At 42.0% G+C, this 288,358-nt stretch overlaps 1 protein-coding gene across 1 annotated transcript; it reads left to right on the top strand.

Annotated features, from left to right (window-relative positions):
- Nucleotides 1–112,453: 112,453 nt before the first annotated feature.
- PRKX (protein kinase cAMP-dependent X-linked catalytic subunit) lies at nt 112,454–224,819 on the top strand. The gene is made up of 9 exons (XM_075915508.1): nt 112,454–113,281; nt 172,444–172,612; nt 176,661–176,924; nt 182,669–182,788; nt 196,331–196,426; nt 200,825–200,882; nt 212,943–213,020; nt 219,188–219,337; nt 220,562–224,819. The coding sequence occupies exons 1-8, from the start codon at nt 112,651–112,653 to the stop codon at nt 219,311–219,313; spliced, it is 1,542 nt and encodes a 513-aa protein (XP_075771623.1). The 5' UTR covers nt 112,454–112,650; the 3' UTR covers nt 219,314–219,337; nt 220,562–224,819.
- Nucleotides 224,820–288,358: the final 63,539 nt, after the last annotated feature.

The following is a 288,358-nucleotide window of genomic DNA, read 5'->3' on the forward strand; positions in this document are numbered from 1 at the left end:
GTGTTCAAGGTTCCCTTACTATCCTGTCATGATGTATGTCTTCTGCCAAGTTGTGTGAAAGCTGCAGAGAATTTAAATGTGGATCTATCAATGCTGCAAGCATATAACCTGTTAATTTTATCATCCCCAGTAGCACTGAATCATCCAATTAGTCTTTTCTTTCCTGAACTAGACTTCTGGCCCACCATTATACCACTTATCTTCACATGCATTTCACCGATCAAAACGTTATTTTGTAAGGACTATTTCATGTTGTAGAAAGATACTTTTTTATTTAAAGACTCTTACGTAGCATAAGTCTCTGTTGTGCTGTTTGAAATGGGGAAGGGGTGATACACAATTGCTATATCCAATCTACCTGGTACGGATGTAGAAACAGTGTGATTAAACTTGTAGTCCATTTATCTATCTATGTATTTGGAATACTGTGTGCAGTTCTGGTCTCCCATGTTTAAGAAGGATAAATTCAAACTGGGCAGGTACAAAGAAGGGCCACTAAGATGATCCGAGGAATGGAAAACCTGTCTTATGAAAGGAGACTTGGTTTGTTTACATTAACCAAAAGAAGGCTGAGGGGAGACATGCTTGCTCTCTTTACATATATTAGAGGGATAAATACCAGGGAGGGGGAGGAATTATTTAAGCTTAATACCAATGTGGACACAAGAACAAATTGATATAAACTGGCTATTAGGAAGTTTAGACTCGAAATTAGACAAAGGTTTCTAACCATTAGAGGAGTGAAGTTCTGGAACAGCCTTCCAAGGGAAGTAGTGGGGGCAAAAGACCTATCTGACTTCAAGATTAAGCTAGATGGGTTTATGAAGGGGATGTTTTGATAGAATAACATGATCTTGGCAACTAATTGACCTTTCACTGTCAGTGGTAAATAGGCCAATGGTGGGAAGATAGGAGTTACTATAGGGAACTTTTTCCTGGGTCTCTGGCTGGTGAGTCTTGCCCACATGCTCAGGCTTCAGCTGATTACCATATTTGAGGTCGGGAAGGAATTTTCCTCCAGGGTAGATTGGCAGAGGCCCTAGAGGTTTTTCGCCTTCCTCTGTAGCATGGGGCATGGATCACTTGCTGGAGGATTCTCTGCATCTTGGGGTCCTTAAACCATTTGAGGACTTCAATATCTGAGAGATAGGTGAGAGGATTATTCTAGGAGGGGGTGGGTGAGATTGTGGCCTGCATTGGGCAGGGAGTCAGACTAGATTATCATAATGGTCCCTTCTGACCTTAAAGCCTATGAGTCTATTTATAGGAACAGAGGAACTGCCAGATTGGATGAGATCCAACATCCATCTAGTCTAGTATCCTGTCTGACAGAGCCAGAACCAGATGCTGGAGATGGGAAGCAAAATCTGCCCCCATCTTAGGTTTCATCCTGGTCTTTAATAGCTAGAGATTTCTTTCAACCTGAAGTTAGAGGTTTAATTTCCCTTCCAAAAGTTAATGTGTGTAATCACTGTGGCCTGAAGCCTCAGATCAGTCATGGGCAACATACAGCCCACAGGCAGCCCACTGGGGCTCCACCTGCAGTCCCCCTTTCCCACACACCCTCATGTACTAGAGCACCAGAGTTTCACTATTCCTAAACTTCTGCCTCCCTCCCAGTACTTTCAGTGTGCCACAAATCACCCGATTCACATTGCATCCCTACTCCTCCCCCTCCCTTCCAGAGCTTGAGTGCTGCAAGTCAGCAGTTCACACCTGAGCAAGTTGAGGGAGGAGGATGAGCAGGGATGGAGCACAAATCCTCCGATTCATGGAACTTGGAAAAGCTGGGAGGAGTAGGAAGTGCAGGGCTCCACTGCTTCAGAGGTGTGGGGGAAGGTGCAGAGAAGGGATGCCTGGGCCACATGTAGAACTCCAGTAGGCCACAGATTGCCCACCAGATGGAGGGCCACTCATAGGGCCCACTCACTAGTTTTGGTTTCCCATTGCTGTCTTAGATAAAAGGGATCGCCCCATTGCCATCTGTTGGTTAAATGGGAGAAGAGCAGCCCAGAGCTGGTTAAGAACTATAGACAGGCAGGTACTCCACTGTTGAGGGCAAAGGGAATAAACTGATGGTCAGGCCTCATTTGCACTTTTAGTTATCTAAGCCAAGGGGACATTTTGGTAGGAAAAAAAAGTTGAATTTTGAGACTGGAGTAATAAAGTTCTGTTGGCTTTGTTGGGAAACAAGGACAAGACACCAGCATCAAATGTGTCCTTCAAGAAGAATGTTGATAAATTAGAGAGAGTTCAGAGAGGAGCCAAGAGAATGACTAAGCATTCGAAAACCTGCCTGATAAATTCAAAGTCTCTTCTAGGGACAGTGCCTCTTAATATGGCCCTGCTCCTGAAACAAGAAGCAGGACTCTCACCTCTTTTTGGCCTTGTGCGTTCCTTGCTCCTTCTGGGCTACCCTGGGCCATACCTCATGGGTCTAAGCAATCCCTCCATACATGCCCCTGCTGTCCACAGGCCCCACATGTTCTCTCCTCCCTGACTCTCCACGCACACTGAGGGTTCTCTTAGGGCCTTGCCCCTTTTCCCAAGTTTGGGTGTGGCTTTCTGTCCCCATACCAATAGCCACAAGCCCTCCGTAGGCATCCATGGCCACCACAGGTACAGCAAGTCCTCATTTTAGTCTTCAACCTCCTGACCCTGGGCTTCTCCCTCTGTCCTTGGTGGCTACTCCTGGACTCCCTCCAGAGAGTCTTACCAGGGCCTGCTGTTCCATTACCTACTGCCCCAACTGATCCCGAAGGGCCAACTGCTCCTCCTGCTGCCTCTGCAGATTTGCCCCAAATTCCTGCAGCAGGCTTTCCAGCCTTTCCTGCTATCAGTCAGTCCCCTTTTGCTGGGGTACTGACACAGGAGTCCAACCAGGGACTGCACATGAGCCCACTGCAGAGACAACATCTGGGTTCCATTTTCCCCATTGTCCACAATGGAGTCTATCTTTTGGCACAATTCACCTACTCTGCACTAGTCTCCTTGTATCAGAGGTGGACTACAACTGTCCCCATTCTCCACCATGTTTAACAGGGTGCAACTCATCACCATGGCACCTCCTGCTGATCACTCTTGGAATTAGCTCTGTTCAGCACTGAAACACCCTTTTCTGGTGGGTGTCTCACCCCCCATTCCCTGTTCTCTGCCTTTATTCCGATTATTTTTCAGGAAGAACAGCATTGCGCAAGAGGGTTTTTGTTGTGCAAGAAGGGGCAGTGTAGACAGTTCCTTCTGGTGCAAGAGATTCTTCTGCAAAAATGGTGGCTCATTAGATATGCAAATGAGTCTTGGCAATGTTCCATACTTAGCCGTATTTGCATATTTCTGGCACAAGCAGCCACAAGTGTAAGCATAGCCTCTGGGTCCTCCCCTCTCAAGGAACCCACAATCCCCTATACCTAACTTTCCTCAGTGACCCTACTGCCAGTCATCATCTAGCCCCTTATCTCAGGAGCAAACTGCAGTCTGACATGGCCACTCATCATTGGCAAGGGGGTATAGACCTGCTGCCTTTGCCTGCTCTGGCTACACCCCTGCAGCCCTAATGCCCCTCTGGTCTCTGTTGCTGGACCTCAGCCTGGGACTGCTCAAGCTGGAGCCCCCTGGCTCACCCTGCCTTTCCCCAGCAGTGCTCTGTCTGTAGTACCCTCAGCTAACAGGCAGCTAGGGCCAGAGCAAGAGTGCATTCAGTATGGCTAGCCATCTTTTTTATACAGACCTCCTGGGCTCTGAGTGGCTCCCATAAGGCTTCTCTTGATTGGCCCCTAGCTACAACCCTCTCAAAGGGCTATTTTAACTCTTTTTATGCCTGGCACCCCACCCCACGACAGTCCCAATTACCACTGATCTCTCTCTAAAGAACTAAACTGAAACCACTGCAGAGTAGCAGGTAATAAAGTTGAGGGATGGCTTCAAAGAAATGGCAACAGCAGCTTTGAGAAGTTGGGTGACACAGAGCTGAGGCAGGCTGAAGCCCCAGAGAAGAGCTTACCTAACGGATCCTGGTGTGGATCTCTTTACCCAGAAATTACAGCTAAAATCATCCCAGTTGGATCAGATGGTGGAACCCCCCAGACCCTGCCAGGCAGCCCTGCCAGTGCCCTTAGGCTTCTACAACCCATGACAGTTAATGCTAACTGTAATTTGGGAGTGGAAGAGGATGGAAGTAGCTAGAATGCACCAGCAACTCACAATTACCAAAAACTGGGTTTAAGGCATCCTGAGCTTGGGAATCGTACCTCATAGAATTTGATTAATTGATTTAATTGCTGGTTTTCCCAAGTTTATCCTGTTTCTCTCACTCCTTCCCCCATTAATAAAGCTCTCTTTATTTCAATCTGTAGGCTCTACTTGTGAGGAGGAAGTGCAGCCTGTCAGGGACACCCATGATACTATTTATGGTTGCCCTAGTTTCTTGGAAGGCACTTGAGTCAGGAAGGAAAATCCTAAAAACTTCTAGAAAATGGCACCCAGCCCTTTTTTGCTGCAATCAACACCTGGGAGAAGGTTAGCAATTAAATACTTACCACCTGATTATCTGAGTAATTATTTGTGTTTGTGGCTGCATGCTGCAAAATAGAAATCCACTGAATAGCAACATTTTGAATCTGGGGTTTTTTGGGCAGCTTTTCTTGCTTGTTAACTAAACTGAAAATGTACAACCATGAAAGAATGGTTACAATGATTCACTTTTTCCTGACAGTAGAAATCAATATGTTTTATTCCATTCTTCATTTAAGTCACTGTACCAAACATGCCACACAAAATAATGATGGCAGAAGCAAAAATAATGGATGTTACTCAACCATTAACCAATGTCATAGCCCCAGATGTTGTGTAAATCCCCAAATCCCCAGATAGTTCCTACCTTGCCCTTCATTTTTGCTGTTACAGCCACTAGCTTTGCTGCTACTCCTAGACTACTAAAACCCCTGACTAACTGACTAACCTTTTTGGTCCTTTGTTGTTGAAGTGGTAGGAATCCATGAATTACTATTAACATAAGCTCTTACTTGGTGAGGATGAGACCAACAGTTACATGCATACCCCGAAAATGTGCCCCATGCAGCTGCAGCACAGACAGTTAGGTTGTGTCTACATTGGCAAGATTTTGCGCAAAAGCGACTGCTTTTGAGCAAAAACTTGCTGCCTGTCTACACTGGCCGTGAGTTCTTGAGCAAGAACACTGACGTTCTAATGTAAGAAATCAGTGCTTCTTGTGCAAGGACTATGACGCTCCCGCTCAGGAATAAGCCCTCTTGTGCAAGTGTTCTTGCACAAGAGGCCAGTGTAGACAGGCAACATGAATTTCTTGCACAAGAAAGCCCGATGGCTAAAATGGCCCTCGAAGCTTTCTTGCACAAGAGAGCGTCTACACTGGCACGGATGCTTTTGCGCAAAAGCACATGCCAGTGTAGACGCTCTCTTGCACAAATACTATAACACAAAAACTCTTGCGTTAAAAGTATTTGCGCAAAATCTTGCCAATGTAGACGTAGCCTTAGGATCTTTATGAAAGGATCAAATGAACACCTGGCTAGCAGCAAATATCATCTGGCAACACATAAAAACAGGTGACAAATCACATTGCTGCTTTTAAGACAGAGTCAACCAATCTTTAAAAAGGAGTTATGTGTATCCTTATAAAGGGAACTAATGTATGAGTAGAAGGACAGTCTAGCCAGTGCTAATGTATATATGATTGCTGCAGGGAAAGTTGAATGCTATTATGGCGACTTGTCCTCCTAACAGGCATGAATGGAAAAACAAATGGCAGGTAAAGGTCTCCACTGGAAAAGGTATGATGCATCTATGCAAAAGAAGTGTTTCCACACAGTGACCATGCACAGCTTGCTGACATTTTTTTTTCTGCTCAAGGAAGTGCTTTAACATTCACAGCAGTCTAGTCCAGTCTTCTACTGTTTGTTTTATTATTGTGGAGGTTCTGCAGAATACTATGTGAAATTTCTCAGTTCTATTGCTGGCTAAATAAATAGTAAAAAGTAAAATGAACAGAGAGGCAGGGAAGCCTAGTTAATAGAACACTGGACTGCATTTATCTCCAGTTCTTCACCTTTGTGTGCCTCAATTTTGCTGTAACATGGGGATTATGAAACCTCCTTTGTAAAGTTACTTGACTTCTACTGATGAAAAGCACTACCTATGAGCCGGTCATTACTTCTTATTAATGTATAATTTAGCAAATATTCAGCCATAGATGGCACCTTCCAGAAGACAACAGAAGTTGGCAAAGGCATTTTGTCATCATGGGTAGTTGGCCATGGTGGTCCAGGGAAAAGGTTTGCATTGTGCAGTGTGGGCTGTGAGTCAAAAAAATTGAGAACCACTGTTTTAGTGAATTAGAACATCTGCTTGTGTGCCCACCAGTAGCTCTGATTGGGCAGGGCAGAATAATAATCTGTGAAGCTGTGCTGCCATACAGTTTAGAGGGAACACTGGTGCCCACCTCAGAAGCCCATCTCCAAGGCTGCTGCTTCCTCCTCCTGTGAGACAAACTTCTTTTTCTCTGAGTCTACCATGGAAATTCAGAGTCTGTGTCCAAAACTTCTTTTCCTGTGGATATTGATACACTTATTATAAAGGTCCACAGGCCCTAACTACTCAACACCCCTGCTCATATTGTAGCCACCTCTTCCCCCAAAAATAAAAGGGATATTATTCCCACTCCCTAAGTCCCTGGAGGAGCTAATTACAATGGCACTCCTATAAGAAAAAGTGAATTCAAAAAACATTTTCTCTACCCTGTACAAAAATTCTAAATAACCATAATGCCAGAAGAGGGTGCTATTGCTCCTAAAGATATAGTGGACACACAAAAAAGTGCAGCCCATAGATTGCTAGTAGGCACTGATGATGGCGTGAATCAGGCTGATGTACAGCAAAAAATCAGACTGCTAAAGGGTTTAGCAATACAACAATGTGCAATTTGAGCAATAGGGCTGCCTCAAGATAGGAGAATCAGAGAACAAAGTTGAAGCCAAATTAGCAGAGAGCCATAAAAGGGGTTGGGGGGGGGGAGGGGAGGCAGTGGGTGGAAATCAGTGACAGGGAAAAGTGAATTTGGAAAGAGAGAATGAAAGTGGGCTGGTGAGGTTCTTGTCCTGCAATGTGCAGATCAGACTAGATGATTGTAATGGTCACTTCTGACCTTAAAGTCTGAGTCTATTTAGCTTGGCCAGCTATAGTTACTATTTTTGTATAAACTCTTAAAAATGGACACAAGCATCACTGACTGAATACACAGTAGAGCTATGAATGTTAGAATTAAAACAGCTCAAAATGGGTTTGAATGGGATTGAAGTGGTGCACCGGGCAGTCTCTATACATGCATGTGTTCTATCCAAAATAGTCTAAATGAGGTCACTGTGAATAGTAGGCCTAGATCTAATAATAATAGAAGGATAAGGGGGTGCTATGTACCATTTTACTTCCCTGCACGGGCTACCTTCATGATGTGTCATAGTGGGAGCAAAGAGATAAGAGTACTTGGTGGGGCAGCTACTCCCACTGCCATGTAGGGGAATAAGCAGAGTTTTTCTGCTGCCCTTGGGTCCTGTCACACGCTATGGTGCTCACCCCCTTGGCATCTCCAGGTGGTCACTCTGGGAATGAGCTCTGCAGCCCTGGAGCATCCTTTCAGCTGGTGTCACAGCTGCTCTTACCTATTATTCTTTACCACTTTGCCACAGTCTGGGAGGTCCTAATGCATTCTCCCACCTGGGTACTGCCCTACCACAATGTCCCCACACTCTTGGGTCCTCTGCCTCTGAGAACCCCCAACTCCCTTGCTTTCATGATCCACTGCCAGTCCCCCCCTGCCTCAGGGGCAAAATGCAGTCTGAAATGGCCACTCATTATTGGCAAAGGGTTGTGGACCTGCTGCCTTTGCCTACCCTGGCTATCTTCCTGCAGTCCTAGAAGCCTCAGGCCTTGCAGCCTAGAAGCTTGCCTGGCCAGAGATTCCCCAGCTCTGCCTGCCTTTCCCCAGCCCTGCTCTAAATCAGGAAGCTTCTAGATTCCCTGGCAGCTAGGTCCCTCCTGCTTCATGGCTGGAGCAAGAGAGAGTCAGTGTCTCTGCTCCCCAGCTGGGCCTTAATTGGTGAATCAGCTGCTGGCTCCACAGCTCCAGCCCTCTCCCAGGTCTAGCTTTTAAATCTTAAAGGGCCATTGAAGGGCAGCCCCCCCCTTTAAGGCTCTCTCCCTGAGGGGGTCCTATTCTGCACCAGTTGCAGGTGCCCCTCATTTCTTCTCCTCTTCTTTCACCTGCCCACGCAGATGTACATTCTCCTCAACTATGGCCTCATACTCCCTGGCCACGTCTATCCCATTCACTTCTGCCTGGCAGTGGGCCTTTACTGCTACCTCCAGCTGCACATGCAGGCCAGACTCCTCTGAATCCTCAGGGTGTGGGTCCACACCATAACTCACTCCACCACTGCAGTGTTAGTCTCACTGTCGTGGTAAGACCTCTGTCACAGTCCCCCTTTTGGCCACCTCCACTTGATGGCTCTCAGCCAGGTGTACTGCCATCACCGCAGCATTGACCCTCCCAGTTTGTGACCTCCGGGGGTCATTAGGCACCCCTGCACCATGTCTCTTCTGTGGCCAGTGCCTCTTAATATGGCCCTGCTCCTAGCACAAGAATCAGGCCCCTTTCCTCTTCCAAGCCTTGGGTCTCCCTTACTCCATCTTGGTCCCTGCCCTCTCTTGACTACTCTGGGCTGTATCTTGTGGGTCTGAGCAATCCCTCCATAGGTGCCCCTGCTGTCCATATGCCCAATATGTCCACCCTTCTCTGGCTTTCTGCCCACAAGGGATTCTCATAGGGCCTTGTCCCTTTCTCAAGTTTGGGTGTGGCTTTCTGCCCTCATCCCAAATAGTGACAAGCCCTCTACAAAGTGTCCACAGCCACCACAAGCATAGCATGTTCCCTATTTGCCAGCCTCCTTGACCTGGGATTCTCCCACTGCCCTGTGTGGCTGTTCCTGTACTGCTTCCTCAGCTGTCTTAGCAGGGCCAACTGTTTCTGAAGGGCCCACTGCCCCACAGACTGCCTCTGCTGGTTCTCCCCCACTCCCGGCATCAGGCTCGCCAATCTTTCCAGTCCACTTTCACTGGGGCACTGACAGAGAAGTCCAGCCAGGGACTGCACGAGACCTCTGTGTACCTGGGGTCCACTGTCTCCACTGGCCACAATTCACGCAGTCCACACAAGTCCCCTTGTATGAGGGGTGCACCGCAACTGTCCACATTCTCCATCAGCTGTCATGGGGCATGACTCAACACTGTGGCAGTAGACTGGGAATTAGCTCTGGTCAGCCCACAGGGCACTTCCCTCTGGCTGGTATCTCCCCTGTCACTCTAGTCCCATTCCAGACCCATGTCAATCCCAGACCACAGCATCCTCTTTGGGACACTGGCCTCCAGAAGTGCCCACTACAGTTGTCTCCCATCCCACCTCCCCCCATCCAATCTTGTGTCTCTGCACTCTGGGGTCCTCTCCTCCCAGGGAACCCCCAATTCCCCTATACCCACCTGGCCTCAGTGACCCACTGCCAGTCTTCATCTAGCCCCTTACCTCAGAGGCAACCTGCAGTCTGAAATGGCCACTTATCATTAGCAAGGAAGTGAGGACCTGCTGCCCTTTTCTGTCCTAACTGTTTCCCTACTGCCCCAGTACATTCAAGCCTTGACTCAGCCTGGGAGTGGAGTGGAGTGGAGTGGAGTGAAGTGAAGTGAGGTCAGGTCAGGTCAGGTCAGAGCTCCCCAGCGCTGCTCTGCCTCTGGAAGCCTCTAGCTTCCTTGACAGCCCCAGCTAGAGCAAGAATAGGTCTGTTGTCCTTCCCTCCAGGTGCTCTTATTTATACAGCCCCAGCTGGGCTATAATTGGCAGTATGTACTTCAGCAGGCTTTGCTCTCTCAGCCCTCTCCCAGGTCTACACTCAACACACCAACCAGCAAAACTGGAGTAGTAGGCAAACCAGAAAGCAAACTATAACACAGCTTTCTCCTTGGTTTAGTCCTGAGCTACCCAACTGAGCACTGCCAAAGAAAAGCTCTTGTTTAGTTCCACGGCATATCTCTCTCACCAACAGAAGTTGGCCCAATAAAGGATATTATCTCAACCACATTGTCTTTCTAATTCAGGGTGCCTATTGTAATGGTGCACACTGACCCTAATTCTTTTTCTACTTAGAATAAATAGCTTTCAACAAAGGGGCCAGAAAAAGGGATCTGTTGGGAGAGAAATGTCACAGCTACTTTATCTTTTTAATCATGACACCACATATTACACTGAATTGATTTTTTTTCTGATTCAGAGCTTTACACTGGTAACCATGTGGGTTTAGGAGAATAATTTCCCCCAAGTCATAATGTGGTACAGCTGGTCAGATGCACAATGGGTGGGGAGCTTCTGCCTTCTTGTGAAATATCTAGCGTTCAGTACTGTCAGCAATGTCAGTGACAGTAAAAACAGAGCAGATGATGGGCTATTGTTTTTTTTTTCACTGTGGCAGTTCCTATGTGACTGGGTTATCATATTTGAGGCTGGAACTCAATTTAACAAATCAAAAGTATGACCTGTCATGGACACACCATATAATCCCCAATGTGAAAGCTGTAAAAGCTTGGGGCTTCTCTTCTATATTTATGTGCTGGAATCAAAACAGAAGCAGTAGCAAAGAAAAAACAATGATGAGAAAAGAGCCTTGTCTTTCTGGCACACTGCAGTGAATTTTTAATATCTCCCTGCCAGTATATTAAGGGACACATTTTTTTCCAGGTAGTTCAGTATAAAGTTCTCCCAAAAGAAGCCCTTTGTACTGGTGTTCCTTTCCACATGAAACAGCAATATCTTCTCTCTTGTTCTGGCCAAGAAGAGCTGAGGCAGTGTGGCATACTCCTTTGTCATTTTGAATGAAAGGATTTACTTTGGAACTGCTTTGAATTGTGTCTGATAAAAATTAAAACCATAAGCTAACATCAGCTGGTATTTGTCAGCATGAATTGTGCAGCACTAGTGTTCTGAAGTCTAATATACTGTAGTTGATTCAGATAATTAATTCTCATGAGGAACCTGTTTACATCTGGGAACACTGACACTTGTTCTCCAAAAGGAAGAAGGTGTAGTTTTCCTTTATGAATCCCCTGGCGATGCAGGTCAATTTTGCAATAACAAAATAACACATTTTTAAATTACAGGGAAATCTCTGCATCATATTTTGAATCCAAGTCTAAAATAGTATAAATAAAGTTCCTGCAAGATTTTAAAATAGGCCCTTTTAAAACACATTGTAATGATTTATTTTTCTTAACTTGATATAACATAGCAATTGCATGATTCAGTATGAAAAATATCACAGTTGCTGAATGTATGGGAAATCAAGAAGATTATTATGTAGAGCTTTTTGTTATGAAATCCTGTGCAATTCACTTGGTGTAGGGTTTCCTTATAAAATCAAATGAAGGTTGTGAAACTTGGGCATAGTGTTGAATAAAATGTGTAACCAGATAAACCTGGGGATTTCAGATCTTCCAGGGATGTGAAACAGTGCAAACTGAAACAGGCACAAAGGTTCAAACCTTGCTCTTTCCATACTTGCCTTGATAAAAAAAACCTCAAAATGATAACCCACTGTAGCAAAAATAAATATATAAATAAACCACTGATCCCTAATTAGCAGCCCAGTGTTCCTGTATGTTCCTCCACAAAAACAAAGATAGCTTGAATCAGACCCCATATCAGTTTTCAGAGCCTCACACTAGCCATCTGACCATCCCAGCTGCTGTGTCTTGTTAGACATCTCAAGTCTTATTCACTGAAAACTACATATTTTGAGAGAAGTGGGATCATATCAGTACAGAAAAGGCAGGAACTGATGGCTGGCTGCAGAGAGGTAGCTGGTAAAGAGCAAAGCTTCCGGAAACTTCTCTGCAGGAGCAGTGGACCAACACCCAACACATGTGGAATATGGATACAGTTGTATTTTTCTAGGGGGCAAACTGGCACCATACTAAGTGAAGCATAGAGTTCCCCATAGATGATTAAAAGAGTATGGACTTGATGCACTCTAACAACCCATGTGCCAGGAAGAAGATGAGAAGACTCGAGTGTGTTTGGTCCTTCAGGATTTAGAAGGGAGAGAGCTAGTTCTCTTGATCCTGCAGAAGAAAGCCTGCTGCCGAAGATAAAAATCCTCCTATTATACCACCATTCTCTTCCTCTTTGTCACCCTCATTTCCATGTTCTTCCACCTGGAGGGACACTTTTTCTTACTCTACATTTCTGTGCTCCTATGTTGTGGACCTGTGGATTTCTCAATATCAGCAATTGGTCCTTTTCCCTGAAGAAGGAATCAGGAGAAAGCATGTGAAGCTATCGTCGCTCCTTTTCCTTCTCATGCAGAGGAAACGGAGGCTGAAGTCAACGCACAGCTCAGCAGTTTATTGGAGGCTGTAGCTGCTGGGATGTTGAGCAATGGGTGAGTGGTGCAGTACAGACAAAATCCCACAGCTCTCTGTATTAGAAATGGTCCTGTACATCCCAAAGAGCTCTTGTTGTCTTCTGCACCCAAAGCCTTCTGAAGAAATGACAAGTCAACAGTGTACACTTCCCCATCACCAGCCTCAAATGCTGCCACAGGTCAGAGCTGTAACTCCAGGTGCATTATCTTTCCTACTTCTCCTGCAACTACCTCGCCTCCCTATATCCTGCAGCTCCCTTTGCATGCTGCACTTCCTCACAAGAATCTTCTCCCACACCTCAGTGACCTTACGTTTTGTCACCCAATAGCCAGAGGAGAAAAAAATCCTTTTTTTAAAAAAAGGAAACACTGTCCATTTTGATACATCTCTTACAGGACAGAGATAGAAAGGACAATCGAAAAAGCAAGTATCTTAGGAAATGAGCAAAAAACCTAGCATCAGGATTCTCATTAATACCAGAGTACAGATGTTGAAATAATATTAATCAAATAATTTACTAGCTGAACTTTAACATAAATTTTAAACACTTTTATTCTTCTAAATGCGTTTATTCGCCCACCAGAAGGTAATGATGGCAATTTAATAAATATACTTGCAAATAATTTGAGCAAATGTTGCTGTAATTCAAAAGTTATTCCACCATTTTATTATTTGCCCATCCCTACATTTGAATATGCTCATGAATTGATTTTCTGTTATTGTAACTCCAGCTTTTAAGAAAAGTTGAGTTTATTTTTTGCTTCATTAAATCTGCAGTCTGAACTTTGCTCAGTTTGTTTTCTGTTAATCTTGCTTGTCACTGAATTTCTACAAAGTAATTTTCACATCTGACGCCTTTGAAGACTGACACTTTACTATTCACTCGAAAAAAATGCATTTTAAAAAGAACACTGTTGGCTGTGAAGGGAAGAAATTGCTATTAGAAAAAGAGATGTATCTGGTTACAAATGTTCACTCTTATTATGTGTTTTACTGCTGGGAACAGGAACCACCCACTAACTGCCAGAAAAGAAGCAGATATGCATCTGATATACTGAAGAGAGCTAACTAGTAAAGGCTGCTTTATAACCAATTCTGAGCAGTTGTGGAAAGTTAGTTTCTTTTTAAAGGACTGGGGGAAAATGTCTTCTTTAAGTTATCCTACAATTTTTAGCTACCTCCAAAAGCAAACAGGCTTCTGAGGCCTGATCCAACTCTTACTGAAGACTCAGATCCTCCAAGATATTTTGGCTCCTAACTTCCACTGGAATCAATGAAATTAGCAGGCTACATATTTGGAGGAGGCCCTAAGAGTCTTTCTACTGACTTAACAGAAAGTTGAATGGAAACTAGGGTTGCCAACTTTCTAATTACTCAAACATACTTGCTCTGGCTTCTGTACCTCCTCCTTCTCCAAGGCCCTGACCTTGCCCTGCCTCTTTTCTCCTCTTCCTCTGTCACTCCCTCTCCATCACCCTCACTCGCTCACTCATTGTCACTGAGGAAGGGAAGGGGAGGAGGTACGGTCTCTAGGGTGGAGGCCAGGGATGAAGGTTTAGGGATGCAGGCTGGGGGGTGGAGAAAAGGACCTTAGTATGTGGGAGGGGGCTCTGAACTGGGGTTGCAGGCTCTGGGGGTTAGGCTAGGGGTGAAAAGTTGAAGTGCAGAAGCAGATTCCAGGCTGCGACCAAGGAACGCAGGCTGCATCTATTTTGGCAAGATTTTGCACAAATACTCTTTAACGCAAGAGTTTTTGCATTAGACTATTTGAGTAAGACAGCGTCTACACTGGCATGTGCCTTTGCACAAAAGATATGCTTTTGCGCAAGAGCATCCGTGCCAGTGTAGACTCTCTCTTGCTCAAGAAAGCTCCGATGGCCATTTTAATCATAGGGCTTTCTTGCACAAGAAATTGATGTGGCCTGTCTACACTGGCCTCTTGAGCAAGAACAGTTATCCTTGAGTGGGAGCGTCAGAGAATCTGCACAAGAAGCACTGATTTTTATACATTAGAACGTCAGTGTTCTTGCGCAAGTACTCATGGCCAGTGTAGACAGGTGGCAAGATTTTGCGCCAAATCTTGCCAATGTAGACATAGCCTCAGGGTGTAGGAAGGGGTTTCAAGCTAGTGCCGTAATTTGGGGTGCAGAAGGAGGTTCAGGCTCTGGGAGTGAGTTTGAGTGTGAGATGGGGCTCAGGGTTGAGAGGTTGGGATCCAAGGTGGGGTGAGGGCTGTGAGCTCTGGGCAGCACTCATCTCAGGTGGCTCCCTGGAAGCAGTGGCAAGTCCCTCTGCTCCTAGGAGGAAGTGTGGCCAGGCATCTTTACACGTTGCTTCGCCTGCAGGGACCACCTTCACCACTTTCCATTGACAATGGTTCCCAGCCAATCGGAACTGCAGAGCTAGCACTCAGGGAAAAGTGGTGCAGGTGCAGTGCCCAGAGCCTCTGTGGCCATTTAGGAGCCAAAGGACATGCTGCTGCTTCCTGGGAGTCATGTGGAGCTGGGTATGGAACCTACCACCCCAAGCCAACTGGATTTTTTAAGGCCTGATCAGTTGTACTGACCAAAGTCATCAGGGTCCCTTTTCAGACAGACATTCCAGTTAAAAAACAGACACTTGGCAACCCTAATGGAAACCCTGGCAAGTGGGGGAATTGAAAAGGCAAATAAAAAAGGAAATACTAAACAGGGAGAGCAACAACAACAAAAACGAGAAAACTAAAAACAGGATCAGGGAGAGAGAGTAAGAACATAAGAACGGCCATACTGGATCAGACCAAAGGTCCATCTAGCCCAGTAGCCTGTCTACTGACAGTGGCCAGCATCAGGTGCCCCAGAGGGGGTGAACCGAAGACAATGATCAAGCGATTTGTCTCCTGCTATCCTTCTCCAGCCTCTGACAAACAGAGGCCAGGGACACCATTTCTATCCCCTGGATAATTGCCTTTTATGGACCTAACCTCCATGAAATTATCTAGCTTCTCTTTAAACTCTGTTATAGTCCTAGCCTCAACAGCATCCTCTGGCAAGGAGTTCCACAGGTTGACTACACGCTGTGTGAAGAAGAACTTTATTTTATTAGTTTTAAACTTGCTACCCATAAACTTCATTTGGTGTCCTCTAGTTCTTCTATTATGGGAACTAATGAATAACTTTTCTTTATTCACCCTCTCCACACTACTCATGATTTTATAGACCTCTCTCATACCCCCCCTTAGTCTCCTTTTTTCTAAACTGAAAAGTCCCAGTCGCTTTAACCTCTCTTCATATGGGACCTGTTCCAAACCCCTAATAATTTTAGTTGCCCTTTTTTGAACCCTTTCTAAGGGCAAAATATCTTTTTTGAGGTGAGGATACCACATCTATACACATATGTGGTTGTACCATAGCAAAGAGAGAAAGGAGGAGAAATCACAGAACTACTCCAGGACAGTGTATGAGAGGACCTTGGATGGGAAAAGGCCCATTTGTCAATTATCACAAGGAGGGAGGAATGCCAACAAAAGCATGTGGAGGCCATTATATTGAGAGTCAAATTCTGCTTGGCTTTCTCACCTTGGTAGTCATGGTGAAATCTGTGTGGGACTGCTCACACGAATAGGGCAAGCAGGATTTACCTCTGTGTCCCACAGCCAATCTCTAGGTCTAGACCCGTGGTCCCCAACACGGTGCCCATGGACACCATGGCGCCCGCGGGGGCACTTGCATGTGCCCGCCAGGTGCTCGGGGCTGGCCTGGCCCCAGGCACATGGCGCGGCGCTTGCGGGGAGCGTCGGCCCTGGGCGCGCGGCACTTGCAGGGGGGAGGGGGAAGCACCGGCCCCGGGCGCGCGGCGCTTGCGGGGTGCTTGCGGGGGGGGGGGCACCGGCCCCGAGCACGTGGCTATGGGGGGGCCCCGGCCCTGGGCAAGCAGCTAAGGGGGGGGCGCCCCCGGGCAAGCGGCTATGGGGGGAGCCGCCCCCAGGCATGCGGCTATGGGGGGGGCGCCCCCGGGCGTGCAAGTGTCCCCGCCCCCTGGCGCCCGGTGGGCGAACGGCCACGCCCCCTGGCGCCCGACAACCTGAAAAGGTTGGGGACCACTGGTCTAGACGATGGGGCTTTATTGGGAAAAGGTATGCTGCACAATTTGCGTAGCTTTTTCCGACAGCTTTTCTAGAAGAGGCTTTTCCACCATTTGGTCCAGTCTAGATGGGGCCAAATGGCAGAAAAGTCTCCTCTTCCGGCAGCGCCCTTATGCCTCATGAAACAAGGTATACGGGGCTTTCTGAAAGAGCGTGTTTGCTCTTTCATGAAAAAAAGCTGAAGAGCAAACCCATTCCTTGGACGCAGCAGGGTTTTTGCGGTATCCCGTAAAAAAAAACATAGTCTAGATGTAGCTTCAAGCCACACTCTCTCAGAGCATCCTTTTGAAAAGCCTTCTTCATGTGACTTAGAAAGGTCAAAGTGTTCTGCCCATGCCCATGGGGTTTCTCCTCATTTTTCTCTCCTCAGTCCAACTGAGACACAGCCATTCCCACAAGAGCAACAGAGCCCGGTCCTGCCTAGTAATTCTAGTGTGCATGGCCTCTTCTTCTCCAGATATGAAAACAGGACAAATGGTTGAAGAAAGTACCTAAAAAGAGGCAGGGAGGAAGCAGGCTGTGAAAGCCCTGGAGATGGCACATTTAGGACTAGAGCTAATTTAAATTAATTGACTATTTGATGAAGGAAAGAAAATTAATATTCACTCAGTATTACTTCAATTTAATAATATGAAATTAAAAAAAATAAGGACAAATTTCACAGCCCTGTACATTTATTGCAGTAAGGAAATCACAATGTGAATGTCATTCGCTGTGATGGAACTATTTGGTTGGACATACACAGAGCAAAAAAAGAACTGAAACACAATTGGGGGAGGGCAGATCAGAGGGGATTTGTAAAGTCATGTAAGTTAGAACCCCTCTGACATTCATTTAAGTTCACTTATACTTAGTCGGATTCCCCTAGACCTGCTTATAGCCACTGGGCCCTATGTTGCCACCTGCTGCTCTGCCTCTGATCTAAGGACAAATCCTCCAAGTATGTGGCTTTGATGTCAGGTATCAGGCCTGATCCTTTTTCCTGAATTAGACAGAGACTGCAGCAAGGAAGGAAGTGCTACAGACAGGTTAGCAGGCATGTTTCCCATTGTCTAGCTTGCCTGCATTTTTTCTGGCAAACCACATGCACCTCAATACGTGACACCCACTGCACATTAAAAACAAAAGTAAAAGTTTAATGCACTTCTCCTAGGGTGACCATATTTCCCTGTGCTGAATACAGAACACCTGGTAAAATTACTCATATTCAAGCAAATTTAATGACAACCAATCAGACTATGTAGAACAAAAGTTCAAATGAACATCAGGTCAACTAAGTGCCCACTAAAAAGAAATCCTGTATAGTTGGAATCTTTGTATTTACCTTATGCTGGCTGGAAATAGGATGGGGGCAGGGCCCTATTGGCTGAGAGCCAGCATGCAGCATGGGCTGCACAGATGGAGCAGCAGGGAGAATGGCTAACCCCACGCACTGCATGTTCACCCCACCACCAACCTTGCACATCCACCTCCATCATCAGCCACTGGACTGCCCATTCGCTGCTGCTGGGAGGGCAGGAATATAGAAAACACCAGCCAATTTGCCCATTTTGAAGAAAAAGTAAGCGTACCTGCAGGCGGGCTTAAATACAGGACTGTATCTTTAAAGACAAGACATCTGGTCACCCTAATTTCACCCAAGTTTATCTTTTGGATAGATTTCCTTGTGTTTTCCCCCTTTCCTTCTGTCTTAGCAACATAGTTTTAAAGTCTAAAAACATAACTCAAATTAGAGGGAGTAACTGGGAAACATAGCTAAAATAACTGAGCTTTGCTTCTGCATGCTTAACTAGACAGGGCAGAAAGGGGAAACACACAATCTATATTCCACTGTTCAGATTGTGACTCCAGCCACAGGAGGGATCTGAGGAAACAGAAGTTGTTCAACTGTTACTCCCTCCTGCAAGCAAGTGGGAAAGGAGATGTCAGAGTGGAGTGTGATGTGGGAATAGCCCTGGATCTATCTCCCCTATTGGCAAGCCAGAAGAGGTTGCTGAGCACATAGGTTGGAGTAAGCTGCTCCACAAAAAGAGAAAGTAACTTGTTCATCCTTCCCTCAGAGCAAGTGTAAAGTCAACAGGAGGAACAGAACCTGGAGCCTGTGTAGCTTAATGCATGAGCTTTTACAGCCTGAGGGTAAATCTACACTATCCCCCTAGTTCGAACTAGGGAGGCTAATGTAGGCACTGCTACACACAGCAGTCAAACATTAACTCGAACTAAGTCCTTAGTTCGAGTTAACTTACACACCTCGCGAGCAGTTAGTTTGGACTAGGGGGATTTAAAAATGGCGCCTGGACGAGAAGATGCAAATAAAGCCCGGGATATTTAAATCCCGGGCTTCATTTGCAACTTCGAATGCCTAGTTCGAACTAGGGGGCTAGTGTAGACATACCCTGAGTGTAACGTGAGAGCCCGTCCTGCTCCCCGTCGTCTCTGCTTCCCCCCCTTCTACGTAGTCCCCCTCACCACTTGTGCTACCCCACTTCCCTCCTTCCTGTGCTGCGTGCTTCTCCTTCTGTGTTCTGTGCCTCCTTCCTCCGCTGTTCTCCCCTCCTCCTCTGTTCTTTCCTCCTCCTCCGCTTTTTCCTCCTTCTCCGCTCCTTCCTCCCTCTCCGCTCCTTCCTCCTCCGTTCGCTCTCTGTCTCCCTCCTTCCTCCTCCTTGCTCCTCCGTCCTCCTTCCCTGTCTTTCCCCGTTCCCCTTTTTTAAATCCCCCGCCGGCGTCCGGTCCTGGTGACGTAAGACGCCACGTCACCAGGCCCCTCCCCCGCCGTGCGTCCGGGTCCGGTGACGCCAGACGCCACGTCACCAGGCTCCGCCCCAGCCTCGTGTGGATGTCCTGACGTCGCCCCGCCCCCACCGCGCCGCCCGTTATCCGGGCCGCGGCAGAGGAGCAGGCTCTGCAGTGTTGCCGCACTTCCTGGGTGGCGCCCAGGAGAGCCAGCGCGATCGTGGGCTGAGTGCGGGGCGGGCCGCCGGGTGGGGTGTGGGGGCGGCGTGACCCGTCACACTGAGATAAAAGCCAGATGCTTCTCAGGTGAGGCCATAGAGCAAACTCATTCATTCTCTCTCTAAATGGTCTAAGTGCCACTACATGGGATAGTGCACCACACCCAGCAGGTGTGTGGTTACGTAAGCAGGAAGCGAGAGAGGAATTGTGACCTGAAGTCATAATTAGTTCTCTATTCCTGAGATGCTGGAGAAGCACATTACTCCATACTCAGGGCAGATTATAAGTTTATGATCTAGCCCTATGACTGACGTATTGAGGGCAAGGCAAGTTCTTTTTAAAAATAATCAACTGGAAATCTAGGGTTATTTTTTTTCAATTAGGTTTAAAGTAATTTCAGGTGTTATTCCGTCCTGTAGGTTCTGTGCTTTTGTAATCCCATATTATTATAATTATTTATTTATTTATTTAAAAAAATCTCCTGGGTATTGTTTTTTGAAAGACCTAGACAAACAATACGGGGAAAAAACAATTGACCCTGAAGAGGAAAACAGTGAAACTGACTGTACACAAAGTGCTGTCACATGTACAGAAGCAACAAACTGAAAAAAACAAAGATTTGTTTCCATCTAGTCTTTCAGAAATAGTCTTTTTAAATTATGTTAAAATTAACACTAGTAGGTTAAAACAATAGGCAAAATTTGAATTTTTAAATTGACACTTTATTGAAATGTTTCATTTGCTTTCTCTTGAAGATTTGTCATTCTTGAATTTGATTCTTATGCAGGTGATTGGCTGCTATGTGCAGTCTAGGAGTTTGAACTGACTCCCAACTTCTATTGGAACACATAGCACCTAATGTATGTATGTCTATCAGAGCACGTCTAAACTACATTGCAAACCCAAGTCTGTTGGACATAGGCTTGTGCATTTACGGACACCTCTGGACCCAGTCAGTCCCACCCTTTTACATCTGTGCAAGGTGTCCTGCCTTCAGAAAGGCAATAAAAGAGGAAAAGCTCAACTCAGTAGTGGCTAATGAGAAGACCTATACAGTAAGGGTACGTCTAAACTACATGGCTCCGTCGATGGAGCCATGTAGATTTGTTGTTTTGGCAAAGGTAAATGAAGCCGCAATTTAAATGATCGTGGCTTCATTTACATTTACATGGCTGCCGCGCTGAGCCGACAAACAGCTGATCAGCTGTTTGGCCGCTCAGCGCGCTAGTCTGGATGCTCCCCTGCTGACATCAAAGCCCTTTGTCGGCAGCCCCGGTAAACCTCGTCCCACATGGAATAACGGGGCTGCCGACAAAGGGCTTTGATGTCGGCAAGGGAGCGTCCAGACTAGCGCGCTGAGCGGACAAACAGCTAATTAGCTGTTTGTTGGCTCAGCGCAGCAGCCATGTAAATGTAAATAAAGCCGCGATCATTTAAATTGCGGTTTCATTTACCTTTGCCTATGTGTCTAATCTACATGCCTCTACACTGGCGCATTCTCACGCAAAAACTCTTTTGCGGAAGAGTTCTTCTGCAAAAACTCTTCCAGAAGAGAGCGTCTACACTGGCATGTGCTTTTGCGCAAGAGATGTGCTTTTGCGCAAGAGCATCCATGCCAGGGTAGATGCTCTCTTGCACAAGAAAGCACTGAATGCCATTTTAACCATAGGGCTTTCTTGCACAAGAAATGCATGTTGCCTGTCTACACTGGCCTCTTGCGCAAGAACAGTTGCGCAAAAGGGCTTATTCCTGAGCGGGAGCATCAGAGTTCTGATGCAAGAAGCCCTGATTTCACACATTGGAACGTCAGTTTACTTGTGCAAGATTACACGGCCAGCGTAGACAGGCTGCAAGTTTTTGCGCAAGAGCGTCCGCTTTTGTGTAAGATCGCGCCAGTGTAGACACAGCCATCGGTATGTCTAGACTATATACTTCTGTCACCAGAGACATGTAAATTAGACTACCTGACATAGTCAATGAAGCCAGGATTTAAATATTCCCGGCTTCATTAAAATAAAAATGGCCGCCGTGTTGTACCGGCTCAGCTGATCATCGGCACAGCGCGCAAATCAAGAGGCGGATCAGTCGACAAGGGAAGGCTTTGTTTACCACTCCCTTATGCGTCGTGAAAATAAGGCTTCCCTTGTTGACCGATCCATGTCTTGACTCACGCTCTGTGCCAGCTCAGCTGATCATCGGCACAGCGCGGTAGCCATTTTTATTTTAATGAAGCTGGGGATATTTAAATCCCGCCTTCATTGACTATGTCAGTAGTCTAATTTACATGCCTCTGGCGACAGAGGCATGTAGTCTAGATATACCCTAAGCCATTGAAGAAAGGCCTTGTTGGAACCAGACAGAGGCAGCTAAAAAGTGCAGTCTTCTTGGAGCAGGGAGACCTGATGTGGCCTCTGTTTCTTGTGTTCTCCATAACTAGTTAGGTTCCTCTTTTTGGGGATCTGCAGAAAAGTTGGCTGGGTAAAGACAATGAGAAGGGTCAAGCTGAGGGTAATGGCAGGAAGGAATCCCGACCCTTCTAAACAAATGGACCTTATGTGCTGTGTACAGGTTGCCTGGGATGAAACCTAGAGAACAGGGTGGTCTGCCTTTCTTGGGTCATGGTTCAAAGGCCCTAAAGCCAAAACCTAGAAGACAAAGAAACCCTGAAGTTGGGAGTAGCTCCTATGTGACGCTGCCTGGCCATTGGTATGTTGGACTTGTTTTACCTTGGAAAGGGTAGGGCTGAAAGTGATGTAACTGATTCACAGGATCAGGCAGGCTACTGCAGTCACAGTGAATATTGGCAGGGTAATCTTAATCAAGGTCTTTCCTGACTTTTGGGTGCTCTCTTTTGCAATCCTTTTAAAGTAGCTTATGTGTACACTTTCCTAGCTTTAAAAAACCCACATAATACTGACACCAGTACAGGTCATTTACAGGGTTGGAACCATTATATTTAACACACAGATTCCTTGCCTAGTGAGTCCTAGTCTGACAGATTTGGAACTGCTTATAATAATTTATGAATACAGTATCTTGCCTGAGTTATTGTAATGTTTGCTCTAGGCAAAGAATGAGGTAATTCAATAGCAAGATTGTCAGAAAATGCACCTGGGAAGGATGGGCATAGATCCAGATACATCCTTTGCAGTAATGCAATAGTCATTGGCTTCAAAGCCCTGGCTCAGTCCCCCTGCTGGGCCTGCTACACAGGTTTTCTCAGGAGTAACTTGTGAAGGCGGATGAAAATCAAAAAAAGACACACATCCCATCCAGGGGTTAATGAGAAGAGATTCAGAGCCAGAGGGTAGGGATTTGGGGTAGGGCTGGTCTGCCTAGGACTCTAGGGGAGATAGACATGTCTACAGGTTTTTTGTTATTTTAAAATCCTTTGTTCTTTTATACTGTGGCTTGTTACTATGGTTAAACACACAATACTTTTGTTTTAAGCACACTGCATTGAGTCACTGTAATCTTCTGGTCATAAACTCTTCAAGGAAAATAATGCAGGTAGTGGCCAGAGTAAGCATGGCTGAAGCACAAAGTCCTGAACTTCAGAGCCTGGTCTAAGAGTGGGAGAGTTGCAGGGTTCCCTCTGAGAAAGAGACATGAAGGGTTGCATTCAACAACCCGAGAAGGGGTCAGAGGTGCTGCTTGCCCGCTACTCTCACCCTTCTCACACCCATCCCGGTCTCCTCACCCAGCCAGTCCCAGTTTCCCCCTCTCATCTCAAGTGTCTGTCCCCCACCCTGGCCTGCAGTTGCCTCCCGAGACCACCTAGCCCATCTTCACAGGCTCCCCATCTTCCTGCCTGAGCTTCCTGCCCAATTTCAATGTCACCCACTTGAGCAACTTGTCCCAGTCTCTTTGCCCAGCAAGTTCCCTGCTCTGTCAGACGTCACAGTCTCCCATTCCACTGGCTCTCAACCCCAGTTTCCTTATCCTGTTTCTCTGTCTCCCACCCCTACTCCTTATCTGATTGTCCCCACTTACTGGTCCCAGTTTCACACATCCTGCTTTCCTCTGTGGCTACCAGTGCCAATCTCCTTTTCCAACCCTCTGCAGTCCCCTCAGGTCCCAGACCCAGTTTTTCCCCATTTCAATTTCCAAGTCCAGCTTTCACCTTGTTTAATTTGCTTCCATTTCCACATTCCCACCCTACTCTCCTTGGCCCAACTAACTCCCTCACCCCATTCTGCCTTTGAATCAGGCATATTCCTCCTTCATGCAGCCTGAGGTTCTCTGCTTTTAGTTCAGCAACACACCTCTGCAATTGCAGGAAAAGGAGCATGCTCAGAGCTGATGGAATCTTTCAAGCTTTTAGCTACAGTTCTACCGAGTGTTTACTGAACCGCCACAAACTGATTTTTCACAGTCTTATTACTTGGGTAGATTTTCACAGCAATGACAAAAGACAGTAAAGTCACTCCCGTGCCAAATTTTGAGTCTTTAATCCAAAGCAAGGGGGTACTAAAATGTCAAAGATAAATAATTGCTGGAAGATTAACCAGGCATGTCATTTCAGAAAAATCAAAGGAGAATAAAATTGTATCAGAAAATATAATGCATATAACATCCTATCCTGCACCTTTGGTAAAAAATTTCCAAAAATGCAGCTTCAGGCATAACAAATTTCAGTCCAAACAGTTTAACATTTGGCAAAATTATAAGCCACTGAAACCAGGGTTATATAAGGGAAATGTAATGTAATATGAATAGCAGGCTATTCAGAAGCCCTATCTATAATAAAATCTTAAATAATCCCATTAATCTTAAATAAATAGTCCCAAAATGAGGCTGTTTGTGGACAGTAACTGCTTATCTGAATGAGTTTATAGGACTGAGGCCTTACCTGAATGTCAGGAGATAGTTAGAACGTCTAAGAAAATATGTCCTTTGTTTTTGTTGACTTATGTGAGGATTCATTCTATAGTTCTATACTCAAACTAATAATTCTCATTAACTGAGCTGTGCTAAATATTCAGCAAAGCATACACTCTAACAACTGCTCCATTTTTCTAGGGCTTTATAAATTCCTTGTGGGATATCTGCTGGGAGTAGGTTGGAGTGAACATCTATAAACAAAGACATAAATATCTGTTCTTGAGTGCACAAAATAATGTGCTTGTCAGCAATCAATTGATTAAGATCTTCTGAAAAAGTGTTGCCAGACTGCAAAAATCTCAGTATCATCAGATAATTAATTCATCATACAGTCTGAATTAGAGAGTGTCTATGAGAGAGTTCATTGTCAAAATTAGTTTCTGTACTCCACTTTCCTTTTTTTACCGGATTTATTTTTTCATAGTATGTCTACACTGCATTCCTCTTTCGAGAGAGGGATGCAAATGCAGCTGAGTGAAATTGCAAATGAAGCACAGATTTGAATTTCCCATGCTTCATTTGCATAATCGCGTCTGGTTTAAGGGTAATTTAGAAAGAAGGGTTTTCTTTCAAAATAACTGCATCTAGACAGCATTACTTTTTTTGAAATAGGGTATTTCGAAAAAGCGGCCGGACGCGATTATGCAAATGAAGCACGGGAAATTCAAATCCGCACTTCATTTGCAATTTCGCTCAGCTGCATTTACATTCCTCTCTCAAAAGAGGAATGCAGTGTAGACATGAGAGAGATCAGGCTAAACGGCAAAGATATAGATCTGTTCTAATGCTAAATTTAGTGTACTTCTGTGAAACTTGTAAGTATTCTACTGCCACTGAAATATTCTTCATTTTCTAATAGATTTAGCTATTTTATCGGATAAACAACTAACACAAAAAGGAATTAACAGGAAGTTCACAGAGCAGACATTACCTCTGCCTCCCACTAGCCTTAAAGGAGAGTTTTCCATTTCATCTCATCACACATTCTGCCTCCAGGATCTGTTGTCCTTTCATTGTGGCTTTGATCTAACTTTGAGGAAAAGGCCTTGGGTCCAGATTTTCATTCTGGCTGAGAAGCACTCAGCTCTGGAATGAGGAGTTTAGGAGAGGTAAGCTTTACCACCTCCAGCATGGCTGGGGCTTACGGCTGCTCTAACTTATGATTCTGCTTTCCCTAAAGCTCTAGGAGCCATAGGAGGAGAATATTCAGCATTCAGTGGCAATTTGGCCTTGTTCTCTTCCCTTGCCTTTCCCTTGGAACACCTTCAGGAAGTCCCTTAGGCTACAGGTTGTGAAGGAGGCTGATGTGGAAGCCACTTTAACCAATCTGGGAGCCCTTACACCAGAGATATTCTCAGAGGTATTTAATTGCTGTGTAGACGTGTCTTCAAAGTGTGGTGCATGCCTATGGGATGCTTGATGCCTTCATCTTCTATCAAAGTCAGTGGGAACTTAATTGCTCATCACCATATAGAGACTACTCTGGGCTTGTGTAGCTGCCTTGTGCCACCAAAGTATAAAAAGGACCTTAGGATCATGAATAATTTTCCCTGTCATGTTTATATTTTCCTACAAGGCACCACACACTTCTATGATACTGTACTATGATACAGTCCTGTAGGCATCATGCCATGATGTAATTCCACATGCTTTTTAGTGTGTGAACAAATGTTCAGCTTTAGGAAGATGTGCGGTGGTGGCAGTTTTTGGGTTATTCAAGTTTCTAATAGAAGCAGATTCTTTGGAAAGGGTTTGCTCGCTTCCTGATTTGTCAGTTTTTAGGGCAGAAATGCTTCCTGGGAACCAAACATTGGCATTCTGCTGATGTTCCTGAAAGAGGGGATTGCCCTGCCTGCTGACCATCCCTATTTAAAGAAACAAAGGAAGATAAATTACATTTATAATACACATCACTCTCTTTTTTTCATTGGAGAAATTGACGGACACAGCCATGGACATCTGCTATTGCTTGACAGACTGAAAATATTCTGTCAAAAGAGTCAACCTGAACGCTATAATCTGATCAGTTCTTTGGATATTCAGGCACAAGCATGAATCAGGACAGTTTAATGATATCTGAGTCAGGTCCACAGCTCATGGAAATCTGCAGAGCTCCACTGACTTATGGAGCCACATTGTTTTACACCAGCTGGGAGACTGCCTCTTTGACTAAAATTTTCAGGGCTGGCCAGTTTTAGAAAGAAATTTGGTGGCTACCTGAACTGAAAAAAAAGAACACAAAAATAATGTGTCTTTTGGAGCTTTTTGTTTTGATTGTACTATATTTTATACCCAGGAGAAGCTATTTCTCTTAACAGCATCTCTGCTGAAGATTGTTGTTCCATGCATGTGATCAAGGAGTTGCAGGAAAATCAACTACCAGTTTTGTACTTCTGTTAAAATCATTTGTTTGATGCAAATACATCAAAACTATTTTACTTTAAAAGGAAATTGTCAGTACTAAGAGTCCCCTATGTTTAAAACAGGAACAGCATTAAATTAGGTATAAACCAGATTTGTTGGGGAAAAAATGTGGTTTGTTTTGCTTTGCTTTTGTATGCTAACTGTATGGTTCCTCCCTGACAATATATTCATGTCCTGTGAGTATAGGTTTCTCAAGGGCTTGTCATAACTACTCTCCATCTAGTGATGAGTCATAAGCAGACGCTGGAGAAAACACTCACACGTCTGCACCTGAGTGTTTTAGTTTCTTCACCTTTCTCTGACATTAAGAAACTCCCTCTTCTGTAAGTACTGAGGCACTAAGGGCTTGATCTTTAAGGGTATGTTCACACAGCAATTAAACATTTGCAGATCACCTAAATTAGCTGGCTTTGGCTCAGGGGGTCTCAGGATTCAGGACTCTATAATTGCAGTGTCGATATTCAGACTTGAGTTGAAATTCAACTTCTTAATCTCATGAACAGGGAAAGTCCGAGAGCCTGGACTCCCACCTGAGCCCAAATGTCTATAGTGCATTTTTACTGCTCCATGGCTATGAATTGCTGTGTCGATGTCAGTGTGGTCAACACCTGTAGGATGCTTAGTGCTTTCCTTCATCTGCTGTCAAAGTCAGCAGGAACTGAAATTACTTTTTTCCGTGCAGAAGCACTGAGAAGCTTTCAGGATTGAGTGATACACTGACACTCAGAGAGTACATCTACACAGCAAAAGAAAGGCTTGCAGCAGCAAGTCTCTGAGCCCAATTCAGCTGACTCAGGCTTGCAGGGCTAAAAATAGAAGTGTAGACATTCAGGCTGGGACCTGTGCTCCCAGACTCCCACCACACTGAGTTTCAGCCAAAGCTCAGATATCTACACTGCCTTTTCTAACCTCATCACATCAGTCTGTTGACCCTGGCTCTCAGGCACTGCTACGTTTTATTTGCTTCAGATGTTTTTCCTGCAAAGATGCACCCAGAATCAGCCTTGTTATTAAGGATCTGATCCTGAAAGGCGTTTAGTGAATCTGGGAATGAGGCCAAATAAGATTCTAATTCTTTTGGTCATTATTCACAACCCCTTTTATTTACTAAGGCTAAGATTCAGTAAAGTACTTAAGAGTGTGCTCAACTTTAAGAAAGTACTTAGTCTCATTTGACATTTGCTGCTCCAACTACTGCTCATTTTTTCAGAGATTTATTTCTTTTATTGTCATTAGTTAAGCTCCCCTTCTGACCTATACAATCATTTCAAAAAAGCTATGGGTGTATTGCGTGGCTGAGAACTCTCAGGCATTTTTATTTGTGCTAGAAGCTTTTGGCTTTTCATGAATATTCTTGCAAGTAAAATCTTGTTTACCTAAGTGTTTGCAGAACAGTGGGTCTGAAATACAAAGGGAAATAAACTGCCAGGTTGGAGTCATTTTTTTCTATATGCATCCAGTTCGATCTTCTCTTTCCCCATGAATAGTATGTTAGAATATTCTTTTTTTTCCCAGAAGGTGACATTGGTTTTGTTTATGTGCAGTGCTTGATTTCAATGTATAATGCTGTCTTGTCTGATGTTATTGAGCCTTCTTATAGCTTTAATTTTAAAATAAATCACTCATATTGTGCTATTGTCAATCAATAGCCAATTGAATATTCTACGCATTCATATATTTGAATTACTAGCCAAAAAAAAAAAAATTAACTTAAAGAAAACTGAGATCTAACCCTACGGTTCGTCTTGTTTCTGCATCTAGTCAATTAGGCTGTAAGTTTAAAAAGTTCACTTCAAGCCCTTGGGGTGCCAAGGTGCTCTGCTCCTGCTCTGAGCAGAACTTAGCTTTCCAAAATAAGCTTGCTAACGTCAGAACCTCTGGTTGCTAAGAGAAGGGAGTAAGCATAGCCCGATAAAAAGCATGCTCTTTCAACAAATCCACTGGAATTGGCAGTCAACCTGGCTCAGACAATAGAAGCAGTTTCAAAGCAATACACAGCAAATTGTTACATCAGCCTGCGCTACTTGAACTAGCAACAAGTGCAAGGTTATTGAGGAAAATACCAGAAAATACAATAGTTCTCTAGTTACGACTGCAGACACTGCAAAATTTGAATTTATTCTATAAATCACAGAACCAGTAGAGCAGAGAATGACGTATACTGGTACGTGAAAGTTCTATGGAATTTCTAAAAAGGTTCTGTTTACCAACCTAACCAAATACTCTGTGGCATGCTCCATTACTTTTAAAAAAACGACATTAGATTAGAGTTACATATTTCAAATCCTTGATAGGAGTCAGGCTATAGTGTATCTTTGCAACACCCAGATTTCAAAGCAATTGGTATCTCACAAACTGCACAACTATAACTAACCAGCAACCTCCCTCCCCCAGGAGTACTGTCTTGCTTTATCCTATCGCTATAAATTGTGGTACTGTATCTAGAAAAGCAGGCATCTTTTTGAGGTCTTGCACCAAGTACATTTCAAAGCCAAAGCCAAAAACATCTCTGAGCAGATGTCTTTGAAAGGCCAAGAATGGAGCAGAACTCAGGCAGCTGTCAGAGGCCATAAAATGATTCAAGATGTTGAATGTATGAGTGGGAATTAAGAACCCAACACTTTTTCTGGCAGGTACACAAAGTCCATATAGAAAATGTGAGTTATAATACACATAACAAATGGCAGTGTATTACCATTCTTTAGTCCCTGCTGATTCATGAAAGAAGGGGAAAACCATGGCTTCAAAGAGTGAAAGCCTCAAGTGAGTTACAGTATGTAGGCTCTTCCCCTCACAAATGAACCACAGAGAATACATGAGCTATTAATCTGCCACCTGTTATGTATATCCCTTATAGAGCAGTGATTTTTTTTCTAACTGTGGCTGCCTGTTTAAAATATTATTCAAAGTTATTGGAAGGGAGAGATTGTGGAGGGGGTTAGAGCTGGTTTTGATGGTTTAACTCCTTCCTTTATGAACAGATTCTTTCAGTTATTATGTTTTAACTAGCCAATTAGCTCGTCATAAGATGGGATTTTCAGGTCTCTCCTCCACGGTCAGTCTTCTCTCCTGAGCCTCCAGTCTCTCGCTCCATCTCTCTCTCCTCCTCCTACTGTCTCCCCCTCTCTCTCTCAGGGTGTGTCTAGACTACCGAGTTTTGTCAACAAAAGTGGACTTTTGTCGACAAAACTATACCAGCGTCTACACTACCGCTGAGTTCTGTCGACATAACGTCGACAGAACTCAGCAGTTTTGTCGACTCTGGTATACCTCATTTTACGAGGCATAACACCTTCTGTCGACAGAGTTCTGTCGACAGAAGGTGTTATTGCCTGTAGGGTTGCGTCCAGACTATGAGGTTCTGTCGACAAAGCAGATTGCTTTGTCGACAGAACTCAATGTGTCTGGACGCTCTTTGTCGACGTAAGTTTTGTCGACAGTATCTGTCGACAAAACTTCCGTCGACAAAACGCGGTAGTCTAGATGTACCCTCAGCTCTCCTCTGTCTTCTGCCTCTCTCTCCATCTCTCTCTGTCTCTTCTCCCTCTCCTGCCTCTCACTCTCCCTTTCTCTTCTCCTCCTCCTCCTGCCTCTCACTCTCTCTCCACTCTGTCTCTCTCTTTCTCTTCTCCCCCTCCTGCCTCTCACTCCCTCTCTGCTCTCCTCTGTCTCCGTCAGGGATGCACACTTATCCAGGCTCCACCCCCGGGCATGTACGTCACTACCTTGACCCCCTTCGCCTCCCGTAGAGGCGCTCGGCTGACTTCTGTGCCGCTCAGCAGGGCCGCCGCATGGGAGCAAACAGTGCAAAAGGCCTCTCTCTCTCTTCTCCTACTGCCTCGCCCTCTCTTCTCTCAGCTCTCATCCGCCTCCTGCCTCTCTCTCCCCCTCCCGCTTCTCACTCTGAGTTTCTCTTCTCCTCCTCCTGCTTCGTCTCTCTCACTCTCTCTTTCACTGTTCTCCGCTTCCTCTGTTCTCCTCTCTGTCTCCTCCGCGTCTTCTGTGTCTGCTCCACTTTCCTCCTTTTGAATCCAGCACCCTTTCCTGACTCCAGAGACACTGTGTATGTCACCGCCCACCCCCCTTCGCGTCCCCCTTCACCTTCCGCCGTGGCTTTCGGCTGACTTATGCGCCACTCAGCTGGGCCGCCAAAGGGGAGCCAAAACAGTGAAGGGGGTGTGGCAGTGACATGTTGCATGACGGCAGCTCCAGGCCCCGCCCCCATCCATGAATGTCACCACCCCACCCCCCTTCGCCTTCCATCTTGGCACTCAGATGACTTCTGTGCCACTCAGCTGGGCCGCCGTGTGGGAGCAAGTGGCGCAAGCAACTGTTTGGGCTCCGCGGTCCCCTGAGTGAGAGGCAGGAGGGGGAGGAGAAGAGAAAGGGAGAGACAGAGAGAGAGTCAGGAGGTGGAGGAGAGCTGAAAGAGAGAGAGGGGGAGGCAGTAGGAGGAGGAGGAGAAAGAGAGAGAGACGTGGAGCGAGAGACCGGAGGCTCAGGAGAGAAGACCAACATGGAGGAGAGACCTGAAAATCCCATCTTATGACGGGCTAATTGGCTAGTTATTTGAGAATAACTGATGTTATTCTGAAATAACAAAGATCATTTCTGCACTGCAAGCCATTATTTCGAAATAATGGCGAGTTGGAGGATTTCTTACTCTAACTCGTGGTAACCCTCATTTCATGAGGAGTAAAGGAAGTCAAAGGGAGAGTGTTCTTCCTTTGACTTCCTGCTATGTAGACAGCACCAAAAGCCGAATTAAACTATTTCGACTTCAGCTACACAATTGACATAGCTCAAGTTGTGTAACTTAATTCAACTTTTGCCCTGATGTGTAGACGTACCCTGATTGTCAGAGTGGTTGTATATCGAGTATCAGAATTGTTCTGTTTGAAACATGTAAGATGAAAGGAAACCACACTGGACATAGAGAAGGAGGATCTTACTGGTTTTAGCAAGTAAGGACCTTATCCAAAGCCCATTGCAATACATTTGATTCTTGCCATTTATATTAATCAATACACTTTATTGGCCTGATCCTGAGACATAGTGAACATGTACAACTGCCACTGATTTCAGGAAGAGTTGTGTGTGCTCAGTATCTCTCCAGATCATACCTTTTGTGCTTGTGAGTTATAATTTTAATGGACAGTAAATTGTATTATTTTATATACTGTGAGGAAGGATTTCTTTTAAAAAAACAATATAAATAAAATGACTAATGGTATAGAGTTTAAGGGCACCAACAGATCATGTAGTCTTGTGTCCTGTAGATCAAGTCAACCACAACATCCAGTGCCCTCACACTAAACCAACAACCCCAATTAGATTAGAGCATTACAGCCCATAGAAAATGACTATTTTGTGTCATAGGGGTGAATATGAAGGATTACGGTGCACCAGAATCAGAGGGCCCTGCAATGGCAGGGAAATGATTAAGTGAGAATCCTGGCAAGTGACCCACTGCCAATCTGACTTGGGGGAAAGTTCCTTCCTGACTCCATATATGGTATTAGATCCTGAGTATGTGGGCAAGAACCAGCCAGCTAAGTACCCAAGAAAATGCAATGGTAATTCATGCTGAACATACTGGAAGAAACAGTATCCACATAATTACATTATTTCCAACTACTGTATTAGAGTAGGAAGAGAGGAAGGACGGTCTTGTGCTTGAAGGAACCTAATTTCTATTCCTAGCTCTGGCACAGACTTTGTGTGACCTATGGCAAGCCGTTAGTCAACGGTAGCCTTTCCGTTGTCTTCAGTGGGAGTTAGATTAGGCCCTTAATTTCTCCAGATTAAATTTTGCTCCCATTTACAGTGGTTGTAACTAAGAACGGTATTTGGTAACTATGGCTTAATTTTCTTATTTGCAAATTGGGTGTAATAATCCATGGACCTACTGATCTGGAATGTTGCTAGGCTAATTTTATTTATATTTGCAAAGTGCTTTGAGGTCCTATGGTAGGAATTTCCATTCAGATACAAAATGCTATTAATTTATTATTATGAGAGCTAGACAAATAAAGACACAAGAGTGTTTAGATGAATTTGCTTCATCCATGTTTAAGCATCATTTGCATTCAATTTCAGCAAACATCTGAGCTGGCCTATACGTTACAAATATTCAGAGAGCAAATTTCATATACTCACATAGGAGTATTTGTTTAAATTAACTTTAAAATATGTAGGTATTGATGCTAGAAATGCTTGCACTCAGGGAACACACCCTATGGATTTACATGCGAGAAGAAGGATTGTCTGGTAGTTAGGAAGCAAGACTTGGACTCAAAATGCAGATTTAATTTCCTGCTTTGCCACATGCTTCTTGCGTGATCTTGGGCAAGTCATTTACACCTCAACCAACAAAAGAGGCTCAATCTTTGATGTCCACACAAACAAAATGCCTAACTTTTAGGTATCCAGAAAATCTCAGGAATGTGCCACACCTCTCTTGTAACATTTAGCCACTTGGTTAGGATACTTAACCAGAATTTAGGAGAACCCTTGTTCAAGGTCTCCCTTTGTCTGTTGAATAGAAGAGATTAGAACCGGAGTGCTGCCACCTGTACCATCCCGAAGCACTAGGTTGTTGTAACTCTTTCTGGCCCAATTAATATTTCATTAAAATGGAATCACTTCAATAGGGGAAATTGAAGGCAATCTGCATATCCCATAGCCTGGTGGTTAGAACACTTGCCTGTTCACATCCCTTCTCTCCTTTAGGCAGAGAAGGGCTTGAGCCAAACATCTCTCACATTGTGCTGGGTGAGTATCCTAGCTACTAGGTAGAAAGGTAACAAAGGAAGTCATCCTCCACCTCTGTTCCATGTAGAATTAGAGGGCCTCTGAATGTACCTAGCAGTCTGGTCACGCATGTGACTTAGACAGCCAATACCTGTCTTCCCTTGTTCGTGAAGCACTCTGGGCTTAGTTGAGAAATAGGTGCCCATCCTGTGGTCACCAACCAGTAGATCTTGGAGCCTCTGACAGGTAATCCTAACTGGTTTGTCCAAGAGGCTATCAAGTGCTGGCACTTCAGTTGTCCCTCTCCCTACTGCTGTGCATCTCCTGCCCTTTGCCTTGAAGCTGCCCCTTGGGAGCTTTCTGCTTGCTGTGCAGGATGTGGGAGGGAGAAGAGGGGAGGCACTGATGTCAGGGTGTCCCTCCTCTCCCCAGTTCTGTACCCTATCTCAACACAAAGAGAAGGGGAGGGAGTGAGCTTGGCAATGAAAATCTCTGTCATTCTCACACTGATAGGCTACATCTAGACTGGCCCCAAATTCTGGAAAAGGAATGCAAAGCAGGTAAGTCAGCATAGGGAAATCCGCGGGGGAAAAGCCGGAAAAAAGCGTCTAGACTGGCGCGATCCTCCGGAATAAAGCCCTTTTCCGGAAGATCTCTTATTCCTACTTTCAGGAATACTCCCCGTGGATTTCCCCGCGGATTTCCCTATGCTGACTTACCTGCTTTGCATTCCTTTTCTGGAATTTGGGGCCAGTCTAGACGTAGCCTATGTGTATGTCAGTCATTCTCACAAACACTCAGTGTCCCTCCCTCTCATTTCCTGACCCAACATGTACATGGGGAGTTGTTACTACTTTTAATGATAGCAAAGTGTGTTGTTTTAGGTTCTAGACTGGTCTGTGTATTTCATAATTTTCATTTCTCTCTTATGCTTAAATTTAATTCTTTGAGCAGTGAGTTCTAAAATGCTGAATGCATGCAGAGAGGCAGAGTGTGCATGCTTAGAGGTGCCAAGGGATCATGTACTGAAAATACTTAGATACCAAACAACTTTAGGCATCTAAAGAGTTAAGCACTGGTGTCAATTATTACTATGCAAGTTAAATGTAAACATGCTACATAAGCAGTATATACATCAGTTGTATGAATACGCTAAACATACTTTTCTCATCTAAGCAATGTGATATAATTTTGCTCAAAATAGATCTATATGTAAGTTTGTCAGAATTCAATGTTTTATTATAATTTCAACTGATATCTGTTTATTTTAAAACATTTCATTATCAATGTAAATTTTCACACTTCTGTGAAGCTATAGGGGGGGATCAGATTAATTATTTTTAATGACAATAGTTGTTGAGATTCAAAAAGTTAAAGCTTTGTAAATATAAAATACCACAAATTGTAAACATTGATGTCAAAATATACTAAGTAGATGGCCTTAAATTAAACTGTTAGAAGTTCTCAGGCAGCATTTTTCTTATTTTGCTTATCTGTAAATTTCATTTATTATATATGCAAATATTTTTGTCAGCTTCTAAGTAGAGCAAAATAGGCATTTACTGACACGTACCAATAAAATGTAATCCTTCTGTGCCTAGCTATGTGTAACTAGTACTGCTGTCACTGAATGTTATCTCTTCTAGATGAAGCAATGATTTGTGTACCAACATTTCATGCACATAGGGTCTAGTCATCCTTAAATGGACATGATGCATAAGTGACATGATTGTTAACATTGTTACTGATAAACACAGAAGGAGGAACAGTCTCTAATGTCTCTAATTCAGACTTGCTTATACAGGCTGAACCTCTCTAGTCCAGCACCCTCAGAACCTGATCGGTGTCAAACTAGAGAATTTTCCAGACTAACGGAAGTCAATACCGTCTAGCAGCACTACCAACACATCCACTGTTTACTGAGATGTTAGAGGACATTTAGGGATAAATTAGAGCTAAATAACAGCACAGAACACTGAGAGCCAGGACTGGTGGCTGTAAACAAACTATATGGGACTGCAGGAAATTTATTCACATCCCTGGTAAGTGGACATCTGGCTAACTAAAATCATGCCAGACCAAGGATTTTGCCAGACCAGAGAGTGCTGGATTAGAGAGGTTCAACCTGTATATTGAAACAACATCTGACATTTTTCCAAAAAAATACACAATATTGTAGTAATCTTTGGTTTCTCTACTGGCTGTGCTGCAGGAAGGTGTGGTCTAAGGGAGGTTGGGGGAAATGGAAAGTGAAACAACGTGGGTTTTTTTTTGGAGGGAGGATATCACCTGTCACTAGCTTGAAAGTAGGTAAAAGCTCAGCTAGAAAAGGATTCTGAATTCCAGAATATGAGTTTTAAGGTGTTGTGATCTCTCCTTATTTATTCAGAACCCCATATGCTATAGCAGTTAAACAAATAAAAAAACTGCCCTGAAAATGCAACTGAAGGTGTGCACTGTGCTGATATGAAGTCAATACTGCAAGTCTTCAAAAGCTGGCATATAGGTGTTTTGGTTGAAGAGTGTTTATTTATGGCAGATGGACAACAATGCTTCATCAAGCTATTAATAATGCTCTGGGGAACACTGACATAACAAATAATCACACCAAAACTATTAAAGACGGATCAGACGTTTTGGTAACAACAGGAGATAAAGGTACTAGGATTATGCCACTCTTTCAACTAAAGAGGTTTACATGTAAATAGGTTTCCATGAGTCTGAAACCTAACGATAAGATGCTCACTCCCAAAACGGAAGTTACTGAATGTTTGCATAATGTGGACCACTACTTGGTAGTAATCTTGTGGAGCTAACTTCCCTACCCACCTCTCAGTCATGCCTGGATCTTTGATTACAGGTCATCCCTGGAGACATTTTCGGAACTTCTTTCATGGAGAATCTTCATGTGCACAGATCACTTTATCCCTCAGTCTATGGTCCCCCATCTTTCTCCATCCTATCTAGGAGTAGGAGAGGGAATTTTTGGAATCTTGGCTCTGAGATCCCCTTCCTCCCCAAAAGACACTAGTTTACTTAGATGTTTCAGTGTTCTGAGTGACATGTACTGCATTGGATATAGGTTCAGTGCAATTTATTTTTGCCCTGTAACAGAGGGAGGAGTGGGAGGCAAATTGTGATGTTCTCAGTCACAATCTGCACCCCAAGCAGCCCATCAGGTAGCATAGCTAGTGACTGTGTAACCTGTTATCCATTGCTCCTGCTTCCCACACAACCAATACCAATCACTCCAAATAAATTAAATGTATTTTCCAGGTAGACAATTAATCTGGCATTACAGGATGCCCCTGATATGTGACACAATCAGTTCCTGGGGAAGCATTGCAAGTTGGGGACGTTGTAACTCGAACCCACATTGGCAATAGGTGCCATGCACCATCTTAAATGTGGGCCAAGGACATAAGTCCGGGGTTTTCGGCCCCTTCTGCACTTATAAAAATGGTCATAAGTGTGTGGAGGTCACAACTCGGGCTGTTGTAAGGTGGGGGTTTCCTGTATTACTGCCTCAAAGGGGCTATATAGAGGCCAATGCTATGCCTAGTCAGTTCTGAACTGGTTTCACTGTATCTAGCTAAATGTATGGGATTATGAATGGATGAAACTCAAATACCAAGGAGACCCAACAGAGGACTGAAGCAACTAGCAAGATGTAAGAAGATAAGTTCAACCTTATACAATAACTTATACCCACAGCTGGCTCCTCAGCATGTAAGTCATGTTATATTAGCATCAGGCATGTAGGTGTCTAAAGAAGTCTAAGTTTGTGTGAAGTAGATGAGCAGGCAGAGGCACCTAGTCTAATGGCTCCAAGAGCATTACCTTACACACTGAATTTGACCCTGTGTCTTATATCACTAGTCCCCTAGTGGTCTTTGCCCACTCACTGTTCCATTTGATTTTGATTTGTCAAACTACTTGACATTTGATCTGATTAAAGTTAGTGGCAGTCATGGGAATGTAAAGCTAGACTGGCAGGGTGGATGTCTAGAATGCCAACTTAGAGTCATAAGAACATATAGCCAAAGCTTGCTACTACTCCCCCTTCCCAGTGCATGTTTGGGACTAGACACAGTCCTAGCAATTAGATAATATTATGCAGCTACATAGCCAAACAGCACTCCTTGCTTTCTTTTAAATGCTGGAAGGGACTCTGCCCTCCCTATAACCTGTTTTTACCATCACCCCTCTTGCACAACAAAAAGGGCAGAGTTTAACCTACACAAATGATAGATTATCTGAGGCCCACCATGCAGCAGCTGGCACTCAAACAATTTATGCTTAAAGAGCCTACTACATAACTTTAGAAAAGTAACTCCTATGTCTTTGTCAACATTCCCTCTGCCACAGTAGGTTCCAAAGTCTGATGATCTTTGTTACTGGACATGGGTGTGTTAGTGGGAAGGGCCCAGGGCTTTTCTCAGTTTCTTGTTCTCTACTCTGGAAAGTGTTCATAAAATTTCCCATCAAGACTGCTGATTTATAAGACATTCAGTCCAATCAGTCCCAAGCCTTGGGACGTACTTGCAAAGATATAAGTGACTGTACCAGGTGTGAGATGGAGAATCAGCCCCCTCTTTTTTATTTTGACTACAGAACATAGAATTTGCACTGTCCCTTGGTTCCCAATCACCTCTGTATACACCATCTGTGCTCCTTATTTATGTTCACCTGCTACCTAATTAACAGCTTGTTAGGTGGCACACCTGTAGGAGCTTTAACCTCTCACCACTACACATTAAGCCATTAACTCTGTACATATCTTGCACAGACATCACTTTATTGCTGCAGCATGACACCGCTTTCCATTCAAGGGAATACACTAATAATAATCAGGACCTGTTCTAGACATTGTAATTCATAGTGAAGTATATTAACTCTTCTTGCTCTGACTCCTCACAGATGGGATAAATTTCTGGCTCCACAGATATCAATGGCTAAAGTTCAATTGAAATAGGGCCAGGATTTCACTCATTATCTTTATGATATTTAGACAACTACAACTCAACAGAAAATGTTGCCAGGCTATACATCTTTCATAAAACATAAGACTAAAAACATAAGGATGGAAAGCTGTGGTATGGTGAGGCAGTAATTCCATGCTCTGGTCCACAAGCTAGCATGCAGCCATGTATCCATGATAGGTTGTTCCAAACTCTGATAGCCTCTGGAGAGGTAGCATTCATATAGGAATTGCTAAAAGGCAGAGGTTGATCCCTACACCTCTGTTAGCATGTACAAAAGTTCAGTAAAAGGATGAGTCAGCCAATGGGAGGATAACATAAATCCATGATATCTAGAAGAAATTCTCTCTCCCTCCTTCTAGTTTCAGCGCCTCACTCCCAGATCACACCACCTCCTTCCCATTGGGCAGTGACTGATTTCTACAAGCATTGCAGGCTTATGGAAGCCTGACTCTCAGGTTGCTCCTGTGCCCTATCCCCCAGACAACACTAGCTCTGTTGGGCTGGTTGGACAGAGCAACACATGTTCTTTCTTGCAGCCCATGCGATCCCTTCTCTATTGCATCAACAGAGGAGAGCTGCAGGAGAATGAGGGAGAAGGATTTTAGCTGTCTAACCAGAAAAGCAGTTGTGATTTGGCAGCCCCAGCAGACAACCGCTCCAGTCTACTCATCTTTTAGCCTTATGTACTGAGCGCTTCCCAGATCCTTTACAGAAGTGATATTTGGGCCAAATAATCTACCAAAACTCTTGACACATGTGAACAGTCTTGCTCATACCAGCAAATCATTACAGCTAATCAGTGTTGCATGTAAATTAGCTGGAGTGTAAAGCTGATTGCTTTAGTTAGCTCTGATGTCACAGAATCCCACTGCAGAATTTCCTTAGCTTTTGGCTTGACTTTGCTGTAACCTCCTTAGCCTGCTTAATTATAATAATTAGATACAGCCTAATTTAATCAAAATAGTTTATGCACAAGGTTTCAATGAATTGTACCCACATGGGCAGTTTGGAAAAAAATGTATTATTCGGTTGTTAAGATCATTTGGAAAAAAGAAAAAAACTGATATAGGTGCTATATTTCCTAAAGCACCCAAGTTTTGATTTATTTTAATTCCTAATCTATTAACAGGTTTATTTATAAATTCTTTCAAAGTTCATTCTAAACTCAAAGAATGACTGTTTTTAAGTTTGGGGAGGATATGCTGTATTTTTATACACTATAAAAAGTTTGAATCCCTGCTCTGAAAATCCAGAAGTCAATCTTAACTATGAAGTCATAATCAATACATTACTGAAAAGAGACTACATTGCCCCTAGTATGATAAACAAAATAGGTTTCTGTATTGAAAGCACTGATACACTCTTAACTCTGGAGATGCCACAAACACAATCCACAAACTATGATGCTATATCTGTAATCAACAATATTAAAATACAAAGAGAGAGTCTATAATATGTCTTTTTCAGCAACACTTCAGTGATTTTAATACTGAAGTACTCCTGCCCTTTCTTAAGAGAATTACAATTAAGTAGAGTTTAAGGGTAGTTCAAACAGCATGAAGATTGCTTGTAAATTAAGGGAAAATATTGAAAATGTAAAACATGAATGATAATTACTTCCGGGAGGAGATACCCAGGTGGCTGGAATTTACTGGGTGAAAAGGCATTTCTCAAAAGACATTCCTGGGTGGGAAAAACCCCATCGTATTTCCTGTACTTAGCTTTGTTACAACTTGCACAGCATATCTTGTTCCAGTGATTGTACTATGCAGCGGACACATTCTTCTTCAAGTAACCCAGACAATTATTGAGATTGTATCTTTATTTAAATTATAAGATAAAAATATGAGCACATGAATGTATTTGGGATAGTGCTAATGTGTGTATACACACACCCAGTAGAATTCAGGTTTAGATTCTGATCTCTGTTGCAATCGTTCTATAGTGTAAAGTGAACTGTTATCAGGCACCTTTCCAAACTTGCTGTGGAAACAAAGTCCACACACAACATAAAATCCTTTCAGTGTTTGGCTTTAAGAAAATAAACAATAAGGTATCATGAAGGTCAATCAGTTCATAATCCTGTAGTTTGGCTGCTCAAAGAATTCCTCCTTCAAAGCTTCTCAACTCACATACTAGATCATCTGTTTTAGGCTACATCTAGACTGCAAGTCTCTTTCGAAAGAGGTTTTTTCGAAAGATACTTTTGAAAAAGCCTCTTTCGAAAAAGATCATCTAGACTACAACCAGTACTTTCGAAAAAGCAAGATGCTTTTTCGAAAGAGAGCACCCAAGCAGTCTGGATGCTCTCTTTCAAAAAAGCACATTTTGCAATACATAGCACCTTTTTTCAAAAGAGCACTTTTGAAAAAAGGTATTCTTCCTCATAAAATGAGGTTTTCTGCAGTCAAAAAAACTGCTACGTTCTTTCTATTTACTTTCAAAAGAATGTGACAGCAGTCTAGACGTAGGGGAAGTTTTTTCGAAAAAAAGCCCACTTTAAAAAAAAACAAAAAAACCTCTGTAGTCTAGACGCACCCTGGTTACATCTAGACTGCAGGCTTCTTTCAGAAGTAGCTTTTCCAGAAGAGATCTTCTGAAAAAACTTCTTACAAAAGAGAGCGTCCAAACTGCCAAAAACAATCTGCTTTTTTGAAAGATAGCGTCCATACTGAATGGACGCTATCTTGCATTTAAGTGTGATTAATATAGACAGAGTCGCCACCAGGGCACCTGTGCTTTTTCCTCTTCCCTGACCATGCACACCTTTTTCTGAAAGAGCTCTTTCAGAAAAAGGCTTCTTCTTTGTAGAAAGAGGTTTACCAATAATGGAAAAAACCCTCTGTGACGGGCCGGCCCCGGACCAGGGGCGAGGGGAGCGGAGCCCCCGCCGGCCGTCACTCTCCCGGGGGCGGGGCGAGCGGAGTCCTCACCGGCGGGGCTCTGCCGGCCGGCCGCAGACCCCCCAGCAACCCCACAACTCCAGCCGCCGGGGGCGGCAGGCAGGGGCGCTTCCCCCGCGCTTGCGCCGGCAGCCGATGGGCGGCCCCCCCCCCCCGCCGGCCCACGCAGGGAAGGCGGGGCCGGGGCGCACGGCAACTGGCGAGGGCCGCCAGCGGGGGCGTGCCCGGAAGGGGCGGGGCCCCGGGCGGCGGCCGGCGCGGCGGGCCAGTTTAAAAGTGCCCGCCGCCGGAGAAGCGGGGCGCAGGCTCCTCGCGGCGGCGGAGGAGCAGCCCCCACCGCAGGACGGAGCGTGAGCGCCACACAGCCCGGCTGCCGGCCCGGCGCTGGTCCCGGGGCCTCCGGGACAGCCACTGCCCCTGGCGAGCACTCAGCCCCTCGCCAGACGGCAGGAGGACCCCACCGCGCTGAGCCAGGAGAGACCGGGATGGCCAGGAGCGTGCCAGGGCCGGAGAGCTCACCCCCGTGACGCCATCGGAACGCGAGACACCACAGACCGCCGAGTCAAGGTAGGCGCCAGGGCGACGGGGATCGGACGGCAGACCCAACGGGAGGGAGGAAGGAGCCCGGGGCAGGGCGCTTCTGGCGGCCGTGGGTGGACGGGCCACAGGGGGGAGAATCCTCACCCCCCCTCGTCCACCGTGCCGGGGCGCTAGCGGCCCCGGCGCTCAGGGCCCCGGGCTGGGACCCGGAGAGAGGGCGGGACCGGGTCCCCCTCCCTCCACACGGGGAGCGTCCAGCACCCGACAGCCACACTAACCGACTGGGACCAAACTAGAACCCCGGACTGGGGGAGGAGGACCTAAGGCTAGGGGCTCCGGCCCCCCCATCCCGCTCGGCGGGTACTCACGGCCTGGGGTTCGCTGACCCCCCCTTCTGGCTGGGAGGGGGTGATCGCACCCCAGGGGCCCGGACTCCACACCGGCGGCCCAGGGACGACACAGGACAAAAGGAGGACCAAAAGGGGTCCGCAGACCCCCCCTCTCGGACTGGGAGGGGGTGATCGCACCCCGAAACCCTCACACCCTCTGTTCTTTAAAAAAAATTTTTCAAAAGAACGCAATTGCAGTGTGGCTGTAATTGAAGTTTTTTTGGAAAAACAGCTGTTTTTCAAAAAAAAAAAAAATCTGTAGTGTAGATTTAGCCTCTTTGAGCTATTCCAGTGCCCATACGTCCCAATGAGGTAATGTGTTCCCGAGTCCACTTGTGAGTCAGCATAACCTATTGGACATATCAGGCCTATACAGGCAGTCCCCGACTTACGAGGATCGGACTTATGTCGGATCCGCACTTACGAACGGGGCTTTCTTGCCCCGGAGGTCGAAGTGGTGGATTGCTACCTGCGAGCTCCGGGGCGAGAAAGCCCCGTTCGTAAGCTGCTCCGGTGCCCCTGGTCTGCTGGAGACCGTTTCCAGCAGACCAGGGGCACCGGGCGGGTTCCCGCGCTTCTGAGGCTTTGCCAGAGCAAAGCCTCAGAAGCGTGGGAACCCGCCCGCTGCTGCCGCTTGAGTCCCGGTGCCTGTGGTCTGCTGGGGACGGTCCCCAGCAGACCACAGGCACCGGGACTGAAGCCGCAGCCGCGGGGGGAGGGGTCCCGCGCCTCTGAGACTTTGCCAGAGCAAAGCCTCAGAGGCGCGGCACCCCGCTGCCGCTGCTGCTCTGCTCCCCGTGTCCCTGGTCTGCTGGGGGGGGCGCGGATAGTGTGCCCCCCCAGCAGACCAGGCTTTTGTTTTGGACCCTGGAGCAGAGCAGCTGGGGCGCTGCGGATTGGTCCTGCATCACCCGCTCTGGGCACTACTGGACCAACCCGGCAGCACCCCAGCTGCTCTGCCCCAGGTCCTGATTCAGCCGCTGCTGGTCAGTTTCAGCAGTGGCTGAATCAGGACGCCTGGGGCAGAGCAGCTGGGGTGCTGCTGGGTTGGTCCAGTAGCGCCGAGGGGTGCTACTGGAGCAACCCAGCAGCACCCCAGCTGCTCTGCCCCAGGCATCCCCAAGTCAGCCGCTGCTGAAACTGACCAGCGGCTGACTACAGGAAGCCCGAGGCAGAGTTGCTCTGCCCCAGGCTTCCTGGAATCAGCGCTCATCAGTTTCAGCAGCAGCTGACTTGGGGAAGCTTGGGGTTCTTAAGTTGAATCTGTATGTAAGTCAGAACTGGCGGTCAGTTTCAGCAGCGGCTGAATCTGGACGCCAGTTCTGACTTACATACAGATTCAACTTAAGAACAAACCTACAGTCCCTATCTTGTACGTAACCCGGGGACTGCCTGTAATTATGAAATATATCATACAAAAATAGTAAATAAATGTTAAACTTTCTAAGAGCTGAACAATCCAAATCACACAAAGTTACAACCTTTGTCACCATTTTTATTCAATATATTTTCCAGCTTATTACAGATGATACAGTTAGGCTATGTCTAGACTGCAGGCTATTTTCGAAAGAGGCTCTTTCGAAAGCATCTTTCGAAAGAGCCTCTTTTGAAAGATCGCGTCTAGACTGCAGGCGGATCTTTCGAAAGAGAAATCCGCTTTTTCGAAAGAGAGCACCCAGCGAGTCTGGATGCTCTCTTTCGAAGACAGCCTCTTTACATTGAAGAACGCCTTCTTTCGAAAGAGGAACTTTCGAAAGAAGGCGTTCTTCCTCGTGAAATGAGGTTTACCACCATCGAAAGAAAAGCCGCGTTCTTTCGAAATAATTTCGAAAGAACGCGGCTTGAGTCTGGACGCAGGGGAAGTTTTTTCGGGAAAAGGCTACTTTTCCCGAAAAAACCCCTGAGTCTGGACACGGCCTTACTGTTGTACATTCTTCCAGGCAGGAACATTGTCCTCTATATCAGTAAACCACCATACTCATAAATGACACTATATGAGTTACCAGTAATGAAGAAAAACCCTTAAAACTGTTTTGCTTTATTTAATATTAAAGACCTGGAAAGAGGTACGGGACAGTTTTTGAAAGATATGGAGCTATAACCTATCTTCTGATCATTCAGCTATTAATAGAATTATTATCAATCATAATTATATTAAGTTTTAAGGAAACATTATTATTCATGATATTTGACACCCAGTGTTGGCCTTTCCCATTGCTCTTTATTTCTTGCATGAAATCAGAAATACAGCTACGCAATGGAAGGATGATTTCCTTCTATAGATCAAATTAATGAACACTGTGATAGTTACAGCACATAACAAATGATACCCTTGCTCACAAATTATGAAATGAATGTGCTTATTTTACTGTAGCAATGCAATTGTTATATCATCATTATATACAACTTTTGAAATGATGCCATTTATTATCATCTACCTAGGTGAAGGGGGCACCATACACACTAAACTCTGTGGGGAAAATAGTGTCTGCCCCTATAACTGCTACAAAACTTAGACGAGGCAGAGTGCAGAGCACGGGATTAGATATACACCCATAGAATGTAGTGGTTTCAGTTATACTTAACCTAAATAAAATCAACCTCATGGCACTGACGTAGCCAGAAGGGCCCATTTGGGTGGGCCCCAACTTTGGGTGGGTGAGCAATAGTGGGAGTAGAGATTAAGCCCTGGCGCTGCTCCCTGGCTGCTTCACCTGGGGAGCAGGGTAAGCCCCAACATCCCAATCCTGCTCCCTGGGCTGGACCAGTGGAACAAAGTCAGCCCCGGAGCCCTGAGCCCACACCCCAGACCCCAGCTGCAGTAAAACCTGGAGCACAAAGAGACATGGAAGGCTTCGATGCAAAGTGGGTGAGCCACGGCTCACTCGGGCCCATCCGTGGCTACGCCACTGCCTCATGGTAATTGGCAAGGACCATTAATGTAAAGCTTAACAGACAGAACCATGAAGTTGGTAAATAACAGTATTGAAAAAATAATTTTCAATTCATAATTTTATCTAATGAACCCTAGTTCTTTTTATACATATGTAATATTCATGAAGTAATGTTTCCCTCCTATGTACCTGTTTTTGACAGTTATTGCAGGATTGCTTTTGCCAATGTTTATAACTCTTTGGTTTGATTGTTAAATATTTTCTGTGATTTTTTTTTTTATATTTGGTCTGTTTTAGTTAGTTCTGATTGGCTATGTAAGTTTCAAGGTGCTATGTATGTAACCAGACAGGATGAGTTCATAGTCACTTCCTGCCTGAAAGTGTATAACTAACATTTTAAAATTCAGATTCCTCATACATCTGTGCAAGTGATTTTGACATTTGCTTTCTGAAAACTTTCATGTCAGCCAAACATTATCACACACATATTTTCAGAAAGCAAATAGAAAGGGGTGAGAGCCAGAAAAATTCTAGCAATATTCACAGAACAGCTTTTGCAGTAGACATCCAGATCTTGTCAGTGCTAACCAATTAAATTTGTGTCAAGAAAGGAAGACCACAGCCGGATATATATTGATCATAAAACTATCATGGCATAAAGCTAAGTCAGAACAACCTGTGAAAGGATCAGTGTGCTACATCTCCAATAACATCCTATTTTTAATTGATCACCTGGTCTGTGATTGTGTTTCTTTATATAGCAGAATGCTCTGGCTTGCATTGAAATATAGATTAAGAAGAGTTCTTGTTGACGGCTTCTCTCTGTATTTCAGAAATTCTTTCATATTCTCCCAGTTGTCTGTCAGTATCTCTTCTGTCTGAACTTCTCTCAGAGGAAAAAGAGTTGCTGGTTGTGGTTAACTATGTAACTTCTGTGTTTGAGTTCCCACTACAACAAGCATTGTGTCCTAGTGCCCCCTATAGTCTTAGATGGATAGGGTACAAATGAATGCCTACTACAACTCCTGAGAGTGGAGGTGCTCCTTTCAGCTACTCATTAGTTGGAGGATCAACAAACCACTATCAGCAATACTAATTGGCCAACATCTTGCCAATCTTAGCTACGCTGAGTACAGTGAGTTTGACTCTCACTGCCTATACTAGTTTTTCATCACTGTAACTTGATTGAAATCGGTGGAGTTTAATTGACTAAAAGCTGAAGTTATGCAATCGAGAAAAAGTGTGTGTGTGAGAGAAAGAGAGAGAGAAGTATTTGTAAATAGTCAGGAGGGCTTTTGTACACTGGTGTTTCTTATCTTCCTGATCAAGCCAAATGTACTATCCAAAAATGAAAGATTCTCTTATGTAGTAAGACAGCAGGATATTCAGGTGGCAATTAAGGTAAGCTGCTAACAACTGTCCCTTAAACTGTTTGGCCTGAATTAGAAAAAATGCCATTCAAAATCTTTCATAGATGCTTCTAATACACTGGAGAATTGTAGCCAGCTGCACTTGTTGGCTGATCAGCTAGGATTAATTTCATCTCACCCTTCCTACATTCAAGCTGTTACTAACAGCCTGACAAATTATGGTACTTTGGTTCTTCTGTATTTCGGGAGACACTGGGTACACAGCTTTTGAATATATACCATGGAAATACCACTTTGAACCACAGTAACAGTTTGCTACTTTAGACTATAATTTTCCAGAGCTCTCTGTTGACATATCAATGTTGCCATTCCCAGTTTTTAAACTTGAAATCTTTGAAAGCAGAGTAACACTGGGGCTTAATTTTCCACATGAACCAATCTCTTGAGGAGATGGAAATAACAGAATTAAGTAAGAGGAAATGCAAATTTTTCTCATCTTTCAAATCAAAGAAAGCACGTGGCTGAATGAACAAAAATACATTTACATACGAGATAACCATGGATATATTTCTTACTAGTGAGACAATTATTTGTAAAAAGCTCAGTTGGCTAAGAAAATATTTCAACGGGACACAAGACAACTGCATTAATGTCCCAATGACCTATTAAGGATACTTAAGACATCTCTTTTATCTCACAAAGAGGTTTTGGGGAGCTTCCCTGAGCCCAGTTCCAGAATCACACATAGGTCATTGTCACAGAGCAGGTACACCCTGCTGCCCCTTGAGGAGTGGGAGGGAGTTGTACTATGGCCCTCCAGCCAAGTCAATAGGGCTTCCCTTCTTAGCAGGGCAGTGGAGTCTAGCAGCTAAAGCTGAGAGGGCTGCTCTCCCAATACAGCTTGGGAGTCAAAGCTGATGAGACTAAATAGGACCACCCTTTTGTGCGGGGGAGCAGGGTGGGCTGCCACCCAAGGATGGATGAGCAATAAAGATAAAGAGATCCAACACCACCCTGTTCCATAGGGTCCCAAACCAGGCATCTATCTGTGGCAAGTGCATCTGCCATTAGGTCAATGGCAATCCATCCAAATCATGTTGATTTTGCTCTCAGTTCCACAATCAACTCAATATCTGGTTCCCCTGGGCTTCTTCCTAACCTGTATTCCTGCTATGAAGTCTGCAGGTCCTCTGATTCCAGGAATAGTTGTCAAGCATAATTCTCAATGACTCCTTCCCCTCCTAGGATTCTGTGAGTGGCTGAGTATTCACCAGGATCATGGTGTGTTTGGCCTTTGTAGTCTGGGGCTCTGTCAGCTCCTGGGCAGAAGCCTATAATACATGTCCCCTCTCCTCCCCAGTTAGGGAACAGTGAGCTGAGCTGCTCCCTTTTATATGGAGGTTCCAACTGCATCATATCCAGCAGGATCATGGGGGTGTGGCTTCCTCAGCCCATAGTATAGGGTTAACCTTTCTGTCCAGTGTGGAATTGGTATACCCTGTCACAGCCACATTAATGATTTGAAAAACATCTTCTGTGATAAAGTAAGTAAACTTGCACATTGTCTACTAAGTGCCAACACCAAGATGGTTAAGGAGAAGCAGAAGAAGGAGTATAGGAATTGGTGTTGAAGGATGCGGGTAGCTCCTGCTAATTTCCCAGTCATTAATGAAACAGAAGAAACATTGGCAAGGGGAAAATATAAACAGTATGAAGTCCCACAAAGTGAATACACAATTAATGGTAAATACATTATTCAACTAGTCAAAAGTTATTTGCAGAGCCAATGTGTCTAGAAAATCAAGACTCATGAAACAAGGCAGCTATATAGACTATAGCCACTGAAGCAGTGCAAGGGAAATGAATTGTTGGGGAAAAGCACTACGAAAGTATTGCAACAGTACCCCTTTTGTAGTCATAAAGATCCTATAGTGTCAGTGATGCCACCAATTGAAGAAAAATGACTGGAGATCTATGGGAATATGAAATGTTAAATACTTTGTCATTTCTACAGGGTATGTCTACACTGCATACCTAGGGGTGTGTCTAAACTACAGGGTTTTGTCAACAAAAGTGGACAAAGTGGACTTTTGTAGACAAAACTATATTTGCATCTACACTACTGCCAAGTTCTGTCGATATAACGTTGACAGAACTCTGCAGTTTTGTCAATTGCGGTAAACCTCATTCTACGAGGAATAACGCCTTTTGTTGACAGAGTTCTGTGGACAGAAGGCGTTATTGCATCTACACCGTCCTTTGCGTCTACACTCTCATATCCACAAACCGGCTTGCTTTGTCGACAGAACTGGATGCAGTCTAGATGCTCTTTGTTGACAGAAACTTTGTCGACAGTATCTGTCGACAAAGTCTCTGTCGACAAAAGCCTGTAGTCTAGACTTACCCTTATTTCAAAATAAGCTATTCCAGAAGAAATACTCCGAAATAGCTTATTTGAAATATTGTGTCTACATTATGGGGAAGCATCAAAATTAGTCTGAAGCAGGCTTCCCTAATATGGGCGTGCTATCTCAATTTAGAGCCCCCAGATGTACTGGGGAGTAATTATTTTGAATGGCCCTGGGGAGGAGCTATTTCTAAATAGCAGCAGTGGCTCATCCACGCTACTACTGTTCCAAAACAGCTATTTCAGAATAGGTGTTATTCCTCATGGAACGAGGTTTACAGATTTTGGAATAAGCCATCCATTATTTCGAATTTATTTAAATTTCAAAATAAATTCGAAATAACGGAATGCTGTGTAGACACTCTCATTGTTATTTCAGAGTAATGGCTATTATTCTGCAATAATGCTGCTGTATACACGCACCCTTATATAACCTAGCATCAAGTTTATGATCAGTAAAGGCCTGATGCAACATCTATTAAAATTAACAGGAGTTTACGTTTAGTTCAAGGGGAGCAAGTTATTTGGCCTGGTATTCTCCCACCCCACAACCATGTGGGGTATATTAGGGATTAAAAATGTTTCTTCCTGATATCTGTTAGGGTTTCCTGGATCACAGCACTCATAGCGAACAGGGGTTTCACATGAGGATCTCCTTTAGCAGCAAGTGTGTGGGGAATAAGCAGGGAACAGACACATGGTTCCATCTCCCATGCAAGCATACAGAATGCCACACCCCATCAAGTGGTGTTGCAAATGACTCCTTTTACCACAACCAGGAAGCTATATTATGCAATGTGCTTCTTTGAAAAACAAAACCTCCCAAGGTTTTTCTTAGACAATTCACATATGCTCTGTGCCATACTCAGGGCTGTACTTAAAGGCATATTTAGTTTTCGGTGAATAGCTTATAAAGTAGAAATATAGACATAGTAAATAATTGTACAATACTTTGTCTATATTCTTTTGAAAGTTTTTAACTGTCAGTTTTTTTCTTGCTTTCTTCTAGAATCCCTTATAAAAACCATCATTGACTTTTAATATATATTAAGCCAATAAGTTTCTAGAGATGCTAAATTGAGCTTTATTCTTTATGTGTAAGTTTTAACATAATAATATCCCAGCTTTCGAATTTTATAGCATGGTTTAAACGTTCTGTGTTATATTCCATAGGGGCTTTCCAATAAGGGCCAGAAAGATTTCTGAATAAAATACAAAACTTGTTCAGACAGCTGATAAAAATACAACACATCTGAGCTGTTTAGAGTTTAAAAGAAGCTACAGCATTTATGCATGTGAAGTAACTATTTTGTATTAGGATTTTTGGCATGTTTATAATTACTGTAACTGCATGAGAGAGTTTATTTTCAAAATGTCTGAAACATAATTGATATGAAGATTTTTAAAATAATCTATCATTCATATAATCCACAGATTAAGAGACCCTATGAGTGCTCAAAACGGTTAACAACTCAGATGAAGTTCCTATGGTCTGTTTTATCAATGAGCTGCATATTAAAAACACTCTGAAACCATAAAAGGGGAGAATTCAGAATATTAATAGTCTCTGACATGTATGCTATATGACATCCACTTCTGATTACCATTTGGATTTTCCCTACTTACAGATTTAATGAAATGAACATCAGGCAGTGAAAAGCACAAAAATACATGCTGCTCTGATCCAGGCCAATATCTTTTTTACAGGGCCTAAAGCAACAAACTCACTAGTAGGAATGTGGGAAAATAATATTCACTATCTGCAAAACTTAAAATAATTCTCTGTCATTTTACAATGGCAAACATTTTGCACTTTTGTTACATTTTTTGGCATGCTTCCAAGGTGAAAAATGTGAAAAAGTTGTTTCATTTGGAGCAAATCTGATGAGGGAAATATTGCTTTTCTGTATCGTGACACTTTTTTATATTTACTGTTAAAATCTGAATTTGCTGGAACCAATATTTTCATACTGGATCAAAATTAACAATGCTCTACAGAATCATGCAATTCAAACTCATCAAATTGAGAACAACACTGCCAGGATGAGGACAAATACTCAGACCGTTAGTTTCACTTCCATTGCATGTGACTGGGTATTTTTGTTGTCATCCCTTCTGTTCTTGTGTGGTTCTAAGGGAAGTCTTATGAAAAAAATCAGCAATATTAAGTTCAAGTAACAATAGTTGGATGCAAATACATATTTCAAAGTCTGTGAAATTGTAGATTGTTTGGTTCTGGGTTTAGATCCATGGACAACTGTAGAATTTGGACCCTTACAGAAAGGCTAAGAAACAGCATGGACAATCACAGTGCTATGTTATCAATTTAACACTACAAATTCTAGTTGGAATCTTCTCTATGATCCATGGAATCATAAGATCCTTGGCATCAGAGCACATCTACACTGTACACTCCTTATAATGACATGTGGAGTACATAGATTCCAGGTCCTCCTAGCAGTGTAGAGGGTGAGGCACTTTGTAGGTGAGTAAAGTCACACCTGAATTCTGTGGGAATGAAACCTTTCTGGATGAAGACTTTCCCTGCTGCAGAGAGTTGCTTGAGCTCTTCACCACAGGCATGTCTATACTGTAGTGCAAAAATTGAATTAAGATATGTAATGTCAGCTACATCAATTGCGTAGCTGAAGTTGAAATAGCTTAATTTGACTTTTGGCGCTGTCTACACAGGAGAAAGTCGAAGGAAGAACAATCTTTCCTCGACTTCCCTTACTTCTCATGGAATGAGGGTTACAGGAGTTGGAGTAAGAAGTTCTCCATCTTGAAATTATTTCAAAGTAATAGCTTGCTGTGTAGATGTGCACATTGTTATTTCAAAATAACGTTCTTGTGTAGACATACTCCTCCACAGAGAAAGATCTGGCAGAAAAAGCATAGGCCAGAGATTTTCCCTGCTGCTTTCCCCCATGCCAGAGTCTTTCATTGTTACATGTAGCTACACACAGCTTGTTTCTCACTACAGTTTGTGCATCTACACCTAGGCTACGCACCACCACCAGAGCAATAATATCAAAGTATGGTGTTTTTTAGGACTTGTTCATCCGTCCCTAGAAATTGTTTTCACACCCAACTTATTTACTAGCTAACTTACATCTTTAAAATGATTCCAACCCTGGGTACCTCTACTCTACCTCTATGGAGATTCAAATGGTGAATCGGTGTAAATCCCTCAGCTTTACCTTTCAGCTAATTAGACACTCTGAAGAGGATTGATTTTAAAGATCTTCCCCTTTTCTTTTTTGTTTTGAAAGACAATTTATTCTACTCTGGTGGCTCCTTTCAATGTTTTTTATCTGCCAAAACTAACATGTATAATTTTTTTTTAATCAGTAGCTAAAATTTTAAATTTATAATTAAATTTTTTTCAAGTATATGCACATCTAGGTCAATACAACCAATAAACTATAATTATATTCTTTTTCTCAGATGGTATGAATAATATTTCTAGATTGGCTTTACTTTGAATATGGTTATCACCCAAAAGGAAACAGAAAAACTATCTAATACCTAACAACATTTTTATTATAAATAAAAGTAAATGAATATGCATGTTATTTACATGTGCTTCAGCATTTCAGTTTTACATTGGTTAGAACTGGGGTCAGGTTTTCAAAAGTGATGAGCACCTAATAGCTAAATCTAAACAAGCACTCGATACAAAGCATACTAAGTCAATGGAAAGACCTTCCCCGATGACATCAATAAGCTTTAGATCAGGTGTAAAGCAAGAAGTCAGATTTACAAAAGCATTGAGTCTGGATTTTAAAGGAATATAGGTGCATAGGCATGTTTGTAAATCCTAGTCGGTGTCCATCTGCATCCTTAGATACCTCAATGCATTTAAAAAATCAAACCCTCAACTCCAAATTAGCCACTGAGCTAAAGCCTCTGAACTTTAAACACACTCAGCACCCAGAAGCCCCATTTGAAATCTGTTTATGTGGCAGTTGAGCCCTTCTGAAAGTTGAGCTTCAGTTATGGGTGCTGAGTACTGTTGAAAATCTGGCTTTTACTCCCAGCATGTATTTGTGTACTCTTGTCTTGTATTGTGTGGGATATGCTCCACTTGTAGAGTTTTTTACATTACAGTATTTACAAGGCTATATTAATAAAACAATTCATTGTTTAAAATTAAAGTTTTTATTTGCCATAAAACATAATGTAGAAGAAATATAATTTGTCCTGTGAAAAAATAATATATGAGGTTACGTCTACACTGTGGAGCTATTTCAGTATACTGGAAGTATCCTGATATAACTACTCTGCATCTATTGAAGCAGCCCATTATTTTGAAATAGATTTTGAAATAATGGGTGGCTTATTCCAACATCCCAGTAAGTGTTAAGGGGAACTTTGGAATAGTGAGTTATTACTAAGCTATTTTGAAATAGCATCGAAATAAACTATGCAATTTGCATAGCGCAAATTGCGTAGCTTATTTCGAGCAAAGGGCACTGTTTAGATGCACCCTGGTTGTGTAATTATAGACTATATCACAATACAAATACAAAAGGGAGCAAAGTAAAGTTATACAGGCAACCTACAATCTAGACTTCATTAGGCATCCTTAATAATATTCTTCTAATAAGATGACTTTGTTTTTTAACATTAACCCAATATTCAATATTTGAAACCAGTTTATCCTTATATGTGGAATAAATCTCAAGCCATTTCGTTAAGTTAGTATAATAATCTATTTAAGATAAAAAAAATATGTGGAGTGATACTTCATGTTATTGAGCAAAAATTATGTCCTTCCACAAAGTCCCTTTTTCTGTTGTGATATGAGGCAAGCATTGGCTTTATGTCCTCTCTTCACTTCAATTCCATTTACTAAAGAAATAATTCTCTGTTTAATATTATATTCACCAACAAAAGAAATATGGATCAAAAGAAAATCAGACTTCTTTTGAAATAAGACTTATTTAATGTGATTAAGTATGGCAGAGTCTGTTTATATTAGACAAGACTGATGAGCTCCCCCTAATATTGAAATGTGAGTGAAAGCTTCTAATACGCTGTTTTTTATTAACTCTGGCTTATGTGGAATTTCCTGGAAGTATTTGGGCTCCAGTCCTGTAAAGAACTCTGTGCAGGAGGACTTTGTTGTCAGTGGGATTCTGGGGCATGCTCACACAGAGTTCATAAAAGTTTCAGAGCCTGGATTTTTGACAATATTTCAGCTGTATAAGCAGGTCTTTAGGAATCACTGTAATACTCTGGCTCTTAAACGTAAATCTTCGGATTCACATTCGCGACTAAAATAGAAACTATTTTTGATCTACCTGTCCATCTGCCTGCATCTGTACGGGGATTGACATAAAACAGAGATAATGTTAAAAAACCAAAGCAATTTGTTTTTGCCTTATCTGAGAGGTAATTTATTTAGAAAAACCATGTTCTTTGTGATGAACTGTCCTTAGTCACAGGACACATGAGATCATGTGTCTCTGATTTTCTTTTTGGCTCTCTTTCTCCTTCACAATGAGTAGGTGGTGGTAGATAATGATGATAAAAATATTTTTAAAATAGCATGTTGTCAAAACAGCCATCTGAAGTTTTATCACTGATTGTTTTATTGCAAACCCTTATGACATACACAAACAAACACCAAAATACCCAGTACAGTGACTAACTAGTATAGATTTTTATTATCGGCTTAATCCTGCTGAGTTATAAAAGTTTTAACCCATACAATTCTAGACAGCCCCTTAGTCACAAAACTAAGTCTATTTATACTTGACTTAGAATTACTTAGAAACATATTGTACTGAACACAGTACTTCTGAAACACAGAAGATGTTTATATATATTTTTTAAATATGATAAGGGACAAAGGCCATACTATTCTATCTATCACAGTACCCATTAGTTCTCTGTAAACATCAGATCAGTGTGCAGCGGCAGTTAAAAAAACTAACAGAATGTTAGGAATCATTAAAAAAAGATAGATAATAAAATAGAAAATCTCACAATGCCACTATATAAATTCCTGGTGTGTCCACATGGATACAATTCTAGTAGCCCCATTTTAAAAAAAGATGTATTAGAACAAGGAAGGGCATCAAAAATTATTAGGGAATGGATCAGCTTCTACATGAAGAGAGCTGGCTTAAGGGGAAATGGTAGAGGTCTAAAAAACTTAACTGGTGTGGAGAAAATGAATAGGGAAGTGTTTTCATCCCTTCACATAACACAGGAACTAAAGGTCACCCTGAATTACTAGGCAACATGTTTGAAACAAACATAAGGAAGCACTTCTTCACACACTGCACAGTTAACCTATGGAATTCATTGCCAGGGGATACAGTGAAGGCTAGAACTATAACACGGTTCAAAAAAGAATTAGATAAGTTCCTGGAGGATAGGTCCATCGATGGCTATTAGCCAGGATGGTTAGGGATACAACCCCATGCTCTGGGAGCCCCTAAATTCCTGGGATTGGATGATAGGAATGGTTCATTTGGTAATTGCCCTGGTCTGTTTATTCCCTCTGTAGCATCCGTTGCTTCTGTCACTGAACACTGTTGGAAGACAGGATACTGAGCTAGATGGACTATCTGGGCTAGATGGACTAGCCCAGTAGGGACATTTTTATGTTTTAAGGTAGAATCATAGAATCCTAAGGCTAGAAGAGACCAAAGTGTTTAATCCAATTATTATCCTATATCCCATCAATTGGTTATGTTCTGTGATTTTATGGTGCTGATATCAGTTCTGAAATACTTCAGAATACTGTAATATTATAATAAAAAAAGTTTTCTCTTTTACAAATGTTAAGGGTCTTAATTACGTATACATAAAATGATCATGGGGTAGTGTGTATATACACCGACTCACCGGTTTTTGCTACTATTTTTGCTTTAGGTAGTGTAAGATAAGATTATGTATGTGCATGTCTTGAGCGGAGCTTGAGTGTCCTGTCACTGCATTCTTTTCCTGAACAAGGAATTCATAAGCATTCCTCTCTCAAGCAGCTGCACAATTACAGGACAAGGGAAGGAAAACTGAGACTATTATGTTGAGAAATTGGCATGTTCATGCATGAGGTTCAAACAGAATATGTTGGCAACACAGAATAATGTTCAGCAGTGTAATTCCAAATGCATCCTTCTGGTCATTTTTAGGAGGGCAGTGATTGCAGCAGAGTGAAGGCTCTTTTAATAGATAAACAAGGAAGAGAACAAGTAGCAGAAAATGCCCTTTTTCACATGTGGCTCTCTTGAAATGAAGAGTTGATACTAAGGAAATGGTAGCATACTGTGTGCTTGTTTTTCTCCTCCATTTGTCCCCATGGCCTCTTTTATATGTATTCAGTGTATTTGTGTAAGTGTTCAGCCCTGCTGTTCAGTGGGGTTGGATGGCAGATTAGGGCTTTAAAATATAACCATCCAGATTCTGTCCCTAGCTACAGCTCCTTTTCAGCCACTATAGAGATGCAAAGGGGACAAAATGAAGAGGCCTTTATTGGCTGTCTGAGTAACAGAAATGCCCAGATGTCATACTAGAGCTAATATAGCTACCTCTGCACCCTTCTCCTTATAATTCCAGATCTACACATGTGGCTGAAGTAATGTTGTGTTTCAGATCATTTTCAACTGTGGAACATCTCCTTAGCATCCTCCGTAGCCAGACAATACAGAGCAGTCCTGACACTACTCGATCTCATGCCGGGGACCGAACTGAGGCCAGAGAGCCTCATGAATCAGGGGAACACATAAGTGATATATTGATAACCTTGTCTTTCCAACGAAGACCGTGTATTGAGTGCTGATTAACTGAATTTAGGATCTGGCCCTAAGTATGTTTTTGATATGAGTTATTCATGAAACCACAGTTCATATGTAATAATGGGGGATATAAAATCATGCTGGGATAAAGAATGTTAATAAAGAAGTGTCCTTCACTCCACATAACACAAGCAGTAGAGATCATGCAATGAAATGATAGGAAACTGGATTAAAAGAAACCAAAGGAAGTATTTCTTCACATAATGCACAGTCAACTTGTGGAACTCCTTCCCAGAAGACATTATGAAGGCCGAAACTATAAGAAGGTTAAAAAAAACCTAGATAAATTCATGGAGGATTAGTCTATCAATGGTTGTTGGCCAGGATAGGCAGGGATTGTGTTACTAGCCTCTCTGTGCCCAGAAGCTAGGAATGGGCACTAAGGATGGATGAATTGATGATTGCCTGTTCTGTTCATTCCCTCTGAAGCACCTGGCATTGTCCACTGTCAGAAGACCGGATACTGGGCTAAATGGATCTTTGAAATGTCTCAGTATGGCCATTCTTATGTTTTTATATGCTTATTTTTAAGAGATACTAATAGATGCAATGTAAGAAGACTGATTCCTCCCCTGTTTTGTGAACACATGGAACATATTTGGATAAATGTTTGCAATATTAAAGGGTATGTCTACACTAGCTCGTTAGTTCAAACTAGGTAGGCAAATGAGGGCAACCGGAGTTGCAAATGAAGCCCAGGATTTAAATATCCCAGGCTTCATTTGCATGTTCCCGGGCACCGCCATTTTTAAATAACTCTTACTCTGAACTAACTGCTCGCGGCTAGACGCGGCAGTTAAACATTAATTCGACCTATCTCCTTAGTTCAAATTAACTGTTACTCCTCGTGAAATGAGGAGTAACAGTTAATTCGAACTAAGGAGTTAGTTCAAATTAATGTTTAACTGCCACGTCTAGCCGCGGACAGTTAGTTCGGACTAAGGGGGATTTAAAAATGGCAGCGCCCGGGAACATGCAAATGAAGCCTGGGATGTTTAAATCCCGGGCTTCATTTGCAACTCCGGTTGCCCTCATTTGCCTACCTAGCTCGAACTAACGAGCTAGTGTAGACATACCCAAATATATTTGATAACTTGGATTTACAAGTTTTGACTGGTGGAATGAAGTTTAAAAATTGGAAAAGATGTTGTAACTGCCCCCAATGACAATCCGTGAATAAAAACCAAAATGTATACACACAGCAGTACTCAAATGAGGAGAATATAAATGTGAAATGTGTTCTAATAATTCTCTTCTGAATAGCCATGAAAAGGTATTAGACATTGAAATGGGAAAACACAACTGTGGATTCTTTGGTAATTCTGCAGCCAAGACTGTTCTAGAGCTAATCCCTTTAAAATGCACTTTGGTCTGAGTTTACATGTGCCAGTTTTCTGCATCACTCATGCTAGTCTGCCTTGCCCAGATGGAGGCCAGGCAGTGACTAATACGATTACATGACCACAATCCTTTTAACAGGAAATGGCTTAGAAACCTGCAATTGGATTTGAACTCATAATCTTCTGAAAGCAAAGGTGGCTTTTCGAATCCTGAAGCCCAACTAATGTGACTAACATTTCATATCATTGGAAAAATGAACATATTTCCAATGCAAAAGCCATTTTTATTTTTTCTTAGAAGGTTTTAATACACTTAAGTACATGTCAGTTTGGAATTAAAAGCAGTTTCTCCCTCAGGCTTTTCTCTGGGAAAAAAAATCCGTTCACGTGCAGTGTGCATCTTTTGATTGGTATGGTAACTGCTATAAATGGGTGGTGTTCCTGAGACTCTGTCTGAGGATGTATTAGAAAATATCCACAAGTAAAGGATGTTGACAAACATAATTTGTTTCCCCCAGAAAGTACCTTTATGACATAGCAATGTTCACATTATAGGGATGTGGAAATTGCTTATTAACTATAGATGAAGATTTTAACTATTAGATCCTATTTACCAGAACTAATTCCACAGAAATAGTTCAGATACATTACACACAGCAGGACAATTTGATATAATGTCATTATCCCTGAAATTTTAATTATCTGCATTTAATTCAGGATTTGTTTATGCTTTATTTTAAGAGAAAATTCACAGCACTGGGGTTGCCTGCTCTGAATGATTTTACTGAATATTGTATGTTCAGACCCAAAAAGAGAAGAAGAAATAAACAACTGAAGAATTTTTATTAATCATTAAAAATTCCATGGCACTTTACTTAGTACTAGGGTTGTTTCTTTGAACTGGAATTTAGCCAAGACATGGGATTATTTTTACATTTTGTCTAGCCAAATCCCCTCCGCATTCTCAATAGCCATGGTTTTCTTCAGTTCTTAGCCAAATTTGTGTGTATTGTGGCTATTTATTGTATTAAAGCTATCATGTTCTCTGCCAGAGATGGCCAAATTTCAATTGTGTAGGAAATTATTCTTGTAGTTTATATGGAGTTTATATGGAGTTTGTAGGGGGGGAGGGCTGATGCACTGTGCCGATCAGTTGTTTGCCGGTTCAGTGCGCTAGTCTGGATGCTTTGCGGTCGACATCAAAGGCATTTGTCGACCACCCCAGTAAACCTCATCCCACGAGGCATAACAGGGCGGTCAACAAATGCCTTTGATGTCGACTGCGGAGCGTCCAGACTAGCACGCTGAGCCGATAAACAGCTGATCGGCTCAGCGCGGCAGCCATTTTAATTTAAATGAAGCGGTGATTATTTAAATTGCCGCTTCATTTGGGTATGTCTAGTAAACTAATCTACATGGCTCTGGTGACAGAGCGATGTAGTCTAGACATACCTTTAGACATACCCACAGCATCCTAAACTCAAAATAAGATACGCACTTTCCGCTATGCAAATTGTGTATCTTATTTATTTTGAATCTATTTCTACACAACACCAAATTTCAAAATAAAGTGCTATTTCAAGACATCCCTAAACCCTCAGGCTGTGTCTACATTGGCACCCTTTTCTGGAAAAGGGATGCTAATGAGACAAGTCGGAATTGCAAATGCCGCGGGGGATTTAAATATCCCCCGTGGCATTTGCATGAACATGACTGCCGCTTTTTTCCGGCTCGGGGCTTTGCCGGAGAAAAGCGCCAGTCTAGACGGGATCTTTTGGAAAATAAAGCTTTTTCCGGAAGATCCCTTATTCCTCTTAAAATCGGGAATAAGGGATATTCCGGAAAAGGCTTTATTTTCTGAAAATCCCGTCTAGACTGGCGCTTTTCTCCGGCAAAGCCCCGAGCCAGAAAAAAGTGGCAGCCGTGTTCATGCAAATGCCGCGGGAGATATTTAAATCCCCCGTGGCATTTGCAATTCCGACTTGTCTCATTAGCATCCCTTTTCCGGAAAAGGGTGCCAATGTAGACACAGCCTCATGGAATGGCAAAATAGTGTGCCCGTTAGTATGAAAAATATTTTGAAATAACCGGCAGCTTGTGTAGATGTGGGGTAGCTATTTCAGGATGCCTCCAGTATCCCGAAATAGCCATGCAGCATAGACGTACCCTTACTCTTCACAACTCACCGGAGCAGGTTGCAGGTGAAAGGATACAAGGAATGACTGGAGCTTTGACTCTTCCTCAGTGGATTGTCTTATGCCAGCAGCAAATTATAGCTTTCCTGAGTGTGACGGGGCTAGCCTGCCCCGCACTGAACAGGGGGGAGGAGAGCCCATCTATTGGGGTAGAATACGCCCCTCCCCCACAGCCCTGCTGTGCATGCTCGCAGTGCAGCCTCAGTATAAAAGGCTGCCAGGCTGCTCAGTTGAGGCAGACCTCTGGGGAGGAAGGAGCTCCAGCCCAAACCGCAGAGCCACAGTCGGACCTGCTGCTGGAACCAGAGCCATTGGGACCCCCACTGCTGCCGCCATTGCTGCTACCGTCCCCGGGTCGAGCACGCCCACAACGCCAACTCTGGGGGGGGGGGAGGCCGCCCCACCGCAGTGGACAACATCTTCGCTGCTGCCACAGACATGAGACCTGCTGACATTGCTGCCACAGCCAGCCCAGCATCGCCAGATGGGGTCTCTGTTGGCCACAGGGCTGGGGTAGGAAGCAACCCAGGGCAAGGGGCAGGGAACCCCCCAGTGGGCTCGGTGCATTTCGGGGAGAACTCCCCACCGAGCCAGTGGTGGGAACCACCCACCACTACTAGGGCCCTGGGTTGGGGTCCGGTGGACAGGGAGGGCCCAGACCCCCCTACCCCATTCCCTCAGGGCACAGACTAGGCCTCAGGGCCTGCAAATTGTGCTGGACTAGGCCTCGGCCTGCTTTAACCTAGTGGAGGAGAGGGCGGGGCTGGAGACAGTGCCACACTGAGTAAGGTGGAAGCTGACTGGACTTGTGCATCACAAGAATCCCTCTGAGGCACAGTGCCTTTCAGACATGTTTCTGGGATGGAATAGTCCACCCACAACCCTTTTTATAGGACTGTGACTAAACACACAACATATCCTAAAATACTGGCAAAAGGAAAGTTGCTCAACAGTAAGACAAATGGGTAAAGTCTGTACCTTACTTGGCCAGCAGTGTTATGGATTTCAACAGGACTGCTCTTAGTACAAGTAACTAGTAGTCACCATGAGTAAGGGTGATGGAATCAGGCCCCAAAAGTATAGATCATGAAGTACTCTCTGCTTCTATTTCCCTTCGCCCCTCCTCCCCCATACCTTAAAAGGGAGCTCTGGCATCATGCAGCAGTGAAGGAGAGAGAAAGAACTGAGACTGTGAATAAGACTTGCCCAGAGTTTGGCACCCTATCTGACATGGGGAAACAATATGACTCAGAGAGAGCTGGGAAACCCATCCCCATCACTAATTTAAAGCCTGAATTACTGAGCTTGTATAAGGAGAAGACTGGGCCCATATTCTTTGCTGGAGTAGAGGGAAAACAGGAAAGGTAGGAAGCAATCCAGAAGAGGCAACCAGAAGGGACTGGATCATCTCTTGTCTTTTTCCCATGGGGCCCTGGAGCAGGAGCTGGTGGAGAGAGAGATCCTGAGTCTTCCCAATCTCCCCCACCCTCACCCCACGCTGCCTAAAAGATCCTGGATTGAAGTGGGGGAATGAACTGTGAATTGGTCACCAGGCCCTGGATTGCCCAGAAGAGCTGTTCCAACACTCAGATAGGCTACTTGGCCACAACCTGACCAGTAGGCATGTTGGCTCCGCACAAAGACTACTGCACCCAGGCTGGAATTCACTCCAGGGAAAGGCAAGAAGTGTTTTCTCCTTCAGGGGGTTCTGTACGTTATGGGAAGTAGCTGTAATCTCCACTGAAGGATCCAGAGGATCCCTACTGGCCAAGGCTGCTTAGGGAGTGCAGTTAATCAACCTGGGATGGGCCCACACTGTAATGTCTACGACAGCAGCTAAATGCCAGGACTATTCATCGGGGGGGGGGGGCAGTTTTGGTTGCAGAGGAGAAACTAAAGTCAACATGACTGTAACTTCCTTCCATGTAGACATTCCACCACCGGGGATCCATTGCCAGGGTTTGTCCTCACTATATCCAAAAAAGATATAATAGCGACTTTGGCTTTGTGTTTGACAACGGTATCATTTTTGCATGTTTTCCCAAGTTCCTCTTTTAGTTTCCATTTCTTGTTTTTCCTCTTAAATATTGTTAAACATTACAGGGTGGTGTTGTTTTTGGGGGGGTTGAGTTTTTTTTTTTTTTTTTTAACTTTCAAAAGTGATTTTAATGTTGGTAGAAGATGCTGGATTGCTGTCACCAAAAGGTGAAGTCCTTACTTTCTTTCTCTTAAATAATGAATTAGTCCATGCCTTTAAAAAACTTTTGAAGTGAAAAACACTATACAAAACATACACATGAAAATATAAAGTGCTAAATACACTACCTAACTTGTTTGAACCATTTTTTTCTGCGTACCGTTGCGTTTCTATAGAGCAAAATAGGAAGTCAGTTAGAAAAGTATTTTGTTGCCTTGTGACTGAAGTTTAATGATTCTTCCAAATCTCAGATCATATTCAAGAAAATCTGGCAGACTTGGACTATTTTCAAACAGCTGGGAAGCTAGCAAACCTCCAACAGATTTCCCTTGCTAACTGCTTGAACAACTTCCCCTTCCTCTCAGAAAGTCACTGGAGTTGTCCTGTTGGCAGATGCTGAGACATGGGGGTCTTGACACATGTGGCGAGTGAGGCCAGTGAAGGATGGATTGGGGTGGGAAGTAATCATGAAGGCTACGTCTAGACTGTAAGCTTATTTCAAAAGAGAGTGTCCAGATGGCAAAAGCTCAATGGAAAAGTGATGTGCTTTTTCAAAAGATAGCATCCACACTGATTGGACTCTACCTTGCCTTTAAGGCCACCCGGAACCAGTTCAGGCAGGGCATTAGGTCAGCAGTTGCTTCTGGGTGCTGTTGCCTAAGGCTTGCTGAGACACGTGCTTAAAAGGACCCCCCTGGACAGCCGTTTCTCTGCTTCTGCTGTGTGCTTGCCTACCTCTCCGAGGTACAGCAAAGCTTTTGCAGTGCATGCTCTGGTTGCCTAGCTTTTGGACACCACAGCATACTCCTTGACATGGAGCCAGAGCTTTCCCTAAGCATACGATGGACCCACACTGCCATGCAGCAGTTTCTACAGAAGTTTGTGCAGGCTGCCTTCATGGCCCTGCACGAGCTCGACACCAAGCTCATCATTGAGACCCTTTGCCTGTGTGCGGAGAGACAGATCTGGAGGCTGGACAGCAGTTCCGATTAGTGGGACCAGCTGGTCATGGAGCAGTGGGACGAACAGCAGTGGCTCCAAAACTTCTGAATGTGGAAGGCCACCTTTAAGGAGCTGTGTGCCTGGCTTGCCCCTGCCCTCCAATGATGGGACAACCAGATGCAACCCACCATATTTCTGGAGAAATGGGTGGCCATCGCCGTCTGGAAGCTCGCCACTCTCAACAGTAGCCGGTCCGTGTGCAACTAGTTTGGCATGGGAAAGTCCACTATCAGGGTCCTCCTCATGGAGTTAAAGCACTCTCGGGCTGCAGTCCCGGGGGGGAGTCCTAGAAAGGGGTACCCTAGGAAAAAGGGGGTGGGAGTGGGAGTTGGCTTGGCGTGGAGGGAAAACCCCATCCCTGGAGAGTTGTGCCGTCCCACCTTCACACAGTGCTGCAGGGGTGCAGCCTCATGGGGGGGGTTCCTGGGATGTTTGAGGGGGTTGCGGGAGGGGGCATAGTCATGGTAGGGGGGCAGGAGCAGGGGAGGCAGGGGAGCAGGACCGGGGGAGGGGCAGAAGAGGGCAGGATTAAGGACAGGAGCTGGGTGTGCCATCATTTTGCAGATGATGGCGCACATATTTTCGCCCTGCTGCACGAGCTGAGCCCACATTTGGTTCTGCCACTGGGCATCATCCCGGACCTTCTGTGCCAGGGTTTGCTGTTTCATTGGGTCCTCCGGGACCCTCCTGCATTTGTGGCTCCCCCAGGGGTTGGGAGGCTGCCTCGGCTGGCAGTGATCACCCTCCAGGGATGGCTGGTCTGGCTGAGGAGACTAAATAGGGAGAGGTAGTCAGTCATCCATGCAGACACTGTCCCTAAGGCTGTGCCCTCCTCTGTAAGTTGCAAACAACAGTCCTTAGGCTAGAGGATGAGGATGTCCAGGGAGCAAGGCCATGTGTGGCCTGCACAGTGGGCCCTGCCTCAGAGGGGCCCCAAGGTGCCCAGGGGACCATGCTTCCCTCTCTGCCTCGCTCCCCCGCCACATCCCATGGACAAGCAAGCAAGGGAAGTGTCTGGCCACACTGTGATCCCATGGGCAGGAGAGGGCCTGGAGCAGCCTGACCTTCCATGGAGCCTGCACACACACCTGTGCCTGTCCATGGGAGTGGGTGGTGCCTTGCGCATGCAGACATGCTCATATGCCATGTGCAGCACTCCTCAGTCTGGGTGCGACCGTGCGTGTGCCCTTGTGCTCAGCCTGTTTCCAGTGGTGTCTGGTGGTGGGAGGTCATCCTTCCTGGGGTCAGACATGTGTGAGGCCTCCCCAGAGCGTGTGAGCAGGAGCTCAGGGTGCTCCAGGGCTGCCTCCTGAAGCCATGTGGTGCAAACTGGTGCTGCATGTGCTTCCACATGCACGGAGTGCAGCCCAATGTCCAGGCCGAGCAATGATCACACCCCATTCCCTCTGCACCCACCTCCCCCACCCTGTGTGTGTGAAAAACTGAGAGCACTCACCTGATGATACCTTCCCACCCTCACAGGATGCCTGAGAGTTATTCAGGGCCTGGGGTACCGGCTCCAGGGAGAGAGTGACCGTGCTGTTCGTCTCTTCCTCTTTCTCACCAGGGAGCCCTGGGTGGGTGATGACAGGCGTCTCTAGCCCTGAGCCCACCACCAGGAGTGGGGAAGGGGCTGGACCACCACCCAGGATTCGGTGGAGCTCGTTGTAGCAGGGGCAGGAGTGGGGTCCTGCCCCGGAGTGAGAGCTGCGCTCCCTTACCCTGGCGTAGCCTTGTTGGTGCTCCTTCACTTTGCTCCTGACTTGTTCTAGTGCCTGGGGGCCATTTGGCCATATATGTCAGCATTGTGGTGCCAGGAGCGGAGATCCTGCAGGGTCTCCTCCACACCCTACACATCATCCCCGGACCATGACGGTGCACATCTCTTCTGGCCCCTGGCTGAGTCCTGGAAGCCCTGGTCATGCTCCCTATGAGGGCCAGGGGAGTCTCAGGGGCTTGTGGCGGGGCCATGGTTCAAAAGCCTGTGGCAGTCAGAGCCATGCGGAGAGGTGTAGCTCTCTGGGCCAGCTTCCTACCACAAGGTTTAGGAGAGAGGGATAGCTCAGTGGTTTGAACATTGGCCTGTTAAACTCTGAGTTCAATCCTTGAGGAGGCCATTTAGGAGTCTGGGACAAAATCTGTTAGGAGTGGTATGTGGTCCTACCGTGAAGATGGGACTGAATTTGATGACCTTTCAAGGTCCCTTCCAGTTTTAGGAGATAGGCCACTCTATTCATTTAAGGTGCCTGCAGCTTTAAGAGCCAGCAGGAGACAGGAACTATGCAGTTCTGATTAGTTTGGACAAAGCGGTCACCAGGGCACCTGTGTTATTTCCTAGAGGCCTCTTTTTTACAAAAAATGCCATCTTCCACATCCACACATGCCTTTTTCCAAAAAAGCTTTTTTGGAAAAAGGCTTTTTCTTCATAGAAAGAGGTTTACTACCGGTTGAAAAACCCCTCTGTATTTTTGACGTTTTGTCGAAAGAACGCAATAGCAGTGTGCATGCAAGTATTATTTTTCCAGAAAAACGGCCATTTTTCCAGAAAAACACTGCAGTGTGGACATATCCGAACAGCCAAAGTAATTTGAAAGGATAATCTTACATTCACAGGAATGACTTTGTCCACTCAGCTGGATTCAAACAGTGGACTTAGCAGCAAAGGCACCATGTTATCCTCTGCCACTCTTGTTCCTTCTTTAAAATTGGAAGAAAAACTAGTGATAAACAGCTCCTACTTCCTCTCCTAGGGTATGTCTACACTACCCTCCTAATTCGAATTAGGAGGGTAATGTAGGCATACCGCACTTGCAAATGAAGCCCGGGATTTGAATTTCCCGGGCTTCATTTGCATAAGTGGGGCGCCGCGCTTATGCAAATGAAGCCCGGGAAATTCAAATCCCAGGCTTCATTTGCAAGTGCGGTATGCCTACATTACCCCGCTAGTTCGAACTAGCGGGGTAGTGTAGACATACCCCTAGAGCTTTTAAAAACCCTTTCATAGAAGATGCTACCATCCAAGATGATGGTGTGACAGCTGGAAGAGAGAGTTCCAATGCACTTTGGGCAAGAGAGGAAAGGAATACTTACTTTCCTGCTTCCGGACAGTGCATTTTGCTTGGATCTTTTACACTACTATATATCAGCAGAGTAGCAAGGCTGTCTATTTCCTGTTTTGCTGCTAATTATTCTTTTTATTTTTAACATATTGTAAGACCATTAATATAACAGCTGACTTTCTCTTCTTTTGTAATTGGGTTAAATGATTGCAAAATCTTCTAAGTGCACTGGAGTTCCCCTTTCAAAGGCTTTCTTAACTGCCTTCTTCTATTTATATTTCTCCAACCACAAAGCCAATGTGACCCAGAGGTACTTCTGTTCTTGCTTATAAGAAATATGAACTCTGCTGTTTATGGAGAGGGGCGGTGAAACAATTGTGCTGACTAATTACTTTCATTTCTTTAATGTTCTGTTTGGTCACACTTCCTTTTCTATGCTTTAATCCCCATGCCAGGTTTACAATGACACCATGCACCATGCCCAGTCCTACTCTGTTTGAACTGTGTCTTGAGACCCCTCAAGATCACTGGTTCACACCCACCCATCCTCCACACCTGCCACTTACTTATCTCAGTCTGCCTGCTAATTGGCTCCTTTCCATCCCTGGCCCCACCTGCTGGCTTCTCTCTGCTGCCTGGCCAGACCACAGTGCACCTCCACCTGTGGGCAGTCTCTATTTCCCACCACCTATCCCCCTGGAGCTGGGCCATCTGGAACTGGTACAGAAGCCTGATCTGTCTTAGCCAGGTGAGCCTGGGACAGTGGAGGGGGAAGGGGACATGGCTGGGCCCCTCCAGGCAAGAGGTCCTGATGGAGCCTGGCCAAGGCAGACTTTGGCCTGGCTGATCCCACCACTCCAGAAGGGCTGGGCTGATCCCCTGCCCTGTGACCAGCCCTGGGTGTACTGGTGGCTCAGCCTAGCAAACACAGTCACCTCACAGAGGGCCAGTGGTGTGTCCAGGAGCACTGGGCTGTTCTTGCTGGGCTGTGGACATGGAGCTCAGAGCAGAGGTGGTGGTGTACATGGTGCTGTGCATTTGTGGCAGGGTCTGAGGGGATGCTGGGCACAGTGGGAGACTGGAGATCTCTGGCCATAGACAAGTGGGTGGAGGCATTCCACTGTTGGGCAGGGCAGATGTATGGCACAGCACGAGCATCCTAGCAGCACAGGAGTGGGCAGATCATTGTGTATCTCTCAACTGCCAATTTGTAAATAGTGCCCTTGCACTGAACTTGGCAGAATGGGGCTGCCTCTGCCATGCTCTGGCACTGGCTGGCTCCTTGCTCAGGGATTGACTCCACCATGGCATGCCCCATTGCCTTCATCGGGGCCCACAAATATGTTTGGTGACAGCTTACAAAAGGTTAATCCAGCCCTGATTAACCCCTTAATGCCTGGGCCCTCAAAAACCCCCCCACCTCTCTAGTGTAATCGCTTCTTTGCAATAGGCAGAGATTAGTGTTTATTTAATTGTCACAGCTGCAAGAAACTTCCCTATCCTCTTGATATGGCCATCTGCAAATATAAGCAGTGACTGGTCACATGCTTTCCTCTTTAGTTCCCAGTTTGAGCAACATTTCTTCTCCAGCCCCCTCCACCAAAGACCTATTATTAGAGTTTCTATTTTTAAAGGGGAAGGTCTTCCTCCTACTCAAGTCAATAGGTGATCCAGTTCAAATGCTAAGCAGACAGTGTCAGTTAATAGAATACCCAAGTATCTACTATATCTTTCTTTTAAACTCTCACCAGGAACACAGTTCTGATATCCTAATCCTTCTGGATTTGAAACAAAGCCTTAGCACTGGAGGTGTAGCACAGAGTACACCTTCTGCCTTCCCAGCACCCTGTTCATGGGTTACCTGTAGGCTATGCAGTCCTGAGCATAAGAATTGTTTCAGGCTAACACTGATTCTGCAAAAGCACAAAGAAGGAAAGGAATAAAAGCACAAGCATGGCCATGCTCTTCTTTGCTTTGCCAGAAGAGCAGGGCTGGGAAAGACTTGGAGGCAATGCACTCTGTTCTTTCCAAGGGTGCAGCAGTGGTGACTGTGACCTGTGCTATCCAGTTAGGCACAATGCCTCCTATTCATTCCTTGTATTCTTACTGTTTGTGTTGTATTTGTACCATGCCCCCAAACAGAGTAAAGCACAGTTCCTGGTTTCACAGAACTTACAGTCCTGAACAGTCACCCAGCTAGCACATCTCTGTCCCTTTTCACTTGCAGTTGGTGGTTCCAGAGGCAGGATTTAGCCCTCTCTTGACATTTAAAGCCCCATCTATTAAATATTACCTCAGGGTGTTCCATTTCCGGGGGAGGCTGGTACAAAAAGACATTCCACTGATGGTTTATATTAATAGCGTGTCATCCTAGAAACCCAGCAACCTCAGCAAGTGGACAGCAACAGATGGATACAGAACCCACATCAGGGCAATGGTGCCTGAAAATCATTGACATCCAACAAGTCTTTAGGGGCCTACATAAATTGAACTCAACCCAGTTCAACAGAGCTCCTTGTCAATACATGTCCATGTCCCATAAAAACCTCCTGAGCTGGCAATCTTTTGCACTTCTGTTAGGGTGTGTCTAGACTACATGCCTCCTTCGACGGAGGCATGTAGATTAGCCAGATCGGAAGAGGGAAATGAAGCCGCGATTAAAATAATCGCGGCTTCATTTAAATTTAAATGGCTGCCCCGATCTGCCGATCAGCTGTTTGTCGGCAGATCGGGGGAGTCTGGACGCGACGCGCCGACAAAGAAGCCTTTCTTCATCGGCACAGGTAAGCCTCGTGAAACCAGGTTTACCTGTGCCGATGAAGAAAGGCTTCTTTGTCGGCGCATCGCGTCCAGACTCCCCCGATCTGCCGACAAACAGCTGATCGGCAGATCGGGGCAGCCATTTAAATTTAAATGAAGCCGCGATTATTTTAATCGCGGCTTCATTTCCCTCTTCCGATCTGGCTAATCTACATGCCTCCGTCGAAGGAGGCATGTAGTCTAGACACACCCTTAGTGTGAACAGAGAAGACAGAGGTAGAAAGGCCTCATGACTAAATTACCCTCCTCTAGGGCAAGGGTGGGAAACCTCCAGCATCAGGAGTAGCCACTGGCTGGCTGTGAGATGGTTTGTTCCCCATAGCTCCCATGGGCTGTGGTTCACAATTCCAAGCAATGGGAACTGTGGGATGTGGTGTGGGCTTGGCCATTGCTTATTGAGGTATCTCGGATGCAGGAGGGAACTCAGGGCTGGGACAATGGGATAGCATCTGGAGGGGTGCAGGGTGCAGGCTCTGGGAAGGAGTTTGGGTACAGGAGAGGAATATAGGCTGGGGTAAGAGTTTTAGGGGGGGATCTTGGTAGAACTTACCATGGCTCCCAGAAAGTGACCACCAGGTCTCTGAAACCTCTAGGTGGGTGTCAGGGAGGTTCCAAGTGCTGCCCTTGCACCTACAGGCAATGCTTCCACAGCTCCCATTGGTTGTATTTCCCAGCCAATGGGAGTTGCAGGGGTCATGCCTGTAAGTACAAGAATACTGTGTGGAACCTCCTTGACTGCCCATAAGTCTAGGGGCTGCAGAGATCTGGCAGCTGCTTCTGGGAGCCACATGGAGCCAGAGTACATAGGGAGCCTGCCTTAGCCCCAGGCCTCCATTGTGATACTGACTAGACTTTTAACAATCCTTGTATCATGCTGACCAGATCCACCAGGGTCCCTTTTGACCAGGTGTTCCAGCCAAAAACAGGGCACCTTCCAACTCTACTCCTCAGCCAGACCTGTGGATCTGGCCCAGCACCTCTTGCACAGCTGGGCAAAACTCCAAGCATCTACACCTAACATTAGGTACATAAATACACATTTAGATACCTCCATATAAGTGACGTGATTTTCAGCTGACAAGTACTCAGAGTTCCATGGCACCCCGTGCTCTGGGTTTTGACAGTGGGGTTATTGTAGCGTCTTTCAGAACACTATGAAGTGTCTCAGAAAAGTACAGAAGTGCTAGGAGTATGCTAGCAATTATCCGTAAATGTCCTAATGTCATTATGACCTAGCAGACCCTTGCCAAGGACAGTAAATGCCAAAAATATTCTCTGCACATTCCTAAACCCTGTTGCCAGGGCCTGTGCATAATGTGATTATGCAGCTGAGTACATTTCTGAACAACTTAGACTATGTTTAAATAACTACAGAGTTGTTTTCCCAAATCAAAGCTTGTACTGAAGTCTCTAGCCCTTACTATATGCTCCAAGAGGCCATGTCTATATTACAGATAAAATTGAAGCAGCCACAGTCAATCTTCCAGGGTTCAAATTAGTGGGTCTAGTGAAGACACGCTAATTAAAACTGTGAGGACACTCCCATTGATGCCAGTAGTCCCGCTTTTATGAGAAATAAGGGAAGTCAAAGGGACAGTGTAGATGTTGCCAAGATTCAAGTTAAGATACTTCAACTTCAGCTACACAATTAATGTAATTAGAAATTGTGTATCTCATTTTGAACTTATTCCCTAGTGTAGACCAGGCTAAACTGAATGTAAACCAATACAGTGGTGTCTGCCTGAGCTGGCAAACAATGTAGGCCAATAGCTTGGAATTCTGCAAATTACCCCATCTCTCTTAGTGGGATGTTATTGCTGGAGTCTGATCATTTAAATGTCAACATTAACTATTTCATTATTGACCATTTTAGCGGACACTTCCCTAATTTCTGGATGCAGTTGCATCTGTGAGGATGGTTGGCAGCAGGCCAACCAGTTGTTGTCAAGGGTTGCTGAGACAGAGTTGAATTTCTTAATTCCTTACCCACAGATTGAAAGTCACCCCTTTCCCAATACCAAACACCTCCAACTGTCCACTGGGTAACAAAAAAACAACTCTCCTTTCTTGTCTTTCCAGCTGTCAAAGCCTCCAATATTCTTTTGACAACATCTTCCAAGACCATACATTGTCAATACTGCTCCCAACTGAGAATCTAACATTGGCCGGTACTGTAAAATACTTTGAATTGAATATCAGAATAAAGAAATAATAGAAATACTGTACTCATTGGGCTTGGTTGGGAAGGGTGGACAAGGTGGAGAAAGAATTTGGGGAGTCCACGCCACTTCATTCTGGTGTCCTTTCCACCTTATTTAAATCAGATGTGGTGATAGGACACAGAACCTGGCTTATTTTTTCAGTGTGCAGAAATGCTGGCACTTAATGGAATGGGAAAACCACTATTCCACAGTGGCAAGTCCATGCAGGGCTTTCTCTTGGCCCTTCCCCACACCCTCAAAAATCCCTGCAAGTGCTGGCTTCAATGTGCTATGCAGTGAAGGGATGGCTCATGAGTTTAATGTCATGATAGTTACCACATTATGATAAGTTTACTTTTCTCTTAAATACTTGTGCAAATGTGCACTTTTTCCAGGCATCTTCTCAGTGCTCATGATGAAATTAAATAATTGTATCAATAAATTCATGCCTACTTTCCCAGGCATTTCCATATGATTTCTGGTGTATCATTGGAGCCAGGAACTCTCACACTATTTTATGTTGTTTAAAAGTTCTACAGCTTTTTCTAGGCCTGGTAGCAACAAATACTGGTTTGGTTTCGGTGTACAGCATGATTCTCTCAGAATCTTAGATTGTCTTCATTCAGATTGTCATTAAACAATCAGATTTAGATTGTCATTCATTTCAGAATAACTTCTCCATTGTTCTTTAATCTGATTCTCGTTGATTCATATATTTCCACTTCAATCTTTAATTATATTTATCTCACCAATGTCTCAAATCACGGGTCTTTGCCAATTTATATTTTTTCCTCACCCTTTTTACTTCAAGACAACCATATAAGCTTTCCATTATATTAGCCTTAGCAGCTGTCACCTCTTTCTTTGCTATCTTTTATATATTCCTGAAAATGTTGCTATTGGAATCTCAAAAAAAAATTATTTTTCTTTTCATTCACATCCTCACAAACTTTCTCATTCCACTGCCAGATTCTTGCTTTTGTTCAACTATACTGACTATTTGTACATTCTATAATTGTCCTTGCAATATGATTCAATCACTGATTTCTATTTTCTCTTAGCCCTTATAAAGGTATCTTTAGACTTGCAAATATTGCAAGCACACTGCTAAGATGGCAACTGCACTGCTTCCATTTTTACCCCCCACTTCCTTCATTTTTTCATTAGACAATACATTTTTACTAAGGGCCTTAAATTCCTATTTTGGCCAAATACTCTCTCCCATAAATATCTGGGATCCAGAAGATATAAAGGCTGGGAAGCACAGGTAAATCAAAACTTGCTTAGACTTCATTAAATGTTTATGTGGAGAAAACTTTCCATTGTTTTGTCTGGATTGCAGTAAGGATATTGAAGATTCATATTCTGAAAGGTGACTAATACAAATGTTTCCAGCAAATGGAACAACAGCAAAGAAAGCTATATAAGATCAATACATTTCAAGCAATGGAACAAGATGACTCTGCCAGATAAGCATTTATGGCTTTTTTGGAACAGATTTATTGTAGATTGTTCTGGAATGAGGAAGAAGGCAGGCAAAGGAGAGCTATCACTATTTAGCATTTAGAGAAAAGAAGTTCTCAATTCAGAATAAGCAAGCAAGCACCCATGCACTACAAAGAAAATAGAAAAGATGAGTGATCAGAAAATATATCATACAGAAGAAAACTAGCTAGTGCTACTATACTACAAACCAACAGATGCATGTAGATATAAAAAGATGAAAGATACATGTATTCAGTTGCTAGGAGAACTAGGATGTATGAACCAAGTTCTGGTAAAAACTGGATTAGAGAATGAATTTTGAAAAGTTAATTTTGATATTCAAGATATATAAAACCAAGACAGCTGATGAGACACATGTCCGGTACCATTCAGACTTCTGTATTGCACACAGAAAACTATATATTACAAAAATATTCAGATTACAAAACCAAGGACTCAAAAGTTAGAAATCCTTAATTCTGGTGTTTCCTAGGCTTGAGTGGGTGACTTTGCAACCACACTCTTCTGTAATAGTGTGTGTATGTGTGTGTGGAAGAGAAAGAGAGAGATTTTTCTTAGGTTTCTCTAAAAGGCAAACTGAAAAAAAAATCCTCGGACATTTTAAAACCTGACACCCACATAGGTCATCAGCAGGACTGGAAACTTTAATTCCACATCCAAATCTCTTCCCTCTTATTTTAAGAGAGATAAGGGATCTTTCGGAAGTCTTTATTTTCCAAAAGATCTGTGTCTGAACTGGTGTTTTTTTCCGGCAAAGCTCCATGCCAAAAAAAAGAGGCAGCCATTTTTATGCTAATGAAGCAGGGGAGATTTAAATCCCTGCTTCATTAGCAATTGCAATACGTCTAATTTGCATCCCTTTTCCGAAAAAGGGATGCAAACTAGACGTAGCCTTGCAGAAAAAAAAATCAAAAGAACAGAGGGGTTTTTCCAACATTGGTAAACGTCTTTCTGCGAGGAAGAAGTCTTTTTTCCGAAAAAGGCCTGTGTGGACGTGAAAGAGGGAGTTCTTTGGAAAGAAGACGAAAGAGGAAAAAGCACAGGTGCCATGGTGGCCACTCAGTCCATAGTAATCACAGCTTAAATGCGAGATAGTGTCCAATGAGTGTAGATGCTATTATTCGAAAAAGCAGAATGCTTTTTCAATGCACTTTGGCAGTGTAGACGCTCTCTTTTGGAAGAAGATTTTTCGGAAGATCTCTTCCAGAAAATCTTCTTCCAAAAGAAGCTTGCAATCTAGACGTAGCCTTAGTGAGTAGAGAAAGATAGTAACAGAAAATACAACAATGGCCAAAGTATTAAATGCCTTTTTGTTTGTTTATATCAAAAAGGTTATTGGTGATCAGACAAATCATATAGGGTGCTTCATCACAGCACCCTAAAGTTGAAATAAGATATGCAATTTGCACTACACAAATTACGTATATTGTTTTGATTCTGTTTTGAAATAGCTTATTTCTACACAGTACCAACTTTTGAAATAACACCATATTTCAAGACGGCCCATAACCCTTGTTCCATGAGGGATACAGGGATGCCAAAATAGCATGCCTGTTATTTCAATTTTTTGTTTTTAATAACAGGTGTCTTGTTAAGACACAGTATTGTTATTTCAGGATACCTCAGGTATCCCGAAATAGCCATGTAGTGCAGATATACCCAGCGGCTGTGTCTACACTGGGCCACTTATTCCAGAAAAGCAGCCGCTTTTCCGGAATAACTTGCCAGCTGTCTACACTGGCCGCTTGTTTTTCCGGAAAAGCAATGACGATTTACTGTAAAATTGTCAGTGTTTTTCCGGAAAAACTATGCTGCTCCCGTTCAGGCAAAAGTCCTTTTCTGGAAAAACTGTTCTGGAAAAGGGCCAATGTAGACAGCATAGTAGTCTTTTCCGAAAAAAAGCCCCGATCGCGAAAATGACGCTCGGGGCTTTTTTCCGGAAAAGCGCGTCTACATTGGCCATGGACGCTTTTCCGGAAAAAGTGCTTTTCCGGAAAAGCATCCTGCCAATGTAGACGCGCTTTTTCCGGAAATACTTATAACGGAAAACTGTTCTGTTTTAAGCATTTCCGGAAAAGGGTGCCAGTGTAGACGTAGCCTAAGTGAACATCAGTGTAAATGGGGTAGGACCTGAAGTTAAAATAGGAAAAGCACAAGTTAAGAATTACTCAAATGAGTTATCTCATGAAATGTCTTCAATTTGGCAGGCCCTGTTGAAATATGTCCTAGAATACTTAGGGGACTGGCTCAGAGATTTATTCAGCTATTAGTGATAATCTTTCACTATTTATGTGGGAAATGAGAGATCCCAAACAAATGGAAAAGGGCAAATATATACCAATTTATAAAAAAGGTGAATAAGGACAGCCCAGGGAATTATAATTTCAGTACCCAGAAAGATAATGGAGCATAAAATCAAGCAATCAATTTGTAAGTACCTACAAGGTAAAGTAATGAGTAACTGTCAACATGCATTTGTCAAGAACAAATCATGACTGACCACCCTAATATCCTTCTTTGACTGGGTAACAAGATTTTGGATGAGGTGAGAAGAAACTGTAGATGTGATGTATCTCAACATTAGTAATATTTTTATATTGTCTCTTGTGACCTTCTTATTATTTGAAAACTTGGGAAATAATGCATAGACATAGGTGGGTGCAAAATGGTTAGAAAACAGTCCTGAGAGTAATTATCAGTGGTTTACAGTCAAGCTGTTATCAGGTGGGATTCCCAGGGGATGTATCTTTGGTTCTATTAATTTTTTCATAAATGATTTGGATAATGGCACAGAAAATACATTCATCATGATTTCAGAGCTGGAAAGCTTGCAAATGTGGAGGGCAAGATTAAAAGTCAAAATGATCGGGGAAGAAGGTCCCGTCCTGCAGCCGCTGGCACACGGAGGAGTTGCGGTACACCCATGCGTCGTGTGCTTTGCCGGACCAGCCCACATTTATGTCCGTGAACTGTCCCTGGTGGTCACACACGGCCTGCAGGATGACGGAGAAGTACCCCTTGCGGTTCACGTACCGGGACGCCTGGTGTTCCGGGGCACGGATGGGGATGTGCGTCCCGTCGATGGCCCCCCCGCAGTTGGGGAAGCCGAGGGCGCCGAATCCCCGGATGACAGCGTCCGAGTCGGCGAGGCGGACCACCCTGCGGAGCAGCACCCGGTTGATGGCCTTGACCACCTGCGGAGAGAGACACAGCAAAACGCCAATCAGTGGGGCGCCCGGGTGGCTGGGAGCGTGCGTGTCCTGGCAGTGCCCCGCGCCCCACTCCCGGAAGCAACTCCCCTGGCGGCGTGTAGTACGGCCGGGACAGCCCGACCCCTCTGGTGCGGGGCGCTTTCGCCTCCTCCCGCCCCCCCCGTTTGTCCCTGGGGCGGCCCATCCCCTCCTCGTAGCCCCCCTCCCCCCCGGCTCGGTGGCCGACGAGCGCCGTACCTGCATGAGCACCGCTCCGACGGTGGATCTCCCCACGCCGAACTGGTTCCTCACGGATCGGTAGCTGTCCGGCGTGGAGAGCTTCCATAGGGCGATGGCCACCCGCTTCTGGAGGGGGATGGCGGGTCTCATGCGAGTGTCCCTTCTTTGCAGGGCAGGGGCGAGCCACTCGCAGAGCTCCAGGAAGGTGTCCCTCCTCATCCTAAAGTTCTGGGTCCACTGTCGGTCCTCCCAGCACTCCAGGACGATGCGGTCCCACCAGTCGCTGCTGGTGTCCAGACGCCAGATGCGGCGGGGCACGCCAGTGCCGGGGCGCCGCCGCGGCTCCTCCATGGCCCCCAGGGCGGCCAGGCGGAGAGGCAGGGGACTGACGTTCCCCAGGTGGTGCCAGGCAGCCTCGAGCCATTGGTGGCAGGCTTGCAGCAGCAAGTCCAGAACGTGCACCAGAAGGTGCAGGGCGAGCCGTGGCTCCATGTTGCCACCTGCGGCGGCCCCCCCGAAGGGAAGCACCGACACAGACGGGCACAGAGACCGACGCTTTGCTGTCCCTCGGCGAGGTTGGCAAGCAAGCAGGAAAAGCTGAGAACCGGCTGTCCAGGGGGGTCCCTTTAAGCACGAGCCTCAGATAGCCTCAGACAGCAGCCACACAAAGCAACTGCTGACCTGATGCCCTGCCGGAACTGGTTTCAGCCGCCCTTAAATGCCCCCCTGCGTCCAATCAGTGTGGACGCGCTAGTTCGAACTAGCAAAACGCTAGTTCGAACTAGTTTTTAGTTCTAGATGCGTTAATTCGAACTAGCTTAGTTCGAATTAACTAATTCGAACTAAGTTAGTTCGAACTAGCGCTGTAGTGTAGACATACCCTGGGACTTTTCAGCTTAGAAAAGAGGAGACTGAGGGAGGATATGATAGAGGTCTCTAAAAGCATGAGTGGTGTGGAGAGGGTTCATAAAGAAAAGTTCTTCATTAGTTCCCATAAAGAAGGACTAGAGGACACCAAATGAAATGAATGGGTAGCAGGCTTCAAACTAATAACAGAAAGTTGTTCTTCACAAAGCAAATAGTCAACCTGTGGAACTCCTTGCTGAAGGAGGCTGTGAAGGCTAGAACTAGAACAGAGTTTAAAGAGAAGTTAGATAAATTCCCGGAGGTTGGGTCCATGGAGTTCTATTAGCCAGGGGATAGAAATGGTGTCCCTGGCCTCTGTTTGTGGAAGGCTGGAGATAGATGACATGAGACAAATGGCTTGGTCATTGTCTTCGGTCCATCCCCTCCAGGGTCCCTAGTGTTGGCCGCTGTCGGCAGACAGGCTATTGGGCTAGATGGACCTTTGTTCTGACCCAGTACGGCCATTCTAAGATCAGGTCTCAGGGCCGGGGGTCTCACTGGACCACCCTGATTTTCATGCAAACCTGCTCCTGGGTGGCCAGGCTGGCAGCTATACTGCCCTAGACAGCCACTTTCCTGTGCCTAGTGCGGAGGTCGTGGATGAGGTCCACGATCTCCGCACTAGACCAGGTGGGCGCCCGCCTCTTACGGACCTGGGCAGGCTCCCGGGAGCTACCAGCCTGGTCCCGGGAAGAGGCGGAGGGCTGGGTAGCAGCGGGTGGCTGGCTTGTGCCGTGCCAGGTGCAGGGTCTGCTGGCTGGGTGCTGGCAGGCTTGCACCTGGCACGGGCACCGTGGCCAGACCGTGCCCCTTTAAGGGCTCCGGGGCCGGGAGGGAGGCAGACAAGTTTCCCTGGTGGTGCCCAAAGTGGCCACCAGGGCAAGCTGGGGAGGGCTAGCCTCCCACTAGTTCGAATTAAGTGGCTACACAGCCCTTAATTCAAACTACTTAATTCGAACTAGGCATTAGTCCTCGTGGAATGAGGTTTACCTAGTTCGAATTAAGCATTCCGCTAGTTCGAATTAAGTTCGAACTAGTGGTTTGCCTGTGGAGCGCCTATCAAAGTTAATCCGAACTAACGGCTGTTAGTTCGAATTAACTTTGTGTGTAGACATACCCTAGATGAACTAAGGGCATGGAAGTGTTTCTCTGTGAGCTGAATACAAATGCAGAGGGCTATGTAATGTTTGATGGAGCTATACGTATGCATGACAGAAGAAGCAGAAATACTGCAGAAGCCCCCAGAGCAGACAGAAAGGAAGCTGTAGAGAAGCACCTATAGGGTATGTCTACACAATGTGCTTATTTTGAAATAAGCTATTTCAAAATAATAACTCTCGAAGTAGCTATTTCGAAATAGAACGTCTACACTACAATTCTCTATTGAAATAGCAAAGAATTATGTTGAAATAGCGCATACACAGTGATTGGAGACTGACGCTCACCACGGAGTCCAGAGTAAGACAGGCTTCCCCAGCACCCTGGTGGGAAGGAGTGAAAACTTCCTGTGAGGGATCCTCATGCAGCTGTCTTCTCTGGACTGGCACTCCACGTGCACCCACATGTACAGGCTGCTTGGCGATTCCCTAGGCTGGGAAGTCAAAGCAAGGAGTGCGCTACCCCTATTGCCTTCGTCCCCCACCCGTCACATGTATCTAGGGAAAGTAATGGAACTCACCTCATGTGCTTTCCCCGGCTTCCTCCAAACTCTGGGCGACATCCTGGGAGGGGGGCACCGGCTCCAAGGAGATGATGACCTCCTGACTAGCAGGCATTATGTCCCAGCTGGCCTTCTGTTTCTCCTCCACCTTCTCCTCCTCATCATCCTGGTCCTGATCCACAGCCTTGCCCTCCATAAAGCTCACAATGGGTGTCTCCAGGCTGGAGTCAATGATGGGGAGGAGAAGGGACTGACTCCCCCTCCCAGGATGTGGTGCAGCTTGTTGAAGTAGCAGCATGACCCCTTATCAGGAATTCCCATTCCCTGACCTTTGTCTAAGCCTGAGCTCTTTGATATTCATGCACGCCAGCTCCTGAGTTTGCATGTGGCCCTTCTGCTGGCAGCCATCCAGCTGTACACATTGACATTCCTGCACCTGGTGTGGAGATCCTAGAGATTAGCCTCCTCTTCCCAGACCTCAATGACATCCAGGATCTCTGCACCAGACCAGGAAGGGGCCCTCTTTTTCTGCCCCGGGGCAGGAGCTTGGAAGCTGAATGCTGGCTTGCTAGCAGCACTGCGGGTTTCAGTGGGAGTGCTGGGATCAGCCATTGCTACACAAATGGGTCCTGCAGTTTGGCACAGGGCTGGCAGAGCCTGCATTGTGCCACAAGCAGATTCCTCTTTGGCTGCAGCTTTAAAGGCTGCAGGGGAAGGTAAATTATAGAGCTCTGAGGGGTGTGGACAGAGTAGCCACCAGGGCAGCTGTAAGAAGCCCTGGACACCAATTATTTCAAAATCAGCACAGCTGCACCATCCACACACATCCAATTTTGAAATAGCTATTTAGAAATAGGTGTTATTCCTCGTGAAATTAGGGTTTATTTTTCCAGAATAAGACTGTTGTTTAAAAATAATGCCAAACGAGGTTTGCAGGATTGGTTGGCAAAGGCTTCCCCAGCCGACAGTTCTGCATCTAGACTGCCGCGCTGTGCCAGATCAGCTGATCATCAGCACAGCGCAGCGATCATGTTTATTTTAATGAAGCGGGGATTATTTAAATCCCTGCTTCTTTGCCTATCCTGGGTAAACTAGTTTACATGGCTCCGTCGATGGAGCCATGTAGTCTTGACATACCCTAAGTGTGATTTTAAGGAATGCTAAAAAAAAGCATGCATTTAATTAGCATGTTGGCTGGAACAATGCTTGAAACTGTCTGCTTTTGGTTCATACTATGAACAATTTATAGCTCTATATAGTAAATACACATGGTAGTAACACAGAAAACAGCTGACACCATCCAGGAGAGAAAGTAACTTAAAAGTCTTACCAGCTCCAGGACCCCAGAAGGGGCAGGGCTGGGAACCAGCCTCTCTCAGCCCTTCAGTGCCTCCTGGCCCACATTACCTGAGACTCTGGTAGCAATTTAAAGGGTCCAAGGCTTTGGTCGCTGCCATAGTAGCAGCAGCCAGGAGCTCTGGACTCTTTAAAATAACCTGGCCCAGAGGAAGATGCCCCTTCCTCCCCTCCTGTCATCAGCCCTGCCAGTATCGTCCTATCTCCTAGAACTGGAAGGGACCTTGAAAGGTCATCGAGTCTAGTCCCCTACCTTCATAGCAGGACCAAGTACCATCCCTGACAAATTTTTGCCCCAGATCCCTAAATGGCCTCTGCAAGGATTGAACTCACAACCCTGGGTTTAGCAGTGCTGCTTCAGTAAATTCAAAATAATAATTAGTTGTGACATAGAGAGACTGAAAAAGACATGAAAAGAGGGGGAACAGCTGATGGAACTGAGAGGGCTAAGCAAAAAAAAAAATAAAGTAGAGAAATTTAAGTAAAAAGGGTGGAGCGGGGGAGAAAGAGTTTGTAGTAACAAAAAGGAGATATAATGCAGAACATCCATGTGTGCCAGCCTAATCTAGGTACAAACATTCTGGCTGTGTCTAGACTGCATCCCTTTTTCGTAAAAGGGATGCAAATTAGACACATCACAATTGCAAATGAAGCAGGGATTTAAATCCCCCCCGCTTCATTTGCATAAACATGGCTGCCGCTTTTTTCCGGCTCTGGGCTTTGCCGAAAAAAAGCACCAGTCTAGACAGGGATCTTTCAGAAAATAAATCCTTTTCCGAAAGATCCCTTATTCCTTTTTTTAAGTGGAATAAGGGATCTTTCGGAAAAGGGTTTATTTTCCGAAAGATACCCGTCTAGACTGGCGCTTTTTTCCGGCAAAGTCCCGAGCCGGAAAAAAGCGGCAGCCATGTTTATGCAAATGAAGCGGGGGGGATTTAAATCCCTGCTTCATTTGCAATTGTGATGTGTCTAATTTGCATCCCTTTTGCGGAAAAGGGATGCAAACTAGACACAGCCCTTATGTCATGGAGTTGTGCATAGCCATAAAGTGATGTCAAGCTCAGATTCCACTTCAATAACTTTAACAAAAGGTTAAATCTGACAAAGTGAGTCTTTGCCCACGAAAGCTTATGCTCTAACACAGTGGTCCCCAACCTTTTGAGGTTGTCGGGCGCCAGGGGCCGTGGCCGTTTGCCCGCCGGGCGCCAGGGGGCAGGGACACTAGCGCGCCTGGGGGCGGGGTCCCTCCATAGCCGCACGCCCGGGGGCAGGGCCCCCTCCAAGGGCCGCGTTCCCGGGGCCGGCGCTCTCCTCCCCCCCCCCCCGCCGAGTGCCGCGCGCCCGGGGCCGGTGCTCCCCCCGCCGCGCGCCCAAGGCTGGCGCTTCCCCCCGCCGCATGCCCGGGGCCGGCGCCCGCCCCCGCCGAGTGCCGCGCGCCCGGCGCTCCCCCCGCCAAGCGCGCTCCCCCCGCAAGCGCCCGTGCGCCATGTGCCCGGGGCCAGGCCAGCCCCGAGCACCTGGCGGGCGCATTGAAATGCCCCCGCGGGCGCCATGTTGGGGACCACGGCTCTAACACTTCAGTTAGTCTATAAGGTGCCACAGGACTCCTCACCGCTTTTGCAGATTCAGACAAACACGGCTACCCCTCTGATAAAAGGTTAAATATTGTCACATTAAATCACTGCAAAGAGAGGGAGAGGAGACTGTAGTGGGCATGAAATGTGGGATTTAACATAATAGAAACAGCACTGGCGAAAATAGCAAAATCAGAAGAGCTGCCAGGGGGTGATGAGCAAAGCAACTAGAGCATTGTTCATGGTTTGTCGAAATCTATACAAATAACAAGGATGACCAAAGATTTGAAGTTGAGGTTCAACTATGAAGAGAGGCAACGATAATTGTGCTGATTAAAAATAACACATAAATTTCACAGTTGAGATGTTTATGATCATTAGGAAGAAAGTAATGGGGATTTTCCCTGAAATATTTAAGAAGGTAACAAGATTAAAAAAAGACAGAACATGTTAAAGCTATGAAAGATCAAGGCATTAAAGGAATCCAGGAGAAACTTTTTCATGTGAAAAGCAAATAATTTGTGAGACAGACTATGATAGTCAGCAATTAACTATGAACATATTCTAAAAAGAGAGCTAGTCATTTCAAAGATTCTGCCATCCTTACATTGAGGAGTACCTTCCTTTATGAGCATCCCATTAATTGCAGCAGGTCAGATCATGACCCAGTCTGCACAGCCATGAAGGGACATAAAGCAGAATAAGATTCCTCTATATCTTTGCATAGCCTGCATACACTAGATCCAGGTGCATAGAGAGTAGCAGGCACACTACTCCCTGTTCTGGTCAGGAGGCAGATGGGTACAATTCCTCCCTGAATTCCCCTCTAGCTCCAGAGGAGGTGAGGGAGTACATTACTTCCCCTCTTTTGGGGGTACAATTTACTTCTTCCTTTGTTCTGCCAGGTCTGCTAACTAGTACACCACTGGTGGAACCATGGCTGTGCTCACTCCCTGATATCTCCTGCCCCTCACACTCATTTGCACACAGGAAACTATCACCTGTGCAACCCATATTCTCTGCACTCAGAGCTTCCATCTAGGCTTGACCAGAGCCATGATGTAGCCCTTAGAAGAGAAAACAAAAAACACAGCAGAATGCACATGCTAGGCAGATATCACAGACGGGCACACAGGCAGAAGACATGGCCTCCTCTCATCCAAGCTCCAACTGATCTTTAATCAATTTGCTTTCACTGTTTCTACAATTTAAATAGTGAAAAGAACTATTTCTGAACTAGACAAAAGACTACAGAATATACAGTGGAGGGTTTTTTTTGTTGTTGTTATAATTATATGCTTTTTAGAAAGCATGAGGAATGGAGCTGTCAAAGACACACTAAAGCAGTTATTAAAAGTGTCTTCCGCAGGAAGATGTTAGACCCTTAAGCAATGTTTGGTTCAAAACTGAAACATTTTATAGTTGGAAACACAAACCTGTGATTTTAACACTTTCACAGTAGTTCAATTTCCGTACTTGTTTCAGGGCAGTGAACTGTACAGGAATATTCTGACTGCCATTAGAAAAAGCTTTAGGATTAACTGGAAAACAGCATGTGACTCAACTATTATTACCCAAGTAGATCTCACTCCCTTCTTGAAGTCATTATTTGTGTGATTCAAAAGCACACCATGAAGAATCAAACAGCATTAGGACTGAAATAATATACAGTAATTCCTCATTTAACACGTGCCCGCTTAACACGTTTTCGTGATAGCACAATTTTTTTTAGGGAACGTTTCTTGCATACACGATCGTCCCTGGAATAACACGATTTCCCCAGCTGGCCCGTTGCCGGCAGCTGCGCGGGACTTCCCCACCTCCCTGCAAAGCGGCGGAGGGTTCGCCACTTGCCACGCCGTTCCTTGCTGACTCCCTCTCGCCAGACGACTTGCCCCCCTCCTTCGCCCCCGCTTGCAGGCTGACGGCTGGGTTTCCCCAGCCAGCTCATCACCAGCGGCTGCATGGGGCTCCCCCCACCTCCCTGCAAAGTGGTGGAGGGTTCGCTGCTCACCACATCACCTCGCTGGACGCAGTGAGGGTCCCAACAGACCCGTCACAGAGGCATACTCCCAACCCAATCCCCCTCCCCTCTCCTCCTCTTTCCTTCCCCAGAGCCAAACACCTCCCCTTTCTCCCCCAGCCTTATGTCCTAGTCCTAATAGACACCACCGCTTGAAACGCAACCCCCACCTTTTCCATTATTTTCAATGGGAAAATTGACCCCGCATAACACATTTTCACTTAACATGATCATTTTCTGAAATATATCTGTAGTGTTAAATGAGTAATTACTATATGTAACTAAAGTGGGCCATGCTCCCTCTCATAGACTAAATTCATGATACGGGCATCCTGCCTTGGGCTGTTCAAATGAAATTTCACCCCCGCATTTTCTCAGTCAAAAATAACTTTTCTTGGGGCTGGGTTTATTCATATAAAATAAACTTGGATTCTATGATTCATTTGTAGAGTCTATTCATAAGTTCACACAACACAAATTTGCTCTGCCTCCTCCCAGTCTCCTTGCCTGTAGAATTTCGCTATCCCTTCCCTGCTTAATCGGGGTACTTTCAGGTCTCCATAACTTGGACAACTCCTTTGATCTTAGGGTCTTCCCTGCAGAAGCTGTTCCCCACTCACTGTTCACAGACTCATGAAATTTCCCCCCCCCCCCCCCCTCGGTACAATCATCTGCTGTCCTTTATAGGTGCACTCCCGCCTTTCAACCCTTGAGCAACAAAACACCCTGTTACCCTAACATTACTAAAACTTTACATATAACCATTTCATTTATTGTTGTTGAACATGAACTTGATCCCAAGCCAAGTGAAAACCATGGACACTGGACCAGTCCTCAGATGCTTCGTGGCTATTTTAACTAACTGCCAGGGACACCAACGGGGACGGGGAACGGCCAAAAGGGGCAGTTGCCCCAAGGTCCCAGAGATTTTAAAAGATCCGGGACTCTGGGCCAGCACCACTGCTTCTGTGGCAGCAGTGGAGGCTAGAGCCCTAGACCCTTTAAATCTCTGATGGAGCCCCATGCACCACAGTACAGGTAGTGTTGAGGACTGACTGGGGGATACACAGCACAGTCTAGGTGATGCCAAGAGCTGGCTTTTGCTAGCCTTCTGCCTGAGGCCCCGCCCTTCCAGGGGGCCTAGCGCTGAGCCCACACACACATACATTGTCCAGGTTTTTCTTTGCAAATAATGTATAGCGGTGATCAAAATGAGAGACATCCAGAGGAGAATTTCCTTCACAGATATACCACGAATAGGCCTTTTAACTCTTTTAATAATAGCCTGCTGTTGGAAAGCATAAGTTTTGTAAGTTATTTTCCACTCTTTTGCTGGTTTTGTGTTGGTTTCATGCTTTTAGATTAGCAGAAAATAATTTCACGCCCAGACAAATTAGTGTAACACGTAGTACATAAGAACAGCCATGCTGAGTCAGACCAATGGACCATCCAGCCCAATGTCCTGTTTTCTGAAAGTGGCCAATCCCAGGTAATAATATGTTCACGGAGTTCTCTTAATTTAGTATTAATGGCCTAGAGCCTTATACTCTAAGTTCAAATGATCCAATGAGCTGATGAATCAAAGACATTGTATAACCTCTTCTCTTTTATTCTGCAGTCTCTATACATGAGAGAAAATTTAGACTCCCTCATATTCCTTGAGCCTTGTCTACATTTGTGTTTTACTCTAACTATGCCTGTTGGTGTCTGGCCAACAACATAGCTGAACCTGTCAGAACACTAATTTAGAGGAGGAAAGCCACCCTTTGTGCCTGGTGCTTACATCAGCTCTATCGGTGTAGAGTTCAGGCTCAGTGGTTGCGAATAAGTCTTGTTCAATGAATTGCAGATACAGCTGATTTTTTTCAGCCACTTCTTCACCTCAGTTATCTTCACTAGGCCTTTCTCTCATTTTCATGTGGTTTGACCTGATGGGATTTTGAAGAAAAGGGTAGGCAAGTCAATTCCAGCACTTCATCTATTTCCAACAGGAATTGAGTCAGGGAAGTCCTTTGGCCTCTGTTATGGAGGTGGTCAGACTGACTGTATAGCAAAGTGGTTGGGGTATACATCTGAAAAATGGGAGACCCAGAGTGTGTCTAGACTACAGGTTTTTTCATCTACACTACCTCCGAGATCTGTTGACAAAAGGTGTGCGTGGATGCAGGGAGCCAGTTCTGTCACCAAAAAGGCCTCCAGAAAGAAGCCCTGGTGGACAGTCTAGCCTTTACATGTAGAGCACCTCTGTGGTTCCTGGCCACAGCCTCTTAAAGGCACAGGCACCCAGACAGGCCTTGCTGTCTGGCAGCTAGCCAGAGCACCCGTGCCAGCCGTGCTAGCCATGTCTCAGCCTCAGGCCCCCCTGGCCCTTCTTGGGACAGAGAGGAAGACCCACCCAGGGGTACCAATAGGAGGGTACCAGCCTGGTCAGGGCCAGAAATAAAAAACCTGCTGGAGCTCTGGTCCAAGGAAGAAGCCCTGCAGGCCCTTCAGACATAGTGCAGGAATATGGACATCTATGAGCTCCTGGCCCAGGGACTGACCACCAAAGGGCATCACCCCACACCATGGCACAAGTGAAGGCCAAGGTGAAAGAGCTGCAGCAGGGATATGCCAAGGCCCAGGACCAGAGCTCCCACTCCAGGGCAGACCCAGAGAGCTGCCCTTACTACCAGGAGTTGGAGCAGATCCTGTGCGGTGAGGGAGCCCGGACTCCACTGCATGTGGTAGAGTCCAAGTTACCCCCCACATTGTGGACCAACCCCTGAGGGAAGAAGACCAGGCAGGAGAGGTGGGAGAACTGCACCCGGAGGAGGAGGAGGAAGAAGAGGAGGCAGCAGGAGCCTGTCCTCCAGACCCTAGAGGCCTCCCAGGCATCTGTGGACAGTGGGGAGGGAACATCAGGTGAGTGCTTTGAGGAGTCACCACACATGGGCGGGTTGGCAGTGTGGGGAGCCATCTAGTCCCATTGCCATTGTGGGGCCCCTGTGAGGCTTTCATGCCGCTACCCAACTCACATGTGGTGTCACATGTTACACTCCTGAGTCTCCTGTCCAAAGGACAGCCTCTGATAGCCATGGCATGCCCTCGGGGACAGCAGGTGTGCACACAGACATTGATTTTCTCCTCCTCTTTTCCTCCACAGCCGGACCCTCTGCCCAATAAGGGTATGTTTACACTAGCCCCTTAGTTTGAACTAGGCAGGCTAATGTAGGCATTCGAACTTGAAAATGAAGCCCGGGATTTAAACATCTCGGGCTTTATTTGCATCTTCCTATCCGGGCGCCATCTTTAAATCCCCCTAGTCTGAACTAACCGCCCACAGCTACACGCGGCAGTCAAACGTTAACTCAAACTAAGTCCTTAGTTCGAGTTAACTGTTACACCTCATGCAGTATGGCAGCGTGGGGCCATTGCCTGCCCAGGGGCAGCTCAGACTTCATGGCCAAAAACAGTCAAAATCAGAAAAAGAAAACCAGAAAATAAACTGCTGTGGTGTCCGAGGAAGCAGGGCAACCAGAGCAAGAACTGCAGCAGCTTTGCTTTCCCTCTTTGAGGTGGGCAAGCCAGAAGCAGGAGCAGAGCAATGGCTGTCCAGGGGGATCCCTTTAAGCATGTGTCTCTGCAAAGGGCATGCAGCAGCACCTGGAAATAAACGCTGCCCCTATACCTGCCAGAAGCACTTCCAGGTGCCTTCTTTTTTTGGATCAATTTTTCAATCTGCATGATGTAATCTGATGCTTTTTTTCGACAACAAAACCTCTGTCGAAAAAGGTGTGCAGTCTAGATGTAGCCCCATGTTGAAGTCCCTGGTCAGGGGCAATAACTTGAATTTGGGTCTCTTAAGCCAATGTCCTTGGTTATTCTCTCTCTCATATGCACATTGATATGTTGGACCTGAGAAATTTTGAAGGAGGGAGAAAAATTATTCCTCTTAATCTCAGGATAGGACAAGAAGAAATGGGCTTAAATTGCAGCAAGAAAGGTTTAGTTTGGACATGAAGAAAAACTTCCTGTCAAGAGCTAAGTCTACTATGTCTATTACCAAGTTATTTTGAAATAATAATTCCCAAAATAACTATTTCAAAATAAGCTTATTCCTCTTCACAGCAAGAGTTATTATTTAGAAATAACAAGCACATTATTTCAAAATAACAGGCTAGTGGTATATTATGGATGTTTGCCTTGTTATTTTGAAATAAGGTGAGTTATTTTGAAATAACGCTCCAGTGTAGACATGAATAAGCACTGGAATAAGTTGCCAAGTGAGGTTGTGGATCAAGGGTGGGGAACTTTTTTGGGTTGGGGGCTGCTGAGCCACAGAAAAGTCAGTTGGGGGCCGTACACAAAATCACGGATGTGGCCCCCCAATTGAGAAGAAGACACTCCCCACATTTCACTTGCACACCGCAGCCTAGTGGGGCCCAAGCTAGTAGATTTTGTGTGCTTCAGTTCTGCAGGCTCCCCAATACTGGGGGGAGGGAGGGCCCGAGCCTCGGGGCCAGATTCAGGCAAGCTGGAGGCTGCATCTGGGCACAGGGCCTTACAGTCTCCACACCTAATCTAGATGATGCTTGGTCCTGCTGTGAAGACAGGAGATGGGACTTGATGACCTCTCAAGGTCCCTCCTAATTCTAGTATACTGTGATTCTATGATAGATGATCACAATGGGCACATCTGATCTAGTAGTCAATGACTTATTCCTTTGCCACCCAACAAGAAGGTTGACTTCATTCATCTTTCCTTCTGAAATAAAGAAATATGCTGCCTCGGTGGAATTCTTAGCCATGACATCTGCACACCTGCCTTGAAGGTTATTGGACTCTGAGCTAAAAGGTCAGAATAGATGTTTTATGTTTTTAAAAAAATGTTTAAAAGTCAAAAATGACTTTTTAAAAAACTGCAATTGCAATAGAGGCTTTATGGCGAAAATGTGACCATATATTTTTTAAAGAACAACTAGTAAAGCTAATATACAACCAAGTGAAGTGATAAAAAAAGTAATTGTCCAACCATTCTTTCTCACCTCTTTTGTTTATAAATATAGTATAATTTCTTCCAAGACAATCTGGTTTTTGTTCAAACTGTAACTACTAGGAGCTTGAGTCATTAAAGCACTGATTTCAATAGAATTATACCAGTGCAAAACTGGAGTGTCTTGGACGTATCTGCTGCTGTATCAAATGCATTTATACCAGTAATGGAGTTATCTGAGTGTAAATTTGGAGTAATATAGTGGTGAATCAAGCCCTTACTATAGAAATTACTGGAGGATTACAGGCATAAACTTATGTGTGAGTTAATTCTGTTTTATGCTATTCTTTGCATTAAGAAAAAAATCTATAAATCTATCCTTTATTTTGAGATGTACATTTCCCTCTAAGGAAGTGCAGGAGGGTGAGGAAAAGTCAAATATTGTAAGATGCATCTAAAGTTTATGTGAATTTGCATGGGAAATAAAATACAAGTTGAACCTCTCTAGTCTGGTACCCTTGGTACCTGATTGGTGCCGAACCAGAGAATTTACCAAAGGGAGGCTCAAAATTGTCTAGCAGCATTACCTCCACCTCCACTGCTTCCTGGGCTCTTAGAAGACATTTAGGGGTAAATTAGAGCTAAACAGCAGCACAGAACACTGAGCGCCAGGACTGGTGACTGTAAACAAACTTAATGGGACTGCAGGAAACTTGGCCACACCCACAGCAAGAGGACATCTGGCTAACTAAAATCATGCCTGACCACGGATGTTGCCAGACCAGAGAGTGCTGGACAAGAAAGGTCCAACCTGTACATCTAACTTGGTTAATTCTGGTATAACTTCATACTAAATTGTTGAGGATTGGGATATTTCCTGAGAAAGAAATGCATACATACAGCCTTGAGTGTTTTATCATACTTTTGTGGCAAGGCTGTAACACTTAAGGAATTCGAGGGAAACCTCATAAATGTATTTATGCCTCATACTTACAAGTAGGCCATTAATATTACATTTGCATTCACTTCCATCGTCCATAATTTATTATCACCTTGACTTAGAAACATTTTTCTCTATAGTTCTTATATATGGCAACTCTAGATTGAATCATATCTCTGTGCCTTAAATCTACCTGGAGCATGGCGGAAAGGGATCTAGGGGTCATAGTGGACCACAAGTTGAATATGAGTCAACAGTGTGATGCTGTTGCAAAAAAAGCAAATATGATTCTAGGTTGTATCAACAGGTGTGTTGTAAGCAAAACTCGTGAAGTCATTCTGCCGCTCTATTCTGCACTAGTTAGGCCTCAGCTGGAGTACTGTGTCCAGTTCTGGGCGCCACATTTCAAGAAAGATGTGGAGAAATTGGAAAGGGTACAGAGAAGAGCGACAAGAATGATTAAAGGTCTAGAGAACATGACCTATGAAGCCAGGCTTCATGAACTGGGCTTGTTTAGTTTGGAAAAAAGAAGATTAAGGGGGGACATGATAGCGGTTTTCAAATATCTAAAAGGGTGTCACAAGGAGGAAGGTGAAAATTTGTTCCTCTTGGTTTCTGAGGACAGGACAAGGAGTAATGGGCTTAAAGTGCAGCAGGGGAGGTTTAGATTGGACATTAGGAAAAAATTCCTAACTGTCAGGGTGGTCAAATATTGGAATAAATTGCCAAGGGAGGTGGTGGAATCTCCCTCTCTGGAGATATTTAAGAACAGGTTAGATAGACATCTGTCAGGGATGGTGTAGACGGAGCTTGATCCTGCCTTGAGGGCGGGGGGCTGGACTCGATGACCTCTCGAGGTCCCTTCCAGTCCTATTATTCTATGATTCTATGATACCTCTGCAGAAATTCCTGTTCATGCTTTTCTCTCCCCTTATTTTGACTATTCTCTGAGGGTATGTCTACGCCACCCTAGTTCGAAGTAGGGTGGCTAATGTAGGCAATCGAAGTTGCAAATGAAGCCCGGAATTTAAATATCCCAGGCTTCATTTGCATCTTGCCGGGCGCCGCCATTTTTAAATCCCCGTTAGTGCGGACTCCGTGCCCGTGGCTACACGCAGCACGGAGTAGGTAGTTCGAATTAGGCTTTCTAATTCGAACTACCATTACACCTCGTTCCACCTAATTCGAACTGCCTACTCCGTGCCACGTGTAGCCGTGGGCACGGAGTCCGCACTAACGGGAATTTAAAAATGGCGGCGCCCGGCAAGATGCAAATGAAGCCTGGGATATTTAAATCCCGGGCTTCATTTGCAACTTCGATTGCCTACATTAGCCACCCTACTTCGAACTAGGGTGGCAGTGTAGACATACCCTAACATCCCTAGGTCCCATCTCTTCAGATTTCAGCAGACAGGCTAATACTTCGGTATCTACGAAGAACTAAACACTTTACCTTGTCCCCAGTTAACTCCACTGGGTTCCCATTAATTTCATGCTCTACGTTGAAATGAGCCTCCTTGTTTATAAAAAAATAGTTGTCTATGAGTTTCACTCAGGCTTATCTCATGAACCTTGGGTCTGATTTATTCCAAAATGTAAGCCAGCTGAGGCAGATATAAACCCTGGAACAGAACTCCCATTGACAGGAAATATGACTAAATATGGGGGGAAATGTATGGTGAAAAGAAGCATGGTGATACTGGCCAAGGAGTGGACTAATCCAGTTAATCTCTTGAGCAGCCTCCGCCGACAGAGCTCCTGAGGTATCCTTAATGTAAGTTATAGTTGCCTTTCCTCATAAGGAGCCTTCAGGAAATCTGGTGGTGTTTCAACTGCCAACCCTTCTCCCGCGAAATCCTCATCAATGCTTCCCCTTGCAGTTCCATCTGGAATGGTGTCCCTGTGTCACTCCACTTCAATGACTCTACATCTCATTCTAACTTTTAAGTGAAAACTCTCCTTTTCTCTTTTACCTATAACATTTAAATTTTCTTTTGCTTCTATTTATCATTGTAATATATGGGTATATCATACCATGCTGTAATATAGCTCGAGATACAGTTTTATGAAGGATGTAAATATATAGCCATGCAATATAGTTTTATGAGAGAGCTCTTCTGACTCTTCTGATACAATAACCTTTTCAGCTCCACTAATGTCATCAGGACAGATGACCCTTGTCCTGAACAACCAGACAGCTTGGCTGGTGACCAAAGGGCATGTAAAAACAAAAGCAGATAAGAATCCCACAGTAAATAAACATCATAAAAAATATAGCCACCCAATAGCATGAAACTAGCACCACAGGAAAAAAATATTAAGGCAGCAAAGCATCTGAAAAAAAATTAAGCTGCAAAAACACTTTGGACAAACAAGGATCTGCCCAGGCCCTCAGCATAAGTAACCTACTGGTCTAGCGAAGTTGAAGTAAATAACAGAGCTAGTTTATAAAAATCCTTTTAGCATTAGCCTTCAAAAACCAACGTACCTTCCCACAAGAAACCTGAAAATAAAAAAGGTTTGATTCCTTCCCCACTTTTCCTCCCTTCGTTTTTTTTTCTTTTTCCTTGTATCAGAGGGGGTACGGGGCAAGCAAGGGGAAAGAAAGCCAAATAAAAAATGTTGACAACCAAAACTTTTTGAATAAATGAAAAACTTCATTTCTGAAACCTGCAGAAATAAAACTTTCAAAAATATTCATAAGCCTCTATTCCCAGCCCTCCCCCCCCCCATCCCCTTCCCCCCTGAGCAGCTCTAGTTAATAGCCAGGGAGATCCAGGCAGTTCTGAGAACATAATAAAAAAAAACTTTAAAAACAACAAATGGTCCTGTAGTACCTAAGGGTATGTCTACACTGCTTCCCTAGTTCGAACTAGGGATGCAAATGGAGACAATCGAACTAGTTAATGAAGCGGGGATTTAAATATCCCGCGCTCCATTAACATGATCTCGCCGGCGCGCTAGTTCGAATCACAGCTGATTCGAACCAGGAAGTGCGCGCTGGGACGCGTTAGTTCGGCCTAAAGCCCTTAGTCCGAACTAATGTTACTCCTCAAAAAATGAGGAGTAATATTAGTTCGGACTAAGGGCTTTAGTCCGAACTAACGCGTCCCGGCGCGCACTTCCTGGTTCGAATCAGCTGTGATTCGAACTAGCGCGCCGGCGAGATCATGTTAATGGAGCGCGGGATATTTAAATCCCCGCTTCATTAACTAGTTCGATTGTCTCCATTTGCATCCCTAGTTCGAACTAGGGATGCAGTGTAGACATACCCTTAGAGATTAACAAAGATATAGGTAGTATTATAAGTTTTCATGGGCACAACCCACTTCTTCAGATTAATAGAGCAAGGGGTCCAGAGGTACAAATAAATAGCAGAAAAGAGGTGAGAGGAAGAGAGAAAGAAAAAAAGTCTTGTCAATTAAAGTGCCTGTGCTAAATGAGGCTAATAGAGTGTGTTGTAAGTCTCGATAATTAGCTTTTGATGTCATTTGGATGTTGAATATAATGGCTCATCCAAGAAATGTCATTGTTCAATTTCTGGATAAATGTGTCAGATTTGCATATGAAGGTCAGTTCCACAGTGTGTCTCTCTAGTTGCTTCCTGAAATTACATTTTAAGAGGATGGCCACTTTTAAATCCATTAATGAATGTCTGGGCAAGTTAAAACGTTCCCCAACAGGTTTCTCTGTGTTAACATTTTGAATATCTGATTTGTGTCCATTAAGCCTTTGTCATAGATACCATGCAGTTTGACCAATATACATGTCAGAAGGGCATTGCAGGCACTTGATGACATATATCATATTAGTGGATGTGCAGTTGTATGAGACTCTGATGTGGTGGCTTATGTGTTTAGATCTTGTGATGATGTTACTTATGTAGATATGTGGACAGAGCTGGCACCAGAATTTATTGCATGGGTGGGTTCCTGGGTGAGTATGTTTGAGATGTGCTGCATGGTTACTGGAAATAATTTGTTTCAGGTTAGTGGGCTGTATGTAGGCGAGGACTGGCCTGTCCCCCCAAGGTCTGTGAGACTGAAGGATCATTTTCCAGGATAGATTGTAGATTGTTAATGATGTGCTGGAGCGGTTTAAGTTGGGGCCTGTAGGTGATGACTAGTTGTGTTCTGTTATTTTGTTTGTTGGACCTATCTTGAAGAAGCTAATGCCTGGGTACTCTTCTGGCTATGTCAATCTGATTTCTTACTTTGCTGGATTGATATTTAATTTTTAAGAATGCTTGATAGAGATCTTGTAGGTGTTTGTCTGTTGTATTTTAGGGCCTGGCTATAAACAATTTATCAGGTGATATGTCCTGGATGGAAGCTAGAGGCATGAAGGTAAGTTAAACAGCCGGTAGGTTTCCGGTATAAGGTGGTGGAAATGTGGCCATCATTTAATTGTACTGTAGTATCAAGGAAGTGGATTTCTTGTGTGGACCCATCCTCGCTAAGGTTGATGGTGGGAAGATGTTGAGATCCCTGTGGGATTCTTCAAGGGTCTCCTTCCCGTGGGTACATATAATGAAGATGTTGTCAATGTAGTATAAGTAGAGTAAGGGTGCCACCGGGAGAGAGCTGAGGAAACATTGTTTGAGGTGAGCCATAAAGATGTTGGCATATTGTGGGGCCATGCAGGTGCCCATGGCTTGAAGATATAAATTGTCTCCAAATTTGACATAGTTGTAGGTGAGAACTACATCACAAAGTTCAGTCACCAGGAGTATGTCTAGATTACATTCCTCTGCCGATCATCAGCAGAGCGCGTGAGTCAAGACATAGATCGGTTGACAAGGGAAGCCAATCCACGTCTTGACTCGCGTACTGTGCCGATGATCACCTGAGCTAGCACAGCGCGGCGGCCATTTTTATTTTAATGAAGCCGGGGATATATAAATCACCGCTTCATTGACTATGTCGGGTAGCCTATTTTACATGCCCCTGTTGGCAGAGGCATGTAATCAAGACATACCCCAAGTGTGCTGAGGTGTTATCAGGGATAGTTTTCCTGAGAACAGTATGGCAAAAAGCTCTCAACCCACTTATGGAAAATGATAAAATATAAATACATTTGATAAAAATCTATCATAGACACATCTCATAAAATATCTCACCTAGTAAATGAAGACTCAGAAAGGCTCGCAAGATGGAAGCAGGATCATGTATACCCCTATACTAGGTAGCACAGGAAAAGGAGATGCGGGTTCTGCAGAGGAGGTGCATAGGTGGATGAGCAGTGTGTACAGCCTAGGCTCTGCCATCTAACTGTATTAGTGGTGTATGAAATCTGCTGCTTCAGGGCACTTATGCGGCAACAGGGCACAGTTTATTTCTTCCTGGAGTAGAAGGAGACTCTGGGGAAAATTCTGATTTTTCTAGGCACAATTTCCCTGTTGAGCTCTGCAGGGACAGCACAGCACCACACTGCTCCTAATGCAGGTCTGATGGCAAAGCCAAGATTGAAATACTAAGGCTATGTCTACACTGCACGGCTATTTCAAAATAAGCTATTCCGGAATAATTATTCTGAAACAGTTTATTTCAAAATAGCATGTCTACACTGCATGGAAGCCTCAAAATTAGTCTGAGGCAGGCTTCCCTATTGTAGATGTGCTATCTCGATTTAAAGCCCTGGGAGACACTAGGGAGGAATAAGTTAGAATGGCCATGGAGAGGGGCTATTTCGAAATAACAGCATGGAGCATCTACACATGCCTTATTTTGAAATAGCTATTTCAGAATAGGCGTTATTCCTCGTAGAATGAGGTTTAGAGATTTTGAAATAAGCCATACGTTATTTCAAAATAATTTTGAAATAACAGAATGGCTGCGTAGACGCTCACATTGTTATTTCAAAATAAAGCTAGTTATGCACCATAACTGACTGAAATAGGAAACCAATGAAATCCTGATCCCTTCCTCAGGTCTGCTATTAATTTTCAGTGGTCTGCACCGCAGGCATGCCTACTGTAATCAAAGGCAGCATTCCCCTTGACTTCAGAGTAACCAGAAGTGGGGCCTCTACTTATGAAGGACAACTGCAGAGAGCTAGTTGTGACTCCGTGGCCTTCTACTGCCCCATCATCAAACCACAGAATACTTGAACTGGAAGGGTGTGTCTAGACTACACCTCTCTGTCAATTAGGCACGTCAAAATTGCTAATGAAGTGGGGATTTAAATATCCTGCACTTCATTAGCATAAACATGGCCATTGCTGTTTTTCAAAATGGAGCTTTTTAAAAAAAATGGCAGTCTCGATGCAGATCTTTCAAAAAATAAACCCTTTTTCGAAAGATCCCTTCTCCCTCATAAAATGAGGTTTACAGGATCTTTTGAAAAAGGGTTTATTTTTCGAAAGATCCACGTCTAGACTGCCGGGTTTTTTTTGAAAAAGCTCAATTTCGAAAAAAAGCAGCGGCCATGTTTATGCTAATGAAGCATGGAATATTTAAATTCCCGCTTCATTGGCAATTTTGACGTGCCTAATCTACAATCGTCAGAGAGGTGTAGTCTAGACACAGCCAAAGAGACCTCAAGCAGTCATCAAGTCCAGTCCTCAAGCATTTCATCAGACGTGAGAGCATTAGGGAGGTTACTCTAATTGATCCTATGTCATCATGGGATGAGGTGTCATGGAGCTCTGCTTCCCCACATCTCCTCCTGCCCCTGTTGCACCCTGGCCTGATGACAGGGGGCAAGTGTGGGATGGAGGCAGCTGCTATGAGATCCAGCAATTCAAAAGGCCCCAGGGATTCTGGCTTTTGTTGGTAGTACTGTGGCATCAGTCAGAGTCCCAGGCTCTTTAAATCGCTGCAGCTCTGAATGGCACCTTCTGGGCAGTGTTGAAGGGCTGCATGGGGAAGGCTAGCCCCAGACCTCCCTCTTCTGGCCAAGGCCTCACCCCTCTGAGGGCATGGAGACACCTCCCCATCTTGGGCAGGCGCCCAGCAAGTCTCTTGGCTATCCTGCTTGTATCCAAGTGTATTCTTTCTTCCTCCTATGCCTAGGGTAGGAAACTACTGAGAATCTCCCCCACACAAGGGGAATTCTCTGCAAAAAATTTTGAACCGTATTCAAAGTAGTCCAATAATCTCTAACACCTACAAATTATTTCAGAATTTTCATGAGGAGGTATATATTTTTAATACACATTGGTACATTAAAATAGTTTCCAAGTTATGACAATATTTTAAAGCATTATAAAAACAGATATGTTTGCAGTACATCGGATATGTTGTAGTAGGCCACTTGAATAAGTGTTTAATGAAATATACATAATTTAAAAAAAAGAACCGCAGAAACATCAGAAATTAAAAACAAACACTAGACTCTTGTCTCTTAAAATGAAGCTCAGCAGAATAAGTGCATCTTTTCTAAAAACTTCTGTACAGATCTTAAAATCTGTGAGTCTGAGATTCAGTAGGTTTGGATCAGGTCTTACAAAAGTCTCTTTTTGGCTACATCTAGACTGGCAAGATTTAGCGCAAATACTCTAAACGCAAGAGTTTTTGCGTTAGAGTATTTGAGTAAGAAAGCGTCTATACTGGCATGTGCTTTTGCGCAAAAGATTTGCTTTTGCGCAAGAGCATCTGTGCCAGTGTAGATGCTCTCTTGCGCAAGAAAGCTCTGATGGCCATTTTAGCCATCGGGCTTTCTTGAGCAAGAAATTGATGTTACCTGTCTACACTGGCTTCTTGCGCAAGAACACTTGCGCAAGAGGACTTATCCCTGAGTGGGAACGTCAGAGTATTTGCACAAGAAGCACTGATTTCATACATTAGAACGTCAGTGTTCTTGCGCAAATACTAGCGGCCAGTGTAGATGGGGCAAGATTTTGCACAAAAGCAACTGCGCAAAAACATCTTGTCAATGTAGATGTAGCCTCTATGATTAGTGCATATCATTATCAATTAATGGAATGAAGGGGAAAAACTAGTGAAGCTAGATTTTTATAGGAAGTTTCTGCCATCACCAAAATGCCATGGTGCCTTGAAGAACCAAATTGTTGAATGGAAAGTGGTCATGATAGGAAGAGGCAAACATGTTGAGAAACTTGCTAGAACACTGGGATCAACCGTGACTGAAGGCAGTTATTGTTTATTATGAAGCTCAAGATGAGTCCTCAGAGCAGTTAGAAATACCAGTCTCAAGCACTGGATGAATATATACATCCTTTCCCTTAAGATGCAGACCTCCTTTCCGTGACCCATTCTTTTAACATCTACATTCTTCCCAGGCCCTCTAATGGAGGGGGAGAGGCAAAGGGGATCTAAATGTTTCCTGCCCACCCACCCTTAATACTGCTCCTGGAAGCAGCTGACACATCCCTGGCTCACCTGGGTGGTCTCTTCTTGCTACCCCTGCCCTGAGTACTGACTCCTCAGCTCCCATTGGCCAGGAAATGTAGCCAATAGGAGCTGCGGGGGCAGTGCCTGTGGGCAGCAGAGCAAGAGATCCCTTGGCCCTCCTGCTTAGGAGATGCTTGCCAAGGGGTGTGCTGGTTGCTTTCAGGAGCTGCCCAAGGTATGTACCACCCCTACCCCCTCCGATCCCATCCTGTACTCTAATTTCTTACTCCAGCTCAGAGCATGACCTAAAATCCCTCACAAAGCCTGCAACTCCTCCCAAACCCAGACTTCCTCCTGGAGCCCAACCTCCACAACCCCTCCTGGCCCTATACTCCTTCCCAGAGCCTGCACCCTCTCCTGCACCCAAACTGCCTCACAGGTCCCACACTCATTCCTACACCCAAACCCCTTTCCCAGCCCAGAGCCCGCATCACATACCCAAACTCCCTCCCAGAGCCTGCCCCCTTCCTGCACTCAAACTCTATTCTCGAACCTGCACCCCCTCACCCTCTCCTGAACCCAAATGCCATCCCAGAGCCAGCACACCCTCCTGCATCCCAACCCCCTGCCCCAGTCTGGTGAAAGTGATGAGGGGAGGGGAAGCAAGTGATGGAGAGAGGCTGGATGGAGTGATCAGGGCTGGGGCTTACAGAATGGGGGGGCAGGAGCAGGGCAAGTGTTATTTGGTTTACATGATTACATAGTTGGCAACCCTGCTGGGTTAAAAGAACACACCCAGCAGCACAGCAAGCAAGTCGCTAGGCACCTGCCAGCATGGGTGCAGCACTGACCAAATGTCAGGCAGACCATTTCTACTCAGGCATGGCTTGTGAGGGGCATTGACTGTTCTGACCTGGATCCTGAATTACTGTCAATTCTTCCTGCGGTTGAAGGTAATTTCAATCAGAAAATGGAAACTATATACAGTTTTCCATCTATTAAAATGATGTGCATCCCAGTTCCATCATCTGCCTATTAGTTTAACGTTTGGGTTCTAATCTGGGGAGTAGCAATAGTATATCTCTAGTTTAACCAGCTATTGTGTCAGGCATAGGCATTTTGAATGTACAACTGCAAGTGTCCTTTAACAGGACTGTAAATGAGTGATTTATTTCAGCTGTCCAAAAAACGATCCATTGACGCACAACAAAGATAAAAACTGAAAACATGGCAATTGCAGAGCACATAGAATGGTGATTAAATATAGCAGGATTGTTTTATAGCCAGGTATTGTGTAAAATCTGTCTGCTATTAGTCTATTTATATGTCGCTGAAACTGTTTACATTAATATCTTGATTTATGGAATATGGATTCTTTTAATGTTTTTATGTCTCTTGATATACAATATGCTAAAACTATTCCAGAACTGTACAACAAGGCATAACTGTAAAAGAGAATCTATCCCTGAGTGTTTAATATTTGTGTTATTTAAGGAATGTTAATTATCCCTTGCTATAATACAAGTTCAGTTTATAATGTAGACAAGCGTTTATTCACACTGATTAGTATCTTCTTAACTGAAACTACAATTAATCAAACTACTTTTGAAGTAAAGAACTACTAATTGGAAATAACGTTGGTAGAATCTAGCACTTAAAGAGAGAAGGACTTGGTCTTCATCAGAGGATTAAACAAATAATTATCTTTTCTTGGTAACCAGAACAGAAATTGTTACAAAATTAGAACTCGTCAGAAAATGTTGTATGGAAAAATTAGCAAAATTAGTTAAAATTTCCATTCATATTTTGTCAACATTTTCTGACCTTTTCTTAACAAAATGCAAAACATATTAGCAAAAACTGTCATCCTATAAATTGAATTCACATTTAAATCCTTCATTGGCACAACTGCCATCTACAGGATAATATCTGGCCAATAAATGTAGGATGTGCACTTGGGGTACATCTAGACTACATGGCTCCGTCGACGGAGCCATGTAGATTTGTTTGTTCGGCAAAGGGAAATGAAGCCGCGATTTAAATAATCGTGGCTTCATTTAAATGTAAATGGTTGCCCCGCTCTGCCGATCAGCTGTTTGTCGGCAGATCGGGGCAGTCTGGACGCTCCCCTGTTGACATGAAAGCCCTTTATCAACCTCCCCAGTAAACCTCATCCTACGAGGCATAACGGGGAGGTCGATAAAGGGCTGTCAGGTCGGCGCGGGAGTGTCCAGACTAGCGCGCTGAGCTGACAAACAGCTGATCAGCTGTTTGTCGGCAAAGCGCAGCAGCCAATAAATTTAAATAAAGTCGCGATTATTTAAATTGTGGCTTAATTTCCCTCTGCCAATCAGCCTAATCTACATGGCTCCATCGACGGAGCCATGTACAGGCAGTCCCCGAGTTACGCGGATCCGAGTTACGAACGGTGATTTTCTCGCCCCGGACGACGGGAGCGGCGGGACACCTGGTCCCGCCGCCCGCGTCCTCCGGGGTGAGAAAAGCTGCTCTGCGTCTCCCTGATCTGCTGGGGGGCGGGGAGAGGAGCCAGCAGACCAGGGAGACGCTGAGCAAAGCGGCGGAGGTCCCGGGTGGGACCGCGGCGCTTCCAGATGAATCAGGACGCCTGGGGCAGAGCAGCTGGGGTGCTGCTGGGTTGGTCCAGTAGCGCCGAGGAGCGGCGGTGCTACTGGACCAACCCAGCAGCACCCCGGCTGCTCTGCCCCAGGTGTCCCCAAGTCAGCCGCTGCTGAAACTGACCAGCGGCTGACTACAGGAAGCCCCTACCCCGGGCTTCCTGGAATCAGCCGCTGATCAGTTTCAGCAGCAGCTGACTTGGGGATGCATGGGGTTCTTAAGTTGAATCTGTATGTAAGTCGGAACTGGCGTCCAGATACAGCCGCTGTTGAAACTGTTCAGTTTCAGCAGCGGCTGAATCTGGACGCCAGTTCCGACTTACATACAGATTCAACTTAAGAACAAACCTACCGTCCCTATCTTGTACGTAACCAGGGGACTGCCTGTAGTTTAGTCACACCTTTGGATTGGTCTATGAATTAATCTGTTTGCTCTTAGAGGCATTCTGTACCAAAATATTTAAAACGATCTTGGAAACCTGGAAGTTCCTTGGGTGTGGGTGGAAGAAGAGTGGAGGCATTATTAGGAAGTTGGGAACTTCTCCCATAGACACTCTTGCTAATCCCTAGCTTTGCCCATTCAGTCAGGCACATCTGTACATGTTATCTTGTGGCCCTGCACCTCCATTCCTCCTTGTCCCCAGGTGTCTCTATACTACCTTTCCCTCTGTCCCCATGTGGCCTTGTACAGCTCAATGTTGTCACTTACTAGCTCCTATGACTTCTTTCAGGTTTGTCAGTCCTCCTATTGCACTGGCCCCTTAGGCAGGACACTGTGAGAAAGGCAACCTCTGCCCCCTCCTTCTCTACTACTTGCTGCTGAACCCTCTCTTCTTGTGACTCATTAGCCCCATGTAAGTGAAAGATGTAACTGTAGCTTCTCTTTCCCTCTTCATCAGAATAAATTATTTGAGGGAGGGGGAAGTCTGTGTGGGACATTAATTCAGTACTTATGCAGTAGCACAGAATTCCCCAGGAAGTAGCAGTTGCATTTATATGGTGGGTTCTATGTTACCCAAACCATTATGTCAGTGACTAGCTAACAATCATAGCCAAACAATGGCTGAGTAGGAAGGAGAATCTACAAATCCTCATTCTGAATCCCTCCTTATTTGTAAAAAGAAATGTGAACTTGGTCTTTTAATGTAATAATTTGGAATATACTCATTTTTAAGTTAAGAGATCACCTTACTCTCTTAGGTACCAATTCAGAAAAAGCACTTAAGCACATGCTTAATTTTAAGCATGTGAGTAATCTGACCCTTATTCAGCAAAGCATTTGGCCATTGATTTCACTTGAACTTTCTCCTATGTATTTTAGTGAGTTTGTCTATTTGTCTATTTGGTCAAGAACTCCTAAACGGTAAGAGTTAGGACTATCACATTTGGTATACAGCTTCCTCTTATCATAACTTAAAGCAAGGTAAGGGTTTGGTTGTGCCAGGACAATGGGATGTACCTTGTTTGGGACTGTGTATCATCTAAAACCAAATAGAAAAGAGAAAGAATCGTCAAACCCAGTAGAGTCCTCAGAATGAACATAACTGAGCGAATGTTGAAAGAGACTGAACCAAGATAAGACAGGAAAATAGGATCAACCTGGAATAGGATTAGGAATAGGATTGCTTCTCAATAAACCTTACAGAAAAGAGATATAACAGAGAAATTTGGAGTAGTGCTGTCTTTTAGCACAACTAAATCAATATGTATGGTTTGGAAACTAGAAGACAATGTTACTGGAAAGTAAACTGACTATAGCCCTTTTTAAAAAAAACCCAGCAAATTATAAGAATTTATAGGGTTGAAGAAAAAAATACATTTGATGAAATTCCCGTTTTAAAAAATTACCAACATTAATTTCATAAATATAACACTGTATTTTTTGGAAAAATACAGTTATTTCCAAAAAGCATGCAAAACATTTTCAAAATGTTTCCAAAAACATTTTCCTTTTATTTTTTAAAATGAGTTAAGTACCTGAGCAATGCTGGGTAAATCTGCTTGTTAAAAATAAATAAGAAAACCTAGCACTTTCATACCTCTTTCAAGAATTCAGAGCACTGTTGAAAAATGAGGTATCATCCCCATTTTACAGAAATTTGCTCAAGGTTATACAGTAAGTAATTCAATGATTTTTCCAGGAATACTTGGCTGGCTCCCAGTCCAGCTCATGTTCTACAAAACTGTTCCCATCTCCTCTGATAAGGAGGATTTATTTAAAGACACTGACAGATATGGTAATATCTTTGAATACCCATTTTGAAAATGCTTTGCCATTCACTGTATTAAAAACACAAAATGTATGTATTATTTTAGAAGTGTATGTAACTAGGTGGGACATGTGACCAATGTAACCCCCAAGAAGTGCTGCTAGCTTCACAGGACTATTTTAAACAATGTACCAGTCAAGGCAACAAGGGAACCTTTGGGACAAACAAACCTGAATGACTTTCTTACGAAATACTTGGGAGGAGGTGAATGTAAATTCCCACTTCTGGACCCAAACTTTTGAAGCTATGCCCTATGGAGAAACCCACTGTCTGCTGTTTACCTGTTCTGATAATTTGATGATCAAAGCCCTTGTTGCCTAATAGAGGACTTGCAGATTAATTAGGGTGCTTGTTCTGAGCTAACAGCTGCTATGAAGTTCTAGCCACATTAAAACCCCTTCATGATGTCTGAAGGACTGATCACCTGCCATAATCTTTATTGGAATAGCCATGATTTCTGGTCAACTTATTAGCCTAGCAGGCATGGAGGTTCTTTTATTGTTTGTAATATGTTTTCTCTGAAATGCTTTCACCTTATGAATAAACATGTCAGATTCAAAAAGGCTGTGCAGTAACATAGTTGTGGGCAATTATGTTTATTTATAGCCACTAAGGAGAAAGCAAAGCACAGATGCTGGCCTGTTTAGACAGTGTGTCTGGCTGGGAATCCACAGTATAGGCAGGCAAATGTGCAGCCTAGAAAAAAACCTGTCAGGAAGGAGGGAGATGTGGGTCTCTGCTTAGACAGCTGAAGAGAAAGAGCATAGAATAAGGTCCTTAATTAGCAATAGAGAGGGAATACAAGTGCTGGTGCAGTTGCCCTGAACTGAGAAAGAGACCATCATATAATCCTTACTTTAGGGTTTCAAGAGTGCAGCCTGAATCTGGCACAAAACTCTCAAACCTACAGTGTCTGCACATCTTCAGGTAGAACATTCCAGTCCAGTCATGTAGGTGGTACACCTCATGATAGCCTTGATAGTCAGTTTTTGTCACTTGAAAGTTGAAGAGATCTCTCTAGCTGTTTCCATTGTGACATAGATAACCAGATTTGGGAGATGATTTCTTCTTCTTCTTCACAAAGTTTCTTTCTCAGGGGGAGGGGGTGGGAGAGGTTTTACCTGTAGACTCTTGTCAGTGATATCACCTATTCTGGGGAATAGGATTTCAAGATGCAAGTCTGCACTTAAAAGAGGGTGTATGAAAATTTATTCTCAAGAGACCTTGTTTACCCTTGTGGTCATGGGAAGGAGAAAGCTTGGCTTGGGTCCATTCTTTCTACGTCTTTATTTTTATGGGTAGGACTTAATCAGTTGATACCTGTTGTGGTTAGATTAGTCTTTGTTTTACTTGGGCCATCTCTGTAGCTGCTGACTCTCAAAGAGTAAGAATCCTGTGATTATAGTATCTTTTAAAAAGGGAAAATTTATATTATACCTCCAGAGCTAAAGAGTTATTTTTTCATCAACTAATACTTCAGCCATTAAAAATCCTCCCCAAAAAACAACAATCAAAAACTCTGACAGTTGAAGGTCCTGGAAGTTTACAGCATTTCTGTGGCAGGTTTAGAATGTTTCCCCTGCTGGAGTGGAAGGGCTGACAGTAAATGGGAGAAGCACAGCCTTCCAAAGCTCTTTCTCTTTGGAGGTTGTAGCTAGTCTTGTGCTGGAGGTATGAGACCTAAGCATGTGAATCCCATGACATGATCCATCAAAAAAGAGAATCATAAGTTATAGCTAATTTTCTCATGTTCTTGAATGACGTGGTTGCATTTCACTGAGTCTACTGCTATATTTTAAAAATTAAAACAAAAAATGAACTAGTAAATAAAAGTCTTTGTCTTCATATTTTAATTAATTAGGTGTTTTCTTCTACTTCTGAATCTTCTTGCTTTGTAAAAAATATACAAGCAATACTGATCTTACTACTAAATTAACTGTAGTGTAGACAGTACTGTATTCTAGAAGGAAAAAATGAGGACTGTGACAGGATGACAAAGTTCCAGGACACTACAAGGAGACAGTACTCTCCTGTTGACTCAGCCCAGCATGGTGAGTCTCATTAGCATCAATGCAGGAAGATACACAGGTTTTACATCTCTGTCTAAGGAATTAGGAGCTGAGATAATAAGTCAGTCAGATAAATAAATAAGTGAACCCCCTTGTAAACAGCCAGCTTAGAATGAGGCCTTAGCTCAGGGGTAGGAAACCTCAGGCCCGGGAATTGAATGTGGCCCCTGGCTTGCCTGGATATGGCCTCTGAGGCTCAGCACTGGGGAGCCCAGGCTGGCACTCCAGCCCCCCTGCCACACAGCTGAAGGGCTGGAGCACACAAAAAATACTAGCCTGGGTCCTTCAGGCTCTGGTATGCGAGGAAATGTGGGGAGTGTCTTTCCCCTTCTCAGTCAGGGGCTTCTCACTTGTTTGTAGCCCCTGACTCATTTTTCTCTGGGTCACCAGCACCCGACCAAAAAAGGTTACCTTCCCCTGCTTTAATTGTTGTTATAAATAAAGAAAAATCTCAAAGTTGTTGAGCATTTTGGACAAGCCTAATATGTATTTGTACTGTGTAAAGAGGAAGGGAAAGAGACAGTTATGTTCCCAGGGTTTGAAACCACAACATATTATTCATGTATTCCATCCCTCCCATTAGAGAAGAGAGGCCACAAACGCCATTATTCACCTGCACAGAGCCTGACTTTTTGGGTTGGACAGCAGATGTGGGTATCACTCCAAAAGTTACAGGAGAGTCCTGGTCCAGCATGGCTAAATTCAAAAGGAGTTTTGCCATTGACCCTATTTTCTTTCATTGTATTTTTCCCAACTGCTATTGTATAAGTATTCTGTGGTGTGAGAGGAGGAGATTGACTCTCCATAGATGGACTGAACAATTTTTGGGTCAAGTTAAATATTTAATACATTTGTATAAATTGAAGTATATTGTTCTCATTAAAATAAAAAAAATGTCATAGAATCATAGAATCATAGGACTGGAAGGGACCTCAAGAGGTCATCGAGTCCAGCCCCCCGCCCTCAAGGCAGGACCAAGCTCCGTCAACACCATCCCTAACAGATGTCTATCTAACCTGTTCTTAAATATCTACAGAGAGGGAGATTCCACCACCTCCCTTGGCAATTTATTCAAATATTTGACCACCCTGACAGTTAGGAATTTTTTCCTAATGTCCAATCTAAACCTCCCCTGCTGCTGTCAAAAAAGATCATCTCACCATTAACAAAATCTTGAGGTTTCAGACCAGATTCACGAGGAGACTATTTAGACACACAGGAAGGAAGGGGTAGTGGCCCCCTTTCTACCCAGTGGCTAAGTCACTCATCCTAGAGTGTGAGAAACCTAATATTGAATCCTCATTCCAGGATTCAGTAAGTGCCCTAACCACCAAGCTATTGGTTAAAGTAGGTGGGGCTTTCTCACTCTCTCATGTTTCACTGTTCCATTTGTTAGACATTTTATGCAATGAAAAATTTATCTTCTGAGAAAGGAAACCAAACACTTGCTGAACAATAGCATGTCTTATTTATACAGTAACTGAAGTGTAGTATCAGAGGGGTAGCCGTGTTAGTCAGGATCTGCAAAAGCGACAAGGAGTCCTGTGGCACCTTATAGACTAACAGATGTATTGGAACATAAGCTTTTGTGGGCAAAGACCCACAATCTTCATGCATCTGACAAAGTGGGTCTTTGCCCACGAAAGCTTATGCTCCAATGCATCTGTTAGTCTATAAGGTGCCACAGGACTCCTTGTCGCTTTTGACGTTTAGTAGACACTTCACAAATAGGAAGAGGACTTGGACCTGATTCTCAACAGCCTGGTGTCTCATTCCTCCAGATCATATTGGTAACGTTTTGCAAACTCTTTGCACGGGAGAAAATGACTTCACAAGGTCATTTTCAGGGCGAAGGTTTAAGTCCCTGTTAAAAAGCAAAATCAGGGCCAAGGTTTAGGTCCCTGTTAGAAAGCAAACTAATCATATAAAGGGCAAACATGTATTTGACGGAGTGAATACAAAAGAAAGGCTACTGAGATGTAAAGTATTGTAATATAACTATTCCCATGACTTCTTTTATTTAAAAAATTGTTTATTAGTTCTTCTCCGAAGTGAGCACACCCTGATGTCTTCCTGGTGCCTGGTTTCAACCTATTATTTCCAATCTTTTAAAAGTTCTTGTCATTTGTTAAACCTCATTAACACAAGGAAATTTACTGGAACAGCTATTCTGCAATAGCTCTCTCTGTGGATATTCTTTTTTTCAGAATAAGTGTCCACTGCAGTTATTACAGAGTGCTATTGTGCTTTACATTTAGGGGTTGACTTACCTTAAGCCAAGCTGCCAGTGTCTACACTGTGGGAGGCCGACAGGAGTACATGGTCCTGTCAGCTTCCCTTACTCCTCACAGAAAGAGGAGTACAGGATGCTGTCGGGGGCTGCCCTTGATGTTTGATTTGGGGGTCTACACTAGACCCTATAAATCGAATGCTAGAAAAATAGACCTTCGTAGTGCAGACATACCCTACGTTATTCTGCAACGTCTCCATGAAGAAAATTTAGAGACAGGTACATTTTTCAAAAGTGCTTATGTGGTTTAGGAGTCTAAAGCCTATTTTCAAAAGTGAATTAGGCACTTAGGAGTCATTGGACTTCTACATGATTGTAGGGTATGTTGGAGGTAATGTGAATGATGGCTCTCTGTTTTATAAACTGCACTAATAGGTTGCTCATTGATTAGTGCATGTAGGCCTTGCTGGTGTGTATTAAAAGTTCCCTTAACATAGTGGTGTTTCAAACATTACATTAATGAGTGTTAGGGAACTTTTAATTCACACCAGCAAGGTCTACGTGGACCAATCAATGTGCAGCACATTAGTGCACTTTAGAAGTCAGCCACCTGTCAGGAACATTACTTTCCCCCCATCCGCAATATGTAGATATGTCCTTAGGCTCCTAAACTCTGTGAGAGCTTTTGAAAATTCTACACCATGTTTAAATACTAGATTGATGATGGATGTCTTAGAAATGGATAGATCAATTTGTATAGTCTAAATGGCTGTTCAACATAGTAACTATAATTATTTCCATAGCACATGGGTAATTTCTGGCAGGCGGGTGGAACAAATTCCTCACCTTCTATGTCATGTGGATTTCTTACTAGAGAAGAGTTTACCTCAAACAACTTTCCCAGTCAGGAGTTCCCTTAAAAACAAACAAAAAAAGTAGTATTTATTATTGTAGTGCCTAGGAATTTCCACCTAGATTGAGGTCGCATTGTCAGGTATTGTAGTTTCAGTCTGATAAAAGGTGAAGCTATGGCATCATTTATTACTTTTATGGGGGAGGGGGAGAGAGTTGTAAGGATACTCATACCCAGGCAAGTTACGTGAGGTAAAGAAACTTTTTGCCTCATAAGAAATCCGTACAGGAGTGAAAGACATTTTTCACCACACCTGCCAGAAATACCCATCTACCAAAACAATGGCATGATAATCTTCAGTACCATTGCACCTGGAAAACTGACTGGGCTTTCCTAGATTTCCTTAAAACTGGAGTGGAGATAGAAGGTACTTAACAGGAAGTCTCCTGAGACAAAGAAAACTTAAGGTTAATAATTTATCAGCTGAAGAATCATTGAACCAGCAAGAAGTTTGGCCCACTGAAGAGAGAGACAGATACCCAAACACACAGAAAAGGAAGGCAAGCTAAGGGAACAGGATGAATGGCTATCACCTAGGGTCAGATGGGTCACGGAGGGAGCTTTGCTTCTAAAAGAATGTAAGTTTATTCATCTGTGTCTGGGAACTGAAACTGAAAATAGCCTACCCATAGGTAGCATTTCTGAAATGTGAAGGATCTATTTTTCTCCACATTTAAAAACAAACAAAAAACCAAAAATGCCTGTTTTGTTTTGCCAAGCAATTTGTTATGTGAATTTTCCAACTAGGTAAGTCTCCAGTCTCCAGTGAGAGATAAAAATGTTACCTGTAGGGACCTGCAAGATAACAGTGGAAACTTAAGTTATCTATCCTCACTAGAGAAGCCAGGATTGTGGGACAACAGCAGGGAAGAGTAAGCTGCAAAAGATGAAAGCAAGCAGTTTGCAGGAGGGTAGCTGAAAGACCACAGCCCAGCAAATTCTGGCCGAAAGGTCATATATCATATTGTGACAGATCTTGCCCTAAAGAGTAAGGGCAGGTATACATTATGTAGTGGGGGAGGAGGGGTAGATCGATCTAAGTTACACAACTTCAGCTACATGAACAGCATAGCTGAAATTAACACATTTAGATCTACTTACCATGGTGTTTTTGTTTCAGTGCATCAATAAGAGATTCTTCTATAAGTTCCCCTTGAATATCTTGTTGAGGTGAAGTAATGGAGTCAACAGCAGAGCGACTAGCGGTTACCATAAATTAGCAAATATAACCCGCGGGTTATACATGTTTTTACCAACCACGCCCCTCCCCCCGTGGGGTATACATGTCCGCATCTTAAACAAGTTGACTTTTACTCCTTGGAGTCCCCCCAGGAGCATCAATTCCCCTAAACGGCTCTGCCCCCCTTTCTGAAAAGAAGGCCTTTCCAATATTGCCTGAAAAAAACTTTCCATTGCTAAAGCACGGTGTACAAAAAAGGTGTTTAAAGTTGATACCAAGTAAGCTTATGGCCCACATAATTAAAATTTTGTTGTCTAAGGAAACATGAAATGTTAGTCAACATGGTTAACAAAGTACAAACTCAGGCATTGGTCATGCAGGATGGCAGAATAGGTGTAAAATTGACTACTCTAAAGCAAAGGCTTACACCCAAACGAGATCTGTGCATGAGATAAACCAGCTGCAGTCACTCCCAGGACATTCATCAATGTACTGATGGAGCATGACAGTGGAAGCAGCCTTGAGGTAAAACTATTAGATGACATCAGCCTGACACTGCAAAAAACAATACACTAAAGTTGAGACTTAACAGAATAGCGGGGTGTACAGCCATAAAGCTTTGGATTAGTCCTGTGAAGACAACTTCCAAGCATCGGACCCCGGCCAACAGAACCAGGCTCCTTGCTTGTGCCCAGCCTAACTGGCCACTACTCTGGCACAAGTACAAATAAGACTGGTAACTATAACACCAACTGGAGGAGAGAGAATGAGTGTGTGAGACACAGAATGCATACACTGGTTTCTATCCTGTATTTGCAATACATGTGGCTTATTGCCTTTCCCCCTGAAAAAGATCCTGTGTGCTTCTTATAAGCATAATACCTAGAACGATGATTTAAATAAAGAAAACCAAATTAATTAAGCTCAGGATCCAAGGAAAGCCTGGTAGATCTTCCACTTCAATTATAGAAAAGAAAATCCAAACCTGAATATGAGTAAGGGACACAGATTACTTTAGTATATCTCTACTGTGGAAAGATGAATCCAGATTGGTTTATCATGGATAACTTAAACAGTTTATAATTTCTCTCTGTCCAGATAAGTTAAGTTTTTATCTTAACTAAGCCCTTTGAGAGAGAGAAACAAAATCATTTGAGGAGCCAACAAATGAATATTAAGAATCTTAAATTCACATACAATGTTGCTATTTCTCTCATTTATCCAAGGAGAACTTATTTCTCTTTTCTAGGGGTACAGTTTAGTGTTTAACAGGAAAAATGTATTATTTCAAATTACAATGGTATTTCAATATTTCATTAAAACTACTTCAATTTAATCCCTTGACAGTGGGTTTGCCAGTTGCATCTTGGGTGTTTTGGCAATGTTGTATTGTCACAGAAACATCATTGGGATGGAGGGTCATTTCCGTTTGATGCGGTGTTGTCACCTTTTTTGTTTAGTTGTCTTTTGATGCTGTTTTGCTTGTTTGTAGAGATGAGATGAACCGGATAAATTGAGAAAAGTGTACTTGGATGACAATATTATTCTGTTGCCCTTAGTTAAGGTAGAAGATATACCTGTTCAGAGTATTGACTAGGTTCAAATATCATCTGTTGTCACCTTTTGATTATCCCATCACCTTCATGGGAGGGCCTTGATTACATATTCATGAACTGAAGATGCTTTCTGCTGATTGTATATATAGCAAGAGTTGTAAATGATTTTGTCTGATCAAAATAACTCATGACAGAGTTTTAACTCTTTATTCAGATCAGATCCCTTCAGTCCTATTGAATTTAATAAAAGTTGAGATTATTTTTCAAATGAGTCCAAACATCCCTATTTAAAAGTTTTTCAACTTTCAAATTAATCATTTTAGAAACAAATTATTGACAGTGTTTAGATGGAAATGGTCATCAAAGAAGACAGTGTGTTTTTTCCCCTCTTACTAATCTTTCTGTGGGGTTTTCTCATAGTAAGGAGTTGCTCGAGCACTGGCAAGTAACTAATTGCCCAATTAATATAAATATTTGTATATGAAAGTAGCTTGTTACAAAAATGAGCAGCATCATGTGTGTGAAAATAACAAAGTGTCTCCTACAATTCAGCAAAGATATAGGTAAGTTACTTTTATTATAATTAGTAACCATTTTTGCCTCAATGTTGAGGTCTACCCCTACAAAAAAAAGTCAATGAGCTTGATTCTTCATTGCCTTATACTTTGTGCGGTCATTTGCATCCAATTCAAGTAGTGTTATACAGTAGCTAGTTCACACATAATATATTTCAATGTGGATGAATGTTAACACATTACGAAAAAATAAGTGTGACAACACAACTGTAGCAGGAAATGTTTGTGTGTCTTTGGTTGAACCCATCGTAGGCAAACATATTAACCCTGTACTAGAAGGCTCTTTCCTCTGAGTCCATGCCAGATTGCATTTACTGCAACCGACCCCGCCCCCATATAAAATGTCGAGGGTTAAATGTCTGCAACTGACACTATGCAAACGAACGTGCGAAGGATGGAAGGGGGAGGAGAGGTAGAAGCAGGACTGAGTGCTGGCCTCGTGTGGCAGATTTGGCAGCAGCGAACCTTCCGGGTGCCTCTTATGGTGGCGCTGGGTGGGGAAGCGAACTGGAATGACCCCAGTCCAGACTGGCGGGTCTCTGGCTCTTTCCCGCATTACCACGCTTTTGCGCGAGTCTCTCTCCTCCCCCCCCCCCCCCATGAAAACTTTTCTATTTCCAGCCACTCTCTGGCCTGGGAGAAGCTGGCCGGCGCGCAGCCAGGGAGCCCCTCGAACATGCCCCACCCCGACTCTGCTGTACCAGGTGGCGAGGAAGCGAGAGCCTGAACGGCGGCCTCAGGTGCCCCCGGGGGTGGAGGTCGCTGGCTGGGAGGAAGAGCCGTAGTTTTGAAACGGGGCGGAGGACACCTGGATGAAGAAGGCACCAGCCCGCTGCCAGCCTCCCTCCAGAGGGGCCGGGCTGCGCGCAGAGGCAGAGACCCCGTTCCACGCTCTGGTGCCGCCGGCGCCTCCCCGCTTCCCTCGGCGGGACTGGCCTGTGTTGCAGCTGCAGGAGGCCAAGCCCCGCCCCGCCTCCTCCCGCCCCGCGTGCGGCTCAGCGCTCGCCTCGCCCGCCCGCCCGGGCTGCCCATTGTCTGCTCGGCGGCTCCGGGAGGCGGGAGAGGCGGCGCGGGAAGCAAGGCAGGGCGCGCGGCGGCGGCGGAGGCTGCTGCGGCGCGGGACAGGGCGGCGGCGGCTGGGGCGCGATGCTGGGCAGCCCGGCGGTCGTGGGGAGGCTGAACCAGGAACTGGCCCGGCGGGGCAGCCGCCGCTGCTGAAGGGGGAGCGGCCGCGCCGGCTCCGGAGACGCGAACTTAGCGCGCCCAAGCCCATGGAGCCGCTCAGCGCGGTGAAGGCCAAAGCGGGGGCCAAAAGCGCCGGCGGCGGCGAGGTGGCGGGGACCGGCGAGCCCCAGCCTGCTCCTTCCTCCAGCCCCGGCTCCCCGGCGCCGCCCGAGCCGCCCGCCTGCAAGCTGGAGGATTTGGAGACCCTGGCGACTGTGGGTGAGTGAGCGGGGGAGCCGGGGCGCAGCCCCTGTGCGGTCGGGACGAACAAAGGCGCCGCGTCCCCTGCCCAAGTACCCAGCGGCCAGATGGGGTGCGGGCACTCTGACCACGCGCCCCGAGCACCAGCTGCTGGCTCCGCAGCTGGCGGTGGCACCGCTTTGCCCCTTTGCTGTCCCGGGTGCCTTTCCCTGGCTGGTCCCCAGGGGCATCTTCCATGCCCGGCTTCCGCTTGGCCCTGCTCCTCTCCAGTGGTTTTCAGAAGACTTTAGTGCCTGCTGGGTATTTCCTGAGCGTTTCGAGGTGCTGTATCCGAAACAGCGGAGTTCAGCTCTGTAAATGTCAGTGCAATGGCTGGCAGGTGGCACCCACTAAGAAACCTATTGACTCTATGGAAAATTGCGATATCTTGTGTGCCTATAGTAAGTGTCTTGCTCGGTATCTATATGAAACACAAGTTAAGCCTTTTTTTTTCATTTTTGCCAGTTTATGAGTTTGTCTGTCGCAGTACAGTATATTGCTTTGAACTTGAGCCTCCTTTGAAAGCTGGTTTCACTTGACCCATTTTTGAATGAAAGTTGTAGTTCGCATAGCTTGGTGCATTATTGTGGTTGTAACTTTTTTCATTTAATTTTTGTTCCAATCTAACATTGCACCGTTCCTACTCCTCTGCATGCATCCAGCTGAGCATTGTAGGCACTACAAGTATGCATACAAGTTATGTCCAGACTGTCTGAGAACAGTTTTGAATATGGTTTTAAAAAAAGAGAAGTGAGGTGAGCTGGATCATTGCTCACTGCATAATCATGTGTGAGTCACAAGTGAACCAGTTAATAATGTGATTTTGGGCCTGCTTGTGGGGATGAGGCAATCAGCATTCAATGCTATACATTATTTTTGTAATACTATTTTATGTGGCTTTGTCTTAGCCCATTCATCAAAGTCATGTTAAAATACATTCATAGTTTAAATGAAGTTTTTGGGGCACTGAGGAGGGCAGGTTAACTAACAGCCAATTAAATATAATTCACAATCTGATCCACAATGCCCTCTTGGTAACTAGTGTAAAAGGGCTTTGTACTGAACGGAATTGTGGAAGATGGTAAAGTAGCATCTTTTGATTTCTTGCACACCTTACATTGATCTCCATTTTTATGAGAACCAAAGCATTCCAGTTTTGTGTTTAAATAGTATCCTTCATTGCAGCATTTACACTCTGTATACATCTACAGTAATTTGAATGGTATTTGCATCTAGTCTGATATCAGCTAAGTGACTCCAAGAATGTGTGCATGTGTAAATCTGTATGTTCTTGTATTAGGTTCAAATGGTTGCATATGCATCCATAACAAACATTTATTTATACTTTCCAGTACAATGCCAAAAAGGGATGATTATTTGGATAACAAAAGAAACAAATCGGTGTAATAAAATAAGTCAGGGTTCTGTAGAGAATGCTGATGGAAAAGAGGTGTAAAGAAGAGTGTTTCTCTTCAAAAACTTTTACCTGCCATCTGAGAACGGAAGGCACAGTGGTCCTGGTTTGGGGGGGAGGAGGGAGAAAGTAGGAGCAGCCGGCTGCTGTTTAGCAGTGCATGGACCATGCATTTATATATTTTTTTTACCTGTGTCCACTTTTGCTGTTGCTTATGTTGCCAGAAGTTCTCCTGTTGGCATAATAGCGTCTCTGATGAAGCACAGATGCAGAAACTCCAAAACGTGAGAGAGGACTGTTTAAATCAGTTGGTATGAAGACTCCTGTCTAAAAAAGGAAGTTGAGATGATTTAACTTAAACTGATTTTAAAACTGATTTTGATTAAACAAGTGCAAAAAATCATGGGCATTCAGTTTAAACTTGTTCCCTATCTTGCTAAAGAAATATGATCCAGGTTAACATTATTTTGTGTATCCGTGCGGTTTTTTTAAGTTGCTTTAACTAGATAGTCATATCTTTTCCCACTTTCCCTTACCCAAGCATCAGCAGAGTGAAATTAAAAAAATACTGAGGTAAGCTTGGACATATCAGATATGGTGAAAAAAGTTGCTTTTAAACAAATCCCCATGAAGTGCTCTAAACTAAAATTTGTGGTATGATGAAGCTGCATGTTATAAATAACTCCAGACTTGTATTTAATTGCATAATCATGGAAAAATACAAAAACAACCCCTCAAACAAAACACGGGCAAAAATCTCTTATTTTACCATTGTAGGAATTCTGCTTCTGTACAAAGCATTCTAGTAATTTCTTGCATAGGTGTAGTCTGTTGAATAACAGCTATTGTTCTGATTTAATAGTTATGCATACAATTTTTTGATTAATTTTAGTGGAAGTTCTTTTTAAAGGAACCAAAATGTGTAACAGCTTTTTCTTAACTTCAAACTATTAAGGTCTCTTAAATAGATAATGAAAAAAAGATATTGGCTGTCTGCTCAACAATTCAATCATAACATCACTTTGGATAATGAATTTTTAAAGGACGACTTTAAAAAAAAAAAGTTCTACCCACTCTCAAAGGGAAGTTGATAGTTTCTTCTGTGCTGTTACTTGGCAAATACACGTCAGTTCTATAGGTTTCAGAAGAAGAAAAAAGTGATATAATTTAGTTGCTGTAGAGACTTGAATGAATTGTTGCATTCTCACATCTTCAATACAAAGCATCTGTGTTTAAATTGAAGTGGCTTAGTTCTTATTATCTCTTGTTCTGTCCTTTGTTCCTTTTCTTCCTTCCTTCTCTCTCTCCCACAAATTGACACCTGTCCTTGAACAATCTACTGTGATCCAACTGCAGTTTGCGTGAAAATGTCCAGATGTGCTTGTGTCCTTCTATTGCTCCTGCAATACTTTGTCTGGAATAATCCCACTGTAATTGAAGAAACGTTATTGGTAGGTTAAGGAGAGAGACATCACACCTTGCATGGCCAGAAGAAGGGGACTTATGGAAAAGGGTCCTTGTGGAAAACAAAAGGGAGAAATGAAATCTCTTCTCTCCTCAAAAGGAAAAGAAGTCCCAAAAGAGAAGAGTTTGGAAAAGAATAGGAGCATGTGATGACTAAAGTGTGCACAGACTGGAAATTCAGGATTGAGACAGGATAGCAGAAATATTGTAAGATGTGCGGTATTGGTTCAGTGCAGTGTTACTTACTAAAATTAAATCTACTTTGACTGCTAATCTTATTACAGTAGTTAACTTAACTGGGTTGTGGCAAATTCAGACTTCTTTCCCCATCATGCTTTGACTTGACTGTATCTGCAAATATGTGCAGCTAAGGAAGTTCAAAGTTAAATTAATCCCCATAGCAGTTACTCTTATAAATTTATGCTAAAGGGGGTCATTGCAAGGTTAATTGAATCTCCATGTCCTAGAATGGAAGAAAACATAAGTGGAATATTGGGGTAGACTTGTTCACAGTAAGACCTAGGGAATAGTTTCCCAAGAGAAAACACTGAAGAATAAACTAGGGAATATCCCTGCATTGCAGTGTCTTCTGAATCTCTGACTTAAGCACTTAGGCATGTGCTATGGTTGTCAACAAAGCTACACAAAAGTAGTGATGTGAATACCTGAATAATCTCTGATCCAGCTTCTACTGATGTTACAGACATATGTAAAATATAACAGTTAAGATAACTCCTTCCCTTTACAAATAAAACATGAGAGTAACAGGGAGGTGTATCATTGCAGGATTCTTCCACCACACAGTAGCAAGTCACAACTAGAATTTGGGAGGATGGACAGTTTATACTTAAACTGACACACAGATGGAATTCAGTTGGAACAGATAATTTTGTAAATAATTCAGCACCAAAGAAGTCGTTGACTTATTGATTACTAGCAAATATGGAGAGACAGAGTCCTGCCATCCAAACTAACCTTTCATTTCCCCAGTCTCTGAATCTGCTTTCCTTTCAGAGCCATAAGACATGAGAACAAATCAATTCTCATTCAAGGATAGTTGTGAAAGGAGTGGAAAGGGACAGTGGGCAGTGCAATTGATGTATGTGATTAGTTTGGTGTTGGAGTGGTAAGCCAGGTACAGCAACTAAGCATTAATTTTAATGAGATTCAAGACAGGACCTGTGTTCCTACTGTAAAGGGTTGTCTACACTAGACATGTACTATGCTGGTATAAACAGAGCTGTTCCACCCCCTATCATGTATGCAGTTATAGTTGTATAAAGGCGTTTATACCAGTCTAGCTAATTCTGTGCAAGAAGGGGAATAGTTACTAGTATAACTATGTTCACATTTGGGCTTTTATTGGTATACAGGCAGTCCCCGGGTTACGTACAAGATAGGGACTGTAGGTTTGTTCTTAAGTTGAATCTGTATGTAAGTCGGAACTGGCATCAGCCGCTGCTGAAACTGATCAGTTTCAACCGTGGCTGAATCTGGACGCCATTTCTGACTTACATACAGATTCAACTTAAGAAACCCAGGCGTCCCCAAGTCAGCTGCTGCTGAAACTGATCGGTGGCTGAATCCAGGAAGCCTGGGGCAGAGCAACTCTGCCTCGGGCTTCCTGTAGTCAGCCGCTGGTCAGTTTCAGCAGCGGCTGACTTGGGGACGCCTGGGGCAGAGCAGCTGCGGTGCTGCCGGGTTGGTCCGGAGCGGTACTGCGGGACCAACCCGGCAGCCCCCAGCTGCTCTACCCCAGGGGTAGGCAAGAAAAGCCTGGTCTGCTGGGGGGGGGGGGGGCATTATCTGCACCCCCCCTCCCCAGCAGACCAGGGAGATGGGGGTGGCGGGACCGCCCAAGTCCTCCACGGCTTTGCTCCGTCTCCCTGGTCTGCTGACCTGGGAGACGCGGAGCAAAGCCGCAAAGCACGCGGGCAGCGGGACAGTCCAGGCACGTCGTGGCTGTCCCACTGCTGGTGTGCTCCGAGGCTTTGCTCCCCGTCTCCCTGGTCTGCAGGGAGATGGGGAGCAAAGCCTTGGAGCACGCCCGCAGCGGGACAGCCCAGGCGCGCCGTGGCTGTCCCACTGCGGGCGTGCTCCGAGGCTTTGCTCCCCATCTCCCTGGTCTGCTGGTCGGGAGACGGGGAGCAAAGCCGCGGAGCACGCCCGCAGGGGGACAGCTCAAGCGTGCCCGGGCTGTCCTGCTGCGGGCGTGCTCCAAGGCTTTGCTCCCCATCTCCCTGCAGACCAGGGAGACGGGAAGCAGCTTTTCTCGCCCCGGAGGACGGGGGTGGCGGACCACGGCGCATCCGACATAAGTCGGATCCGCGTAACTCGGGGACTGCCTGTAACTGTTTTGGTTAAAAAAATCATACCCCTAATCAAAATAGTTTTACTGGTTTAGTAAAAAAAAAGATAACCCAACCAAACATAAAAAATACCCGTGATTTAAGGTGTTTTTATGCTTTTCCAGAAACTAAGAGTGTAAGTAAAATTCTCCTTAGAAAGGTGTATTATTTCACATGTAATTCCCTCCCATTTGAAGGGAGTTGCTTTTCCAGCTGCATGATTGAAATATATTTCAGTCTTCCTGAAGGAATAGTATCTTTCAGGTGAATTGAAAGATTGATGCCTTTACTTTCACACTCAAAGTTGAATTTAACCAGTTTGTGCTGGTATCTGTGCTCCATTCTATAGGAATTGCTTCGCTTGATAGGGTGGGGGGGAGTCAGTCTCAACTGATCCTTCTTGCACACAGGAGTACTACATCATAAATCCTTGTGCCAATACCAGCATAGCCTTTTTTGTAGCTTTGGGGACACTAAAATCTCCTGTCAGTGCAAAGGGTGCATCCAGGGGATTAGAAGTGCATCAGAGGTGTATTCCTATGAACAAAACGCAACGGGATAGCTATTGTTTTCTTGTAGCCTTTTAAGGAGGAGCTATGGAAGTACTAAAAGAGTGGTCTTGTACTTAAAGAATGGAAATGAGAGTGTTTTCTGGGTGTTTTGTCTACACTACCATGCAAGTTGCTGTAACTTTCATCACTCGGGTATGGAAAAAATACCCTCCTGAACAATGTAAGTTACACTGACTTCAAGCAGTGTCTTCACGATGCTCTGTTAGCAGGAGGCGCTCTGCTACCGACATAGCTTCTATCTCTCATTGAGGTGGACTAATTACATTGACCTGAGAGCACGCTCCCATGAACATAGCAGGTTTTTTCCACGTTTGCTGAAGAGTAGTAGTGAAGTCAAGCCCTGTGTTACCTTTGGCAAGACACTTAGGCCCAAATTTTAAAAACTTATTTAGGCATCTAAATCTCAGTCCTTTCAAGCAAAGTTAGGCTGCTAGGTGCTTACCAAATCTTCTGTTGTGGTCTAAATTTCCAAAGCACTGAGCATGTGAAGCTCCATTTAAGTTCCTATGCAGTTTCCAGCATATAGAACTTCTATAAATCAGGCCATCAACTTCTTTCTTTATTATAGTAAATGAGGGTAAGAACACTGATGTAATCTCTTTGGGGAGTTTAGGCTAAACTAGTTTTAAAATGTGTGGAGGTCAGATGGAAGGTACTGCATCTTATAAATGCAAAGTATGAGCATAGAGCGCACAGGGGAGAAAGGTCAGGTGGACCTTAAAGACAGAAATATAGGTAGGAGCAAAGATGACACGCTACACTGGGGAGCAGAGAGAACACAAATAAGAGACTGGAGGGTAAAACAACACAGAAGAGTAAGGAAGTGGATGTAATTTTTAAAACTGATAGGAGAGGAAAGACAATAGTGGAAATATTATGGATTTGGATGGAAGGAGAAGTGGGTGCATATAGTAAGAAAATGTGCCCATAACTCCTAGTACAGTGAATCTTATTAAATATTTGACCCTTTATTTTATTGCATTTACCTGTAGACTGCTTGCATCTTTGTGTGTGCATATTTTTTAAATAGGTAAAACGATGAGATTTTTGTGCTTATTTTGTATGAATATTGTTGACTATAGATAAAAAATGGTGAGATGGGGTGGAGTGAAAGGGGCGATAGTAAACTAAGTGATTTGGCAACAAAATGGCAAACGAGAATTCATGTTGATAAATGTAAAGTAATACATACTGGAAAAAATAATCCCAACTGTATATACAATATCATGGGGACTAATTTGGCTACAACTACTCAAGAGAGAGATCTTGGAGTCATTGTGGATAGTTCTCTGAAAACATCTACTCAGTGTGTAGTGGCAGTCAAAAAAGCAAATAGACTGTTAGGAGTCATTAAAAAAGGGATAGAGAATAAGACAGAAAATATTTTATTGCTGCTGTATAAAACCATGGTATGCCCACATCTTGAATACTATGTATAGATGTGGTCACCTCATCTCAAAAGAGATATATTGGCATTAGAAAAGGTTCAGAAAAGGGCATCCAAAAATAGCGGTTTGGAACAGGTCCCAAGAGAGTTTAAAAAGACTTGGACTTCTCATCTTAGAAAAGAGGAGACTAAGGGGAGATATGATAGAGGTCTATAAAATCATGACTAGTGTGGAAAAAGTGAATAAGGAAAAGTTATTTACTTATTCCCACAATATAAGACCTAGGGGTCACCAAATGAAATTAATAGGCAGCAGGTTTAAAACAAACAAAAGGAAGTTTTTCTTCACTCAGTGCACAGTCAACCTGTGGAACTCCTTGCCAGAAGATGTGGTAAAGGCTAGAACTTTAGCAGTGTTCAAAAAAGAGCTAGATAGATTCATGGAGGTTAGATCCATCAATGGCTATTAGCCAGGATGGGTAGGAATGGTGTCCTTAGCCTCTGTTTCTCTGGAGGTGGGTGACTAGGGAGGGATCATATGAGGTTTATCTGCTGTGATCCCTCTCGCTGGGGCATCTAGTATCGGGCACTATCAGCAGACAGCATACTGGGATAGATGGTGTGACGTAGTGGGGGTACTTGCTGGGCTGTGGTGACCTCTGCTGTCTGGAGCAAGACCCAGCAGGGAAAACCTCAGTATGCAAAGGTGACGCCAAACCTGTTGAACCAGACACCCCCCATGGAGAGGGACAAAGGAAGGGGGAATGCTGCCCTGGCTGGGGGGCAGGGCTTGAAGAGTGTGGGTTAGTTGCTGTCTGGAAGCATGGAGGAGACAGCCTAGGGCAGTGGTCCCCAACCTTTTGAGGTTGCCGGGCGCCAGGGGGCGTGGCCATTCGCCCGCCAGGGGGCGGGGACACTTGCGCGCCAGGGAGCGCCCCCCCCATAGCCACGCGCCCGGGGCCCCCCCCATAGCCACGCGCCCGGGGCCCCCCCATAGCCACGCGCCCGGGGCCGCCGCTCCCCCCCCCCCCCCCGCAAGCGCCGCGCGCCCGGGGCCGATGCTCCCCGCAAGCGCCGCGCCATGTGCCCGGGGCCGGGCCAGGCCAGCCCCGAGCGCCTGGCGGGTGCATGCAAATGGCCCCATGGGCGCCATGGTGCCCGCGGGCACCGTGTTGGGGACCACGGGCCTAGGGAAAGGGGCTGGAGTTTAGGGGCCCAGTCTCCCCCCATCTCAAGGGGGCCTGAGGCATCCTAGCCCAGCTCTGTGACCAGATTACATCTGTGCTATGCTGTATCCTGGAGAGGCAGTAAACTTCCTCTATTCCACCGGCTGGTGCAGTCTGTTTGTGCCATTTCGGGGTGTAGGAGACGGGGGACCCCCAATGCGCTGTCACAGATGGACCTTTGGTCTGACACACTATGGCCATTCTTATGTTCTTAAATAATCTGGCACATCAGTTGATCCTATAGGCAAATCTCTGACTGATTAAAAAGGAGCCCATTTCTTTGTTACTTATACAATTGGCATATTTCTTATATTTCAATAGGATCCAGGCATAGTTGTCATTATACTGATAGCTGGGTTCTACATTTTTATCAGTAGAAACTGATGCTGTTCCAATTTTTTTCCCCCCTTGGTGATGAAGGGGTGGAGAGGAGACAAAATAATTGTGAAGATTTTTTTCTGAACTCTCAAAGTCTCTGTTTTTTATATAATTATGGCAGAGTATAGTACGTGGTGAAATATTCATATTTCCACTCTAAAATGCTAAGGTCAGTTCTGAAGGGAGGTTGCAGGATTTTGATTTTTTGTATGAAAGATGGAGGCAGCTCTGTGTGTATGTGTGTGTGTGTGTGTGTGTTTGACTGTATGAAATTAATGCATTTTTGTGCTATCTTTATATAACTCAAGATAAAATTCAAGTACTGCATCTATAAATAGATGATAATTTCAGAAAGATTCTTTGAACATGAAGAAAAGCACCTTGCTTTTCCACTCCACAGAGCTCTCTGAAAGCACATCGGTAATAATTTCACAATTGTAAGAATCAATGTGGAATCAGTATAGTTCATAATTAAAATTGTGGCCTTCAGACTAAGTAAAATCTTGATTTTTATGGTTAGTTTTGGGGAAGGAGAGGATGTATTGTTTAGAGATGTAAATGATTAACCGTTTAATCTGTGAAGTTTACCAGTTCTGGTTAACCAGTAGGGGCTGCCAGCCCTGCTCCTGGGGAAGCTTCACTGTGGGTTCTGCAGTATAAAGCTTACTTAGCTTTATGCTGCAGAGCCTGCAGCCTATGTAACCACTATTGTTTTTAACAGTTACATTTTAAAACCATTTTTTACATCCCTAATATGGTTACTTCTCCCTCAGTGCTTGAAAAAACGGCTTCACTGCAGTGCTGGAAGAAAGTTGGCAGCTAAGGAAACAGGCTTAGGATGGTATCATAATAGCTAAGCAGTACCTGCTAAGAGCATCTCCTGCTGTGTTGTGCTGTTGCACAGCAGAGCCAGCAACACAGGATACTGCCTGTGTATGAAGCTAACAATTAAAAAAAATTACAAATTCTTTCATGCCCTGTATGGAAGAGTTTACATGCCTGACAGTTTGGCTGTTGACCCCTATAGTTAGGACTGTTGGACCCTGATTTTTATTTTTATATTTATTTTTATTCCTTATTTTTACAGTTGCATGAAACTATGGAAAGGGAATAGACAATTATTTAATGACAGTACACACTACAGATGTTAAAATGCATGTAATGAAGATATGGGGAAACTTTTCCGTATATACCTTTTGAGATCTGCCATTACTACGGTTTGGAATCTTAACTGCCTTACATAGAGGAGGATATGGTAGGTCATTCACATACAGTTCAAAAACATGGGCTGTTTTCAAAGTACAGAACTAAAAGACAAACTTACAGTCAAGAATCATCACCACATTATCTTGCTAGGATTTGTGGCTCTCTGTTTGAGGAATTGATTCTGTTGATTAAAAAATGTTAAAAATAGAAAAACCCAACGTAACTATAAATCAATTGTAAAATTTTGTACCATGGAAATAAGGAGTACTGAGCTTGTTCCTCCATTTCTTGTACGCAAAAACAGGGCAATCTCTAATTCAGAGGTGTACAGATCTTAGACCATAATTTGAGAAAAGCATTACAAGGTCTGCTACTTGCAGAATAAACATCTTCCTCAGCATGTAAAAATGAAGCAGGCATAGAATTTGGGAGAATGGTCCCTCCCAAAAACTATTTTGAACAATGTTTGTGGCTGAAATTTGGCTAACCTGAACTTTGGCCTGCCAAAGCATCTGAGATATTGTAGCACTAAACATTCTTTGTATTGAAGCAGGTGTATTCCCAGAGTACTCCTTGAGCAGAGATAAGGCTCTATTGTTTTAAGGCTTCATGAAAAAAAGACTGATGACACAACTAGGGATCTGAATAGTGGGTAGGAAGCTAATGGAGTAGTTGATGGAATCTCCATCGACTGTTTGATTGGTTGATGAAAGGGTTCCCTGTGGCTCTGCTTTTTAAACAAAAGGCAGAGGTGCAGTGTCTGGGACCCAGTGCGAGTCTGGACAGCTAAGTCCCAGCACATGTTTGTTCCCAGATGCTGTGTGTCTGCTTCCCCTGACTCCTGCAGAGATGGTGCTCGGGAGAACCAGCTTTTAAACTGGCTCCACCCAGCACCAACTCCTAATCGTCTCCCCTCCCCCTTCCTTTGTTGCCTCTGATGTCTTCCCTTTTGCTGTTTTAATTAAGATTCTGCTGAAAAAAACTTCAGAAGGGAGAAAAATCTTATCCTACAACTCTTCTTCCATAGGAAAAACTTAAAAAACAACAGTCTAGTAGCACCTTAAAGACTAACAAAACAGGTAGATAGTATCATGAGCTTTTGAACATGTAAAGCACTGCATTCAGCCGTATGGAGTGGAAATCCATCAACTACACACACTCGCACAGATCCAAACAAACATCTACATATTTTGTTACTCTGTTAGGGTATGTCTACACTACGTCCGTTAGTTCGAACTAACTTTCATAGGCGCTACACTAGCGCTCCGTTAGTTCGAATTTAATTCGAACTAACGGAGCACTTAGTTTGAACTAGGAAAACCTCATTTTACGAGGATTAAGCCTAGTTCGAACTAGCTAGTTCGAATTAAGGGGTGTATAGCCCCTTAGTTCGAACTAGTGGGAGGCTAGCCCTCCCCAGGTTTCCCTGGTGGCCACTCTGGCCAACACTAGGGAAACTCTTCTGTCCCCCTCCTGGCCCTGGACCCCTTAAAGGGGCACGGGCTGTCTACGGTGCCCGTGCCAGGTGCAAGCCTGCCAGCACCCAGCCAGCAGACCCTGCACCTGGCACGGATCGAGCCACCCACTCGATGCCCCCCAGCCTTCCCCCTCTTCCCGGGACCAGGCTAGCGACTCCCGGGAGCTTGCCCGGGACCGCAAGAGGCGGGCACCCGCCTGGGCTAGTGCAGACATCGTGGACCTCGTCCATGATCTCCGTACTAGGCACAGGAAAGTGGCCGTCTAGGGCAGGAGAGCTGCCAGCCTGGCACCCAGGAGCAGGTGTGCAACAGAATCAAGGTGGTCCAGTGAGACCCCCGACCCTGAGCCCTGAGCTTACAATGGCCGTCCTGGGTCAGAACAAAGGTCCATCTAGCCCAGTAGCCTGTCTGCCGACAGTGGCCAACCCTAGGGACCCTGGAGGGGATGGACCGAAGACAGTGACCAAGTCATTTGTCTCGTGCCATCCCTCTCCAGCCTTTCACACGCCTTGGGCAGGGACACCACTCCTACCCCCTGGCTAATACCACTCCATGGACCCAGCCTCCATGACTTGATCTCACTTCCCTTAAAACTCTGTTCTAGTTCTAGCCTTCACAGCCTCCTGCAGCAAGGAGTTCCACAGGTTGACTCTTTGCTTTGTGAAGAACAACTTTCTGTTACTAGTTTGAAGCCTGCTACCCATTCCTTTCCTTTGGTGTCTTCTAGTCCTTCTTTATGGGAACTAATGAAGAACTTTTCTGTATGCACCCTCTCCACCCCACTTATGCTTTTAGAGACCTTTATCCTGTCCACCCTCCGTCTCCTCTTTTTTAAGCTGAAAAGTCCCAGTCTCTTTAGCCTCTCTTCATATGGGACCTGTTCCCAACCCCTGATCATTTTAGTTGCCCTCCCCTCTCCCAGCCTCTGTCTTCCCCTCTCCCACCTCCTTTTCCCAGTCTCCCCCAATTTTGTTCAATAAAGACAGATTCCATTTTGGAAGACACGTTATCTTTATTTTGTACAACAAAAAGAGGGGCTAGGGAAGGGTAAGTGGAAGGAGGTGAGGGAGGAATGGGGCACTGCTCAAAAGATCCCTGGTCGCAGCTTATTGAACAAAAACTTCAGCAGATGGGAAGGTAGGGGAGGGGGGAAATACCTGCCTGATCATCTGGGCAGATGTGTGCTCCCAGCTGATCTTTGTGATGCAGAGTAACTAAAAGTTTCAAACCATGGACTGAATTCTCTCAAATTGCCTCAAAGCACAACAGGAGTACCAGACTGCATGACAGTCTTTTGCTGCTTTTGTCTCCATTCTTCCAAAACAGGTTTCTGTCAAAGCCTGGCTTATTGTTTGGTTGATTTTTTTTTTTTTTTTTTTTTTTTTTTAAATCACGAACCCTACCATTCACATGTTGAGCAGTGTGACTTGCCTGTCATGAGATGTCTGTTTTATAAACTGTAGAGTAGAAAATGTCATTCTGTCCCTTTCCAGGCTATGTCATTGTTTTGAATTTGAGGTCATCATATTTGCAGCAATATTTCTTTATGGATTTTCTGTAATGTAATGGACCTATAATGGAAAACAACAAAGTTAGCTTCTGTTAATGTATGTGTGCAGCTGAGCTGCAGGCCAAAAATATAATTGTGTTTATGCTGTTCCCCAGCTTTGATCCCCACACAGTGTAATGAACTCTAATACGAGAGCCAGCAGGTTTAGCAAAGCGTAGATACATGGTTTATGTAAAATCCATGACAACGTGTTTTATATGCATTTATGTCAGAGTGTAAGGTTATGTTTACCCTGAAAAAATTTGGCAATGAAAGTGTTGTCATGAAAAAGTCATCAAACCTGTTTTTCTGCCACCCATTATCAACATTTCATGACCACATTGTTAGCTCTCTTGTCCACAGAGCAAAGCAATGTGGGTAAGCATCCCACAGTGCCTGGGTGTCACCTTCAGTCCTATGCATTTTTGGAATATGAAAAACGTCCCATCAGCCACTTCTTTCCTTCCCAGTCTTCTGGGGGCTTCTAGCTTACTTGTTTGTCTTGAGAAACCACCCCTCAGTGATGGGATGGCATTGTCAGGTAGGTGTAGGGTAAAGATCAGTGAGTACAGAACTTTGGGATGCATAAAGCAACCTTTGTGGAGTTATGGGCTGAGCTGGGCCCTGAACTGCAGCACAAGGACACCCAAATGAGGGCTACTCTCTCGGCTGATAAACGTGTTGCCACTGCTTTGTGGAAGCTGGTGACTCCTGATTGCTACCGTTTAGTTGCAGATCAGTTTGGAGTAGGGAAGTCTTACTGTTGGGACAGCACTTATGCAAGTCTGCAGGGCAACAAATCATGCTTCTGCTGTGCGGGACTGTGACTCTGGGAAATGTGGATGATAAAGTAGCTTGCTTTGCTGACATGAACTTTCCAAACTCTGTCATGTCAATCAGTAGTGCACACATTCCCACTGTAGTGCCACCCCACTTTGCGTCGGAATAGATCAGTTATAAGGGTATTTCTCCATGGTGCTTCAGGTACTTGTGGATTCCTGTGGGCATTTCATCAACAGAAATGTGGGGTGATCTGGAAAGGTGCATGATGCACACACCTTCAGGAACCTGTACAGCAAGCTGCATGTTGGTACTTCCTTTCCAGACCAGATAATTACAGTGGGGAAAATGGAAATGCCCACAGTGACCCTAGGTGACGTGGCTTACTTTGTACAGCCCTAGTTCATGAGGTCTTACATGGGACACCTGGACAGCAGTAAGGTGTGGTTCAAAACCAGGCTAAGCCAATGTCACATAGATGTTGAATGTGCCTTTGGAAGATTGAAAGCGAGATGGAGGTGTCTCTATGGTAGGCTAGACTTTTCGGAGGAGCATATCCCAAAGGTGGTGGCCACATGCTGTTGCTTACATAATTTGCGTGAGAGTAACGGTGAAGTACTTAGCCATGGGTGGAACAATGAGACACAGAGCTTGGATGCACAGTTCGAATAGCCAGGCACTGGTACTGTCAGAGGAGCCCATAGAGTGACCATCAATATCAGGGAGGCTCTGACAATGAGGGATGCTGACATTTGTGTATTGGGATTGCTTCCCTGCCTCATTCCACTGCTTGTCCTGAGTGAGGCATTGCCATGAAACCCAGGGGATATTTCAAGTTTCCACAGGGGTCAGAGCAATGTGGTGTAGGTCGCTGCACAAAACAAACTCATGGAAACTTGCAGGTCACTTTTCTTTATTGATGTCTTTTAAATTAGGATGCTTGGTAAGGAATGGTAAGGGTTATTGGAAAACCTCGCCATTGTGTTAATGTCCAGCTGTTAAAGTCACAAATGCTTTCATGGGAGTGGAGTGTGCTGGGGAAAAATTACTTGATTGTGAAAATGAATGTCTAGATATAGAAGGAGGATTGCTGGATAAAGAATTTTGCACGTGTGGCCATGGAGGCTGATGTGTGGGTGTGGGGGGATGTTTGCTGTGAAAAGAGTTTTTTGTATTTGTTGACAGTGAGGCCTTTGGTTCTGTTTGCTCTGCATTTTGATAAGACACTTCAGCATCTAATTTTGGTCTTCCATGAGCTTTTAGCATGTGCTCAAAGGTTTGTGTTCTTACTTGCATCTCCTTAGCCCTTCTTTGTTCCCTTTTCTCTGTTTGAAGTGTTGAGTGACACAACACATCCTTGACCAGATTCTCCCTAGTTCTTCTGTGGCTTTTTCCTTAGTGGATGGGGTTCGTCTGCTAGTAAACGTGCCTGACTTCTTAAGATCTGGTCTGGAAAAGTAACCATTAACAATGGAATGACCATCATTTTCATGATAAAAATTGTAATATTTCACTAGAATGCCTGTCTTGTGCCCATCTCTGAACAAAACTTGATACTTTTCTTGTTACCCTAGAGGCAAACACAGATATCTCCAGACCCTCTGATCATGGTGGTGTAGGGATAAAGGAGTGGGGGATAAAGGGTTGGGCATGGGTCCCCAAGACAGTGCAGTCCGTGCTTGTGCAACAGGTGTACATGGAAACGATTTGTAATAATCCTGCACTTGTCCACAAACTGACATGACTCTGGCTGACATATCTCTATAGAAGGTTAACAGGCAAACCCGGGTTCAGCTTCTGTATGCGAGTGGGAGGGCATCCCACTCCTTATGTGGCCAAACTCTGTGCTGCCTTGTTTCCATCAGCACAGTATGAGGAATGTTTTGGAAGAGCATCGTACTATAGCAGTGGGGAAATGGCTGCTCTGCTGTGGAATCTCTGTGAGAAAATAAGTACATTGGGCAAAACTTTGACACCATTTCCCAGCAAGATTCTATTGATATCTCTGTGTACATCAGTGCTTTGTTTGGACATAAGGCAGACCCAGGCAGGGCTTAGAGCCTTGGATTACCCTGCACCGCCACCCCCCTTACGCGTCCCCTCCCCCCACTGCTCTCTGGCTACAAGAGCAACTTCTCAAGCTGCTGCCCACCCTTCTGTAATACACAGCAACATACTATCCTGCATGGCCACCACAGCGCCCTCCACTGCTGGAACATCTTACCACCCCACATAACCACTTCTACCCTCATCCCCCAACTGCAGTAGAACAAAACTTGCCAATGTAGACAAGGCATAATACTCGCAGCAGTGTTCCCTCTAAGATTTTCGATCCGTGAGTGGAGTGAGTTTTGTCTTATGCACCAATATTGAAGTCATGTGCGCTTCATCAGATGTGTGCCACCATGGCACCCACCAGTTACCAACAAATATCTTTAAATATATGTATATTTTTAAAGGCTTATGGAAGAAAGAGTATTAAAACAAGGGATAATTAACAAGGTGTATGACTTGAAATGTTTGTTCAATATGAAATCAAGTAAAGAAAATTACTACTGCATAATTTTCAGTAGTCACTTGATATCTTTTATATATATATATATATATATATATATATATATATATATATATATATATATATATATATATATATATCTGTTCCTTTGAGGCATAAAACAAAATTGTCCATTTTCTTGACATTGCAAATAACAATAAAATATTTTGGTATTGACACGTGAAATGAAATAGTTGTTAAAATTGATGCTTGAAATTAAAGATTGTCTCGTGTCTTGACCCACATGAAACATTTTTTAGAATCTTTATATATTCAAAAGTGTGTGTGTGTGTGTGTGTGTGTGTGTGTGTCTTTTGTTGTGACTTGTGAAATATAAAATTAAACATTTTGTTTTGACACAAATTACTTCACTTATTTTCTTTATTTAGGAGACCTAAGTTGGCTGCCCACTTTTTTAATTGAAGTGCAACCCAAGATCTACCTCAAACCCAAATACCCTTGCCTGACCTCCTTTTTATCCCTTTTCCAAGGCCCCACCCCTACTCACTGCATCTTCCTTCCCTCCCCCCATCCTCTCTCACTTTCACTAGGCTGGGGCAGAAGGTTGGGGTGCAGGCTCTGGTCTTAGGTTAAGGGATTTTGAATGCGAGAGGGGCTCTGATCTGATGTTAGGGCATGCATTTGGGGTACTGGAGGGGGTTTTAGGTGTGGGCTCTGGGGGGGGTGTTTGGATGCAGGGGTGCTTGGGGCTAGGACAGGGACTTGGGGTGCGGGAGGGGTTCATGACTGGGGTAGGGTTTCAGGACATGGGCTCTGATTGGGTACTGCTTACCTCAGATGGCTCCTGGGTGGTGGTGCAGTGGGGCTAAGGCAGGCTCGCCCCTGCTCTGGCCCTGCACCACTCCCAAAAGCAGCCAGTAAACTCCCTCCCAAGTCCTGTTGTACCCACCACCCTGCTCTATGGAGATAGGATACAGGGTCGGAGAGGGGGCACCTTGACATCAGTGCTCCTCCTCTCCCTGCACAGCAAGCAGGAGGTTCCTTGAGGTGTGGGGAGGCAGCTCCAAGGAAAAGTGCAGGAGATGCGCAGCAGTAGGGTGGAAGGGCAGCTGAAGTGCCAGCACTTGCTACCTTCTTGGCCAAACCAGTCAGAGGCTCCAAGATCTACCAGTAGATCCTGATCTACTGGTTGGTGACCAGTGGTCTATGTCATAAGGAGAAATTGATGTTTACCAATAAAAACTGAATCCCTTCCCAGTCTACTTAGTGAATTCTGACCCTTTTATGACAGCTTTCATATTGTCCAAACAACTTTTGTGATCTTACTGTGCTGTTTTATTAAGGGGCTTTCCATTCTTCCTTCTTTTTCTTTCCCCATATCCCCATGCAGAGTAGTTGATGGCTGCTCTGTGGATCAGTTTGGAAGCAAGTGCTGGCGAAATAAGATAGCTGTCACCTGCTCCAATGGAGTCTGTTTACCTTCCATGGAACACTTGACCTCAGCTAATTTGTGATACATATCCTTTTAAATCTGAAACTCACTGTTCAATCATAAGGCATTACTGCCATGTACTGGCTGTGATAGGTATACCTATCATAAGAGAGAAGTTAAGGTCAAGGTTGTGTGATGAATTCCTTCTTGGGCTGATAGCTATGATGTGCATTGCCATTGAATTCTTACTACCTCTTACCCACCTCACAGAACAGTGCGTAAATTTCAGTCCAGGTTGATATGCTCTCTGGTTTACAATTGATTAATTGTTCTGTGTATGTAATATTTAATGGTGTATAAAGTTCTCTGATTTCTAACTTTTGAGTAAATTCTGTTAATTTGAAACTACTTGGCTATTTTATTTATCAAGGAAAAAAACAACAACCTTGGTCACTTGAAGAGTTTACTTTTTTGCTCACCAAATATATTTTATAGGACTTTTAAGTCAATGGCTCTGGCTTTCAATCAGTTTAGTTTTAAGACCTGCTTTGTTCTCTATGTAGTATCATGACAGACAGATCACCACTTTTGTACTGGAATACAAAGCCTTACAGAAAATAATTTGTAACTTCTTTGGTTCCACTGCTAAAAAGTCAGCTAAGAAAAACATTAGATAGTAAAAGACCTCTTATCTAGTAGATTATTTATAGGATTTCCCAATTGGTTATCTAGAACACTTGCCGATAGTTTACAGAAACAAGGAATTACTGGCTCATCAGTTTCACTGTGTTGCCAAAAAAGTAGGCCATTTATTTGGTAATGGGGAAGGGGGACCCTTCCTAAAATGTAATGTTGGAACTCATTCTGCTTGCAAGGGACACATCTAGACTTTATTTAGATTTTACAATGTAATGGATAAAGAATGAGAGAAATAGAATAATTTATTTCCAATATCAGATTAAATGGGCTACTTGATGAAAATTGGAAGAACTGGTTAGAGGATTGAACAATCCAGTTTATGAAGATTGCTTTGAATTTTCTCTGTTTATAGTTGATAGTAATTGTATTGAGTGTATCCTGTAACTTAGTCTCTATTTTGTCTTGCACAACTGATATGTAGTAAGAGACTGAAAAGAAAATGTAAAGTGTTAACGTAATGTAAAATAATTTTTAAAAAAATCACTGAGTTCAAAATCCAAAATCTTTCATTAGTGTATATATAAAGAGTGAAACAAGTATCTCCTAACTAATGATTGCAGATGGTTGAGGTGGTTTCTTCCCTATTCAGGACTGCTCTGGTCCCGAGGGCGGCAAAACAAGGGAGTTTGCTGGATAGTTCAAAGGTGGAGGCACCCTTATCGACTAGTTGATGGAAATCCCATCGACAGTTCGATTAATTAATCCGAATGTAACATCTCTAGTCAAAAGACTTACCAAAATCAAGATCCACTGCTTTTCTCCTAGCCGCTACACCAGTAACCTGACAAAGAAGGGAACTAAGTTGATTTAATGTGACTTGCTCTTAACATGACTTGCTCCTGACGAATTCATTCTGGCTATTGTTTATAATCCTGTCAAGGTTCATCTGTAAGCGTCAAGATGCTTACATATTGTTCAGTCCTCTGGGACCTTACTCCTCTGCCAAGAGTTCTCAAAAATAACTCAAGCAGTCTTAGAACAATTAGCAAGTTCCTTGAGTCCTTTAAGATAAATTTCCTCAAACTCTGCCTACTTGAATACACGTAACTTACCTAAATATTCTTTAATTATTTATTCTTTAAAAATTCCTTAATTCTTTCCCTGTTTTGACTTGTACTTCTTCCTCGTTAATATTGTGTTTTGTTTGAATATTTAGTAAATACTGAACCAAATATCTATTAAACACCTCAGCCTTTTTGATGTAATCAATTATTATCTTTTCTTCCCCAGAAAGCAGAGGGACCTGCACTTTCCCTCGTCTTTCTCTTGCTCCATATGTATTAGAAAACCACTTCTTGTTCTTCATGTCTTAGTGTATTATCACTGTCTGTGGTAGAGCAGAAGTCAGTTCTTTAGGAAGCATGGGTAACTCAGCTCCAGTGAGAGAGAGTTTTGATAAACTGATAATGTTTGGATGTCATATAGCTTCCATGTTGTGGGTACTGGTGCCATGATTTCTCCTAGATTTGGTGGTCTGTTGTTGTGGGTAGTTGTAGTTGGTTTCAGTTTTTGTTTTAGATGGCTGTCATTTGGATTTTTTGATAGTTTTATAAAGATAAACCTTAGTGGTCTTGATTAAAGGCACTAGATTTTATACTTTTTAGAGCAATCTGTAATTCACTAACCCCTCTCCTTTGTTAGAAAAGTGCAGGGGCTTTAATGGGTCACATCACCTTGAATGATCCCTTAGAACATATACTTAATACTTAGGCTAAACTCTCTGTTCAATCCTGTATTTAGCTGTGATACTCAGACTATCTTTTTCCATACTTGAGGAAGAGCACTGTATAGCTCGAAATTTTGTCCGTCTCTAACAGACGTTAATCTAATAAAACTTTCTCACCCATCTTGCCTCTTTGTACTTCCTTAGCATTAGACTGTTGTTGCTTCTTTAGGATTACTTTTTAGATTTTCAAGTCATTGAAGAGTTCCTTTAACCTCTTTCGAGGTTTCCTTCACTTTGGAATAGTTTGCAGTTATTGCTTCAATGTTTTCTCTTGGAGAAATTCTCAGCTCTTTTGAACTCCCTTTCATTTTCTTCCATGGGACCTTACCTACTAGATCTGACTTTGTGAACTACTTTGTTTTGAAGTCCGTTGTCCTTATTCTACTGTTCTGACTCCTTCTTTCTATAAAATAATGTAGTAGTAATTTCAAGATAGCTTTCACCTAAATTGCAAGAATCTTGCAATTTGCTAGATTTTTGGTCAGAATCGAGTCTGAAGTGACTGTCTCCATGTTACTTTCTGCAACAAAAACATTACCTTCGGTATGTTTCAAGATTGTGTTTTGCTGTATAACTTTTCCAGCAAATGTTTGGGCAGGTAAAGTCCAAAGTTCTCACTGAGTATCTGCTGTATGGTGTTTGACCTGAGATTTCATTTTGGTTTTACCCTAGTGCTCCATAGAAACATTTCTCATATAGCAAATAATGGCATTAGCTATGTGATCTTCCCAATTTGTGGGGGGAGCCATCTGAGATTTAAATAAGTCTCCAAAGTGTAATTGTTGAAAGTGTCGAAGCTCAAAGGATTAAAACAAAGAACCTGATTAACATTTTTGGTGACACAATGATCAGACAAAGAATTATGACTTCTCATTGGCAACATGGCTGTGCAGTTAGGAGGTACTGCTCCAGAGTCAGGAACTGTGATGCATGTTAGATTGTGCCTGGTAATAGACTCAGAATGTGGCTCTCTAATATCTGGGGTATGTAAGTGGACATTGTAGGAATGAGAGGTGCACTTTATGGTAATTCACAACTTCAGCCTCTTTATTTTGAAGATCCTAATTCTTGCAGTTTGCTTGCAAGGAGTTGCTGCCACCTTTCTGCAGCTGTTGAAAGTAAAAGTGGGAGACTGAATCCTAATTATATTGCATAAAATTCCTGCAAACTGCCATGGCTATATTTCTCCTAGTCACCTGACCCAAGGAGATTGTATATACTGTATGCATGTATTTATTTATTTATTTTCATGCTACTTTTGGTTTGACTTTTAACTACTTGTATGTAGTAAATGGTAGTGTATACAGTTCTTACTCTGCAGATGGTGACTTATGAGAAAAGTATCTCGAAATTCTGTTCGCTCATCTTTCACAGAACTAATAAGTGTCTTCCTTCCTTGTGTGGGGAATTTAAATGAATGCAGCTAGGAAACATTTGGTACTGAAAGTTAGAAACCAGTTGTCTTCACCATCAAGAGAAACAAAGAATCCATTTTGTCCCTGGCAGTGACTATATATGGCGAACCTTGCATTCTGATATCACCAGCTGTCTGCTAAAACCTGGGATCATGTAAGGCCCACTGAGGCTTCCTGTAGCTTAGATCTATTTAAACTATTCAGCTGTTACTCAGAACTTTGAAATATAAATGTAAATCTTATCTTAAATGAACAGTAGCTATGCCCCTTCCTCTGTTAGTTAACATTAAATCCATCTGCTAGGAATTCTGTTAATGTGAACTTATTCTAATGTAGGGTGTGTGGTGTGTCTTTCACCAAAAAAAACAAAAAAAAAAATTCTCTTGGCAAATAGGAAATAATGAGTTAAACTTAAATGGTTATCTTACTACTTGATATTTTTTCCCCCTCAGTGCTTTTGGCTCATCACAGTTGAACCTAAAAGTCTAAATTTATTTTACTACATTGATCATGCAGGAATTTGACAGTTTTAAAAATAGTTTCTCTATGTGCTTGCGTACCTAATTGCCCGTGGTATTGATGGAGAACAGATGGCAAGAAGCTACCTATGGTGAAGGGGCAGAGGACCAGGACAGAAAACCACTACATAGGGAAACAATCTGGCTAGGAAAGGGGTCCAGGCTCTTGTTTTCCCGCAAAGTTAACTTTAATTATAATTTGACTGCCCCTCCTAAATCGAGTCCCATCAGTTGTACTTGAGGGTGATTTTAACCTGAATTGGCTGGTCTGTTGGGGGAAGCGGGGGGAGGGTAAATGAGTGAGCACAAATTGTCAGCTATTCATGTGACCAGTGCAGTGTGGATGTAGGGTAATATCACTTGAGTGCAGCTGATCCTTTGGTGTTTTCCTACAATTCCCCCCTACCTCAATTGTGCTCAGAAGGACAGATGACCTCTCCCACTGTTCACTAAGAAACAATCAATAGATTGCTTCAACTTACTGCAGTGCTAAAAAAGGTGAGGGCTGGCATGGTCCACCTTGTTAACTCACAGCTTATTCCTCCATGCCCTCCTAAGGGAGCACACCCCATGCTTTAGGGACATGTGAACAAGAGCAACATGGTCACTCTGAAAGCCAAAGTAGTAGATTCTTGTGGATTGCCATTTAAAGTGTAAATGTAACCATTCCCCCTCTGTCCCTGACTCCAAAGGGTCTTTGAGAACTAAAGTAATACTTCTTTAAAATTGAAAGACCTTTTTCTACTTGCTTAACTTTTTTCTTGCTAGATAATTCAGTCAGTTCCCATGCATTAGTATGTATATGCAAATATTAAATGGTCTTCGAATAATGTGCACTTTAAACACCTATTCATCTGTTCTCAGAAGGGTGGGGGAGGATCTTTTTATTTCTCCCCACTTACTTTTGTACATTTTCTAGTCCTCCTTGTTCATTACACTGTCAGATACTACTGGAATCTGCACCTATTGGAAATGATACTGCAAACTTCAATGAGTGCAAATTTAAACTCTGTGTAACTAGACAGGCCTGGGGGCGGAGGAGCGGCAGGTCTTCTGCGGACCGGATCAACCCGCTTGGTGGGCCAGATCCAACCTGCAGAGGTCCTTTTGCCTACCCCTGCAGTAGAATCTCGGCTTGGAACGCAATGGAAAAGAGGGAAGTTCCTAACTCTGAACAAAAAATATACAGTATGTCCTCATTTAACTCTATAGATGCATTTCTGAAAATGTTAATTTTCCCATTAAAAATGGGAAAGGTGGGGGTTGCGTGTTAGGTGGTGGTGGCAAAGTCAATTTTTTGTTGATGCTGAGTCATCAATGTCAACATTAGACATCTAGCAACACATGATATCTAGCAACACAAGTCGTTGTGGTTTGTCAAAACACAAAGATAAACATGAGTGAGCGGAGGAGCACTGTGACCACGTGTATTCATTTGTTAATGCGTATTACCGCTGTTTTCATCAACTTATACCACCACGTGAAGTAGTCCGCCACTTAATTATTTTTGTGTTATTTCGGGGACAATCATCTTGTTCGAAAAACGTTCTCTAAAAAAAAATCGTGCTATTGTGAAAATGTGAAGTGGGCACGTGTTAAACGAGTAACTACTGTAGTTCTTTCAAAAGTTTTTAATTGAACATTAACTTAATATAGCTTTGAAATGTTACTAAGCAGAAGAATAATGCTGTGTTTAACCATCTTAATTTAAAAATTAAGCACAGGAACATTTTTATCGAGTATTTTTTAAACTTTCCTTTTATTCTTTTAGTAGTTTAGTTTAGTATTGTATTGTACAAACTCGCTTTTTTTGTCTCTGCTACCCAATTGCATACTTCTGATAGGGATGTGAACTGGTAACGGGTGATGCTTACTGGGTAACAGTTAACTGGTTTCATGAGAGCAGCTCCCAGCAGCATGCAAGGCTGGGAGTGGGAGACCCACAGGTTGTGGGCAGCTCTAGTGGGGCTGGAGTGGTTCATTATCTGGGATCCCGCTTAGTCCGTTAAACGTTAGGTTAACCTGTTAGCTGATAATCAGGATTTTACATCCCTAAAATGCAGTGTGTGGTTTGTAATTTTGGTGTTTATAACTGTGACATTTTAATGTACTTCCCCCCCAAAAAAGAGACCACAGGACAATGCCAGAATGTGGGATGAATTTTCATTACAGCAGCATTTCATTTTAAAACTGGACAGAAAATGAAAGTGTAAGTGAAAATTAAATGGTGTAAAATGGAGATTTTTTTTTTTTTGGCATAAAACAGGTGTTTTACCCACACATTCTTTCCAAGCTTTTACAAAGATAGCCATACAGAATGTTGCAGGTCTTGTTTCATATGCCTTTACTTTGTGATACATTGCCACAGTATGTCCTGAAGTCTAGATCATTTTGTATATCCTTCTGCCTGCAGCTTGAATTTTTGTGGAAGATTGTACCTTTATATAATACAAAAACTCTACTTCTTTAAAATCTCAGTGTATATACCAACCATATGCAGCCGTTTTATTTGGAACATGTTTCATGTACAATGTGGTGAGTAATTACATGAGAGGTCTCAATACTTTCTAAATCTTTAACCTAGCTCTTTATTATGAACTACTTGCAGAGGAGTGCTGCAGGTGCATGTGAACAAAAATTGGCCTCCTGACATGGCTCCTCCAAATGTTGCTCTATTGCAGCTCATGCTTCTTCCTCCAAGTTTGCATGTATGTGGCTACAGATTTTTATCAGAAACAGCAATTTGTGCATCGTTTCGATAGACAACAGATGTATCCTACTGCTCATAAGGCTGAGAACACACCAAAAACAGACAATTACTTCACTAATGATTCCTGGCTTCTTATAGATGTCCTGTATGAAGAAGATATGAAAAATCAGGACTCCTGAAATCCTGATTGCCTTAGTGAAAAACCTTTGTGGACAGATGGAACTCAAGAGAACAGAATAATACATCGTCTTCTGAGTGTCTGAATGAACAGGTGACAAGATGAAATATAATAATAGTAGTATTCCCCACATTGGAATAAATGACATGACTGTAAAGGAGTTTGAGATTTAGTCTGTAACTTCAGGGACTGAAAACTGGGAAAAAAAAAGCCTGGAAGGGTAATGTGATCCCTGGGTTTCTTTGGTTTGCCAGTATGAAACTTAAACAAAATCAGCAGATGGCTGCTCTTGCAGTGCAATGAGAAGGATTTGAAGATTGCTGAGAATTAAAATGTTTCTTGCGATTAGGAAATTTTCTGAGGTAGATGGGTCTCCTTTAGATGAAATAATAAAAGTCTTTGTTGGTAAAAAGTTAGGCAAGTTTCACATAAAACAGGAAGGTTGGAGATAGAAATCTCTTGGCTCCAATAAGCAGATGTACTTGCAGATCATACACACCACGCACACACACACTTTAGATAGCTTTCAGGAAACACAAGGAGTATAGAGCATAAAGTGCAAGTAATATTTACTAGGTCATAATGCTCATTCATTAAGGTTTTACAGTTTTCTTAGAAATAAAGGGAAATATGTCAAAAGTGCATGTCCATAGAACTTCTTTACCACATCACTTTATGTATTTAAAGAATGGAAGAAACAATATAGGGAAAAAATGTTACATGTCGGCTGCAGATCACCGGGACTGGATGATAGTAGGATTTTTGAAAAATCAATAGACCTATTATCAAAAAATGTAAGTTCACTGGACTCTATATTCATAGGGACTCTTTAACCATCCTACCCTGAGTAGTGAACACATGCCTAAACGTGTACCAATGAATTTTCTAAGTTAAGAGGAATTTTATAGTAAAGTGGTAAAACACCCTGAATTACTTAACTTCTGATGCAGTAAAACTGAGTAAATATAAAAAAGAATAATTGCATCATTGACCAGTAATGGGTTGATAGAATGTAGCAGCACAAAAATTTGTTGGCTGTAAGAGGTATATTTTCAGTAATTTTCAGAAATCTATAGTTAAACATGCTGTGGGTAAAATTTTAAATTTGATGAGTTTCATGTACATTCTGTAGCAGGGGTGGGCTGCCCCACCAAGCCCCTGAAGAAGCCTAATTATTGCATGACAATGGGATCTGCAATGACTGAGTAAGAGGCGAGATAGCAGCATGCAAAGTCTCAACCCCTCCCCCATAGATGGAGCAGGGAAGCACATGGAGGGAACAAGCACTCATTTTGAGCAGCTTGGGACCATGGCAGACAAAGAGCCTGCCAGTGTTGTCTTCAAGTCGTCATTGTCAAGTTGAGTCTCAAATCACTACAGTTCAAATCTCAAGTTGAGTCTCGAGTCCCTAAAGTCACTTTTGAGTCAAGTCCACAGTCGAGTCTCAAGTCTTAATTTAAAAAATGTCAAGTCACTTTTGTACAAACCATCAATATCGGCATTTTTGGACAATTTTTTCACCAAGTCGATTTAACAAAATTATTAAGTCTCAAGTCGAGTCTCAAGTCACAATGAACCCGAGTAGAGTCTCAAGTTGAGTCACTTAGGTGACTTAAGTCGGACTCGAGTTCAAGTTGTGGGACTCGAGTCAACAACTCTGGAGCCTGCCTCAGTGTCCCACTTGGCTGCTGGCCAGGAACCACTTAGGTAAGTGCCTCCCAGCCAGACCCTGCACCCACCCCCTCCTGTACCCCAACTCCCTGCCCCAGGTCAACACCCTCTCCTGCTGTAGGTCACCACTCATACCCTCGGTATGTACCCTCCTCCATCTTGCAACTCTTTTCTAGACCCTGCTGCACCCCTTTTAAACCTCTCCTCCCATACCCCTTCCCAGACCCTGCACCTCAATCAAGTGCCCCAAGTCACCATCCAAAACTCCTGCATCCCCTTCTCCCTCTCCCCCCCGGACACAACTCCCTTCGAAACTCTGGATCTCCTCCTTTGCCCCTCCACCATATCAGAATCCTCTTCTGTACACGTGTCTCCTCCCAAATGCTGCTCCCCAGTCTTCTGCCCCAGGCCACTCCTCTCCTTCACTCAAACTCCCTGTGACTCTCTACCCTCTCCTGCACCCCAGTCTCCCACCCGAAGCTTGTTTCTGAACCCAACCTCTGTCCCAGTCCCCGCATCCCTCCATAGAAATGTGTGACTACTTTCCAAAATCTTGGAGAGGTCCCCTATCAAAATTATTGTCCATCCCTGTTCTGTAGGGTAGCAGACTTTGTATCTTTTTAACTCATCTCAGATGTCAAATCCATTTTGGTGTCATTAGAAAGTTCAGAAAAGGGCACTAACAATGATTAGGGGTTTGGAATGGCTGCCATATGAGGAAAGATTTAAAAAGACTGGGATTTTTCAGTTTAGAAAAGAGGAGACTAAGGGGGATGTAATAGTGGTCTCTAAAATCATGACCAGTGTAGAGAAAGTGAATAAGGAAAAGTTTATTTGTTCTCATAACGTAAGAACTAGGGGGTCACCAAATTAAATTAATACGTAGCAGGATTAAAACAAACAAAGAAATGTTTCTTCTTGCAAAGCACAACCTGTGGAACTCCTTGCCAGAGGATATTGTGAAGGCAAGGACTTTAACAGGATTCAAAAAAGAACTAGATACATTATTGGAGGATAGATCCTTCAGTTGCTATTAGCTGGGATGGGAAGGAATGGTGCCTCTAGCCTCTGTTTGTGAGAAGCTGGGAATGGGTGCCAGGGAAGGAATCACTTGATGATTACATGTTCTGTTCATTTCCTCTGGGGTACTTGGCATTTTCAACTGTCAGAGGACAGGATATTGGGTAGTTGGACCTTTGGTCTGACCCAGGATGGCTATTGTTACATTCTTATGTAATTTATTCCTCAGAAAATTGTTCTCTTTCTTCTAAGATCAAGAGATGGAATTCCTGTGATTGGGACCATGAAACAAAAAAAGTGCATGCTACTTTCTTTCGGTACACACAAAGTGAGGTTTCATATCTTATAATGAATAAGGAACTTAGATGTAATTCTCTGGAAGTTAAGTCTAACATTCCATATTAGTACATCCTACATTAAATCCCTGAACAGGGGAAATATTTATCTTCTGAGAAGAGCTGTGTATCCTAGGTGTGGGTAAACACAAAAGTTGTGAAATGCCAAAAGCAGACAATAATTGGCTGTGATGCTTTTAGCTGATTCTTGTGCCTTGGCCCTCTGAAATCTGGCAATTCACAAGTTAGCTTATGTAATCTAAAGCCATTGCTGGAGTTTGTCCCTACACCATAATGAAACAAAAACTCCCAGGAGCAGTCTCTTACAGCATTTTTAAGAATTATCAGGCTGTGCTTAGAAAGCATATGCTAGGTGCTCTTTTTTTTTTAATGGAGATATGTCGAAACCTGCATAATAAAAACTTTCTTGAAGGTGTATTTTGCCTTAAATCCAAAGGCCTGAGTTAATGGTTGCTTGTAGTCTGGCAGCATGTACTCAGGACCACTAGTTGTACACATTTATGTCTTTAAATGGTTGTTTTTTATTGACGGCATTAAAATAAAAACTAATGACAAGTGCGCAAAAAGGAGTGACTTCTAAATGAATATGAATTTGCTATGGAAGGAGGAAAAGACTAACACAGCTACAAGTACATAAATGCCTGGTTGAGGCATTGAGTCTGCAGCTGAAATGTTAAATGGTTATTACACATTATGAAGAGAATTCTAATGCAGTTACAAAGAAACCTAATACATAGAATGTTTCCCCCATAAAATCTTTTACTTTAAGATCAATAGACATTGCAATGAGCCTGTATAGATAAAAGTGTTTTTAAAGGAAGCCAAGGCACATGAAGGGTTTGCTTCTTTTAAGGAGGGGCCAGACCTACACTTTCCTTCTGTCCACCTTCCACCACTAGATATTCTTTGTTCTGTAGGCAGTGTGAAATGAAGAGAGCCCTACTAATCCACACATCTCCTTTATATTGGTGGGTATCTGCAGATGGGGATGCAAATTCCGCAGATCATTTTGGTAGAGGCGGATACTAATTTTGTATCCACACAGGGCTCTAGAAATGAAGTAGTGAAGTGTCACAGTTGGAGTTCTAGGAAAAGATCAGAGTGCAGAGTTGTTTGTAGGTTAATTAGGAGTCAGGTCAATGTTTTATATCAATGCTTCATCTGGAAATAAGCCAGCTATTGGTTTTCCCTAATAATTGGAAAACTTGGCAGTGACATAGGACGTTGCCAATCTGTTATAATGAAGTCTATTGATAAAACTTGGATCATCATATGTTCAGACATTAAATATTGGTAGGGAGGAAAAATGGAAGTCCCTAGTTGCAGTTAGCTAGATTCTTTGAGATGTTTAGAAATAAAGATAACCTAAGCCTTTTATTTCCTGTAGCAGTTACATGCAGCTCTTTCTAAATTGGTGTGTGTTTGGGGGGTTTTTTGGATGGGAAGAGAAATGTCTGAACATATACATTGTCACTGATTGTTATACTGCTTCCTTGGTTCTCTGAAATATATTCCTGGCATAGGCTAATTTGGATACTGATGTAATAATGCAAAAATCTGGACATGCTAACCTCCCCCCCACTTTATTGTTTCCCTACAATTTTTGAGCATTATATTTCAAAGGTACCTTTACATTGAAGATATTTAATATGTATTGTTTTAATGTCCATAGGCAGCTTAACAGGATCACAGCCCTGTAGTGCTAGGAACTGTCCAAACAACAAAATTACCCTTAGGCTCTGCAGTGCTGTCCAAAGAACAAAAATAGTATCCTGGGGAGCTTATAAACAGGGTACAAGTTTTGTTTAATTGCTGTGAAGATTAAGTTGCCCTTTTTACTCAAGTTCTGAATTTATGGAGTAATACTAGTAGGATTGTGGCTTTAGGAATCTGAAATGTCTATCTTTAACAGCCTCCTCCCAATCTCTCCCCTCCTCCCCAAAAAACCAACCAAACAAAATAAAACATCCTAGTCAAGACATTCATCTAAATGGAGAACTCAGTTTACTTAAAATTACTTTTCTTCAGAACACCTAAATAGTTCTGTCAATAAAAAAAATTAATTTGTGATTATAGTTCTTTATGGTTGAACTTTTTTTCATTACAGTTGAACTTTTTCATATACGTATAGCACATTTACCACTCGTATTTGCAGAATTAGCTTCTCATGCTGCCTCAGAGTATGTGGTATTGGACAACTTTTAGCTATGAAACGACATTTTGATCTCTCTCAATTTGTCTCCTTTTCTGAGGCTACTTCATTGACTTTAACTACAAGAAACTATAATCGAACACAAAATCTGTTCATATACTTGGAAATATCTCATGTACTTAACAGCATGTCACTTTATGTTGTATCCTCTTTTTCACATCATGTCTCTCTCATAAATTCTGTGGAAACTTAGCATACTTCCACTACTAGTATACTATAAGGATACTATTAATTACTTTCAGTCACTACTGATCTGGACTAACTTTGAACCTTGACCTGTGTTAGGGAGCATAAACTACATGCTCCATTGCCTGTCCTCTTAGCCATCCTTTTCCCAGGCCAGTATGTTTATTTGTAAATACAATGATGTTCTAAAGTGAAATACTTACAATTTAATTGTATATATATTTTAAGTTAAAGTTTATCAACCTAATATATAATTCCTGCATATAGTTTTGCTGTTAAACAAAACTAATGCTACAGTTATTAATACATCAGCTTTAGTATCCAGTGACAATGCTCTCAAGCAATAAATGATGATAATATATGTGTATCCAGAAGAAAAAAAAAATCACAAACGTGCTAAATGATGAGAGCTGCAGTCCAGGAGTTGGAGCCAGTTGTTACTTTATCTACCAACTGTCCATCAGTGTGGTATCTGATTTCCTAGTCACCAACCTCATTTTACATCATGTTCTTTTTACAGGATGAAAAATATAACCAAATGATTAATTGTGTGGAAAGTTGTGTTTGGGAACAATTAGTATTTATGGAAATCTGAGTGATAATGAATAACACTCTAGATAAGTGCGTGGTTTGATACGTAAAACTTTTGAACTGCACATTTGAAAGCACCAGAGTGATTGCTAGTTCTTTCTTATGGCTCTTGTGAGCCAGAATCTGGAATCTGTTTTGATTCCAGCATCTCCATGAAAGAAGGCTGGTAAACTTGAAGGAATTTATAGGAGGGCAGCAAAAGTATTACAAGAGTGAAATAACTGATTTTTGTTAAGGTCTTTTCAGAAGTAAACTTTTTTTAAGCTTGGAATGGTAAGGTGGAACTTCACACTTTAAATACTGTAGACAACACATAGAAGAGGGGGAAAAATGCCGTGCAGAGTATGATTATAAGTAATAGGCTGAAAGTAGTAATGCAAATAATCAAAAGGGTGAATATCAAAATTATCTCATGAACTCTAATAAACTGTTCAATAGAGGAAGTTGTATAAACCCTGTAGCTTGGCACTATGAAATCTAGACTGCACAAAGCACTATGAAGAATAATTCTTCATGGCCAGAAGGATGGACCTGTCTGACGTTAATGTAAAGATGGATTAAATGGTCTGACTTTAATGGAATCCAATTGTAAATTGCTCATATGTAAAATAGTAACACTGAAAAAAATAGCAAGTCTGAAAAAAAAATGTGGAATTGTAGTTAGACAACCCTAATCAGAGGCTGATTAAGGTTAATCAAGGTCTGGATCCATAACAATAGTATGGAAACCTCTGAACACTTCTAATAGACACATTTTCTTGCCCTGCCTAAAAAGATCCTTCACATTTCAGTCCAGCCACATACTCCATTCACCCCATCTTGGACAGACTAATTCCTGAGGTCCCCAATGCCCTTGCTTCTCTGACGAATAAGCATGAAATGATATTCATGAAAATATTGCCTTTGATATTCATGCTCTTGGGTGCTGATCGAATGGTTATTCTTTGTGCTGTTATATAACTATTAGCTAGTTCATACTCCCTCAGTTAAAACAGTGTGTTCAGCATGGTAACTTGATTGTGAGGTTAATCTTTTGCTCCCTCCGCCATCCAGTCTGTTGTGCATCATATAATATGTGGGTGCTGGGAGAGTGGCAATAACATGCTGTTCCTTTTAGCCTGATAGAGCTGCAGTCAGCTAGTTGTCAACAGTTGTCTGGTAGACCCTATGTCCACTGTTACTTCTGCTTCCCTTTCTCCTGGTGGTATCATGTTACTTGGCCTAAGGAGATGACATTGGAGTGTGTTTCACCTTCCCCTTCTCTACTGCATCTATGAAACAGTAAGTACAGTCTCACCTGAAACGGCTGGTTACTGGTGTCCCCTGCTCCATCACTATCCGATTAGTGAAGGTCTGAACATAGAACCTGGATCCCAAGAATCTAGTGTTTAAATTTCCTGTGACCTCCATTACATCAAAGGTAGTTTGGTAGTTACCCTTATGTTGTCCAGAAGCTTGTAAACCAAAACATCTGTGAATACACTTAAAAATCAGTATCTTCATTTAAAATATTTAAGAAATCTGGGAACTCAAACCATAACGTTCTTGGCATAGTTTAGAAATACTGTAGGGTTTTTATTTTTTTAATTGCACTAGTCAGCGTCTTTTATTGCTTAATCAAAATGCCAACTTTCCTTTTCTGGAAGAAGGACTCTGCAGATCTACAGTGTTATCCAAATCTAATTTCACATCGTCCGAAAGTAGAACTCTGAACATCTAGAAATAATGGCACATCTCTTCAAAATGGTCATTAAATGACTCGAGGTCTATATTATTTTGGAGGATTACACATGACACACCCAACATTTTCTGAGCCCTTTTAGTAATTCTTTGATGTGTGCATAACAAGGTTAGAGCCTGAGAAAGACAAGCTTGAGAATAAAATCTAGTTTAATGCCTTTCACTGTGAGCACTGCATCTTTATGGCAAAAAAATGGCTGATGCATTATCTGTGGACCTAGTAAGAAGTAGAGTAATCATGGATGTTAAATAGTAGATCACCTACGTAAAACTGGACAATCAAAAAGTAAGCTCTTCCACAATACTAGCTTGGATTACAGATTTGCTTCAATGCTGAGGGTTATTTTTTAACATAGTGAAGCTGAACTGTGCTTATTTGTCACAATAGATTCTGCCTTTTAAAGACTTATAGGCTATGTCTACACTGCAGGCTTTTTGCACAAGAAAGCTGTTCTTGCACAAAAACTTGCAGAGCGTCTAAACTGCACATGCGTTCTTGTACAAGTAAAGGTACAGTAAAACATCGGAAAAAAGGGCTTCTTGCGCAAGAGTTATTCCTCTTCCCCACAAGGAATAAGCCCTCTTGTGCAAGAGCTCTTCCACAAGAAGGCAGTGTAGACAGGCAGCAGGGGTTTCTTGCTCAAGAGAGCCCTATGGCTAAAATGGCTATCAGAGCTTTCTTGTGCAAGAGAGCATCCACACTGCCATGGATGCTCTTGAGCAAAAGCACATCTCTTCCACAGAAGCACATGGCAGTGTGGATGCGCTCTTGTGGAAGACCTTTTGCACAAGAACTCCTGCGTAAAACAATTCTTGCTCAAGAAGCCTGCAGTGTAGACGTAGCCATACTGTTTTGGTCTACTTATGGAAATATTAAAGCGGGGTCAGCAACCTTTCAGAAGTGGCATGCCCCAGTGTACCCTCTTGCCCTGGGCCACATCACTCTCCTGGGAGGAGCTCTCTCCACTGCATACCCTGCTTGGTCGCCTGCCCTGGCCTCCCATGCAGGGGGAGGCTGTGCAGCTCCCGTGTTCCACCTGCCCAGAGCACAGGGGAAGGTAGGCTGGATAAGGCAGTGTCTGCGTTGCTGTGGGGAGGGGAGGAGCAGTGTGCACTTCCACAAGCTGGACCCAGCATGGAGCCCTGGGGCTTCCCTCTTTCCTTCGCAGGAAGCTGACATTGGCTCCACTCTTGCGGGGGAGAGTAGGGGGTGATGTTGGATTGCCAGCACAAGTTCCCCATTGCAGATGGAGGGGAGTGAGGGGGAGCCTGTTCGTTCTGTGTGCCAATGAAATCATCTTGTGTGCTACTTGTGGCACATGAGCCATATGTTGCCAACCCCTGGATTAAAGTCTGAGAGATTTTTCTGACATTTAGTGCCAGGTCTGGTCCTCTGTTCCTCTGCAGTGCATAATTACCTGGGAAATTCTCTCTTTTATAGCAAGTAAGGTTATTTATTCTAGATTGGAAAAATATGGACAAAAGTCACAATTAATTTAATGGGCTAAATTAATAAATTATAATATATTTTTAAACATTTTAAATATTTTACTTTTATTTTAAATCAGTTCAGCTGTCCAAAATAAGTTAGTTTTTTTTTTTTTTTTTTTTTTTTTTTGGTCACATTCTCGTGTATTAGTATTAAGGGACATGTTTTAGTTCTGGAGGGATAATTTATTATAGGAAATATGTGGGAAGTGAGGTCACCTAGAATGTTGCCATTTTTTCTAATATTCCAATGGTTGCAATCTATCTGTAGGCTTACTTGAAACAATTTCTTCACAGAAAATATTCAGTATTGTGACTTTTATGTAACCCAAGGGACACTTCTATAGTATCTGGCTTGCTAAAATGAAGTTTCCTTTCAGAACAAAGAAAGTATGGTTGACACCCTATGCATGCTAGAATGTTGAAAATAAAACCAAACTGTCATATGACCATTATGAAGAAACTATATAGAAAAAACATACTATACGCTTTCCCATATGAGCCAAAGATTAGGGGATCTCAATACCCTTGTGTAAAGATTCAGTGTAGTTAGGAATCTGAGTATCAAGTAAATACCAATGTATATTAACATGAACATAATGATTTGTTCATCTTTTGAGTTCAGTTTTTCTCAGCACAATTTGATTCTAAACCAGTGGTGGGCAGTAATTTTAGCAGGAGGACCATTTAATGAATTTTGCATGTGATTGTGGGCCACATGCAGAAGGAGTGGGACCTCGGGTGGAAGGGGCTGTTACTTCTAGGTGTGTTCCCATCTATGGAGGAGAGAGGAGGCCAATCAGGGCGCAGGGGTGTGCGCAAAGTCTCTCTCACCCCTTTGCCCCTGCCTTGCCAGGGGTGCATGGTGCCAGAGAGATCAGGCCAGCTGATTTGAACATACTTTGTGACTTACCCTTAAAAGAAACTATAATTCTTTTTAAAAGAAAATGTCTGTGTATTTAGATTGCAGGGGCTAATCTGAAGTAGTCCTCAAGAGAACTTTTGACGTTTGAGCAGTAAATCCATTCCCAGAAGTGAGGGGCAGGGCAGGGCTGAGCTAAGCGGTAAAAACTTGGTAGTATAAAAGTCCCTTGCTAGATGAATTCAAGAGACACAAAAATGCAACTAACAGAGAAATGAGGGAGGGAGAAACTGCAGATGCAGACTCGGTGCATGGATAAAGCAAGATATGGTGAGCAATGCTTTTGGTCTGAGTTTTGTTTGACTGTTGGTTATTTGTTCTCTGTGTAAGGGCTGCATAGCTGGATTGTGGATCCTTGAGTCAGCCCTCGGAGCCTTGATTTGTGTCTTGCTAAAGGCAGAGGGGCAGAGATACTGGAAGAAGGGATATAAAATCCCATTTAAATAGTTAACCGGTTAAATGTTAAGTTTAAGTGGTTAACTGATTACATGGGGGTGGGCTGCTGCCCCCTACAGCTGGGGTGGAGCAGCTCCTGGACTGCAGGCAGGGGCTGGTCCTGCTCTGCTGCTTCTGGCTCTGTGCAAGGCTGTCAACTCCTGTCCTGGGTGGTCTAGGAGCTGGTAGCCCCATGGGGCTGGAGCAGTCCTCTATCCATGGCAGGCCATTCCTGGGGAGATGCCTTCTGGGTAATTGGTTAATCAGTTACCTATTCACATCCCTAATTGGAAGTGCTGGCTAGATAAGTGGTATTGGAGGAGGATTTTGTGGAACATTGGTCCTTGTTTGAATGTTCTCCATCTCCGTAGGAGACTACCCCACTCTCCTCCTCCCCCCCCCCCCCCCAGGGGATGAGCTTGCTAGGGTAGTTAGGATGGCAGAAGGGGAGGGTAGAAAGAGGGAAGATATGAGCACTCGCACAAAACTGGTATGTTAAGAAACCACAGGACATGAAGAGAAATTCCTATATTGCATACACCAGTGCTTAAGAGCCCACGTAATAAAGAAGAGACATTGTCATTGCTTATTTATGAATGCAAAATTGTCTGATAGATATTATAGAAACGTAGTGGGATGATTCACTGGAATGATAAAATCAATGGTTACAGACTGCCACCGACTTGCAACGTGATCCGCTCTAGAGATAGCATCGCAAGTTGGGGCATCGTAACTTGAGCCCGCATTTACGAAAGGTGTCGTACGCCGTCATAACTGTGGGGCCGAGGACGTAAGTCGGGGGATTTCTGCCCCTTCTGCACTTACGGAAAAGGTCATAAGTGCGGGGGGTGATAAATTGGGCTGTCATAAAGCGGGGGCCTCCTGTATAAGGAGAAGCTCCATGTCAAAAATAGCACTACCTGTTTCCCAGTCCTTGGCAACTTGGGAGAAAAATGATCTTGAATGCTTAGGATCAATGTCCTAACAGTGAAAGCATAAGATGAGGTTTTAGTTGGTGCCTGCTACATACCACCAAGTCACACTAGAGAGCAAGATGCCTGCCTCTAAACCCACCTATCTATAATATGTGCAGTAGTTTAAAAAAAAAAAGGCTGTATGATCCTGGGAGACTTCTGTTTTAGTGACACATACTGGAGGTCTAATGCTGCCAACATTAAAACATCCTTTGAATTTATAAACATTATAATTGATGATTTCCTAACACAGGAAGTGTTGCAGTCAGCGCAGAGAAATTCTTCATTAGACCTTGTCTTAAGAGATAAAGAACTGGTCATGGAACTAAACCATTAAAGGCACCTTTGGTACAAGTGAATATGGCTCAATCACATTTGTACTGTGCAATCAGAATCAAATCTAGACCAGTAATATAGAAACTTGGTCCTGTACTAGGGGTAATTTTACACAGCTGAAAACAATGGAGCCAGATCAGCTGAGGGAGAGGAATTTGGTCAGAAAAATGTGAATAATAATTGACAATAGGACATCTTAATCTATGCCCCCCAAAGCCACAGTTGGGAGGTGGCCATACTGTTTGGGGGTTTTTTCCCCACCCCAAAAACTGACTTGCTTTGGAGGAGAAGAGAGGCAGGTGTGTATGCATTTATATAATCAAATAAAAGAAAGGGAAATTTGATAGTACTGAATAAATTAGACATTAAGAATTGTAGAAAATTGATAAGGAAGACAACAGACTCTGTCTGGTCAGCATAATCCTAGCAATGGTATTGGTTTATTACTAGATGGAAATAGTAGAATTATCAATCATGAGAAGGCAGAAGAACAGCCACACTGGGTCAGACCAAAGGTTTATCTAGTCCAGTATCCTGTCTGCCAGCAATGACCAATACCAAATGCCTCAGAGGGAGGTAACCTATCCAGTAATCATCACATGATCCCTCTCCTGTCATCAATTTCCAGACAGATACTAGGGAACACCATTCCTACCCATCCTGACTAGTAGCCATTAATGGACCTAACCTACATTAACAGGGTTCAAAAAAAAGCTAGATAGATTAAAGTCCTGGTCTTTACAACATCCTTTGGCAAAAACATTCAGTAACCATTTCTGTTCCATATTTGGAGGGAGGGAAGATGATACAGTTTCATCACATAGTGATAACACTCTTTATGTTCTACTAGTATCTCAGGAGGATGTTAAACAGAAGTTGCTAAAGTTAGACATTCAAGACATTCAGATAATTTGACATTCAAGAATTTTAAAAGCTGGCTGATGAGCTTGCTGGAATGTTTTTTGTGTTTTATTTTTGTTTTGTTTTTTGTTTTCCTACCAGTATTGAAGCACTAGGAAAGTAGCTGTCTTCCAGTCTTCAGGAAATCTAACATTTCATAGAAGAGGTAAATTGAATGGGCTAGGTAATTGTAATCCTCCCAGCCTGGCATTGATATTAGGCAAGATAACAGAGCAGCCAGAACAATACTTGATTACTCTCCTTTTTTTTTTCTTAATGTAATTTAATGCAAATCAGATTGGTTTATGGAAAATAGGCCCTGCTAGACTAACTTGGTATCTTATTTTGGATGCGATTACAGGTTTGATGAAAGTAATCATCTGTTGTTGACATAGTGAAGTTAGAATTCTATAAGGTGTTTGACTTGTTACTGCACAAAATTTTGATTAAAAAATCAGAATGATGTAAAATTAATATGGGACCTGCTAAATGGATTAAAAACTGTTGAAATGATACAAATTGCATTTTGAGAAGTAAATGTGATTTCATCATCGAGGAGATGTGTTCCAGTGGCGCGTTGATGAGAGAGGTTAAGAAAACAGATTAATTATAGATTGCTTGCAGATGACTTACAAGTTGGGGAGTGGTGAATGATGAAGATGATAGATCACTCATTAAGAGCCATCTGGTTCATTTTGGTGAAGTGGATGCAAACAATATATTTAAATATAATTACATGTAAATATTTACATTTGTGAGCAAAGAATGTAGGCCTTGCTATATGATGCAGGACTCTATCCTGAAGCAGTGACTCTGGGAAAAGATTGGGAGTTTGTGGTAGTCAGTCAGCTGAATGCAAATTCTCAATGTGATACTGGCCAAAAGAGCTAATTCGATACTGGGATGCATAAATGGAAGAATCCAAGATAGGACTAGAGGTTATTTTAGCTCTATATTTGGCACTGATGTGATGACTTCTGAAATTCTGTGTCTGGTTCTGGTGCTCACAATTTGAGAAAGATGTTGATAAATTGGAGAGGACTTTGAGAAGAGCCATGGGAACTATTAAAAGATTAGCAAATATGCCTTATAGTGATTGAGCGCCGTCTATTTAGCTTAACAAAGAAAGGGTTAAGGTGTAACTTGATTTTAGCCTACGAGTATCTAAATAACACAGAGATATTTAATAATGGGCTTCTAGATCTAGCAAAGAAAACTGCAAGCTTGGAATCTGAACGTAGACAAATGTATAATAGTAAGAGTAATTCGCCATTGGAACAATTTACCCAGTTTCATGGTTGATTCCTCCTCACAGATCATTTTTAATCAAAATTGGATTTAAAAAAATATATACGTTTTTAGGAAAATTTTGGGAGATCTGTGGCTTGTAGTATACTGGAGGTCAAGCTGGATGATCACAATTGTCCCTTCTGCCGAAGCTGCCCAGCCATTCAGGTTCCCATTAAGCACCACAGGGGCTCATAAGCCTCATGTAGAGGCTCAGGGCTGCAGCGGGGAGAGAGGTGTCTCTCCAAGCCCTGAAGCTTCTGCAGCTAATGGGGAACAGCCTTTCCCTACTGGCCCCAGCACCAGGGTACTGCGACTGAGGGAAAGGTGGCCGCTCCCCACCATCCCAAGTAGGGAGTCATCCAGGTAAGACCAACCCCTAATTCTGTCACTTTGAGCCCCTTTCAGTCGTAAGCACCCTTCTGTATTCCATAGCCCTCATCCCTGACCCCACCCCAAAACCCACACTGCCGCCTGGTAGCTGTAGCCCTCTTGCACCCCAGCCCTGAGCCCTTCCTCAAATCTGAAGCCCCCCCACTTGCACCCTAAACTCCTCATCCCCAGCTGCACCCCATCCAGAGCCATTGCACCTCAATCCTCTGTCCAGCCCTGAGACCCTCAACCCAAGACCCAGTCTAGAACCTACATCTCCTCCCAGAGTCCTCATACTCCTGCCCCTCAACCCTCTGCCCCAACCCTAAGCTCCCTCCCACACTCAGAAAACTCTTGGCCCCACTCCTGTGACGTGAATTTTGTTACGTGCGTATCACCTCCACATTGGTGCCCATAACAAAATTAATTCTGCTCAGGTGTAGGAAAAATTAGAGGGGGCACGGGTTCTGACCTTGGAAATCTATACATGTTTTTAAAAAAAGACTCTGCATTTATCAGATCTTTTGTCTGAAAACTATTGAATAGTGTTTTAGTAGATATTTATTACATGCTTTTGTAATGCTTCTTTCAGCCAAGTATTCTGGGTGTTTCCTTTTAAATGTTGTCTTCATATTTTATTTAGAATTTTACTTCAGCTGGCTAATTTACTGCACAACACAGTTAAAAGAAACTGTAATGGGATGAAAGCAATAAAGCACTAGCAGAATTTTTAATGCATCTTAAGACGAAATCTACACTGGCACTTATAGCGGTTTAATTTTCTGGCTCAGGCACATGGAAGAAAAATCCCCATCCTGAGTGCAGCAAGTTATGGTGATGTAAAGCACCAGTGTGGAGCCAAGCTACAGAGCTGGGAACTGTACTCCCAGAGCTGCAACTACTCCCTTCCCAGAGGCAGTTTACACAGAGCACTGGGAGGCCTCTCTTAGCACTCATGCCATGGCTGCAATGTCAGTTCAAAGTGCTGCCATGGCTGCGTTTTATACTGTTACACGTAGACAAAGCCCAGGTTTTCAAATCTGTGCTGTAGAGAAGAACTTGTTAAATGGTTAGATACATCTCTGAATAACCTTAAGAACTGCAGCACAGTGGCTTTATTTCAGCTGCAGTTTTAAAGGGCACGTGCTATCTTATTACATTGAGATAACAAGGCTTTAATATTTTGCCTATGATATTTTGTCAGCATTAATTTTGCTTACAGTCACACTGAGGCATTTTCTCCTAAGTTTACTGTGAGTTAATTTATGTATTTCTGAAAATGATACCAGGTTTTGCAAACTTTTTATTCATGAATTTATTCCAGCTCTATAGAGAGTATAATTACTTGGATTATTGATTAGTGTTACTGTATTGCTTAAGAGCATCAGGACCTTATTGTGCCCAAGCTATATACAAACAGAAGAAAAAGAGCTCTTCTTTTTCTGCCACTTCAGGTTTTGTTCCATAATCATAAAATTATTGTTGTATCAATTCTAATTTTAAATTCCAAATAATGTGTCTTCCATCATTTTCCTTGAGAGACTATTTCACATCCTTCTATGAGGCAAGGTTAAAGAGGAATCTAGGAAACAGAATGGCCATCTAAAATACATTTTAGCTGCTTGATAGCTCTCTCAAAATTCTCAAAGGAATATTTGACAGTGTTATCACATGAACATAAACAAAGCCGCCCTTTGAGGAATACTTTGTCCCATCAGCTAATTGTCAGTGGTCTTGTTAACAGTTAACGAAAATAAATAAACCCATTTGCACTTCTACTTCCAGATTAAAATAGCTTGTTAGGAGACGATTGTGATAGGTATTAACCTTGTTTTGCTTTATTTTATAGAATTTTAATTTACAGTACCTAAAATAAAGAGAGGTCACTTAGATTTGCTGGATATTCATTCATTCTGCTTACAGATAAGATTGAGGAATCTTTCTCTGTGTGTGGGACATCTCTTGGTAAAGAGCCTGTAAATGTATCTGTGATTGTAAATGAGCAAATTTGATAAGGAGAGACACAATACGCCCCATTAGTCATCTCTTAGTCAAGCTTACACTATACTGAAAAATTGTACAAATATTTGAAGGGTACAAATTAAGAACAAAGGTTTAGTGTCAAATTTTTTAGGTTCAATAGGATGAAATTAAAAGAAGCCCACCTGCTCAGAAAAAACAAACACAAAACCCTTCCTTAAAGTGATGATTTCTTAGGCCATAGAAAACAAAAGGGAATGATGGAAACCTCATGGCTTAAGAGAGACTAACTAGAGTAGACAATTGAAACTATATAATAGTGTTTTATTGATCATTGTGTTAGTGCCCAGTATGTGATAGGCACTGTAGAAATGTATAGTGGGAGAAAATCTCTGACCTAAAGAGATTATAGTCTAAATGGAAAAAAAATAATGATGTAATAAGGTCACTACTGGCATGGCGTATTAATGTAATGTGTATATTATAGTATGTCTGAATTATAAGGACTGGAGTGATAAAGCTAAGACAACTTAACTATGCCGTGTGTGTGTGTGTGTGTGTGTGTGTGTGCCTACCATTTTATATATATAATTTCACTGCTGTAGAAACACTGCCCCAGATGGAGTCATTCTTCTGTTAACCTAGTTGCATCCACACTGGTGGCTAGCTTGACATAGCTATGAGCACTTCAGCTATGCTGATAGTACATGTTAAGTGTAGACCAGGCCTCAGAAGGACTATAATCTTCTGATTTGTTTTCTTTTTACATATATCACATTCTGTTCAGTTAGAGTGGAGCTGCAATAGAAATAACAGTAGTGGATTTTTAACTGCCCTGCTCATGCTGTTCCCATAAGTTTTTGCCTGCATCCTCCTCCTACCTCAGGGGCGGGGGACCTTTTTTGGGCCTGGGGCCGCTGACCCACAGAAACGTCAGTGATGACAGAAACTTTTTTCACAGTGAGAAGCAAAAAACCCAAAAGCCCCTCTCTGATGTGGCTCCTGTCTGAGAAGGGGAAAAACATTCCCCACATTTTCCTGGCACACACAAGCCTTTGGGGGCCCATGTTAGTAGATTTTGTGTGCTCCAGCTGCATGGAGAGATGGTGGGGGAGACTGGAGCACCAGTGCAGCCTCTCCAATGCTGGGAGGGAGCCCTGAGCCTCGGGGGCCTGATCTAGGGAAGCTGGCCCCTGGGCCTGAGATTCCCTACCCCCTGTCCTTACCAGTTCCATTCTCTTTCTTGGCATGGGGGGTTGATTTTTTTTTTTAATATTTTGATTATGCCTTGCAACAATATCACAAATATACCCACTGAACTTCCTACCATGCCTATCTACATGTAGTCATATCATGATGGGGAGAATCCACCTCAAATTTAACCGATAGCCTTTGCATACTGTGGGAGAGGGGTAAATTAAACCTTTTCCAAAAGGTCTTTGGGTCCTCTTGGTCTGCAGAATGGGCTTCTTTCACAGCCCCGATTGCTTCTCTGAGGTCACTGCCTCTAACTCACCAAGTGTACTGCTTACAGTGAGCTGCTAACCTGTTCCATTTCTAGCTTACCTCCCTCTCTGTGTCTTTCTGGCTTTTGTTAGCATTGGATTATGTTCTTTGGTTGGTCTAGGAATGAAGACGAGACTTCTGATTGATATTTTTAATTACAGATTAACTTGCTCTATTAAAAAAAATCAAGCTCAGTGTTTGTGTGCCAATGCCAGTTTTTGAAAGGATAGAAATTAAACCAATGGAAAGACTTCTTTTGAATACTGTTTCATTAACAAGGACAACATGTGAAAATTCTTCCCTCCCCCAAATCTGCTGCTTTTCAGAGTTATATTGGTGTTATATGTGTCTTTAAAATGGGTCTTCAGTAATGAACTGAATCTGCTCAGGTGTTTTTACTTTCCCAGTTCATGAATTTTTAAAATATTTTCCTTTGCAGTACAATTCACTGTTCCAAATATATGAATGTACTGCACTGAAAGAGGTTTACTTTTGGTAAACTTTTTTTCCACTTTATATTATCATGACTAGCCATTAAAAAGCTGCTCAGTTTCTTTTATTGTATCATTTGAAATTGTGGTCTGTATTTGAAATAGACATATACGAGGGAGATCAAGTATCTGAATGTTTGTACAGTATTTGAAAGCTTAGCCATTCCCCTGCATTAGTTTATTTCCATCCTTTCTCGGTGCTTTTTTTTAAAAAAAATAAATCTTTCTTTCCTTGATATGAATACTTCGGTGCAATCTTAAATTCAGTATATTGACAAAATCTTTTAATTATTTATTATTGGCTCTTATTTTTAAATATGATAAACTAAAAACTGATACTGGATAGTATTGCTGTAGTACAGTTTGTTACAGCTGCAGTTCTTCAGATCAGCCATCAACTCTGGATATGTTGGTGAACTGTAAAAATGAGCTGTATGCTTTGGAGGGATGGAAATCTGGTCTGGTAATCTGGTGTATTTTTTCTTAAAGTGAGATGTTCGAAAGTACTCAGCATTGGTCTGATGCTGTTCCCCTTTGAAAATCCAGCATAAGTATTGCCATGTACTTATCTGAATGTTTGAGAGCCTGCAGGATAATTTTTATCTTGGGCCTTTGTTTTGCTTTATTGTACAGATTTTTTGGGTTTTTTTTAATTCTACTAATTTTTTTCATCAGTTTTATTTACTATGGACATTAAAAGCTATGGATTTAGGTTTGTCTTGCTTAATTAGGTTCTTAGTCTTCTAATACTTAACTCGTGCCTTTAACTTTGAACACACACATCTGTGTTTGTAGGATTGGAGACTTGGAAAGATGACTGTGAAAGCACCTAGAACTCTGGGAAGGAGTTACTGTTGAACACTTTCATGTCATCATGTCTGTTCCTTAAGTGAAACATTTGAATGGGGATGAAGAAAGTTTCAGCAATAGCTAAAATTGGATCATTACATACCATCAAAGAATGTTCATTCAGTAGTTCATATGCATATTCTTTATTGTTGTTCAGTTTCTCGCTTTAGGACAATTTTAAGCGCTACAGATTTAATCAAGTAGTTAACAGGCAATCTGTGCCTAAACTTTTCAGTAAATGCTCTTTTGCAGTAAGTGGATTCCCACCCCTATTTTCTTCCTCTTTCAATATGTTATTGAATGAAGATGGAAATGAGAGGTAATTTGTAAGGCAATATATTACAAGCAGCACCAGTCCTATGAAGACTTCTGTGTATGGTAGCGAAGGAAAAAAACAAATACAATGTAGGTTTTATTGTATTCAGCAAGTAATAATAAAACTGTACTTCCATACAACTTCTTTGTTTGCTTTTTAAAAGCAGTCAAGTATAGTAGCCCCAATTATCCCTGAGTACAAAATCTATTTAAAGATGGAGGGTGATATTTTCATGATTCATTCCTAATTGATTTGAAATTGATTCTAGATGTAGTGTCATCTGAAAACCTTAGCTTGAGTCTTCCACTATAAAATGTTTTTTGAGTAATTTGCTGGCTTCTGGGAAGAGAGAGATTCAAATGCTAATGTAATTAAGATTCTGAAGGCTTGCATGAAATTTTAAATTGTGGCCACGAAAATGTCCAGAATCCATGTAAGCTTTGCCCATATGTTTCCAAACTCTCAAAATAACTGTTTAAGATGAAAATACCACTGCTATTTTTGGATATTTAAATTGGGATAGCTAAATGATGAACCATCAACCAGCCAGGCACCAGTCTGTTTTACTCTTGATGTACTATATTTAATTTTCCTTGGTTCTAATGTGTAGCAGGCCGAGTCTGTATCTATCCGCCTGATCCTAAGATAACACATTCTTTTAATAACTTGTGCTCACCATCCTTTAAAACACCTTGATTCCACAGTTACATTTTAGTTCAAATAAAGTAGTACAGAGCTTAGTTTCTAGGTAAAGTGGTGATAGCTTATGAATTTATATATTAAAGCATTAATTTAATTACATAGTTCTACAAGATTTTGAAGTTATAACTTACCTTTAAAATATAGTTGAATTCTACCAAAACTTTTTATAATTGTAAAATGGCTCTGTAAGGTTTTTTATTTTTGCAGGATGGGTGGGAGTCCTATTTTCATTGTGGATTAACCCTTTCCTTTAAACTACTGTATTTCTTTTTCATACACATACACTCTCTCTCTCTCCCTGATTGTCATCTTGTTTCCTTTCAGTAGGGAGAGGGAGATAACTTGAAAGACTAAGATATGCCTGCTCAGTGTTTAAGTGAAATTCTGTAGTGCATGTTTTGTAGCACCTGGCTGCTCATAATACAGTAAAATTATTAACATGAAAGACTTAAGTGAGTCTTTAAATTCTAAGCACAACTGAAAATACTAGGGATTGAAAAGGAAATAGGAGCTTCTATGAGCAGTCTGATCAGAAATTTCCGCAGCTGGCTGCTATTACATTTTCACCTCTTCACAACTCTTCCATGAAGATGACAAAGCTGGAGAGGCATTTCAAGGATGTTGAACCAAAATTGTCATGGAGAAATATTTTAAGGTGCTTTGTTAAAGGAATACTGGAGGTAACAAAAGGCATGCTTCAGGTAACACAAGCCAACTTCTAATTGCTGGGGATATGAAAAAACTTCTTGTGGAATTTGTTACCTCACTTTCCATTATAGGAGTCTAGAACCTTCCTTTGAACCATATAAAAGACAGGATGTTGCACTAGATGTACAGTTTGCCAGATTAGTGTGGTTATTCCTAAAAGTTATAAACAAAGAGGAATAAATGGTGGTAGGACTACAAAAAACACTTGACCTTTTTTCTGGTGCACAAAATTTTGCAGGTGATGTGGCTAGATCCTCACTAATTCAAGTTGTCTTGCAGGCTGAAAGGACAATCTTTCTGAATAAGATATGAAGGAACTGAGGAACAACTGACCTCATTTTCATTATCTTGGGAAATTGGGGACTGCAAAGGCTTGTAGCTAAACTGAATCTGAATTTCAAGGATATGTTTGAGGACTACCAGGAAAGCTGAACTTTAGATACAAGTTCTGTACTTCCTGTTGTCACTGTTAGTTTAGGCCAGGGGTGGGGAACCTAAAGCCTGAGAGCCGGGTGTGCCCCCTGGCTTGCCTGGATTTGGCCCCTGAGGATCAGAGCTCCCTCTCAGCATTGGGGAGCCCACGCTGGGGCTCCAGCCCCTTGCTGCCTCCCCACAAGGCTGTGAAACACAAAATCTACTAGTCTTGGGTTCCCGTGGGCTCAGGTGTGTGAAAGGAACGTGGGGAGTGTCTTTTTGCTTCAGTCAGGGGCCATGTCAGTGAGTTGTGGGGGTTTTTTTTTTCCGCTTCTCACCTGTGCTTCTCACCCCCAACTGATTTTTCTGTGGGTCAGTGGCCCCGACCCAAAAAAAGTTCCCCCTCCCCTGGTTTAGGTGAATTATAGATGATAGTCTTGTTGGAGACTTGCAGGCTAGACTGATAAGGATGCTGCTGCTGATGAAATATACAGAAAGAAACAAGTAAAGATTACTATGGCCACATGTATACTTACCTGGATGTTTGAATCAAGATACTCCGCTACAACTATGTTAATTGTGTGGTTGGAGTCAACATACCTTGATTCAGACTTGGGCACCTTCCACACAGCAGTAGGTTGATGGGGGAAATGCTCCCATTAACTTCTCTTACTTCTTGTAAAGAGTAGGAGTACTGGCACCGATGGGCACACCCTCAGCGTTCAATTTAGTGTGTCATTACAAGACCCACTTATAAATCGAACACCAGAAGAGTGATCTCCAGAGTGCTGATCGGTGGGTAAGGATAGATGTAGCCTAGAAAGTGAGTGCTGCTTTCAGAGTGATTGGGAACTCTGGTGTTCCTGAGAAGTGGCCTGCTTAAAAGAACAGAGTAACAATGAAACAATATTTCATGAAAGTCAGAGCCATGTACGTGAGCAGAAGCCATTGGCCCCAGACTGAAAACTGCTGTGGAGAATAAAAGGCAAATCACAGAACAATCAGCATATTTCACTAGACGTGTGGTGAAGCACTGGAATGGGTTACTTAGAGAGGTGGTAGAATCTCCATCCCTAGAGGTTTTTAAGTCCTAGTTAGACAAAGTCCTGGCTGGGATGATTTAGTTAGAGTTGGTCCTACTTTGGGCAGGGTGTGGGACTCGTTGACCTCCTGGGGTCTCTTCCAGCCAGCCCTAGGATTCTAGTCACTTTTCTTGTCACAGCTTTTCAGATGTAGAAAATTAGGAAACCTCTAAATTAATGATCAAAATCTCAGTTTGTTCCAGTAAATGTAGTGAATTTAGGTCACAAATATCCTTACCGGGAAATAATTAGTTAGATTTGGGGAGGAAAAAAAAGCATTTACTAGTATGAGAGGAAGGATTATCTCATTAAACAATCAGTTTAAAGTCATTCCTTTTTTAGAAGAAAATTCCTTCTACTTGAGACTGGCATAATTTTTATATGTTCTTAATCTTTTGATTTTTAAACATAAATTTGTACTTAAAATTAATATGATGCATTTTTGTACTTTGATATTTCTGGAAATGAACTGACTATTGCACCATAATATCTACAGTATGAACTGGGAGTGGTAGATAATGCTTAGGCAAAGAGAGAGTGCGCCAGTGTAAGATTATTCATTATGTGTACACATTTTAAAAGGAGAGAATTATCTTTTTAAAGAATGTACTGATTTGACAGTCTCTCACAATGTGAGAACTTTGATTGCCTCCGATCCAAATCTGTTAACCAAATAGTGGAATGGAGTTACAGCAACAGTGCATATGACTTCTCCGGAAAGCCCTGTGCATAGTATAGTAGGAAGAGAAACTGAGATATAAGCCTTTGTATTATAAGCTTGATATGAGGCAGGACCTGCTCACAAAATCTGGCAAGAACATAGCTAATACTGCAGAAATAAAATTTCTAAGAAATGTTAGTTGCAAAGTACTGGTGCAAATATGGTCCAATGTCCAATAGTACCAAAACATCACAGTATGAAAAATGGTACAAAAGCATTTCCCAAGAATAACTGAAAGACAGTTACTCCTCTAAAAAGATAATCAGGATGAGAATATGTAGTAGAAATGTTTTAATCAAACCAACAGGTACGAAGTAACATCGGGGGCATAACTAACAATGTCAGAGGGATAGTACTAACATGTTTTATTAGGGCATAAAGATGTATTTCAGAAGTGTGTGTGGGTGCGGTGTCTTTGTTCAACTGAGAAGAAAATGGAAAGTCCTGCCATTCACCTGAGCTTCAGCCACTGTCACAGGCTTACATGTCTTAGTATCCTTGTAGAGTCTGCTAGGAGCTATTACTATGCTTCATCAACAATTAACCTGGCCTGGTGCCTTTGTCTCTTAACTGATCTTGTGGTTGTTGGGTGGTTGGCTCAAGGTCTGCTATACCAGTTGTGTGCTGCAGGCTGATGCACACAAGAAAAACATGCAGTCGAACATCTATTGGGTCACACCAATGATCCACAGCAGTTGATTTTGTAAGTAAACCTAGCAGATAGCAGGGCACACTTCTTAAAAAGAAACATAAATAAAATATGTCTTTGACTTGGTTTGTGTTGACCTCTGTCATATGGAGGTTCTCAGGGTCCTGATTCTTGTTTGGTCTAGTTTCTCATATTTTAAAACAGGCAATGTGTGTTTGAGTGGGGAGAGTTTGATATCCAGAAGGGTAATTCCCTCATGGATTGAGAGAGTAGAAAGCCAGAGGGGCTAGATCCAGCTATGCTACTCAGAACAGATAAGTGTCAGCATCTCTAAAGCGAAGCATTTCTCTGCTTCCTTGGACGTTTAACTGTGGGAATTTGTAGCATGGGTTATTTTTCTGGGGACAGGGAGGAGAGAGTTTTATTGGGATTTTGCTTTTGCTATTAAATTGACCTCTCTTCCTCCTGCTGACTCAAAGGTTTTGTTCTCCTGTAAATGGATTGTCTCCTGGAATGTTTGAATGTGGTTCTGGAACAGTGCCCTAGTATGACAAAGTTAGTCTCGGGAGATGTAGGCCAGCTTAAAAAAATATAGGGATAGTTGTGGGAGAGAGAAAGTATTGATGTTAACTTGATGAGCAGACAGATGGGGCTCTGAGGTGCTATTAGCAAAGTAAAGAGTAGAAACTTGCAAGAGACAAGGGATCTGAATCACTCACATACCATAATAAAACTAGAAGTATGTCCATTAAGTCAACATAGTTTGCTTTGAGCTTACAGATCTGATTCATACTAAGAACAGTGGTAAACTAAGAATAGAGGAATGCAGTTTTTCAGTGCCATGAAGATAAGTAAGAAGTTCAGACTTGGAGGATATAGTAGATATTCATTGAGGCTTAAACAAATAGCCCTTTCCCAACACTAAGTTCCATGTGTGTCAGAAGTTTCCTTGAAATATACTTCTGAAGATCTGTTTGTTTATTTAAAGTGTTAGCTTTTGTTTCAGTAGTTTGTCTGCATTATATTATAAGTCAGTGTTTCTCAAACTGTGCTCCGTGGAGCCCCAGGGCTCTGTGAGACATCTCTAGGGGCTCCGTGAGGTTGACAAACTGGAAACATCAGTAGGTACAACATATACAATCAGTGGACCGCTGGGGCTCCGCATAAATTTTTACGCATGTAAAGGGCCCCAGAGCCCAAAAAGTTTGAGAACCGCTGTTCTAAATAAAGATCTTAGGTTACTGTATTTATGAAATGCGCACACACTTAACATAACAGATGGTGAAACGTTTCCATTTGACTGAAACTTTGACTGAAGATGGCTTTTTGACTACAGGTGGAAGCTCTCTGTTCGGCACCCATGGGACCTGACCAGTGCCAAACCAAAGAATTTGCTGAACCATGGGTGGTCAATGTTTTCTAGCAGCAATTACTGACACATCCACTGCTTGACATTTAGGGGTAAATTAGAGCTAAATAACAGCACAGAACACTGAGAGCCAGAACTGGTGGCTGTAAACAAAGTTATGGGAACTGCAGGAAATTTGGCCAGACCCATGATAAGTGGACATGTTGCTAACTAAAATCATGCTGGACCACAGATGTTGCTGGACCAGAGTATACTGGACAAGAGTATACTTGTGAAAAATCAGTTTTTTGTTACTAAAATGCAAATATTTTGGTTAAAAACAAACTTCTAGATGGCTTTTTGTAGAGAAAAATACATTTTCCCAATTACCTCTGGAAAGTAAATACATTAACACAGTGTATATCTTTAATCAGTAAAAGCCAGAAATGCTGGTCTCTAAGTTGAAAATCTATTTTGAACCTGGATATTTTAATACAGTTGCATTATTTTTGTTTTTCCTCAGAATTACTTTGTACTTTCAGTACATGTACAGAATCTATGAAGATACAATATATAACACACATTCTCTGAAATATGGAACATCCTAAATCCTTGCTGCTCAAAAACTATGACTCTCTTTTTAAACATACACTCAGCCTCCTGCTCTCAGACTTTAAAGCATGGGTTCCCAAACTGGGGGGGGGGAGGGAGGAAGGGAGGCTGAGGTGACCCAGCCTCCCTCCCCATCAAGTTTTGCTGTCCCACTCAGTTTCTTTTCTTTTTTTTAACAAGATTTGCTGCTATTTGTGGGGAGGGTGAGGGTTTTTCAAAAATCAAAAAGGGGGGCGTGATGCCAAAAAGTTTGGGAACCACTGCTTTAAGGCATGGTCAGTATGCCAACAAATATTGGCTCTGGTGAACTGAAGGAGAAGCAATGTTACCGGCAATGACCCCTGCTTAGAAATACCCTGACTTCTGCTTCCTCCCTATTAAGGAGGGAGAAAACTGTTTGATTAAATATCACATCAGATCAACAGTTATAAAATAAACTTTTTGCACTACAATCCTATAAAATTGCAGCAAGAAACAAATACCCCCAATTCCTTTACTATTTCTCTTAGCAAGACTGGGCTGGCAAAATTTGCTTGCTTGAAGTGGTAAATTTGGCCTAGTTTAAGGAAGGCTGGTTTGGAGTTTTGTATATATTGGGTATAAGGATGTGAATAGATAACTGATCAGCCATTTACTCAGTACTCGGGAGCAGCTGGGTAGAGGACTGCTTGAGCCCTGCTAAGCCTGTGTCCCAGGGATGCCGGTTCCCACCCACACCCTGGGGCAGCAGGGCCTTTCCCCTCTGCCCACGGTAGGGATGCTCTGTCCAGGTCACTCCACCCTCTCTCCCTTGGATTGGTTAACCAGTTAAAAACTACGTTTTAACCAGTTAACCAATTAAATGAGATTTTACATCCCTAGGTGGTATGCATAATCCTTTCCTAACCTCACTTTTTAGTGACACTTCAGCCAAGCTGGTCTAGTATTTCTATACTCCTTCCGGTGAACTCACTCGAGCTGTGAATTCTAAACTAATAAGGTTATCTCATCAAGGACATAGTTGGGATTTTTCAGAGTTCTGCAGTCTGACTATATTTGCGGAAGGCTCCAGGCTTCTTCTCATAGAAACAGAGGATAATGGATTAATGTCTGTATTTTCTGTACTTAGAGTACACATTTCCCTTTCCAGCTCTAAAAGTCTGAATTTTTTTTGCTCTACATTCCAAACAGTAGAAACTCTCTTTACTCCCTGAAGAAGCACACCTACATGAATTTGTGGGCCTTCATTTATTGTATGTTTTTCATGGGTATGTGTGTTTGTTTAAAACCGGGAAGGGGGGGTGGTGGGGAGACTTCCAAGAAAAACTATTCAGTTAAGTATTGTTTTTATGATATACTAGCACGTTTACCCAGTGTTGTTCGGGTCTTTGAGGAGGGGCTCAGGGCAGGGGGTTGGGTGTGTCTGTCTGTCTGCAGTGGAATGGGCAGAAGCCTGCCCAAGGGTCCCAGTGGGCTGCTGTCCAGGAACCACCTACAGTAAGTAGGGATGTTAATGATTGGTTAATTGAATAGTCAATTAACCTCATGAATTCTTATCACTTACTGGACTATTCTGTTGTCCCCGGAAGTGGGGCCAGCAGCCAGTGTGCTCTGGCCCCAATCCTGAGGAGCCCCCTGCCACTCCACATTGGTGCCTCTGTATCAGACCGGCTACCTGTCACCCTGCGCTGCTGCCTCTGATACAGACACAGCAGCCCCTGTCCAGGGGGAGAGCTGAGCTTCCAGACCCAGCGTGAGCCAGAACTGAGCCAGGCTGCCTGCCCACCTGGCTCCTAATACATTTTAAATGTAGAGCTGCAGTGATCATAGGTTCCGGACCCGGGCGCGAGCTGGTTTGCTGGCCAGCCTGCTAAAAAATTTACTGGAGGCGGGGAGGGGGAGGAATGCATGTAGTCTATAGCATTCATTGGTAAGGTTTTACTTATCAGTTAACTGACTACACTATTACATCCCTAACAGTAAATGCCTCCTAACCAGAACCTGCTTTACAATTTTCTGACCTAGGTCACAACACAAGCCGTCTGCACACCCTCCTGGACCCCATTCCTGGTCAGAACTCCCTCCCAGACTCGACATCTCTTTCCCGGGATAGAATCCACTCCTGCACCCAAAATCCCTCTCTGACCATGCACCCCCTCCTGCACTTCAATCCTCTGCCCCAGGTCATAACCCCCTCCTTCACCCAAACTCCCGCCCAGACCCCACACCCACTCTTCCATCCCAATACCTTACCCAGAGCTCCCTCTTTTATCTAACTTCTGTTCCAGACCTCTCACACCCGTGACTTAACACCATAGAAAAGTGTGGCCCTTGACCACTTTACAAATTATTGGAGTTCCCCACCTCATCCAAAATTATTGCCTCTCTCTGACTTAGGCAGTTTTATTTCTTTGGTATTTTTTTGAGAGAAGCTTTGAATGTGATTGGAAGAACTCTAATAGAAGAAAAATACTACTGTAAAAAGTAGCTTCTGCTTTGCAAGAACAAATATTTGAAATTTCCGTGATTGAGTAGAGAGGATTATTGATTCTAACATAATAGTTTATGGATTAGTTTAGACAAAGACCTCTTGCTATCTCTGTCTGTCTGTCTTTCTCTCTCTCTGGGGCACTGTAGATTAGATGTTTGCCACAAGTCTGGAATAATTTCCAGTTTTTACAATTGAGGGAGTACTACCTGAGTGAGATTACTATTGATATGGTCCAGGAGAAACCATGGCTTGGAACTGATTTGTTTTTGTGACTCTAATCTGTACAGTTGATAGCAGCAGTTTGGAAAATCATAAAATCCAAAATGAAAGATTCTGCACAATAACTGGGACAGTTTTATAAAACATGAGATGAAAAAATGCTGCCTAATTGAGAAACATAATCTGCAAACTTTTTGCCAACAGTTCACTGGGAATTTGTAACTTCAGCTTTGGTCTCTGTTCCTGAAATAAGTCTCTTTTAGCTTCTAATGCATATATTTTGTTTAAAAAAATACATTCTGCTCATTTAAGAAAATACATTTTTTAGATTTATTTGTCTAAGATATCCAATGCTACACAGATCATTCATTATATCAAATACGTTAAAGAGAAATTGATGCTTTGATTAAAACTATATCTTATTGTGTAAATCTACTTGACAGGTTGTTTACAGGTACAGGCAGTCCCCGACTTACGCGGATCCGACTTACGTCGGATCCGCACTTACGAACGGGGCTTTCTCGCCCCAGAGGTCGAGGTAGCGGATTGCTACCTGCGAGCTCCGGGGCGAGAAAGCCCCGTTCGTAAGCTGCTCCGGTGCCCCTGGTCTGCTGGAGACCGTCCCCAGCAGACCACAGGCACCGGGACTCAAGCGGCAGCAGCGGGCGGGTTCCCGCGCTTCTGAGGCTTTGCCAGAGCAAAGCCTCAGAGGCGCGGCACCCCGCTGCCGCTGCGGCTCTGCTCCCCGTGTCCCTGGTCTGCTGGGGGGGGGGGGGGGCGCGCGGCTAGTGTGCCCCCCCAGCAGACCAGGCTTTTGTTTTGGACCCTGGGCACTACTGGACCAACCCGGCAGCACCCCAGCTGCTCTGCCCCAGGTCCTGATTCAGCCGCTGCTGGTCAGTTTCAGCAGTGGCTGAATCAGGACGCCTGGGGCAGAGCAGCTGGGGTGCTGCTGGGTTGGTCCAGTAGCGCCGAGGAGCGGTGCTACTGGAGCAACCCAGCAGCACCCTAGCTGCTCTGCCCCAGGCGTCCCCAAGTCAGCCGCTGCTGAAACTGACCAGCGCTGACTACAGGAAGCCTGAGGCAGAGTTGCTCTGCCCCAGGCTTCCTGGAATCAGCGCTGATCAGTTTCAGCAGCAGCTGACTTGGGGAAGCTTGGGGTTCTTAAGTTGAATCTGTACGTAAGTCAGAACTGGCGGTCAGTTTCAGCAGTGGCTGAATCTGGACGCCAGTTCCGACTTACATACAGATTCAACTTAAGAACAAACCTACAGTCCCTATCTTGTACGTAACCCGGGGACTGCCTGTATTGTCCTACAACGCGACTGCATTGTTAAGGGATTTAATCACATGATACAGTACATTTCCTAGGGTAACTTGGTGACATGCTGCAGTAGGTTGTTAAGCCTTCTCTGAGCCCTGTTTGCAGTAGTAGTAAATTGAAAGGATTATAACTCAGGCTAGGTGTGGTCACAAATTGTTTTGTTACAATATTTTGTGTTTGGACACAAGTCTTTTATAGGTTTACTCTGCTACAAAATTTCTTTTTCTTCTAAAGCTAGTATCTGAGTACGGCTGAGCTCCTATATGGTGCTCCTATAAACTGGGTTATCACATTTTTAAAAACAAACTACTTACCTTATAGATTGTTGCTTGTTTTAGAAAATGCTTTGTTTCTATAGTTCTCAGTTTGAAACTGTTGGGGGAAAAAAGCTAACTGAAACAGGAAAAAAATATTTTAAGCAATTAAGCACAGAGAAAATTATTTTGGGGTTTGTCTACACTGCTATTTACTGTTTTGTAACTTGCTCAGGAGTGTGAAAAAACACCTCTTCTCCTAGCAAGTTATAGCACTGTAAAGCAGTAGTGTAAACAGGCTCCCATTGCTGAGAGCTACTTCTCTTGTAGAGGAGGCTTACCTACATACACCACTGGGACAGCTCTCTCCCAGTGCTGGTGCCCTGTTAAAGCACTGCCATGACTGCGCTTTAGACTTAGAAGTACAAACACAATCTTTTAAAAATGACTTGTACCTACAATGTGGAAGATAAACTGGGGCTCCTAATGCAAATGAAAGGCAAAATTAGTCTGCATTTTATTTTACAATTTGTTGCTGGTAAACTTCAACAACTCAGTTCTTACAGAATAATGGCTTCCTGTCATTTGTTGGCAGCTATGCTCCAGTCTGGGCCATTCAGGGGAGTAACAGAATTGCTGGGCCCATGGATAAGGTAGGTAGGGCCCAGTTCCATACTCCTGGAAGGCACAGTTCCTCAGGTGGAAGGGACAGGGCTGGGGGAAGCTAACCCAGAGCTGCAACCTGGATCAGCCCAGAGCGCGATGTATATCGCACCTTGTGGCTCTCCAGAAGCAACTTATAGAGCCTGGGGCTCCATCTGCTGCTGCAATAGCAGTGGCAGTGGCTGGGAGCACCAAGCCCTTTTGAAATACCAGGCCCCAGAGCAACTGCCCCCTTTACTCTCCCTCCCTCCCCTGTTTGGCAGGTCTGGGGCTGTTTGTGGGAAATCACTGTAGTGTGGGTTCAGCTCAACTGCACCTGGTATAGAAATGAGCTCCCTTTTTGGTGCATGTACAAAACATAAATTCAGTTGATCACATAATAAGCCTTTTTATCAACTTGTGATAGCATGAGTCAAGGATTAGAAAACATTAATTACAGTGATGGAACTCAGGCTGTTTAGCTTAGCTAAGAAAATGTTAGAGAGTGACTTGATTAGCGTAATGATTGATTAGCGTATTTGCCAGGGATTGGGAATCAATTGTTGTTAATGGGCTTCACACTGTAACAAAGTGGGTTCTCAAAGTGTGGTCAGTGACCGTCTTGCAGGTGTGCCATGGGCTTGGGACTTGCCCCCCTCCAGCAGCATGGAGCCTGCGCTGGCACACCAGCCCTTACCTCTGCACCCCTTTCCCCCCCTCCCCTGTGAAGTTGAAGTGCCAGTGTCAGCTTAGCATTGGGGGGGTAGAGGGTGAGCCTCACTGGCAAGATCTGCCTAGCTGGGGAAGGAAATAGCTCCGCTCACTGCTGCTTACCCTCTTCCCCACCCCCACCCTCCACCCCCACTGGGGAAATGGCAGAGCAGGAAACAGTTTACCCTGGAGGCTTTGCATGCTGCCTGGAGGCTCCCAGCTTGTTCCTGCACTCTCCCTCCTAGCCAGACCCCAAACACACACCCTCGCCCCCTTCTGCACCAGTTTTGTCATCATGGGTAGTTGGCTGGTGGTTCATGGACAGGTCTGTGTTGAGTGAGGTGAGCTGTGTGCCAAAATGTTTGAGAACCACTGATATAACATGATCTCATTGACTTAAAGTTGATGTTAAATTCAGACTGGAAAGAAGTGAAACTTTTTCAATGGTGAGAATAATTAAGTAATTATTGCTGGAACATGCGTCATAGACTCTCAATCACCAATGATTTTTTTCCCCCAAAAGATTATGCTCTTAAGAAATATATTAGGGAAGATGTATGGCCTGTCTTGTGCAGGAGGCCAGACTAAATGATCATAACGGTACCTTCTGGCCTTAGATTTTCAGTATCTATGATCTATATAGCGGGCTTACTAGAACTTGATTTTTTGTGGGTTTTTTATAGTTTTAATAATATTAAATAGTTTTAAACATTTAAAAATATTGACTTAAATTTTCACTGTTGCAGGAAAGGCTTGGGAGGTCATGCAGACAATTGAGAGTGTTAGACAATGTTTAATGACAGACATTGAAATTAAAAAAAAATAATTTGTTTCAACAATTAAAAAACTTTGCCATTATGACAGGAACATAAAAATGGTCATACTGGATCAGATCAGTGGTTCATCTGGCCCAGTATCACGTGTTCTGGCAATGACTGTTGATGTTTCAGAAGAAGTAACAGAACATGGCAGTTTTCAGTGATCTATATCGCCTTGGGTTGTTTTTTGTACTCTTGGCTTTTATGTCCTTAGCTAATTGCTATTCAGATTCTTTCTTGTCCTGCATTAGTATACTTTTACACTGACTTGCCAGAATTTATGCTTCTTTCTGTTTTCCTAAATAGGTTTTGACTACTTCTTAAAGAATGCCTTTTTTGTTGTTTTTGTTTGCCACTAACCATATCTTTTATTCTGTTGGTGAAGATGGGTTTTTTGTTGTTTGTTTTGGGATTTACATTTAGTTTAGTCTCTATTATGATGTTTTAAAATAATCTCCATACAGTTTGCAGGCTTTTCATCTTTGCGACTGTTCCTTTTATTGTCTAACTCATTTTTGTGTAGTTCCTCTTTTGAAGTTAAATGCTACTTTGGAGGATATAGTGGGTTTTTTTTCTTTGTTTTTTGCCATTTTACCCTCTTCAAAGGTGTTACGTTTATTATGTTATAATGGCTATTATTGAATGGTTCAGGTATGCTGCCCTCCTCGTGCAAGATCTTGCATTCCGCTTAGGACTTAATCAAGAATTGCCTCTTCTGGATTCCTGAGCAAGCTACTCTTTTTGTGGTGTGGTACAGAGAGACAAGACCACATATAATTTAGTATCAAAACTGTTGTGTGTGGTCATGTTTTGCTTTACATGTGCTACACAAATTCTGCAGACTGCTTTCATTTTGTATACAGTGTAATTTCATTGTGTGAAGACCTGAAAACAGCATTCTCTAATAATTTTAAAGAGCCAATGTTTTGAGATTTTCCCTCCTTTTTTCTATTTTTGTACAAAAATATTTTTTTCTGTTCTAATGTTTTTAAAAACATGTAATGGTGACAGAGGAGAGAAACCAAGAAAAATATGTAGTCTTACCTTCACTTGATGTCATGTATCTAGAACATATTTCTTTTCATAGGAGTGTAGGATTAGAAGGGACTTCAGTAGGATTTGCAAAAATATGCAAAACATGCATATATAATATACTATAAAGCAAGGTAATAAACCAATGTATAAAATTTGGCTGATAAGAAATTGCTGTGAAGATGTCATTAAATCTGAGAGAAGAGTGGTCTTTTAATTGCAAACAGAATCCTCAGTCATGGTCATGTACTATACATGATGGAATGAAAGTAACGCACAACAGGCAGGCTCCTGCTTTTAAATAAAATATATATTACTTCCCTCTAACCCATAACAAATCAGGATTTTCTTGAAATTCTGAAGATTTTTTCCACACACAGTTGCACCATATTTTTAATTTATAATTGTCGCTTTTTTTTTGTCTCTTGCCCTTTTACTTTCATATATCTAGATTATTATGTTATAATATTAGTATTCATTTTTGGCTCCCCAGTACCTTTTTCCCTTCAGTTGTATACAGGAAAAAAAGGGTACTAAAGTAAATTAAAGTACTTCTACACACAAGGATGAATGGATTTTGAAGAGGCCAAGACTACATTATTTTAAGTTTAATATGACTGAATCTGTATTCTTAAAGAAACAATTACTTGGGAAGAAGTAAATAATAGTGATAAAAAGTTGGAAATGGGTAACCCCGCTTCAGTGAGCAGGAGCTGTTACTTTGACAAATTTATTGCATTTTTGCATTTCTTATATGTACATTTATAGAAAATGTTTGTTCATTAAACATTTGTTCTTTAATTTTCAGGCACAGGTACTTTTGGGCGGGTTCATCTGGTGAAAGAAAAAATGGCCAAACGTTACTTTGCCCTGAAAGTAATGAGCATTCCGGATGTCATTCGGCTAAAACAAGAACAACATGTACATAATGAGAAGTCAGTCCTGAAAGAGGTCAATCACCCATTTCTGATCAGATTGTAAGTTTTCTTTCATTATTCAGTTTTTCCTATTTTATTTTTTATACCAGATACAGTAAAACTTGGATGGTCCGGCATCTGATGGTCCAGCACTCCTGATGGTCCGGCACCATCAGGAACCCGGAAGTGCTCCAGGCAGCTGACCATTGGAGCTGTTCTGCCCCCAGCTTCCCCGATTGAGCTGCTGCTAAAACTGACCAGCGGCTGAATCGGTAGAGCAACTGGGGTGCTGCCGGGTTGGTCCCGCAAGCTAAATATAAGTCAACAGTGTGACACTGTTGGGGGGAGAAGCAAACATGATTCTGGGATTCATTAACAGGTATGTTGTGAGCAAGACACAAGAAGTCATTCTTCCGCTCAACTCTGCACTGATTAGGCCTCAGTTGGAGTATTGTGTCCAGTTCCAGGTATCACATGTCAAGAAAGATGTGAAAAAATTGGATTAGGTCCAGAGAAAAGCAACAAAAATGATTAAAGGTCTAGAAAACATGACCTGTGAGGAAAAGCTAAAAGAAATGGGCTTTTTTAAATTTAGAAAAGAGAAGACTGAGAGGGGCCATGATAGTGGTTTTCAAATATCTAAAAGGGTGTTACAAGGAGGATGGAGGAAAAAAATGGTTCTCCTTAGCCTCTGAGGATAGGACAAGAAGCAATGGGCTTAAATTGCAGCAAAGGAGGTTTAGGTTGGACGTTAGGAAAAACTTCCTAACTGTCAGGGTGTTTAAGCACTGAAATAAATTGCTTAGGAAGGTTGTGGAATCTCCTTCACTGGAGATATTTAAGTGCAGGTTAGACAGACACATGTCAGAGATGAGCTAAACAGTTCTTGGTCATGCTGTGAGGGCAGGGGACTGAACTCTATGACCTTTTGAGATTTCTTCTAGTTCTATGATTCTATAATAAACTGCCAAGAGAGAGTATAAAAAAGACAGTTATAGAACCTTCCTAGGCAATTTATGCTTCAATGCTAACTACCATGTACAATTTTAAATTGCTTTAAAATATGAAGCTTACAAGCATTTCTCATCATATGGTATTTCCTTATCTTTGTGAAGTGTGTCTACCTTCTCGAGCATGTCAGCCGGGTTCACCCTTTAAATCTCACTACAATTTATGCCCCTGTATTGTTGATTGCCACAAAATGTAAACAAGCCCTAAATGGACTTGTGGAAAATTCCTCAGAACAGAAGAAATGTACATTGCTGTCTTTAACCTTTACTGTGGGCAAAGCACATGTGGGAGACTAATGTACCACCTTTCACAGTATAATGATTCTCACTGGCTTTTTTTTAAACATTGATTTATGGACCTCAAACCCTCCAGAAATCTTGCAAATACACAGTGTATGAATGATGGATTTCTGTTTTTGTAATCACATGTGTAGCCCTGCTGCTCCCAATGAATACATATGAATGAAGCTGAAGTCATCATTAATCTATATTTGTTTGCCATCTGTATCTGCCTTTTTCTGAAATAATAGTAGACTTCAGATTTGCTGTATTAATTCCACCCACTTCCAATCAAAATAGACCACTTCTTGGTTTCTTTTGATATAAATTTGTATGTATATGGAAATCTATTCTTCAATGGAACATGAAAACAAGGCAGTGAATATAAATCAGGTGCAGGGCAGACTGGAATTCCTTGAACTCATAAACAGACCCAAAATTCAGTTGTCCCGAAATCGGGTCTGGGCTTTACTTTAAATTGTGCTCTTTGACCTCAAATATCTAATGCTTTTAAATATTCAACCAATCATGAATTAATCATGAATCACTGCAGCTGAAATCAGTCCATTACTTGTATACCAATACTGTTTGCTCTAGAGAAATATTCAAATGGGGGAAAAAATTATTCATTAAACTGTTAAGGCTTGCTCCTTAGCATGGTGAGATGCCAGAACATTTTGCATCAGATGGAAAACCAGCTAATACATCTGGTCTCTGTGGGGTGAAAGCAAACTTATGCTACTCTTAGCAGGCTAACTATTCTTCTTTTCTGCTTTTAGAGAGATTGGGAGAGTAATAAAGTAATATTAGAATGCTAATGGTGATGAGATTTTAAGGAGCAGAGGAGGATAGCTGACATTTTATTGAATAATTGAAAACACTATGTGTACATTAAAATGTATCCCTGTCTCTCTCTAATTCCCCCATTCCTTTGTATTTGACTGGTCTTAAAGTGTACATTCTATGGTGTGGGGACAGCAACTTTTGTATGTTGTTTTTGCTGGAATTCTGCCCCATTTTGCAATGCAGATTGTTCCCTGCAGAATTTTACTTTTTCACACAATTCATGGTTTATTTATTGATTTCATTTTCCCTGCAGCATTCCCACTCACTCCTATCTCATAGTCAGCCCTGGGCAGTGATATGAAATGATTAGGAAATGATTGTTTTATACTATTGTGACAGCTAGGCAGTTGATATTCCAATACAGAATTTCTTAACAGGACCACAGATTGGATGCCAGTTTGGTATTTGGTCTGCTTACCTGGGGAGTATCTTAATTTTCTAGCAGATGCTAGATAATAATCTTGTGTTCAGTTCAAATGGCTAATGCTGTGAAGCCATGTTTGAGGAGTGTACCCCCATTGCTTAAGTAATGTGTGCAAGACACACAAATCTGCATGCACACTCTGTCTCTGTCTCTTGGCCTTTGCTATTAACTGTTGACTTGTACTTAATAGTACCTATTGTATTTTGATCATCTTTCTCTCACTCGCTTGCTCCCTTCTGACTTAAATGAGCAAGAATGTATTTCCTTATGTTTCATAGCTTGTTTTTGATTGCCTGGTTACTGGCTGTAGTAGCAGTACTACTGGTAAAGCGCTATTTCTCAATTGGAAAGGTAAAAATAATCTGTAGCATGGGGGGTATTTATTGTCATCTTAATATCTGTAGGCGGGACTGTACCCTGGTGTGAAGAGGTGAATAAACAAGTAAAACCAGCTTCACCAGAAACAGGTCTGACAGACAAACACAAACACATATTTTTGGAAAGCAGTTGTAGGTGCAGGATGTGGAGGGAGGACAGTGCAGGAGGGTTGGTAGCCTTGACCTGCTAAATGAGGCTACAAATACAAATCTGAAGAACATTTCATAATCATTTCTTTATAGTAATGCTTAGAGGCCCTAGTCAAGACTGAAGGTTTTGTTACAATTAGTCTTTTTGTTGTCAATGGTTGCAAAACAAAATTATGGATGTTGTCAAGTCAGGAAGGTCTTAGGGTTAAGTAATGGACTGGGTGGAAAAAGGTGGAAGTTCTCTTTCTGGCTATGCCACAAACTTCTGGCAAGCTTCTACACCTCTCTCAGTTTCTCTCTTCTTAAAATGAGGACAATAATACTTCACTAGCTCACATTTCTGTTTGTAAAAAAAAAAAACTTTTGGGAACTTTGAATGGAAAATACTATAGAAGTGTAAGGTGAGATATGACTCCTCTTATAAAGCCAGGACTTAATGGGGAAAAGAACAGTTTGTCTATGTATTTTTTCCAAATTTAGACACCTTGTCACAAGCAGTTTGCCAAATTTAGATCACTCTTAATTTTTCATTTGGGATGCATTTGTTGAACGCTATTTAGGAACACCGAAATTGTCCTAATAAATAAAGAACAGTGGTTCGTTGTGTCTGTAATAGTGGCCAGTTTCAGAAGCTTCAAACAAATGTGCAAGAAACCCTATTACAGATAACTGTGGGGGGGAAAAAAACTACCTACAAACAGAAGTTTTCTTTCTATGCTTGGCTAGTTAGTTGTTGGAAAGTTCTAAGGGAGGGGTGAGTGTGAGGTGTCTCCCCCTCTTCCTATCTCCCCACCTAATTTAACTTAGGAAAATCTTCTCCATATACCAAATGCACCTAAAAAAACTGAGATGTTGGTTTTGGAGATACCTTATGCAATGAAATCCACAAGTTTAATAATACATTTAGTTCAGTATACCTCTTTCTTTGTGGCAATGGAACAATACCAGTTTACAGAATTGTATTTGTTTTACAAATGATTTATTGGCTCAATATTTAATCAAGACTTCTTTTTTTATTGCAGATTTTGGACCTACCATGATGAACGTTTTTTATACATGTTAATGGAGTATGTACCTGGAGGAGAACTTTTTAGTTATCTGCGCAACATGGGTCGTTTCAACAACAGCACGGGACTGTTTTACTCTGCAGAGATTATATGTGCAATAGAATATTTGCACTCCAAAGAAATCGTTTACAGAGACTTAAAACCTGAAAATATATTATTAGATAAAGAAGGGCATATCAAGCTTACAGACTTTGGATTTGCTAAAAAGCTAGTGGATAGGTAAGGCTTTTTAAAAACCACACTTAAAAAATAAAACAATTAAGGTTGGGTGATGTTTACTTTCAGTGCTAAATTTTTCATTCGCCTTGTCTACACTTCACGGTGAATCAGCGCTGCAATGATCGATCCACTGGCCATCAATTGATCTCATCTGCTGTAGATGTGATAGATCTATCTTGGAGAGTGCTGCCATTGACATCGATACTCGTCCAAAATGAGAAGAGTAGCTGGCATCAATGAGAGAACAGCTCCCATCGATTTTACCACCTGTAAGATGCCCCACTAAGTACGTCAACTTCAGCAACACTTTTTGTGTCACTGAAGTCAATTGATGGTGCACATAAGTGTGGACAAGGGTATACGTGGGGTCATTTGAGAAAACCACGTTACATCCTTACTAGTAGGAAAGTATTTTTGAACCAAACTTCTGTCCCATCAATAGTATTCAGAGAATCGCAGTCTAAAATAAATTATGAATGTTTTTTTGCACTTCATATTTCAGTATGTGCACTGCAAAACGCCAAGTGACTTGTGAAATGAGTTCTGTTAAAATGTGATATTAACCTTTCAAACTCAGAAGTAAAAGTTTTATTTTTGAGTGTGTTTTATTATTTGGCTTTATGTTCTTTAACCTTGCATTTTGAGGAACTTTTTCGAAGTAGAGGGGGGTTGGGAGTGAATTTCAGTCTGGAGTAAAGAAAATGTGTTAATTCATTAGTATACTGTATTACTGAAATTTGATTATGTAAAATAACCAAAAAACCCTAGACTGAAGGCATAATGACAATATGGGCCATAAGGCTTTCCAAAGATAGGATTTCACACATACAGCTGCATACCTTTTATATTTTATAGGAAACACATCTATTGTGTTTATCTGGTAGAAAGGGATGTTGGCTTGGTGGTCATGTCATGGTGAAGTCGGAATAGTGTATCGTGTATGTCTTGGCCCATCTATAATCAAGAAATTATTAAGATGATATTTGGGAGAAAAGAAGAGGGTTGCTATTAGCCATGTGAGAATGAATTTAAGAAGGAACAACTTAAGCTGAATATTAGAAAAAAATACCTGACAATGGTGACTCTGTTGGTCTGTGGGGTAAGGGAAACTCCATTTAATTGGAATGCTAAAAACTAGACTTTTTAGCATATGTGGGGATTTTACAAAGGGAACCCAAATGGAAGTGCTCAGCTGCATCTACTCTAACGTGCTTCTTAAAATCACAGCCACGGAACATGGCAGGCTGAATCATAGTAGTAGGGTCACTTGGTAAACTAGCTTTTGCCTGCACCTTCCCAATCCTGTGCTGGCTAAAGATGATGCTAGTTGGGCAAAGCAAAGCACCAGCCAGTTGTTAAGATTCTTCCAACACTTGTGAAGGCCTGAAATACATTGAGGCCTATGAAATAGGTATTTTATTCTGTCCTAATTCAGTTTGTGGGACAGATATGGAATTTAGTTTTTAAATATGAATGGATGTCATGTATTGAGGTTGTACCATAATAGTAAAGGATCTTGAATATTGGAGGTCAATTTTGTGATAAAGTAACATTAATTTTAATTTCTGAGCACAGCACCACACATCATTGGATTGTCTGGATTTTTTTTTTTTTAACTCCAGTTCACTGAATTCTATAGACTAACAAGAAATAAAACTATTGCATGTAGTAAAGTTGGTGGGCATCTTTATGAATTGTATTTGGCACTAATTCTGAAGATTTTGTTTTGAAATGTAGATACTGCCACTTAGTGGCTGATATAAATTTGGTGTGTGTTTGGTGGGGTTAAGTATAATGGGTATATCTGAGCTGTAACAGTGCAACATTATGCCAATTTAAAATCCAGAACAAAGGAAAGCGAGTTTATTTGATTATATTCTGCAACACTATCTTGTAATACCCACTCTTGTCTTTTGTACACTGTTTACATGTACTGTAAAGTAAGGTCATAGTCAGGCACCTTACATTAGGTTGGACTTAAGTATGATGGAGTGGTGTTGTCATTTTATAGCTACTCTAACTATAAAAGAGATAAGGAGAGTAATAACAGTTTGCTGTGCAGCAGTAGGGATGACATTTACCAGCTATTGGTGGTAGTTTATCAAGCCCGTGCTGCTAGTTGTTATCTCTTTCTGGTGGTTAAACATTATTCCCTCTTGTGTTTTATTGTGAATTTAAAATTACTACAATGTTTTTTACTGTGTATTGTGCATCTATAAAACATAGAGCTATCATAACACAGTTGATTGCACAGTAGTGGCTATGTACCTATAATGTTCTATGCATTATTGTGCATCTGTAAAAAAGAAAACCAGTCCTAATACAATTATTGTAGAGAAATAGCAGCTATAATAATCTATAGTAATTATAAATTTATAGAGCACTTAACCCTAAGGTGGGAGCTGTTCAAAAATATAAATACAACAAATCAAAACCGAAATGCAGAAATCAAAAGTACACCAAAATTATTTCCCCACTTCCTTAAAAATGGAATTAAATGTTCACATTTTTGCATGTTAAAAATAGTAAAATATCAACTTACTGACATTTACTCCAGGCACGTAAGAGGAAAATTGCATTGCTATTAAAGTATATTAAAGAATGAGCAATTAAAAATAATAGTTCAGTAGGGTATCATTTAACACAAAATGTGACTGATTTCTCAGTCATCTATTCCCTTTTTGTGAGAGTGGTGTGTTTTTTGTTTTGTTTTGTTTTGTTTTTTTAAATTATTCCTACCTTTGGCTAAATGAGCTGGCTGCCACAGGTCAAGTAGTGACAAGCCCATGTGCAGCCTGCACAGAGTTCACCATCCTGCCTCGGTCTAGACAGCTGTAGTTGCAGTACTCAAATGAGCAAAAGGGCTGCTGCTGCTTCTGTAAGCCGAGACAGTGGAGAATGTCAACCCAGGCAAACAGGAAGAAGATACGGGCCAGGTTAAACCCTCCCAAATCCTCTCACTGATTGGCTGGTCACAGCGTGTAAGGGAGCAAGCTGCTCTGTTGTGTGATTGTGCAATCTGCACTATCCTTTCCGTACATATAGTTTTATTTTAATTCCTACCTTGTTGAACCCCAGATATGAAATAACTTGTCTACCTAATTTAAGATTAATTGCCTCTTTCTGCTTCAGTTTTGTTTTCAGAGGAAACAGAAGTTATGCAGTCAGTAAATAATTCTGTAAGGCTGGTCACATTTCTCATAATTTGTGTGAGGGAGAGACTTCCCATTTATTAACTTGGTGAATTTTATCATTGATCTCAGCAGATGCAATTGATTTTGTATATGTTATGTTATAAAAACATGTACGTTCCTGAAACATAGAAGAGATGTATTTTATAAATCTAGAAAAATAAAAAAGGTAAAAGTAATTAAGCATGTTAAGGACTAGTTGATTCTTCCTCTCCCCCCATTGCTACCTCTGAGATAGAGGCAGTGAAGAGGGGGTACTTCAAAGCAACAGCACTGCTGCTTTAAAATGCCATGGTGGCGTTTCAAAGGGGCAGTGTCGCACAGCTAACCCCGGGCTCAGCTGTGCAGCACTGCCCCTTTGGAACGCCACCTCAGCATTTCAAAGCAACAGTGCACAGAGATGAACCCGGTCTCCATGTGGCGCTGCCCTTTGAAATGACGCCGTAGCATTTCAAAGGGGCAGCACGACACAGCTGAGCCCGGGCTCTGTGTGACACTGCCCCCTTTGAAATGCTACCGTGACGTTTCAGAGCAGCAGCGCTGTGTGGAGCCCAAGATTAGCTGATCCCAGGTTCCAGCACTGCGTTTCAAAGTGGGAGTCCCCAGTTGACCCCGGGATTTGGGTAAATGCTGTGCAGAGCCCAGGGTCAGCTGGGGAGTCCTCAGCGGGTCCCAGATTCTGGGGAAATGCTGTGCGGAGTTTGAGGTCAGCGTGGCATTTCAAAGCAGCAGCGCAGGATGGAGCCTGGAGTCAGCGGGAGACTCTGCTGGGGACTCTTGTACATTTCCAAGCTGGCACAATGTGTCCAGCCCAGAGTCAGCGGGATTTCCTGCTGGCCCCAGGCTGCATGCGGAGTTCCACATTCCTCCTTTGAAATGTACAAGAGCCCCAGTGGGGGGCTCATAGGCATTTCTGCATTACTCCTTTGAAATGTATATTTACTAGTCGAGAGAAATTCCATCCACTGCTCGACTACTAAATTACTCGATATTTAACATCCTTACAAGCAATACAGAAGAATGCTGCATAAGAAAAATACATTTTTTAATGATACCAGCTCAAGGAAGTGTTAACACACTTACCTCCAAATCTATGTTGGTATTCAGATAATATAAGTAAGTTATTATAAATGTAGCAGTAGAAACAGGTGGCCTGTTGGTAGTAGTGAAACCCAATGATTATGTTTTACCAGGGATACTCTGTTTTCCTAAACTTGTAATTTTCCTTTTGCAAGTGGAGTGCTCTTTTTGTTTCTGAAAAGTCTAACCATAGATAAGTTGTGAAGGTCAGAATCCAAGAAGATTCCAGTTCTCATACATGCTGCATCCATTGTTTTCTGTTATAAATACCATAGTCAGAGGCTGGAATTTAGCTCAGTTTGTAGCACTTGGCAAATTAATGTGAATAAAATGAATCCTAAAATGGCATGGTTCTGTTTTGTATTTGTTTTGAAAATTTAATTCATTTTATTAAGACTGATTAATGTCTATAGTCATCTTTCAAGTTACTGCTAGATGGCACTAGTGTGTAAAGCTGTGCTCTGTTCGGGTGTTTGCTTATGTGTTTGATTATTAAAAAATACAATCTGACATTTTCCAAATTTAAAAATCATACCCCCAGCTGCTCATTGTGAAAATTGAAGGAGCGCCTGCAAGCTAATGAACAGTTTCAAGAAGTGCTAGTCGTGAAGAGGACTGTGTTTAATAATTTATTTTGACAGTTCTGCTGGAGCAAAACATCTTTAACTTGTGCCACATATAAAATTTTAACAAACTTCAATTACTACAGTAGCTCTTTTCTAAAGGATTGCCTCAGCCTTATTTCTTTGTATTGTACATAACATAGAAAGCTGGGTTATCACTTTAATATCATTCCATAGTAACAGTGCTTAACCTTGGATAGTAAAGATACATTTTGGAATGGCTAGAAATGTAGTATTTCTTTGTATCTTGACAAAATAATAAATGAGCCCTGAGTTGCAGCAGATAGTTAAGTATGTATGTAATATAGCATAATACAAGTGTTTGCTTGAGTTACATTCCAGAGTTTAAATTTTGGCAGACCTGTACATCTGTCTGTGAAGAGAAAATATTCCAGTAATTCTTGCAATAATAAATATATCTCAGTAGATGGAGTTTAAAATCAAATGCAAGTCTAATGGGTCCCTATTGATTTTTAGACTGGGACAAAGTTCAAAGCAGTATAGTCTAATGAATACAGCACTGTACTAAGAATCAGGAAACCTGGTTTCTATTCCTATCTTTGTCACTAACTTCATATGTGGCCCCGAGCAAGTTATTTCACTTCTATATACCTCCTGTTACAGGAATTCAGACTAGAATAATTACAGTGGCCTTTCCTGACCTTTTGTGAAACGATTAAAAACACCAGTATTCTTGCCTTGCCACTTTTAATATATATTTAGAGCTTTGTGAACAGGACCATTCCAAACGATAGTTTGTTTGCTGACAGTATTTTAATTATAGTTTCAGTCCAGCCCTCTAAAACAATAAGTGAATGTTCCAATATTGTTGTTTGTTCATTTCTCATAGAACATGGACACTATGTGGCACGCCAGAATACCTTGCACCAGAGGTAATACAGAGTAAAGGCCATGGAAGAGCAGTGGACTGGTGGGCTCTAGGAATTCTGATATTTGAGATGCTGTCAGGGTAAGTGTTTCTTTGGTGATACCAAATACACAACATTCACTATTTCAGTATGCTTTGAATAACAAGTTTAAAATATCTTGGGTATATGTTCAGTCTATTACTAATTAGATTATTATTATTATTTATTTACTGTAAAGGGAAAAAATAGCCTTTTCAGACAGACTGAAAAGGTGAACCTAATTAGAAAGCAAAATAATTTAGCCATAAACTACCTAATAACCTGATTGGAGATTCTTTGGCAAAAGCCCAGTTTATATTTTCGAAAAAAAACATTGCTCAGAATTCTGCAGTGATAGATTCTTCCACGATAGAGTTCAGTTTCAACTACTAAAAAGTATTGAATAATCAATTATAACTTTCTCACATGTTGAGCATCCTTCAAATTAGGAGTGTAACTTATCTGTTAGGCAACTCTCTTAAGACAAGTAAGCAAGCTTCACAAAGGTAATTCACCTAATTTGCGGTTCAAGAATTACAAAATATCTTCAAACACTCTTTTTTTAGTTGAAAAAGATTTTGAAAAAAGGGGTATTTTTTTAAACTTTCATTATTTCTCTAGCTTCTCTAACATCTCAACTGGAGGCTTACATATTTTACAAGTTTAGATTTTCTGTGTGGACTATTTGTGCTGAAGAAAGTTATTAGTTTGCTCTAAAGCACCTAGTATAACTTTGAGACTGAGAATTTTTTTTTAACTGTTAAAACAAAAATCTCTCATCTTACTGTGGTTTGAAAATGACAATTGGAAAACAGGTTCTGCATTAGTTCATTTTGTGCATTCTATTATGGTGCTTTATTTCTATGCATGAAATGTTTATTAGCACAGTAAACTCAAAAAAAGTGCAATGGAAGAATGGTGGGGTAAGGTAAAACCTATCTGGGCTTATTTTCTGGAGTTCATATACTTATAAACTTTATTTCCAGCAGTATTTTGGAATTCACTAGATGGCAGTGTTCTCAGAAGACAAACTTAACATTTTTGCCACTTGAGAAAGATTTCATTGACATTACAAATACATTAATTTAGGTATTTGAGTTAAATATTAAGTGGAAAGATTGAAACTCTTATATAGTTGGGTTTTTAATCAATGTAATTTTTAAAAGAATAAAAAGGAAAAGTAATATAGCTCTTGCTGTTTCAACTTCTTGATTATACTGCAAGTAAAAACTCACTTGACTGTTTATTTCTACAAATAAAGTCTGCAAAAAGTTTTTAAAAATTATATCTGTCTTTGTATGTACATTGACTGTATGGATGTTGAAATTTTATTGGGGAAAATAAAGTGGAATTGTATCGCTAGTACTGCCACACAGAAGTACAAAAAGGTATCTCTCTGGGCTGCATTTGTGTCTTGTGCCTTTTTATGCTCCTGTACAAGGGTATGAAGCACAGAATGGCTGTAACCCCCCCCCCCCTCTCTCTCTCTCATGTTTACCACCTGCAGGAGCAAGACAGAACCCAGTGAGCGTCAGACCTATTGCTCCCTTCTGAGACTTTAAATATATGCTTTTTCAATCTTTTTTGGTGACAAAAGCTTATCTGATATTTTCATTCCTCCTCCAGCCCCACCTGTCCCTCCCAAAATATTAAAGAAAATCCAAAACTAAGACGTTGGTGTTGGACCCTCTTGAACACAACCTGGTGTACCAGGGTGAGGCATTTCACACCAACTGCTGTGCTTTTATGGTTGGATCTGACTGAAACTTTGGGGTTCAAACCCTGCTAATCTTGCAGTGGGTTGATTGTCCCCATCAAGATCAGACAGGAAATGTCCCTTCTACTTAAGAGCCTCATCCCAGACAGGTGCTAGCATCAGCCAGGCTGATATCCTATAACATGTCACCTAAGACATTGAGACAGACAGTTGTTTGCTACTTATGAATGGCTGCTGTGGAGATTTATCCTATAGCCAATTTATACCAGTATTGTGGGACTATGGTGATAGATTTGTTCAGAAGCATCATTCATGAGGAGGTGTGAGTCTAGGATCATTGCTGAATGTCTACCATCTAGTCCCAAGGTCTCTTATGTGTCTTTCCACTGATTTCCCTAGGGTGACTTCCAACTTCAAAAGAGACAGTGCTTCAACTATTTTTCATGGCACCATAGTGGCCTAAGAAGCTTGAGATGACAGACTTTCTAGAGGGATTGCACAGTTTACCACCTATGTAGATTGACCTATACACCCAGTCAGATCCCACCCTCCATTATAGTCACTGCCCTGACACCTCTCCCCTTTCCAAGGTGATTGAGGACCTGGCTGGCATGAGTTGAGGAGGCTGGTTGGAGGGAGTTGAGAGGCTTCCGACAGCCTAGGAATGCCGAGGATTGCACTAACCCTCTTTTTATCTGCTTTTTAATGGTGACCAGATATGTCACTTGGGTGTTACCCAGTTCTTGTAGAGAATATATTCTGATCCAAATCTGAACTCTAAAGATAAGAAACTGCTCCATTTCCAACTTCATTTTGTTTCCATGCAGAATATTCTTCTACATGATTATAGGCATTTTTTGTTTTAATTACGAACATTTAATTTAATCAGGGTAATGGCATATCTTTTTCTCTCTAATTTAAGCTTAAAATGACTTGCTTAAAGGCATAAAGCGTTTTTTTTTTTTTTTTTTTTTTTTTTTAACCCTCAAAGTTGGGCTGATTTCATTTTTTTTTTTTTTTTTTAAGGCTCTGTCTTGCAAATGGTTCTTTTTATTTTTGTCTGGGCACATGATGATAAAGGGGAAATTTTTACTAGCTTTGTACCTTTTTTCCCTCTTTTACTGATTTTTCATATGGGTTCTTAAATTTCCTATCAAATTATTTAGTGAAAAAACAGTCCCATGTAACTTTCCTGTAAAACTCAACTAATTTGAAAAAAATATTTAGAGAGAGAACATGACACATTTTGTTCTGCTTTGTTTCATCATCCAAACCACTATAAATCTGCAGACTTTAGTTAGCATCGCTATGGACTTCAGCCTCTGTACTCTTTTGATTGCAAACAAACATGAAAGCAGAAAAAAATAAGACAAACTGTTTCTGAGAACTGGCTTTCAAAAGCAAGACTGCTTAGAATATGCATCCTTCACATCACCCTCCTAAATGACTGATATCCACCATTAGCAAGAGTTCAAAGGCCTGTGTGACTGAGAGGGAATTCATTCATTATAAACAGTTTGGCAATGTTTTGAATGGAATTGTATGACTCAAGACTTGTAACAGTATAGTTCTAATAATGATTTATACAGACTGCCATAAACTATAATGAAAAGGTCAAATATTGGTTATTAGAGGTTTCAGTCTGTAGTCATGTCATCTTCTTGCCAAATGAAACCAATATTGGTTTTGGTAGATAAAATTTTGACCTTAATCTTTTGTCCTCATTTCAGGCCTTTTAAATCTGGTAATCTTTTTAAGACTGACTGAAAAAGCAAAACACACATTTTCTATGTCTGACTTAAAAATATCTTTCTGATATTGTCTTGACTCTTGAATGGTGTCTTGGAACTTACACTTGTACAAAATGTAGAGAAAACCTAAAACTGATGATCTCTTTCTGCATCTGTTGACTTTATAGTAGACTTCTGTAGAGTTTATTTTCAATTTTGCATCCGTTGCTGCAGTTTTGGCAATTGAACAGTGCTAATGTGAAATTAAGATTTTTTTTCTTTTTCAGTAGTTAAAAATTAGCAGTTCTTGTGTCTGAGATGTTTTGTATTCTGTTTCTAGTACAGTGACTGTACTCTGAATTTCTTCAGTGTGACTGTATGTATTTAGAGAGGTTATCTAATCATTCTAATCATATATATATATATAGTAGCCCAGTGTCTGTGAGTCTGTAACGCTGACTTACACGGCCCCGGCCCCTGGCCGTGTACATCAGCGCCCCGCCCCCTTCCCCTCCCTCCATGGTGGCTTGGCTGAGTGCTGCACTGCTCACCTGGGCTGCGGCAGGGGAGCTAGCTCCCCATGCATGACTCCCCCCACGGCGGCCCGGCCGAGGGGCGCAGCACTCAGCCGAGCCACCACGGAGGGAGGGGAAGGGGGCAAGGCGCTGATGTACTCGGCCAGGGGGCGGGGCCGTGTACATCAGTGTTACAGACTCCGACATTGGGCTACTATATATGGGCTCTCCCGCAGAAGGAAGGGGGGGCAGGGCAGGGACGTAAGCCCCACCCCCTGGCTGTGTACTTCACTGCCCCATCTCTCTCCCTCGTGGCAGCCCGGCTGAGCAGGCAGCACTCAACCGAGCACCACAGCGAGAGGGGAATGGAAAGGGGAGCGGGTAGAGAGGAAGAGTGTAGAAAGGCAGGAGGGGGAGGAGAAGAGAAAGGTAGAGTGAGAGGCAGGAGGGGGAGAAGAGAAAGAAAGAGACAGGGAGAGAGAGGCAGAAGACGGAGGAGAGCTGAGACAGAGGGGGGGAGTCAGTAGGGGGGAGAGAGAGAGACTGTAGGCTCAGGAGAGAAGACCAACGTGGAGAAGAGACCTGAAAATCCCATCTTATGACGAGCTAATTGTCTAGTTTAGACTATAGTTATCAATAGGAAATACTACATATTCATGAGTAAATACACCATTTTCTTTATTAATAGTAAGATGTATATAGTAGGAAGGATTAGCGTTCCATACTAAGACCTTGTCTACACTTTCAATTTATATTTATCAATGTATGTTGCACAGGGGAAATTCTTCCCCATAAACAACATAGTAAAGTCAGTATAACCACTGGTGTACACTAGTGATCCCTCTACTGTTTTTTCATCCATGTGTGGATTGAACTTTGGTCCATGTACCGGTATTGGGGGGGGAAAGTGCAGATGTGCTACCAAACAAAAAAAAAACAAAGTGTGTGTGTGTGTGTGTGTGTGTGTCGGGGGGTGCTCCCAGATATGGAAGAAGTATAATAAAATAAGGGATAATTAACAAGGTGTACTGCATAAGATGTTTGTTTAATATGAAATCAAAGAAAATTTACACTGCCCTTAGAGTACATGTATTCTGTTATCCTTTCTAACAACCCAAGCTAATAAACTCACCAAAATATGGCATACTGAGAACAGAATACAAGCAGTCCCCGGGTTACGTACAAGATAGTGACTGTAGGTTTGTTCTTAAGTTGAATCTGTATGTAAGTCGGAACTGGCGTCCAGATTCAGCCGTGGCTGAAACTGATCAGTTTCAACAGCGGCTGAATCTGGACGCCAGTTCTGACTTACATACAGATTCAACTTAAGAACCCCAGGCATCTCCAAGTCAGCTGCTGCTGAAACTGATCAGCGGCTGATTCCAGGAAGCCCGGAGCAGGGGCTTCCTGTAGTCAGCCACTGGTAAGTTTCAGCAGCGGCTGACTTGGGGACGCCTGGCGCAGAGCAGCTGGGGTGCTGCTGGGTTGGTCCAGTAGCGCCGTCGCTCCTCGGCGCTACTGGACCAACCCAGCAGCACCCAAGCTGCTCTGCCCCAGGCGTCCTGATTCAGCCGCTGCTGAATCTGACCAGCAGTGGCTGAATCAGGACGCCTGGGGCAGAACAGCTGGGGTGCTGCCCGGTTGGTCCAGTAGCGCCCAGAGCGGCGCTACGGGACCAACTGGCAGTGCCCCAGCTGCTGTACCACAGGTGTCCGGAGCAAAGCCACGGAGCACGGGGGCAGCGGGACAACCCAGACGCACCGTGGCTGTCCTGCTGCCCTCGGGCTCCGTGGCTTTGCTCTGCTTTGCTCCCCATCCCCCTGGTCTGCAGACCAGGGGGACGGGGAGCAAAGCGGCGGAACACGCGGGCAGCGGACAGCCCAGACGCGTCTGGGCAGTCCGCTGCCTGCGTGCTCCGCGGCTTTGCTCTGCTTTGCCCCCCGTCCCCCTGGTCTGCAGACCAGAGGGATGGGGGGGGGGGCAAAGCAGAGCCAAGCCGCGGAGCGCCCGGCCAGCTGACAGCCCAGACGCGTCTGGGCTGTCAGATGACCGCGCGCTCCGCAGCTTGGCTCTGCTTGGCTCTGCTTTGCCCCCTCCCCCGTCCCCCTGGTCTGCAGACCAGGGGGACGGGGGGGTGGCGGGGGGCCAAAGCAGAGCCAAGCCGCGGAGCGCGTGGGCAGCGGACAGCCCTGTCCGCTGCCCACGTGTTCCGCCGCTTTGCTTCCTCTCCCTGGTCTGCTGGAGACCAGGGAGAGGAACGGCCCCGTTCGTAACTGCGGATCTGACATAAGTCGGATCCGCGTAACTCGGGGACTGCCTGTATATAAAAATAAAAGATTCATGGCCATTAAGTGAAAGCATACAGATATGCTCCAGAGGCCTGATTTAATAACCAACTCCTACCATAGACCACTAAATCTTCAAGGAAAGCTGCTTTCAAAAAATGAACCTTCTGCCAAAACACTACAATGCTGTGGACTTTTCCAGATCACAAAACTATCTCTCTTGCATATTATCTGCATGCACAGCTGAGCTTTAAAATTCTATACAAATATAAGTAAACTAGAAATAGTCATGCTCTCATCACAAATATTAATGAAATATTTTCTAATGCTGCAAAGGAAAGTCATTCACACAGGCATATGCTATTTTTTGGGGTGTAAACTCTTAATTTAAATACTTTTCAGAAAAAGAACAGTAAAAAATAAGTAACAGGCAAAGTTCTCCTGACTTTGTCACCAACTCAAAGTAAGGTCACTGAGTTTTTACAAGTCTCAAGTAAAGGGGGTACATTAACATATGGCTTTGCAGTTTGCAGACAGAGCCCTGCTTAAAGAGCTTGCAAATAAATTGTTTATCCAACAAAGCACTCAGCATCAAAATTGCTACAGTGGCTATTTGAGTCAACACAAATATTCTGAAGAGCCAGAACAATATCAGATAGCCAAAATCTGGCTTTCATGATTCCCAGTATCTCTCCTCAAATAAATATGGGGACTTTATGGCAATCACATGTCAGGAATCCAAGTGATTTCCATTGAGAGGCATCTCTTCTAGCCACTGCAATCCCAGTGGGACATGACAGAATAGAAAACACAGTAGCTGAAAAAGAATAGAGGTGAGGAAAAGAGTTTTGCATTTTGTATTTTTGAAAACATCAATTTCACTGAGTTTTTTTCTTATGTTTATATGAGTCTATAACACAGCAACAGGGGAAAGAGAAACTTAAAAAAAGAAGAGGGATGTTTGTAAACACACAAAGTGATGTCTCAGAGGGGTAGACACCAATTGAAATTAATGGGTAGCAGGTTTAAAACTAATAAAAGAAAGTTCTTCTTCACACAGTGTGTAGTCAACCTGTGGAACTCCTTGCCAGAGGAGGCTGTGAAGGCTAGGACTATAATAGAGTTTAAAGAGAAGCTGGATAAATTCATGGAGGTTAGGTCCATAAAAGTCTATTAGCCAGGGGATAAAATGGTGTCCTTGGCCTCTGTTTGTCAGAGGCTGGAGAGGGATGGCAGGAGACAAATCGCTTGATCATTGTCTTCAGTCCACCCTCTCTGGGGCACCTGGTGCTGGCCACTGTTGGTAGACAGGCTACTGGGCTAGATGGACCTTTGGTCTGACCCAGTACGGCCATTCTTATGTTAGTCATGTTAGTCTGTAACTTAATTTTTTTTAAAAAAATGAGTGGTCCTGTAGCCCCTTAGACACTAACACAAAACTATATAGTACCATGAGCTTTCATGGGCACAAGTTGCCACTTAGGATAAATGCCTCATGCTCCACTTATCTAAAGAAGTGGGGTTTACCCATGAAAGCTTATGATACTATGTACATTTTTTGTTAGTTTCTAAGGTGCTACAGGACTAGGGATGTCCTCATGTAAATGACTACACGATTAACTGCTAAATCTTGTTGACTACATGCATTTCCCTCCCGCTATGCGGTACCCATGAGGAGCTAGCTTAAAAGCCAGCTCCCTGAAAGCACCAGATCCACCTGCTACCCCCAACCCTGTGCTGCTGCCTGTGATAGAGGCAGAGCAGAGTGACAGGTAGGCTTTAAAGCCTGCTCCCTGTGAGTATTGGCTTCTGCAGACCTGCCTGTGTGGCCCCCCCCCTCTCCTGCTCCCTCCTACAGAGGCAGCAGGGAAGAGAGAGGCTAGAGCCGGTGCTGGGGGGAGTTGACTTAAAAGCAAGTTCATCCCCTCCTCCCCCCAGCAAAAGCTCCCTCGTGCCACCTGCCATTCCCTTCTCCTGTGCTCCTGGGGGGAGGGATAGCTCAGTGGTTTGAGCATTGACCACTGTCAGCCGACGGTCAGGGCAGTGTGTGTGTGTGTATGTTTCCGAGAAAAGGTTTAACGTCCGTGCCTTTACTGCTAGGACCGGGGTCCCATCGCAGAGGGTGGCCAGTAGGCCAACAGACGCCCCGTTATATAGGAAGAGCTTATTACACCTTAGATTTTAGCTGCTAGAACACAGGGGGTTCCTTCGCAGAGGGCAGCCTAGGAAAGGCTGAAAAGGTGCCCCAACGGATCTTGTCACCTGGGAGTGACACAGATCCAAACGCCCAAGCTCTCCCTATGTCTGTCCCTTTATGACCGGCTGAAGTTCTTTTAAATTGTGCTTGGTTCTGTTACAGCAACTGAAGGAGTCAGGTTAAAGCTTAAACAGTTACAGGTTTATTGAGGAAGCTTATAAATCATATGGTTGCAATGGCTATTGTTCTATTTCTTAACTATTAGCAAAATATAGGTCTTAAAAATGGTTACAAAGAAGATAAAGATAGAAAAATAGAAATAATGGTACCAAGTAACAGCTTACTCTTTCTATGTGTACACTTAAGACAGAGGACCACATCCAGGTACCATTTTTACCCCCTTCTGTGCCTCTCGACTCCAGCATGTCAGGCCAGGGCCGGTCCCTCAATTCCTAGGAAAGACGAAAATACGAGGTGGGCGTCCCCATAGAACCTCGGGAAGTCACACACCTAACCCGACCAGCAGGTAGAGGGTAGAATGACACTCAGTGAGTGTGTGCTGGGCCCATCTTATATACTCATGGGGTCATGTATTTCTCTTTCTTGTCTGTCATGCCAAATGGGGCTGGTCTGTCTGCTGTGAGACCAGTTCTTACAAGGGAGTTGAGAACTTAATTTACACTTGTAAGAGAGATTTGAGATGATTAAATTGGAAGTACAGGACATTGTTTTCTCAGTGGGAAATTCCCCTTCCAGGGACTGTGTGTGTGTTCGAATCAACATAGGTACCAGCCGCAGCCTCGAGGCCAGCTTATTGACTTAACTGCTCTCTATCCACATATCTGTGTTTCAGCTTCTCAGGATCAGATGAGCCAGCATAGACTATGCTGATATTATTGCTCCTTCTCTGCCCTGTGCTTCAGAGAGGCAAATAAGATGGATGATATGGGGTTAGTCTGTCTGGTCACAACCACCTAACCCCAGGTTTGTGAGTTCAATCCTTGAAGGGGCCAGTTAGGGGCAAATCTGTCAGGGGTGGTACTTGGTCCTGCCGTGAGGACAGGGAACTGGACATGATGACTTCGGAAGGTCCCTCCCAGCTCTGAGAGAGATTAGATAATATGGAGATATACCTATCAGTTCCCAATGTGACTGGCTGCCTGCTGCTTCCTCTGATACAGAGGCAGTGGTGTGGGGTGGCAGCAGGCCCTTCTGTGGGGAGTCCAAGCTCCCTGCAGACAGAGACTGCTCTGCAGTAGTAGCAGTCCCTTGTCTGCTGGGAGCTTGGGACTGCTACTACTGCAGAGCAGTCTCTGTCTGCAAGGAGCTTGGACTCCCCACAGAAAGGACTCCCCACAGAAAGGCCTGCTGCCACTCCACACCACTGCCTCTGTATCAGAGGAATCAGAGGAAGCAGTGTAGGGCAGCCGATCTGCATGGAGAGCTGATTTTTGAACTGGCTCCTTGCGTGGACCAGCACCCACTTGCCACCCCATGCTGCTGCTTCTGATAGAGAGACAGCATGGATTGGGAGGGGGTTACCTGGAAGAGGGGCTGGGAGCTCACTGGCTGCTGGTCCTGCCCCCAGGGATTATTGAATAGTTGTATCACTGCTAAAATTCATGGGGTTACATGACTATTCAATTGTACTGTATCTAACTTTTCTATAAAATACCACTTTTTTTTTGATGTTTTACAAATTGATCGACGCTTGGGCAGGTGGGGTAGCTGCAACTATTTTAGTTGGTGTGGTATCCCATTTAACTCCACTATCTCTGTACGGCTAAAATTTATTAGGGACATTCATCAGATAACTGTAATGTTGATTTTTGCTTTGTAGCCCTCTTTTAAAGGCTAACAAGCTTTAAAAGAAAATATGCTAACCTTATCAAAAGTTGCTCAGAGTCCAAGTATATGTTGCAAAGTCGTTCTTTTCATTTTTTAATAGTTTCATTTTGGTGCTAGCAGATTTTCCTCTCATGCAGAATATGGTTGCAAGTCAATAGTCCAGAGATATCAATAGTCCCAAGAATATATGGAGAACTCTGCCTCTAGGAATATATATTTGATATGTAGAATTTGAATAAAAGTGAATACCCAGTCAAGGAAAATCTCTGCTCAACTGCTAGTCATGGGGATTATCCACTTAACTAGCCCATGTGTAAGTGGGAAGTCTAATTGGAGTATCATCCTATAAAATGAACACAATACGCTGGAGTGCTTTCTAATGATAACTGAGCATTTTATACATATTGTATGTCCCGTTTTCAAAAATGCTCCCATCTTAGTTTTTCTTTGAGATTAAAGGTCAAAGCTGTGTTTAACAATTGAGTCTTTGGAAGGGAAAACAAATGTATACTCCAACAATAGTATAGTGCTTATAAAATGTCTCTGCAATTGTCAACAGTAGAGAGTTATTGAAGCACAAACTTGCATTCCAATATCATTAGCATTTTACTGAATGGAATCCAGATGTCAGTATTGCTTCCTGCTCCAGATGTGCACTAAGCAACTGATGGGGCACATATCTGTCCTGTGTAGCAGTTAACATTAAATTTGGTTGGCATATCTTTGTATATATATATTTTTTTAATTTGTGGCAGTATAATAACTTATATTAATTGTTAGTGACTGAAGGAGTCTGTCATTTTTTAGTGTTTCACCAGGATTTCCCTTGGGAGTGAATCCAGTCATTTAAAAAATGTTTGAGGGAAATAAGATGGAAGTAACTTTTCCATTAACAATGTATATTTAAAAAAAAAAACCTTGCATAAATTAATTTAACTAATCTTTCACATTATTAATAAAATCTGGATGAACAATTTCCAGGTGGAGATTTCTCAACACCTAACATTCCTCTTTGTAATGAATACATCATATTAAAAATAGGTTTATTATTACTCTTAATCATGAATACAAAATTGAAAGTTTAGTATCATTTGGATGAATAGCAATATTAGACAAACATGCAATACAACTTTATAGGCTGTCCTGCATATTCATAGATGCAAATAAATTGAACACGTCCCAAATTGATACCCTCTCCTGCTACCTTGTTCTCTTTCTTGCAGTTGTCCAAGATAGGACTTTAGGCCCAAATTTTTAAAGATATTTAGGCATTGCTGCTCTCAGTATTGCGATGCCTAAGACTGAAGTCATTTAGGCACTTTAGTGCCTAAATCCCCGTGACATTTGGACTGTGAAGTTCTTAAATTACTTTTGAAAATAATTTAGGTTCCTAGATTTATGAGTGTCTAAATACCTTTAAAAATCTGGGCTTTAGACTGCTGAAAAATTTATAAATGTATATTCTGAAGTTTCCTGGAAAAATAGTTCCCCTATTTCATGCTAAAATAATCCAAACAAAGTTCACTGTTACTTTTGTCTTTATGAACAAGCATCCTCATGTTTGCTCCTACAAAAAATATTTTAGTTGTTTATCACTCTTTTCTTTGGCTAAGGTATAGCCATTTCCTCACCCTCGCACCCCCCAACTCCTTGACACTCAAATGTCAACTAGGGAAATTCTGAACTCTATTGCCTGTGAGTGTGGTTTGGTAAGCACTGTGAAAGAACATTAATCCAGTTGCTGAAACTGTTCTATGAAGTATCTGATATATTGAAACAATTGTCCATTTAGTATCTATTTGATATACAGTAATTATGGAAGAGGATACATTATAAAAACATATACAAAGGCTGCAGAAATAGCTATGTAGGAGGGAAAATATTTATTGTTCTGATATTATGGTTTTATCTAGATTAGCAAGTATTTACAAAATATCAACTGCTAATGTATTCAGAGTTCATGGCATTTTTCAAAAAAAGAGCTAAGTATGTTAAAACAGTTGGGAAGAAACTAGCTTTTAAAAGTGTTAGGACCTAATGAAGATAGGATTTAACATGATTTTATTCAGCACTTCATTAAAACATTTTAGTTCATACATTAAAAACACTAGCCCTCTTCCTAATCTAGTCTACACACATTAAAATGCTAAAGACTCAATGTAAAGTAAAAAAATTAGCGGTGGTTCTTTTCTCACTTGCCATCTACCCCTCTCCCTTCCCCCGCCTTCCCCAGCTTGATAGATGAGGATCTGCAACCTTTTCCATTTCAGAGATTTATATATTGCCAACAGTGACTTCACATGCCATGTTTGCAGGCCAAGGGTGGTGACTGAGAGAGCAGCAGTTGCACAGTTGCTTTTAATTAAAAGATTCCCCATGGCAACTTTTAGGAATGTGGATGTGCACAATTCCAGGAAGTGCATATAGGCCAGAGTTAAATCTACTGAACTGATACCTTAGCACAGTGATACATGTATCCTTTCAGGTGAACAAACATGTCAACCGGTAGAAATAGAAGCCCAAGAGGCTTTAAAAAATTCTTAAATGTTACAAGAGGGTAAAAAAAAATAATAGTTTGAAGCAACTGGGTACTTACTTTTTTACTTTTTTATATTTGTAATGTAAAGGTAAAGAACTGCAGCTTCTGAATTAGTTCTAGAACTGGCAGTCAAGGTGAGTTCATAGTTTTGGTGCAGCTTGTTCCCAGCATGTTCCTTTTATTTGGCAAACCTGCTGCTGCTGCATTCTGTATCAGTTGCACATTTTGGATGACATCCATGCCCTGATAAATCTCATTTTTGTCCCATGGGATACTTACATTCATGGTACAATGCTAACCCAGTGACACTGGCACTCTTCATATGAGGATCCTATGCCATCCTGGATTGAACCTGCAGTTAATAAGTGCATGAGCTTAATTCAAGTGAAGAGAATGTCAAGATGGCTTGGTAAGTGGTGAAAAGTGAGACAAAATAGGGAAGTAGCTGAAGCACAGACTTTAAGGGAAATCTTCCCTCGCTATATGTGACTGATTTTTCTGTTACAATATAACAGATTAGTTCAGTATTTTCTTTTTTGATTTATTCTGAATGTGCTGACTATACAATATGTTCTATGATTTTCAGAATAGCTATCCCAGTTTGGTTACACAGGTGTGATTAATCCTGACTTTGGTACACAATGCCCGAGTGCATATGGAACAACTATGTATCTAACAATCTGGTCAGCAGATAAATTACTTAGACATAATAATGTTATACGTTTTTTGAAGTTTACTTTAAAAGCTTTGTTTTGATTGTTTTATTCAAATAGGTTTCCTCCGTTTTTTGATGACAACCCATTTGGTATATATCAGAAAATTCTTGCCGGAAAAATAGATTTCCCCAGACATTTGGATTTGTATGTGAAGTAAGTATACAGGATTTCATTATGGGCATATTTATTTTTAATTACTTCTTGAGCATTATTTGAAAGGATCTACTTAGGAGTATACCTTCTTGAAGTTTTTAAAACTCTTTGCTGGAAAGTATTTTGGACTAAATTTAGCCTTGAAATCAAAATGAAAACATTTAATATAGTTTAAATCTTTCTTTCTCCCACTTCCTATGAATACCTTTTCAGGAACAATGCTTCACACAATGTCATTATTAAATTTGTAGTAGCAGATTTGATGAGCGTGCTCCAGCTTTTATATCTGTTTATGCTGGCTGATCCTAGTATTCCCTGCTTGTACAATGTTTTGAACAATGGCTGCCCTTAAAATGCTGCTGCTACCACCAGTTTCCTGTAGTTTCCTCTTTTTACGTATTGTATTCAATACAATCCTTCTCAACAAAGAGTACACATCTTCAGATGTGCTGTCTGCAGTAATTTCTGGGCATATGGCCAAAAGATGAACAATACAAAGTTGATTTCTCTCTCATTTGTGACTAGGTCATCATGATGAAAAGCAGTTAACCTAGGGTACTGTTGATATCTGTTTGTAATTTTCAGTTACACAGTAATCAGAAGCTTGTATCATCTGGTAAATCCTAATGATGTGAAAGACATTCTAGTCCTGCACTCAGCATGTGTGTGAAGTTCCATTGCTCAATCAGTACCAACGGCCATCAATGAGCAGTTAGGCATCGTACCCTTTGATACTCTTTTCCTGGTTCTCTTTTTGCTTCTCTAGGTATTCTTTTAGTATCTGTCTTGATGGTTAATCTTCCTCCTTTTCTGTGGGAGTCCACACGGCTTTGTTATTTGTCCTTCATTTTTTTCTTTTTACACCTTTTTGGATGAGGTCCTCGAATGTTAATTTATACTGTTGACTAACCAATGTCATGCTTCACTCTTAACCTGGTTCCCACTATCCAGTAGGTATTTTTTTCTACCTCTGATCTCTTCCTTGACTTTTCACCATTAGTTTAAACCGAACTCCCTGATTTTTTTTACTATCAATCCACCCCCTATCCTCTTAGATTTTTTTTATGCTATCTCAGCCTCCTTTTCCCCACCTCCTTTTACTCCCTCCCATCTAGGTTGTGCCCAAAGAACTATTCATCTGCATGATTTCCATAACATCTAGCCTATAGAAACTCTTGGCAAGGCTTTGATCTGTCCCCTTTAATACTGCACTTTTTTCCCCCCATCTGTTCCACTTAATGCCTGTATCATTCCCTATAATCCATGGAGGAAAAAACTGCTTTTGAATTGTTCGTCTGACACCACCTTCTCATCTTCCTCTGTTTCATGTTCAAATTTCTTGTTACTGCTAGTAAGGCCCTTCGTAAGTCTTTGCCCTTTTTTTAAAAAAAACTTCTGTATAACATAGTGTGTTTTCACATTGCTTTTCATTTTCCCTATTTTCAAAACCCACTTCTGACACACATTATGAGAATTAATGATGCCTAGGTTTGAAGGTATTTGTGAGTAGCTGTCCCCGCACTACCTCATTCCCTCTCAAAATGTAGAACTCCTAATACTACCTTCCTGACCACTCTATTTTGAGGTGTGTGTGTGTTTGTTTCTTTGGTTAAACTCTTTAGGGCAAAGATGTCATTTGTTGTGGTTTTGGACATGCATAATGTTGGAGGTGCTACTGCAGTCTAAATAATTGAGCTGATCTAAGATGTCAGCACCCACTTTAATGGATTGCTATATTTAATGAATTGTTAGCAGATGTGATTTTTTTTTAATTCTTTGTATAAAGTAAGACATTAAGGAAGCACTACACTGTCTCTGAATGCATCCACATTAACATCTGCATCAAAAGAGAATGAGGAACACACATTCACAGCTTTATTGACAACTCAGTGTATTTTCTGTGTATTTTCTGCCTTTCCAAGGGTAGTTTCAAGGAGCAGTCAATGCAGGATTTCTACTACTTGTTCTGCTAGGTGTCCTTAAGTCACACAGTGCTGGTTTAAATAACACAATAAGCAGCCTCAGATTGGGATCCAGCAGTAGATCAAGTCCTTTATTCCTAATTTGGATTTCATGTCACTGTGCTATTTGAAAGGGTGTTTATTTGTTTAGAACAACAATGGATAGATTTCTCATTTCCCTCACTCTTCCCTAAAAATGCCCTATGGGATGGACTAGGAGGAGAAGGAATAACTGAATGACTGAGTTTAAATCCAGTCACTTACTGGCTGAAATGTTTATGGGAGATTAAGGAATCTTCCAGTCTCATGTTTGTATTCCTGTATGTCTGACAACTGAGTATTTTTCCCACTGAGTTTCAGAAATATTTACTCTGCTAGATATGACAGTTTAAGCTATTTAGCAAATTTATTATTCAAGTCACCATCATTAATATGCCATACTAAGACTTCTGTGATGTGTTACAATCCTCTCTGGTCTTTTGGGCAATGATTTATTTTATCCTGGCCATGTCCTTTGCAATTGTCGTCGTCTTGTAATAAACCCTGGTTTCTCAAAGGAAAAAAAAAACTACTTACTGAGTTAGATAAGTGTAGATCTGATTTTTCACAGGTTTTCACCAATGTTTATCCAAGATTATTTCATTAGGTAGGTCTACACTACAGCCCTATGTTAGATGTAATTGCTGCCAGGGCTGTAAGTCATACTGTGACAGAGCTCCTTTTCAGCCTTATTGGGTCCCATGGTTTCAGGTGGGTTGCTTGTGTCCGAGGCTCATAGAAGCCCTCAGTTTTGGCACTTTCCCTAGGGTACCAGTTTACTTGCATCATTGGCCAGCATGGGGGAAAAGTGGGGAAACCAAATTCCATAGTCTCTGTGCCCCCTCCAGAATGCCCCGTTCCCAAAGCCAGTCCTTTTCCCAGGCTCACCCTCTACTCCAGGTACCAAACCAGGAACCCCCTGAAAGCAATTGCCTGCAAATGTCTCCAATAAGAGCTTTGTGACCACTACAATTCTCCTGGCTGCTTTCGCCAGCACCATTCTTACCACAGGCTCTTCCTTCTGGTATCTGCTTGTTCTTGCTCTTCCTAGATTCTCTATAGCCCCTTCTCTCTTTAGATCCTCATACGCACGGAGCCCTTTTTAACCAGTCTCAACTGGTTCTTAATTGACCCCAAGTGTTCTGATCAGTCTGACTCACTTGACTCTGGAAACCTCTAAACTTTTTCAGTTGGCCTGATTTCACTAATTGATTCTAGCAGGTTCCTGCTGGTTCTGGGTTAGCCCTTGTTAGTTTACCCTGGGAACAGGGACCTATTGAATCTGGGGCTAATATATTTCCCTTCTACCACTCTCCTATAGCCCCCTGGCCTGACTCTGTCACACTACCCTCCTTCTGTCGGTATTGCACGACCTCATCAAGTGCACTTCCACCGACTGAAGAGGGGCAGTATAAAATGCGGAGCCCTCCACACAGCTCCCAGGTGGAAGCCCAGCTGCTCTCTGTTCCCTGCTGCCTGACTTCCTTGTCAGTTTCACAACTCCAGCATGGCGGCATGAAATTAAGACTGTCTACAGCTGATGTAAGTAATACAGTGTCTACACAGACACTGTCTCTCCCCAGCTACACCAACATAAGCCACACATCTCTTGAGGAGGTGAAGTAGTTATGTTGGTGTTGTAGGGCACTTACATTGGCGGGACAATTCTGTAGTGTACATTGACATAACTACATTAATATTAGCTATATAGTATAGACCAGGCCTTAATGGAGTTATTCTGTATTTACACTGGAATAAGAAAGACAAATTTGATTGTTGATTTTGTTGTGGACTAGTACTTACAGATGTAATACTTTTGATTTCCTAAGTGTAGTCTCAGCTTTTAAAAAATTGAATTTAGCTTTATGCGAAGCTCATAAAACAATTTTAGGGTCTCAAAGTATGCATTTCGTTTTCTTTGGGGGATTTATGAATGCAAGCCATTCTCCACTATATTTTTAAGCTGAAAACTTGCTGTTCCACATTTTTTCTCTTTAACGGAGGTAGAATTCATTATATTATTGACTAAAACCTAAAGAAAACAATTACCTGTAAGGTCTAGTCTAGAACAGTGCTTTGAACAAAATTCAATTTTGATTTGAGATTTGGAATGCCTAGCAAAATGCAAAGGAAGGTTAGACACTACTGGAGGGTAAGGAACTTGTATTCCAAATCTTTTCTTAAGAAACTATACTCGCTAGAGAGATTCACCTCCATTCTTCTGAGAGAGTTTACCTGTTCTCATACCAGCCTGGAACCCTTTGAATATTAAATCTTCTGAAATATTGCAAATGTGAATTATTAAAACACATAAATTGTTTATTCTGGTAAAATAAAGTGCTTCCAGTGGGCATATCGTAATGAAATAAAACAATGACAGATTTTTCCTCTGTTACAGGGACCTTATTAAGAAACTTCTAGTGGTTGATAGGACAAGGCGGTTGGGAAATATGAAGGTTAGTGTTACATGTTAAAAAATTTATATATGAATTTTGAGTTCCCTTGTGTGTGTTTTGTAACTTAGACTAAACATCTAAATTAGTATGTGAAAAATAGTTAAATTTGTATGTTCTGATTTTTTTTTCATATGTGTACAGGTTGGATGAAAGCTGAAGTTGTATCTCTATTTCACTTAATTGCTGTTACTGGTGTTGAATGTATAATTGAACCACACATTCATTTGAATGTAAGCAAAAGAAAAAAATATTAGTACAGAAGGAGTGGCAATATGTATGTGATGGGATGATCCATTGCATTAGGACTGCCATCTGGCATTTTGTCCAGATGCACTCCTTTCCTTTGCAGTTCTATTGCTTTGGTCAGTTTTAATGGTTATGTTCCCAAGGGCACAATCTGCAGTCATATGTGTAAGCATGTCAGTGACTATCTAGAGTGTGTAACTATTTTCCAGCTCTTTTATTTAATGCTGCAAACATTTGGAAAATTGCTACAACTGCTACTAGGTGTTAAAAAGATCCTTTCTCTGGAGATGAAGATACCCAATCTACATTGGCTTCATTTGGAAAGTGTGAGTGGTTTTCCATGGTTTCAGTTGGGTCTCCTGTAAAATTGTGGCATTCCTATAGCCATAGGTATCAGCATTGTCGTTACAGTGAAAATTCACAAGCAGATTTCACATCACCCACTTGTCGTCATTCTGTTGTGGAATTAATGTAATACCATGGCCAAAAGGAGGTGAATGTGCAGCTTTTCTGATACAGTGGTGCATATGTATATACACATTACACAGCATACCCTCTAAAAATAAAACAAGGATAAAAAATATCAAAGTGTAATCCTATCACTTTATATCCTGTTTAATGGTTAAGTGGAATGAAAATGAAGTATTGAGATGTGGGCATGCTAGAAATTCCTATAGATTTAAATGTGTACTGTCAGCTTCCCACACAGCTTCCTACTGCCCTTTCATTCAGATAGTATCCCTTCAATAAAATGTTCTTTGTTGCCATTTTCATACTGTTCTAAATCTCGAGGATGTGGATCCCTTTTTTCAAAAGAGAAGCTTCTTCCACCCATCTTCATATTGCCTTTATGTGAATCTATGGTGCACTCACATCTTGAATACTGTGTGCAGATGTGGTCCCCCATGTCAAAAAAATATGTTGGAAAAGGTTCAGAAAAGGGCAGGAAAATTATTAGGAGCATAGAATGATTTTCATCTGAAAAGATTAATAAGACTGGGAATTTTAGCTTGGAAAAGAGACCACTAAAGGGAGACATGATAGAGGCCTATAAACTTATGACTGATGTGGAAAATAAATAAGGAAGTGTAGTTTACTACTCATAGCACAAATTAGGAGTCACAAAGTGTCATGTTTCTGTGTACTTGCTTATTCTGAATAAATAGTGCATAGTTAAGCATTGTAACTTAAATGTAAGAGAGCCATGGCAATCTCGCATTTTTATGTTTGATGTTTCATAAATTCCTTTAAACAGTGTGGGAGGATAACTGAAGGGAAATCAAAGCTTAACTTTGCAAACAGAAGAAACTGGGTTAGCAATTAGAAAATTCAACATTTAAAACTGGAATTCTGATTGCTAGTACTGTTTAACTGTACATTGTTTCTTAGGTAGCAGTATAAAAGGCTTTCCTAGCATGTGCCTGTGTGCATGCCACTGTAGATGTGCATGGCCTCTTGCACAAGATGGAATGCTTTTAAGTAGCAGTGGCTGTGGTCACACTTATGCCTTGTGGGTTTATGTGAGCGTGTGAAGGACAGGGTGGATTCAAGTCCTTTCACATCGCATAACAGTGAGACAGAACAAAGTGAGCATATAATCTGCTGCCATATAACTTTGGCTAAACCCTCTGCAGGTCTTTTAAAAACCTTCAGAACTTCAGTTATCTTGACTTATAATTTCAGTAATTATTTCTGCCCACCTGTATTGACTAGTGACCAGTACAGCCCTCTGCACCTTGGAAATTGAAGCCTGTGGGATTGAATCCCTGTCTATTTTGTCATGAGTAAATCCCTTTAATATTAACACAACAGGTGTCTCTCCTGCCTAGGAATCACATATACCAGACAGAAATTCAGTGTTCCTGTTGCTCTCTGCTAAGATAAGTAAGTCATGATATGTGAGGTGGAAGTTCAGGGTAGGAGGGTGGGGGAAGTTTGTAATCGTTTGCAAAGGTTTCATGAAACGTTAATAAGACCAGCTCCAGAGTTTTGCTAGCGGGCAAGCTAAAATCATCCATGTTCCATCTAGCAAAAAGCAACACTGAAGTTCAGTACCAAGAAGATGATGATGGCTGAATTAATATCCAACACAGGGGTCCTTGACAACCCCAACATCTTTAGTATCAAATCCAGTACCAGTGCCTTTGGTATTCAAGTCCAGCACTGACATTCTAAACACAGAGACTCTGGGAGAGAAGCAAAATATCATCCTATAAGGACAGACTGTTACAACATCAAGGACTGAGAAGGATCAGTCTGCAGCAGGAAAGACCTTTCTAAGAGTTAGCCCAATTATGGCGATGTCTCCCTTAACATTGACACCTGTCACGGAAGATGAATCCAGAAGAGAACTGGGGCTGCCATTGATGCAGAACAACCTACTAGTACCTCTATAGATATCCCAGTACTAAGAGTGCCAAAGCTTCCTAGGTATCAAGTCTAGTACAGTAGATGAAGTCTACTACAGGTTGCACCTCCAAAAACTGGGACACTCTCTGGTCTGGAAACATCTGTGGTCTGGCAAGGCCATGAATGTTGCTGGACAAGGGAGCCATGGCTGGGAGCCCTGTGGTAGGAGGACTGGGAACCTGGGGGCAAGAGGGCTGGCAGCAGCGGGGCTGGGGCTAGGGCTGGGACCATATCTGGAGCCCCGGCATCAGCAGCCCCAGTAGCAGGGACAGGGCAACAGCAACCCCAGTAGTGAGACCGGGGCAGTGGCAGCCCCTGTTAGTGGGGATGAGGCTGCTGCAGCAGCAACCCAACAAGAGAGCTGGATCATGGGAGCCTGGCCGGGAGGGCTGGGACCAACAGCAGAGAGCAGCCAGTAGCTGGAGATGTTCCCTGGTCTGGCAAATTCCCTTGTTCAGGATCTGTCAGGTCCCAAGGGTGCTTGACCAGAGAGGTCCAACCTGTACTTCAAACAATGGTCCCTAATGTATTCCACTAAGGCATGTGCACCATATGTCTGGAGCCAGTTACCTTGTAAGTAGTATTGCATGTGAGTATGGGCGTGCACCTTTGGCTTGCCTCATGTTTCTGTGCCAAGTTGTAGAGGGTGGAGAGGACCTACTGTGAGTATTGTTCATAATTAGAAAATTTTACTGAGTTTGTGATTTATGTAGTCATTTCGATAATCTTAGTTTTAGGAGTAGAAATGATTTCCTTGTGGAGAGGATTTCATGGAAAGAGTATGAATATTGCACTGTGCCAAAAAAACAAACAAACAAAAAAACGGAGCTTTAAATCTGCACCATCTTCCTGCATTCTTTCTTGATTAAAAAATCATCAGGACTGCTTCGGAAAACCCACATTTCATCCAGGTGCGGTTTCTGCTTGTCCTTCCCCTGCTGTATCTGAGAAGGCCAAACTTTCCATCTCTGAAAGTATCTCATGAAAGTTGTCATGAAACTTCAACCTAACCCAGGCCACTCCTTCCTTTAGTCCCTTTACTTCAGCCTTCAGCAGCCAAGAATATGCCTCCAATGACAGATTCTGGCATTGGCAGTACCATCACTATGAATCCTGCACCAAGGCCTAGTGGGGAGGCAAGGAACCATGCACTTGAACATGACAAGTCTTCTTCTAAGACTAAAGAAAGGAGAGGCTCCTTCCACCAGTTCTAGTCAATGGGACCCAGCATGTTCTAAAGCATACAAGCATGAAAAGAGATCACAGAAACCATAGAACTTTTGGTATTTGGGTACCAATCCACGTGCACCTGTTTGAGCTAGAGAGCCATCTGTACTGGAGAAGATGACTGCTCTCATATGGATTCTAGGGACAAAGTAAGTACCTTTGGCTCCAGAGAGGTCAAGAAAACTTCAATAGCCCCAGGAAGTGTTTGCTCTTACATAGAAGTGCCCATGCCTTCTGAGAACTTCTGCTTCCAATGAGCCTTTTTGTAGATCCATGCTTTCAAGAGTACCATAGATGAAGTTGATCTCGGAATTTTTGTCTTCAAAGAAATCTGAGGGACAAGGGGACATCCATCTACTCCTGCTGTTATGAGTACTTCTACATCATAGCAGTATCCTCTGTACCAGCTTCCAGGGATTTCCTGATTTCCCTCACTAAGGGGCTCACCACAAACAGTGGTCTATCAGGGATCCTTGCCACAATATGCATCTTCAGAACCGATTTGTTAATAGCAAGGTAATAGTAAGAACATTACTTCATCCAGTAATGGATGCAGAAGATACTTCATCACATCCTATAGCCACAGGCTTCATTCATCTGCTTTCCCCGAGAAGATACAAAACACTATCAACGAGAACTTTCAATGGCTCCCATCTTTCCATCCAGAACATGGATGACTCTTTCCATGCGTTCAAAGATTAAAGAGAGATACTTTATTTCTTGGGCACACCTGTGCCAAATTGTATATACTCACTGCCAACACACTTTCTAGGGGTTTTTTCCTCCATTAGTGGCCTTCAAGGAAGCATCAAAAGATGCTATCCTCTGCTCAACCATTGTGTCTTCATCCTTTCACCCTCCTCCAGTTTAGATATTGCTTGTTAATCACCCTCAGTGGAATGCCATAGGGATCCTCACTCAAAGAAGAGGAGGAGGTTTTTACCTGTGGTCGAGATTCTTTGAGATGTGTTGTCCCTATCTGTATTCCACTTCCTGACCTCCTTTCCCTCTGCTATTGGTCTTTTGGATTTGTGGTGGTGAAGGAACCGGAGAAACAACCCACCTTTTATCAACTCAAATAAATCACAAGGGCATGTTCATGGATCTATATATGTTGCTAATTTCAAAATCGATGGCTCTGGATGCATGGTGGGTGTATGTAAGCCCTCTGTGGAATACAGATCACGACAATACACCTTGAAGAAGCCTCCAGTGACAAGTAAGCATCCACCTCTTAAAGTTACCAGAACATCAGTCTTTAAGTAGAAAACTTCTCCTCACAGTCACCGGCTAAAGCACTTGGCCAGACTACCAAGAGGATCCAGAGCCAGAGGCCAGACACCATGAGGACCCTCTCCGCAACCAGAGGACCTCCGGTCTTCACTTCCTGAGGAAGCAGAAAGCTCAGCACCTACACTGGCATTTGATGATTAAGTCATTCCAGGAGCTCCACATGAGGGTTGCTGAGTCTCTGAAGATAGAGATCTCAGTTTTATTGGAGAAATCCCACAAGCTGTTTGTTTTATTCGCTTCAGGTTCAACAAGGATCACTCCTTCATAAGTGAGGGACCCAGCTAAGGTCCTATGGTAGACACCAACCATGATAACAATTACTGTAAAACAGCTTGATTGGAGGTATCAAATACCTGTAATATCCCTCTATGCTCATCATACTAGGTTCTTTAGTCATGTCAGCTATATATAAGAAAATCTGAGTAAGAGTTCTCCCTAGGACAGAGTGGTTCTAAATTCATCCAAAGGTGATCTTGGAGTTTCACCTTCATCAATCAATCAGTTTTCTTCCCAAGCCATGTTTGGCAGGAGAGAAGAAGCTATGTATTTTGGACACTTCTGGAGTCTTTATCTATTTTCTTGACAGGATCACACCTTTTAAACCTTTTCCCCCAGCCATTTTATGGTGACTTGTGGCTCATTGAAAGGCCAACTCATCTCATTGCAGCTAATTTATAGGGATCAGTTAATGTATCTATACCTATTAACTATTAGATAAGCCTTTTCCTTTGATTGAAGCATATTTTAGCATAGTCACATCTTTGGCTTGCTTAAAAAATGTGCCACTATCTAAGATATGCAAAGTAGCAATGGGGAGCAACCCACACACACTTGTCTATTTGTTATGCCTCTGATGTGCTAGCTAGATCTGATACCAAGTTTGGGAAAGCAGGATTCAGTAATTAGTTGACTAATCCAACTGCAGCGCCTCACTGTCATAGTCCAGGGAGGATGTTGGTTATCATTCACACACAGTGGAATCCACGCTGACTAGAATATCTCAAAGAACCACAGTTACTGGAGGGCAACAAATAAACTCTGGATCAGTGCCTTCTACAAAAGAACTTAAGCTGTGCTTAACTTCTTACATTGAATAATCCCATTTAAATAATTGTATCAGTACAAATCCCAGGCACACATTTGCGGGACTACTCAGAAGATGGAAGTTAAGCACACAGAACAATGTTTTGCCAGATAAGCTCTGAGCTGGAGAACTGTTTCCCTCTTCCTCTCCCTTCCCCCTTCCTCCACCTATTGCTCATGTCATTTACTTAAAAAGAAAATGTACAAAACCAAACTGTTGTTCTAAAGGGAGAAAGTGTCGCTTCTGTTTTTGTACACACAGCCAAAAAAGGTAATCTGTAATTAGGTGATTTACAGCAGAGAGTAATCGGTTTGTATATCTAGAATGAAATGTACATTTAAAAACTTAAACACAGCACTAAACCATATTTTAAAAGGTCATTTTAAGGGCAATTATTTTCTAAATCAGAAGTCTCCAATCTAAATTGGAAGATCAGCCATCTGGTTTCCAACTGCTGATGGGAATCATGGACATCTGTGTAAGTGCATAAACACAAGAACACTGTTGTACATGGCACGTATTGTCTTTTATACACAGTACAATCTTTTAGTATAAAAGGCCACAGAGGCTTGGCATGACATCAAGTAAAAATAATAGAGCAATATGCTAAGGCTTCAAAACTAAATAAGTGTTTGTAAGTTAACAGTGGTTCAAGCCCTCGTTGGCATACATTCCCCAAGAAGGAAATTATTCAGCTATGTGATAAATTAAATAAGTTACACAGTGCATATGCTCTAAAAGAATAGGTATTGCAAGTAAAAGCTGTAGATAAAAAGAAATCAGATAATCTATAGAGACCTGAAGGAGTGGTCGGATAGAGCTCTTGAGCTGAGGAGGTGATAGGAAATGACAAAGTAAAAGAGCAATGCTTATGGAAGAAAGAATATCCAATATAAGAAATCTTGAACACATAAAATGGGGTTTTGTTTTAATAACGGAAGATGGAAGAAAGTTAGAACAAAAAACATTTTGGAACATTATTCCTCCCTGAAAACTAAAAGGAATGTAAAGAAAACTGTCAGGTCCCTCAAGTACTATATATTTATAGGCTGAGTTTTCATGTCTGGGATAGACATCTCTTTGGTGCTAGTGTGCGGTTGAAGAAAATAATACCATATATTTGCATTTAACTGGAAATATTTGAAATCCATGGAAATATTTGCATTTAAGTAGATTTTATTTGTGATGGAGGGAGTATGAAGATTTGAAACTGCAAATGCAATGTTTATTAGAACTATAGTTTTATTTAAAATACACACAATTATAAAGCTAGACACTTAAGACAGACAGCTTGATGCTGTCGGTACTAAATCTCTGCTTTAGCCATTGCTGGGAATAAGCATGTAAGTGAGTACTGAGAGGACCAAATGAAATTAGTCATGGGCAAGACCTTTACAATCATTTTCTTTATTAGGATTTAAAGTACATCTGAATTTCTGTACATTTTCATAAATGTCACAAGTTACAGTTCAAATGGTACTGCATTGTGAAACTAAGCAGCTTTGGGTATAGAAGAAGATTACCACATCTTCTTAGTGCTAGCAGTAATGCGCCACACTGGTAGAACTGCTGTAGTAACCAGGGAAAGAGAAATATGACCCTTACATTAAACTGAAAAAAATTATGTAGTTTCACTTTTCAGAAACAGTTACTGCAGTATTAGATCACATGGATTTGTACCAACCAGTTTCCATTACAGATGTGTCAAATTCCAGCTGCAGAAGCTAAAAGACTTTTATTTGGGGTCACAGGAAAATTTAAGCACTGGAAGAGTTTAGTTGTCTCCTTTTGGCAGACTAAAAAATAATTTGAAGAGCAGCTACCAAAAAAAAAAAAAAACCCAAACCATAAGTGCCCCCAAAAAATTAAGTACATCAGAAGCAGGAATCCTGCCAAGTAATGAGTGAATCTCTAGTTGAGCAAATCACTAAAGAAGCACTCAAGGAAGACAAGGTTGTTGCAGAAAAGGCTAAATAAATTCTTTGCATCAGTCATCACTGCATTCTGTCTTAGGGAAATTCCCACACCTGAGTCATGTTTTCTGGGTGGCAAATGTGAGAAACGGTTCCAGAATCAGATTGTTGGTTGGTGACATTTTGGAACAGTATGATAAATTAAACAATAAGAAGTCATCAGGACCAGATGATAATCACTCACGAGTTCTGAAGAAACGCAGTTGTGAAACTGTAGAACTACTAACTGGTATGCAACCTATCGTTTGTCAGCCTCTCTACCAGAGGATTGGATTTGGAATGGTTTCTGTATAAAGAGAGATGGAAAAAAAGATTAAGACTAATCAGCTTGGAAAAGAGATGACTAAGGAGGGATCTAACGAGGTCTGTAAAATCATGAATGGTGGGGCGAAAGTAAATAAGTGTTATTTACCCCTTCATTTAACACAAGAATTGGGGCTCACTTAATAGGCAGCAAGTTTAAAACCGACAAAAGAAGTACATCTTCATGGAATAAATGATCAGTCTATGCAACTTGTTGCCAGGAGAGGTGAAGGCAAAAATAGAGTTTAAAAAATAGGTAAGTTCATAGGTCTGACAATGAGTGTTAGCCAAGATGCTCAGAAATACAACTCTATGCTCCGGGTGTCTAGATCTCTGATTGCCAGAAGCTGGGACTGGTTGATTGCTTGATAGCTGCACTGTTCTATTAATTCCTTCTGAAGCATCTGGCTCTGACCACTGTCAGAAGACAGGATAGTGAGCTGTCTGGGCAATTGGTCTAACCAAGTATGTCCATTCTTATGTTCTCCCTCTTGTTGATTTAACCATATGTTGTTCCTTCTCTTCAGGTTTCTGTTTTTCTACCGCCATTGTCCAGTTTGCCAGTTTTCTTTTTGTGTCTGTCTTTGTACATTCTTTTCCATGTACATCTTTGGTCACTCCAACACTGCACACAGTTTGTCTGCTCATCTTTGGTTTCATCTTTAATTTTTTCTACTCTGACTTAAAGATATGTCCAGAGAAAGAACAAAAAGTCATTTCTCTTTTATTAGTTCTGCTTTGTCCCGTGAATGGCTTCCTTCTGTAATCAGGCAACAAAACTTAGGCAGATGCTGGACTCTGTCTGAGCCCACGGAAAGCTTGGAAGGCAAGAATGGCTGGCAAAAGTGGCAGACAGACAGCCAAGAGACGAAAAGGCTGATAAACAGATGTTGCTATCCTTACAGCCACTTCAGTTGAATTCATTTGTAGATTATAACCAATCTATCCTGGTAAGGTAGACATGAAGAAATGTTTCCAAAGGACAAATGCATATTGGCTTTATGTATCCAGTCTTTCTTCTGTCAAACTTTATTCAGTTTGATGCTCTTTGAGCTCAATATCAAACAGTGCATTAATAAGAGACTCTTATTTCACACCTGACAAAAGGATTACCAGGCAGAACATTTGGTTTATTACATACCATTCCAAGGATATAGCCAAATCTGCCAACCAGATTATGAAACATGTACTTAAGTGTTTTCTCCCATTTTCCATCTTGATGTAAGACCTACAGATGTTCCATTCCCCTCTTGACCAAGCTTTTAAAGACCTCTCTCCACAAATGTGCAGGGCCCTCTGGCCATGTCTTCAGCTAGGAGCTGAGGGAAAGGCACGTACTGGTCTGTGTGCCCTCAGTGCCTGCTTTCACCCTACCCCCTAAGATTTTGTCTGGGCTATATAGTACAAGTCATGGACAATGAATTTTTGTTTACTGCCCATTACTAAATGGTAATTTTAGTAATCATCAACCTCAAGGAATAGTCTACAACAGAAATCTCTGTTTCCTCAGTAGTCAGTGATGCTAGAACAATTTTTGGGAGTGGGGGTGCTGAGCTACACATTCCCTTACTCCTGCCAGCACCCTTTGCTACTCCTTAGAGCTGGGGCCAAGAGCAGGACCGTGGGTCTGAGAATGTGGATGTGGTATGGAAGTTGGAGGCTGGGGCCACAGCTATGGAGGATGCAGAATCCCAGGCATGGGGCCAGCAGCCAGGGCCCTGCATGTTGGGCTGGCAGCGAGGATCTGAAGGCCAGCATTGGCAGCAGAGCTGGCAGGCAAGCAGGGCTGAGCCCCTGAGTATTAACAGGACACAAGACTGGGAACCTGGGCAGCAAGAGCACAGGGTTGGGGACTGTAAAACTAGATGATTCGGTAGCTCCCCCTGCAATGCTACTTCCTGCACATATGGCAGTAGTGGAGACTCATGTCAGATTAATGAGTAAGGTCTAATGTCACTCGAAGTTTTGACACAGATTTTCAGTAGTGCCTGCAATTACCCCAAATTGTCATTTCTCCCTGTTCTCATATCTCAGAAAACAAAGCTAAACTTCTACACCTGGGAAAGGAGTAAATGATGTTTCCTCAGAAAAGCGATTCTTTGAGATCTCTTCAATGCATTTCCATGAGTTTTTTAATTTAAAAAAAAATCTAAAAAGGGCAAATCAGTCATTTCATATTTTTATAACTGTTTAGTTAATTACATCTCCCTTCACAATACAGTTGTGCAACTTGGGTATCATAGACTTATTTCATAACCTAGGACTAACTGTTAACAGAGTCAAATGTTAGCTGACCTCATAGAGAGCTTCATTAATTTGAGAATACTGGCCTCGGTAGAGCCTTCCTCTAGTCTAAGTAGAGGAGGTGTCCAAAATCAAGTCATCAGTCCAGTTATTTGAGGCTCAACATCAGTTACTCCTGCTTCACTTTGTCATTTTTTTCCCCTTGAGGTGAATTCCTGAGCTTCTTTCCTATTACAGAGCCCCTATCCAGTTTTCATGAACTTTGTAACTGATCAAACCTGGAACTTCAATGATAATTATCCTTCTGTGGTTTCTCTCCCTCCACCTCCCTCCCCCCGCCTTCTTCTTGTCATAGGCTCAGGGATCAATTGCCATTGAGGTGATTCCTTTATCATCAGACTTCTTGGTGAAGACCGAAACAAAGAAGTCATTAAGCACCTCTGCCATTTCCAACTTTCCTGTTACTGTTTCTCACTCCTCACCGAACAATGGGCCTGTCCTGTCTTTGATCTTTCTCTTGCTTCTAATCTATTTATAGAAAGTCTTATTCCCTTTGTCATTTGGAGCACTGCTGGGTGCTGAAGTGCATACCGCTCATTAAAATTATTTGTGAGCTAGATATAGATATATAGAGAGAGAGCTCACAAAGAATTTCGAAAATATTTTTTTCATATATAAAATCTGAAAAAAATATTTTCAAAATTCTTTGTTAGTTTTATACTTTTTTTTTCATGAGTAGTAAAGTGCCAGGAGAGAGAAGATATTGGAGATTGGGAAAATATACTCACTCAACCTAAAGCTTTGGTATTGGGATTCTGCACTTTCCCATGACCTTGTACCACATATATGAAATCTTTAGTGCCACTGAACTGTGGAAATGCAGATCCCCACAACCCTTTTGCAGCCCAGGAAGGGGGTTTCAGTGGTCTAAAGAGCTTTTCACTGGCCCTTCATACCACTGAGAAATCTTATCCAGCGTATATAACTAGATTGAAGAGCTTTTCAGAAATAAAATAGAAGCTTATATTCTAAATAAATAAATTTGTATAGTAGCAAACTTTTTTATTCTCCCTGGTTATTTAATGATCTTGTGGAAGCTTTGCTATTTTTCTTTTATATTTCTCTCCATATTATAGGGTTATGAATAACTTTGGTATTCTGGAATTTTTTTTAATGTAAAGTTTGAACTTAAGGGGGGGTTAAAGGGAATAGTTTGAAAACAGGTCAAGGTTTTATGGCATTCACATTACCTTACACTCTCTTCTTTGTTTGTTTTTAAAGAATGGAGCAGATGATGTGAAAAGGCATCGGTGGTTCAGGTCTATAGAGTGGGAAGCTGTACCTCAAAGAAAACTAAAGGTATTTTGTACAGAAATCTTATGTAGACTATGGTAATCAAAAATTATTCATGCAATATATCTTCTGATAGTATATAGAGATATAAGGTTGCATGTGTATCTAGTTAAGAACTATTACAGAATAATTTGAAATGTATGTTCATATGATTCATTTACAAATATTGATTCTTTCAAAAGATATGCTTTACATTAGTCCGTATTTAACATCTGCCAAATTGATGTGGGGTTTACATTACACAATCTGAAACATAATCTGAAAATTATATCCTTCTTTGCATACATATGTCTCATTACACAGTAACTGATAGCTGTTTCTCAGAAATAATGATTAGACATATTTTATTCTACATTTAAATCTCTTCTCAGATCCAGTGCAGAAAAATCTTTAAATAAAATGTAATGCTTTTGGGGCGGGGGGGGGGGGAATTAATTTATTATTCGAATTCTAACAATTCAGAAGCACTACATTTAGCCTTTATAGAGGAATAAATGCATGTAAAAGATAATATAGGCTAATTTAAGTTCTTTGCAGGTGTAACTTCATCCTTTTTTGTTAGAGAAGGTCAAGGTGGTACAATTCCACTTAATCGTTAATGTGATTTATTACACCACATAATGTCAGTCAAGTATTGCTCAGACACATTTGTGCTTGCGTATTTATGTATGTATGTGAAGCAGTAAACTTCTGGATAGAATTTCTGGCTGGAATAATTGAAACTTTTGAGAACAAAGAGATTATTCGTGTTTTCTCCTTTTCATGTAGATGTTGTTTAAAGAGAACCATATGTGACTGTTCAATGTTAGAAAATAATGCTTCACTTCAGATGTTTTCTCCATATATATTGGTATCTCATGTTTTTTAAATTATCTGCTATAGAAACTGTAAGCAAAATGTGAATTTGGGGGCACAATTCAGAGAGATAATGTTTTAAAAAGTATGTAGTACTTAGAATTGAACATGTCCACATGACAACTATTCTACTGAGATGCATTTTACAGAAGGACACATTTACTTGGCGATTATACAAAGCCAATTAATAAGGTGCATAAGCACTTAATGTTACAGCTTTGAGTCCAAACACCCTTGATATTCTTCTTTTGAATAGCGGTGTTCTAATTAAGGAATGATTAGTCCCTGTGAACTTTGACGTGATGCCTTATTGTCATGTCATATCAGTCCTATCACAAGCTCTAATACTGTGGACACAGATTATGTTGGCCAAAAAGTACTTTTGTTTCTATAGTGTGTACCTGTTCTCTGATAAAATAATCCTTAACTGGGGGGTAGAGGAACCAATTTTCATAGAATCATAGAATAATAGGACTGGAAGGGACCTCGAGAGGTCATCGAGTCCAGCCCCCCGCCCTCAAGGCAGGATCAAGCTCTGTCTACACCATCCCTGACAGATGTCTATCTAACCTGTTCTTAAATATCTCCAGAGAGGGAGATTCCACCACCTCCCTTGGCAATTTATTCCAATATTTGACCACCCTGACAGTTAGGAATTTTTTCCTAATGTCCAATCTAAACCTCCCCTGCTGCACTTTAAGCCCATTACTCCTTGTCCTGTCCTCAGAAACCAAGAGGAACAAATTTTCGCCTTCCTCCTTGTGACACCCTTTTAGATATTTGAAAACTGCTATCATGTCCCCCCTTAATCTTCTTTTTTCCAAACTAAACAAGCCCAGTTCATGAAGCCTGGCTTCATAGGTCATGTTCTCTAAACCTTTAATCATTCTTGTCGCTCTTCTCTGTACCCTTTCCAATTTCTCCACATCTTTCTTGAAATGTGGTGCCCAGGATAACTGTCTACTCCAGGATTTTTTCTAGTATGAAATGCCACAAAAAACCATAATTCTAACTGATGTTCATATACTGGCAAAAGTTGCTAATGTAGAAGTGTCCTCAGTGTTTGTGATGAGTTATCATATGCATATCTGATCTTCTAGAGAGAAAGGGAAAGCTAAGAAAAAATTTGTAAGATCTTACACTTGAATATTCTTGGTTTAAGAATTGGAATACAGAGAATTATCTTTTCATAATATCTTAATTTTTCTGGTATGAGTTAAGCTTTTACTAAGAGATTCAGTTTATAAATGTGTAGTTTGTTTTGGGAAGAGGGAACAGGATAATATATATAGAAAAGTCAGATTTAGGATTTATAAAGGATATTAAAGGAGTTAACCATGCACATTCCATTGAAATACAATAATTGTGTCTAAGGCCCTTAGGCCCCTTTACAGTTCCCAGGCTCTATTAATTCCCTTTTCTATATTTATCATCCTGGTTCCTCTTTTCCTAAAATACTTCTAAGATCCTTTTAAAAAAAATCTCAACCTAAAACTGAATTCAAATAACACCTTTCTCACCTTCATCTAGTATCATAAGAAAAAAAGTTAAGGGGAGAGTGGACTTTGAGTTCATTATGCCTTTAAAACATTACGCTCTTGTCTCTGAATCTCTTACACAGAAATCTATGCATGTTTCTTCCAAAGTGTCAGTCCCCGTAATACACGAGGTTCGAAGGGATGCCGGAAAGGATGAGACCACAACTGGGGGTTTCAAAAAGAACAAACTGATTTTATTTTGATGGCGCCAGACAATCATCAGAATAAAAATTAAACAGATTGCCAGACAACACAAAACAATTCCCTGAGGCTTTTCTAAATCACAATAATTCCCAATAACTGCCCAGGGGTTAGGAACAGTTGAATTAACACTGGTATTGTCCATAGGGCTGACTATTTACACAACTTTATACAAGGAAACAGTAAAAAATCTAAACCACAACTATTTATAAACTAACTTAGTAACTTTTTAGCTACTGTCACTTGGCAAGCAATAAGGACAACTAAAAAATCAATTAGGATAGGGATGATGGTGGGTGGGGGGGGGGGGGGGGGGGTTATACCAGTTCTGGAGACAGCAGGAACACAAGTACCGGTCACACGCTCATAAACTGTCTCCACTCGGGTCGACCAACTCGGAGTACGCTCAGTAAGACTCAAGAGCGGGGGGTGCAAGGCGTCTGGGTGATCAGGCCAGGCGTTCACTCAATGCGAATCCCCAGTGAGAGAGGGGCTGCCTGCCTGTTTTATTGCCTGAACTTATCACCCCATAGGTTGGTTTTTGCTGCAGTGGGTGGAGTAGCAGGCCTGAGCACCAGTCAGCCCACTGGCTGATCTGTTACTGCAATGGGTGGAGCGAGCAGGGGAAGATTATTAATTTACATGCCCTTATATGGAAAACACTCCACCTCACAGACAGAGCCCCCTATACCAGCCTCAGAGGTATTACAGGCTATGGCTCCCTGCGACGGGCAGCCATTTCTGATGTTCTGCCTCGGACACAAAGAACCAATAAAATTAAATCTGTGCATGGAACAAGATTTCTTCATCCTATCTTGACTAAAAGTCATGGGTTTCAGCTATGTTACACAGTTGATTCTTTTATCACAAATATTGGAGTAGGCTGAATTAGCAAGCTAGCTCACCTTTTTAGGCAGCTATCTTTTCCTGAAGCTCAGCTTTCATTTAAAACAGGATGTTTCTGACTCTTACTGTGAAGAAACCTTGAAAACATTAAATGAGCACTAAGTTGTGCAGATGTCTGCAGAGTTGTCCAAAATAATATCTCTAATTGGTGTGAACTGCCCTGTTTATTTCAGTGAAGTGTGTTATTCGCAAACTCAATGATGATTTGGAATGTCAGTGTTTGTAACTATCCCAGTGCTCATTCAGATATTTGAGAAAGAATAGAGAAGATGCAGATCTGCATATGTATTATGAAAAGCATTTCATTTGGAGGCCACCTGGGAGAGGACTTTTGCATTTTTTTCTGCCAGCAATCAGTGGAGCTAAAAAGCCAGAGGGGAGGGACAGTACCCAGAGGTTCATGTGAGCCTCACCAAAGTGGAACTGATGCCACAGAGCCCATCTGGGTATCCGATACCTACAACCATCCAGTCCTCCCTCATTCAACAAGGGCCAGGTTTACTGTGAGAAGAGTTTGCACCAAGTAGCATCCTCCCAGGCTCTAATCGCTGCCACTCCTACTCTTCTGGAAGCTCACTCAACCAGCTGTTGTGACTGTGGTCTCACTGGGTTCATATTTTCAAGCTTTCCTTTCTAACTATGGCTGTGGGGGGAGGGAGGAATAAAAAATAAGATTCTGATCCATTCAAAAGACTGGGAACCACCTGCCCTTTGTGTCTCTGAATCCAGCCTCTCGGGGGCTGGATCTGAGCCCCACTCAGAGAAAGGGAATTATGCCTGGGAAAGCCATCAAACTTTGGGTGATCATTTGCAGTTGGCTCCGAGACATTTTGTGCGGATAGGAATCAGCTTGAAACTAGAGTTTGAGACGAAGACTGTTTTCCTCCTAGTTCCATACTGATGACATGACTTTGGATGTAATATTGAAATAACTAAGGAAGATAATCTATATCTAATGGGAATAATCATCAATTTGAGAATGTTTTCATGTTAAATTTTATTAAAGGAACTAATAATGTTCTGCTCTGCTAGTGGCTTTTTGCAAGTTGTATGAAGAAAGCTTTATATTAAATAGCTTGGTACTATTCTAGTGCCTTTGTAATACCAAGCCAAAGAGACAGGGTTGCTAAATTTGCTCCTTAGACAGAAAAGGATAGGAGGTTTGTGAGAGAAGGCAACATCTGTTTGCTGCATACAAACCCATCTGGACAAAGAGAGAGAAGGGAGCCCTGTTCTGTACTTCAGGCTCAGAAGAAAAGAACAATGGTGATTATGATGCTAGATGTAAGATTGGGAAGGCTATGAAGACTGGGAATCCCCAGGCTAATATTAGGAACACGAAGGGCCTTCAAGGGAAGCCAAGAACAGATGGTTCCTCACCATCTCTCCACATTTGCTTTAAAATATTTTGTGAGGTAAAATAAATTCTTTTTAATAAAACATTGTAAAATCAGCATTTGGGGATGTGGCTACTTTCTTAAAATAAGGAATTTGAACTGCTGAATGCTTTTCTACTGCAAAATTATTGCAAGTGGAGAAAAAGCATAAGATATTAATGACACGAATGAAACATTTTAACAAACTTAAATGCCCCAATTTGGGGGAAATTCTGAAAACAAATATAAAAAATTGTGCAGATTTCTTTTTGGGTAGGGATTGGAAAGAGGTACCTTTACTGTTACCAACAAAAGGAACTACTAATGTCATCATGGCAAAGAGGTATTAAAAATATATCAATATTTAATGTGACCAAATCACTTATTGATATTCTACAGGAAAAAGTTGTTTGCTCATTTATATTTAACTCTGAAATGTTAGTCACTAGGCAATTATGGTACATTTCAAAACGATTAACAAGCTTCCCAGAATGTTCTGTTACAATCTAATCTCTTTACTAAATTGTCATTCTTCACAGTATGCAAGCACTGTGCTACAATTGAGAAGCCTTGAACGTACCTATAAATTATTAGAAAATCGTCTCTCCTCTTTCCTAATTATTTGAAGAGGGGTGCGGGAAAGTATTTGTTTTTCTTGTCTTACTACTTTCTTTTCCTCATCCTTTCCTTCATGGTGTTTCTTTCATTCTTTCATGTTTCCCGAGTATGAAGTCAATGGCAAGACATCCGTTGACCCTTAGAGAGAATTAAGCTAGTGATTATGGTCAAATCTCTAGGAAAAACCAGATGAGTTAAGGATGAAAGCTTCAGCTTTGATGTGATTGTTGTACTCTCTTCGGTTTAATCCAGAGTCAACATTGTTCTAAAGCATTTATTAACTCTGCTCAACCTTGTGTCAAAAAATCAGATCACAGAAATTTTATTCTCTTTTGTAACAGAACCATCATATCTGAAGATATGAATGTCCCCTCTAAAATCATTCAGTGTTTGCTGCCAGAATCTGTTACTGGCTCATTGTGCAGACCACATCAGCGCCCCATCCACACTCTTCTCTGTCGCTTTGATTTTTTTTCCCCCACTTGTCTTCCTAAAGTGTGTCGCATTTTAGATAGCAAGCTCTTTGCACAGGGATTGTCACTTGCTGTTTATTTGTACAATGTCTACAGCATGGGTACCAACCTAAAACATGTTCAATAAGATGGTGAGTAATGAATTGAGATATTTATTGTCGTATTAAATGTCTATTTCATTTTTGTATTGTTTTATTTCTGGTCAGCCTCCAATAATGCCGAAGGTATCCAATGATGGAGATACATCTAATTTTGAAGCTTATCCTGAAGATGACTGGAACAAAACCCCTCCTGTGGCCCCGAAAGATCTAGAGATTTTCCAGAACTTCTGAGAGTGGGCAACCAAACTTGGCAAGGTATATGGCCTTCATCTTTGTGAACTGTAACCTGACTAAAATAGTAGCATGCAGTATGTAAATTGAAATTCAGTAGGGAATGTTGGTTTGTACAACAGAGCCTTATCCAAAAGAGAAACACCTTCTGCTTACTTATTCACATCACTACATAATTCACTTTGCAGATTTGGTTAGGATGAGAAAAATGGAGAAGAATCGCTTCAGACCAGCGATGGGCAGCTAAGACTAGTGAGTGAGCTGCATGAGTGGCCCTTTGCCTCTGTGGGATGCATGATTGTCAGTGGTGGGAAACTTGCAGCCCACTGGGGTTCCTCCTGTTGCTTGCGCACCCCCCTCTGCCCTCTTCCCCCCCCCCCCCCACACCTCTCGTACACTGGGAAGCTGTAGCCCTGCACTTCCTGCTCCTCCCCACTCCCTCCCAGCACTTTTGGAGTGCCATGAATTTGCTGATTCATGCTTCATATCTGCTCCTGCCCCTTCCTCCCAGAGCTTGAACAACAACAAACAGCTGATTTGCAGCATTCAAGCTTTATGGGGTAGGGGAAGAAGCGGGGGCAGAGCGCGAACCAGTGGATTCATGGTGCTCTGAAAGTGCTGGGAGGGAGGAGGAGGAAGTGCGAGGCCCCAGTGTGCGAAATGTGCATGGGAGAGGATCAGAGAGGACATGTATGGGCTGCAGGGAGAACCCCAATGGGCCACAGGTTGCCCATCACTGTTCTAGACAGAATAGCTGTTTAAACATATAGTAAATGTATAAATACTATAAAGTGTACTAGATGAAGAGACACAGGTTGAACCTCTCTAGTCTGGCACCTTTGTGCCTGACTAGTGCTGAACCAGAGAATTTGCTGAATCATGGGAGGTCAGTGTTGTCTAGCATCATTAACAACGTGCCCACTGCTCAGTGGGCTCTTAGAAGATATTTAGGGGTAAATTAGAGCTAGACAGCAGCACAGAACACCTGAGGGCCAGGACTGCTGGCTGTAAGCATACTTCATGGGGTTGTGGGAAACTTGGCCACGCCCATGATATGCGGCCAGCTGAAATCATGCTGGACCATGGATGATGGCAGACTAGGAGAGTTTCCATCTGTACTAGGTAAGTTTACAGGTGAGAAAATCCAATTATTTATATGTTTCTGGTTTTAGAGCCTTATAATCTTAAATACACTAACCTGGATTTCGGCATTCTTTTAAACTGGGATTTTTTGTTTGTTCCTTTTAGTTCTATGGTAGAAACTGGAAGAAGATTGATGTGGTATTAGAAATTTTGCAAAGAAGAACTGAGTACATGAAGACATTCTTTGACATGTAGGAGAGTGTTATCACATTCATACGTGCACATTAGTAAATAAATATCTAAGCAATTGGCAGGCAGGTGAGAATCCTTTTAACTGTATAGAATTGGCATTTGATTAGCAAATTGAAACTGTAAATCTTGTCTGTCGTAGACTCATGAAAAATTCTGTTGTTTTATAACTTATGTTTTAGTGTTAGTTTCCTGCTATGCCTGGATCCTTTTTGCATAGTTAATGCATAGATTTAATTTTATAAGTTGATACTAAACTTGTGTAATTAAAAGCACAAATTAGTATATATGTATATAATGAATGCAATACAACTAAAGCACAGGAACTGTGCGAAGATGTAAATTTTTGTACTTTGCAGAGTCTATGATTTTTATTTTTCAGATAATGTTTTTCAAGAAGTTCTCTGGAGGAAAAATCTTAAAGCATAAATGAGTTTTTGGTCATCTTATACATTTTATAATTCTTTGTAAAAAATAAAAATAATTAAGTTTTAAAAGATTTGTACCTAAAATTTACAGTACTTCACATTTGAAACCATAATACTTGAAAGCAGAAAGAAAAAGGGTATGCTTGATATTTTTTTCTAAACATCTTAGCTTCATAAATTTGGTTAACACAATGCATTTGATGACTACATACAGTGTATAGTGGGTTTCCCTTTTATGTGAATTCACTGTATGGTACATAAAGCAGTGCATGCGGCTAATGGGGTTGATTTGTTGTCTCTTTCCCTGTGGTTCTACTTTATTCTTTTTCTCCTGTTAATCAAGAGAAATGAGATTCAGAGAAAATCTGAAAAATGTGAACAGCAGTACAAACAGTAGAACATGTTAGTGAAGAGTACTCAATCTTCCCTAACAAATCTTCACTTTAAAAAAAAAAAAAAAAACCCTGAAAACTATTAAAAGTTGTTGTTGTTTGGTTATGCTGCAAAATATTTCCCTTTTTAAAAAAATTACAGAATTACGTAACTTTGTGGAAATACAAAGCTTCACTTTTAAAATTCTTGCCTCTTGCTAGCAGCTCTGTTTAGTCAAGTTCAGAGTACTAGCAGTACCAGGCATTCTTTGATTATACTGACATTCTTTTTGTTATTGACCTAAGTGGGACTTGTTGGATGCTCCATACTTTTGAAAATCAGGATCTTAAGTATGTATTTAGATGCCTAACTTTGTGCTCCTATTTTTGAAAATTCAGGGTTAAACGCATTAGGCATTTAGGACATACAAGACTGGACAAATCTGTTTGTTCTGATCAGTTTTGTAGGTGGACCACATCAGTTTATAAGTGGAACATGCTGTATTTAAGGGGTAGTTTGCAATAATGCTTCATTTTAAGTAGCACCAAATACTTGCAGGTGATGTATGTATACACACATATTTAGGGCTTGCCAGCCGCACGGAAGCGCACACTGCGCATGTGCAGACCGCACTGTGCAGCCCCGTCAGGCTAAAATCTACTCGCCACGGGCGAGTAGATTGCCTAGTTTGTCGAGCCCTGCACATATATGCGAAGATAATTTACATGTAATTCAAAAATATTTAATGTCATTATTTCACACTGTGATGTTTGCGCTAACATGAGGAATTGATTTTGAAGTGTCAAGGTTTAAAAAACAAAATACATGCTTCCAATCATTGTGTTGTAGATAAGATTTGTAGTGAAAATGATGGTATTTAGGCCAAAAGTATTTTTTAAAAGGCCTATTTGTACACTGGAATCTTACTACTTATACCAATGGCTCTAATTAGAGTTTAAGAATACTAAAGCAGATGATGTGGATGCTTCTCCACACAGCTCTGCACTTCAGTCATAACCTGCCGTGTCCTAGGTATTGTTGAAATCTGCACCTAAGATGAGTAATTTTTCTGAACTGCATGCTGAATGCAATATAGTATGTGATTTTCAAGTGATCACTTGTTTCATGTAACCCAAACTTCTGATTTCAGTCAGTTTTCAGCCAGGAGTCTCTGGCAGTACAATCCTGCTGACATCTGTACTAGTTCTACAGAGTACACAAGTGCAGTGAGCTAACCGATGTATGTTTGTCACTGTGTACGATTAGTCATATGTCAAACTCACAGGTCTGCTTTATATTGAAAAATTAGTGGCTATATCCTTGAACCGCTACACAGTACTCTGTCTGATTATGTAGTCTTGCAGAAATGCATACAGGGTCTATCTGTTGGTAAACTGACACAGGGAAATTCTGTGTCACACTTTTGACATCTTGATAACTTTATGCAAGTGCCACAAGTTGCTGGTTATTAATAGGCCCCAAGTGCCACTCCCATTAAATGCTATCTAGAATGTGGTAATAATAAGTAAAAATGAGATACAGAACTGTCATAAGGAAGAGTCATTTTTCTTGATAGACCTATATAGCCCTGTAAAATCCTTGGCCTGGCATGTATTTCTATGCAAGGAAATAACTTTTTCTTGCTGACTTGATAGAATAACCAAGTACACAACAAACAGCTTGTATTTTCTAGACAGAGTACAGTTTTTTTCTAATGTGTAAGTTTACAGTATTTTATGGAGAACTAAAAAAAAAACCAATTTCTTATTACAAAATGTACATATTGTAATGAGTGTGCTGAATTTCAGGAACTCTGTTTACAGATATAATAACTGAACAGGCCTCATTTACATCTTCAAAGCCAGAAGAGGGGAATATTATATTTGAACACACTTACCACATTGGTTGTAATTGATCTTGAATGTTTTCACACCTGTAATTAAATTTTTGCCTATGAAATTTATCCATTGCTGGTAATGGTTGTTCTGAAACTTTATGCCAGAGAGTAAAGAAATGGATTTAATCAAGCAGGGAAATTAAGTTGGTAGGTTGACTTTACATTCTTTCTGGAATTGTGTGTGCATATATAGCTCAACTGCTGATCTCTAATGATTACAGACTGATAATCTCATTACATGCTTTCTCATGTAAAATTTATTTCACATTTTGGTAATTTAAAATGATTAACCATAAACCACTTTCATAACATTATTTAAGTGCAACCTTTCGTAATTATGAGCAGTTATTTTCTGTATAATATAGAAATTAAGAGGCACCACTAACTACCCATTTTATTTATTTGCATACCTGGGTCATTTTCATTTTTAACACGTTTCTACTTTAGGACTTTACACCACATCAGTGCAAATAGATATTTGTGCATAACCAGGAGTTCTTGGACAGGTGCTCCATGAAGGACCTTAATTTCTTTGATAATTTAGAACACTTTCATTTTTTTATGGCTCAAGTGTTACATGTTTGAAAGTTCATTTTATAATCTTTGCTTTTGTTAATATGTTCTTTTCATATAAATGCTTGCTGTTCCCCCCACAACATATTATAAAACCTTTATTTCTTCAGCTTCGGTGAACAAGAATATTAAAGAAGAAGCATTGAAAATCTTTGTTTATATTTGTTTTTAAACTGCCCGATATGAGTTTTTAAAGGAGTAAACTTGCATTGTAAACTAAATTGCCTTGTAACCAAATGATATAAATGCTTCATGATTTAGATGGAGAACATGCTGTAGATTTTCCTGTAAATTAGCTTAATTGATGAATACTTGTGCTACTGAGCTTTTACTAATGTGATCTTCCACTGTAGAAAAGCCATTGTTAATTGATCAAAATATAGCTACTAAACTATGTTTGAACAGGGATTTTGTGGATTTTGAAAGCAATTAAAATATGCCTGCTGTTCAGCCCATCTGCTTGCCATTCAGAAGACTTGTGATGCAGTGCTTCCTATGCTATAGAATTGTTGTTCAGCTTTCAAGAACTATAGCATGATTCTTTTTGTACTGTACTGTGTACAGACTTTTCCATGTTTTGCACTTTTCTATGGCAAACCTAACTGCTTGATAAATATTGGCATACTAAGTAGTGTTAGTTGCAGCAGGCATCAGTGTACTACTTAACCAATTTGAACCTTGAAAGTCTAGCAGTTAATTTAGACTAATGTTACATATTGTTAGTTGCTTGTCCTAAATCCCATGCATAAGTACTGTTCAAAGTCATGTCAGCCCTCATTGCACAATTAAAATCACTGTGACCTGTACATAAACTCTAGTAAAATTTTACTGCTGTTTAATTTATGTAATATCCATCAATTCTGAATTTGTTTAATAAACCTTTCTATCTTTTTAAGTGTCTAAACTCTAGTTTGCTTCATTTATATTGGGAAGAGGTTATAACTTCTGCACCAGCCTGTGACGGACCGGGCTGTGTCCGGGCACAGCTGAGGGCGTCCGCTCAGGGCGAATTGCTCAAATCCGAGGCTCCTTACAGCCCCCAGACTGGTGACCTCTCCAAACAGGCCACAAACCAGTCCCACAGAGCGCTTCAGCGCCTGCTTAAAGCCTCACGAGCAAAACCCCTCCGACACCCCAGCAATATCCGTGCCCCAGATGGCTCCGGGCCTCATACACAGGTGGGGGGTCCTGGCACCCAATCCCACCTACCCCGAACAAGTTCTGTCCGGTTCCAAGAAACCAGCCACAGATCCCTGGTCAATTTACCCTTTGGACCTTACCCACAAATCACGCTGGGCCAATCCTTTAGCATCTAACAACTAAAGGTTTATTATCACAAGAAAGAAAAGCATGAGAGTAAGGTTGTTAAAGAATAGTATGTTACATGCATCGAATCTTCCCAGTCCTCGATGCAGGCTCTAGCAGAGATGTTACAGCTGCTGGCTTAAAAGTCCTTGTTGCACATCCTAGAATCAGGATGGGTTCACAGGTCTTTCCGGCTCTTCGATCCCTGCAATGCTGCCTCTGGGATGAAGTGCTGAGCTGAGAACAAGATGGAGACCACCACATGGCCTATTTATCCCTTCTTCCTCGTCTCTTCTTGGCTATCGCAGGTCACCTGGTCCCCGGCTTATTCCTGTGTTGCCTGCTGGTAGCCTTTAGGTATGAGTCACCACTCATTCTTTAGGTGTGTCCTTGGCCCATTGAGTGCCATTGTCCCACAGGGACTTTCTGATTAGCATGTCCATAGGCCGGGCTCTGCCCACTGCTCAACCACATGCAGGGAAATATTCAGTATCCATACAAGTACATGCTTATAATTGCACACACAGACATTATACAAACACATGAACAGCGTACATAGGATTAGCAGACAGTGAGCTTCTATTCAACACCCCCACATGGCCCCCCTTTATACCATTTTCTGGGGCCAACACCCCCACCTATGGGTGTAGCAGCAATCTGGCTGCTCCCCTCAAAATCCAGTCACGTGACACAGTCTTCAAAATAAAAACACTTAACCCTTTTTTTTTTAAACTGTCCCATTTTAAAGCGAAAGTTAAGATTTCTCAGCACAAGACTCAGGTGGTGAAGGATATTTCAGTAGCCACTATTATGAAGCATTTTGGAAGTTTTGTTATTCCGGTTTCTTTAGTGGGATCTCCCATACTAAAAATGTAATATGCAAAGTTCTCATTAAACTGTGTAAACATCTTTGTCCTGATGTAGTTCAGTGTGGACCTGATGTAATGTTCTCTATCAGGGTGGCTGAATTTACTGGTCCTCAGATCTGCATACAACAGTTATCAGAATTCTGTGCACTGGGGCATATATACTGAGAGATGGAGCTGGGGACTTCAGCCCCAAATCTGCTGATGCCCTCTGAAGCTCTGAGCACCCCCACCCTGCTAGACAGAAGCCACTTCTCCACTTTCTGCGCATGCGTGCACACACACACACAGTTGGGGGAGGCTTGAAAGCTACACTTCAAGTGGTAAAAGGTCTGGTAGCACTTTATAGTGCTACAAAACATGTAGATGGTATCACAAACCAGTTCTACTAGTCAAATACACAGGGAGGCATTGGAGTTACAATTCATCCACAAATTCAGTTCTCACTCTGAGCATCATCTCCTCAATTGGGACAATGGATGGCTGGGACATTACCTAACGTTCAATGAAGGTGCCACCAGCTCTCTATGTGGATTCTTGTGTTAGTTCCCTTTGATCCTTATCTGCTTCCTTTTAACTATCCAATCTTCAGGTGCTTATAGGCACCAGCTCTGCCTACTTGTTTTTCCCTTTGGCTGCTTCTAGACTACAAGCCTCTTTCAAAAGAGGCTTTTTTGAGAGAATCTTTTGAAAAAGCTTCTTTCGAAAGAGAGCAGTCTAGACTGCAACCACTTTTCGAAAAAGTGAGCCGCTTTTTCCAAAGAAAGCACCCAGACAGTCTAGATGCTCTTTCGAAAAAGCCCAGTTTGCATTCAAGAACGCCTTTTTTTGAAAGAGTACTTTCGAAAAAAGATGTTTTCTCATAAAATGAGGTTTATTACGGTCGAAAAAACCACCACGTTCTTTTATTTTCGAAAACACGGTGGCAGTCTAGACATGGGAAGTTTTTTCGAAAAAAGGCCACTTTTTTTGGAAAAAACCCTGTTGTCTAGACACACCCTTTGATATTTTCATTCCCTTTGCTCCTTGTTTCCCGTCCCCTTCTCTTTTTCCTCTGCCCCTTCTCCCCTATTTATTTTGTGTCTACGCATCCTAGTGTCATAACTCCGATCATCTGAAGAAGTGGGTTGTGCCCATGAAAACTCATGATACCATCTACATGTTTTGTTAGTCTATAAAGTGCTATCAGACCTTTTGTTGTTTAAGTTTATCCTGCACAGACTAACTCGGCTATCCCCTGAAGCTTTTAATGGTAAAGAACTGCATGTAACTGGCAAGCCAGTTTAGCCACCTTTGCTCTATATCTTCCCCAAGTTCATTTAATGCTGTTTTTAATGTAATCAAATGAGAAACCACATGTATTGAACCAAGTATATTTAACCAAATGTTCTCTGTGTTTAGGGGTCCTGCATTTTGCTTCAACTACACCAGACTAACACGGCTACATTTCTATCAGTATCAAACTGCTTCTCTGTAGTTGTGTTGATCTTTTAATATATCTTTCCTGCTAGAGCAGACTACAGTTCTTTAATTTTGCTTTGATCATGACAATGGCAGAGAAACTCCAAATTGTCACATTCAATTTTAGAATGGTCTCTCTAGCAAGTCACATAAAATGGACCCAACTAGAATACTTCTAGATTAGCCAGTTGGCGATTCTATCCCCATCTCTGCCACAGAGTTCATGTCCTTACCCGTGAAAGCTTACATATTTTCTAGTCTCTAAAGGTATGTCTACGCATCAGGGCTCAAGTCAAATTAATCTACACAACTTCAGCTACCTCAATTGCATAGCTGAAGTCGAAATAGCTTAATTTGGCTTTTGGCACTGTCTATACAGCAGGAAGTCAAAGAGAGAACATTCTTTCTTTACCTTTACTTACTCCCTCTTAGATGAGGGTTACAGGAGTCAGAGTAAGAAGTCCTCCAGCTCAACAGTATTTCAGAATAACAGCTTGCTATGTAGATGCACATTTTGTTGTTTCAGAATAATGTCAGTTATTCCAAAATAATGCTGCTGTGTAGATGTACCTTTAGGTGCCACAGTACTACTTGTTATTTCTTGTTTATGACTCTGCCGATATTGAACTTTTCTGTAACGTGTCAGCCCATTCCTCAAGATTTCAATCTACTTCTGTGGCATTATTCAAAGATGTTCCTTTTGCTGAAATTTGTAGACCTGCAACTTGGACTTCAGTCCATGCTTTTTCAAACAACTAAGTTTAGTCCATGCCTCAGAGACAGATGCTGCAGCTTACAATGCAATTCTCTCTCTTGTATTAGACTGTGTCCTCCATGTGGGGAGATGCTCAGGAGTCATCAGAAGTTGAGCACTCATAGGAACACAGTTCAAAGGAAAAGGAGAGGTTACTCACTATCTGTCATAACCAAGGTTCTGAGTGCTCCATAATCCACTCTTCTTCCCTACTGCTTGAGAGACTCCTCTGCGGGAGAGAAGGAACTAATGTTGATCCATCCATGAAGACCTGAATATCCTCAAGAAGTGTAGTGTGCCAGCACCTGATGAATGGGCACGGCTACAAAAATCTGATCTAAGTTGCAGGGGCACATGTGTACCTGCAGGGGTGCACATTTTGAGGAACCCCACTTATGGCACAAGATGAGTAACGTCTCATTTTTCTATGTTGGTACAGGTGCTTAAGGTCTAAGATAATAAATACAGGAAAGCAGGCAAGATTGATATAGTAGAATGGTGTAATGTGAGGGATATAATACTTTAGAATTATAGGTGATAGACACTCCTGTTATAGGATTCTGATGTCAGAATACAAAACCTACAGGTCTATCAAATGGAGAGCATTTAGTTTGTTTTTTAATGTTTATGAAAAAAGTAGAAATATAATGAATTGATTTTATATTATCTAAAACCAAATGCATGCACAGTGTTTTTATACAAGCAGCTCCATTTTATAATTATTGAAGTTGCTCCAGATGTGCTGGTTTTCTAATTATGAATATTCAGAACTGTTATTTTTATTATTTCAAATTCTTGATGGGGGGAGAAATTCTTCTTATTAGGCTCCTAATCTATTTAACACTGTGTACCCATCCAATTGCTCTGATTAAAATTTGGGTAATGCAACTCAGCTAAAGCTTTTTTCCACTAAATCTTCTTGATTGTTTTAGATTGGCAGTATTTCAAGGAACTAAAAAGACAAAAGCTTTAAGAAGATTATAGAATCAGTAAGTGAGTTTTAGAACATGTGTTACCCAAAAGTTTTTTCCCCCTTGCATATTTTTTATTAGCAATGAGAATGCCCTAAAGCGCCTGACCACCTGAAAAAAATGCAAACCACCTTGAAACCATGCTGAAGTCACTGTATAGAAACACAAATTGACAAAGTTATTACATTTACTGGCTTCTTTTAACTGGTCTACTTTAAAGAAACCCAAGCTTTATTTTCTTCCCAAGCTTTTTTCTCATTATTTTGAAAATACTTATTTTATCTTCAAATTGTAGTGTGTATCAGTGTCCTGAAGACTACATTCAGTGGAGTTCAAATCTGTTTATTTTATCTTTGATCTACACATCTCTCTCCAGGGTGTTCTGGGAAGAGAAACAGTAAATTACAGACTGAAACAATACATTCATAGTGCACTATAAAAATACCATGAACAGGAAACGGACCAAAGCCTACCAAAAATGAAAATAAAACCTTATCATGCTGGCAAGTTTTAATGGATTTCATAGAATCATAGGATTGAAAGAGACCTCAGGAGGTCACGGAGGCTATGTCTAAACTACACCCCTCTGTCGGCAGAGGGATGTAAATTAGATGTTTCAAAAGTGCAAATGAAGGGGGATTTAATGATCCCATGCTTCATTTGCATAATTGCATCATGGCGCTGTTTCGAACAAGCGCCATTTTGAAACTGAAACCATGGTTTAGATGTGTTTTTTCGACAACGGGGCGCTTTTTCAAAAGATCCTGTACTCCTTTTTTGAGGACATCTAATTTTGAAACATCTAATAGGTTAGACGTAGCCAGAGTCTGGTGTACGTGAATAAGTTAAGTTCTTAAATCATGGGGCTAAGAACATATAATCATTTTGTCCCACTGATATATCTTTTGTTTAATGTGCCCACAACTCATCTTGCAGACTTGAATCTGAGACAGTCAGTGACTTGGAATATAACTCTTTGATTTTTCCCCAACCCTTATTAATCTACTATACCACCATCAGGCTATGTCTACACAGCGAGTTTTTGCAGCAGAATACTGTATATGCTAATGAGAGACTCATTAGCATTAGTTGTGACGCCATTAGCTTATTTTTTTGGTGATTCTTTTTGTGCAAGGGGTTTTTCCTCATTTTCCTGCCGATTCTTTTTGTGCAAGGGGGTTTTCCTCATTTCGGAAATATATATTCAATATGAAAAGTCATTTGGAGGGACTCCTGGAGAGGCATAAGGATCTTGCACAAAAGGGTTTATTTGCACAAAACGGAAGCAACTTCACTGCTTCTTTTTGCGCCAAAAAACCCTTGCTCAAAAAGCATCGGCAGAAAATATGCTAATGAGTCCCTCTAGCATATATTCTGCCACAAAAACTCAGTGTAGACAAAGCCTCAGTGAGGTCATCTACTTGCCTCCAAATTTGTTTAGTCCAAATTACTGTTCATATTGAATATATGTTTCTGAAATGAGGAAAGTAGCCTCACAAAGAGTCATCTGAAGCAGTCTTTCTCAAGAATTTTTGGTTGGCAATCCATTATTCAAATAGAAATTTTCATTATCCCTTTACATTCACTAGAAAAGAATGTCAGTAATAATGAGCCTAAATTATTTTGTATGTTTCAGGGTGGATTTGATTTTAAATCAATCATGATTTAAATAACTTGTCAGGAAGACTCGATTTAATCAGGAATTTTCACGTAAAAATGCATTCTTGTTGGTTATTATAACTTTAATACGTGCTCGTCACAACTCAGATAGTTGTAGGTTTCACACTATACATTTGTAAAACAGTGATTTAGTTTGAAAACTTTTCAGATTAGTTTTACAGCTATATCAGAAAATGAATGCTTGTTTGCTTATTTCATTTACCAAAGGTAATTGAAGCAGATACTTATAATGTCATTGGGGAAGTGAACAATCTCCAATTTAACAGCTTAATCATTAATATTTGGTGGATTTTTTTGCCATGCTGTGTTAGGAGGAAGAATATCACCAGACAGATACTTAATGTTTTAGTTATATAAAACATTTGATGTATTCTGCACTTTTTTCTTCAACAAAAACATCATAATTTAACAAAACAAGCATATGATTTGTTTAGTTAACATTCAAGGTTTTTTAAAAATCAGGTTTGTTTTTTATTTGTTATTAACTAAAATAGATAAATGAAATATTTAAAAAAAACAACCAAATAATCTGTCAGACAAGTCAGCACAAGAAACTTAAAATATTGGCTTCTGCAGCTAAGTTAGTCATCTTCACTTTCATTTTTCCTGATTGTTCATAATCTGAAAAAAAACAATTTCCTGCCTTTTCAGGTCCCAAACACTTTCTCAATTTCAAATAAATTAGTCCTAAAGAAGAACATGTTCTTTGTAAACCAGCAGAAGAAGCTACTGTTAAGTGAGATTATCAACAGTCTCTGAATCCCAAGTGCTTAAGTGACTTCCACCAGTTCACTGGTGTGACTTTCTTTAAAATAGCAACAAACGTACATTTCTTGAATGATTCACCATTAGCTCTGAAGTTTATTGTAGCTGATATTATGAACTGTTGGATGCCCATGTCATAGCCAACTCCTCTTCAGCAGTTGAGGTTTAACCCTGGTACCAAGTATTGAGCATACTTGCAAGAAAATGAGCTGGAGAGGAATGCTTGTCCCATTTTTTTAATGCTTTTAATTTAACTCTCATTGTATATTTATCTTTTTAAGATCTCACTCAGTTCCTTCCAAATTTCAACAGCATAAGCAAATAAACAGTTATTTCCCTGCATTTTTATAGGCTACAAAAATGGGCTTCTCTTTAAGCCCAATGTTGAAAACTTTGATTGTGACAGTGCCATCTGTTTTTTCAGTTTTGTGCACAGTCATCAGATTAGGTCAATTCTTGATACAGTGATCAAAACAGTCCACTACTGAGTGCCATCTCACGTCATGTGGGAGAGTTAGCTGACATCTTTGGCTAGGAGATGCATTAAATGAGCACTGTAACAGTATATTACTAGCTTGGGGACTCTTCAAAACTGAGTACAACTTTCCCCTTTCCGCCAACACTGTGGGTACACATTTGGGCACAGTTCCCAAGCCACTGTCCATTTTGCTGCAAGCGGCCCTGCTCTTTTTAGAGCAATAGGTTGAGCAGAGCTAGCACTTGTCTGTCTACCCACACTGTGACTGTGTCTAGACTACACAGTTCTTCCAGAAAAAGATACTCAAATTGTGAACTGCCATTTGTGTATATTTTCCTGCTTCTTTTTGGAAGAGGCTTTTTCAATATTTGGCCTGTCTACACTGGGCCAAATGTAAGGAAAAAAACCTTTTTCGGAACATCCCTTCTTCCTCGTAAAACGAGGTTTATGGGGATGTTGAAAAATGCGTCTGTTCTTCTGAAAATTTTTTTGGAAGAGCAGACACATTCCTTGGACATGGCAGAGTTTTTCCAGGATTCCTCCGATATCCTGGAAAAACTCTCCAGTCTAGACATACCCTGGGAAGCATGTTTCCAACAGCAGTACAGACATACCCCTGTTTTGAGAAGAGGGCGCTCCTCTTGATGCACTCTGCTGATTCTTTTCATTTGCTTCTCTGTTAAATACAGGCCATATCCTCTAAAGAATAGACTGGCCGCAATATTACCTGTACTTTGACCTTGATTCATATTTGAATGCGTCATTACAGAGAGCTTAAAGAGTAATATGTGTAACTATTTCTATAGATGTTTAAATGTACATACCTCTTCTTGTTTTTGCAAAGGACTATCTTCCCTTGAAACCCATTGCTAGTTTCATTGCCAGTGATAGGGTGGGAACATACAAATGTCCATTTATTAACTGAAGTATAGAAATAATCTTAGAGTATATTAGTATTTTACAGAACAGTATGATGTGTAATAGTACACTCAAATAATCACAATTCGTCAATGAACCAGACTTGGTTTTTCCACTTTCATTAGTTTCCCAAAGGAGTAGCTGGGAGATATGTTAAGGATGTTATTCAAATGCATGTCCTCACAGACCACAAGACCTTTATTGAGCCACTAGCTATTTTCACTTGCAGGTCCTCTATGTGAGCATTTTTTAAAGCCAGATTTAACAGGCTGGCAATGTATCATTCCCTTGCATAATGTTATTCTTGAGTTCCAAAAAAAGGTTTCCTGTAAAGCTTTTGCAGTCAGGTTTTCCCAACACACTGTCCAAACTTACATCAAAATGGTATGCTCTAAAATTACCAATGAGGTGTACAGTGTGATGTATTTAATGCATGTTGTGAAACATGCCACGAACAAAGGGGGGCTGTTTTGTGAGGCACTGAGTGTCCTTATTTCAGTGGGAGTCAGTTGCTTAGTATCTTACAAATCTATTTACCACCTTTCATGACTGGTCCCATTAGATGCAACTCTGAAGTTAAACTGGAATTGAGAAACATCTGATTACTTTATCTTGGCAAGCCACACATCAGCATTATTGAAGTTGTACAGTTGCAGGACTGGAGAGCTGGAAAAACCTAATCCCCCTCTTTGATGTTTCTGCTAACCATATGCTTTTTGAGTATTAAGATGGGGAAAATATTTGGGGGAAAGTAGGCTAATTAGTGCTAGAAATATATAACTCCATTGAAGGTGCTCTTCCAGTACTGTGGTATTGATAGGAATATAAAAAACCCTAGAGAGAGAACTCTGGTGCTAACAAACTGATGCTAGGCATGAACAATTACTTAGACTTGTCAGAATCTAGCCATGCATAGCCTAGAACTCGACAAGAACATTTTAAAGGGATCCAACTGTAGTGAAAGGTTGAAGGGTACCAATCAGTGGTCCAAAACACAAACTCCATTGATTTGATTTGCCTTCAATGAGCCATCGCTTCTTCAACAGTAGCATGAATATGGGAGCCAAAACAGGCTACGTCTAGACTGGCATGATTTTCTGGAAATGCTTTTAACGGAAAAGTTTTCTGTTAAAAGCATTTTCGGAAAAGAGCATTTTTGCCATTTTCGCGATCGGGGCTTTTTTTGCCCAAAACAAAGCTGAGCTGTCTACACTGGCCCTTTTGCACAAAAGGACTTTTGCCCAAACGGGAGCAGCATAGTATTTCTGCAAAAACACTGACAATCTTACATGAGATCGTCAGTGCTTTTGCGGAAATTCAAGCAGCCAGTGTAGACAGCTGGCAAGTTTTTCCGGAAAAGCAGCTGATTTTCTGGAAAAACTGGCCAGTCTAGACACAGCCATAAGGTCCTTGCCACATTAAAGACTCTCATTCTATTAGAATACAATCACATAAGAAAAGCGGTGGCGGGGAGGCCTGGGGAATGTACAAGAGATGTCTCAGTGCAGTGAAAGATAAGGAAGGTTCTGACAGATAACAGAGAGAAGACAAGAAACAGGCAGACATATTAAGGCTCATGGGGTGGGAGGCTCTGTCACCAGGCCAAAATGAGTTGAAAAGGAAGACGATTGAAGGGGTTTGAAGCCTGGGCTTTACTTTCCTTCTCAATTGAAAAATAATCTTATTTAGCAGGGCTGGAGACAGACTTCTCCAGGCTATGGGCAATTGGGGAGGGGGGTCAGATTCAGGCCTTCCAGAAGGAGTGGGGCTACAGGCAGCTTCAGGATCACCTGGACCACACTGCACCTCCCCAAACCAGCCCTCAGCGCCACCCGGACTCTGCTGCATGAGGCTTCTGTGGTGCTTTAAAGGGTAAATCACAGCCTAGGTCCCCATGAAAGGGTAATCATTTGCCAAAAAGTTGCGTGAGTTCCACTGAAAAGTTGGTTTTGTTCTCGGATGTTTTGGGCCTAATTCGCCTCTTTTCTACCGGCTCCATGCCAGTGTAATTCCATTAATTTCTGCATAGCAGTTCTTGTATTGGTGTTCACTCCGGATTTGCACTATTGTCAGTGCAAAGCCTAGTCATCTATTTCAAATGTCAAGATTTTTTATTTTAAAATACTGACCTCAGAAGAGTCTGAACCAGAGCACAACTTCAGTCCTCAGTGCTCCCCAGACCATGGCATGCTGCCCTCGCCCCAGACCTCACAACCGTGAGGAGCAGAGCGCTGGCACTCCTGTAGCAAAAGGGCCTGAGGCTTTGGCTGTTGCTGCAGTAGCAACAGCAGTAGAATCCCAGGCACCAGAGCAACTGCCTCCTTACCTCCCCCACCTCCTATCGGCAGCCTGGTGGTCTTGGAGGGTATATTACAACATATGTCCTTATACTATCAATTACTGGTCCATTCTTTCCAATAACCTTTCGATTTGTATGGGCATAGGATTATTTTTTGGGTGACTCCCTTATGTCAAGCACCATTAAGCCTAACGTCTGCTGTGGTTTAACCAAAACCTAACTGTCCACAGATTTAGGCTTTGCATCACAGCCAAGATATCTACTTGTCACTCATTTCTCCTGAATACTTGTCAATCTTACACCCACATAGTTCTATCCTACTTATTTATCTTTATCGCACATTCAATATTTAATACGTGTTCACCAAGACAGCCCCACACACTTCAAATGAGCTGACTATAGTCTGCTAGGACCAAATTTTTCCCAGAAACCTATTTAACAATTGGGTTAAATTTCATTAACCTTACCAATAGACATTGGCATCTGAATGGTGCTTGATCCAAGCCTTTTCCGTTTATGATGGTTACAAATTGTTTGTGCTCTATTATCAGTGTAGTTGAATTCAATCCACATGGATAACTCTAAAATGCACATGAGCCCATCTGCTTGCCAGGACCATTTTCAATCTATACATATCTTTTTTTAAACTGTTATGAGTATTCAAGAACAAAATGCCATTGGCTTTTATTCAGAGCCTTGTTGTTGCAATGATACACTAAGTCATAACTGCTTGTATCCACACAGACTATTGTGGGTTTGTTTACATCATTGTACTTGAGAATTGAAGCTGTTAAGATTTTTTTTAAAAACTTTTTTGAAGTCAATTTCTTGATTTTGGCCCCTACAATGAGTTCATTCAGAGTTTAATTCAGAGTTTTTTCACTGCAGAAAGGTGGTATAGATCCTAAGGGTCCTATAGGTATAGATCAGGGTAATTTACTATCTCCAGCACACATCTCAGTTCTAATACATTAATTGGTGCATTTAGTTTTCAAACTGTTTTTACTATCTCAGGTGTCAGGACTAGGACTGATTCCATCTTTGTGTACTGTCTGTTCCAAAAACTCTATTTGGGATAGTTGAACAATTTCTTGTTTAGCTACAGACAAGACTGACTCATTAGGCTTAGGACTTTGTTGAGGGTTTTGTTCTGTTCTTCCACTGAAGAGCCATGATGTATCCACATTTTGTCCAGGAATACTACAAATCCATTTGTGTTCAACAGTTCTTCCATCTTTTTTAGAAAATGTCAAATATACTGGTAATCCCAAAAGGTAATCTTTGAAATCAAAATTCCCCAAATGCTGTGATAAATGTATTAGTGTTGATAACACTTTCATTGACTAAAAGAATTTACCAGAATCTACTCAATGCAACCAACTTGTAGAATACTGTAGAACTTTTCAGTTTGGGGAGGAAGTCATCCTGGGTTGAGAGGTTATATTTTTCTTAATTGCTTCATTAAGTCATTTACAATCAACATAGATTCAGATTTTCCAATTTCTCTTTATAAATAGTACCACTGGAAGATGCTACCCTGTTGTTTTAGGGATTTTCTAAATTACGCCAATATGTTCCATTCTCGCTAACTCAGTTTCCATTTTATCAAGTAATGGGATAGGAATTTTAAGAGGTGTATGTACACTATACAGTACAGCTTTGTTATGAGGTCATTTGTATTGAATCTGCTTTCAAAAGTCAAATATCACCAAATATTCTATTGAGTTCTTCCACCTTTCTTGCTAGGCCCATCATGGCTGCCACACTGTGGCTAAGAAACCTGTTGGTCTGTAATCCATTCATCGCACACACATCACACAATCCTTTTGTATATTGTTTCTGAGGTGAACTGTCCCATGAAGTTCAGAATACTTCCAGGGCTTGTCAGAGCTGTGTCAGATGACTTCAGCTCTGGGAAGCCCCTTCTGAAATGACTGTTTCATCTGCTCTTGTGTCAGTTTTAAAGTCAGTTGTCTTGCCATGAATATTCAGTTTCACTCTACGGGCAGGTTCCAAATCATCACAAGGGATAGATCTCAGAAACAAAGGCTTTTGATTGTCTGTAATATAAGTCAACTCCCTGTCTGGTTTGTTGTAGCAAACAGCTGCAAAATGTCAAAATTTCATGTACAGGTTGAAACTCTCTTTAACTGGAACTCTCTGCTCGGGCAACATCTGTGGTCCAGCAGGACCACAGATGTTCCTGGATCAGAGAATCCTGGTGGAGAGCTAGTGCCTTGGAACCCTGCAACATGAGCAGCAAGGGTTGCCTGGTGCGACAGCAGGAGTTGGGTGCTGCAGGGAGAGCCCAGTGTGCAGAGGCAGTGGGGCTGCCCAATGCAGTAGCAAGAGCACGGTGTGTGGAGGTGGCAGGGCTGCCTGGCACATCAGCAGGAGTTGAGCGCGGCAGCTGGAGCCCAGTGAGCAGAGTCAGCAGGAGTGGGATGCGGCAGCGGGGTCTGACAGGGCAGAGGTGGCCAGCGAGAGGGGGAACTGGCTGGGTGGCCGGTGGTCAGGCCAGAGATTGAGGAGGTTAATACAGGGTGGGAGGTGTTAGGGGAGGGACCAGAAATGACCTTTTCTGCTCAGGGATAATCCCTCATCCATGACCAGTCAGGTCCTGAGGGTACTGGACCAGGGAGGTCTAACCTTTATTTATTACACCTGTGTCTGGTCATGCATCATCTCTTAAGATATATTTTTTCCATAGATTGTGCATGCAGACTAGAATTAGTCTTTGTTAGCCTGGATGTTTTCTCTCTTTCTCTGAGAATGCTATGGTAATGACTTTTAATGCTCATGCTGCATCTGTTAACAGCTTTTAAGCTAGTTTCTTATTTTTCAAGTTTGGCAAATTGTTCTTAGTTTTGCTTTCTCACAGTTTAGTTACTTAGCTGTGGCTAAGGTTAAATCTCTTGTTGGTTGTAGCTATGAAAGTTTATCTGTTAACCCAATAACCAGTCATTCTATGATATTTTCATGGTTTGTAGTCCCAAAATTACTGCCAAGGTATGCAGAGCTTTTATAAAACATTTTCCCGTGGTTCTTCAATTCTTTTGTTGGGAAGCATGCTCTTTCATAAATTACATTTTCCTAAAGTATAAAGTATGTGTCAAATATAGCCAGAAACCCTTTCAGTCATTTTTATTGTCTACTCTACAGCAAAGTCAAAGGATTTAACTGAGTGCTTCCCCATAGTATAAATTAAAGAAGATATCCCTATGTCTTTAGTTTCTTCGCAGAAGATGTTTGCAAATTGAAATCTTACAAAATACCGCTTTCAGTTTTTCTATGCTGAAGGTATACCAAACTTGAAGTTCTCCTGGATATTGAAGAGGGACATTTTGATGAAATTCTGCAAATTGTGTTGCTTTGTTCCTTCTGTTTGCAACATTTGTTGTTTTCCTTGTGTTTGTGTTCTTCTCTGGCTCTAGTTTACTTCTGATACTGTGTTCGGTTCCTGTGCCAGATATAGATTGGTTACAGAGCTTTTTTTATAGGTACACAACCAAATATGTTCATCAAAAGATCTTTTCATGATCGCCAGGCATGGCTGTGGTTAACTTAAATGAGGTATTTTACACACAGTGACAGTTAGGCTGTGTCTACACTGGCACCCTTTTCCGTAAAAGGGATGCTAATGAGACACTTCAGAATTGCAAATGATGCGGGGGATTTAAATATCCCCCGCGGCATTTGCATGAACATGGCTGCCGCTTTTTTCCGGCTCGGGGTTTTGCCGGAGAAAAGCGCCAGTCTAGACGGGATCTTGCAGAAAATAAACCCTTTTCCGGAAGATCCTTTATTCCTAAGTAGGAATGAGGGTTTATTTTCTGCAAGATCCCGTCTAGACTGGCGCTTTTCTCTGGCAAAAGTGCTTTTGCGGAAAAGCGTCCGTGCCGATCTAGACGCTCTGTTCCGAAAATGCTTTTAACGGAAAACTTTTCCGTTAAAAGCATTTCCAGAAAATCATGCCAATCTAGATGCAGCCAGTATGTTTATGGATGGGCTAGAGAGCTTTATTACTGGATGGGTAGACAGATTGGTTATTTATTAATAACCCACAGATTTATAGCTGTCAAAATAAACAATCTTAACTACATACCATGAAGCTAAATAAAACATTTAAAACAGTTACTTAGAAGAAGACAGTTAAGAAGTTGTCCTGAAACAGGCTATTTAACCAATATTAAAAATCTAAAATCTAATTAAATTCCCCTGGTGTTAGAGAAAGACCTAAGATTCCAGCAGTCCAACAGCACCATTTAGTCCTTAGGGCTATGTCTAGACTACAGGGTTTTTCCGAAAAAAGTGGTCTTTTTTCGAAAAAACGTCACCTGCGTTTAGACTGCCGTCGTGTTCTTTTGAAATTAAATCTAAAGAACGCGACGGTTTTTTTGGAAGCAGTAAACCTCATTTTACAAGGAAAAATGCCTTTTTTTCAAAAGAGCTTTTTCGAAAAAAGGCATTCTTGAATGCAAACAGGGCTTTTTCAAAAGAGAGCATCCAGATTGCCTGGGTGCTCTTTTTCGAAAAAGTGGATCGCTTTTTTGAAAGATTTGTGGCAGTCTAGATGATCTCTTTCGAAAGAGGCTTGTAGTCTAGACGTACCCTTGGTGTGAAGAAGGGGGAGAATGGAGGCATATGAGCAGCCTCCCAGATATTGCTCAGAAAAGGTATCCAGTCCTGGCAGTGCCAGTGTGAGGGTGGGGAGCCACGAGGCTCAGGAGCTGGATCCTGGCAAGCTCTACTCTAGTCATGCCGCATAGGAAGCTACTGCTTCCTGTGTTTCACCTCTTGTGTGAATAAACAAACAGTAGGCTTATTCTGGCAATTAGGCACCTCCTCCAAACAGTAAATTTCCTAACTTTTAAATAGCCTATCTTAAGTATTTTAATACAAAAACACTCTTCTATGGTATCTTTCAAACAAATGATCCTGAAATTCAGGAGAGGGAATAATTTATAGCACAGGTCATACCACCTTTTCTCCAGTTAGAGAGGGAGTATACAAGAGAACAGTAATGTTAGGAGCTAAAGATGTAAGTAAAGTGTTTTTGCAGACTAATTACTGAGGAGACCAGATTTTGCTGTTCTAACTCCAACAAAACTCCTCTGGGAGTTTCTTAACATCATTTCTCCTTTGCCATTTCCTCTGCTGTGTTTCTATATGTCATTCTCTTCCTGGCTGTTGGAGTGCTGTTGTGTCCATAGTGTATTAGTTTTCTCCCTAGCCACACTAAAGAATTTCAGGGCAGTTTATCTGAAGAACATTATGGGATGGTGGAGGAATATTACGTTTTAATACTTAAAACAGGCTTTCAAGATGCAGCTAGAATCTTTGGAGAGAGACAAACTGACAGTGCTGTTCTTGCCGGTAATCTCCACCTCAGATCCTTTGCTTTTTCCTTTGAATCACCACACTTTTCCATTCTTTTAACAGCAGGCCAAATCCTCACCCAAACAGAAATCTCCCCTTGTAATCTACAGGCTAAATGAATTAGGCGGATGTAAAATGACAGATGTAAAAGGCATGGAAAGCATTGTAGATCAAAAGTATAGGACATAAGGAACAGAACAGAGGATATGATCATATAAAGGAATAGCTTGACCAGAATGAATTAAGAAGACAGGAGATTTAAGGGTATAGCTACACTGGAGCAAGAGGTATAATTTCCAGCTAGCTGCCAAAAGTTGTCCCTTCTGAGACTAGTAGGCTCTCAGGGTGGCTAAATAATCCTGCCATTTGTGCTGCTGTGGCTACACTGCTTTTTTAGCATGCTACCTTGATGAAAGCTAGAGCAGGTATTTGCACCTCCTGCAAGAGTATAGACATACCCAAAGTGATAGTGTGCATATTCCAGGGAGTGTTTGGAAAATTAGGAGAGAAATTTGCTATGGAATTGCTGGTGGATGTCAGTGATGAACCTGATATCAATTCCTTCAAGCAAGGAAATAGTCTGACAAACGTTTGTGTCATGAGGCAACTATTTGGTGCAATCCACGTGGTTCAATAAGTTTAGCAATAAGTTATGCCCTTGAGGGTTAAATTCTTTACTCATTTACATGGCTGCAAGCCCACAGAACTCCAAAATATACAGAATTGAAAAACACAATATTGGCTGCATCTAGACTGGCAAGTTTTTGCGGCTGCTTTTGCGGAAAAACTTGCCAGCTGTCTACACTGGCCGCTTGAATTTGCGCAAGAACGCTGATGATCTCATGTAAGATTGTCAGTGTACTTGCGCAAATACTATGCTGGTCCCTCTCTGGAAAAAGCCCTCTTGCGCAAATGCTTTTGCACAAGAGGGCCAGTGTAGACAGCTAAAAACTGTTTTGCGCAAAAAAGCCCTGATGGCGAAAATGGCGATCAGGGCTTTCTTGCGCAAAACCGTATCTAGATGGGCACAGATGCTTTTCCGCAAAAAGTGCTTTTGCAGAAAAGCATCAGTGCCAATCTAGATGCTCTTTTCCGCAAATGTTTTTAATGGAAAAACTTTTCCGTTAAAAGCATTTGCAGAAAATCATGCCAGTCTAGACAGAGTCCCTGATCTCAAGGACAGAACTGGGTCAGAGCAACTGTCCATCTAGCCCAATAATTTCTTCCTACAGTGGCCACTTACCAGACGCTTCAAGGGAATGAAAAGAAAAGGACAGTTATCAAGTGATCCATGCCCTGTTCTTGATTCAAATCTTAAGATTGGAAAAAAAAACCCTCCTATCTGCTTTTGCTGAGCTTAAATTCTATCTCCAAACCAGAGTTCTCTACTTGTATAGTCAGAGTGACCCATATTCTCCAAAACACACCCTGAAAAATTCCTGTGCCCTGTCATGAGTACAATCACAGTAACAATCCATTGCCATTTATATTCTCATATCAGACACAAACTGTAACTAAGAAAAAGAAATACAGTGTGGAATTACGGGTATACAAAATTATAATGAATGCAAATGAGGCTGACAGTCTCAGGCTTTTCCTCTATGGAAGGAGTAGAGGATTCTCTCTCGCTTAGCCTGCTAGCTCTGGGGCTCACACTTGATGCACCACAAATGCTTTGTGTAAGCTACTTTCTTCCCCAGGGATGTTACTCTCCGTCACCCTAACCCATCACCAAGTCCAAATCAAAATTGTATTTCTAGATGGTGGGCCAGAGTCTTAGTCTCAGCTCCAGCTCCCTCTGCCTTGCTAGGGCAACACAAACCAGCCCTAAATACACCGTGGAAGAAAGTTGGGAGATGGATAGGAGGAAGGTGGTTCTGTGCCACTTGCCTGTCTACTATATACATGCACACTCTGCCTATGGATGGGGATATAAGGTGGCATGCCTGGGCAAGAGGCGGTTAAGCTACTAGGCCAAATTGTGACAAGGATGCTAAGGCCACTGGTTGACCCAGAAATAGAGTGGGAAATGGCTTTCTCTCCCTGCAGCCTACATTCTTCAGCTGTATCTGACCCATTGATTGGGGAAAAAATAGAAAAATATATTTAGGTAGATGGAAGCAATGCAAGAAGCTCAAGATTATTTTCTGATAAAATAAAAACATCTGTTTGCACTGAGTGCTGTGATTTCTGACTTCAGCAGCCAAGAAGCCCCCGTTTCTGCTCTGAATTACCACTAGGTGACACTGTGATCAACAGGAAAGTCTCAGGAAATCAGATTTATGGAAGATAGAGTTTTGATGGGGTGAACCAGCGGAGAAACTGCTTTAGCTCAGCAGCAGAGAGAAATCCCTTTTGGAATTACAGGACCTCGGCTTGCTTCACCGGTAAATTGTTTGTGCATGTTCAGTTCTGTATTCCATTAGAAAGCTGCTGAGTAACTTTTGAAACAAAGTACCATCCAAAATGAACCAGAGGCGGTGCTCTATTGCACCAGAAGAGAATGTCAGGCTAACTCCAATGCCAGATAATTTGATTTCTTTACTTTAGCAATGGGCAACCTTGAATAGTGAATGGGCCCCATGAGTGGCCCATCTTCATCTCAGTGGGCCTCCAGACTGTTATAACCAAGACAGTCTCCCACTATAGGATAGTTTTGCTAACTGTGCTTGCACAGCTACGGTATGTCTAGACGACATGGCTCCATCGATGGAGCCATGTAGATGAGTTTACTAGACATAGCAAAATGAAGCAGCGATTTAAATAATCGCTGCTTCATTTACATAAAAATGACCACCACGCTGTGCCGATGATCAGCTGATCCGGCACAGTGGCAGCCTGGACGCTCCGCAGTTGATAAGGGAAGCCTTTGTCAACTGCTCCGGTATGCCTCGTGAAACCAGGTTTACCAGAGCGGTTGACAAAGGCTTCCCTTGTCGACCGTGGACCATCCAGACTGCCCGCTGTGCCAGATCAGCTGATCACCGGTACAGCGTGGTGGCCATTTTTATGTAAATGAAGTGGCAATTATTTAAATCGCCACTTCATTTTGCTATGTCTAGTAAACCCATCTACATGGCTCCGTCGACGGAGCCATGTAGTCTAGACATACCCCTAGGCTTCGTCTAGACTGGCCCCTTCTCCGGAAGAGGCATGCAAAGCAGGCAAGTCAGAATAGGGAAATCCGTGGGGGATTTAAATATCCCCCACGGGATTTAAATAAACATGTCCGCCGCTTTTTTTCCGGCTTGGGGAGAAGCCGGAAAAGAGCATCTAGACTGGCGTGATCCTCCGGAATAAAGCCCTTTTCTGGAGGATCTCTTATTCCTACCTGAAAGTAGGAATAAGAGGGTATGTCTACACTACCCTCCTAGTTCGAACTAGGAGGGTAATGTAGGCATACCGCACTTGCAAATGAAGCCCGGGATTTGAATTTCCCGGGCTTCATTTGCATAAACTGGGCGCCGCCATTTTTAAATCCCTGCTTGTTCGAACCCCGTGCCGCGCGGCTACACGCGGCACGAACTAGGTAGTTTGGACTAGGCTTCCTAGTTCGAACTACCATTACTCCTCGTGGAATGAGTAGACACTGAAGCTGCATCTTTCTCCAAAAATCTTAAATGTATGGCTTTATGTGCTGAACAGGTATTCAGGAAATAGGGTGAATGATAACTAAGCTATACAGAAAGCATTACATACCTATATTAAAAAGAATGGTTTAACATTGCAATATGGAATACCCATACTGAATGGGTAGCAAGACAGTCTACTTTCTGCTCAACCTGCAATAACAGTTGGATGGCTTTTTTGTCCCAAATGTCTAAAGTCACGTGCAAAGTTGAGAGTGTATACTCGGGTATTTAAGAAACATAGACTACATCTAGACTGCTGCTTTTTATTGCTTTTTACCTTTTTCCGATAGTTTTTTCTGAAGAGGCTTTTCCTAAATTTAGCCTGTCTACACTGGACCAAATTTCAGAAAAACCTCCTCTTTCGGAAGAGCCCTACTTCCTTGTGAAATGAGGATGAAAGGGCTTCCAAAAGAGCATATCTGCGCTTCCACAAAAAATGTTGGAAGAGCAGACGCGCTCCCATGATGTATCCCAGAAAAATTCCATAGTCTAGACATATCCTGATAGTGTTTTAGAGCTACATATTTGCATGATTGACTTTTGCTTAAAATTAAGCATAGGTTAATTATGCAAATATTATTTTTCTAATCCTCTGTGGAAACATCTCTCTTTTCTTACTGTTACAATCAAGGCAAGTTGAAAAAAAAAGAAAAAAGAAAATCTCTGACATAGCACACAATACCTGAAATGCAGCACACAGCTATCACTCACAGGACTTGGAAAGTTACTTACAATTTGCTGTAGTTATGAGACAGTAAGAGGTTCTGAAAAACACTTTAAAGACCACTGGAAAATGTTATTACTCAATGTTTACAGTTTATTTGTTTTTTTAAGAACTTTGCATATTAAATATCAAGCATTAAATCATTGAACAGATTAATAAGGAACAGAGATGAATATTTTATCATAGGGCACACAGAAGGAAATATAGGCATTGCTGGCCAAAACTAAACACTCATAAACCTAGCCATATCAAATCTTCCTGTGGGAAGGAGTAGGATATCTGAGGAGAACATTTGGCTTAGTAAACAAAAAAGCCTTATGTGGTAAATCAAAGCTCAGATGTTTTTTAGTTTAAGGATGACATCACACTGGCAATAGGTCTTCCATGTGTCCACGCCTTACACATTTCAAACAGTACCTGTTGTTTTAATTTAGCTGAGAATGACTACACTGCCTCATATATTCCAGACAACATCAGTTTTTCATACAGAACCGAGAAGCATAACATAAAACAATCCATGCTGACAAACAGGCTGCTAAATTTGGCCATGGAATTTACTGGTGCTAGCCATCTTATTTTTCATTAGCTGGTTCATTCATTTGTCACCTTTCTTGAAACTCTGATGATTTCAGGACTCTACAGTAAAGGGGATTGTGGCAAAGAGCTAAACATAAAAACGAGCCTTTATATATAATGCTTTCCATCCAGAAATCTCCATGTGATTCACAACTGTTTGCTACAAACCTGACAACACCTCTCTTGAGGTAGATGTATTTTCTTTTTTACACATTGGGAAGCTGACGTGCAGAGGTGGAAAATGACTTAAGAGCCATACTGGGAATATATGCTTAAAATGGGCCTATCATCCAGATCTTGTAGTCTAACACCTGGCCTACAAGATAAGGAGAATCTACAGTTCTGAGTCAATGTCTTCGGTCACTCTGGCAGGTCACTGTGCTTCTTTGTCCTTCAGTTGATCCCTTTGAAATGATGGATTAAGGCAGGAGTTCAGTGAAAGGAAGATATAGCATCATGGTTCAGAATCACCAAAGACTGTTTTAGAGCTGAGAGCTGTGTTGGTGGTCCAACATGCTTAGGAACTACCCATTGTGATTTTCTTTCATTTGGCTCAAATGTCAGTTCTGACAGCTAGGTGGGAAGATGGGATTCAGGATGGAGAGGACTAATCTGATTCACTCATAGACTGATTTATAACATACTGTGGAGCTTCCCTGGGAGCACTTAGGGTAGAAAAATAGAACACTAGACCTGGAAAAGAGCTTGAGAGGTCGTCCAGTCCCATGCCTTTACAGCAGAACCAAGCATCATCTAGATCATCCCTGGCATGTGTTTGTCTAACCTACTTTTAAATATCTCCATTGACAGAGGTTCCTAACCTCCCTAGGCAATTTATTCCAGTGCTTAACTGTCCTGACAGGAAGTTTTTCCTAATGTCTAACCTAAACCTGCCTTACTGAAATTTAAGTCCCTGCCTTAGATATCATCTACCCTTATTATGAGGAAGCCTTTTCTGTATCAGCTCCCTGAGCCCTCCTAGCAACAGATAAAAACAAGCCCTGCTCTCTCAGCCTATGCAGGCTCGACTGTTTCTCTGCAGATAAGCAATCTGCCTGGAGTGTCCAGCCCATGTTCCACTGGACACTAACAAAATTAATGGATTCACTGCTCCCCCAAACTTATCAGTTATCTGCTTAACATACAGAGAGATTGTAGTAAACACAAGTAACAGTATATTTAACAATATATAAAGATTTTAGAAGTAGCATATGAATGTATTGTATACAAATGCTTACACATAAAATAAGAGATGCCTTCAGCAACTTAGACTTACTTACGAAGATACTTCCTTGTCTAATGAAGTTTAGTTCACCCAAAGTCTTTGCAGCATTTTCCAGCCAGGTCAGACTGTGACCCTTCTTGCATAAAACAGGACACGCTGACAAATTATCTTGGTGACAAATGGAAGGTGTCTCCTATTCCCTTTAGACATTTCAGACTGTCCTTTGTTCTGTTTCATAAACAAGATGCTCTCGGCTGATTGTTTTTTCCTGTGGCCTCCTCCCTTGTTGATCTTACAGTCGCCTAATCAGCATCTAGCTCTGCATACAGATAGGCTTACATTGTGAGACACACAATATACAATACACACCCCTCCCACCGCCCACACAGGCTGCCCTAGGGACAGAGCTGGCTCCTGCATTTGGGAAGCAGGATAAGGGACCTGTTGAAGGTAGGGTGGGGGGTTGGGTTGGTTTGGGTTCTGGAGTAGACTAGGGGATACAGCACTTGCCTAATAAGCATAGGGTGGTGGGCTCAAGCCCTGCCCCACCACCATGGGAGCAGCCAAGTAGCCGATAAGGGACCTACTGAAGTCAGGGAGGTGGGCCAAGTGCTAGAGTGGACTAGGGGATAGAGCACCCAATATACAGGGAGATAAGTGTCTGCTATCCTGTGCTTTAAAGAAACCTGTTTAAAACTTGACCATCTGTCTTAACTCCAAGGCTTTGAGAACATAATATCTACTACATGGCATCCTAAATATTGTCTACAAATACATTTCATAATGTCTGTGGTGACCAGTGAGCTATTGTCTCCTAGTGGAGATCTTATAGCCTACACTTTGATAAACTCAATACGCATATCTCTGACATGGTAATGCTCTATGTATATTCCCTCTACCAAGAGATTCCTGGGTCACACCTACTCTCTCGGGTGAAACATCCTCTAACTTCAGCTGTCCAGTCCCTGGTTTAAAGAAAAACAAGCAAAATTTAAACATTTGTTTTGAGTTCTTTTACTGTACCTAAGTAATTGGCTGGAAATGTTATTCAGAATTGCTGGATTTTGTTTTTGTTAAAAAGCGTTGTCTTTCAGTGACTGTTGCAGTATGCAGTTTCCTGAATTCTCCCAAACCCCTTTTTTGAACATTTTCTAATGTGTGCCTGCCTTTGTTTTCTGGACAGAAATTAATAATCACTTTATTTCCCCCACATACATTTCAACGTCAATTTTATTCTATAAACCACCTGATGAAAATGTATGTGATTTGGAGAAAATAATGAAGCTGATCATCCTCTGTTTCCTTGGCAATGCCGCCAAAGCCCATAAAAGTAATGATGATAAACATAAACTCAGAATTTCCAGAATTCCATAGCCAAGGTTTTATAACGAAAAAGCATCAAATTCCACAGTAACTGTACACAGATGTACAATTGTTATGTAGCGACCCTAAGATAGAGCAGGTGGCTGAGAATAAAAATGCTTCATTTTTTTCTCATATGGGTGTGTGTCTTGATTTGGAATTACACAAGTTTTAGAAGAGATCAAATACATCTCTAGGGTTTAGTGGTATATAAAAGAGCCATATGCCATATACGAAAGATAACGAGTGGAAACACATTCAAAAATCTATTTAAAGCAGTATCTTTTGATTACAATAAAGAAAGAAAGAAAGAAAATTGCAGCAATAGAGTTGCTTTAGTTTCCACCTTCTAAAGAGAGCTTACTATGCCCTTAAAGTGAATAACATATTTAATCTCTTGGCTCAAAACTCATTTCTCCTTGATGACATTTCCTCTTATTTCCAGTATTTGCATGCCATTTGAACCTGAATTAGCTGGTACATTTCAGACTGTCTGCACAGGAAGAAAACATGAATTGTATGCAGTAGCCCACCAGTGACCTATTATCATGCACTGGAAACTTCTGTGTGGGAGTAAGAGAACTGTGAAAAAGTGAATGGAAAAAAAGATGCATCTTTGTGTTCTGAGGCAATGTCTGACAGTTAATTCAAGTCTTCTCAGACATATATCCACTGTAGGATCATTTGAGAGTCAAGCATTCACCGTCCAGTTTATGTTCCAACATCACATAGCTTTTGAAATGTACGGATTTTTAGCTGCAGCCTGGATCTTTCTGATAAACCCAGAAGGTAAAGTCACAGGTGGTGTCATGTCTAAGGAATGAATGAATGAATATCCTATTTCCTGGTTGGTCCTGTTATCTTTACGTATGTCGTATGGTAAAAATGGCTTGACCTTTCTAATTTCCTTCTCTCCCTTTCAGGAGTTAGAGTGCCTAGTGATCCAACCTCCAATAAAAGAGGTACCTCACCCACCTTGTCACTCAAAAAGTTGACAGTTGAACAATCTGAAATCAAGTTACGAAAAAGAAAACAGCTTCCAATTTCCCTTGTGGAGAGAATGGATTAATACTCAAAAAGCTTTATATAGCCAGAGTGACCTTTTGTGAACTGTGGTAGATTTGCCTTGAACCTAGGTTAGTTTATGCCCAGGAAAAATGTGACTTAGAAAAAGGATATGTTCCTTGACTTGCCTAGTTTGTGGAGCTTAAGAATCAGTTGTGAACTGCAGTTTGGAGAGCCCAAGTGCTGTCATGTGTCTCAAGTGGACATAATCCTCTAGTCAACTAGATGTTGAACCTCTCTACTCCAGCACCCTCGGGACCTGACCAGAGCTGAACCAGAGAAAATGATGCATTACTGAAGATGGAATTTCTCCAGTGTTAATCATTTACTAGATCGATGATATAGTCATGCCTTGCTTTTTATTTTAATACACTAATCTCCAGAAATATTAACTAGCAGCATAACCAACGCTTTCACTGCTTAGTGGGCTCTTAAAAGACATTGAAGGATAAATTAAAGCTAAATAATAGCACAGACCAGTGAGAGCCAAGACTGGTGACTGTGAACAAATTTTATGGGACTTCAGGAAACTTGATAACAACCATGGTAAGTGGGCATCCAGCTAACTAAAATCATGCCAGACTATGGATGTTTCCATCCAGAGAGTGTAAGGCAAAAGAGGTTCAGCCTATAGCTGGCTTGCCATGTCTTCATCTCTGCTTTACTTAGGAACATCTCAGAGAAAACAGTATTTGGTTGTTATTGGCATGACACAGTGAAGAGCACACTTCTTCCTCATTTATATGGACTTTTAAGATTACAAGCTGAACTGGTAATGTTCTGTAGGATTTTCTCAGAGATCTAAGCAAATAATGAGGTGCTCATAAATGTTGTGCCACAGCTGCATTGTCCAGTCCTGAGTGAGCATGGGCAGCCTCAGCTTAGGTCCGCTTTTTGGACCCTCTTCCAATGGACTGTTGCTTCACCACATCCACCATTAATTCCATGTGCTTCTTCTTGTAGTCAAGAGAGGGGGAATAATAGATGACAACTCCACTAAAAGTATTTCATTCTCTTATCTGGGATCTTGGGCTGTTAAGGCTTAGCCACTTCCCTGGGCATGATTCAGGGAGCTTTGCCTTTGGACTTACAAAATTACCGTTGTTGTTTACTCATGCATGTGCCTGAAACTCATTTCCTCAAGGTCTACCAGGGCCTCATGACCACAGTGACATATTATAGACCACAGTGGTTTATTGAAGGGTTATTTTGCTCCATTATAGCCCACAGACAAAACTCTTGAAAGCTGCTTTTAAGATCTCATGAATATAGACAGATTAAAAATATAACAAATTAAAGTTTATATTTCACAACTACACTACTATAGGCCTATGTACTCCACATGGTTCTGCCTGAGTCTTTCTCAGACTCAGGCTATGTCTCCACTACAAAGTTTTTGCCCCAAAATGGCTGTTTTTGTGTAAAAACTGGCAAAGGGTCCACACCTCAAGCGCGTTTTTGTGCAAAAAAAAATACAGTAAATTGACAGGACAGAGGGCTTTTGCTGGTAGAGTTATTCCTCTCCCCATGAGGAATAACTCCTTTTTTGTGCTACAGCTCTTGTGCTAAAAGGCAAGTGTGGATGATCCTCAGGGGTTTCTTGCGCAAAAAAGAGCCTATCAGAAAAAGCACAGGTGCTCTGATGTCCATTCTGTTAATGGCAATCCGAGCTTTTTTGTGCAAGAGTGTCCATGCAGTATGGATGCTCTCTTGCGCAAAAGCACATTGCTTTTGCTATGCACTTTTGAGGTGTGGACGCACTTTTGTGCAAGAAGATTTTGTGGAAGATCTCTTCTGCAAAAAGCTTCTTGCGCAAAATCCCTGCAGTGTAGACAAAGCCTGAATGAATATTTAATTATGTCTACAAAGTGGACCAGCTCCAGCAGGAGAGGAAGACTGACTTTGTAGCCTGGTTGTTAGAAATGCCATGTGGGATGTGGCAGACACTTCAAATCTTTGCTTTCCTGAATCAGAAAAGGGACTTGAACATCAGTCTAAGTTTCTTGCTCTTTCTGGTTCAGACCAGAAATTACATTGTGGACATGAAAAACTTTCATGATGAGAGTTTCATTGAAACTGATGCATTTCCATGAACATTTTTTATTTCAACGAATCAGCATGTTCTAACAGGAAAAAAAAACATCAGAAAATTGATCAACTCTAAGTAGCGCACAGCTTTTAGGATTTGTATGCATTTTGATGAGTGGCAGATATTAATTCTATACTATTTCTCTACAGAATTTTTAGAGCAGAAGCCACTTTTTTTTTCCTTAGGACATTGTGGTGGATGGAACTGGAAACCAGTGGTAGATGGTAAAGAAGAAATAAATTAAGACATATAGTCAAGAGGTGTGTGAAAATCTAGTAATGCCCTATTCTAAATGCATACATACATGACATGACCTTGGATCTATTTTATGTAACATTAAAAAAATCACCAGCCGTCTCATTTCAAGGCACATTATATGCATTGTAAAACGGATTGCAAAAGAAAATGATACATTACTGAAGGTGGAATTTCTCCAGTGTTATTCACTTACTAGATCAATGATAAAATCATGTCTTGCTTTTTATTTGAATACACTAAGCTCTAAAAACCCATGAACTATTGTAATCAGGAAACTTTATTCTGAATTATTAAAGGAATATCATGCTATAGCACATATTGAATTGGAAATCCCATTTGTTTTTCTAGCTTGTGTCATATCTTAGAGATAAATGAATTGTGGCTTAATGATAACCATACCCACTCCAAGGGTAATACGTATATACTAGAGCTTTATAACTTTATTTTTAAAAATGAGGGTGGAAGGAATGTCTGGAAGTTGTTCATTCTATCCAGGCTTATTTTTTTCTTCAAACCAAAGACTGAATGAGAACAATGGGGGCTTTAAGAGAACAAAATTTGGAATGTTGATTTTTACTAGCAGTTTGTGTAAGGTTTGTGATTCAGGAGTGCTGTCAGCTGCAAGCTGGAATGACTGAGAAAATGGGGCCAGCCCTTTGTGTTATGTAAATTCAGAATTGATCTTGTGGAGAGCAGACCACTGTAATGGCACCATCCCAATAATAATCTGAGACAGATGGGGGGGGGGGAGGGTGAAGGCAGGGGTGTGTGAAAGAGTGATTCTTCTCTAAAAAGAGCACTTTAAAAATTGGATTATAAACGAGAATGTGCAGATTCCACTTAGCTACATGGAAAAGCCCACTGTTTTTTCTGTGGTTGTAGTAAGGTTTTAATTAAACATAGACTCCAACTGCATTTGGATGGCTTCTTAATGATTAAGAAAATGACTCAAAGGGAAGCCATGTCTTAGGCTGTGAACGGAAAATTTTGTACAGTATTTTCACTTTGGATGATTAGAAGCGTCTGTGAAACCAAGTATTCAAAAGAAATATTAAGTACTTACTTGAATTTGCTGACCAAAATAATGTTGGATCTGTTCAACAATTTAACATCATGTCTCTTCATGAAAAATAAAAAATGTGTGGGTGGAAACAAATAGTCAAGGATACAGAAGCAATATCACTGGTTCAAAGAGCATTCAGACACAGTTCAGTCATATCTTGCAAATGGAGGGTAGACAGGCAGAATCATTATTATTTTTGTTTGTATCCATAGGGCATCCAAGGCCCTTTATGGCCTAGAACTCCAATGCTCTAGGTACTATACAACCACTGAATGAAAAGATGAGACTTGCTTCAAAGAGCTTATGTTCTACTCTTCACTCATCTCCTCCAAAGTGATGTTTTACTGTTAAATGTATGCAGTATAAATTGTAATGCCATCCCAAAATGGTATTCTGTGCTCATCCTCTGACAGAAATGAACACTATAATCCATATAAAGTTGGATAAAACATACTGTAGAGACAAATTAATCTAGTTCCAGAAAAATTATTTGCTTCCTTAGAAAGAAACCATAGAAAGAATGTTCCATGATCTCTATGAGTTAGGTGAATATTTGATATCCTGCAACTTAAATATCTTAGAAAGGTTCCATGAGTGTCCCTTGTTTCTTCATTCCTTTACTTTGGGAATATAATTCCACACCTGCGGAGCGTCCACACTACGTAGACTTATTTTGAAATAAGGGGCTGGTTATTTCAAAATAATAACTCCTGCTTTTCATGAGGAATAATGCTTATTTCAAAATAGTTAATTTGAAATAGTGGCAGTGTAGATGCTCCACTGTTGCTATTGTGAAATAACTACTCCCCAGAGTCACTCAAAGTAATTACTCCCTGGTGCTTCCTGGGGCTCTAAGTTGAGGTAGCACGTCCACATTAAGGGAGCCTGCCTCCGACTAATTTTGAGGCTTCCCTGTGGTATGGTCATGCTATTTTGAAAGAGCTATTTCGGGAGTTATTATTTTGAAATAATTTCCTAGTGTACACATGGCCCCAAAAATGGTTCTTCTGAAGTGATGCTGTTTTCTAAGAACACTCCATGCAGTACATACTGCTTTTTGGAGGTGTTACTTTTTGCAATGGTAAAAGAATACGATCCTGCTGTTCTCAGTTCCTCCTCCTCCTCTTCCTTCCCCTACAAGATAAATGTGTTTTTTATGAGGTGCTGGTACATGCACTGTGTCACTCTTCATGTAGCATCATGCTCTATTCTCTGTTTCCCCAAGAGATTGGAATATAATAATAAAGCAACAAAGTTATACAGTCTTGTAAACTTTTTTCAGGCGAGGCTATATAGGCAATTGGAGATGTGACTAGGCTATGTGCTGACAATAAGCAAGCTAGTGTTGGTCTATCCTCAGACCCAGGCAGGCTTGCCTTTGCTGCTGTAATTTCACTGCTGCTGTTATTTGAACTAGCTAGATCAAAACTAGCTGCAAAATGTTTATATGTGCTGCAGCTACACCTCTGGCTGCAGTGGAAATACAGACCCTTAAAACAGGGGTACCTAACCTACAGCCCATGGGCCAAACATGGTCCCTCAACGCATTTCATAAATTGGAGGTGGGCGAATTGGCAGTTAGGGAAGGTTAGCCCTCCCTCTATTGCTCCAGCCCCAGCTCTTCTCCCCTTCTATCAGTCACTGACTGGACCCAGAGCCCAATGCCCTGCTGTTGCTGCCTCCCCTCTGCCTAGGATAGTAACCCTCTCCAGCCTCAGAGTGTGGAACAGCAGTGTCTCTAACCCAGCCTCAGAGTACAGTGCAGATGCCACCACCACAGTGTCCCCAGTCCCAATCCCGGAGCCAGTGGTGGGTGGCAAGGCCACAGTGCCCCAGCCTTCCACCTGGAGTACTAACGTGGTTGTGCTGAGGTAGTGCCCGTGACCAGAGTGCAAGGCAGGGTGCGACCCCTAGCTTTCCCAAGTCCTGGTGGCAGGCTGCCCCACTCAAGCCCAGTCCAAGCCTGCCCTGCTAAGCCAAAGAAGAACAGAAAGTTTACTCAACTCAGGTCAGGGCACTCCTGTGAGCAGAGCATGGGCGGTGCCACACCAGGTTATATTTGGAGAAGATTAACCTCCCCCTGCCTGTGATACCTGCCATTTATGCTGTAGCCTGCTTCAATACTGTATACTTATGACTGATTCATTAGTGATTTGTCATCCTGTTTGTCATTTTAGTTTACACAAGGAAATATGTAGAATTTGTTTGGCTCACACAAGATTGTGCTTCTGTTTATGTAGACCTCCTGCATAACAGGATTGGGCACCCCATACCTTAGAGAATACAAATCTGTGTGTATCTCAGAATCCTCCCTTTCCCAGCCCATGGGAGAAAAAAGAATAGTTATGCTAAATTTTATTCCATTCTTTCTCATGTCTTGCTAGGCTTCCTCTTGAACTAATTTAAACTTCTTGCATGTGTTGCTGCCTTTGATATTTTGTTCTGCACTGTATTTCAAACAACATTTCTATGAAGAAATACATCCGGAAGTATTTAAAGTGTATTTTTTCCTTAAATTCACTCCACACACTTAGAATAACTGATCAACAAACATCTAAAATAACTCTGTGGCATCAAGGTTTCCCTCATCTGACCTTACACTATTTTTGTGTACAGTATTTCTATGGGATTTCCTACACCAAAATTTCTGCAAGTTTTCTTCTGTGAACATATAGCTAGTCGTATTATTGTGAATATCTTTTATTTGGAGGTGTATGTATAATTTTTTTGAAATGGTCCAAATTGAGGCTTTTACCTTAACATGTAAGTTTGGAAGGGTAGGACCATGATCCAAAATGTATCAGTAATTTATACCAGCAGTCAGAATCTGAGGATAGATAATAACCATTTTCACTGGTATGGCCTGACTGCTTCACATTGCTCTGATAAGTGAAAATAAACACAGCATAACTGGCTGACTAAGCTTGATGACTCCTTTGCATCGTTTGAACAGCACAACGCTGTCATGTGCTAGTGAATCTTGCCCAGTATGGGTACATCTACGCAGCAGTGTTATTTCACAATAACACTGATGTTCTGAAATAACATTGTCTGAATCTACACTACAAGCAGTTATTTCGACATATTGCCAAAATAATGTTAAGCTGGAGGGCTTCTTATTCCGACTCCTGTAGCCCTCATTGTATGAGGAGTAAGGAAAGTCGGAGGAAGAGTGCTTGATTTCAAAATAAGTGCTATGTAGACCAGTGTTTCTGAAAGTGTTAACTAGCTGCCCCAGTTTGTTTATGTGCCGACACTGCGGCCACAGAACCTCGTGGCTTCCATTGGCTCTGTTTCATCCTTTGCAGCCAAGGGGAGCTGCGGGAAGCATAGAAGACAGTCTGGTCTCCCTTACATAGGAAGTAAATGGACACTGAATTTGCTTCATGAAAATGTGTTCTCAACCAAGTTTGGCTGAAAATACTGGATAGAACTTTGGGTGAGAAGTTTTTTTAGACAAGAGTAATTTCTTAGTTTAGTCACTAGATAGAATGTTATTATTTTGTTTTCTATGGAACCCCACTTATTTCCAATATTCTTACTCAGTGATCCTTCAATATCTAGTTTTTGATAAACTCATTCTTGTTTTTATGATATCTAAGTGCTGTGATGTTAAGCAAAGGGATGATTCTGAGCTACACCAGCTTTTTAATTTAATGGGGAATAGGAGATCTGACAATTGTGTGAGTGGTCAGTGGATAAGGGGCTGGATGCTGTAGGGAATGCTTGGAGGACTCGGGGATTGATGTGCGCTTGTCACTACCAGCACAGAGAAAGCAAGGTCTGTCGGGTCCTGGAAGATAGGACATGCTTGTGTTACCAGATGCTGTTGATTTCAGGGAGCTGATCCACCACATGCACAGACAAAAGGCTATTAGCCAGGGGGTAACGAATGTTGTCCCTGGCTTCTGTTTTTCAAAGGCTGGGGATGGATGGCAGGAGACAAATCACTTGATCATTGTCTTCGGTCCACCCCCTCTGGGGACACCTTTGCCACTGTCGCCAGACAGGATGCTGGGCTAGATAGACCTTTGGTCTGATCCAGTATGGCTATTCTTATATTCTTATGTAATGTGCCTCACAGCACTCACATCAAGGAATAACACATACAGGATTTTAGGAGAGTGCAGTATATCATCACATATTCTAATTCTCAGTTTTTGCTTGTAACCAAGAAGAGGAGGAAAGAACACTGAGCTTGTCAAACTATACATCTAATTTCTTTTAAAAAGAACGTAAATAACCTCTCCATGGCTCATCCAAGGTTGTGCATGGCTTTTGATGTATCTCAGGGTGTTTCACCACGGTCCCGGTTTTACTTTATCCCATTCCAAGCATTATCTGGAAATCCTGCTACCCACTCTAGTTTCCTTCTTTACTTTTAGCCAACTTGTAGGAGAGATACAATGATCTTTGAACCCCCCCCCCCCACATTGCTAATCTTTAGGGAGCAGCTAGTGAGAGCCTTTCTCCAGATATTCACCAAAGAATGATAGATAAAACATCTGAAAAATCAAGTCGCAGCTGTGCTGTGAATTACAGAGGGACTACAATGCTCTGGAGAAACTGTTAGTGTAGGTGTCTTGCCACTTGAGCCATGTTTGCCATTTTTTTGATCTGCATATGAGTGGTCAAATTCTATGCTGGTGTAAACGGGCTTTCTTTCCTCCACAGTTTAAATCACTGATGCTGTGTCCAGTCAGATCAGCAGAGGATTTAGCTCCTTATTTCTATATCTTGAAAGCTATAAATGTAGGAATAAAGTAAAGCAAAAACACTGAACTGTGATATCTTTCTTCTTCCAGAAGCTGCCCTTATCAGAGAACTATGGTATATCATAGCCCATCAATTTTTTTTAAGATGGGTTATTTTGTAGATACACGTGGAGTCCAGCAATGACCATCATTTCTGTTAAAATGCAGCATATTTCTTTAGTAAGTAGAAGCCAATATTTTAAGTTGGTAAATATATTTATTTTGATAGTTATCCTTAGACAGAGATCTACTCTTCAGAATTGGAAATATTATTCATATTGTGGCAGCTGTCCTAGCAAAACTGCACATATTTCTTATTAAAATAAATTGTATTGATAGATTTATTAATCTTCAGGGAAAGACAAAGTGTCATTCTCTCCTCCATGTTAAAATGAAACATGGTCATGGAAAAATAGGCTGAGTGCAGACTTTGCCATTTGTTTTCAATTTATTTTTAATTTAAAATTCATCGTGATGGTCATAACTTTGGGACAGATGCTGAACTGAAACCAAACTTTGGATCACAGAATGTGTGGTTTTGGGGATTTGTCCACAAGTATTCCCATATTTCATTCTTAAACTAGAAATTAATTTGAACAACATCAAATACTGTTATATGCTGTGATGAAATTTGTGGTTTTATATGATTTAATATAGTGAACTAAGTCTGCTTTACTGATTCTAAAAATTTTGAGTAAGAAGCTCAATTTAAGAAATGAACCTCATAAAAGTTTCTCTCATCTCAGAAAGATTGCCCTCTTTAAGACATTTTTTCCTGGGTTGGGGAATTCTTCCCTGACTCACCAGGGAGGAGGATAGAAAACTGATCAAAATAAAAATAGAAGCTTGATATATAATTTTATTAAATTGCCTTGTATAGATGATGATATTAGTAAAAAAAAAGTACAAAAAGGGTTTTATAAAGCAGGTGGAACTGAATAAAGGATAATGTAGACAAATATGAGGTCTATTAGATTGTTGGAATATCCTTACAAAGGAAATGGTGGAAGCTGCATTACTTGGATCATTTATAGCCTGGCTGGATAAAAAAGGATGAATTAGATAACTTATGGCTATATTGGGGGGGGGGGGGGGGGGTTGTCAAAGAACGTATGAAAATTACACTCACATATCTTCTTTGGGTTTTTTTTCTGGAAGAGGATTTTCCGATATTTGGCCCATCTACACAAGGAAAAATAAACCTTTTACGGGGAATAAGAGGGCTACCAAAAGAGGGTTTTTTCCTGACATTTGGCCCCATGTACTCTTTGTATGTTACCATCTCCAATTTTTCTGATTCTTTGAAAATTCCAAATAAGGCTGTTTCGGAGGAAATGATTGACAGGTCCCTGGAAAGAGTATCACAGACTTCAAAGCTTTAAACATTTTTGTTTTTTCATTCTTCAATGATCTCCACCTCACAGGACAAGCAAGAGTAAGAGGCTACAATTTTGAAGGAGATTTTTCAGAAGTGGTCAGTGCAGTTAATGGGACTTTTAGCATTAACATCCTTAATTTCTTGGCAACAATGGTTGTGTTCATTGTTTTTTTAACATTATTCTTCATGTTCGCTCTCTCTCTTTTAAAATCACACTGCTATCTCCTTGTCTAAATCAATGGCTCCCAAATTATACATCTTGTTCTGGCAGTGGCCCACAGGGTACCTGAAGATAGCTTTTGGTGCTATTCCTGCTCACCTCCAGCTACTAAATCACATTAAAAGAGAATTTCTTCATCAGTTTGCATTGTGAATAGGAGTTGAAGCCCATACACAGTTGTGTGGGGGAAAAGGAGAGTAGAATCTTTCCCCCATGAACTTTGAAGTGAAGGGATAACAAAGCTCTCAGACTTGAGTCCTGCATATCTCCCTGTTTCCAGCAGCATTAGACCAACATTATGGTGATGGCAGCACGGGGTCTTTTGAGGGAGCATGAATGGAATGGAAGACTCAAAGAAAACAAATGGCTCAGTCTTGTATTAATATTTCACAGTCCAGATTTAAAGCTTAGAGAGTCAAAGGAGGTAAAAGAGTCTCAGACTCAGGCCAGAGCCATTGCACGACATTCAGCCCGGGGAAACAGCTTTATATAATTTCATGCCAGTAACTTTCCTTTACTGTGAATTTAGAGGTATAAAAGAAATATTTTCGTCATTATTAACAAGTTAAAATGTTCAGTTGCAATCTTTTGGGGAGCTGCACTCATTGAGGGCTTGCATACACCTGAATGAACCATGTTCTAAACACTAATTAACATGATCAAAAAGTATAGCATAGCTTTGGTCAATAGGTATTACTCCCGACACAATTATTTGCTTTAAGACTTTGGGACACATTCCCTAGAGAAGCACAAATATGAATCCTTTAAAACAATAACTCTAAGTTGTATTGAAATCACAAGAATTTGAACAAAACAAGACATTTCTAACAATAAAGAAATCAGATAGTTTTAAGTGTTTTCCCTTAATATGTCATAGGCTCAGTCTTCTCTTTCTTCAGTCTTGGCACTGGATCAACTATTGGCTTCCCTGGCCTTTTCATATGCCTGCTGCTGCTCCTTTGCTTTCACAAAGCACTGCTGCTGGTCCCTGTTCTATTACTTCTCCTGCATCCTCTGGGCAATCTGCTGATATGTGGGCCTATCTTTTTCTTGCTCAAGCCCTCTCTCCTTATTCCATAAACCTTGCATGGGCATAAATGAATTATATAGTCTTACAGTTACACTATAATATTTTTCCTGTCATTTCCCTCTTTTTCCTGTCTTAATTTCAGAGATGAAATTAATAAAGCTGGGGGTGAGGCGAGAATTCTTAATCACAGATCTTTCTAAGCAATAAAGATAGAGCAAGAACAGATTGATGCATAGCTACTAAGGTATGTCTACACTACCCTCCTAATTCGAACTAGGAGGGTAATGTAGGCATACCGCACTTGCAAATGAAGCCTGGGATTTGAATTTCCCGGGCTTCATTTGCATAAGCCGGGCGCCGCCATTTTTAAATCCCATCTGGTTCGAACCCCGTGTCGCGCGGCTACACCCGGCACGAACTAGGTAGTTCGGACTAGGCTTCCTAGTCCGAACTACCGTTACTCCTCATGGACTAGGAGTAACGGTAGTTCAGACTAGGAAGCCTAGTCCGAACTACCTAGTTCGTGCCGGGTGTAGCCGCGCGACACGGGGTTCGAACCAGCCGGGATTTAAAAACGGCGGTGCCCGGCTTATGCAAATGAAGCCCGGGAATTTCAAATCCCGGGCTTCATTTGCAAGTGTGGTATGCCTACATTACCCTGCTAGTTCGAACTAGCGGGGTAGTGTAGACATACCCCTACATAAGAGTCTTCTCTTTCTGAAATATAAGCTATGGCTCAAACGAGTGTCACAAACATGATGCACAGACTTACTGGGTTGGTGTACTGGGATGTGCTATGTAGAGAGGACAAACTAGATTTTCATAAGGTCTCTTCTGGCTTCAAATCTATGACTCTGCATCATTGTTTTCCTGTGCTATTATACACTTTGCTCAGTGTATATCCTTGGGCTACGTCTACACTGGCATGATTTTCCGGAAATGCTTTTAACGGAAAAGTTTTCCGTTCAAAGCATTTTCGGAAAAGCGCATCTAGATTGGCAGGACACTTTTCTGGAAAAGCACTTTTTCCGGAAAAGCGTCCGTGGCCAATCTAGATGCGCTTTTCCGCAAAAAAGCCCCGATCGTCATTTTCGCGATCGGGGCTTTATTTGTGGAAAACACTACTGTGCTGTCTACACTGGCCCTTTTCCGGAACAGTTTTCTGGAAAAAGACTTTTGCCCGAACGGGAGCAGCATAGTTTTTCCGGAAAAGCACTGATGATTTTACATTAGATCGTCAGTGCTTTTATGGAAATTCAAGCGGCCAGTGTAGACAGCTGGCAAGTTTTTCCGGAAAAGTGGCTGATTTTCCGGAATAACTTGCCAGTGTAGACACAGCCTTGGTGAATAATGTACAAAACTCAGATGCCATTAATGTCTTCTCATATCTCACCAAAATCTATGGAAACGGGGTATGCTGGATTAAAGATTTTTCTGGACTAGGGAGGATGCTACAGAGTCTGGATAAAAGGGGGATGGAAGTGGGGAGCTTACCTGGCATCCTGTTCCTGGGGACACATGGTGTTGCATGCTCCCCATTGTTCCCACGCACCACTCCCTGTCACTATGGGAGTGGTGGGGAAAAGCCCATAGGAAGCACATCACTGCATTGCCGTTCCCCCCGCCCCCTCCCCACCTCCTTTGTACCACAGGTGTTCCTGCATTGAGGATACCTGGACGTATGGAGATTCAAGTGTTTTAGCAGGAGCTGAAAGTATAACCCCAGTGTTCAGCTGCAAGGTATACTTTTGGATGTGCAATTGGAAATAGCTTTGAGACAGTTATGAGTATTGCAAAAATCAGAAGCACAATGCATGTATTCATTAGCAGGCTGAACCAGGATTTTATTTCCTCAGTTTTTTCAAAGGGATTGAAAATACTTCTTTACTTTCAAAACCAGTATTTTTGTCTGATAAAGCCAATTACATCACTATCACCTGGAAATGGACTATGAGTCTCCATAAGCTGATGCAGCAGGAATACAAATGGCTCAAGATCTCATGACAGACATTAAAGTCCCAAGAATAATAATTCTCAAAGACCCCAACTGTATAACATTAATTTAGCAAAATCCTAAAGAATTTTCCCAGTAAACTAGAGAGCTGATATAAAAGTACACTAACTTCAAATATTTTGGTAAAAATGTGTGTTAACAGCCAAAATAGTATGTAAAGGGTTTTAAAACAAATTGTAGAGTGGCAGCCATAAATCATTTGCTCTGTGTGTGAAGTAAAAATTCAGTTTCTAAGAAGAAACTCATAGGCTATGTCTACACTACATGCTTCTTGTGCAAGAAGCCTTTTGCGCAAGAGTTTTTGCACAAAAACTTCTTGTGCAAGAGCACGTCCACACCTCAAAGCACATCATAAAAGTGATTTGCTTTTGCACAAGAGAGAGTCCATGCTGCATGGACGGTCTTGCGCAAGAAAGCTCTGATGGCCATTCACAGAGTAGCAATCAGAGCACCCGTGCTTTTTCCCATAGGAGCATCCACACTTGCCTTGTCGCACAATAGCTGTAGCACTAAAAGCAGTTATGCCTCAGAAAAGGAGGTTTACCTATGGCAGAAAAAGCCCTCTGTTCTGCTGTTTAACTGCCCATCTGGGTCTGCAAGTTTTTACGCAAAACCAGCAGTTTTTGCACAAAAACTTTGTAGTGTAGACGAAGTCTTACTGATCACTAGGAAAGAGCGGTAGAAAAACAGTAAATAGACATATGACATTCTGGCTTACATGAAAATCTGAGATATTGGGATCAAGGCCTAGAGTCATTTATTTTAAATGGATTAAGTAGGAGAGTGTGTTGCATACTTGAATTGTGTTGCTTTGCTAGTGAACTTTGGAACTCTGGTCAGTACATTGGAAGTTTGAGATGCATTCAGCAAGCAAAAGAAGAGATTCTGCAATGTCAAAAGGTTTATTTAAATTCAGACTAATATATTGCAGATTTTATTAATAAATGCTGTGAGATTTTGTTGTACTTGTTGGAAATTGTGCTAGGACTATTGATGAGGATGGTGGTTAAGATGGTGTGCTACCTAATAGAAAAGGGGTTAAGAGCATTTGAAGCATGCACAGTAGCTGCTGGAAAATCTTAAGATGGCTAGTTTGATCTTACATCTGAACAGAATAAAATTTCCTGGAAGCAATTAAGTTTTCTGGCTAATTTACTATCTGGAAAAAGATATAATTAGTGATCCTTATCAAATATAGGCCATCTATATTTTTACAGTTCTGAACACTTCAAGTATACGTAAAAAGTTTTCTTAAACTTGAAAGAATGGTAATATCCACTATATCAGTGTTTCTGCAAGTTTTGGCAGAGGAATAGTGCTTTAAAAGTAAAGGATACATTGAGTTCTGTTATAAAAGCTAGAGTTCAAACAGGAGATTTATCATAGTGATGGTGACCTCTGTTAGCCATTTACTGGGCAAGGCAGTGAAGTTCTGCTGAGTCTTACAAGAAAGATTTAGTATTTATTTGGATTTAAGAAAGAGCTGAATGGTCATTTACTGAAAAAAAGAACCCTAGGATAAAATCCCTGATAATATTTTGGATTCATAATAATTCACCTGTAATGTAATTTTACCTACTTTAAGCATTTGAATACATCTAATTTCTCTCTTACCTAATTAATTAGTTACTGAAGTAATTGGCTGGCAGCCTTGTCTTTGGTAAGATCCTGAGCACATGGGGACTTGGCATGTGTGATTGATCCTTTGGGATTGGCAGTAAGCTAACGTATGGTGACCTTTGGTTTTAATCTCTTTTCATCGCAATAGCCCAGTTGGTGTGGTGGTAAATGAGACTGGAGTGCAAAAGGGACTGTCAGCGGTTTTAGGAAAAAATAACAACGGGTGCTGTGGCACCTTAAAGACTAACAAATTTAGTTGGGCATAAGCTTTTGTGGGCTAGAGCCCACTTCGTCCAGGAGTACATATTGCTGGCTTGGTTAAATCTAACTACAAAATATGCCACCAGCTTGGATATGTTTGTCCAGTTTGTACAGGACAAACTAATATTGGCATTCACAGTTGTGACCGCAAGTGACACCAGCATGGGCATTTTGAAACACTGCCATGTCCAACAGTAAGAAAATAGGAGAAAAGAAAGTAAAAAAGCAAACAGAGGCAAATGATCACAATGACCTTCTCTATGCTTCCCTACAGTTATGGGACTGAATCCAAGCATTACTCTTTGGGAGAGAGTTTACTAAACATACTTTTCAGAGAAGATTATCTGCATTGCTTCAAATTTCTGCCAATAAACAGCAGGCTTCCTCTTGGAGTCTGGGCTATATCTAGCAGTAGTCTGAGGCAGTTCAGGTAATCCACCTAATAAGCAGCTTGAACATAATGTTTCTTCCTTTTTTTTTAATGACTTGTTGGCTTATTGATGTCTTTTCCTAACTCGTAGGCTTAGATAAAGAAAATTATAGGAGCAGCAGTTACTCCTACATATATTTTCTTTTGGTCTTTCTCCTCTTTATTTGTGAGCATCCCAAAAGTACTCCTGCTGAAAATGAAATGCTCCTATGCACGCTTAGCTGGTTCACAGGTATCAATTGAGCTAGATAAATTACGTATTCACTCCAAACTTCACTCAAAACCTCTCTTCAGTCTGAAACATTTTTGTGGTTCAGAAAAGTTCCTTACATTTCATCTCTGTGGGTATGTCTAGACTACATGCCTCTGCCGACAGAGGCATGTAAAATAGGCTACACGACATAGTCAATGAAGCGGGGATTTAAATATCCTCAGCTTCATTAAAATAAAAATGGCTGCCGTGCTACGCCAAGTCAGCTGATTGTCGGCACAGTACGGCAGTCAAGGTGTGGATCGGTCAACAGAGGAAGCCTTTGTCAACCGCTCCTGTAAACCTCGTTTCACAAGGCATAAGGGACTATGTTGGGTAACCTATTTTACATGCCTCTGTTGACAGAGGCATATAGTCTAGATATACCCTATTTGTACTGCCTCTGGTCTTTGAAAGCCTGTGATATCATTTTATAGATTCATTTTATACACTATGCTTATCATTTGTTTTCTACAACAATGGAAAGGACTACAATGTTACAATATTAAAATTATGTTGGCAGGCTATACAACTAAGACTCTCCATTTCAGGTAAATGCTCCCATTTTAAATTGCACATTCAGAAACAGTACATAGATATTCAAATCTTATATGGTACGCCTGATCACTGCTTAGATGAGAAGTATCCAAGGAAAACCCAGGTGCTACAGGAGATACTGATTGTTTAGCGAACAATACTCAGTCTTCTGATTTATTCTGAACCAATAATCAGCAAGTTGTTGAGTGGTTCTAGGCTTCTGAAGTTGCCGGCCACCTTTCAAATGAGCTCCTTTGGGGGGGAAGTACTGTGAGAAGAAAGCTCATTAATGAGCAGGAGCAATGGAGTTAAGCAAAGAGATCTGGCTGGCATTTTTTCATGAAAATGTTACAGAAAGTACTTTGATATTGAGAGCTATCATACAGTACAATGCTAAGTGCTGACATAAAACTCTGGGGGGGGGGGGAGTGCTTTGGTTCTCTTTCATTGGCAGAAGGGCTGCTTGTTGGTTCAAGTCCCCAAAGCTCTGGGATTGCAGCGTACACTGACCCCTCAAGAAGCTGTATATCTATTTCCAGCAGCAGGGGCAGATATACAACAGGGCGGCCCCACGCTTCAAAAAGCCCCGCGCATATGCCGTAGCGTCACTGCACATGCGCCGTGGCAAAGGGGGGGCCCCACGGAATTACGCTGCCCAGGGCCCCGCAAAACTGTCATCTGCCCCTGTCCATCAGTCTTCCCACTACTCTCAGAAGGCCTGGGACATGCCCCATTCTTTTACAGCTCTTCAGCACTATCCTGTGGCTCATTTTTACTTCTCCCATTCAGTCATATGGTAGAAATAGCTCCACTCCTCCAAGTTTTCAGAAGGCAGCGGACAGTCATTTCCCTCCAGAAAGTTTATGAAAACAAGATTTTTTGTATATATATTTTGCAGGCTAGAAAAACAGTGGAAACTTGATTTTTCATAGTGGAATAAGCACCCTTCTTAAAACTCATCACTATACTGAGATGTGTAGTTTCATATTCTTGATAATAACAGATACATGTAGGTAGACAATGCAAGTACTGCATTTATGTATGAACACCCACACCCACTAACAAATTGAAGTAAGCTATTTTGATCAGGTTCACTAACAAAATGATGGAATTTCCATTCAAGTATGCCAGAAATATTTTTATGTCTCCTAAAACACCATAGGAATGCAATTTTGAATTATATGCTTGAGTTTGGAATAGAAACACCTTTTTCTGTTCACTTCTCTGGAAATTTAACTTTTTACCACACTAGCATCAAGCTTTTATTTGGAAGGAGTTAAGCATGCAGAATAAAGTGATATAAAACTGGAATTCATTTGAATTTACTGGAAGTTCCTTGAAATGCAGACCTCATTATCTTGCTTAAATATACTTGGAGAGTAACATGTTTCCATTTCCTGAAGTGACGGCATATCAATTACTGACTTTCCTCAATATGCAGTGAACATTTTTATGGTGAATGAATGTTCTTGTTGCCTTGTTAGTCCCAGGATACTGGAGAAACAAGGTGGGTGGATCTACCTCCTTTGGTGAGAGAGACAAGCTTTTGAGTCATACAGAGCTCTTAGAGTATCAGTAGCTTGGAATGAATGTTTGGGTACTATGCACATATGCTGATATGACTTAGGCTATGTCTACACTACATTCCTCTGTCAAAAGAGGAATGTAAATCGAAAGTGCAAATGAAGCACGGATTTAAATATCCCATGCTTCATTTGCATATTCGCATCCGATTGCTGTTTCAAAAAAGGGTTTTTCAAAAGTGAAACCACAGTCTAGACGGGGTTCTTTCAGGGGAAAAAAAACTTTTTTGAAAGAACCCGTAGTCCTGAGGTTTTTTTTTTTTTCAAAAGAACCCCATCTAGAGTGCGGTTTCACTTTTGAAAAACCCTTTTTTGAAACAGCGATCAGATGTGAATATGCAAATGAAGCGTGGGATATTTAAATCAGTGCTTCATTTGCACTTTCGATCGGGCTCATTTGCATTCCTCTTTTGACAGAGGAATGTAGTCTAGATGAGCCCTTAGAGTATATAGTTTAAGAATCATCAGCGTTTAAAGCTAATGACTGAAAGGCTCATTATACCATCTGACCACTTACAAACAATCTCATTATATCTTTTCCCAGGCTTCTTATCTGCATATTGTGTGGGTCAAACGATCTTTGCTTGTGTTTTCTACATTCTAAAGATGGTTTCTGATTAGCTCTACCTTAATTGCCTGTGTGGTTTCTCAAATCTGACAGCTGCTATTGAAAAAAGGAGAAGGCAGTTCATCTCTTCGTGCTTGCATTCTCTCAGAGGGATGTTCAGGTAAATGTAGCTGACCAACGTCTACATTTCCCCACAGTTGCTTTATTTGTTGAGGCTTTCCAAAGCACATTGATTGTACATGTGAAGCAAACCACAGAATTGTTTTAAGCAGCTGAAAGGCAAGTGACCCCATGCAGGGAGTGAAGCAATGTAAGGCCAGGGGACGCAGCACAAAGGGGGAAACTGTTCCTGGGACCTCTATGACCTACCTTTATACATATAGGTGGGAATCATTGAGGAATAGAGACTGGTCTGACTCAGCACCCCTGTGCACTGACAAGAGCAGGCTACTGTAGGTATAGGGCTGGTGCTCTTCACCCAGAGTAGATATGAACTGGAAGGCAGATTGACTCTTGCCCCATTCTTTAGCTGGTGTAATTCAGCCTAACGCCCAGGTTCCCCCTGTTCAGAGGGGTGGTGGCTGCTGAATACACCGTGTACCAGTCCCACTATTATGGGAAAGCAGGGGGAAGATGTCAACTTTTTAAGCAGCTGAGCTCAATACTCGTCCCTCTACACTCCCACTTTGAATAGTTTACAAGCTTTGCTGCTGACTCCGGCAACTACATTGAATCTGACTGTCAGCACCAAAGCTAAAAATGCAAGTCTCTATTGCTTGACCTAAAGAGCCAAGGTCCACATTTGGGATCTGTAAACAGACCCATATGCTCTGAAGATGAGACACAGAAGGGGAAACGGCACTCACTGACCAGCAAGATTCATGCTTCCTCTTTGCAGCGTCTGCTTCAGCTCCAAACTATAGAAACTAAATGGACAGGGCCTGTTTTTGTTCAAGCAGTAGAGGTTTATGAATTTAAACATGGAGGACCGCTGTTCAGTCCCTTCCTCTGGCTATTTATGGTTCAAACAAATCCTTGAGTGGTGCAATTTCAGGGCAGTTTTGCTACATCAGTGTACAGTGCCTGGGAAAGACCTTTCCACTCCCACTCTGCAGCCTGCAAGTAGCAATCCCTCACTTCTATTTCTCAGATGGTACATGGCAGAAAGTGGGGAATGTCCATGGTTCCATTCCATTTATAGACCAGCTAGCTGAGTGAGTTGTCAAGTTGGGTGGGTGGGAGAATATGCTGTCCCTTATGAAGGTATGTAGCAATGTGAACGATCTCCCTACGCACCTGGTTGTTGTGGCGGCATTCTGTAGATTTACCTACCAGTGCACTCTTTAGGATGGTGCAGGTCCACACTGCCCATACTGGGATGTGCCATATTTAAATCACTTAAATTAACAGGACTCCCTCTGGAAATACAACAAATAAATAATTACAGATTGTCAGGAAAGAAGTAACAGGGGGAATTTTCCCATGTAGAGCCCTACCTAGAAACCAGGGGTATGATGTGGCTTCAAGACACTCTCACCAGCATCTCCAGGCTGCACCTGTTGAGCAACCAGAAACTACAATAAATAGAGCAGAATTCCATAGGTTTGTAAAAGGATTTGTCTATATTGTGTCAACATAGAACTTGCCAAAGACAGGCAATTAGTTTCTGGCATGGCTCAAAGTTATGGCTGTGACAGAAGTGTAAAGAATTAAACTTTGTTTAGTAGACTAACCCAGGCCAATGTAGTTGTGCATGTTTATGCTGAAATTGCATCTACGGGGATTATAATTATTTTTCCCAGTGCCAGAGGCGTACAAGGTGCATCACAGACCCATAAGAAGACAGCATAACTGAGAACAGAATCTGGCCTATAAACTCTGCCCTAAGAAGTTTAGAATCTTAGGCTTCAATTAATCAAGGTACTTTCATTGAATTACATTGGACCCTTGGGTAAATATCTTGATAAATCAGGTTCTAAATTAGAGCTAACACATACAAAAAAGTGGATGGAAGACATACACATTATTAAGTCATGTATTCATGGGACCAGACTTGTGTGTTTTAATTTGTTGTTTTGAAATATATAATCATATTTTAAGGGAACGAGGGCTGAACATGAAAGCAAGACAAGCTGGTGCATGAGGCTTATGGGAGACTAGAGAAAGGTTTTTGTTTTTTTCAAGAGGAACTTGGAAGAAGTGGGAGAGATGGCACACTAGAAAAGAAGAGGAAGTTGTAGGTATAGGGGGCAGCTTGATACAAGGTGGAGAGCAGTGAGAAGAGGGAGACAAGGATTTCACTGAGATCGAGATTAGCAGGACTTAGATGGGAACCATAGCTGAGGTGTCGGTGGAGTAGTGCTCTATAGATCACAGAATGGGAGGACAAAGAGTTTGTATCTTTGCAATGCCTAGACTAGCCATATTGCCAAGTCTTCATGTCCTACTAAAATCCTTTGGTAATTGTCTCTTTACAACACACAACTTTCAGAAACATGAAGAGTTCATAGTTCCCAATAGACAAAACTCTATAAAACTACACATCAAGTTTTACTGTTTAACTTAAGTGCTGAAGGGAGAATAACATTGCATCAGCCTGTACGAGTGAGGCTTTCCCAGTGGACCCACCTAATTTCTGTTTGTTGTTTCACAATTACTTGGAATTGTTTAAGTATTGTTAAAATCATTCTACCATATAATTAAATTTTCAGCAGCCTCCATACCACTACTTTTGTATTAATGTTCTCTGACATGAGAGTGGCAACCATAGATGTTTATGGATGATTTTTTTTCAGTTAAACATTCAATGAGAGAGACTTTCCTACATCATGCTGAGAAAAGTTATTTTGCAATAATTGCCAATTACAGACACATACATCTTTTAGACAGATGATACTACTTTCCTAAAGTATTTCATACACTACATCAGGGCTACTCAACACGTAGCCCGTGGGCTACCTGCGGCCCGTGGCCAGTTTGTTTGCGGCCCACAGGTAGAAGCCAAAACAAAAAAGTAGTCAATATAATGGTCTTCTGTTGATATGCGTTTTAATTGTTAAATTCCCGGACTGTCATTGCTCATTAAAAGTGCTGTCATATGACTGGAAATTGGATAAATATTGCATTTTATTAATATTAGCAGAACTGACTGAAATGGGGCCTGTGTATTATGTAATCTTGCCTTAATCTTGGTATTCATGCCCATCAGTGTGAAAGAAGCTATTTGCATATATTTTCATATATATTTGCATGTATATGTAACCACACTTCAATTGTGGCCCTCAGCATGTGCTGTGAGTATCATGGTGGTCCCCGGGGCTTCCAAAGTTGAGTAGCCCTGCACTACATTAATAACAAGTTGTAAAATATTGTTGATTGTATCAGTACATGGTATGACACATTGATTTTTATAAGCAAAGGTGGCAAAGATTTTGATGTTGCCAACAACAAAAAAACCATTTTTTCACACAAAACCTCCCTATATTTCAACCAGCTCTATTAGTAAGTGTTGTTCACCTGTTTACTTACATGCATAGTGATCACACTATTTATTTGTCATCATCTTGGGAGTTTCCCAAGAATTTCTACTCATTAAAACAGCTTCCAGTCATCCCCAAAAGAGATCTGGTAAATATATAGAGCCACCGTATATAGCTTAGCTCACATAGAATCATAGAATACTAGGACTGGAAGGGACCTCGAGAGGTCATCGAGTCCAGTCCGCTGCCCTCATAGCAGGACCAAATAGGCTACGTCTAGACTGACCACATAAGACGGAATAGGCATGCAAAGCAGGCAAGTCAGAATAGGGAAATCCGCGGGGGATTTAAATATCCCCCGCGGGATTTAAATAAACATGGCCGCCGCTTTTTTTCCGGCTTGGGGAAAAGCCGGAAAAGAGCGTCTAGACTGGCGCGATCCTCCGGAATAAAGCCCTTTTCCGGAGGATCTCTTATTCCTACTTATATCCTTACAAGTAGGAATAAGAGATCCTCCGGAAAAGGGCTTTATTCCGGAGGATCGCGCCTGTCTAGACACTCTTTTCCGGCTTTTCCCCAAGCCGGAAAAAAAGCGGCGGCCATGTTTATTTAAATCCCGCGGGGGATATTTAAATCCCCCGTGGATTTCCCTATTCTGACTTGCCTGCTTTGCATGCCTATTCCGTCTTATGTGGCCAGTCTAGACGTAGCCATACTGTCTAGACCATCCCTGACAGACAGTTATCTAACCTACTCTTAAATATCTCCACAGATGGAGATTCCACAACCTCCCTGGGCAATTTATTCCAGTATTTGACTACCGTGACAGTTAGGAACTTTTTCCTAATGTCCAACCTAAACCTCCCTTGCTGCAGTTTAAGCCCATTGCTTCTTGTTCCTATCCTCAGAGGCCAAGATGAGCAAGTTTTCTCCCTCCTCCTTATGACACCTTATTAGATACCTGAAAACTGCTATCATGTCCCCCCTTAATCTTCTCTTTATCAAACTAAACAAACCCAATTCTTTCAGCCTTCCTTCATAGGTCATATTCTCTAGACCTTTAATCATTCTTGTTGCTCTTCTCTGGTCCCTCTCCAATTTCTCCACATCTTTTTTGAAATGTGGTGCCCAGAACTGGACACAATACTCCAACTGAGGCCTAACCAGCACAGAGTAGAATGGAAGAATGACTTCTCGTGTCTTGCTCACAACACACCTGTTAATGCATCCCAGAATCAGGTTTGCTTTTTTGGCAACAGCATCACATTGCTGACTCATATTCAGCAATGTACACTATAACCCCTAGATCCCTTTCTGCCGTACTCCTTCCTAGATAGTCGCTCCCCATTCTGTATGTGTGAAACTGATTGTTCCTTCCGAAGTGGAGCACTTTGCATATGTCCTTATTAAACTTCATCCTGTTTACCTCAGATCATTTCTCCAATTTGTCCAGATCATTTTGAATTATGATCCTATCCTACAAAGCAGTCGCAACCCCTCCCACCTTGGTATCATCTGCAAACTTAATAAGCGTAATTTCTATGTCAATATCTAAATCGTTGATGAAGATATTGAACAGAGATGGTCCCAAAACAAACCCTTGCAGAGCCCCACTTGTTATACCTTTCCATCAGGATTGTGAACCATTAATAACTACTCTCTGAGTATGGTTATCCAACCAGTTATGCACCCACTTCCATCTAAGTTGTATTTGCCTAGTTTACTGATAAGAATATTATGCGAGACCAAATCAAATGCCTTACTAAGTCTAGGTATACCACATCCACCACTTCTCCCATATCCACAAGACTCGTTATCCTATTAAAGAAAGCTATCAGATTGGTTTGACATAATTTGTTCTTTACAAATCCATGCTGGCTGTTCCCTATCACCTTGCCACCTTCCAAGTGTTTGCAGATTATTTCCTTAATTATTTGCTCCATTATCTTCCCTGGCACAGAAGTTAAACATTGGATAAGCAAATTGGATTTCTGAAACTCCCCTCATTCCAATCCTGTCAGGGGTAGCCTCCGGAGCAACCTGAGCAGTCTTCATGCTTCTATAAGTTTTGCCAGTTTCTAGCAGTCCACTATGAGTCATTCACCAGGAATTGACAGCTCCAGGCATGCTTAGATTTGGGTCCAGGAAGAGATGGCAATGATATATAGCTGGTTCTTCAGCAAAGGGATATATGTTGGGTCTATGATGACCAACAACTCCCAGAAATCAAGAGAATCCTCAGCTGCCCACTTAAGGCAGTTTTCAAGACCCCTTGTGCTAACAGAGCAGAGTAATTTAGTGTGGGCCACAGTCTTTAAGAATAGAAGAAATATAATCCATAGCCTAGGATGAGAGAACAAAAATGTGGCATTCATTTCAGATGGTAGCGTCTATTTCTGATTAGTTTGGTTGTTAAGTTTCTATTGTCAACTGTTAAAGAGGATGTAAAAAATTACCTTTCAAACTACCACAATGTCACCTTCATGCAATCAACACCTTACCTTTTATTGATGTTGTGTCAGCAGGAAATAAATTAACTTTTTCCACAGCCTGCTGCTGTTACATTTCAGGAATTCTCTAATCTTGTTTTCTTCTGAATTGTGTAAACTGCTGAAAAACAGGCAAAAAAATTAAAACATTTTTGCTAATACACCATAATGAAGTGGCCATTAACACTGTTAATTTAAAAGTCTCACGGAGGTAGCCATGTTAGTCTGTAACTTAAAAAAACCTTAAAATACAACAATAATGGTCTGGTAACACCTTAGAGACAAATAAAAATATATAAATAGTATCATGAGCTTTCATAGCCACAGCCTACTTTTTAGTGGGTTGTGCCCACGAAAGCTCATGATACTGTTAATTTAAGTAGTTTTTTACTTCTTTGCCTTAGAATGGACAACTACCAAACTTGAGTAAGAAACAGATTGATGTAATACACCTGGTTTTTCATTGTGCATTGGGTCCTTTCCTAGGTTTTGTAAACTGCCGGAATTTTTCCAGTCAGTCCAGAGTCCCTTGTTAATTTTCATGCTCATGAATAAAAATAAAATATTTAATGTTTTACTGCACTTTACCCCAGTGACAGGGCTGTATAAGTCTTCATTTCTAGAAGAAAACAATTTACTTTCTAGACTACAAAGACAGCCATTTTGAGCAAGCATGGTGGTGACTGTATTGTAGATGAGGAACATGTTAGCTGAAACTATGAGGAATCTCGAGTGATGGTAAAATCTTTAAACAAAGCCATACCCTTTACTGGCTCATCTGTGCTAGCTGAAACTGTTAATAGAAACAGCTGCTGTCAGGGCACAGAATATGCCAAGTTGTACTATATTCTATATTTTTGTTCCATGTTTACACATTGCTTTTCTCCTGGTTCCTGTTGTTCCTTGACCATTCAGAATTAGCTGCTGCTAAAGATGTCATCTTCCAATGTATGGTATGTGGTGGCAGGACTTTTCACAATGAAAGCTTGCAGCACACTGCTGTTCATTGGTTTGTTGGCAGGTAAACTAGTCAATATACCTACTTATCTTTGAATATCTCTTTGGTGTGAGATACTTTTGCAACTATAAATATAGCATCTGAATCAGTTATAATTGTAATAATAATACAAAGGTAAACATCACAACCTTGGAGAATTCAAAGTGTCAACTCACTTAGGCTACATTGTCTATACTGAAGAGGTTTCTTTCGGAAAAACTGCTGTTTTTTTCAATAAAACTTCACTTACATTCACACTGCAGTCAGTGTGAAAAAAATGGAAAGAACAGAGGGGTTTTTCCAACATTGGTAAACCTCTTTCTATGAGGAAGAAGCCTTTTTTTCCAAAAGAGCTCTTCCTGAAAAAGGTGAGTGTGGACAGGGAAGAGGGAGTTCTTTCAAAAGAAGAGGAAAGAGGAAAAAGCACAGGTACCCTGGTGGCCACTCCATCCATAGTAATCACAGCTTAAATGCAAGATAGCGTCCATTCAGTGTGGATGCTATCTTTTGAAAAAGCAGATCACTTTTTCAATGTTCTTTGGCAGTGTGGACACTCTCTTTCGGAAGAAGTTTTTTCGGAAGATCTCTTTTAGAAAAACTTCTTCCGAAAGAAGCCTGCAGTCTAGACGTAGCCTTACAGAAAAACACTTAGGTCCTTTTAACACTACAAATTTGAGGCTTTCTATAGATGAGATGTTCAATTCAGTTTTAGTGAAGATGGGGGCCTTAGCAAGATGTGTCTTTGTCACTTAGTTATCCTCAAGTTACAAATTGGGCTGGCAATCTACGAGAATAGTTAGACAGAGAAAAAATAGGTTCTGAGAAGCTGACAAAATGACTGAGGAACCACCTAAGATAGATGGCATGAAATATGAGAAAGAAGGGGGAAAAGTGATAGGATTAGGTGTTTCAGCTGTGCTTGGCTGATATGCTAGAGATAGGTCATATGTCAGCTCCGGATCCTCAACCAGGAACCCTCTCCTATAGTTAGGCACTGAAGCCATGCCAACCAGTTAGGCAACTCAAGTCCTAGCAGCTGAATTAATCTTTTATTCTTTCTCTTCTCCTGCTTACACTCAATCTCTCTCTCTCTCTCTCTCTCATGCTTACCCTATGATTACCTCTGCCTCCGGGCTGTTTTTTGTGTGGCCACTGTGCTGGCCCCACATCTATCTCTGGCTCTCCTGCTGTGAGAGCTTACAGTTACCAGGTCTTAGGCATGCTCAGAGCACACTTACAGAATCAGGCTCCATTGGTAAGGTGGACATTTCCCTACCTAGTTTGAGACTGGTTTTGGGGCCTTTGTTGCTTTGGCTTAAATTGGAACTTTTAGCTGTTCCTTAGCACTGGAATAGTGGCAGGACATACACAACTTTGTAAATACCAATTGGCAAGGATTTAAGTGCCAATTGAATTAGGAGGCAGCTGAGAAGCAGTTCTGGAATGACAATAGTGACTAAATAGAGCAGTCAGGTGTCTCGGGGTCGATAGGCAGACCTTTGAGGATCAGGGCCTTTGAGATTTGTGTCAGGCGTGTAACATTTCCCATTAATTTCTGCTCTCCCATGTCATGGTAAGCTGAGGTGAAGGTTGGCCACAGAGACAAATTTGTATGGCAAATGTGCAGGAGCTGCCAATTTTGTTTCTGAATCCAAACATGGTCTATTTTTGAGGATGCTCAGTTCAAGGATTTTGGTTCAGGCCATCCTTTAATTTATGCATTTTATAATTAATAGCAACTCCATTCTTACCAGAAGATTAATAATATATGTCATATTATGTACATCCATAAACCAATTAAAAAAAAAGCTATGTCAATGAGCTTTCTTTAGTGTGACATTCTGCATTTTAACTATGCTAGTCCATGTTAAAAGGAATTTTTTAAAAATATGGTACTCTTGATATTTTTTTTCTCTGTACACATAAACCACTAGAGGCCACTATACACCTCTTCAAAAAGCACTTCTTCCCTGGGGAAAACCTTAAAACATATTGCACTTACACATAAGTATATTTCATGTGTTTGTTTCTACAGACTTCCTACAGAACAGGCTTTTGTGTGATTCCTCTCTCCTTCCTGATTCCACAGTGGTGCCATAATGGAGAAAATGTGACATCAAAATAAAATCCATGGCAATGTACTGTAGAGCTGGATAACACTGGATTATGACTTCAATTTAGGAAATGTGCATTTCTGTGAGAAATACGCCTGCATAAAACAATTATCTACAGTACCATCTATTAGAAAATGGCAAAGTGAATTATTTGTGTGGGGTGGGGAGGGGGCATACAAATTCAAATATTGTCCTGTCCTATTGTGCCCATTAATATGAAGAGATACTGAAAGCTAGAGAGCTTTGCCATTGAATTCAGTGGGGTTAGGATTTCACCCTAGATCTTTAGGTTTTTTGGGGCAAGACAGTCATGCATTCAATCAAATGTCACTAATAAATCTATTTTTCTTGAGAAAGATGGCAACATGATATTTTTGGAGCTCACATTGTCTCCTTGATGAGGATTCCCTTGGTGAAGTGGACATTTCTTTGCCTAGTTTGAGAACTTGTTTTCGGGGCCTCTGTGGCTTTGGCTTGAGTTAAGACTTTTAGCTGCTCATTAGCAGAGAGGCAGTGGCAGGACATAGACAGCTATAGCCATATTCCTCATCCCCATGACATGGCTGTCTATTAAATTATTGAGCTCAAGTTAATAGTACTTGAGAATGCATAGCATTTTGGAGGATCAAGTCCTTAGTCACTGACAATGACAAAATCTGAACTCAAGAGCCCTCGTTCCTGGGCTACACTAAAGGAGAAAGTCAGCTTAAGATACACAACTCAAGCAATGTTAATTTCATAGCTGGAGTCAAAGCATCTTAAATCTCACTTTGGCACTGTCCACACAGCTCGAGGTCAATGGAAGCACACTCTCCAGGCGACTTCCCTTCATCCTCAGAGGAGCAGGACTACTGGTGCTGATGGGAATGCCCTCTTAGTTTGACTTAACATGTGTTCATTAGACCTGCTAATTCGAAACCCCGGAAGGTCGACAGCTGCAGCTTTCATCTTCTCTGTAGTATAGACAAGCCCTGTCTGAATCAGCATTAGACCATTTAGATTTATTCTACAAATACAACCAAAAGGACACTTTGACAGTGTCAGATTGCTCACTTCTTATTTATGTTTGTGAGGACTTACACAAACAGTTTGAATTAACCTAATGGGACCATCATCACAGAGGTCCACAATCTAGTTTATAGCATTTGAAATTTTCTGCATTCTCATTTGCTTACTACCTTCATAATTTCTTTTTTAAATTTATTCCAGATTTAAATTCCTTCATTAAAAAAACTCTATTGTCTGCTACAACAATTCACAGATTTAAATTCCTCGATAAAAGAACTATTGTCTTTGCTACAAGAATTCACAGAATGAGATATCCTACTGAAAAATGTAATCTTCACTGTTATAGTTCCTGAGATTTGTATATCAACAAAAATAGTTTTTAGCTGAAATAAGCTTTTCCTCCTTTTGATTATTCCACTAGTTGATCTCTGTGTTTATCCAGCTGTGTTGCTTCGTTGGCCTTGCAAAATTGGGTAACCACCAAATGTTAGTTGCCATGGCTTTGCAAAGCAGCAGAGCCAGAAGGAGGTCTAATATGATGATGTGACTAATATTCACTGCCATGGTGTGATTAATACTTGTTGTATGAGTCAGTTTTAAGATGCTGTGTTGCTCTTTAGTGCAGACTGAAGCAGTCAAAGGTGGTGTCAACTTTTATTTTATTATTCATAGTTCATATGCTCAGAGGAGAATAATCCAAACCATACACTGATTGAGTTACTGAATCTGAAAACTAAAATATTTAGCATGGAAAATCTGCGAGAGGCCAATGTGTAAAACAGCATTCCAATTTCAAAATCGGTATTCTCTCACTTGTTAAAATGCTAATGGTCAAAAAGAGTAGCACAGTTTCCTTTTTCAGAAGAGTTTGCAAGTGGTAGTATGACAGACAGGAGGCATCAGACTTTGTGCTTGCCTGTAATTTATCTTTAGAAAGGTCAGTACCCTGTCTCATGAAGATTTTGTGCATCATGAAATATTACAACTTTCCAGAAAAGGAATTTCCCCAGGACTGTTGAAGACAAGTAATTTGTGGTATCAAACATTAAACAAGACCTAGCTCACCAAATGTGAGGCAGTAAATGCTTTGGGCCTGGAAAAAACCATAGTTTTTTCAAGCGCTAGCCAATAGAGACATGATTTATTACAGAGAAAAGTCTGCTGTACTATGGAACAACACAACATCCTTTGTAATGCTGTCTGGAATTTTAAAGGAACCTAGTGTAGTTTAGTTAGACACCCATCTTCTACTCTTGATTTTCAAAAGGGCATAAAGGAATCCAGCATCTAACGCTGGAATCTATGAAGAAACTTAAGCATAGCAATGATGAGCATCATAGCATCTAATGTGTAGAAACCAGCAAAAACACTAGAACAGCAGTGCAGCCCACAAAGTCAAGTGGATGTTGGCTCAGAGAGAGAGACAGAATAGGAATGACTGTTGTTGAATGGTGAGGGTGCTCCCTTGGGAGATGTGAAAACTTGGGTCCAGTCCCTCTGTATGAGAGCTTCAACAGGAGAAATGGAGGAATATCTGAATATTTCATAGCTCAGTGGCTGGTGAATGCTCCTGAGAAGAGGGAGACCTCTGTTCAAATATTTTCTCTTACTCTAGCAGAGATGGTGTGTTGAACCTGGGTGGCCCACATTCCAGACAAATGCCCTAACCACAGGGCTAAAAGTTATAAGCTAGATGGCACCACTACCTTCTCTGGCTGTATTTTGAGTACAACCTCATCTGATAGGCTTCTGAGTACACCTACCAAATCAAGTCTCATGACTTAGGCTGCTAAACACCTGTCTTCTTGTGCTCATGAATTGTTCTGGGGTTTGAGCAGAAGACCCGGTTTTTTGACCTTTAGTAAGAAGCAGAAACATAGATGCCTAGGGAACTTTTACTCTAAAAAAACTCAGATACCAAGGAATTTTAAGTGCCTACAGGGCTCAGAAAGTGTTTTGTTGCCCTCAGGAGAGCTACAGCTGGGACTTAGGCACCTACTCCTGAGATTTAGGCACCTAAGTATCTTTATGGATCCCATCAAAACTTCCACTGACTTTTAAGGGGAGTTGAGCACTTACCTCCTGTAGGGCCTTTTAAAAGTCCCATTATGCACATATTTTATTGATGGGAAACGAATAAATTTAAGTGAAAAATATGGGAGAAATCAGCCAAATATAGGTATATTTATTTCATTCACATAATGGCAGGTATATTTCTCTCATATTTTCCCTCTTCAATAAATTAAACAGTAACTTGTGTTTTATCTGACTGTTTTCTCCAATTGCTATGCCATAAAAGATAATAAGCCATCTGTGATTTCCACATTGCTGCCTAATGAAGGCTTGATATCTCACTGTTCTTTTGTGGATACTGCCTTAGGAAAATACTATTACTTTTGTTTCGTACTCAGCTTTACTTAGAACAAATATCTTGTTAATTCAAAAATCCACTGAGAATGGCATGTCAAAGGTGCCAAGTCACAATGGTCATGTTTGAAACAAGATTTATTTTTATTACAGTCATGCTATGAGCTCTGGTCATAAATCTACATCCAATTTTAGAATTTTGTATTGATCTAAAGTGTGCCTGACTTTGTGCAATAAGGATGAAAGAATCTTTAGATATTCTATTTTTTAATGGTTCAGAACTTTAAAAAAGCACAGCCAATATTAAGGAGGGAGAGAGAGGAGTACTGTTTTTTTCCCCCCATGGGTAAGTCTAACAAAAGAAAATAAAAAATATTATATCGATATATTTTAGATAATTTCAGTGATGAAGACCGAACAAAGAGAGCTTTCTCCCCCTCAGGGCTTATAACTTCAAAAGCTCTCCAGAAACACTAAGGATATGTCTACATTGGCAAGATTTTGCGCAAATACTTTCAACGCAAGAGTTTTTGTGTTAAAGTATTTGCACAAGAGAGCATCTACACTGGCATGTGCTTTTGGACAAGAGATGTGCTTTTGCGCAAAAGCATCCGTGCCAGTGTAGACGCTCTCTTGTGCAAGAAAGCTCCGATCGCCATTTTAACCATCAGGCTTTCTTGTGCAAGAAATTCATGTTGCCTGTCTACACTGGCCTCTTGCGCAAGAACACTTGCACAAGAAGGCTTATTCCTGAGCGGGGGCATCATAGTTCTTACACAAGAAGCACTGATTTCTTACATTAGAACATCACTGTTCTTGTGCAAGAACTCGCTGCCAGTGTAGACAGGCAGCAAGTTTTTGCGCAAAAGCAAAAGCTTTTGCGCAAAATCTTGCCAATGTACACAGCCTTATTTATTCTTTTATTTTTGGGGTTTTCTTTTCCCACACCTATTCCTATCTCATTTGACTATTTTCAGTCCCCAGTCCCCCTTTTCAATGTATTCTTTTACTTCTACAGTCTCCCTTTCCTCAAAAGCCTTTTTCTATTTGCTCTCTCTTGGCTTTATGCTAGCCCTCTTCACCCCTTGTTCCCAGCCATGTGTAACTCCCACTAAAGTTAATAGGGTGTTGGAAGTTCCAGGACTTCTTTTCCCAACTTAACTCCTGCTTGCAACGCTTCTCATTCACCTCCACATATTTTTGTGTTTCTTCAAGCCTCCCCCAACCTGCTTCTGACCTTTCTGTCCACGTTCCTTTCAGCTATCACTTCTTTTCAGTCTCCTGAGATGCTTCATTATTAATTTCTAATATTTTATTTTCCCTCTACTACTATTGCCTGCTTCTATTTTGGTTCAGGAAGAACAAGTGAATTATTCTATACTTCTGTTTTCAGCATCTCTTAACGCACAGCATTAAAATACACACTTTGACTTCATTCCTTCTGTCACGTTACTGGACTTTGAAGGGAGCAGCCAGATCACTGCTGCACCCCTGCGGGGGGGAGGGGGGGTTGGCCCCAAAAATGGTATAAAAGGGTGGCCGTGTGAGGTGTTGAATAGAAGCTTACTGTCTGCTAATCCTATGTACGCTGTTCATGTGTTTGTATAATGTCTGTGTGTGCAATTATAAGCATGTACTGGTATGGATACTGAATATTTCCCTGCATGTGGTTGAGCATTGGGCAGGGCCCAGCCTATGGACATGCTAATCAGTGAGGCCCTGTGGGACAATGGCACTCAATGGGCCAAGGACACACCTAAAGAATGAGTGGTGACTCATACCTAAGAGCTACCAGCAGTGAACACAGGAATAAGCCGGGGACCAGGTGACCTGCGATAGCCAAGAAGAGACGAGGAAGAAGGGATAAATAGGCCATGTGGTGGTCTCCATCTTGTTCTCAGCTCAGCACTTCATCCCAGAGGCAGCATTGCAGGGATCGAAGAGCTGGAAAGACCTGTGAACCCATCCTGATTCTAGGATGTGCAACAAGGACTTTTAAACCAGCAGCTGTAACATCTCTGCTAGAGCCTGCATCGAGGACTGGGAGATTCGATGCATGTAATGTACTATTCTTTAACAACCTTACTCTCATGCTTTTCTTTCTTGTGATGATAAACCTTTAGTTGTTAGATGCTAAAGGATTGGCCCAGCGTGATTTGTGGGTAAGGTCCAAAGGGTAAATTGACCAGGGATCTGTGGCTGGTTTCTTGGAACCGGACAGAACTTGTTCGGGGTAGATGGGATTGGGTGCTAGAACCCCCCACCTGTGTATGAGGCCCGGGGCCATCTGAGGCACGGATATTGCTGGGGTGCACGGATATTGTTGGGGTTTTGCTCGTGAGGCTTCAGGCAGGCAGCTGAAGCGCTCTGTGGGACTGGTTTGTGGCCTGTTTGGAGAGGTCACCAGTCTGGGGGCTGTAAGGAGCCCCGGATTTGAGCAATTCGCCCTGAGCGGACTCCCTCAGCTGTGCCCAGACTCGGCCCGGTCGGTCACAGCTTCCCTTTCCCACTCTCAGTTCTGGGCATTTTCTGTGCTCTCTTCTATGGATGTAATGACCTTCCAGACCCAGTTCACCAAATTATAACACTCTTCTTTCATAGTCCTGCATTAAGCTTCAGCTCTTCTTTGATTCTCAAAGGAAGTGAGGATGTTGCAACAAAAGGGAAGGGGGATATGCACTATTTCCACCCCTGGATGGATATTTTGGGTGCATGTGTGTAGCGAGGGATAGGATGCAAGCTTATGGCAATGTTATTTTTAAAGGATTCTGTGTTACTATGAGAGTTGAAGCTAAGGCTAAAGCTACTCTATCCTGCAGTTCAGATTATAGGCCATGTTTCTGCTGAACCTGATGCTGTGGGACACAGGATGCTTCCTGAGAGAACAGAGCACTTTCCACTCCGCTCAGCATCAGGTATGAATATTTTGCACCTTGCAGGCCCAAGGGAAGCATCAAGTAGCTAGTATGGGTTTAACAGCTTCAATGTATGAGTATGCCTACACAACATTTTGGAGTCAAGAGATTTGGCTAACAGGGCTTGTGCTATTACTCTAAAATAGCAGTATGGACAGGGCTTTGAACTGAAGTCAGGTGCTTGGACCAGCATTGGCTGTCAGAGCCTGAAATGGAAACACAATGTGATGTCTATACCATCATTTTTAGAGCACAAGCATGGGTCCAAGTAGTATGAGCCTGTTGACCCTGGATGGGAGGCTTGCTCCCACTGGCTCCACCATGCTGTGTGATACCACATGTAGGCTACTAAAATCATGCTAGCTAGTTCATATATAGACTTAGCTGGGCACAGATTTTGTATAGGGATCATTGTGGAACCATAGAACCATGTTCTAGCTATATTTGGTCACAAAGAGGTTTCAAAACTACTTACCAGACCTAGAACTGAAGTGTGTGGACAGTACCTTGGGTAGAAGATGACTTGCTTTATATTTTCAAAATGAAATGAAACTATGATTGTTTAGGTTAGATGAATTTTAAATAGGTGTAAGTTATTCTGCTCTGCTTTGTAAGGTAAAAAGTTCAACATTTTTCCTCCCTTTCTCCCTTTCTTTCCTTTTTCCAAAATTTGATATATCAGTTAAGTATTATTAATGAGAGTCTTGAAACCAGACTTATTTAATTATAGTCTACTAGGTCTCTTATTACTTACACTTATTGTACTGTCAAATGGAATACCCAATATGAAGAAAGCTTCTAGAACGAGAGAAAGAAAGAAAACTAAGGAACCAGCAGCTGGGAATAATCAGATAACACCGTCATGCTTAAGCAGTAAGTAATATTACCTCTCCCAGGAGGAATAAGCACTATGGAATTACATGATTCAGTAGTCCTGAGGAGTTTTTGCTGTTTCGTTAAAATGAAAGAAATTTCAAATGTCCACAAACCCTCACTGTCCCATAAAAGAATTATTTAGTATGTGGACAAAGGCAAAGTTAAATGAAACAAAATCGAATGGAAAAATTATGAAAGTAAACATTTATATTAATCTCATAGTTCACTGTTGTATTGTTTCTCATCCTTTGTCTCTGTTCTCTTCTGATTGTCAAGGCAGCGACCCCTCCTTTTGTTTGTAAAAAGTAGCTAGCAAACTGTTAAACAGGGCTAGAATAAACAGAAAAATCCATGTTGTGGGCTCCTCTGAAGTAATGTGACTATGCCACTTATTTGTACTCTGTGCAGTGCCATGATGAATAAATTTGTGTAATAAAGAAACACCTCTAAAAGTGATGATAGTGAGATACAACAACTCAAAATAATATTAAATAAATTATTATGTAAAGGGAAAAAAGTTCTGGAGGTACACAATTTCTGTCAATGAAATATGAAACAGGCTGAACAAAACAATGGCTATAACTTACCTAGTTATCCTAATGCCCTAGTTCCTGGGGTTACAACAGTGGTCTCTAATCTTTTTAAGCACAACATCACTTTTTGAATTTAAGTGCAATCCAGGATCAACCTCAAACCCAAATACTCTTGTCCTGCCTTCTTTGTGTCCCTTCTGAGGCTCTGCCCTTGCTCACTCCATCCTCCCTCCCTTCCATCAGGTTAGGGCAGAAGGTTGGGGCACAGGCTCTGGTCTTGGGCTAAGGGATTTGGAGTCTGAGAGGGGTTGTGAGCTGAGCCTGGGGCAGGGAGCTGGGGTACAAGAGGGGGTTCAGGGTGCAATCGCTGTAAGGGTGTTTGGTTCCAGGGGGCTCAGGGCTAGGACAGGGAACTGGGGTTCAGGAGGGGCTTCATGACTGGGGCAAGGGTTTGAAGCTGGCTCAGTCTGGACACTGCTTACCTCACGTGGCTTCTATGTGGTGGTGCAGTGGGGGCTAAGACAGGCTCACCCCTGCCCTGGCCCTGCACCACTTTCCAAAGCACCCAGCAAACTATCTCAAGTCCTGTTGTGATCCCTTCCTCCTCCGCCTGTTCTGTGGAGATAGGATATGGAGTGGGAGAGGGAGCACCCTGATATCAGCACCCCCTCCTCTTCCTTCCCTGCACAGAAAGCAGTAGGCTCCCAGGGGTTGGGAGCAGCTCTAAGGCAAAGGGCAGGAGATGTGCAGCAGTGGGGAGGAAGGGCATCCAAAGTGCCAGCACTTGCTAGCCTCTTGCCCAAACCAATCTGGATCACCCGTCAGAGGCTCCAAGATCTACCAGTAGGTCCCGATCTACTGGTTGGTGACCAGTGGGTTACAAGGTGAAAACAAATCATGTTTTTATATAAATGTTAGTCTATGATGATGGAATCCATTACTCTAGATCACATCTTTAGCACTCAAATGTTAAAATGTACTGATACTGCTATTGTTTGAAAAGACAAGACAGGTTTTTTACAAAGTAAGTAGCAAGGATAGAGTACATACCACATTGAAATTATCTAAATGTGTTTGTTCCAGAGCCTTGCTTTGCTTGAGACCATCTTTTTAGAGATTAAATCAGCAACACTGAGGCTATGTCTATACTGCAGAGCTTTTCCAGGATTCCAGAGGTATTCTGGAAAAGCTCTGCCACATCCAAGGAACACGTCTGCTTTTTCGGAACAGTTTCTGAAAAAGCAGACACTTTCTTTTGGCATCCCTGTATTCCTCATTGTACAAGGAATAAGGGATGTTCCAAAGGAGGAGGTTTTTCCAACATTTGGCCCCATGTAGCTGGGTCAAATTTCAGAAAAACCTCTTCCGAAAAAAAAGCAGAAAAACATACGCAAATTGCAGTTCACAATTTGTGTATCTTTTCCGATATAACCCTGCAGTCTAGACATAGCCTGATTGTTGATATAGCAGTATGTCGTGGTGCTGCCCTATCGGTTAATGTCTGAATTTTGTGTGAAGAGTATGGAGGATGCTCATTCTTATTTATTTGTCTGCAGGTTGGCAATATTTAAAATTTCTAGGATATTTCTAGTTATTATGTTAATGAGTGGTGCCAATAACGCTAGAATATTTATAGTCCCTGAGTACAGACTTTTGTCCATGCATTTAACAACACTTTCTGTTGATGTTAATGGTGGGGGAGAGGGTATAATAAATGGGTAATAAACCCAAGATTGTGTGGATTACTATATTGGGATCTGGTTCTTTCTTAAACTTCCTGACAACAATGTCATTAAGTTTGGGAAGAATTGAATCCAAAGTCTGCACATTCGGTTATAGTACAGTACCTACAAGATTTTGTATATTCAGAAGTTGGCAGCAGGATTACATTAACTTCAAGGTCATGGTTCTGGTCCTGATACCTTCATTCAGATGATCTTAAAATGTACTATTTGGTTCACAAAACAATTCTCCTCATCATTAAAGTATTTCCACACATTTAATTAATTTATTAGACTTTGCCAATTGTGGGTGAAGTTTCTCTGGACTAGTCTGTGTTTACTTTAACTTGAGCTATTTCCAACACATCAGGGACTTTCCACATTTACAAAACATCTAACTCTGTGGGAGTGGTATAAACAAAGAGAAAAAGGAGACCTATAAATGTTAAAATTTCCATTCATAGAATTAAAAACCTGGTCTGGAAAAGTGCCTTTCATAGAGGCTTTCATACCCAGGGTTAGGAAAACAATCCCTTTTGTACTCATAACAAATAATTGGTGTGCATAACAGTATCCCTTTGTATGCATAGAAGATGGGAATCACTGGAAAAAGGAGGAGCACATGTCAATAAACATTTTAATTAAATAACACTGAATAATTTTTGACTGTAATAGCTGATTTTTCAGGCCTAAATCCTGCCAGGAAAATTTATTACTGATTATTTTGTAAAAGGTTCCGGTGATATCACAAACCATTAGCAATGTGACTATAATACAATACTAAGAAACAATACTATTTTATATTTCTGTAGTTAATTTTCTGCCACTCTTCCTTATGTTGCAAGTACATAAGAACATAAGAACGGCCATACTGGGTCAGACCAAAAGTCCATGTAGCCCAGTACCCTGTCTTTTGACAGTGGCCAATGCCAGACTCCCCGGAAGGAATGAACAAGACATGATTCATCCTCTGTTGCACATTCCCAGCTTCTGACAAACTGAGGTCAGTGACACCATCCCACCTAATAGCCATTGAAATTAACAGTACTTATCTTTTATTAAATTCTTACTCTTCTTCTTAAGTAAGAGGAGGCAGAACTGGGCTCAGAACAATGCTTAGCTCTTGTAGCCATAGCTCAAAGCAATTTACAAGGGAAGTAAGTATCATTATCTGAATTTTACTTGAATTGGAAACAAGCAGTGAAAAGTGTAATGACTTGCTCAAGATCACACAGCAGGCCTATGGCAGACCAGATCTGGACTTTTTTCTCATTTAAATTGGTGCAACCCCACTGAATGGCAAGTGAGCAGGAACAGGCCCCCGACTATGCAGCATTTTGTATTTTACCCAGTGTGGTTTTGTGTGGCTTGATTAGAATTTGAGCAAAGTTTACAATATGAATAATGTAAATGTAACCTGTGTTTTTCCTCAAATGCATCTAGTAATCTTCCATTACTGCTCATAAATTTTGTGACAATGTAAATAGGCTCTGATGCAGCCTAAGCATTTAAGAACCTGCTTAACTGTAAGCACATGAGTAGTTCTACTGTGTGTTCCAGCAGGCGTTTAAGTGTTTTCCTGAGTCTGGGCATGATTATGTTTCACACAACATATAAGAAGTAATATGAAATGCTATGTAAGTGCATTTAAGCAAAAATGAATGGGAATTAAGTGTTGAAAGATCAGCAGGCCTAAGTGCCTTGCTGTTTTGGGACCACAAAGACCACATAGTAATGGATATACACAATGGGACAGAGTTAGGAATGCTATGAGAAGCATACCTCTACATTTTCCAATTTTTATGAGATTAAACCTCTGCCTTATAAGCTACTTTAAATGATTTTAAGTGAGCTTTGTGTCAGTGTGGAGATGAAGCTATGCTGTTTATTTTTAAAGCAGGAAATATTTATTCAGTCCTAGCGAGCTATTCTGGTGATTCCCATTCTAAAATAACAAATGAGTCAAAATAGATAAATAAAATAAAATCAAGTGGGAGGTTCAGCTAGACAAATAGACAATAGGTCATTCTGAAAGAGTTGATACATTTGTACTTGTCATAGCTGATTGAGGTGGTATCTGAAGCTTAAATAAAACCCCACAGTTCTTTCAATTCTTTAAAAGGTGAAGGAAATGTAATTTACACAGCAGCTCAGGAGATGGAGGCAGTAGACATTCTTCAATCATGGGTGGAAAAAATATATGTATTTGGATTTCCAAAAAAAAAAAAAAAATTAAAGCTTCTCCAGGATATTCTGAACTATTTCCAGGTTAAATATTATTTTGTTCACTTTGGCGTTTTATGAGAATGCAGGTTTCAAGGGACATCTTGGGACTCCACTGGAAGGGGCTGGAGAGAATGATATAAAGAAAGGTTAAAGGTGTGTATTTTAGCTTAAAAAAAAAACCCTAAAGGGGCCATCATAGCATT

This window comes from Pelodiscus sinensis, chromosome 1 (genome assembly GCF_049634645.1).
Source record: "Pelodiscus sinensis isolate JC-2024 chromosome 1, ASM4963464v1, whole genome shotgun sequence".
Lineage (NCBI taxonomy): Eukaryota > Metazoa > Chordata > Testudines > Trionychidae > Pelodiscus > Pelodiscus sinensis.

Coding starts and splice junctions, on each gene's coding strand:
- PRKX (XM_075915508.1), top strand. CDS start 112,651: ATGAAGAAGGCACCAGCCCGCTGCCAGCCTCCCTCCAGAGGGGCCGGG. Junction 113,282..172,443: donor GGAGACCCTGGCGACTGTGG/GTGAGTGAGCGG, acceptor TTTAATTTTCAG/GCACAGGTACTTTTGGGCGG. Junction 172,613..176,660: donor CACCCATTTCTGATCAGATT/GTAAGTTTTCTT, acceptor TTTTTATTGCAG/ATTTTGGACCTACCATGATG.